The 288358-nt window shown below is 42.8% G+C and overlaps 4 protein-coding genes and 3 pseudogenes across 13 annotated transcripts in view; 1 reads left to right on the top strand and 6 right to left on the bottom strand.

Annotated features, from left to right (window-relative positions):
• LOC129815102 (chemokine-like protein TAFA-1) overlaps nucleotides 1-37237 on the top strand; it is a 305286-nt gene extending 268049 nt beyond the window's left edge. Inside the window, exons 3-6 of one of the 4 annotated variants that reach the window (XR_008753392.1) lie at nucleotides 3973-4110; nucleotides 20087-20211; nucleotides 21781-21871; nucleotides 35858-37237. Coding sequence is in view for 1 of the 4 variants with exons in the window: in XM_055868472.1 (XP_055724447.1) it covers nucleotides 3970-4110; nucleotides 20087-20211; nucleotides 35858-35875 (284 nt within the window). In the remaining 3 variants the exon portion in view is untranslated. Of the gene's footprint in view, nucleotides 1-3969; nucleotides 4111-20086; nucleotides 20212-21780; nucleotides 21872-29264; nucleotides 33795-35857 lie in introns of those variants that run through there. The other 3 variants (XR_008753390.1, XR_008753391.1, XM_055868472.1) reach the window with 3 other exon arrangements.
• Nucleotides 37238-80337: 43100 nt separating this feature from the next.
• On the bottom strand, nucleotides 80338-132477 carry LOC129815101 (chemokine-like protein TAFA-4). The gene is made up of 6 exons (XM_055868470.1): nucleotides 131893-132477; nucleotides 117433-117587; nucleotides 117214-117329; nucleotides 96007-96162; nucleotides 84134-84258; nucleotides 80338-81551 (listed from the first exon to the last, which is right to left on the bottom strand). Exons 3-6 carry the CDS (start codon nucleotides 117326-117328, stop codon nucleotides 81540-81542), a joined length of 408 nt encoding a protein of 135 aa, XP_055724445.1. The 5' UTR covers nucleotide 117329; nucleotides 117433-117587; nucleotides 131893-132477; the 3' UTR covers nucleotides 80338-81539.
• A 6030-nt stretch (nucleotides 132478-138507) lies between these two features.
• Nucleotides 138508-149795, bottom strand: LOC129815871 (EGF domain-specific O-linked N-acetylglucosamine transferase-like; annotated as a pseudogene).
• Nucleotides 149796-152436: 2641 nt separating this feature from the next.
• Nucleotides 152437-162395, bottom strand: LOC129815870 (TATA element modulatory factor-like; annotated as a pseudogene).
• Nucleotides 161676-164384, bottom strand: LOC129815100 (TATA element modulatory factor-like; annotated as a pseudogene).
• A 7425-nt stretch (nucleotides 164385-171809) lies between these two features.
• LOC129815098 (sodium/hydrogen exchanger 3-like) lies at nucleotides 171810-224025 on the bottom strand. Of its 2 annotated transcripts, none has more exons than XM_055868461.1 (18): nucleotides 223936-224025; nucleotides 222665-222719; nucleotides 211500-211598; nucleotides 185093-185395; nucleotides 184683-184843; nucleotides 183708-183786; nucleotides 183188-183365; nucleotides 180788-181008; nucleotides 180359-180561; nucleotides 180122-180211; nucleotides 179777-179847; nucleotides 179495-179624; nucleotides 179186-179337; nucleotides 176362-176482; nucleotides 175800-175976; nucleotides 175634-175688; nucleotides 173848-173931; nucleotides 171810-173690 (listed from the first exon to the last, which is right to left on the bottom strand). In XM_055868461.1, exons 4-18 carry the CDS (start codon nucleotides 185292-185294, stop codon nucleotides 173596-173598), a joined length of 2019 nt encoding a protein of 672 aa, XP_055724436.1. In that variant the 5' UTR covers nucleotides 185295-185395; nucleotides 211500-211598; nucleotides 222665-222719; nucleotides 223936-224025; the 3' UTR covers nucleotides 171810-173595. The 2 variants fall into 2 exon arrangements, with proteins under 2 accessions (XP_055724436.1, XP_055724438.1); XM_055868463.1 differs by lacking the exon at nucleotides 223936-224025 and adding an exon at nucleotides 223121-223929.
• A 69-nt stretch (nucleotides 224026-224094) lies between these two features.
• LOC129815099 (NEDD8-activating enzyme E1 catalytic subunit) lies at nucleotides 224095-250119 on the bottom strand. Of its 6 annotated transcripts, XM_055868465.1 has the most exons (18): nucleotides 249225-249288; nucleotides 249056-249094; nucleotides 248280-248400; nucleotides 248018-248098; nucleotides 247663-247745; nucleotides 245976-246056; nucleotides 245588-245631; nucleotides 245404-245468; nucleotides 245057-245212; nucleotides 244853-244955; nucleotides 242715-242828; nucleotides 226014-226067; nucleotides 225818-225854; nucleotides 225635-225716; nucleotides 225417-225517; nucleotides 225237-225300; nucleotides 225059-225113; nucleotides 224095-224902 (listed from the first exon to the last, which is right to left on the bottom strand). In XM_055868465.1, the coding sequence occupies exons 1-18, from the start codon at nucleotides 249242-249244 to the stop codon at nucleotides 224814-224816; spliced, it is 1389 nt and encodes a 462-aa protein (XP_055724440.1). In that variant the 5' UTR covers nucleotides 249245-249288; the 3' UTR covers nucleotides 224095-224813. The 6 variants fall into 6 exon arrangements, with proteins under 6 accessions (XP_055724440.1, XP_055724443.1, XP_055724441.1 ...); XM_055868468.1 differs by lacking the exons at nucleotides 249056-249094; nucleotides 249225-249288 and adding an exon at nucleotides 250053-250119; XM_055868466.1 differs by lacking the exon at nucleotides 249056-249094 and having other exon boundaries at nucleotides 249225-249328.
• Between the last annotated feature and the right edge of the window lie 38239 nt (nucleotides 250120-288358).

Raw genomic sequence — 288358 nt, 5'->3', positions numbered from 1 at the left:
CTCTTTTTAACTCACTCCACATATTTACAATCAAACGGCAGATTTTTCTCCATCTCATTTGCTGTCATACTCTGCTTCCACCGGGCATTCCACTGATTTTGACGTTCTTTGACCTTTGAAATCTTTCAAAAAATACACGTTAGAAAGTATTACCTACACATACTGAGCAGGTCATGTTATAGACTGAAGCATGCTACATGGCAGACCAATCCAAAGTCATCTCTCGGCATGTCCAGCCCATCCATTATTTCATCCAATCATGGCTACCGGGAAGGTTCCAGTCTTGTTCCATGGCTAAACCAACTAAGCTCATAATTTAACAATTTTATTTGTATTTACAGATGGCATTCAAGTTTGTAATTAAGGAACATGAAAGTTCACATGTTCCAGAAGGCATTTCTGCCCCCCAAAAAATGTACATAAAAAAAGAATTCTCCTATGAAGAATTGACGCGCGACATACGCCTACTTTCCTAAAACAAGTCACAATTTTGGTTTCCTGGGGAGGCATTCTGTTATCTCTGCGCTGACATAGACAAAAACAGTGCTATTGTCTCCATGTCTGAACTGGACAGATTTAGTGAGAGGGGAGTTGGTAGCTCGCACACCCCTGTCCCCCAAAGTGTCAAAACACAAAGCTCCTTCTCTTTCCAGTGACTTTTCTCTTCATCTGATGTTGCCATAGGAGATTCATACTGGAATGTGCATATGCGTGGGTGTATACAATACACACCATGCAGCACACATCCAATCCTACCTTACTACTGCTTTCAAACTTGGGTTTCTTTGCTTTTTAATCATGAGCGGTTCATTCATTACTGTGAATAATGACTCTGATCTGTAAGCTTCCATTTCTCATCTCTTCTCTCTCTTCATATTCCAGCGCTCCTTCGTTAGTGGGGTTTTAATTGGCCGTTGGGCTACGCTGAAAACAATGAAGAATTGATTTCCTTAAACATAATCACCTCAACCACTCGCCTAATGACTGCTGTCACTGTGGGCTCCGAGGAGAAAAATGACCAGTCGATGCTCTCATTGATGCCCTTCACCTCATCCCACCAAAGGGTAGAAAGCAGAACCACCCACCCCATCTTACCTGTTTGAATTAACCCTTCTAGCTGGGTGACAGCCTGTGAACGGTCCATCCATCAAAACACACATGCACGCGCGCATACACACATACATGTACAGTGCACCTCGTTTACATTCACATACACAAAGACAAATACACAGACACACACACAAATGTGTACACACAGGCCAGGAACAGACGCACACACACAGGCATGCAGCACACAGGCATGCAACACACACACAAAGAGAATAGACAAGTATTAGCCCCGTGCTGACATGGTCCAAGTGAGCTTAGGTGTACTGTATGTGGACAGCATAATGTACTGTCCAAGTGGCCATTTGTCCTCTGCATATCACTCCCCTCTGGTCCCATGGTGTCCGATCAGGTCTATTGTTTTGCTCACATTCTCTGTCTGCACAGATGGTACTGAGTTAACTGCTCTAATGTCCACCTGGCTGATGGCTGGACATAGAGCTGCTTATCTCACCCCAGGGTCTGGAGCTAAATAACACACACAGGCGTGCGCATACACGTACACATACACACACGCGTGCACACACACACAGGCACGCACACACACTCACACACACGCATGCATGCAGATACACACACACACAGGCACGCCCAAATGCAAGAACACACACACACATACACAAACACACACGCAAGTTCTATGTTTTGATCAAATATCCCATATGGAGGGGAGATAGAAGAGATGAGTTTGGAAGAAGAGATGATACCATATTCTTTGAATGTCCTTTGAAATGCAGTTCATACAGATGTCCAATCTTAATTTGACCAGTTTCTCACATCAGAAAAATAATCCTACAGCATCAGGATGTGAATTATGTGGATTATAAATAATGGAAATATTTGCAGGAGTTGATACATTTTTCATTAGGGCAAATCAAGTATGACATATTTAAGTGGAAATTACAAACTTTAGAAGCCTAGTGATCAAATGAAGAGAGGACACTCGAACATGTTCATCACACCGGTTTGCATTTCTTATTGACATAATAATTGATTCCTCATAGCAATGTAATTTCAGCATTTAGGAGTCTGATGGAATCATTGTGATTTTTGACCAACATCGACAAAAGGCCAGGGGGTATGATAAAAATTCCCAACGTAGTCAGGACTTGAAGGTGGGCATTTTGTGAGGGCTGCCTCTACAACAGGCTTAAAAGCATGTCTCCAGGCAGGAAACTACCAGTAGAATATTGAATAAATCCAACATATTGTGAGTTTTGGGGTTTAAATATAGTGCACTCAAGGGATTCTTTCCTCACTTTTATGGTTTGTGTTATGCCTCATGGCCCGATATACTGTATCAAAAACTAAGCTTGTGGAGAGTGACATTAATTCTGCAGGACAGCAGTGGCCAACATAACTGCAAATGTACTCCTTTTAATCCCAGTCTCCACTGCCTGTGGTCTGGGCATGGCAGACCTTGATGAAAATGTGAACAGAAAAGTGTTACCAAGCTCAGCTCAGATATTTTTTTTAAGATCCAGCCACTTCAAACATTTACACAGCCATCCTCCAATAAGACAATATAACGATTTTACCACCATGTTTAAAATGCAATACCACCATGAAGAAAATCACACTGCTACAAAAGAGGAAAAGTTCTTGGGCTCCCTTTTACCTATTCTCCCTCTGATCATCCCTCTCTTCTCTCCTCTGTGAGCTCCAGTTTAATTGTTGGACCATGGTGTCTGTGGTGATGGCTGTCAGAGGAAGATGAAGAGTTTTTCCCGGGGCGTGAGGAGAGGGCAACACGGTGATGGAGGGCCCCTCTCCTGCAGCTCCGCTGGCTGCATTAGCACGCCACTTTATAACTATGTGAAAGGGGCACTTCCAGTGGCTCCCTCATTACTCACCGCCCAGTCGGGGCTCTGGCAGGCCCCTGCCCTCTCTCTCTCTATCCATCCTCTCTCTCCATTCTCCTCTCTCCATTTTTGGGAGAGGAGGGACGTCCCTAGGCTCCATCAGCCCCTCCCTCCCCAGAGTGATCCCTATTGTTACTTTGACCCATCAGTGGCACATTTCTCCTCCACATTATTTTGACACCCTCTTTTGTCACAACGAGGTCCATTGTGCTGCAGTTGTTGTAAATGATGTCACCTCTGTAGGAGAGCCATTGTTAGTGGAGGCTGGTTTAACCGAGTCAGCCTGGTTAAGGCCTGGTGTGTGTTGTAATAATGAGATTTAATTTCTCAGTTTCTCCAGGCCTTCACTCCTGAACCTACTGGAACAGATGATTATCATATGCAGGCTCTCAGAGATGCAAGGAGAGCCACATTAATGCAAGAGCAGAGCATGATTTCCTCATCAGGGAGTGATTTGTAATGGACTGAGGAACACCCTGAGAGTCAAATTAGAATCATCTAAATGCCTCTAGGGGCAATTTGCAGCGCATGCTGTGGTGAAGAGGATAACATAGTAATTGCATGTTATGTGCCTTACATTTATTTTCAGCAGTATTTTTTAAATGTGTACTATGTGATTATATGAACTCATGATTTAATTAAGTTCAGGTTGTTAAAAACAACAGAAAGGTATTTACCCTCAGATAAATGTAGTCATTTAAAAAGATGAAGTGAGTAACCAGAAAAAACCAGAGTAACCAGAAACTCATTTTAAAAGCATTATGGGCCTATTTAGTACAATGTATTTTTATAGCACACTGTCAATAATTTGTTCTATATAGAATTCACATCAGGGATCTATTTAATTTCTAACACCATTTTGTACATATACCAAACATCATCGAACATTAACCCTACTCTTGACGTTGTAGTATATGTTCCACAATAATTAACCAACCAAACTCCTCAGCTCCATGTGTCGGCTAACCACGTGTCTCTGTCCCTCTGTCTGTGTCCTCAGAAGGAGGTACGTGTGAGGTGATCGCAGCCCACCGGTGCTGTAATAAGAACCGTATCGAGGAGCGCTCCCAGACTGTCAAGTGCTCCTGTCTACCGGGAAAGGTGGCCGGGACAACACGCAACAAACCCTCCTGTGTGGATGGTAAGGACATGTTCATAGCATGTTTTTCACTTTTTAATATCACATATGGCTTAACATTCTAAAAAGAAGTACTTCTCTAAATGTAGTGTAGAGGTACCTTTTTAAAATAATTTATAGCTGATTGGCATTACAATATTGCTGGCTTTTACACACTTTTGAATGAGACTGCCACATGCTGAGGTGTTTCAACAGCTTTCTACCTAATGCGGTTCATTCTTGCACGAGTAGGGTTGCAAAGCTACCGGTATTTTACCCACGTTACTGGAATCTTCAGTAATTTTTGTAATTAACTGAAAATCTATGGCAATCTGTAGAAATGTAGGTAATTTATACTTGAATACCTTTCAAAAAATGTAGTCATATATACTATTCATTTTTATATCTCGTCCATATTGTCCATGTAGATACACCATATTGTTCAAGATAAAATAGTCTAATTAATGAAAGGACAAAGGCACTATTTTCAATTACCTTTGCAACTTGTCCAACTATTTACTTTTTTCACAACTGTCACCAGTTTGACGCCACAACATTTACAACAAGTACATATTGACATAGTAAAATAAATCAGTGTAAAAAAAAATATGAAGGATATTTCATGCTGAAATCCTCATATTAAACGACCAAGGGTGTTGATGTTTTATATTTACGATAATGTTTTACAGCTTTGTCGTTCCATTTTTTTATAAAAAAAGAATGTTATTGAATTATTTCATGTAGTTTACATGTGATAAGGCCACACAGAGGGGCAGAGATAATTACACCTGTGATAATCTGAAGTATCCCTAAAGGGCCACTCGATACTAGTCTACGATCCTTGAAAGATGCCAACATTCTGGTAGTTTACTGGTAAACTTCAAAAGTTTCAAATAATATACTCTATGCATGACTCTCCTAATGTCCTAATGAAGTCAATTAAGATAATTTCAAAGCACTCTAAATTGGAGACTAAATTGAATCTGGGTGAGTGCTGCAAAGGATTGTGGGAGACAAGCAATACCTCAGATGCACAGCTGAGCACATGAGAATTAACCATGTTGAATATTGCATGGCCCAAGGCAGCTTAGGTTCATAAATAAAAAAATTAAAAACACAAGTCTGGGAACCCCTGGGCTGACACCTGAAATGCCTGAGGAAAATAATCAACGGAGTGACGCAGTTACAGGGAAACAGAGTAAAGGACCACAGGCAGTCACAAGCCCAGTGAGATAGAACAGAACACAACAGAGAAGTTAAGTTCTTCAGAACTCATTTATCCTGATGCAGTTTATTGTTTCACCTCAAACTCCTCAAAGATTAAAGTAATCTAGGCTGTCCTCACAAAGGAACGACACAGTCGTCATCATGAATGAGGATACTATGAGGAGGCGTATGTCTGCCCTCTTCAATCCATTTCATAGGCTTGTTTAGCTACATCTGACACACGAGACAGACAAAGCTAAGCAAATGAATCCTTGGAACCAACTGCGTAAACTTTTTGAAAGTTCTGAACTGAGCTCCTAAGGCTAAGGACTCCGAACTTGGTTGAGTTACTAAATTTAAGAAAGCCGGCGTGTTCCACAGCTAAGGCGATGTGACGCAACAAACAATGGTTGCGTGCCATGTCATCAACTGTGTCATTGACTGACAAATTACTATGACCTACAGTTGAAGTCGGGAGTCTACATACACCTTAGCCAATTACATTTAAACTCAGGTTTTTCACAATTCCTGTCTTAGGTCAGTTAGGGTCAGCACTTTATTTTAAGAATGTGAAATGTCAGAATAATAGTAGAGAGAAGGATTTATTTCAGTTTTTATTTCTTTCATCACATTCCCAGTGGGTCAGAAGTTTACATACACTCAATTAGTATTTGATAGCATTGCCTTTAAATTGTTTGACCTTAGAGAGCCTTTTTATTCTCTATTTGCTTAGGTCAGGGTGTGACTAGGGTGGGCAATCTATGTTGTATTTTCTATGTTGGCCTGGTATGGTTCCCAATCAGAGGCAGCTGTCTATCATTGTCTCTGATTGGGGATCATACTTAGGCAGCCTTTTTTCCACCTTAGTTTGTGGGATCTTGATTTTGTATCGTTGCTGTGTAGCCTGCAGAACTTTATGTTCGTTTTGTATTTAGTTGTTTTTCGGTGTTCATTTTAATAAAAGTAAGATGTTAGCCTACCACACTGCACCTTGGTCCGATCCTTCCATCAACGAGCGTGACAGGGTAAAACGTTTTGGGTAGCCTTCCACAAGCTTCCCACAATAAGTTGGGTGAATTTTGGCCCATTCCTCCTGACAGAGCTGGTGTAACTGAGTCAGGTTTGTTGGCCTCCTTGCTCGCACATGCTTTTTCAGTTCTACCCACAACATTTCAGTAGGATTGAGGTCAGGGCTTTGTGTAGGCCACTCCAATACCTTGACTTTGTTGTCCTTAAGCCATTTTGCCACAACTTTGGAAGTATGCTTGGGGTCATTGTTCATTTGGAAGACCCATTTGCAACCAGTCTTTAACTTCCTGACTGATGTCTTGAGATGCTGCTTCAATATATCCACATAATTTTCTTTCAAACCAGTCCCTCCTGCAGCAAAGCACCCCCACAAGCACCCCCACAACATGATGCTGCCACCCCCGTGCTTCATGGTTGGGATGGTGTTCGTCGGCTTGCAAGCCTCCCCCTTTATCCTCCAAACAAAACGATGGTCATTATGGACAAACGGTTCTATTTTTGTTTCATCAGACCAGAGGACACTTCTCCAAAAAGTATGATCTTTGTCCCCATGTGCAGTTGCAAACCGTAGTCTGGCTTTATTATGGCGGTTTTGGAGCAGTGACTTCTTCCTTGCTGGGCGTCCTTTCAGGTTATGTTGATATAGGACTCGTTTTACTGTGGATACACATACTTTTGTACCGGTTTCCTCCAGCATCTTCATACGGTCCTTTGCTGTTGTTCTGGGATTAATTTGCACTTTTTGCACCAAAGTGCGTTCATCTCTAGGAGACAGAACGAGTCTTCTTCCTGAGCGGTATGACGGCTGCGTGGTCCCATTGTCACGCTCGCTATCCTCAAACTTCCTGTCATAAATCGACCAAGGCGAAGCGTGCTTGTAGTTCCACATCTTTTAATGAAAGTGAAATCATAGAACATAGAACATAGACTGCCACCCAATTAATCACACCCTGACCAAACCAAAATAGAGACATAAAACACTCTCTACGGTCAGGGCGTGACACCCATGGTGTTTATACTTGGGTACTATTGTTTGTACAGATGAACGTGGTACCTTCAGGCATTTGGAAATTGCTCCCAAGGATGAACCAGACTTGTGGAGGTCTACAATATTTTTTCTGAGGTCTTGGCTGATTTCTTTTGATTTTCCCATGATGTCAAGCAAAGAGGCACTGAGTTTGAAGGTAAGACTTGAAATATATCCACAGGTACACCTCCAATTGACTCAAATTATGTCAGTTAGCCTACCAGAAGTTTCTAAAGCCATGACATCATTTTCTGGAATTTTCCAAGCTGCTTAAAGGCACAGTCGACTTGGTGTCATGCACAAAGTAGATGTCCTAACCGACTTGCCAAAACTATAGCTTGTAAACAAGACATTTGTGGTGGTTGAAAAACAAGTTTTAATGACTCCAACCTAAGTGTATGTGAACTTCTGACTTCAACTGTATATTGCTTTAGCTGATACTTCAAACACCTATCCAGACGTTGTAAGCTCTGTTAAGCATCCATAATGTCTGAGCATAGGAACGCGCCCAGCATGTTATTAAGCTCTGTTAAGCATCCACAATGTCTGAGCATAGGAACGCGCCCAGCATGTTATTAAGCTCTGTTAAGCATCCACAATGTCTGAGCATAGGAACGCGCCCAGCATGTTATTAAGCTCTGTTAAGCATCCACAATGTCTGAGCATAGGAACGCGCCCAGCATGTTATTAAGCTCTGTTAAGCATCCACAATGTCTGAGCATAGGAACGCGCCCAGCATGTTATTAAGCTCTGTTAAGCATCCACAATGTCTGAGCATAGGAACGCGCCCAGCATGTTATTAAGCTCTGTTAAGCATCCACAATGTCTGAGCATAGGAACGTGCCCAGCATGTTATTAAGCTCTGTTAAGCATCCACAATGTCTGAGCATAGGAACGCGCCCAGCATGTTATTAAGCTCTGTTAAGCATCCACAATGTCTGAGCATAGGAACCCGCTCAGCATGTTATTAAGCTCTGTTAAGCATCCACAATGTCTGAGCATAGGAACGCGCCCAGCATGTTATTAAGCTCTGTTAAGCATCCACAATGTCTGAGCATAGGAACGCGCCCAGCATGTTATTAAGCTCTGTTAAGCATCCACAATGTCTGAGCATAGGAACGCACCCAGCATGTTATTAAGTGCATTTCACAAAGGAAAAACGCACCTGAATGAAAGGATATAGTGCAGTATGTTAGACTGATTGATATTCTTACATTGCCTTGGTGTGATAGAGTTTGATATGATAAAGATATGAGGAGAGTTGAGAGGATTGGGAGTGAGGTGGTGGGGAGGGGAGAATGAATGGAGACGGTAGGAGAATGGGATAGGGGGATGCAGAGGAGGGAAGGGAGGGCTGGGAGATGCTCACACTTCATGCCTCGGTGCTCCTGGCTCCTGCAGTGAGGAAAGAATCCCTGTACCTGTTACTGTATTAATTAACAGCCTGTTATATAGAGAGAGGGGATGGAAATGGAACTGACAAGTCACTGAGCAGCGATGTTCCAGCAGTGAGCACCACAGCACCCCAGAAGGAGGGAGGGAGCATGCCAATGGTGCCTATCCCTCTTTCATAGAAGCAGGTGAAATTACAGAGAAAAATTGATGCCATTTTGTACTCAGATGATCATAACTTTGCATTTACTTTTTTGTAATTTAGCTGACGCTCTTATGCAGAGAGATTTACAGGAGCAATTAGGGTTAAGTGCCTTGCTCAAGGGCACATAGACATATTTTTTTTACCTAGTCGGCTCAGGGAATAGAACCAGTTGCTGCAATTCACAGGTAACAAAAGAGTCCGCAATCAAGGAAAATCAATGAAAGTGTTAAAACTAGTGTGTGAACTCTCTCTGAAAGTTGTTTGTGTGGAGCCTGCGGGCCCCTGTTCAACTCTGTGAGATATTATAGACCTGTGTGGTCAATGTCCCGTGACTGTCCCCTCAGTGGTGGGGTGGGGCATGGTGGGGTACGCTGGCCCAGATGGAACTCATCCCCAGGTCTCCAATTATTAATGCTGCATCTACGATGAGTAACGATGCTGCTACCCAGCAGGGCTCATCTTACCCTCCAGTGGATACCTGCTGTGTTTGTCCCATAGTGTCACGCTCTGACTTTAGTTATATGTGCTTTCTTTATTATTTGGTTCGGTCAGGGTGTGACAAGGGGTGGTTTGTTAAGTTTTTGTATTGTCTAGGGGGTTTTGTCTTGTCTAGGTATTTTGGTTATCTATGGGGATCTTGTATTGTCTCGGGGTATGTAGGTTTATGGTGGCCTGAGTGGGTTCCCAATCAGAGACAGCTGTTTATCGTTGTCTCTGATTGGGGAGCCTATTTAGGTTGCCATTTTCCAAGTTGGTTTTGTGGGTGATGTCCTTGTTTAGTTGCCTGTGAGCATTATGTTGGCTTCACGTTTTGTGAGTTTGTTAGTGTTCTTTGTTTAATAAATAGAAGGATGGATTCAAATCCCGCTGCGCCTTGGTTCACTCCTTTAAACGGCCGTGCCACTTAGACACAGACACACACACTCAGCACCCTATCTTCCCTACACGTGCACCAAGTCCTGTACTGAGTGGCAAGACGTAGAGATCGATTACTCTCCTTTGAGACAGCATCCTAGGTGTATTAACTGTCATTAGCAGTTCCAGTTACATTCTTTTATATGTAATATTTACTCCTTTGTGGATATGCGAGATGTGTATTTGTGTGATTCTTCCTCTGGGATTGGTAAATGATTGGGGTATTTATTAATGCATGGGAATGTGGTGCTTGTGTTGGAGGCTGGTGCCTCACATACTTGGTGGGGGAGTGCTGTAAGCTTATCCCTGCATGGGAATTGATTATTAGCTTTGACAAGTAGAACTACGTCCCAGTTATGTCAGGGCCAACAAGGATTTTAGTGAGGAACATCCCTTTTAACAAGTCAAACACTCAGGCTTATTTCTCACAGCCCATGCTAGGCCAATGCAATATGCTCAAATTAGGCGCCTGTCACTGCACCACTGCCTTTATCCTGCTATGATAAATGCAAGCGCACAAACACTGTACACATACTTTTTACACACACACACACACACACACACACACACACACACACACACACACACACACACACACACACACACACACACACACACACACACACACACACACATCCAGAATGCTGTTTGCACCCTGCCACAGACAGCACACATACTATTTATACTGTAACAGTGATGATCTCTTGTCACAAGCAATACACACACACTTTCTCTCATACATAGACATACTGTACAGTACACACACAGACACACATTTATTTTCCCTTTTGGGCATATTAAGTGTGGTGCTAGCCACTGATGGAGAATAAACCCTTCTGTTTGGCTGTGGGCGAGTAATACTGAGCATGACAGGTTGTCATGGTACATTTGAGCAACGTCCAGGGAGAAACGACACATGGACGCTAGCTACTTCAAGGGTGGAAAGAGATGCCTGATTCCTCCACACACTCTGCTGATCAAAAGAACCATCTAAATAGCTACAGAATATCAAAAGCACTCGGACTAAACTACATAGTTAAAAAAGGCCCTTCAAAAGACTACGCAAGGCCATTGCCATCATTAGTGATACCAATGTTTCAAAGAGAATACTTACTTCATTATATCTGAAGATGTGACATGCTACATACACTGAGTATACAAAACATAAAGAACACCTGCTCTGTCCATGACATAGGCTGACCAGGTGAATCCATGTGAAAGCTATGATCCCTTATTGATGTCACTTGTTAAATCCGCTCCAATCCGTGTAGATGAAGGAGAGGAGACATGTTAAAGAAGGATATAGAAGCCTTGAGACGATTGAGACATGGATTGTGTATGGATGCCATTCAGAGGTTGAATGGGCAAGACTAAATATTTAAGTGCCTTTGAACGGTTTGTGTCAAGAACTGCAACGCTGCTGGGGTTTTCACACTCAACAGTTTCCCGTGTGTATCAAGAATATTCCACCACCCAAAGGACATCCAGCCATCTTGACACAACTGTGGGAAGCATTCGAGTCAACATGGGCCAGCATCCCTGTGGAACGCTTTCGACACCTTGTATGCTCAACGTCCATGCTCAACGAATTGAGCCTGTTCTGAGGGCAAAAGGTGGTACAACTCAATACTACAAAGCTGTTCTTAATGTTTGGTATACTCAATGCATTTCATAATATGATGCAGCAGGATCATCAAAAAAGGCAAGAATAAAATAATGTTCTTCTACTGTACACACTGCTCAGACTATACAGAGGAGATGCATTCTTTATACACACACACTTATGCTGGCTGTGTATGTGTGTGTGGATGCGTTAAAACAATGCTTCAGACCTGGCTTTCCACGATTACCTTGCCTCACGGTTGACAGTGCAAAGTCTAAATCCAATGACATCTAAACAAAGTCACACAAAATGAACATCAAATTCACTTATTGGAAGACCTCTGTCTTTCCCAGCATGCTTTACTCAGTTATAGACCCACTTGTGATGAGTAAGCCTGCAAGGCCTCAACCTGGTGCCAATACAAGGTCAGCAGAACAGAGCTGTAGCTCCTGTAGAAAAACAATGCCTCCTCTCTTGCTGCACGCCCGCCGCCGACAGGAGCAAAGTAAAAACTGTACAAATACTAACGGCTGCATGAGTCAGAGTTTTTTAAATGTATTTTTATTTATTATTGAACGGAACCAGGTAGCTAACGTCCTCCAATTTTGTTGCATTCCGCAAAACTCTTCCGCAAAAGCGGACATCATTGGACACTTGACAATTCAACTGACAAGACAGGAAGTGCTCAGCCAGTCATTCAGCCAGCCAGGGCTATTCTTTGTGTTCCACGCTCTGCATAGTTCCACATTTACTACTTCACGTCTGGACACTTTAAAGTTCCATCCATTGTCAACATTCTTTTTGCAATAGCAATTGTACAGGTTACAATTGACAAGTCATGGGAAATTAAAAAACTCTCACCAGAGGTGATACAGTTCTACAACGACCACTCGGGCACACTTCAAGAAAAAAAACACTATCAGAAGCACATACACATACATTACTTACACACGCCAATATACACTTTTCAGATTCCATAAATACAGGCTGTAGTCCCTGGGTAGTCATTATGAGTGTATAATATTGGACATATAATAATTGAGAGGCCAAACAATAGTGTCTGTATAGCTAATCAAGAGCCAGTCTGGTACTGTGCAGAGCAGCGATTAATAAAAAATAATGGCTTGTGAAACTGACCTCAGATCTGGGGTCTCTGTCTCGGCCCCTCAATCATCACACACTGGCTTCATTATTCCAGCTCTGTTGACCTTCCCCAGCCTTATTACTGCCATTACAAAATGGCTAGTATCCCTGGGACTTCAGCCAGGCTCATCTCTCTGTGTAAGGACTGATCAGGCCTCTTCATTAAAACAATCAGCTCATTATACCCAGTTTGGGGGTTTGTTACTGGTCTGGTGAGATAGGACTCCCATGACTGATTGATTTGGAAATAAATGAGTGATGGATTAGAGACACAGACACCGATTGTTGGGGTACTGTAGATTGATTGGAGAGTAGAAGAGTGCTGCTGACTATTAGAGGCTGGAGGGACATGGTGCCAGACAGAGGGGCACTGGAGGGCCAGAGGGGTGGCAGAGAGAGGCAGAGGGAGGCAGGGAGAGTTCCCCGTTATCCAGTGAAAACTATTGATCCATACCCCCAACACCTGCAGGAAAGCCAAGACATAGGAAAAAAACATTCGAAAATGTACATTTTTGGCTTGATTCATTTCAAGTAAGTCCATTCCATGTATAGTGTAGAGAATCATTGTGCCATCTAAACTGCTGTGAAAGATATTTTCAATAACCAAAAATAATGTATTTTCAGTTGTTTGAAACTGGTGTACAAAACCTAAAGTAAAATACTCCAAAACAAAACTTAAGAACGCGAAGCATAGAAATATCGCAGATAGAACATATCTACCGCTTCTTAGACGTGCTTTCATTGAGAATGACAGATCTATAACTTTCTATGTGAATTTGGTCGGGTCACCCAAAAATGTACACATTGCAGCTTTAACTATCCATTGAAACTTCAGGCATGCCCTCAAAACTCAACTGGGACAACATTCAATTATGTTCGCTCATCTGTCAAGGTGTTCAAACATTGTGTTACATTGTGTTACCTGTCAGACATGTGTTAGGTTCAATCTAAGACACACTGTAACTACCCCTGTGTGGATGCTTGACTATGGGGGTGTCATCTACAGGTCAGCATGCAAGGGAGCCCTTGAGAATCTAGACATGCTTTATCATTCTGCCCTGTTTTCCCTTTACACGTCTCATCATATGCGTTCTACACTGTGTACAAAACATTAAGAACACCTTCCTAATATTGACTTGCACCCCCTTTTGCCCTCAGAACAGCCTCAATTCGATGAAATGACTAACACAATTGGTCTCTACAAGGTCATGAAAGCGTTACACAGGGATGCTGGCCCATGTTGTTCTGTACTGACTTTGTGTTTGTCATAATGTCCCTGTGCTTCTGTGTTGTGATGTCTGTCTTGTCCTAGGATTTCAATGTTTTTTTGTTCATGTATTTATTGCACCGCGCTTCCCAGTCGTCACTGGTCATCATTGTAAATAAGAACTTGTTCTTAACCTCAATGTAAAGGTGGATTATGCTTTAAGAGATCTGTCATGTAGAACAGAGGTCTTCACGGATCCACTTGTACCAAGCGGGTCCGAATCCAGAATTCTAAGTATTGTCACGCTCTGAGTCGGATCTTATATGATTGTCACAGGTCTCAGGTATGTGTAGTTTTAACTGACTTGTCCAGCAGGATCCATACAGATCCAAATGCGACTGCAGCAGTAGAAAGAGAGAAATTGTATAATTGATTCTGCTGCTCTTGCTTTTCACGAGAGTGACGTGTGGCACGTGTAGCTTGTTGTTGTTGTTGGCCAATCATACGTCATCAAAGCAGCAATAGGGTACTGTCATGGAGCCTCCATGTGTGGCAAAAGTTAGGAGATATATAATCAATGGAACATGGAATTAAAATTATGGAATTAAAAGTTAAAGGAGATGGATAGGCAGTGGTGTAAAGTACTTAAGTAAAAATACTTTAAAGTACTACTTAATTCGTTTTTGGGGGTATCTGTACTTTACTATTTATATTTTTGACTACTTTTACTTTTACTTCACTACATTCCTAAAGAAAATAATGTACTTTTTACTCCATACATTTTCCCTGACAGCCAAAAGTACTTGTTACATTTTGAATGCTTAGCAGGACAGAAAATGGTCCAATTCACACACTTATCAAGAGAACATCCCTGGTTTTACCTAATGCCTCTGATCTGGCAGAATCACTAAGCACAAATACTTTGTTTGTAAATTATTTCTGAGTGTTGGAGTGTGCCTCTGGCTATCTGTAAATAAAATAAAAAATACAATTGTGCTGTCTGATTTGCTTAATATAAGGAATTTTTTATTATTCATACTTTTACTGTAACTTTGGATACTTAAGTATATTTTAGCAATTACATTAACTTTTTATACTTAAGTTTACTTAAAACCAAATACTTTTAGACTTTAACTCAAGTAGTATTTTACTGGGTTACTTTATTATTTTACTGGGTGGCTTTCACTTTTACTTGAGTCATTTTCTAGTAAGGTATCTTTACATTTACTCAAGTATGACAATTGGGTACTTTTTCCACCACTGAGGATAGGCTACAACAACCAAGAGCCAAATGGTAGGCTGCTACTTAATATTCTGAATTGAGATGTTGTTATTTGTGACTGTGTAGGACGAGAAAGTGCATGCAGCCTGAATTAGCCTAGCTAGCTAGCTTCTCCTGGTTTGATGGCGTCAAGACAGGTACGATGTAATCATATTGAATGATAAATAACCTAGCTTTGGCAGCTATCTACTATTGCGTCTTCTCCCTGTGTCACGCCCTGACCATAGTTTGCTTTGTATGTTTATATGTTTTGTTTGGTCAGGGTGTGATCTGAGTGGGCATTCTATGTTGTATGTCTAGTTTGTCTGTTTCTGTGTTTGGCCTGATATGGTTCTCAATCAGAGGCAGGTGTTAGATGCTGTCTCTGATTGGGAACCATATTTAGGTAGCCTGTTTTGTCTTTTGGTTTGTGGGTGTTTGTCTTCCATGTCAGTGTTTGTCGCCACACGGTACTGTTTCGTTTGTTCACATCGTTTATTGTTTTGTTTAGTGTTCTGAGTTTAATTAAAATCATCATCATGAACACTTACCACGCTGCTCTTTGGTCCTCCTCTCTTTCTCCCGAAGATGATCGTTACACCCTGCTCTCTGTGTCACTCACTCACTCACTCACTTACTCAGAGTAGTGTCAGTCAATTAAGTCAGTTAATTGACTGACACTACAAGTCAGTTAAAATTAGACATACCCGAGACCCATGACAATCATATCAGACTCTCAGACCCGTGACATAGAAAACGTTTTTGTCCCGTGAAGACCTCTAATGTAGAATTTGATCCATCATGATTGTGCCAATAATATTTTATTTTATTTCACCTTTATTTAACCAGGTAGGCCAGTTGAGAACAAGTTCTCATTTACAACTGTGACCTGGCCAAGATTAAGCAAAGCAGCGCGACAAAAACAACAACACAGAGTTACACATGGGATAAACAAATGTACAGTCATTAACACAATAGAAAAAGTGTATGTACAGTGTGTGCTAATGTAGTAAGATTAGGGAGGTAAGACAATAAATAGGCCATAGAGGCAAAATAAGTATGACAGACAGACAGACATTTTTGTGATGACCAGGCCTTGCACTGTAGGTCATTTACCCAGGGACCACCGTCCTGCTATAATAATCCGCATCCCCTCCATAGTTCTCGTCAGGAGAGGAGGGGAAACAGGAGGGGTCATGAAGTGGCTGTGGTTGTGATTTTAGTGTTGGAAGTAGGAAAGGGGGAGGTAGGGTTGGAGTGGACCGCTGGGTAGTGAGGAATGGATCCCAGCCCTTAGAATGGAACTTTTCCAGCTGCCATGGTCACTAAGAGAGAGATGTCCTGGCCTGGATTCAATGGATCTGGAGCTCCATATTAACCCTGAGCCTCTCCTTTAGCCCATGTGGCTCTCTTACTCCCTACACATACTGGATCACACTGAAGGGCTGCCAAGTTAAGGCCTGCTATTTAAGTTGGGTTCAAATTGTATCAGTTTAGCTTTTACGATGATGACCTTATGAATTAGATGGAGAAGTCTGCCACTGTCTGCCACTGTCTGCCACTGTCTTATCAATAGACATCTTGTCTCTAAGGTACTGTAACGGTGGTAGAAATGACTTGGAGCTATTTATATATCTTGCACAGAAAGCCATTATGCTGTTTATAATGAGGGCAGAGTTAGTGTCTCTGAGACATGTTTGACAGGCACCTACAATTGACTGGCCCTATAGAAATGACTAACACAGATGTAGACGCTCAGCACACAATGTGAGGAGAAATCAATGTTTCGTGGAGTATAGTAAATACCATTCATCTTTCATGCAAATTATAGGTCATCTTTCAACCCCTCTGGTGAGGCAGCATTTTAATCTCAGCTCTCCCTCTCTCTCCTTCTCTTTTCTCCCTCTCTGTCTCTCTCTTTTCCATTCCAAATAAATAAATAAATATTCTTCGCAGGTATTACTTTACCATTTTCAATTCAGTGGATTCTGCATTCAAAGTGTTGAATATAAATCCTTCTCAATGTTTCCAGGTTCTGCTGTTCATAACAAAAATCAGGAGGTAAATAGAAAACAGGCTCATTGCACCACAAAACGATCAGAGCCTGGAGCACCAGACTTTATACAGTTGATGGTGTTTGTCCAGCTCAGCCCTGGCTTAACTAGAATAGCATGGAAACAAACATTGCAGCATCTCAGAAAGACCTCATGGCGAGATAATGTTTCCTGCCATCACACATGGGATTGCTGTGTGATTAAGATGGGATGCATATTTACTGAAGCTACACTGTGTGTTAGAAAGATGGGGAGAGAGAGAGAGAGAAAGAGATATGACAGATGAGTGTGTGGTAATTGCTGTATGTGGTGAACAGCCACGGGGGAGCCTATGGTTAATGTGTGTTTGGTTGGTGTGCGGAGGAAGATAACGCTTTGCTCTGGGCTCTGCTAGCTCTGGTAGTTTCAGCACACGGTTAGGCCATCTTTAGGGGGAGGGGAAGCGTCAGCCTGGGATTGCTGATACTTCACTGAGGAGTCTCTGTGGTTTCTATAAAGCCAATGCAGCGACTGTATGAGTCAGTTCTTCTCGGAATGTTTATGTGTCCAGTGTTTGAAAAGTAGGCTACAGTTCAGCCTGTTCTTGCTCCGTATGTTGCTACAGTTTGTACCACAATGCACAGGAGCTTTACTGTGCCCTGCATTTTTGAAGAGGTGCTTACAAAGACTTGCTACCCTGTAACCTTGGTTACACAGACTACAGAAAAACTTTAGCAGAAAGGTGAAACAGGATGTGATTTGGAAGATATGATGGATATGTCTATCTTGACTCAGACATTCAAACTTCAAATCCTATCCAGTTAACTTCATATGGCTGAGATCCCGTTAACAGGAAAGTGAAAGTCCGCCAAATTCAAACAACAGAAATCTCATAATTAAAATTCCTCAAACATACAAGTATTTCACACCATTTTAAAGATAAACTTGCTGTTAATCCCACCACAGTGTCCAAATTCAAAAAGGTTTTACGATTATGTTAGGTCAGTACCTAGTCACAGAAAAACACAGCCATTTTTCCAGCCAAAGAGAGGAGTCACAAAAAGCAGAAATAGAGATAAAATTAATCACTACCCTTTGATGATCTTCATCAGATGACACTCATAGGACTTCAGGTTACACAATACATGTATGTTTTGTTCGATAAAGTTCATATTTATATCCAAAAATCGTAGTTTACATTGGCGCATTATGTTCAGTAATGTTTTGCCTCCAAAACATCCGGTGATTTTGCAGAGAGCCTCATCAATTTACAGAAATACTCATAATAAACATTGATAAAAGATACAAGTGTTATTCATGGAACTTTAGATAAACTTCTCCTTAATGCAACCACGGTGTCAGATTTCAAAAAAACTTTACAGAAAAAGCACACCATGCTATAATCTGAGTACAGCGCTCAGAGCCCAAACAAGCCATACAGATATCCACCATGTTGTGGAGTCAACTGAAGTCAGAAATAGTATTATAAATATTCACTTACCTTTGATCTTCATCCAGAATGCACTCCCAGGAATCGCAGTTCCACAATAAATGTTTGTTTTGTTCGATAACATCCATAATTCATGTCCAAATACCTCCTTATTGTTCGCGCGTTTAGTTCCAAAATCCAAATTGATGACGCGCAGTTCAGATGAAAAGTCAAACAGTTCCGTTACAGTTCGTAGAAACATGTCAAACGATGTATAGAATCAATCTTTAGGATGTTTTTAACATAAATCTTTAATAACGTTTCAACCGGAGAATTCCTTTGTCTGTGGAACGCAGCTAACTCTCACGGGGGCGCGCCTGAGTGAGCCGAGGGCACTCTGCCAGACCCATGACTCAATCAGCTCTCATTCCCTCATCCTTCACAGTAGAAGCATCAAACAAGGTTCTAAAGACTGTTGACATCTAGTGGAAGCCTTAGGAAGTGCAATATGACCCCATAGACACTGTATATAGGATAGGCAAACCTACAAACCTTAGATTTCCCACTTCCTGGTTGGACTTCTTCTCAGGTTTTTGCCTGCCATATGAGTTCTGTTTTACTCACAGACATCATTCAAACAGAAACTTCAGAGTGTTTTCTATCCAAATCTACTAATAATAAGCATATCTTAGCTTCTGGGACTGAGTAGCAGGCAGTTTACTCTGGGCACCTTATTCATCCAAGCTACTCAATACTGCCCCCAGCCATGAGAGGGGAATGGAAAAACTTTAGGAAGGTAAAATAAGTAAAGAGATGCATTCAATCTAATGCTAAACATGTGCATTTAAAATAAAAAAATAATAAGTACAGTAGTACATTTCTGGGTGAAAAGAAGATCATGCAGGACAAACACCAGACTGGCTCATTGCCTTCAATGGGAATGAAGGTTCTATACAAGACATTTATATCACTGAAAACAGATGTATAACGGCAGATGGGTGACACAAAGCACATACTTTCTAAGTCTGAATGTCACAGAAACCACTTTGTGAATTCCTGTGGTAGACATGCAATAGGTGCACGCGCACAGGCAGACGTTCACTCACACAAACACGCCAACATCTCGACGAGAAGACGGGAAAGAACCTTATTTGTTTTGTCTAATAGCTAGAGGACGTGTTTTGTAGATGTTAATGAGAGGCAATTAGTTTTGATTAAAAATAAGATTACTGCTTCTCCATGCAATGCTACTATATCAAAACAAAATAATGATTAATCACTGTTTGGGCAAGACATTATTGTCAACAGCGAGATTCATTTCACAAACTGTACAAATTGCTCTGAGCGAGAAAGGATGAGAAAACATTAATTTAGAAACGTGTGGGTCTTATCACCATAGTCTGTTCACTTGAGGACTTTTTCATCATACTGAAAAGCTGGAATTATCCTCAATGTGTTTGTGTCTGTTGCCCACGCCTGTGTACCAATATTGTGTGTAATGACAGGTTGGACTCAGCCCTCTCTCTCTGTCTCTCTCTCCCCCCCGGCAGCGTCCATTGTGATTGGGAAGTGGTGGTGTGAGATGGAGCCGTGTCTGGAGGGAGAGGAGTGTAAGACTCTGCCTGATAACTCTGGATGGATGTGCTCCTCTGGGAACAAGATCAAGACCACAAGGGTGAGACTCTGCTATGGCCCTAGACAAACACACACATCACACTGAACACAGCACACACACATCACATATACACATCAACACAGCACACACATGCTACTCTCTCACAATGGCTATGGATGTGTCAGATAAGCTATGTGAATCTGTTGGTTAAGTGAGTCGTGGTGAGAAGCCCTCACTAGAAAACAACAACAACCACAACAACCTATCAGGCGGTAAATAGGACCTGAGTGACCATAGCTAGACAAGGCAGTTCTGATATAGATGCTTTGGTACATCCACTGGTATACTGTGGTAGGTGCTCATCTCCTTTCACATGCCTATCATTTGGGTAATCGTCTCCTGAATCGTCTCCTGTTATTTCATATGAGGAACATTTGCAAAACTCAAGCAGAGTTCATTGGGAATAAAGTGTGCACTTGACACGTATTGTGCATGTGTTTGTTCTAGTGAGGTGGGCTTTTTAAACTGTAAGCAGAATATCCAATGACTTGCGGCAGAAAAGCGTAAGCAAGGCAGTGAAAAACAGCGTGTTTTTGCCTAAGGGGTAAACTCTTTTAGAAGATAAACTTAAGAGCATGTGCCTTTCCACTGCCAGGCAGTGTGTAAAAAAACAAGATGAAGAATCGGCCGTAAGAAATGAAAATAATAAAAGGAATAAAGTGAGCTCATCTAACACTCTGTGACAGGTTGATCGGCAGATTTGTATTCATTCTATGGGTGCAGCCTCCCGCTTCTCTTAGTGAGTCGTGACCATGACTGAATAGAAATAGAGACTAATGTGATAATGGTGACAGGAACAGCCAGGGAAGGTTAGACCACACAGGGTTTCTCAAGGTTGTTCTGCTTGCTTATGCAATACACAGTCTATACTTGCATGCTATTCCAAGCCCTAAAAGCGAAAAGAAGTTGACCGGATGTTACGATTTTGCCAGCCTGTCAAGGTAAGCAAACTTTAAGAATGCCTCTCAGATGCATTCTTTGGACAACAACGTGAAGTGCGTTTCATAAGTTGGATGTAACCTTGGACGAACCCTCTCGTTGCCAAGCATATTTCCTAAAACAGTGGTTCACAAACCTCTCCTTGGGGACCCCCTACCGTCCTATGTGTTTGATCTATTCCAGAGCTAGCACACCTGATTCAAATTGTCAACTAATCATCAAATCCTTGGTCGCGTTCCTCTGCTCAGACATTGCATGCATCAACCAATGGTTGCGTGACACGTCATCGACTGTGCCGTCGGGCACCAAATTGCTAAAACATATGATGTGGTTAGCTGATACTTAGACTACCTATCCAGGCACCCGTTGAATACATGAATCAGGTAAGCTAATTCAAGGCCACAACAAAATGTTGAAATGTCTGGCCATCCCCGAGGAGAGGTTTGAGAACCACTGTCCTAAAAACTCCTCATATGAATCAATTACTATGTGCAGTACTAGAAGTGATCTGACGTCACTGAACAGGAAGGGATCCTATGTGTGTTCATTAGGGTCAGAGGCAAAGGCTCTACGAAAGGATATACTCCTAAATATCCACATCAACATTTTCTCTTGACCCTCTCTTTGCAGAACACTGCGCCATACTCACCTTTTTAGCTCTGGAAGCAAAATGCAGAGGATGCTTCAACAGAAACTGAGCTGCATTCTTGCTTCTGTAAAGGTTAGTCTCTCTCCAGCTTTTCTTCATGTGCACCACTAAACAACTATAGGAGTGTGACTGACTGACTTATGTTCAATGGCTTCTGATTAATTCAAATACTCAGTGAAAAATATTCAACTGTGTGTGTTTACAGAATGTGCATAATTAGGCAAAATGACACAAATACTATGCGCTCTCCCTTCCACTGAAGATTACAGTTTAACACACTCAGCACATGCAACACGCGCAATATAAATTACGTTCGTCAACAATTTAAAAACGATCTCAGGTACAGTACCAGTCAAAAGGTTGGACACACCTTCTCATTCCAGGATTTTTCTTTATTTTTACTATTTTCTACATTGTAGAATAATGAAGAATAATGAATAGTGAAGACATCAAAACTATGAAATAACAAACATGGAATCATAGAATCATGTCACGATCGTGTGGCGGATTGACAGACCAAAATGCAGCAGTTGGAAAATAAGCCATCTTCTTTTATTTAACACCACGAAGATGAACACGACACAAAACAAAAACAACAAAACGACCGTGAAGCTACAAACGTTGTGCACATACATACAGGCTACAAACGTTCTACATAGACAATTACCCACAACCAATGAGAGCCTATGGCTACCCTAAATAAGGCTCCCAATCAGAGACAACCGAAATCAGCTGTCTCTAATTGGGAACTCATTCAGGTAACCATAGACTCTCCTAGACAACTAAACATACATAGACAACACTAGAAACATGTACTCCACACAAACCCATATACTATACACAACCCCTTTACCATAAACAACACCCAAAACCAACAAAACATAAACATTCCCCATGTCACACCCTGACCTAACTAAAATAATAAAGAAAACAAAGAATACTAAGGCCAGGGCGTGACATAACCCCCCCCTTGAGGCGCGAACTCCGGGCGCACCATACACAGTCTAGGGGAGGGTCTGGGTGGGCTTCCCTCCACGGTGGCGGCTCCGGCTCTGGTCGTGGTCCCCACTTCACCACAGTCCCTAACCACCTCCTTAGCTTCTTCAAAATGACCCCTCTCCACATTAACCCCATTGCATTAAGGGGCAGTTCTGGACTAAGGGGCAGCTCCGGACTAAGGGGCAGTACCAGGGTAAGGGGCAGTACCAGGGTAAGGGGCAGTACCAGGGTCAGGGGCAGTACCAGGGTAAGGGGCAGCACCAGGATAAGGGGCAGCACCAGGATAAGGGGCAGCTCCGGACTGAAGAATGGCAGCTCCGGACTGAGGGACTGCAGCTCCGGACTGAGGGACTGCAGCTCCGGACTGAGGGATGGCCCATGGCTGGCTGACGGATCTGGCTGCTCATGGCTAGCTGACGGATCTGGTTGCTCATGGCTAGCTGACGGATCTGGCTGCTCATGGCTAGCTGACGGATCTGGCTGCTCATGGCTAGCTGACGGATCTGGCTGCTCATGGCTAGCTGACGGATCTGGCTGCTCATGGCTAGCTGACGGATCTGGCTGCTCATGGCTGGCTGACGGATCTGGCTGCTCATGGCTAGCTGACGGATCTGGCTGCTCATGGCTAGCTGACGGATCTGGCTGCTCATGGCTAGCTGACGGATCTGGCTGCTCCTGTCTGGTTGGCGGCTCTGACAGATCCTGTCTGGTTGGCGGCTCTGACAGATCCTGTCTGGTTGGCGGCTCTGGCAGATCCTGTCTGGTTGGCGGCTCTGGCAGATCCTGTCTGGTTGGCGGCTCTGGCAGATCCTGTCTGACGGACGGCTCTAGCGGCTCCTGTCTGGCTGGCGGCTCTAGCGGCTCCTGTCTGGCGGGCGGCTTTGCAGGCTCATGGCAGACGGGCGGCTTTGCAGGCTCATGGCAGACGGATGGCTCAGATGGCGCTGGGGAGACGGATGGCTCAGATGGCGCTGGGGAGACGGATGGCTCAGATGGCGCTGGGGAGACGGATGGCTCAGATGGCGCTGGGGAGACGGGCAGTTCAGTCATCGCTGTGCAGACGGCAGACTCCTGCCGGCTGAGGCGCACTGTAGGCCTGGTGCGTGGGGCCGGAACTGGTGGTACCGGACTGGGGACACGCATCTCAGGGCTAATGCGGGGAGCAGCAACAGGATGCACAGGACTCTGGAGACGCACAAGAGGCTTAGTGCGTGGTGCCGGAATTGGTGATACCGGGCTGGAGACACGCACCATAGGACGAGTGCGTGGAGGAGGAACAGGGCTCTGGAGACACACTGGAAGCCTGTTACGTGGTGTAGGCACTGGTAGCACTGAACTGGGGCGGGGAGGTGGCGCCGGAAATACCGGACCGTGCAGGCGTATTGGCTCCCTTGAGCATTGAGCCTGACCAACCTTACCTGGTTGAATGCTCCCCGTTGCCCGACCAGTGCGGGGAGGTGGAATAACCCGCACCGGGCTATGTAGGCGAACCGGGGACACCATGCGTAAGGCTGGTGCCATGTAAACCGGCCCGAGGAGACGCACTGGTGGCCAGATATGTAGGGCCGGCTTCATGACATCCGGCTCAATACTCAATCTAGCCCTGCCAGTGCGGGGAGGTGGAATAACCCGCACCGGGCTATGCACACGTACAGGAGACACCGTGCGCTCTACTGCGTAACACGGTGTCTGCCCGTACTCTCGCTCTCCACGGTAATTACAGGGAGTAGGCGCAGGTTTCCTACCTGACTTCGCCACTCTCCCTTTAAGCCCCCCCCAAAGAATTTTTTGGGGTTTTCCCACAGGCTTCCTACCGCTTCGTCGTGCTGCCTCCATTCGCCGGTATCCCTCCTCGCACTGCGCCAGAGAATCCCAGGCGGGCTCCGGCACTCTCCCTGGGTTGATCGCCCACCTGTCGATCTCCTCCCACGTAGTGTAACCCAGATCCTTTGTAGGTTCCTTTTCCTGCCTCCGAGCTAGCTCCTCATATCGCCGCCTCTCTGCTTTCGCTGCCTCCAGCTCAGCTTTGGGGCGGTTATATTCTCCTGGTACCTCCCGGTCTAAAATTTCCTCCCATGTCCATAAATCCTTGTATTGCTCCTGTTGCCGCTGGTCATGCCGCTTGGTCCTAAGGTGGGTAATTCTGTCACGATCGTGTGGCGGATTGACAGACCAAAATGCAGCAGTTGGAAAATAAGCCATCTTCTTTTATTTAACACCACGAAGATGAACACGACACAAAACAAAAACAACAAAACGACCGTGAAGCTACAAACGTTGTGCACATACATACAGGCTACAAACGTTCTACATAGACAATTACCCACAACCAATGAGAGCCTATGGCTACCCTAAATAAGGCTCCCAATCAGAGACAACCGAAATCAGCTGTCTCTAATTGGGAACTCATTCAGGTAACCATAGACTCTCCTAGACAACTAAACATACATAGACAACACTAGAAACATGTACTCCACACAAACCCATATACTATACACAACCCCTTTACCATAAACAACACCCAAAACCAACAAAACATAAACATTCCCCATGTCACACCCTGACCTAACTAAAATAATAAAGAAAACAAAGAATACTAAGGCCAGGGCGTGACAGAATCATTGGCGACTCTGGGATGCTGATCTTCTAGGCAGAGTTGCAAAGAAAAGCCATATCTCAGACTGGCCAATGAAAATAAAATATTAAGATGGGCAAAAGAACACAGACACTGGACAAAGGAACTCTGCCTAGAAGGCCAGCATCCCGGAGTCGCCTCTTTGCTGTTGACGTTGAGACTGGTGTTTCGCGGGTACTATTTAATTAATCTGCCAGTTGAGGAATTGTGAGGCGTGTGTTTCTCAAACTAGACACTCTAATGTACTTGTCCTCTTGCTCAGTTGTGCACCGGGGCCTCCCACTCCTCTTTCTATTCTGGTTAGAGCCAGCTTTCACTGTTCTGTGAAGGGAGTAGTACACAGTGTTGTACGAGATCTTCAGTTTATTGGCAATTTCTTGCATGGAATAGCCTTCATTTCTCAGAACAGGAATAGACTGATGAGTTTCAGAAGAAAGGTATTTGTTTCTGGCCATTTGGAACCTGTAATCAAACCCACAAATGATGATGCTCCAGAGCTCAACTAGTCTAAAGAAGGCCAGTTTTATTGCTTCTTTAATCAGAACAACAGTTTTCAGCAGTGCTAACATAATTACAAAAGGGTTTTCTAATGATCAATTAGCCTTTTAAAATGATAAACTTGGATTAGCTAACACAACGTGGCTTATGAACACAGGAGTGATGGTTGATGATAATAGGCCTCTGTACCTGTTGGTAGATATTCCATTAAAAATCAGCTACAATAATCATTTACAAAATTAACAAAGTCGACACTGTATTTCTGATCGATTTGATGTTATTTTAATGGACAAAAAATTGTTTTTTCTTTCAAAAACAAGGACATTTCTAAGTAACCCCAAACTTTTGAACGGTAGTATATACTGTATATGCAGGCCTCAACCCCTCCCCTGAGAGCACTTGATTCAGTATATCATGCGGCCCTCAGGTTCATTACCAATCAAAAACGTTGATCACTTCATTGTGATCTCTACAGCGTCATTGGCTGGTCGTCATTGACCTTGTGTAGGCTTAAACACTTGTATACACTGATTTATAAAGCCATACTGGGTAAAATGCCACTTTATTTCTGTTCTTTTTTAATCAGGTCGGTATATAAATATAAATGACGGTCCCATTCTCAATTGCTTTTAACAGTAGCAAGAATTATAACAGGTCATGGTAGAAATAGTTTAAGGTACTCAGCTCCGTGGTTTTGGAATTCTCTCCTGAACATTTGAACATTTGATGATCTAGTCACGTTGGTGGAGTTTTAACACTTGATCGATGTAAATATCACAAGTGTAATTGTCTTTAGGACAGCTGTTTTCTAGTGACTTTCGTGTTTTTTTTTACGTAATTGTAACGGCTGTTCTCCTCCTCTTCGTCCGAAGAGGAGTAGAGATCAGACCAACATGCAGCGGGTTTAGAAAACATAATGAATTTATTAAACGACGAAGACGAACACGAAACAACACTTGGAATAATTACAAAATAACAAAACGAACGAAGACAGACCTGAACTAGAGAACTTACAAATAACACGAAGAACGTACGAACAGGTAATAGACTACAAACCAAAACGCTACAGTCCCGTGTGGTACAAACATACATACAGACACCGAAGACAACCACCCACAAACAAACAGTGTGAACACCCTACCTTTATATGGTTCCTAATCAGAGGAAACGACAAACACCTGTCTCTGATTGAGAACCATATAAGGCTAATTACCAATGGCCTAAACATAGAAACACAAAACATAGAATGCCCACCCCAACTCACGCCCTGACCAACTAAACACATACAAAAATAACAGACAACAGGTCAGGAACGTGAAATTAATATGTAATTGTTTTACTGTATGTGTGTCTATAGTTTTTTTAATGTTGTGTTAGTGTATGTCAGTTGTTTTGTCTGAAACTTTGTTCCCCTGCTGCTATTGGAAAAAGCATTGCTATCTCAATGAGAAAAACCTGTATAAATAAAGGTTAAATTTAAAAAAAACTACGTATAAATAAAAAAACAGACATCTCAACATCAACTGTTCAGAGGAGACTGTGTGAATCTGACTTCGTGGTTGAATTTCTGCAGCCACTAATAAAGGACACCAATAATAAGAAGAGACTTGCTTGGGTCAAGAAACACGAGCAATGGACATTAGACTGGTGTCCTTTGGTCTGAGATCTTTGGTTCCAACTGCCGTGTCTTTGTGAGAAGGAGAGTAGGTGAACGGATGATCTCCGCATGTGTGGTTCCCACCGTGAAGCATGGAGGAGGAGGTGTGATGGTGTGGGGGTGCTTTGCTGGTGACTCTGTCTGTGATTTACTTAGAATTCAAGGCACACTTAACCAGCATGGCTACCACAGCATTCTGCAGCAATTCGTCATCCCATCTGGTTTGCGCTTAGCGGGACTATCATTTGTTTTTCAACAGGACAATGACCCAACACACCTCCAGGCTATGTAAAGGCTATTTGACCAAGAAGGAGAGTGATGGAGTGCTGTATCAGATGACCTGGCCTCCACAATCAGTCAACCTCAACGCAGTTGAGAAGGTTTGGGATGAGTTGGACTGCAGAGTGAAGGAAAAGCTGTCAACAAGTGCTCAGCATATGTGGGAACTCCTTCAAGATGTCTGGAACAGCATTCCTAGTGAAGCTGATTGGGAGAAGCCCAAGAGTGTGCAAAGCTGTTGTCAAAGAAAGGGTGGCTACTTTGAAGAATCTGAAATATAAAATTGATTTTGATTTAACACTTTTTTGTTACTACAGGATTCCATATTTGTTATTTCATAGTTTTGATGTTTTCACTATTATTCTACAATATAGAAAATAGTAAAAAAAAATGTAAGAAAAACCCTTGACTGAGTAGGTGTGTCCAAACTTTTGACTGGTACTGTACATCTGGAAATACAAAGATATGCATGCCGCCTGTCAACACACACACACACACACACACACACACACACACACACACACACACACACACACACACACACACACACACACACACACACACACACACACACATACAAACAGACACAGCCCTGGCCGTTTGCTGTTCTGGTCAGATCAGTGTGTAATAGTAGGATCAGTCACTCTCTCTCATCCATTCTCTCCTTTGTTTCATGTCCTATTTTGGTACTGGGTACTGTGTGAATTAGATTACAGTGTATAGTCCCAGTCTGCCAATCCCATTATGAATTGCTAATCTCGGATATGTGTGTGTGTGTGTGTGTGTGTGTGTGTGTGTGTGTGTGTGTGTGTGTGTGTGTGTGTGTGTGTGGGGGGTGGGGGGGGGGGGGGGTGGGGGGGGTGTTTGTCTGACACCCTTGGGCATGTCTGTCTTCTGCCCCTCTTGTTGTGTGGGTTGTTATCAGAGGCTACTTTATGTCCTGATCTGCCTCTAACGTGGGGCATTTAGACAACTATCAGTGGACAGCATAGACAACAGACTATTTAAAAGGGTTTTATTTCCCTCTCTGTATTCCTGTTTTAATCAACATTCTTCATTCTTTCTGCATTGAGGGCAAATAACCTCATCTGTATTTGTTTCGTTATCCTCCAGTAAATCCTACAGGAATTTTTTTCCCCCTTTTCATTTCACCTGCAGGTTTTTATTTGGCTCTGAACAGCCTCAGTGAAATGCAATCACACACACACACACACACACACACACACACACACACACACACACACACACACACACACACACACACACACACACACACACATACACATATAAATACATCAGCTTTAGTACTCGTTTTTTAAATTGGCATGAACGTAAGAAGCTGACAAAGCGAGTGCCTGACAGACTTTTTTTTCTGTATTTTTCTTGCTGTCTTTCAGAGGGGGAGCCCTGCTTGCCTGTACTCTATCAGCAGCAGACAAGGCAGGCCTTTTGTTTGAGGAAGTCACAGTGAAGGGAACTGGGGAGGGACCCCTCCAAACACACGCCCAGCATAGATCCACGTTACCCGCTCCATTGGCTAAATAGATCAATCCATTTCTTCTCACGCCATACAATTACATGGAAAAGGGAGAGAACAAAGAAAAGCTGAAATGTAACATCTTGTCTTCATTCTGCTTACCTGCCCCTTTTGTTATAAGGATCTAATTATGTGAAGGCTTCAATAAAATCAAGAATCCCTACCAGACAGACAGTACATGTCACCAGACAGATTGACTGTTAGCCCAGGATCATTCATGGCTGAGAGAAGAAGAAGAAACTGATAACAGCCATTTCACTAATACTTTGGTAGTTTCCTAGCTGTTGCCTCAGTATGTAAATTCAGTATATGCTTTGCTGTTTCAAGAGGCACATGTTGTCTATTAGAAGTACCAGAAGGCACATGTTCAAGCCAGTCACAAATAACAACAGGATATATCCCATCTGGGAGGCTTGTTCAGAGCAAAGTGCAACAAACGCATCACCATCAAATGTGTTGAATAAGAGAAATCATAAATCAATTGATCAATTGAAATACTGGCACCACTCCACACAGTAAAATCATGTTTTCAACTTACACTACCGTTCAAAAGTTTGGGGTCACTTAGAAATGTCCTTGTTTTTGAAAGAAAAGCCCATCAGAAATACAGTGTAGACATTGGTAATGTTGTAAATTACTATTGTAGCTGGAAATGGCAGATTTTTAATGGAATATCTACATAGGAGTACAGAGGCCCATTATCAGCAACCATCAGTCCTGTGTTCCAATGGTACGTTGTGTTAGCTAATCCGTTTATCATTTTAAAAGCCTAATTGATCATTAGAAAACCCTCTTGCAATTATGTTAGCACAGCTGTAAACTGCTGTTCTGATTAAAGAAGCAATAAAACTGGCCTTCTTTAGACTAGTTGAGTATCTGGAGTTTAAACATTTGTGGGTTCGATTACAGGCTTGTTCTGAGAAATGAAGGCTATTCCATGCAAGAAATTGCCAAGAAACTGGAGATCTTGTACAACGAAGTGTACTACTCCCTTCACAGAACAGTGAAAACTGCCTCTAACCAGAATAGAAAGAGGAGTGGGAAGCCCTGGTGCACAACTGAGCAAGAAGGCAAGTACATTAGAGTGTCTAGTTTGAGAAACAGACGCCTCACAAGTCCTCAACTGCCAGCTTCATTAAATAGTACCCGCAAAACACCAGTCTCAACGTCAACAGTGAAGAGGTGACTCCGGGATGCTGGCCTTCTAGGCAGAGTTGCAAAGAAAAAGCCATATCTCAGACTGGCCAATAAAAATAAAAGATTAAGATGGGCATAAGAACACAGACACTGGACAGAGGAACTCTGTCTAGAAGGCCAGCATTCCGGAGTCGCCTCTTCACTGTTGATGTTGAGACTGGTGTTTTGCGGGTACTATTTAATGAAGCCTTCATTTCTCAGAACAAGAATAGACTGACGAGTTTCAGAAGAAAGTTTGTTTGTTTCTGGCCATTTGGAGCCTGTAATCGAACCCACAAACAGTAGTGTATATGTTTTTGGTAACAGTTTACATTAACCATCCGTCCACATTTTGCTTTCATACTAATGACATGACAGCTGATGTAAGCTTAAAGGTGTAGTCATGTAACGGCTGTCTTCGTCCTCCTCGTCTGAGGAGGAGTAGGAGATATCGGACCAATATGCAGCGTGGTGAGTATTCATATTTATTTAGAATACTTGAAACAAACAAACAAAAATAACAAATAAACGAATGAACACGAAACAGTCCCGTATGGTGAACAAACACAGAAACAGGAACAATCACCCACCAACCACAATACAAAACAGGCTACCTAAATATGGCTCCCAATCAGAGACAACGACAAACACCTGCCTCTGACTGAGAACCATATCAGGCCAAACACATAGAAATAGACAAACTAGACAAATAACATAGAATGCCCACTCAGATCACACCCTGACCAAACAAAACATAGAAACATACACAGCAAATTATGGTCAGGGCGTGACATGTCTACAGTTACTACATACATTTTTGGACTTATAAATTAATTATATGTACCCATTGATTGTTGAAGAATATACTGCAACTTCTAAATGCCTTATGAGCGTAGTTCAATTGTCTTACCCCATCCGAACCCAAAATTTGATCTTGTTTAACTCCAATGTTTTTAAACAAAGTAAATGTAAACTTATACTGTAGCCTCAAAACACGGTTAAAACTAGCCCCATCCCTCCACTTTCTAATTGTTTCAACTGCTGATTACCGCATTAACGGTCTTAACAGTAGACAAAGTAGAAGACAAACTTTGGTTTTGTAGTGGGGTAATATTTGATATGTGTATATTATACTGTGTATACTTCACACACGACCCGTAATAAGACCATGTCATTTGTACATAAACAAAGTGTTTTAGAAAGTATATCTGACTCCATTTAACATTATAGTAAAATCTTGTGCAATCAAGTAGTATGTGTTTAGCTGACCAAGATCAAGGAATGGTCATGAGAAGTGAATGTCAAAGGAAGTATTCACATTCAAGGCATAACGCTTAAGTTACAAGGCAATACTGACATTAACTTCTTCGGGGTAGGGGGCAGCATTTTCACTTTTGTATAAATAGCATGCCCGAATTCAACTGCCTGCACCTCATCCCCAGAATATAAGATATGCATATTATTAGTAGATTTTGACATAGCATCATTCTAAGGTTAACTAGGACAAAGCATGAACAAAGAGATGCGTATTAGGCCAGAGGCCTAGAAGCCTAGGAAATTAGAATATATCACACAACCTTTCGCCAATGGACGGGATACAGTATAAGAGAGAGAGAAAAACAGACCTTAATTTTATTTATAACATCTGAAGGTGTAAAACCTACCACCATTGACCAATCAAACAATACCAATGCACATGGTTAGCAGATGTTATTGCGAGCGTAGCGAAATGCTCTTGCTTCTAGATCCGACAGTGCAGCATTATCTAAGATGTAATATCTAACAATTCCACAACAAAACCTAATATCTAACAAATTCCACAACAAAACTTAATACATCAAACATTTTCATAAAAAACAAAACAATAAAGCTTTGTGTTCCTGTTTTTTTTTCTTTTTTTCTCTCGCTGTTGGTGTTAGGTGCACTTGATTCAGCAGCCCTAGCACCGGGAAGGCAAAGTGTTCCCATTTTTAACCATTGCATGTGTCTGAAGGTAAAACTCCACCTACCCAGCAGTCCCAGATAGCAAATCAAGTGCACCTATAGGCCTACCACTGACCAATCAGATAGCTCGTAACACCGTGTCTGCACAGTGTCTGCACACTGTAATAGGAAGCATCGAACGCACAGCAAAGTTGAAAATGTGAGATTTAAAAAGTTTTAAAACCATGAGTAGAGACAACAGCAAAGAGCTGCTGTGTTTATGAGTAAGTTTAAGTTGTTATTCAGCACTGTCAACACTTTGTTCAACTGTTTAATAGTTCATAAAATGCACGTTCTCCTAAATTCCACTCACACTACAACCAGCACTGCAGCTGCAATGAATGAGTATAGCAAAGTGTTTCGATAAGCTTGCGTTGTTGTTATTTGAGGCATGTCTTTTTTAATATCGAGGAATTTTTCATCAACATAAATTGGTGCACGAGGCAGAAATACTGCAGCTGGAAGACTGTGTCCCCTTTTCTCAGCGGAAAGAGAGACGAGGGATGGTGAATCGGGTAAGAGGCAGCCTCACAGCTGCTCCCTCCCTCCCCTCAAACTGACTATCAGATGCAGGCCATCAGTCCAGTAAAAAAAAGTGAATTATTATGCTCACTCAGCTGTTCGTCACAAGGAATACAACAAATTATCCATTACCAGTGTGGTCATATACCTTAAATGTTGAATTTCAAAATTGTCTTAGAAGAACAACATTGGCAGGACAATTCAAGCATATCCAATATGCAGTGATAATGTATTGGGCCTATCGCCTACTGCACAAACCTCATTGCTACAGAACTGTTTTTAATTGGTTAATGTTGCATAGGCATACTCTTTTTAAGTCCTGTTATTTTTTTTCTGAGCGTTAGATCTCGGCTTGCATTTTGAAAATGTTAGTGACCGCTGCTGTAGAGAGAGAGATACATTTTGGCCCTCAGAGGGGGGAAGGGCGTACTGGTCCTTAAAGCATTGTCATTTGTGTTTTGCTGCACCATTTGCCATGCAGCCCCAGGTGACAGAGAGACATAGTTTAGGGCCGAGCCTACAGTGTCATAAAAGGATTTGTCATAAGCTGACATCAACTGCCTTCACTGTTAATGTCATCTGTCATGTCATTCTCATAACAGTGTTATGTAGGCCTTATGATGGAAGGTTCATGTAAAGTGGTTCTGCTTGCATCTACTCTTTTGCTCTATACACATTGTCAGTGTCACATTAAATGGATCTTGATGTATGTTGTTGTTGTCTGGAGTTTTCTGTTCCTTGAGGGGGTTTCGTTGCTTTTCAAAGAAGTTCCTCAACAAATGGAATGGATGTGTTCAGCACTTAACGAGAAACAGAAGGAAAGAGAATGTATACATGATTTCGCTAAGGCAATTGTCCTTGGCTCTTTTTACTTATTGATGTCTATGCAAATTGCATTTTAATGTGGCCTGTAAATTAGAATGCAGAGGGCTTTGTTTCCAACAGAAAAAAAAGTTTGTGAATCCTTTTCCAATCCATCCCTACCTGCTGCTGCTCTGTTCCTTTCCAGAGAAGGGGACAGAACAGAGGACAGCTGAAATGACAGCATGTGCATATAATGTAACAAACCTCTATGGGATTCAGTCTGTCTCTCTGTGGGAGAAGCAGGCGTAATGACAACTGTGCTTGTTATATTAGAGGTCACTTGCTGCTGGAACACACTGTGACATTTGGCCATTCATTGGTTGATAGAGATGAAACAGATGCAAATGCTGGACAGCTGAGCCCTAAGGATTAGCTCTCTGACCAAAGGGGCTAGTTCTGTATAGAGAGAAGAGAAGGGGGAGAGTACACGTGGTACCTGCTACTGTAAGGCTGTGGCCTGGTAAAGAGAAAAAGTGAGTCAAGCTACATTTGAATGGGAATGATCGAGTCGTCATGCTACACTAAGTCAGACTTTCTTATATGGTGTTTATGGTTGTGAATGTTGTCTGAAACTATATCACTCCAGCTTTGAAAAAAGGTGGCACTTATCTTAAAAATGTTGAATGTCATCACAATGTTATACCATGATAGTGAACCATAAAAAAGTATGCTAACATAGGACTTTGGACAGGAGAGTTGGGTTGACAGAGGTGTTTCACACAGGGCCACTAACAAACTGCATGAAGATTCTGACCTGTCAGAGAGAAAAGCTATAAGCCTCCACATCATTCCACCATCCACCCCCACAATTTCCAAATTACGACACAGACCTATTAGTATGAGCTGTGCCCAGGGCCCCGAGGGGTCCCCCAGGGTCCTGTCCCTGTCTCAATCACACACACACACCTGGCTGCCACCACCAGCAGAGACCTGTGGATGGAAATGTCATTGTGAGCAGTGTGAGGGCGAGACCAGAGCCACCGGGTTTGACATTTTTTGATTAGCTCCACGTTGTGCAGGGTGTGTCCCCTATTCTATGTCCTCATTTCGGATTATTAAACAGGATTTATCAGAGAGTCAAAGTTTTAGATTGATTGCTGTGAATGTTGTTGATTTCGGTAAATGAGCATTTGAGTAAATATAAAACATAATATCACATTTTTGAGGAGATGTTAACTTTTAAATGATATATTGAGACACACTGTCAACATCGGAAAACATACCGTGTGTGTAACCAAGACGAGACAAAGGGGATGCAGTAGGTAAAGATTGAGCAGTCTGGTTCATCATGAACATACTGAGCACATTATTCAACCCTCTGAAAAGCCTTCTATAGCTGCCTGAGGGCTGCACAATGTGCCATTGAAATCCAGCCAGATTCACGACTGACACTAAATAAGAGTTGTTGAATTCAAACCACAGGGAGACAGTCAGGCTTACGTCCCTTTTAGCAGAACCAAAGTCACTTCACTGCGCTCAGATAGACAGGCTGAAATACTGAGAGATGATTGGCTGGTTTTGTTTGAGGAAGCACAGGCTTTTCCATGACGTTGGTCATGGGTAAAGAAGTGTGAAGTAATAAAGCAGAAACTATGCCACAGTGATATTACCCAGAGTAGACAAACACAGCATGGAAACACACCATGGTTTTTGCACCGACACTCTCTGATATCTCATAGATGAGAATGTACTTCAGTTTCGATGTTGCTCACTCTCACAAAAGCTGTCTGTTTTTAGCAATAACAGCAGAGGGTAGGTGAGAGAGATGAGCCTCTCAGTTCAAAAGACCTCTTGTTTTGACATGTGGAATGGAGAAATTCCTTGGGGTGTAATCCTCACGCACTTGTATGCCTTTGTTCTCTCTAAGTGTGTGTGTGTTTCTCTTCTCCTCTTCCCTGTGTGTTTCAGATTCACCCCAGGACCTAACAAAGAGCTCCCTTGCAGGCTCCCAGCCAGGATCCCCTCCCTCCGAACGGACTAAAACTATTACATCAACTGGATTACCTGTGACTGCAAAAAAAGGATATCCTCCTAGATAAAACAGCTTCGCTCGGGTGGTGTCAAGGATTTTAGACCAGACTAATCCCTTTTTGATCAATGAGCCTCACGTCAGGACTCTCCTCCACAACAACCGCGGCCAACTTCCTACATGCTCTTTTTTTCTCCCTTTCGAAACTAAAACAGCTTAGCAGGGGTTATTTAGAGGTTGTAAAAACGTTATTTGAAGACACTAACGCCTCCCCAAAGGTAAACTGTATTATCCTCACTGAGCCTCAGTGCCACTGAGCAAGGGATCCTACAGGATCAGTGGCACGTTGGAGGGACATTATGTGGGTATCGATTGAACCTTTTTCAATAATCCTTGTCATCGGCGTCCATCTTAGAAGCGACATCTCAGCATGCCAGCTTTGTTGTGACTGTGCGGAGCCTGGGCAGTGACCCTGACTGCTGTCGACTCTGCCTACGCAACGCAATACCCCCAGGAACAACACTAACACAGCGCTGATTAAACAGACACTCAGAGGTCACAGGGGTCAACCCAGGGGCCCATAGTCACTGTCCATGATTGACATGTCATTCAGAACTGTTCTTTGTTGGCACGCTCTATGTAATTTATTGGAGCTTTTTCTTTGTACATAGTATACTTGTGTGTATATATACTGTAAATACAGGATAAAGAAGGCAGTTTGAGGGCTCTCTTATCTTATACAGTAAACATATCCTGCAAGGAGATCCTTCCATGGAATTCTTCAGTTCTATCCCTGATTATGAAGTACAGTGAATTCCTAGTCAAAGGTAGTGGTTGAATATCCTCTCTGTGTATAGGACTGTTTGCAGTGTTTGATTTCATTGAGAATCTCTGGAATACACTTTGCGGGATCATAATGAGAAAGTATTGGTCTCATTCACCCTTCAGTGATGTGCTTGGAAAACAGGAATCCCTGTAACTTCTGTAAAGATTATTAAACCACTGTACAGAACTGCCTCACAAAAGAAACAAGCATCAACAGTGACCCAAATCCTCTTTTTTTGTTATAAATTATAGATAACAACAGTGCAACTGGGTCCAGTATCTGAGACTTATTTTATGTCCTGTGTCTGCTATTGAGAATGGTTGTGGACTTGACTTTGCTTGTTGTGCGTAGATTCCACACTGACACACTGAAAGACTTTCCAGAGGATATTTTGGAAAATACATTGAGAAAGTATTGGACACATTGAACAGACATGCAGTACCTTCACTAGATATACCTACAGTCTTATCAGAATTAAAGGGATTTTCTATAATGAGTTTCCTGTCTCCCTTTACTAAAAGTTTACTGTTTTAATGTGGGTGCTTTTCCTTGTGGTGCGTACATTCATAATTTCCTCTAAGTGCCATCTATATTGTGAACAGATACGTATTACACCAGAGTCAAAACTCAGTCAACAACGCTTTTAACAAGTATTAAAATAACTGGCGGAAATATGCATACACACAGACATGCTCAAAAACACGCACACGCACACACACACACACACAAATGAGTGTGTGATTGTTCATTTACACAACTCCCTTGGTGCCAAAGAGAATTTATCAAAATAACATATTCAATGAATTTATGCAATTAGAATAAAGATTTCCAATATCGTGCCCAGCTATATCTGTTGATGCAGAGTTGTCTCATCTCCCTACAGACACACTTCTGTATATTAGTCATTTAGAAATTCTGCTTTTTTGTGCCGTTTGGTTCCTCACTGCACAGTCACAGAAGGTATCAAACTGACAGACACATCAATCTCCCAGCGGTCTTGCCAAAATCACACAGGAAGATATGCAGAGAGAGAGAGATGGAATGTGTGTTTTCTCTTCCTCAATGAGCCGTTCCAATTCCCCCTCTTTGTTTGTTTCATATCTAATAGGATTCAGAGCTTCCTGTGGTGTCATTGTGTCTGTACAGAACAACATGACTGAGTGTGTATATTGCAGTGAGGTAGAGGAGCGGGAGAATCTAAAGTTTCTAAAGGGAAGATATGGTGCTGTGACATACTGTGAAGATTATCCTTAAATGCATGAGGATGTACACATCATAGGGTTTTTCTCTCCTTGTTTATGCAGGTTCTAAAGTGGATTGTGTTTAAAGGGTGCTCTTGGATAAGTGCTGGAAGAGAAGTAGAGATGTGTTTGTTCTTTGTTCTCTTTTATGCACTCCACTTCTGTGCAGAGATGATGGAGTCATGCTGTGGAGGGAGGTCCTGCTCCATTTTAGGCGGAGTAGAGCTGAACGCAACCTGCATAGATAACAGACCTCGGTTCTCTCCCTCTCCACATTATTATTACAATGTCACAGGCAACACGTCAATCACGCCCCCCAGCCTCCCTCTGAGAAGCAACCATGTCCGCATCAACCTGTACCGCTATTCTACAGCCGACAGCATGACAGCTGATAGAACACTACACTTATGGAACACTACACTTATGGAACACTAATACTGATGGAGCACTACACTTATGGAACACTACACTTATGGAACACTAATACTAATGGAACACTAATACTGATGGAACACTACACTTATGGAACACTACACTTATGGAACACTAATACTAATGGAACACTAATACTGATGGAACACTACACTTATGGAACACTACACTTATGGAACACTAATACTAATGGAACACTAATACTGATGGAACACTACACTTATGGAAGGAACACTACACTTATGGAACACTAATATTAATGGAACACTAATACTGATGGAACACTAATACTGATGGAGCACTACACTGATGGAACACTACACTGATGGAGCACTAATACTGATGGATCACTACACTGATGGAACACTAATACTGATGGAACACTTAAGTGATAATGCCCAAGAAGCCGGTGTTTGGAGGATATATTGGCACGGGTGTTGTTAGGCCCGAGACGAAGTCGGTTGCCAGAGACGCAACCCAGTCGTTCAGTCTTTTTGTTCTGTATCTATGGACGCGACCCAGTCGTTCCATTGTAAATGTTCTATTGCCATACTGGCTGGCAACGTTCTTATCCCTTGCCTGCTAGCTAGCCAACTACGGCTAACTTACAGTCCCGTCAAACAGTGCAGACAGAATAACAACAGTAGCAGCATTTGTTTAAGCTGTTTTCAAGTGACATTTATTTGGATAAATCCATAACAATGAGCTAATGAGACATTATTTCGCCTGGCATGGAAAATGTGCTCTCTCGTTAGAACACTGTTGTTCAGAGGAGCTAGCCAACAACACCACAACAGTAACACAATCACTTCAAACTGAAGCTGGAAAGACTGCAAACTACCTGCACTTCATTTTGTTTTACCTGTTTTCTATTGATAGTTCTTTGTATATATCCATAAAAATGATGCCAGCTGATTAATGATTTCGACTGGCTGAGAAACGTTGTCTGCCTCTCTCGTCCCGACTCCCGACACCTACACGTTCATTACTATGGGACAGTTGAAGATGTCATTTGAAAATTGAAACGATGTTGTAAATGTCGGAGGGAGTCGGTTTATACAAATCTCCGCTGTTGAAAACGACATGTTTGTCTAAAAGAAATGTGAGATAATGATGCTTCTTATAGTGGAGATCAAGTTTATAACTTCCCCTGTCTGGGATGATGAGACAGTGGATTGTAGTAGTTGTACCTATAGAAAGTTAATGGAAGTTGTGTTGGAAGTTCCAATCAATCCCATTGAACACTTGACCAGTGTAGTGTTCCATCAGTGCATTATATATGGAAGAGAGTAAATAGGCACTTTAACATCATAGGTTTAGCCAGTGGTAACTTGTGGAATAGACACTGGAATGCGCTTTTAACCAATCAGCCGTTGTATAATGCACTGATGGAACACTACACTGGTCAAGTGTTCAATGGGATTGATTGGAACTTCCAACACAACTTCCATTAACTTTCTATAGGTACAACTACTACAGTTGACTATATCTGGTGAAAACACTTTCTATCAGACTATAATTTGTGAATTCAATGATCAATGAGTTCAATCTGTCTTCAAAACCTGTAAAGTAGACTCAGTCGGGGCTCCCGAGTGGCACAGCGGTCTAAGGCACTGCATCTCAGTACTAGAGGCGTCATTACAGACACCCTGGTTAAAATTCAGGCTGTATCACAACCGGCAGTGATTGGGAGTCCAATATGGCAGGGCAAAATTGACACAGCATCGTCCGGGTTTGGCTGGTGTAAGGCCGTCATTGTAAATAAGAATTTGTTCTTAACTAACTTACCAAGTTAAATGAAGGTAACAAATAAAATAAAAAATAGGGACCATGACTCATCCCTAATGTCGCCTTTCCACTGATCTCTGCCAGATGTCTAAAGTCTCCCAAACATCATTAATGACCTCAAACGTCTTCTTAATGACAGCTGTTCAGTGGTTGCAGCGTCTGACTTTGATGCCTAGTTATTAGCCCAGATCCATTTGGTGAAGAAAAGACTTCAGAGAAAAAAAGTGGCCACAGTATACTAGATTTTGAGTTCTTTATAACAGCGCAAGCAAAGTGGAATGGGATTATTATTATAGTAGGCGTGTCAGCAAAGCTGTCGTGATTAAACTGCTGTAGTGTAGAATAAAGATCTGAAGTCTTTATTCACTCCAATAGCCAATTGCAGTCAACTTGACTTTTGAATAATTGTGAAGGTATAAATGTAAAAGGCCTAACAATAGTTTATGATTGGTAGGATGTGTGTTGATGTTTTGCTGTAAAACTTAATTATCCCTTATATACTATAGGTGAAACATACACTGAGCGTACAAAACATTAGGAAGACCTTCCTAATATTAAAGTGCACCCCCTTTTGCCCTCAGAACAGCCTCAATTTGTCAGGCATGGACTCTACCAGGTGTCAAAAGTGTTCCACAGGGATACTGGCGCATGTTGACTCCAATGCCTTCCACAGTTATGTCAAGATGGGTGGGGGACCATTGCTGATACACACGGGAAACTGTTGAGCGTGAAAAACCCAGCAGCTGTGCAGTTCTTGACACACTCAAACCGGTGCACCTGGCACCTACTACCATACCCCATTCAAAGGAAACTTAAATATTTTGTCTTGCCCATTCACCGTCTGAATGGCAAATACGCACAATCCATGTCACAAATATCTCAAGGCTTAAAAATCCTTTTGTCTCCTCCCCTTCATATACACTGATTGAAGTGGATTTTACAAGTGACATCAATAAGGGATCATTGCTTTCACCTGGATTCAGCTGGTCAGTCTACGTCATTGTACACTCACTGTATATGGTAGGAGATAACATAAACAGATTGTTTTGCAGTGACCTTTTTAAGTAGCCCAAACTAATTTTTCCACATGTAACACAGCTATATTGTCGTTTCTGAAGTTTTTGGCAAAATCACAACTCGACACAATACAATCGGAAACAGATTGCCACACTGTTCCAACACAATTCCTTGTGACAAATGAATGCACACTCTAATAGACACCCAATACATCACTGTCTGCCTCCCTTGACACTGCACAATGCCCATGAACCGCCAACACACTTTACAGTCAAATGACTTGCCAGTCTATGACTGTCAGCTGCGATGATAATGATAAGCCGGGATGACAATTCTCCACCATATTTTCTCCCCAGAAAGCAAAGTCAACCCAAAAGCCACTACCCTGAGACGGGCCCAACAATGAGATCCATCATGTTCCTCATGAATGGTTATGTGCAGTACATGACAGGGCTTGTTCCACAAGGGGCGCTGGGGCCACAGCACTCTCGGCTTCCTGGGAGATTTCAAACTTCACACTTTCCATTAAACAGAGACCATTTTTCATCACAATGTCTCCACAGAATCAGCCACACGTCAGCATAGTGACTCTCAATCGTTTTCCACTCGAGAGTGAATGACCCAGAGCTGTGTTCCCAACTGGGGCGGGGGGGAGTGAGTGAGAGAGAGAGAGAGAGAGAGAGAGAGAGAGAGAGAGAGAGAGAGAGAGAGAGAGAGAGAGAGAGAGAGAGAGAGAGAGAGAGAGAGAGAGAGAGAGAGAGAGAGAGAACTAATATTGTGCATTGAGCCTGAGAGACTTACATGTACACAGTGTATATTTTTCACAAGTCGCAGTGTATTTCAACATACATGTTCTTTGCAGCTGGTTCCGCGTAGTTATTTACTTCTGAATAGGACATAGGCCTCCACACAGTGACCTTAATAATCACAGTGTACCACAATTTGTGACTGACTCACTGTGACTCAACCTGCAATCAAACCTAGAGAAAAGCACTGGATGTAATGGACAGCTCAACCGTCTAGTATGTGAAGATCACATAATCTTCCACATGTTTTTCACCGTTTTCAAAGAAGTAGTTCTACAATGTTCTCCAGTGTTGTACATTTCACTGTTGTGTTTCTCTCAACCACAGCTCAATGTGTTTCTGAATCAATCCTATAGCTGTTGTTCCTAGACCCATTGAGATTTCCCACATTGCTTTAATTTATATTCCTCAGAGAGTTCATCCATTCCATTTGCTCCTCGGTTACAAGCCAATGTCATGTATTTCCAATAAAGCATAGGCACTTAATTAACTTCTCAGATTTCTTCCATCACAACAATGACTGTGTGCACTTACATTTTTATTGATCTGAGTGACTTACACGGCAAACAAGCTCTCAATAAATTATCTATATACATGATCAGAAACAATATTCAGGATTTTGTTTAATATTTAACAAATGGTTTCTATTGAAAGCACTTTTGATCAAATGACTCCCAATTCCATTTGAGGCGGATTTTAAGCTTTTTTGTTTCATAAAACTTCTTAGGATTAAACTTTCTGTTCATTCATTATTCAAGGTGTTTCATCTGAAAGACTGTGTGTGCTCAGATAGTTGTCAGGAACTCAATGTCATGTCTTTTGTAAGGCAAATGTGACACAAAGTACACAAAATGCTATTTCATCCCAAAAGAAAGACTCACTTGGCTTTGAAACAGTGAGTGCAATTTCCATAGTAAAGACCATGCATAAATGTAATGGCCTTCAGGGAGTACATTGTAGGTATTTACTCTTCTATGTTTACACTTGTCATCAAATGTAAGTCACAAAAGAGTGAATTGATTCCTATAATATTAGGTTACAGAATACACTAACCCCCTTGCAGCATCCCCAAGCTACCCGGCAAATCAAAGTTTATTGGTCGCGTACAGAGTGTTGCAGATGTTATTGCAGGTGCAGCGAAATACTTATGTTTCTAGCTCCAACAATGCAATAATATCTAGCAATACACACATACCCCCCCCCCAATTATATATATTTTTACAAATAATAAGAAATTAAGACATCAGAACGAGCATTGTCAGAGTCCGGAATATAAATACATATACATACATACGTATATATACATATATATATATATATATATATATATATATATATATATATATATATATATATATATATATATATAAGTATATGTGAATTGTGTGTATAGACAGTATGGACAGTATATGAATAGAAAAGGTGTGTACAGCAGTAGTTGTATAGGATGAGCCATGACTAGAATACAGTTTATTCATATAAAGTAGTAAAACACTATGTAAACATTATTAATGTGACCAGTGTTCAATGACTATGTACATGAGGCAGCAGTCTTTAAGGTGCAGGGAGAGTTGCGGGATGTAGCCAACTGGTGACAGTGTCTAACGTTCAGGACAGGGGACTGGGCAGAGGCCGGCTAGTTATGACTGTTTAACAGTCTGATGGCCAGGAGATAGAAGCTGTTTATCAGTCTCCCAGTCCCAGCTTTGATGCACCTGTACTGTCTCTGCCTTCTAGAAGGTAGCGGGGTGAACAGGCCATGGCTAGCGTGGATGAGGTCCTTGATTATCTTCTTGGTCTTCCTGTGACACCGGGTGCTGTAGATTTCATGGAGGACAGGCAATATTCCTCCAATGATGTGTTGGGATGACCGCACCACCCTCTGGAGAGCTCTGCAGCTGCGAGCGGTGCAGGTGGTGATACAGCCCGACAGATGCTCTCAATGGTGTAACTGTAGAAGTTTGTCAGGGTCTTGGCAAGACACATTTCTTCAGCCTCATTTTGACCCTTTCCACTGCGACCCGTCGATGTGAATGGGGGCGTGCACTCTCTGCTGTCTCCTGTAGTCCACAATTAGTGCCTTCCTTTTGTTGACATTGAGGAAGAGAATATTTTTCCTAACACCACTCCTCCAGGTTTCTCATCTCCTCCCTGTAGGCTGTCTCGTCGTTGGAAATCAGGCCTACCATAATAAAAAATATTTGTTCTATTTCACAATTTGTGTGAATTGGACATTTGTTTTTTGCAAATTCCAACTCCCCCTGAGACACCCTCGGAAAGTGGGGTTACGGCCAGGATCAGCCATTATCAACAGTGACCCTGGAGCAATAAGGGTTAAGTGCCTTGCTCAAGATTGCATTGGAGACATGCGTGGCCACGCAGTCATGGTGAACAGGGAGTACAGGAGGGGGCTGAGCATGCACCCCTGTGGGTCCCCCGTGTTGCGTATCAGCGTGGTGAAGGTGTTGTTGCCTACCTTCACCACCTGGGGTCGGCCCGTCAAGAAGTCTAGGACCCAGTTGCACAGGTAGGGGTTCAGACCCAGGGCCCTGAGCTTAGTGATGAGCCTAGAGGGCACTATGATGTTGAAGGCTGAGCGGTAGTCGATGAACAGCATTCTCACATAGGTATTCCTCCTATCCAGGTGGGATAGGGCAGAGTTTAATGCAGTGGCGATTGCGTCGCCCGTGGATCTGTGAGGGTGGTATGCAAATTGGAATGGGTCTAGTGTGTCGGGTAAGGTGGAGGTGATATGATCCTTAACTAGACTCTCAAAGCCCTTCATGATGACCTAAGTGAGTGCTACGAGGTGATAGTCATTTAGTTCAGTTAAAGCAAATGGGGACAACAGACTGGGAAGGGAGAGATTGAATATGTTCGTAAGCACTCCAGCCAGCTGGCCCGTAAACACTCCAGCCAGCTGTTCTGCACATGCTCTGAGGACGCGTGTCAATAAAAGAGTTGTTGCAGTACAGTAAATGTTCTTGCAGCGTAGCTCATTCCAGATTGCTATGTTGCAGTAATGGTCAGAGTAGCGCTCAGCAGTGTGATTTGTTTGGATTAATGGTAATGGTGAGGCTAATTTTGCGGGAGGATAAAACAATTATGCCCAATTCCAATTCTATCCTCAGCCACTAGGCTGTTTGGATCTGGGCAGTGTGCAAATGAGCACCACAAGGGCATGCTGGGAGAGGTAAAGGACAGAGTTTTGAGGCAGGGTGGGAGTGGAGCCCCCTTTGATTGACAGCCATCATTTTGGATTCAGAATCAATTTGTCCAAGTAGGTGAAATCTTAGTACTATTAACACTTTTCAGAATGTACATCCATTCAGGCATGTTTCGTTAAAGGAACTATGGAGTTCTTATCATTTTGCTATGAATCCCCATAATGTGCTGTCTAATACAAGGCAGCTAACTGCCTTGCAAATCACCCTAACCTAACGATAGAAATTCCAAAGGAAAAAACAGCAGGCTCTGTATAGCAGGTAGAAAATAGCCTCTGTGGCAGATCCAATGGAATGTTAACATGGGTATGGTGCAAAAATCCATTTAGATGTATCCCCATGACAGTTCCCTGGTATGACTGTGCAGAGTATTTCTTTTTTGTATTACCTTCCTCACCTTGTTTTTCCCAAGCTATCATCCCAAATAGAATGGTGTCTGTGTCTCAAGGCGATGGCCATTGATTTACATTGGATGTGAGATGCTGTTGCCTGAGCCATCAAAGCAATGGATTCTATTTGTCAGGCCACATTGAGGAACACTGCACTGTACTGACAGACAATAAAACAGACAAGGTGGCTGTATAAACACTGGTTTTATTATGCTTACTGAGGCACAATGTGGTTTGCCCATAAAGGTTATTTTTGTTACATTCATAAAGACATTCTCTGCTATATTATCCAATCAGACATTTTGAGGAAAGGTCCCGAATCCAAAGTTACACTGCAGGCACAATGCAACTGACAAGCAGGTAAGTAGAGCTGGGGGATATATACTATATGATTGACTTGTTTCTCTGTGTGTTACCTTAGGTTTAGAAAGAGTCTTATAGTTGTAACATATTACACATGGAAGCTCCCTGCCAACAACTCCAGAAAGAGTATCCTATTGGCTGGCCTGTTTTAATACTCACTCTCATCAAATAAAATCGAATCAAATTGTATTTGTCACATGCGGCGAATGTAGACTTTACCGTGAATACCTTACTTACGAGCCCTTTCCCAACAATGCAGAGATAGAAAGTAACAACAATTTGCTACAAAATAAAAATGGAAATATTAACACAATAAAATAACAATAACGAGACTATATACAAGGAGTACCAGTACTGAGTCAAAGTGCAGGGGTACGAGGTAGTTGAGGTAATTGAGGAAGTGCATTCAGAAAGTATTCAGACCCCTCCACATTTTGTTACGTTACAGCCTTACTCTAAAATGGATGCAATTGTTTTTCTCCCCCTGAATCAATTTACACACAATAGCCCATAATAACAAAGCAAAAAAAGCTTTTTGAAATTATAACAAAGTTTTAAACATTTAGAATAAGGCTAAGGTAACAACATGTGGAAAAGGTCAAGGGGTCTGAATACCACCTCTAGAGTTAGTCATGTACGCATTGTGTCTGGATATCTTACAAGTGTAGAAGGATACAGCAGGTATAAACAAAGCTTTAGTTTGACTTCTAGTTGACAATCCACTGGACTTCTCATGTTCTACTAGCTCTAATATGCAGTGACTGGACCTAGCTTTCTTTGCCAAGGTTACCCATAGGAGGAAGACCAGACATACCCATAGGAGGAAGACCAGACATATCCATAGGAGGAAGACCAGACATACCCATAGGAGGAAGACCAGACATATCCATAGGAGGAAGACCAGACATACCCATAGGAGGAAGACCAGACATACCCATAGGAGGAAGACCAGACATGTCCATAGGAGGAAGACCAGACATATCCATAGGAGGAAGACCAGACATATTCATAGGAGGAAGACCAAACATATTCATAGGAGGAAGACCAGACATATCCATAGGAGGAAGACCAGACATATCCATAGGAGGAAGACCAGACATATCCATAGGAGGAAGACCAGACATATTCATAGGAGGAAGACCAGACATATCCATAGGAGGAAGACCAGACATATCCGTAGGAGGAAGACCAGACATATCCATAGGAGGAAGACCAGACATATCCATAGGAGGAAGACCAGACATATCCATAGGAGGAAGACCAGACATATCCATAGGAGGAAGACCAGACATATTCATAGGAGGAAGACCAGACATATTCATAGGAGGAAGACCATACATATCCATAGGAGGAAGACCAGACATATCCATAGGAGGAAGACCAGACATATCCATAGGAGGAAGATCAGACATATCCATAGAAGGAAGACCAGACATATCCGTAGGAGGAAGACCAGACATATCCGTAGGAGGAAGACCAGACATATTCATAGGAGGAAGACCAGACATATCCATAGGAGGAAGACCAGACATATCCATAGGAGGAAGACCAGACATATTCATAGGAGGAAGACCAGACATATTCATAGGAGGAAGACCAGACATATCCATAGGAGGAAGACCAGACATATCCATAGAAGGAAGACCAGACATATTCATAGGAGGAAGACCAGACATATTCATAGGAGGAAGACCAGACATATCCATAGGAGGAAGACCAGACATATCCATAGAAGGAAGACCAGACATATTCGTAGGAGGAAGACCAGACATATTCATTGGAGGAAGACCAGACATATCCATAGAAGGAAGACCAGACATATTCATAGGAGGAAGACCAGACATATCCATAGAAGGAAAACCAGACATATCTGTAGGAGGTAAGGGCCCTTACAACCAGACATATCCATAGAAGGAAAACCAGACATATCTGTAGGAGGTAAGGGCCCTTACAACCAGACATATCATTTACCACTGGCATCACATTTGTCTCAAATTGATCAGAATGAAACCATGAAACTCTTTATGAACAATTCATTTTTTTCATCAGCCTATAATGCATATGTCTGTGGTGTGTGAGCATTCTGCCATACACTCTGTCTTTTTCATTTCATCACCTTCACATTTGCCATCCAAACACAAACAATGGCAGCAACATTATAGTCTACTGGACATGCCCAACACTTTATCCGGAGTGTGTTCTACTGAATAATAACACAATGCCAAAACCATGGTACTTTGTGTTGATTATTTTTACAGTAATTGCCTTTTGGATGAGAATTGAGACAGAATAAGATGGGACTCCTATGTGAAATAAAACACATCCATAGCATTAAAACACAGCCATAATTACTATCTGCTAACATCACTCTGCCTTTAAGTCCATTCTAGACTTACTGCAGGCCTAAGGGATCCATCTTGGTTTGCATGCAGTAGGGGGGGGTCCTCCCCTTTTACTTTCATACATTAATCACACTCACTTACATTAAATAAATCCATTTAAATACTTCAATTTGCACAAATAATTTGCGTAGCCAGGTGAAAGTGTAAGAGTCAAAGAACGCGTAATTAGAGGTGACGATTCAGACACCTAATAAGAGATCTAATTAAGAAAATTAATAAGGTGTCCGTTCCCTAGCAGAGGCTGCACCAGCCCAAGATTAATGGCCGACTGAGCTAATTTGATTTGTGAAAAGGAACGGGATGACCTGTCAGTTTAAGACAGACCGACTAAAGAGCATATGACATTAATAAAACATGAATACTGAGGATTTAGAGAGAGAGGTGAGTCTCCCTCTACTCTGAGCTGGGGTTGATAAGATGGTAAGACAATGATTAAGTGTGTGATTGCCTCCGTGACTTAAGGTCAGTAAAGTAAAGTCTGTATAGGACAGTGTATTTAACACATGAGACCTACCTGAGACCCAACTGTGTGATCTGAGTCAGGTTCCTACTACTAGTCTGCACTGCATTCCAACACCATGCTCCCAACAATACATTATTAGCCCCAAATTTATTTTGTGTAATTACATACAGCTGGGAAGAACTATTGGATATCAGAGCGGCGAAAACTCACCAGCACTACCAGCTTTACGACCAGGAATACGACTTTCCCGAAACGGATACTTTGTTTGCGCCCCCCAGGGCAATTGAACTGATTCCAGAGGCCGACCCAAAACACCGCCGGCAGAGGAGAGGTACTCGTGTGGAGTCAAGACCGACTCAGGAGGCGCGCACCACTTCCGAGTATATTACTCGCTAATGTTCAGTCTCTGTATAATATGGTTAACGAGCTCAGGCGAGGATTTCTTTCCAGAGAGACGTTAGGGATTGTAACATACTCTGTTTCATGGAAACATGGATATACTGTCTGAGTTCATCCAGCCAGTTGGGTTCTCAGTTCATCGCGCAGACTGGAATAAATATCTCTTTGGGAAGAAGAAGTGCGTGGGTATATGTTTTATGATGAACAACTCATAGTGTGATTGTGAAAACATACAGGAAATCAAGTCCTTTTGTTCACCCAACCTAGAATATCACACAAGAGAATACTCTTCGGTTATAGTCACAGCCGTGTATATACCCCTCAAGCCAATACCACAACGGCCCTAAAAGAACTTCACTGAACTTTATGCAAACTGGAAACCGCAAATCCGGAGAACGCATTTACTGGGGCTGGGGATTTTAACAAAGACATTTTGAGAATAAGGCTGCGAAGTTCTATCAAATCAAATCAAATTTATTTATATAGCCCTTCTTAGATCAGCTGATATCTCAAAGTGCTGTACAGAAACCCAGCCTAAAACCCCAAACAGCAAGCAATGCATGTGTAGAAGCACGGTGGCTAGGAAAAACTCCATAGAAAGGCCAAAACCTAGGAAGAAACCTAGAGAGGAACTAGGCTATGAGGGGTGGCCAGTCCTCTTCTGGCTGTGCCAGGTGGAGATTATAACAGAACGTGGCCAAGATGTTCAAATGTTCATAAACGACCAGCATGGTGAAAAAATAAGAATCACAGTAGTTGTCTCGGGTGCAACCGGTCAGCACCTCAGGAGTAAATGTCAGTAGGCTTTTCATAGCCGATCATTGAGAGTATGTGAGACACTGTGGCCCTATAAGACGATACCCCTGGACAGGGCCAAACAGGCAGGATATAACCCCACCCACTTTGCCAAAGCACAGCCCCAACACGACTAGAGGGATATCTTCAACCACCAACTTCCATCCTGAGACAAGGCCGAGTATTGCCCACAAAGATCTCCGCCACGGCACAACACAAGGGGGGGCGCCAACCCAGACAGGAAGACCACGTCAGTGACTCAACCCACCATCCTAGGGACGGCATGGAAGAGCACCAGTAAGCCAGTGACTCAGCCCCTGTCATAGGGTTAGATGCAGAGAATCCTAGTGGAGAGAAGGGAACCGGCCAGACAGAGAGAGCAATGGCGGTTCGTTGCTCCAGTGCCTTTCCATTCACCTTCACACTCCTGGACCAGTCTACACTCAATCATAGGACCTACTGAAGAGATGAGTCTTCAATAAAGCCTTAAAGGTTGAGACCGAGTCTGCGTCTCTCACATGGGTAGGCAGACCATTCCATAAAAATGGAGCTGCCTGGCCTGCACCCTGTTTCATTGTGGAGCTAAGGGAGTTAGAGCCCTGTCTATGTTCGTAGATAAGATGAGAGCACCCCTCCAGCTAGGATGGAGTCCGTCACTCCTCAACAGGCCAGGCTTGGTCCTGTTTGTGGGTGAGTCCCAGAAAGAGGGCCAATTATCTACAAATTCTATCTTTTGAGAGGGGTAGAAAACAGTTTTCACCCAGCGATTGAGTTGTGAGACTGCTGTAGAGCTCATCACTCCCCCTAACTGGGAGCGGGCCAGAGACAATTACTCGATGCCGACACATCTTTCTAGCTGATTTACACGCTGAAGCTATGTTGCGCTTGGTGACCTCTGACTGTTTCATCCTAACATCGTTGGTGCCGATGTGGATAACAATATCCCTATACTCTCTACACTCGCCAGTTTTAGCTTTAGCCAGCACCATCTTCAGAGTAGCCTTAACGTTGGTAGCCCTGCTCCCTGGTAAACAGTGTATGATCGCTGGAAGATTCGTTTTAAGTCTAATACTGCAGGTAATGCAGTCGCCAATGACTAGGGTTTTCAATTTGTCAGAGCTAATGGTGGGAGGCTTCAGCGTCTCAGACCCAGTAACAGGAGGAGTAGAGGCCAGAGAAGTCGCAGACTCTGACTCCAACTCGCTGCTTAATGGGGAGAACCAGTTGAAAGTTTCTGTCGGCTGAATAAACGACACCGGTTGAGCATTCCTACAGCATTTCCCCCCAGAAGCCATGAGAAAGTTTTTCGGCTGCTTGGACCGTGCGAGGGGATTTGTACTACTATTTGTACTTACTGGTGGCACAGATGCTGTTTCATCCATTCCTTCACATAAATTACCCTTGCCTAACGATTGCGTCTGAAGCTGGTCTTGCAGCACAGCTATCCTCGCCGTAAGGCGATCGTTCTCCTGTATATTATAAGTACCGCGACTGCAATTAGAAGGCATCATGTTAACCTATTTGGGCTGCAGGGGCAGTATTGAGTAGCCGGATAAAAGGTGTTGGATATAAAACACTCTCTAGTTTCTAAAACCGTTTGAATTATATCTGTGAGTAAAACAGAACTCATTTTGCAGCAAACTTTCTGATAGGAAGTGGAAAATCTGAAATCGATGCTCTGTTCTAGGGCCTGCCTATAAATGTCCTTGATATATATCAGTATACATGCACTTCATACGTCTTCCACTAGATGTCGACAGGCAGTGAGAGAAGAAATGGAGTGTATAACTTGATCTGGGGTCGAATAAATGCTCTTTGTATGACGTGTCACCAGTTTCCTGTTTTCTGGAGAGCGTGTGAAGGGACCTGGTTTTGCCTTCTGTACAGCTGTCGTTATAGACGACTAATATCTCCGGCTTTGATTTTATTTGATACATGTGACAATATCATCGTAAAGTATGTTTTTTCAATATAGTTTTATTAGATTATTGACATTTTTTCGAAACGTTAGGCGTGTTGCTTTGTCTGCGTATGTTCAGGAAGGAGAGCTTCGCGCCACTTTGCTAGCTTTCCGTGCTAATTGACTGGAGAAGAGGACATTCTAAATCCAAACAACGATTGTTCCCGACAAAGGACCCCTTGTACAACATTCTGATGAAAAGTAGGACCCATTTTATGATGTTATTTCATATATCTCTCGAACATGTTGTACTAGTAGTTTGCGACCAGGTTTTGGGCACTCTCTCGCCATAACGTAAACTGCATATCGTAATGAAGTTATTTTTAGAATTCTAACACGGCGATTGCATTAAGTACTAATGTATCTATCATTTCCTATACAACATGTATTTTTTAGGTATGTTTATGAATAGTTATTTGGTCAGAATATGTGAGTGTCAGAAAAATATCCGGACGTTGTGGGAAAAAGATGCTACGTTAGCACAATGTATAACCACTGATTTCAGCTCTAAATATGCACATTTTCGAACAAAACATAAGTGTATGTATAACCTGATGTTATAGGACTGTCATCTGATGAAAATTATCAAGGTTAGTCAAAAATTATATATCTTTTGCTGGTTTGTTACGATCGCTAACTTTTGCTGCTGGGGAATGGCTTGTGTTTCTGGCTATTGTGGTAAGCTAATATAATGATATATTGTGTTTTCGCTGTAAAACACTTAAGAAATCGGAAATATTGACTGGAATCACAAGATGAATGTTTTTCATTTGCTGTACACCATGTATTTTTCAGAAATGTTTTATGATGAGTATTTAGGTATTTGACGTTGGTGTCTGTAATTACTCTGGCTGCTTCGGTGCCATTTCTGACGGTAGCTGTGATGGTAGCTGCAATGTAAAACTGATTTATAGCTCAAATATGCACATTTTTCGAACAAAACATAGATTTATTGAAAAACATGTTATAGGACTGTCAACTGATTAAGTTGTTTCTTGGTTAGTTTGGTTGGTTCTTGGTTCGTTAGGTTGGTTTTGTGCATGCTATCTGTGCTGTGAAAAATGTCTGTCCTTTTTTGTATTTGGTGGTGAGCTAACATAAATATATGTGGTGTTTTCGCTGTAAAACATTTTAAAAATCTGACATGTTGGCTGGATTCACAAGATGTTTATCTTTCAAATGCTGTATTGGACTTGTTAATGTGTGAAAGTTAAATATTTCAAAAAAATATATTTTGAATTTCGCGCCCTGCACTTGAAGTGGCTGTTGTCATATTGTGCCCGGCTTCGGGCTTGCAGCCAGAAGAAGTTAACCTTTCACGAGCCTCTACCCCGGGTCCGGGAGCACCCCCCCCCCCCCCCCCCCACACTGATTAGCATCGCTAGCATAGCGTCACAATTAAATAGTAGCATTGTAATATCATTAAATCACAAGTCCAAGACACCTAATGAAAGATACAGATCCTGTGAATAAAGCCACCATTTCAGATTTTTAAAATGTTTTACAGGGAAGACACAATATGTAAATCTATTAGCTAAACACGTTAGCAAAAATCACCATTTTTCTTTGTCCACCATTTTCTCTCAACATCAGTAGCTATCACCATTTCGGCTAAACTAAGATATTGATAGCCACTAACCAAGAAAAAACCTCATCAGATGACAGTCTGATAACATATTTATGGTATAGGATAGGTTTTGTTAGAAAAAATGTGCATATTTCAGGTATAAATCATAGTTTGCCATTGCAGCCAGCATCACAAATCTCACCAAAGCTCCTAGAATTACTACAGACAGCAACGTGTATTACCAATTTACTCATCATAAAACATTTCTTAAAAATACACAGCACATAGCAATGGACAGACACAGATCTTGTGAATTCAGACAACATTTCAGATTTTCTAAGTGTTTTACGGCGAAAACACAATAAATCGTTATATTAGCATACCACATACGCAAACGTTACCCGAGCACTGATTCTAGCCAAAGAGAGCGATATCGTATCATCGCCAAAATATATAAATTTTTTCACTAACCTTCTCAGAATTCTTCAGATGACACTCCTGTAACATCATATTACAACATACATATACAGTTTGTTCGAAAATGTGCATATTTAGCCACCAAAATCATGGTTAGACAATGACAAAAGTAGCTCAGCTGGTCAGAAAATGTCGTGCACCATATTAGACAGTGATCTAGTCTTATACATAAATACTCATAAACTTGACTAAAAAATACAGGGTGGACAGCGATTGATAGACAATTTAATTCTTAATACAATCGCGGAATTACATTTTTTAAATTATTCTTACTTTTCAATACAGGTTGCGCCAAGTGAAGCTATAGCAAACAAGATGGCGGCATAAACGTTTAACATTTATCGACAGAAACACGATTTATCATCATAAATTGTTCTTACTATGAGCTGTTCTCCCATCAGAATCTTGGACAATGAATCCTTTCTTGGGTCTAATCTTCTTTTGGTCAAAAAATGTCCACTTGTCCGTTGAAATGCCCACTAACGTACGACCGGGACCCCGAAACGTGCCCGGAGCTTCAAAGTCTATTACAAAGCAATGCCTCAAAATCGCACTAAACGGATATAAATTGCTATAAAACGGTTTAAATTAACTACATTATGATGTTTCTAACACCTATAACAAGTAAAAAGATGACCGACGCTATATTACTGGCTAAACCAATGCTTGGAAAAAGGCCAGTCAGATATCCTTCTCGCGTTGAGCGCAGTGTCCAAAGGAAGGCTTACTTCCGGTATTTTGTCATTTATAGAGCCAATGATTGCGCAATCGACTCCATTCAAATTGTCACCACTTACTGACATCTAGAGGAAGGCGTGGGCAGTGTTTGTATCTCATAGGATTAACAGAGACTTTAAAAACTGATCTGGAACCAGAGGCCAAGATGTCTAAATCTCACACACTGGGAGGAAAAGTGCTGTAGAATGAGTTCTGTTTAACTCAGAGACATAATTCAAACGACTATAGAAACTAGAGAGTGTTTTCTATCCAATAATAACAATAATAATATGCATATTGTACGAGCAAGAATTGAGTACTAGGCAGTTTAATCTGTAGAGACAATTATGCTAATTTGAAACAGCACCCCCTATAGTTGCAAGAAGTTAATGTTACTACTTAGCTTCGGCTGGTGGAGATCCTGACGAACCATGTCCAGATAAAGCGTCCGGAGTGAAAAAGTTCAATGAAAAAAAAGTTGAGTGAGGGAAAAACTAAAAATATAAACGATAATTAAAAAGTAAAACACGTAAAGTTGTCAGGTAGCAAAGTAAGGTTAGGAACAAAACGCACAGTAGCACGTAAAAAAGTCTGCAAGTTGTGACCAGAAATGACATAAAATAAAGTTCTAGGTCAAGCAATCCCCCCTTCAACACATTAACTGTAGCGCTCGTGGTGCTAAAACACTCAACCACTGCTACTCCAACTTCCGGGATGCCTACAAGGCCCTCCCCCGCCCTCCTTTTGGCAAATCTGACCACCACTCTATTTTGCTCCTACCTTTCTATAGGCAGAAACTCAAACAGGAAGTACCCGTGCTAAGAACTATTCAACGCTGGCCTGACCAATCGGAATCCACGCTTCAAGATTATTTTGATGACGTAGACTGGGATATGTTCCAGGTAGCCTCATAATAACATTGGCGAAAATGCTGACACGGTGACTGAGTATATCAGGAAGTGTATAGGAGATGTTGTACCCACTGTGACTATTAAAACCTACCTTTACCAGAAACCGTGGAAAGATGCCAGCATTCGCACAAAACTGAAAGTGCGAACCACCGCATTTAACCATGGCAAGGTGACAGTATAGTTATTCCCTCCGAAAGGCAATCAAATCGGAAAAACGTCAGTATAGAGACAAAGTGGAGTTGTAATTCAACGGCTCAAATATGAGACGTATGTGACAGGGTCTATAGACAATCACAGACTACAAAAGGAAAACCAGACACGTTGCGGACACTGACGTCTTGCTTCTGGACAAGCTAAAACCCTTCTTCACCCGTTTTGAGGATAACACAGTGCCACCGACATGGCCCGCTACCAAGGACTGTGGGCTTTCCTTCTCCGTGGCCAACGTGAGTAAGACGTTTAAGCGTGTTAACCCACGCAAGGCTGCCGACCCAGACTGCATCCCTAGCCGCGTCCTCAGAGCATGCGCAAACCAGCTGGCTGGTGTGTTTATGGACATATTCAATCTCTCCCTAACCCAGTCTGCTGTCCCCACATGTTTCAAGATGGCACCATTGTTCCTGTACCAAAGAAAGCAAAGGTAAATGAAATAAATGACTATCGCCCCGTAGCACTCATTTCTGTCATCATGAAGTGCTTTAAGAGACTCGTCTAGTATCATATAACCTCTACCTTACCTGTCACCCTAGATCCACTTCAATTTGCTTACCGCCCCAATAGATCCACAGATGATGTAATTGCCATCGCACTGCGCACTGCCATATCTCATCTGGACAAGAGGAATACCTATGTAAGAATGCTGTTCATTGACTATAGCTCAGCATTCAGCACCATAGTACCCTCCAAGCTCATCATTAAGCTCGAGGCCCTGGGTCTGAACCCCGCCCTGTGCAACTGGGTCCTGGACTTCCTGACGGGCCCAGGTGGTGAAGGTAGGAAAGGTGAAGGTAGGAAACAACACCTCCACTTCCCTGATCCTCAACAATGTGTGCATGCTCAGCACCCTACTGTACTCCCTGTTCACCCATGACTACGTGACCACGCACACCTCCAACTGAATCATCAAGTTTGCAGACGACACAACAGTAGTAGGCTTGATTACCAACAATGACAAGATAGCCTACAGGGAGGAGGTGAGGGCTTTGGGAGTATGGTGCCAGGAAAATAACCTCTCACTCAATGTCAACAAAACAAAAGACATGATTGTGGACTTCAGGAAACAGGGGGCACCCCCCTATCTACATCGACGGGATGGCAGTGGAGAAGGTGGAAAGCTTCAATTTCCTCGGCATACACATCACTAACAAACTAAAATGGTCCACCATAACTTGTTAGATATTACTGCACTGTCAGAGCTAGAAACACAAGCATTTCGCTACACCCGCATCTGCTAAACACGTGTATGTGACCAATAAAATGTGATTTGATTTGATTTGAAGGGTTGCAACAACACAACCCATTGTGAAATCCCTCTCAATACAAATATCACAAAGATCAGTTGTTAGATTTAAAATTCCACAGGTCTGATGGAAAAGGTGAATAGAAATCTCTGCACTCAGTGTTTGGTTAGTTCAACCCAGCAGTCCAGGAGTGTAGAGTGTGTGGCAGGCCTGCCAGCATGGAGTCACAGTGGAGGGCATTAACCATTGGTTACTCAGCCCAGAGACCAGGGAGAAAGGCCTCTCTCTGGTTGTAACGACCGTCGTCGGGAGAAGGAGAAGAGGACCAAGGTGCAGCGTGGTAAGTGTTTATATTAATAAAATACGAAACACTTGACGAAACAACAAAAACGACAAACGAACAGTCCTGTAAGGTGAACACACAAAACAGAAAACCACCACCCACAAACACAGGTGGGAACAGGCTACCTAAGTAGGGTTCTCAATCAGAGACAACGATAGACAGCTGCCTCTGATTGGGAACCATACCAGGCCAAACACATAGAAATACAAAACAAGGACAACATAGAACACTAGACATAGAATGCCCACCCAAACTCACGCCCTGGGCGTGACAGTACTCCCCCCCAAAGGTGCGGGCTCCGGCCGCAAAACCTGAACCTATAGGGGAGGGACTGGGTGGGCATTTCACCACGGTAGCGGCTCTGGTGCGGGATGTGGACCCCGCTCCACCTTAGTCTTGGCCCACTTAGGTGGCGCCTCTAGAGCGGGGACCCTCGCAGCGGGCCCCGGACAGGAGGACGACTCTGGCTGCTCCGGACAGGAGGGGGACTCTGGCTGCTCCGGACAGGAGGGGGACTCTGGCTGCTCTGACTGAAGCCCGTCGCTGGAGGCTCCGGACTAGAGGGCGTCGCTGGAGGCTCCGGACTAGAGGGCGTCGCTGGAGGCTCCGGACTAGAGGGCGACGCTGGAGGCTCCGGACAGGAGGGCGACGCTGGAGGCTCCGGACTAGAGGCATCGCTGGAGGCTCTGGACTAGAGGGCGACGCTGGAGGCTCCGGACTAGAGGGCGTTGCTGGAGGCTCCGGACTAGAGGACGTCGCTGGAGGCTCCGGACTGACGTCCTTCGTTGGAGGCCTCGTGCCATAACTCCTCACTGGAGGCTTCGTGCCATGGATCATCACAGGAGGCTTCATGCCATGGATCATCACTGGAGGCTTCGTGCCATGGATCCTCACTGGAGGCTTCGTGCCATGGATCATCACTGGAGGCTTCGTGCCATGGATCATCACTGGAGGCTTCGTGCCATGGATCATTACAGGAGGCTTCGTGCCATGGATCCTCACTGGAGCCTTCGTGCCATGGTTCATCACTGGAGGCTTCGTGCCATGGGTCATCACAGGAGGCTTCATGCCATGGATCATCACTGGAGGCTTTTTGCCATGGAACATCACTGGAGGCTTCGTGCCATGGATCACCACTGGAAGCTTCTTGCTATGGATCATCACTGGAGGCTTCGTGCCATGGATCATTACTGGAGGCTTCTTGCCATGGATCACCACTGGAGGCTTCGTGCCATGGATCACCAGTGGAATGGAGAGACACACAGGAGGCCTGGCTCTGGGAGAAGGCACAGGACTCACCAGGCTGGGGAAACATGCAGGAGAGTTAGGGCTTAGCACAGGCACAGAACTCACCAGGCTGGGGAGACATGCAGGAGGCCTTGGCCGAGGCACCGGATGCACTGGACCGTGGAGGCGCACTGGCGGTCTCGAGCGCAGAGCTAGCACAACTCGTCCTGGCTGGATCCCCCCTGTAGCCCGGCAAGTGCGGGGAGTTGGAACAGGCCGCACTGGGCTGTGCTGGCGAACCGGGGACACCGTGCGTAGGGCTGGTGCAGTATACCCCGGGCCGAGGAGAAGCACTGGAGACCAGATGCGCTGAGCCGGCATCATCCCTCCTGGCTCAATGCCCACTCTAACCCTGCCGATTCGAGGAGCTGCGATGTAACGCACCGGGTTATGTGTTGCTAATAATATATTATTATTAGCAAACATTTATAGAAACCTGTTTTTGCTTTGTCATTATTGGGTACTATATGTAGATTGAGGAAGATTATATACAGTGATCCCTCGCCACTTCGCGGTTCACTTATCGCGGATTCGCTATTTCGCGGATTTTCATAATGCATTTTTTTTTTTTTTTTTGGTGCATTGTGCTCTGCATTCTGATTCGCTAAAAACTCACTCCCGCTTCTTGTATCAAAACATGCTACGAATTGTGCTATCATTTTGTCGTCTCGTGCAGTTATGTGTACGTACATAAAACAGCTTGGCAAATTTACATTAAGTTGGCCAAATTATCTTGTAATTTCGAACATCTCCTAAACCCATAATGTCGACGAAACGCTCTGAAGAGCAGTGAAACGGCCTACACGTGAGTCACTGTATTTGTATACATGTAATAGTTGCTAATTGTAAAAAAAAAAAAAGTTTTCTATTTCGCGGATTTCACTTATCGCGGGTCATTTTCGGAACGTAACCCCCGCGATAAACGAGGGATACCTGTATATTTTTTAATCCATTTTAAAATAAGACTAACGTAACAAAATGTGGAAAACGTCAAGGGGACTGAATACCTTCCGAAGGCACTGTATGCTTTATAATGCTTTCAAATCAAATCAAATGTTATTGGTCACATGTTCATGGTTAGCAGATGTTATTGTGAGTGTAGCGAAATGCTCTTGCTTCTAGATCTGACAGTGCAGCAGTATCTAACAGGTAATATCTAACAGTTCCACAACAAAACCTAATTCACACAATCTAGTAAAGGAATGGGATGAGAATATATAAGTATAAAATATATGGATGTGCCGTAACAGAGCGGCAAAGATGCAATAGATAGTAAAGAATAGATAGTGAAGGATACAGTATACAGTATATACATATGAGATGAATAATACAAGATAAGTAAACATTCTTAGAGTGGCATTATTAAAGTGACTAGTGTTCCATTTATTAAAGTGGCCAATGATATCAAGTCTGTAGGTAGGCAGCCTCCTCTCTGTGCTAGTGATGGCTGTTTAACAGTCTGATGGCCTTGAGATAGACGTTGTTTTTCAATCTCTCTGTCTCAGCTTTGATGCACCTGTACTGACCTCGCCTTCTGGATGGAAGCGGGGTGAACAGGTAGCGACTCGGGTGGTTATTGTCCTTGCGCAGACCGCACCACCCTCTGGACAGCGCTGCGCTTGTGGGCGGTGCGGCTGCCATTTTGAATGACACTTCCGGTTTTGGATGGAAAAACTGGGTTTCCCGGGAGAAAAGTGATTCATTCTCGGAATGGATCATTTGTAAAATAGCGGGAAAATATTAAACCCTAACGTATAAGTAGGTGTGAAACTAACAAAGCTTGAAATAAAGTCAGACATACGTGTGCCATTTGTGTAAAAATGTAGGAGGTGTCACGTTCCTGACCTATTTATGTTAGTTGTTATGTGTGTTAGTTGGTCAGGACGTGAGGTTGGGTGGGCATTCTATGTTTTCTGTTTCTGTGTTGGTTTTGGGTTGCCTGGTATGGCTCTTAATTAGAGGCAGGTGTTTGGCGTTCCTCTAATTAAGAGTCATATTTAGGTAGGCGTTGTCACAGTGTTCGTTGTGGGTGATTGTCTCCTGTGTTTGTGTATGTCGTTGCGCCACACGGGACTGGTTTCGGTTTGTTTGTTAAGTGTCATTTATGTGTAGGCTTTTTTCCCTGTTCGTGCGTTCTCGTGTGTTATGTGAGTCCGTCGTTCAGATCTGTTCTACACCGTTTATTTGTTTTGTTAGTGTATAGTCAAGTTCGTGTTTTTTCGTCTTGTCAATAAATTCAGTATGTATTCAAACTCCACTGCGCCTTGGTTCAATCCCTGCTCCTCTTCGGATGAAGAAGAGGAGGACAGCCGTTACAGGAGGGGAGAGGTGCATGCATCAAATAACATCACATGCTTCATATTGTCTCCGAGTTGATTTATAGATTACATTTTTACACCAAGATCAAGTGACAGGTTAATGTTATAGTGAAGTCATATTAATTGTATACCTGTACATAAGGGCCGTACTGTAGTTACACACAGATGTTAAAAATAACTATTTCATCTCACTGTTCATTTGTTTAATGCTCAGTAGAATGCATGATTGTACGACGAGGCTGGCAGTGTACGTGTAACGGAAGTGTTGCGCTGTGTGAGGATTGTGTTGTGCTGGGCCAGGCTGGGTCTTGGTGTAATAGAGCTGTGACTGTCCTGTCGACAGCCCAGGTAAGCTCACCATGGGAATATTTACTTTAGTCGAAGGAACATTGGCTGCATCAGTCAAGCATGGCCATAGCTCTAACATTTACCCTGGACAAACACAGAGATATGTCCTGTGAATGGGAGTAAATATCCGTGGCAGACCTGGCCTCAATCTACTGCATGGCTCACAGAATTATCACCCAGAATGAGGTGATAGACAAGGAAAAATGTATGCACATTCTGATTTGTACTGTCCAGGGTGAGATTTTCAGAAGGAAATGGTTTGGCTCTTGTTTTTGAGCATCTGTTCTTTTCGTTCTTTTCGTGTGTGTGTGTGTGTGTGTGTGTGTGTGTGTGTGTGTGTGTGTGTGTGTGTGTGTGTGTGTGTGTGTGTGTGTGTGTGTGTGTGTGTGTGTGTGTGTGTGTGTGTGTGTGTGTGTGTGGAGGTGTAGCAAGGATCGGACCAATACGCAGCGTGGTAGGTGTCCATGTTTTAATAGGGAAAACTGAACATGAACACAAATACAAAAACAATAAACGTGAACAAACCGAAACAGTCCCATGTGGCACAAACACTGACACAGGAAACAATCACCCACAAAATACCCATAGAACATGGCTGCCTAAATATGGTTCCCAATCAGAGACAACGATAAACACCTGCCTCTAATTGAGAACCAATCTAGGCAACCATAGACTTACATAAACACCTAGAATGAACAGAACCCCATAAATCTACAAAAAAAACCTAGACAGTACAAACACCCTAGACGAGACAAAAACCACCCTCGTCACACCCTGACCTAACCAAAATAATAAAGAGAACAAAGATAACTAAGGCCAGGGCGTGACAGTATCCCCCCCCCCCAAAGGTGCGGACTCCGGCCGCAAAAACCTAATCTAAAAGGGAGGGTCCGGGTGGGCCTCATTCATGGCGGGTGCGGGACGTAGACTCCACTCTACCATAGTCATTGCCCGCTTTGGTGGCGCCTGCTAAATGACTTAAATGTAAATGTAAATGTAATGTAAATGCCTCTGGAGCGAGGACCCTTACAGCGAGTCCCGGACTGAAGACCATCCTAGAGGGCGCCACTGGACGGAGGGGCAGCTCCGGACTGAGGGGCATCTCCGGACTGAGGGGCAGCTCCGGACTGAGGGGCAGCTCCGGACTGAGGGGCAGCTCCGGACTGAGGGGCAGCTCCGGACTGAGGGGCAGCTCCGGACTGAGGAGCGGCTCCGGACTGGCGGGCGGCTCCGGACTGGCGGGCGGCTCTGGCGGCTCCTGACTGGCGGGCGGCCCTGGCGGCTCCTGACTGGCGGGCGGCTCTGGCGGCTCCTGACTGGCGGGCGGCTCTGGCGGCTCCTGACTGGCTGGCGGCTCCTGACTGGCGGGCGGCTTTGGCGGCTCCTGACTGACGGACGGCTCTAGCGGCTCAGGACAGACGGGCGGCTTTGACGGCTCAGGACAGACGGGCGGCTCTGACGGCTCAGGACAGACGGGCGGCTCTGACGGCCTAGGACAGACGGGCGGCTCTGACGGCTCAGGACAGAGTTTTTTTGCATTAGCTGCGTCAATCCAGTGCATCCACTAGTGTTGCACTTCTGCATCTGCGGTGAAAGGTGGCAGAGCTAGAGCGGTGTTTGTCAGACCATGGGACATCCCAAAAATCGGTCTTCTCACGAAAACTTCTGTAGCGTCCGAACAGTTTGACCTAAAATCTATTATGACCCCTCTATGGAAAGGGGAGTCTCAGGAACACAAAGTTATTTTCTCTATGACCCCCACAATTGTCACGGAACTCGTGTGAAGGTAACCAGTACCGGATTTAAAAAACTAATGGAAGTATAAAAGTAGTTTTATGCCTACCCCAAAAAAGGTGTTAAATATGTGTAAAAAAAAGGAAATATGTATATATACATATTTACTGCGTTTTAGGACAGACACTCCAACACCTTATTTTTGTACTGTACTGTTTTTGCCTTTTAAGAATGTGTTATTCAATGTGTTTCTATAGACTTTAGTAGAAAAGGCAAAAATCAGTATTTTATCGAATATATATATATATATATATATATATTTTTTTTTTGGATAGCTAAAGAGGTCCTAAAATCCAAAATCAAATAGCTAAATGGTCCATAGTATGGCCATCTTAAATCAATTCCATATGTCGCTTAGCACCCCTCAACCAACATCTTAGACTTTACGGAATTATTTGCCAAACCAATGAAACCGTCAAATAACTGTTTTCATGTGCCATTCAAAAACCATGGAAATGATACCGTCGTTATTCACGCTGAGCTACGTTTTCTGCCGCTGTGCTACATTACAAAATTGCTGATTATATCAACTCAGTAATAACCTATTAGTCGATGACTGTGTTCTCAAAGCTCCCTTTGTTACAATAAGTGTATTCATTATTGGCAATGTAATTATTGGCACATTGTTCCTCTGTAATTAAGCTGTCACTAATGAATCTTAAGACCTTCCCCAAAAGCTAATTGATTCCTCTGACTCACTCTAACCTCTTTATCTGCAAGCTTTTATAGCATTTGGTTTCCCCAGTCCTTCTGTCCTTCCCTCTGTCTGCAAACAGTAGTGGCTAGCCATCATCCCAGTCATAGTTCCACTGTGGCACACACACAAGCACACACACAGTCCAATTGTGTTAGTCACAGTGGAAGTCCCGATAGTGACCTACAGCACCTAGTAATCCTGCTAGCCTGCTCCCATCACACAAGCCTCCTGACAGGATGTGGCCACTGTTGTAATCCTGCCATGCATACTCAGTACCATGTCATAGTCTGCTCATACAGTACCACCCATTTAACCCTTGTGTAGTCTTAACATTACTCCCCTTGTCCTAAGGGTAAAACATGAGCCGCATTCACTAAACCCCTAAAAAAAGCAGCTTAATTGAATTTTAAACCCCAAATCTATTTTGCATGAACAAACAACCTGTCATTCATCACAAATTTTGTGAATATCTGGTTTTCCCTCTTCACAATGCAGAAAGACTGCATTTAATCAGTGGACACCACTCGTTTTTATTACAACACACCTGACATAATTGTTTTCTTTACTAAAGTAGAGGTGTATTATTATTATTATTATTATTATTATTGCTGAAGGTACTGCATAGGTGTAAACATACATTTTTTAGAAAGAGCACTTGTATAGCCTAAGAAAGCAGCAGAAATGTGCAGAAAGTAGCTTTGAATGCATTTTATTGAAGGTAAACAATAAGAGTCTTGAACTTTTTTGGAAACGTAGTGATATATTCTTATATACTGTACAATGAGGAATTCAACTACAAATTACTAGTCTTCTCCCATTTTTAAAACCATTGCCCCCACCCACAAGGTGTATAAACAACAGCAATAAATAAGAAGAAAATAAGATAAAAGATACAAAACAAAAACGTGAAGAACATAAATCAATCAACTCTAATTTTCACATGTAGGACAGTATGCAAGTGTGTGTGCATGACATTGCAGATGTATTTCTCACATGTGCAGCACATAGAATTTGTTTTACAGTCCTTCTTTTGGGGCAGAATTGGCATCTCCTCCTCTTGCCTGCCCAGGCTGCAGCCTCAGGTGGATCAGGACAAGATTCAGACCCCTGAACAGCTTTCACAAGCGCTGCAGAGGCTGCTGTGTGGGGGAGGTGCTCCCTTCTTTGAATGTGTGGGGTTACAAGTGCTTTTCCCAGCTGCTCCAGGAATACCCTCTTGTTACGCTTATCAGGCATGCAGGTAGGGTTGATCTTGTTACATATCACGAAGGGATTGTATGAGGGGCTTAGCCGGCTGTCATCCTCCTGCAGCTGTAAATTCCAATCATCTTGTCCAGGTTGTCCATGCCTCATTTGTTGTGGTTGTAGTCCAGGATGATGGCTGGCTTCCTGTCCTCACTATCACTGATCTCAGCAGTTTTGTGCAGTGTGCTCAGGAGGATCATATTCTTGTTCCTCTTTGGGAGGTAAGACACTAGAGTGGTGGTGGGGGTGAAGGCAAACTTTGATGAGAAGGCCTCTCTCCCCCTTGTCGCAAGGTGTGCAGGGGGGAGCTCAGGCTTGTTCTTTCTAACTGTGCCAACCATGGTGATCTTCCTCTTCAGGAGCTGCTGGCTGAGTTCAATCAGTAGCAAACGTAATCTCAATTTCTCAGTGTGTGTGTGTGTGTGTGTGTGTGTGTGTGTGTGTGTGTGTGTGTGTGTGTGTGTGTGTGTGTGTGTGTGTGTGTGTGTGTGTGTGTGTGTGTGTGTGTGTGTGTGTGTGTGTCTTTAACTATTCTTGTGGGGACCAGAAGTCCCTACAAGACTAGTAAACAAACAAAAAGTTGACCAGCTGGGGACATTTTGTTAGTCCCCACAAGGTCAAATGCTATTTCTAGGGGGTTTAGGGTTAAGGTTAGAATTAGTGTTAGAGTTAGAATTAAGTTAAGTATTAAGGTTAGGAGCTAGGGTTAGTTGTAGGGTTAGGTTTAGGATAAAGTTGAGGTTTTTTGGTTAGGGTTAGGGTTAGGGTTAGGGTTAAGGTTAGGGTTAGGGTTAGGGTAAGAGTACGGGTTAGGATTAGGGTTAGGTTTAGGGTTAGGGAAAATAGGTTTTTGAATGGGACTGAATTGTATGTCCCCACAAGGTTAGCTGTACAAGACTGTGTGTGTGTGTGTGTGTGTGTGTGTGTGTGTGTGTGTGTGTGTGTGTGTGTGTGTGTGTGTGTGTGTGTGTGTGTGTGTGTGTGTGTGTGTGTGTGTGTGTGTGTGTGTGTGTGTGTGTGTGTGTGTGTGTGTAAATTATTTTATAACTGCCGGGTCAAAAATGTCCCTAAGACAATCTTTGTACCCTGGTGGTGTACAGCTTTCATGGAAATATGAGCACATGCGATGTTTCACTTGTTCTAATGTTGGGGTCACTCTAGGAAAAGTCATCAAATTTCAAGTTGAAAAAATTTAATTTAGGGGGTTTTCTCTGCTGATTAACATAGTGGCGGGTCATTTTTGACCCTTATTAAGACAACACGAGGGTTAAAGTGGCAATCAGCAGTTGAAGTAGTAACAAAAGTATTCCCCGCCACTGTTAGAAAAAAAGCTGAGGGATAGCGCTGGAGAAATGTAATTACTCTCAAATTCATAGACAGAGCTATGGATGCAAGGACTGACCATCAATGATATAAAAATGATAGTTTTAGCCATGTTTTGAGGTTTTACAGTATTTGTTTACATTTTAATTGTTTCTAAACATGCTTATATTTTACGTTCTGATAGTGTGTGACAGTCGAACAATGCTCATGAAGCATTTATAAAGTAATATTCCTCAAGAATCAATGGGTACACATGATAGATTTATAAGTGTAAAAATGAATGTAACTACTGCAGATTGCCCCTTTAACAACTGGCTGTTTCTCCGTGCTGATTAGCTGTAGCACAGTTGTTTTTAATGATTCTGGCAAAAAGCTAGTTTGGGAAATGAGACAGATGCTTAATTTTCTTTCTTTCTCCTCTGTGAATTGCCTGACTTTGGGTTATTGTGCCCAAACCATGGCATTAAAGTGACAGCTTTTTGTTGAATTACTATATTGGAGACAGTGGATAAGAACATTTATTGGGAGGCAACGATAAGTGAGCTGCCACTCTGTTGTGCTGGAATGTTGGGGTCAGATTTGAGAACTTCTTTAAATGTATCACTGAGTTACTGTGTAACCATTTTTATTTAATCGACCTGGAAGACCTGGGCCCGGTGTCCCGATAGCAATGGAACCTAGGCTTGCGAGTGTTTTAATACATCGTTCCTAGAACGACTGAGATCTAACATGCGTTTCCCAAAACACCACACGGAGAGATACTGATAGGATCGAAAGAAAGGCAGCTCTGCTCTATGTATCGGATCAGCGATAACATTAGAATTATTCCACAATACTGACAACGAGATATTATCACCTATGGATACAAATATTGAGGTGGCTTATTCTAATACTTACCGTATAATAATGCACTAAATCAACATGGCACATCACTTTCCACATTACACATCAATAAATTGAGGCAAAAATTCCAGACAGTAGGGTACAAATAGCTAAATAAAACTCAATTAAATTAACATGAAATTGATTTCAAAATCATTGAAATATAAAGGTCTATGTAGCCTATACTGTATTTACATTTTAATACAGTCATCTCAGATTTATGTCATTGGCTTGTTAGTAACAACTGCAAAGAAAATGGCAAATTTGTATGTGTAGCTGGTCACATTCATTCTGAAGTTATGTGCAGTCCCAGAAAGACAGATGAACATCTTGGACTGAGGTAGTCGTTAAATAACAAGCGTTTTTAAGAGCTACTTTAGTAACAATGGTTTTGGGAAACAGCTTGTAGATTAAACGATGCTCCTACCAAGGTACTAACAATGAACTTAGCCTTAAGATGCTTTCGGGGAAACCGGGCCCAGGTGTGTTGAATTTAGGTAGTCATTGAACTGATCAATTAGCTCAGACAGTTGGTCAGGTGTGGTGCCTAGTTGGAAATAAATCATGCAGTACCTGCAGCACTCCAGGAACAGGGTTGCTAACCCGTGGTGTAGCCCATCAGCAGAGGGTAAACAACAATTCTCTGTGGATCATAAAATATCTAACGCTCTTCATACATTTTCACATTTGGCCTTGGGGTTTGTCTTTGTCCAGGGACGTGCATGTATGTCTCACACATGGCCAAGGTAACCCCAGGTCCGACGGGACCGAAATGTGACGTAGCACAGACGCCCTTGCCATGTAAGTCCTAAAGACAGTCAAAGGTCATACAGCAGAGGAACAGAAGGCGAGGTACTGATGGAGCTGGAGCAGCAGGCCCAGTGCTGCCCCTCTACTGTCACATCATCAGGCAGCTTGCCCTTAATGCCCTGCACTCTGTCCACTCTGGCCGGTAATGAGGGGACAGAGTGTGGTGCAGGACAGGAAGGAGGGAGGGGAAACATGCGACTCAGCATACAGTGTGTTGGTATAGGTCCACTGACTGTCCAGAATGCCCCCTCCAGGCAGCTTGGCATTCTGAAGAGCAGAGCAGGTGTCCAGAAGTCTGGCTGAGGCCGGACTGAGGATGCCTTCTCTCTCTCTTACTCTCTCTTCATCTCTCCCTCTCTATCTTCCTCTCTTACTTCATATTTTTCTCTCGTTCTCTCTCTATCTTCCTCTCTCTTCCTCTCTCGTCCTCGTTCTCTCTCTCTTTCACAAACATTATGTCTGTTTGTCTCTCTTTCCCCACTCGCTCTCTTCCCTCTTTCTCTTTATCCATCTGTCTCTTCCTCTCCTTATTTCTTGCTCTACCATTTTTACGAATGTCACTTCCCAGGCACAGTGCCAAGGGAAATACACATTCTTTATGGGCATTGTCACGAGGACACTTCTATGTAACCATGAGGAAAATATAGTGCTTATTACAGTTCAGACAAATACATTAAACCAAAGTTAATACAACATTATGGTCTGGTAAAGTTAAGTCTATAAAATGAAAAAGTGAATCGCACTAGCAACCTAGGCTCAGGGATAGACGTTACACAGTAAACGTACATCGCTCCATTTATTATGCTATGTCACATTTTGTATGATATGTTTTAAGTTGTGGATGTCCGTCATCCATTTTGTACGATATGTTACGAATTGCACTTCAAAGCCTCCCAGAGCCACCCAGGTCACCCTGCTCTCACACCCACTTTGGGTTCCGGCACCTCCCAATTTACAAATAAAGCACTGGGGTTAGGGGTGTTGGGTTCTTATTTTTCAGAGTAAGTAACTCACGGATACTAGAGAAGCTTTAACCAAGTTTAATCATTCCCCAAAGGTTCTGTACAGCTGTAAACAGACAGCAAAATATTTCAGACATCACAGTTTATATGCATCCTACTTAAGACACTCCCCTTTCTCTTCAATCCTTACATTTTATGGCTCCACAGGAAAGAAGGTAACCAGATACCAACCCTGATTACTCCCTTAAGGGGAACTGACCTCACCCCTCACCTCCTGACCTCAACCCCTCCTTCACCTAATCCACAGATATCCATCTGTCTTCCCTATATCAACACATCACTCTCCTCTCCTCCATCAAACACTTTCCAAAGCCTTCTGGCTTTTTACAAACTCTTTCTATTCAAGGCTTTGTCTCTATCATTTATTTAATATCTCAATGTTCAAAGTTGAGCCGATTCCAACAAGGGTTGGGTTAAGAGTTATGGTGGGGGTTAAGGATATGGTTAGATGCAAAGTAGCTAAAAAAGTAGTAAGTAGCTGCAAAGATGCTAATTTGTTTGTGATGAGATTCATACACACAACCTTTGGGTTGGAGGGTCACAAATGTACATTTACTATATTATGTCTAGTCTTTGAGGCCAGGCTGAAGAAAGGGCAGTCTACAGAGGCTGCATTCAATTTACACTATTTTCCACAAGGTCTTCAGTTCAGTGATTCCAAACATTATTGCGGAGTAATATGTCTAAAAATGAAAATGCCTCTAGGTGAAAATGTTTGTGTGCAGGGAGTCCAGGATGTAAGTGAATGATATATTACTGTTTGTTGGCTAATTGATATGGACCTTAGCCACACAGACTGAAGTGCAGTCCGAACTTCATAAGTCATGTTTGAAGTGCAGTCCGGAATCCATAAGTCAGCTGCATTTATCATTAGCAGAGGCTTACGCTGTAAACAGGCCACAGTCATTACCAAGTCTAATTACATCTGGGTCCAAGGTCTCGCTGCACACCCCACTGCCAGACGTCAGGAACAGGGCAGAGCCAAGGTAACACACACAGATGCGGCCCTTAATTAAAGCCAACGTCACTCAACTCACACAGAGAGGGAACTTTTTAGTTTTCGCTTCCTTTTTTCGGTTACATGAATTACCAACTGTGATTGGAATTTATTAATGGGACAATTTAGTAAGAGTGGGCAGAAACATACAGTCGATCTTATACTATCGTGGTACAGGCATTGGCCCACAAAACCTTAGAGTGATTATGTGACATTACGGTGACAGCGTGGTGACTCACAGGTCTAGGATCTAAGTGTAGCAAGTATTGTTGGTCATGGATGCTGGTGGTATTGACAGGATGCTGTGTGATGATGTCTAGCTCTAATTAGAGTAGAAGGTAGGCCTCTTTAGCAGAACACATATCCACAGGCCAGACCAATGATCTCCACTAGTCACCATCACCAGCCCTGTCACATTCAGAGAGATAGTGTGATGACATGCTGCGTCAGCTGAAGATGAGGTGAAGATGAAAATGTAACGAGGTAGGACAGCATTAGAGAGACGGCACGAGACCATGCCTTGGAGAGACATGTAGTATAATAAAGACAGACTTAGAATGCCTTAATCAATTAGAGAAAGTGAGAGAAAAAGGAGTGAGGCGTTTATGGGGTAAATGTAAACATCCATTACAATAAAAACACCATCAATAAAGCATTTTAAAGACTGTCCCTGGCAACATAAAGACATTTACTGCCTCGTGTTGCCACTACAGAATTTCCTCCCCCTCTCCTCTCTCCTCTCTCTCTCTTTCACACGCCTTCTCCTCTATGTCACACAGGGGATAGAATTGCAATAATGCAATTTGGTTTGGAAGTGGATGCTGAGAATAATTGGGTCCAACCCAGAGAAAACATCTAATGATTTAGCTGTGCCAGTGGCTATAGTGGAATGCTAGTCATTTCAATGTTATTGAGCTCATTTCCTCTGAGTCTTTGTACATCGTTTTTGTGTCAACACAGAGGAGGGATGGCCATGAGGCTAGGTGGATGATGTAACCCACGCACATACAACCATATTACGCACACACCTCTGTGACTACTGTGGTCATTCTTGAAGTACCGTGCCAATCCTCGTCTTTCCAACTGAATTTGATGATTTTCGAACAAAATCCCCAAAAGTGGTTATTGTCAGCTAAAAAGTTAAACATCACGCATAAATAAAAATGATACCGTATTGGTTCACTTCTTGGAATAGAGTAATTCATATGATTAGTCATGGACCAGAGCAGACAGATGGACACTTCAAAGGGTTTGCCATGTTTAGCCCAGAGTGACAGTCTGTTTGTATCAATGCGTTTTTGGGCATAGGGCATCAGTACACAGGGGAAAGCTTTCACGTGACTCCCAGGGACATCATGCCAAGTGTATCTGTATAATCAGGAAACCTACGCTAATGGGGATACGGTGGTCCAAAGAAAGGACCATAGTTATGCTCAAGGTGGTTGCTGCTTTGTTGTGACATCTGGAGAGAAGAGACTGCATCGATCCCTGAGTAGAGGAGTTTGGTCACACCACGCCATTTCAGCATGGAGAATTGGGTAATATTTGGTCAATACGTTGATCAATGAGATTCCAAGTGTTATCACTGTGCTTTCAATCATCTAAAAGCACAATCACATTTCTATGGAAAATCTATGTCAGATCTTTGGTTTAGTTGTAACCTAAATGTGTTATCACTGCAATTTCAGCCATCTAAAAGCACACCAAAGATCAAATGGGAATACAATGTCTTACATTTTGTTTATTTCTACATCAACTTAATGTGTTCACACTGTGCTTCATCTAATAGCAGAACCAAATGACTTGGATTGCAATTGAGATTGTTCAAGTAAATGGAAATAGTGATCAATGTCGTTTGAGATTCTGTGCAGATTATTATAGCAATTATGAAGATGTCCACAGACCTGCGACCCTAAACATGCACGTGTTCTATGATTACACAAGAAGACATTTATAGTTACAGTAACCTCAAAATATGGCCATGAATGTGTTACTCATTTTAAGGTTGAATAAATAATGTTACATTTGTTTGTAAGCCTTAACTATTAGGCTATTTACTGTCTTACAAAAGTATTTTTTTAAATTGTTGCCTGGTTGACAACACAACCAAATATCAACATTTAAAGGAGATGTATCTACTGCTTGGATAGTTCCATATGAGCCACTGACTCTTCCTATTATTTGACTTATATTTTGGGTTCAGTTGGAGAAGGGTATCCAACATACAGTATTATTTGTTAACTTGCCGATAAGTTAATAGACTATATGCACTATTACAAAAGTGATATTGAGTTGTGTTTGGTTGTCAACACAACCAAATATCAACTGAGTCTGACTTTAATTCCAGTTTGTCTACAAATGAATAATTGATATGTTGGAATCAGGACTAAATCAAATCAAATCCAACTTTAATGCCCTTTAAATACAGTTTTGATTTGATGTTATTCTGTAACTTGTATTTTTGGTTGAGCTGGAGATGTGAATCCAACATATGTATCATTAACTTGTAGATTCCATTTGAAATCAACCAAAGCTTCAAACCCTAGGCCTATATGTATTGTTTATTTTTAGTTGAATCCTGGGCTGAATTGAAACAATAGCTGTTGATGACTTCCCAAATGCTACATGACATATGATTGACAAAGTATGGTTCCATTTCATTTGCTCTGTTGAGCCTACACTTTGGAATGACTTTGGAATGACTTTGATAGCAACAGTGACTCTATAAACGGAGATTTCTAAATAAGCATTCTCAAGATAGCACATTGGTAGTGTCAGTGACAAACATCAAAGCTAAGCAGGTTAAAATCCTGAATGTGAGAGCGAAGAGCTAGCTGTAGATAGATCAACTTTCCAGTAGGACATGCTGCCCAGCTTACGGTGGATATTACGTTGAATATCTGACATTGTTTCAAAGGTACAAATTGTATATATTTTCTACAAGGTTTGTCTATGTTGAACATTGGTTACCATGAAGACATAATTCTATTGTTTAAATGTGACCCTCAAATTTAAACAGCTTATGTTGATGACTTTTTTTCAAATCCAATGTATTTTCCACATAGACTCCACGTCACAATACATTGACAAATTATGTTCAAACAACGTTGTTTTAACCAGTTTGTGCCTGGTGGGGAGAAACTGTCATGCAGAACATTCCATCAACTTCAACAAACTTGTGGCTGTCTTTTTGAGTGGGTGACAATAGGTTGGAATCTCAATGTACAGTATCTACCAAATATGACCCAATTCTCCACGTTGAAATGATGTGGTGTGCACAGTGGGTTTGCTTTAACTGTCTGTCTCCCTCCCTTTGTATCTGTTCTGTCTCCCCCAGCATTCCCTCCTCACTTTCTCTGTCTCTCTCTCTCTACCTCTCCCTCCCTCCTCATCTCTCCATCCCTCTCTCTCTCTCTCTTTACCGCCATCTGTTCCTTTGTTTTTCTCTCCTGTGTGCTGTTGCTGTTTACCATTCTGGCAAGTTGGAGCATAGTGGCAACCACACAGTTTCAGACAGAAAATCAGACCAAATGAGACCAGGAAGAGCAGAGGAAGACAGAGAGGTAGAGAAAAGGACCCAAAGATATGGAGTGAGTGAAGCAAAAAGTAGGACTGGAGAGAGTCATAAAGTCGGAAATGAAAGATAAAGAGGGTGGGAAGCATTTGATAACACTAGCAGAGAGAAAGCCTTGCTCCTACCCCCTCTCCCAGCCAGAATCAATGCTCCAAAATCCCCCAAAGCCAGATCCTCTTACAGCGAGTCAATTGTTCAGCCTGTCTCTTTTGTAGAACCACTCCTGATTACAAGGATTGTGTGGCCATTTGTAAATGTTTATTTGCTTGCTATTCCCCCTCCCCACCATGCCCCTGTTTATTACACAGTTATTTGTCATGTTCTGTCCTGCCCTGTTTTGCCCTACAAACACCTCTTCACCTGACAAGGCATCTGTCAGGCAGTGAGGTGGGCAGGCACTCTGTGATGGAAGTTCAGGGTGCCAGTCACTGCCCATAGAGCCAGAGAGAGGGCCAGACAGGGGGGTCAGGGCCTGTGCAAGGGGGCTGCATCTGCCTGCCATGCTCACTGGCCCTGCCACAACACCCTGTCTAAATGACTACCGCCCCGTAGCACTCACATCTGTAGCCATGAAATGCTTTGAAAGACTGGTCATGGCTCACTTCAACTCCATCATCCCAAACACCCTGGATCCACTCCAATTCGCGTACTGCCGCAACAGATCCACAGATGACAAGATCTCTATTGCACTCCACACTGCCCTCTCCCACTTGGACAAGAGGAACACCTACACTCTTAGAAAAAAAGGTTCCAAAAGGGTTCTCTTCGGCTGTCCCCATAGGAGAACCTTTTTTAGTTCCAGGTAGAATCATTTTTTGTTCCAGGTAGAAGTCTTTCAGGTTCCATGGAGAACCCTCTGTAGAAATGGTTCTACATGGAACCCAAAAGGGTTCTACCTGCAACCAACAAGGTTTATTCAAAGGATTATCATATGGGGACAGCCGAAGAACCCTTTAAGGTTCTAGATATCATCATTTTTTCTAAGTTGTGTGTGAGAATAGTGTTCATTGACTACAGCTCAGCATTCAACACCATGGTGCTCATCACTAAGCTCAGGACTCTGGGACTGAACACCTCCCTCTGCAACTGGATCCTGTACTTCCTGACGGGCTGCCCCCAGGTGGTAAGGTTAGGCAACAACACATGCTTACCCTCAACACGGGGGCCTCTCAAGGGTGCGTGCTTAATCCCCTCCTGTACTCCATATTAACCGACGACTGTGTGACTCCCACACCATCATTAAGTTTGCTGACAAAACGGCGGTGGTTGGCTTGATCACCGATGATGAGGAGACATCCTACATAGATTAGGTCAGAGACCTGCCAGTGTTGTGCCAGGACAACAACCTCTCCCTCACCGTGAGCAAGACAAAGGAAATGGAGGGCCGAGCACACCCTCATCCACATCGACGGGGCTGTAGTAGAGCGGGTCAGCAACTTCTAGTTCCTTGGTGTCCACGTCCCTAATGATCTATCATGTTCCACACACACCAGCACAGTCGTACAGTAGGAACGACAACACCTCTTCTACCTCAGGAGGGTGAAAAGATTTGGCATGGGCCCTCAGATCCTCATAAAGTTCTACAGCTGCACCATCTAGAGCATCGAGGTTAGAGCGTACGGCCCAGTACATCACTGGCTCCCTGCCATCCAGGACTTCTATACCAGACGGTGTCAGAGGAAGCCCTAAAAGATTCCAGCCACCCAAGTCATAGACTGTTCTCTCTGCTAGCGCACGTCAAGTGGTACCGATGCACCAAGTCCGGAACCAACAGGACCCTGAACAGCTTCTACCCCCAAGACCTATGACTGCTAAATAGTTAGTTCAGGTAGCTATTGGTTAACTATTTAACTATCTGCATTGACATTCTTTTGACTCATCACATACGCTGCTATTACTGTTTATTATCTATCCTGTTGTCTAGTCACTTTTTCCCTACCTATATGTACATATCTACCTCAATTACCTCATATTCCTGCACATCAACTGGGTACTGCTACCTCGTGTCTGTAGCTAAGTTATCATTACTCATTGTGTATTTATTCCTGGTGTTATAATTTTTCTATTATTTCAATTTTATGTTGGGAAGGGCCCGTAAGTAAGCATTTCACTGTTTATGTCACGTGTGCTCCCTATAGATCACCAGACTGCTCGTTATGGCTCACACCTTTAACCATCGTTACACGCACCTGTGCGTCATCAGACTCACCTGGACTCCCTCACCTCCCTGATTACCTTCCCTACATATGTCACTCCCTTTGGTTCCTTCCCCAGGCGTTATTGTTTCTGTTCCAGTGTCGAGTCTGTGTGTTGTTCCTGTTTCTTGTTTTGTTTTATGTTGCATTTATTTATTAAAACACTCACTCCCTGAACTTGCTTCCCGACTCTCAGCGTACATCGTTACAGTTTACACCTGTTGTTTACGAAGCACGTGACAAATATCATTCGATTTGTTTTAAGTGACTGACACTGACCAGAATACCAATCCACACTATATTACATTAGACTAGAAGACAACAGGGGTTACAATAACGTGTGTTCACTACATTCTACAATAGTAATATGCTCTCAGAATGAGCCATACGTACTGTAGTTTTGCTGACTAGAAATGTTCCATCAGTTTCCCAAGAAATAACAAATAATGTTTTCTACTTGTTGGTACATGTACATTATGTGCCTAGTCACTCTCTGCCTATTTCACCTACTGCCTGAATAGAAGTATTTTCTCCACCCCATGCAATAGAGTAGAGACGTCGACAAAAAATCATTCATTTGGTAAATAAGGAAGAGGAATCAGCCATACTGGGTATTAATTATGAATAATGCACGCTACTTGTGCGTTGTTGTCACCGGTAAAAACATTAAAACGCTTGCTTGCAAACCTCTATTTTGCATAAACTGCAGTCATTTTCCTGGCTGTTTCTTTTGCTATTTATCTGTATTATTGCCCTGGGTTGTCCTGTTTTTGTGTTTTCTCATGTCATGTGACACGCTGTTTGACTATGATGTAGTATGACAGTAAATCCTCTTTCCACAAATTAGAGGCCTGCTAGATTCACAGGTGGTGAACTGCAAGTCATGTACAGTACATTTGTATTCACTGACTATACAAAGTGGAAACAGACATACTGGCACGCAAACATAAGTTGTGTTCATTATTGTGTACCGTAGATCTGTGCTTTGCAGCTCATTTAAATGAACGTAGTACATTTTGCAGAGTGATCTTATCATACTCTTTGACTCTAAATTCACTGTGTCTGTCATAAACCATACTGCTAAGGCTTGAAGAGGCATTGTCTGTTTTCATTACGATGTTCTGAAGCTGTCACTCTGGTGAAACTCAGCATATTGAATACAGCGCTTGTCACGAACCTGAAAGAACAGTGAGTGAAAATAGTGGTGACCTCTGTTGTGCTGTGATTGATGTGATTTTACAGATGTACCATTTTCACAGTCACTATCATAAGCGTACACATGCAACACTGGAACACGAATGCAGACACATATGCAAACACACACACACACACCATGCACACACACACACACAACATGCACACAAACACACACACACACACACACACCATGCACACACACATACACACACACCATGCACACTTCACACACCCTGATCATACCCCATCTGAATTACAAATTAGTTTTATTCTCTGTATCCCTCCCTGGCACACACAAACAACACTGTAACAACAAATTCCTCTCTGACTGCTTTAATCCTATTGGACACGCTGGCAGTACCCAGTTAATATTCATGTAGCTCCTGCACACATGCCCACTGCAGGGCTCCGCTTTATCGGTGCTGGTCACATTGGCACCTCTTCTGGCAGCGCCAAGGCTCCCAGGCTCTGGCCATGCTAATGTAGCAGCCTGCTCCAACAATGGCCCAGGTCAATGGAGCCTCCAGTTGCTAATTGCCTTGGTCTGGAGAGATAACAGAGTTTGATGACAGCGAGAGGTTCTGGGAGCAGACAGCGAGAGGTTCTGGGAGCAGACAGCGAGAGGTTCTGGGAGCAGACAGCGAGGGGAGATGAACTTAATGAATCCTCAGTTACTCCAGTGTTAATAGCATTCCCTCGCCGGCCACCACCGCCATGCAAATTCATCATAAAACCTCCTGATTGTTTGGAATTTTGGAACGTTTGATTGAATTTAAATATCCTGTGTTGTTGTGCTTTTCACATAGATTCTGTGGTGGTTAAGAGAGTGTGACTTATGCAATTAATGATCATACCATCACCTGAAGGCTAACAGGGTGGTTAGCCAATAGGATCATGTCCTACTATCATATATCCCTCAAGGAAATGTAATTACATGATGTAAATGCACCATTCTCGATGAAGAATGTACTGGGAATGTGGGTGTAAATAAAATGGACATCACTCTGCAAAGTCTGTTTGTCCATACAATGAATGTAATCATGCTCACAGTTAAATTCCTTGTGATACTGGTGCCTACATTATACCATGTAAAATGCTAGATATGTTTGTAGTTTCAAAGATATCAAGCTGTTTCCATCCATGATATTCCAATAACAGAGAGCAGAGCTGAATAGTCACATACATTTCAGTGCTTATGACAGAATCACTTGCTCATCAGAAGATTATCATTCTCACTGAACAGGAAAAGCCCAACATTTCCAGAATTTGGCTGGAGGGTAGCTAATACAAACTGGACTTGACAATAGATGAATGAAAAGCCAAAGTAACTGTGCTTCCTGGGTTGATTTCCCCCCTCAGGTTGTGATTGCCGGGGAGCGTGATGATGGACCAGTGGGGGTGCACGGTTTGCCAATGCAAGTGGCCTCATGGGATCCACTGAGCATGGAACATAAACAACAGCATACTTAAAATACGCTTCACAGTCTTGCTCTCTTTCTCACCCACTTCATGATTCTCGTCCGGTCCCTCTCACTAACTTCAATATCTTTCCCCTCTCTACCACTCTCTCCTTCCATCACTACATCCTAATTTTCCTCTCTCTCTCTCTCTCTCTCTCTCTCTCTCTCTCTCTCTCTCTCTCTCTCTCTCTCTCTCTCTCTCTCTCTCTCTCTCTCTCTCTCTCTCTCTCTCTCTCTCTCTCTCTCTCTCTCTCTCTCTCTCTCTCGTGTTGTGTTTGCTACTGTGAATCCCGTCCTCATGGTCACCTGCATCATAGGCTACCAAGAGAGATTAAAGGGACCAATCGCCACGGGACATTTATCCTGCAATCAGACACCTGCCCACGGAGAGACACTCTTTCTTTCAACTATGTAATGTCTTATCATGGTTTCCCACTGTATTAAAACCATTCAGTAAAAGAGAGTTGACTCTCAATAACCCACCTGGATGTGTAAAGGTTATTGAATGGGGCCAATGCATCCTGCAAATGGTTGTGTTCAGGTGTTGGCTGTTGCCTAGGGCAGAGTTCCTCTATTTGCTGCAGAGGTGTCTCTGCTCCACAGCAGTGGTAATTGTATACATGGTGTGCTGTGCAGTTTCCCAGTGAAGTAATAGTGACCTGAGATGGGCTGCCTATGACAGTCGTCAGACAGGTCTCATCTCTCCCTCTCCAAGTCTGACTGGAGCTGCAGTGTCAGGCCCCGGCCACCAGGAAGCAGAGAGCAGTGTAGGATGGACCCAGGCACCTGGCTCTTCTACAGCCCACAGCCCAGTAAACATCCCTCCAGAGAGCAGGAAGATGAGGAAAGGAAGAGAGAGAATGAGGGGGAGGAGGGAGAGAAAGAGAGGCATTCTCTGGCTTAATTTTGCACAGCAAACACAAGACCTTAAGAGTACAAACAATCTACACTCTCTTCAAATTGTGTTTAGTACTATATATTACAATACAATATATGTTTTTCTGTATGTATGAATATTTGTGTGTGTGTGTGTGTGTGTGCGTGTGCGTGTGTGTGTGTGTGTGTGTGTGTGTGTGTGTGTGTGTGTGTGTGTGTGTGTGTGTGTGTGTGTGTGTGTGTGTGTGTGTGTGTGTGTGTGTGTGTGTGTGTGTGTGTCTGCAGGCACATGTGTGGAATTTAAATGGACCATTGGAGTTGAGAGCAGGGGGACAGAGTGTGGCATTGAGACAATAAGGCCCCTTATACAGTAGAACCTAAAAATACAAGTCAGTGTTCCCAGGAGAGGGCTAGTACGATCCAGGCCTGGGTAATGAGAGAGTGGAGCTGCCACTAGCCCTGCTGTCCCCAGCTCCCTCTGGCCCATGGCTCAGCACTGGAAACGCAACAGCTCAAATAGATTTATCATTGCTCTCAAAGCAGCCAGTCTGAAGGGCCACTCCTCTCACTTTGAGAAGGGCAGCCATCACAGGCCTGGCCCCGTGTCTGACCAAAAAGAGAGAGGGAGAGAGATGGAGAGAAAGAGATGGGGGGATTTGAGAATATCGATGGAGAGGGTAAACATTTTGGATGAAAATGCAAGCGAACAGTGGCCTGTAAAAATAGAGCATTGCCAAAAATCTTGTTTAAAAAAATGGATGGAGAAAAGGATTAGTTAGAGATTAAAAACATGTATTTCCTTGTCAGACTGAAACACGACACAAGCAGAACCATGTTTTAATGGTTTATGGGTGCTCTATTTTACAGTTTACATTAGAGATGTCACAGGTATCGACTTTCAGCTTTCTGGACAGTCCATAGTTAGTGACAAGCAGTATTTAAGACTCTTTAAAGGATTAGTTCCCACAAATGACACATTTACCTTATTTTATGGAAAACTAGAAAGTAACCTGTAGATCTAGAGAGTCAGTGTCCAACCAAATGATGTCCAGATTACTTGCTTGTTATCAATGAATCGGAGTATATAGTTAAATATGTTCAAAGGGAACTATCCCTTTAGTCTGAGCCATGGATTAACTTGTAATAACCTGCAACTATACCAGAGAGAAAGGCTGTGTCATCTTTACAGCATCAGAGGCAAAACTCTTAAAAAATATCTTCCTCTCTTTCATTTAATGTGACATCACCAGCAAAAGACAAGAAATAATTAGAAAAACAAAACATTCCTAAAACGGTCTTCTACTAGTGCAAAGATCTTACATTTAATTGTTATATGTTGTTATGATCCTTCTTAGCAACCCTAATTAGAACTGTTAAAATAATCAAAACATCTCCATGGTAATGAGTTGACCCACAAGAGTAATTTGACAATAATTTGCGATTCACGAGTGATGTATTCTTCCCCCTCCGTGCTCATGAATAGAAAGTCATCCTGATAGAGCAGCGACACTCTATAAGCAGAGTAGTTCAGGATCCAGTCCAAGAGCCATAGAAACATACACTGACACACTGTCTGCGGCTCTGGTGCCAACACATCCACAAATGCTTCGTCAAATCAGCCATCGATTACACGTCCTCCTCAACCACTGGTCAAAACCACCTCTTTGGATCTCCCTATTTGTCTATTAACAGGCGAATGTCTTCAGATGCTCCTCAAAAGTATTCAGACGTTGTCTTTATCGACCATAAAAGTATACACCCTTTGTTTCTATGAAGTCTATAGTCCATAGCAGTTTTGGCCATTACATTTGACACTGGACCTCGGTGTCTCGGTCCATCAGAGAGTGTTTTTTTTATATGTTCTTTAGTTTTTGTCACAGCTTGGTATTATGGGATGACTGACAGTCTTCCGCCAGTCGGCAGTCTAAGTGTCTCAGATATGAGTGCCGTCCTTTCTTTACATATGGAGTTAACGTTAGAGAGACTTGGTGATGTCGCTGCTCAGTGATTCTCTTGCTATCGTGTGACCTACGAGAAAGAAAGCAAAGAACAGAAGATCAGAGAGTTGAACCAGTGATACAATTATCTTTGAGGGACTTAGCAAATGACACAGCGTGCACATCTACGAAATAAAACCTCCCGCAGCCCCCCTCCAATAATGGTAGAGGGAACTGACGTCTATGAACCTGTGTTTTTCCACTGTGTTAGTGATAACCTTCATTCTACAGGGCCATCAGGCATCTACACCCCTGCAGCGTGGGAGTGAGACAGACAGACGGACAGACAAAGAAAGAGAGTTCGCGTCACACATTCACATCAAACACGGAGATAGATAGAGAGGGACAGATAGAAGGTCACAGATAGACAGAGGGAGATGGGGAGAGGGAACGAGTCGCTGGAAGGAACAGTTGCCGTGGAGTCGGTTTCGTTGCAGCCATCTCCTGAGACATCTGCCACCACGTCTCCTAATAGCTGGGCTCCTGTTCCACACTGAGCAAATGCAGAATTCATGTCCGTTGATGAAGCACGGTTCCCCCTCGCTCCCTCACCCTCCCTCAACAGCTGATTAGCTAGACAGTCAAAGAGGGAGAGAAAAAGCGATAGAGGATGGTGATGACTTCACATATCAGTCTTTCAGTTGTTCAGAGACCCAGGGTTATTAATTCTAACGGCAGTCTCTTTGCGACCATTCATCCTTCCGTATATCCCCCTCACCAATATAATTAGGACTTAATTTGAAAGCCTCCATGGATCCCCTAGCCATAATGCTTTCTAATGAATGCGACAGATGTTCTGCTGTTATTCCGTCTCTCTGAGTAATTACTCTTACGGTGCCTGTGTGCTCCCTACAACTATTTTCTTTTTATATTTCACCTGTGAGTAAACCACACCTGCTCCATCCGACAATACACACACCCACACCCCTGTCCATCAGTCGGTCCCGCAAATTAACTTCCACACATCAAAATATTACTGTAGAAAGGAGGTGAAGGGCTTTCATTAAAATATATGTATCTCATATAAACAACAGTGATTATCATACTGCTTGTCTGGTTTACTGTTACAGTCTGTACCTACATTATGTGCAGCTTTGTGTTTTCTATGGCATCCATTTTCCATCCCTCTTTCCAGATCTTTTCAAACCTTGCCCCCTTTGGGCTCCACATATGATTGTGTCACGTTCCTGACCTGTTTTCTGGTGTTTTTTATGTGTGTGGTGGTCAGGGCGTGAGTTTTGGGTGGGCAGTCTATGTTTTCCGTTTCTATGTTGGTTTTGGGTTGCCTGGTATGGCTCTTGATTAGAGGCAGGTGTTTTGCGTTTTCCTCTAATTGAGAGTCATATTAAGGTAGGGTGTTCTCACTGTTTGTTTGTGGGTGATTGTCACTGTGTCTGTGTTTGTTGCACCACACAGTACTGTCTCGTCTCGGTCGTTCCTGTTTATGTGTTCCTCGTTTCATGTAAATTCATAGTTTAGGTCTGTCTAGTTTGTTTTGTTGTTTTGTAAAATTATTCAAGTGTTCTTCGTGTGTTTAGTTTCGTCTTGTTAAATAAAGTTCATTATGTATTCACAACCCGCTGCGCCTTGGTCAACTCACTCACCGAAAGAGAGCCATTACAGATTGGCTCTTTTCTTCCATGAACTTCCCATTTATGTCACATATGTGACGACCCTCCCACTCTGTCTGCCGTATTCTCTCTTTGTTCTTGTTTCCTTATTAGGATGCCGGTGGGCGGAGTTGGGAGGGTCGTCAGCTACATGGGAAACACCTGGGCCCGCTGTGTCATAGGATAAATACACCACTTCTCCATTCATGGAAGAGACTCTCCATGCAGACACCTTTACAGATGTTGTTGTGTATCTTGGTGGTTTTTTGGTTGTTTGCTTTGGCACCTTTCAACACCCTGCATTATCACATTCATGCATGCAAAACACTCACTTACACTACTGATTACACACACCATTGTATATTGTACTTAGTTAATAAATATATTTTGTTATTCCTTATCTCCACGTTGTCTCCCTTTTGTTATGGGCTTTGAGCCGGTTCGTGACACATACATTGGGACTTTATTGGCTATTTCTGATCAAACCATCCTGTACTTAGAGGATTATCCTAATACACTACTGTACACAAACTTCTGTCCAATCTTTTCTGTCTTCTAAAATATGAAAACAAGTAAGTGTAAGCTTCAAGCTGGAGAATGTGATAGAACTAGCAGGCTTTTCCTAAGTACTGTGTGGACTTCATGGGTTCCTCATGGGACACGTTCTGCTGTAAATACTGATAGGATATTTTCTTTTGTTGATGTATTCAGATTGCATATTGATTCATGAAAGAATATTATTTTGTCATTATTTTATTTTGTCATTATCAAAGACTGTATTGATTAATTGCTAATTAATAATCATAGAAGCTCAAGTATTCTTCAGTATCACCAAGGGAAAAAATTGTGACAAGCCAAGGAACATCTCTCTCTCTCTCTCTCTCTCTCTCTCTCTCTCTCTCGCACACTACTCTCTCTCTCTCTCACACACACACACACACACACACACACACACACACACACAGAGAGAGAGAGAGAGTGGAAAAGGACCCTGTCCTCTCACCTTGGTGGTTTTGACTTTGTTTCCAGTGTTGCAGGACCAGCCAGTGAGGTCAGGGAGCACCTTACATTCCTCTCCCTCCATGCAGGGGTTCATCTGACACCACCACTTCTGAATCACGATGGAGGCTGGAGAAGAGGGGGCAGGAGAGAGAGAGCACCTGAGACCTGATACTGAGAGGGTGGACAGTACAGGGCAGAACAATGTGCAGAAGCAAACTGCCATGGTCAGTATGGAGAGAATAGATTCAATAGAGAGGAGAGTAATCTGGAAGTAGGAGTAGATTGGCTCAGCCACAATCAGCATGTTTTTACCCATTGATATAGCATCATTCTATCATAAAACCTTATTTAGTGAACATTGTGAAATGGAAACATTTCAATGCCAATTCTGCATTTATTGGCGGGCCCACTGTATTTGGCAGGAATCTATGCATAAAAGATGGTATTTGAATCAAGAATCATATATATTTTTTACCAAGGCTTTTGCGTGTCACATAATCAGTATCACCTGGTGTGTACCAATTACAACCATGAAATACTTCAATATAACATGAAAGGTGTCTGTTCAAGACACAGCTAAACATGATCTGTTTCTTTTTTATGATGTCAGATCAAACCAAAGTAACATGACTCCACAACACATTCAATCACTTTTCTCAAATACGATGAAACGCACGCACGCACGCACGCGCGCGCGCACACACACACACACACACACACACACACACACACACACACACACACACACACACACACACACACACACACACACACACACACACACACACACACACACACACACACACACACACACACACACACACACACACACACACACAGTTCCAACAACGTTCATAGACAAACAGATGTGTCTTTCCACCAAAATAACAGTATGTGTATGACGTGTTGGATGTTAAGGAGAAGTTCCAGGGTGTGGATAAAACATGAGCAAAAGCTAAAAAAACTAATTTGTCCTTTTAGAAATGGCAACGCTCTCAGTATAGTGCTGCAGGTTGTTAGATGTTGTACACATGAAATTGTGTCATTCCGACCTTTATCCACAACGTTATATTCCATTTTGTGCAACTCAAGTCATACTTTTCCCTGTACGCAGTCACAAGCTACACTGAGATGTATCACAGATGGATAGGGGAAACTGCTCGAATCGAACAAGATAGAATATACCGTTGTGGATAAAGTTCTGAATGACACAATTTCATGTGTACAACATCTAAAGACCTGCATTACTTTACTGAGAGCGTTGCCATTTCTAAAAGGACATATTTGGGTGTTTTTGTTGCTCTTGATGATGTTTTATCCACACCCTGGTACTGCAGAACGAGCATGAGGAAGTCCATCGCTGGTTGGGGTACGTTTCTCAAAACCAAGTGAAATCAACCAACATATTGATTTGGGGAAAAAAATATGAACGTCTCCTTTAACAATAAATATCAGCCCAATAGGCACTGACACAGAACTTTTTCCTCTCACTCTGATTGTCCACTCATACTGCTCTGCCTTGTACTGTCCACCCTCCCAGGCCAGTCAGTGATCCATCACAGTCAGTGATCCACAGCTAGACGGCTAAAACCAGGAAGGAAGATCTGTCTCCATTTATCCATCTATTCTTCCTTCTTCACTACTGGGATGGGGGACGCATGGTGTGGACTCTCAAGTACATATCCAACTTTGATAGGCCAATCAATTAAAAGAGGCAAATGATTGTGTTTTAGAGGGAGTCTCCCATTGAGTCCTGTTTTACAGTCGATTGTTCCTCACAAATGGAAGAGAAGGGGTGAAATCTGCAGCAAAATGGTTTTAAATGGAATTATGCAAAAGAACACAAGCAAATCCTCTCAAGCGTCGTGTAAGAACCCCCGACTGAGAGATAGAGATGACTGGAGGAGTTCACCAAGACTGCTTCTTTCCAATGAGTGAGGGAGTGAATGAATGCACAGAAAGAAAGAGAGAAAGAAAGAAAGAGAGAGAGTGAGTAAGTGAAAGAGAGAGAGAGAGAGAGAGAGACATTGAGGGTGAAAGAGAGGAAGAGATAGATGCAGAGAGAGAGAGAAACAGAGAGCATAAACAAGGGAGAGAGGATGACACCATTTACGAAGACTAAGAGTCCCCTTAATAAATTATGCTTAGCCTGGCAGGGCACTCCAGAGAACATGCTGTTATGATGCACGAGCTCAGTGGCAGTAAAGGGTTCTAAAAACCAATGACTGTGTAATGGTCGTTAATGTTGCCATTATGGTGTCTGCCGTGGTGCTTTACGCTACCACCATGTTATTTAGAGCTAATGAGCATGGCCTGAAGAAGAGCCATTAGAGTTGGAGTTCTCAGAGACTTCATCTCACATTCTACGGAGTGGGCAGGGAGGCTGTGACATCGCAGACCTGCTTGTCATTCTGCAGAATGGACGGGAGTGGCTAATAGCTTATGATGTCATGGCATGGCCAGGGGCTGTTGGATGGATAGCAACAACAGAATACCTAGAGGAGTGCTGATTAACTATGGTAATAAAGGGAATTCCTGAGAGGTGCTGACATGGACTAGTCTAGTATTTATATAGCCTGTTTTACATCAGTAGTTGTCACAAAGTGCTTATACAGAAACCCAGCCTAAAACCCCGAAGAGCAAGCCATGCAGATGAATTTGAAGCACAGTGGCTAGAAAAAACTCCCTAGAAATACAGGAACCTAGGAAGAAACGTAGAGAGGAACCAGGCTTTGAGGGGTGGCCAGTCTTCTTCTGATTGAGCCCAGTAGACATGATAAGAGTACATGGCCATTAAGGCTAGATTGTTTTTCAAGATGTTCAAATGTTCATACTGTAGATGACAAGCAGGGTCAAATAGCCTATCTGTTCATCATAGGCTACCATGTAAGGTGCACTGCACTTACTCATCCATGTATCATGTCAGTGATGTACGCAAATAAAGCAACTTAGTTTGGGATCTATGTCTGGAAATAAGAACCACATTCCTCAGAATCTCTTCTCCCAGAGACAGATGGGTATAACTGAGATCCATCTCTCTTCATCAGCAGTCAGTGATGAATCTGATAGTCTATCGACAGAATTACCACCATTAATTCACAGAGAGCATAGCAGTGTGTCACTACTGTAGCAAGCTACCATCCAGAAATCATACTCCACGTGTCATTAAACATCTGACTACTGTAGCTAGCTACCATCCAGAAATCATACTCCACGTGTCATTAAACATCTGACTACTGTAGCTAGTTACCATCCAGAAGCCATACTCCACGTGTCATTAAACATCTGACTACTGTAGCTAGCTACCATCCAGAAGCCATACTCCACGTGTCATTAAACATCTGACTACTGTAGCTAGCTACCATCCAGAAGCCATACTCCACGTGTCATTAAACATCTGACTACTGTAGCTAGCTACCATCCAGAAGCCATACTCCACGTGTCATTAAACATCTGACTACTGTAGCTAGCTACCATCCAGAAGCCATACTCCACGTGTCATTAAACATCTGACTACTGTAGCTAGCTACCATCCAGAAGCCATACTCCACGTGTCATTAAACATCTGACTACTGTAGCTAGCTACCATCCAGAAGCCATACTCCACGTGTCATTAAACATCTGACTACTGTAGCTAGCTACCATCCAGAAGCCATACTCCACGTGTCATTAAACATCTGACTACTGTAGCTAGCTACCATCCAGAAGCCATACTCCACGTGTCATTAAACATCTGACTACTGTAGCTAGCTACCATCCAGAAATCATACTCCACGTGTCATTAAACATCTGACTACTGTAGCTAGCTACCATCCAGAAATCATACTCCACGTGTCATTAAACATCTGACTACTGTAGCTAGCTACCATCCAGAAGCCATACTCCACGTGTCATTAAACATCTGACTACTGTAGCTAGCTACCATCCAGAAATCATACTCCACGTGTCATTAAACATCTGACTACTGTAGCTAGCTACCATCCAGAAGCCATACTCCACGTGTCATTAAACATCTGACTACTGTAGCTAGTTACCATCCAGAAGCCATACTCCACGTGTCATTAAACATCTGACTGCTGACGCTCCACTCAGAAATGAGTCTAACCTTTTTCAGGAAATCTCAGTATGTCTGTTGAGAGCAGTTGTTATTAAGTAAATCAAATGATATTGTTAATGGAGACTTCTGTGAATTCCATGATAGGGAGCAAGTTAGCGTTGTCTTCCCCAATCCCTGGCTTTGTTGCTGGTCTCAGGGGGTGATTCTAAACAAGGTATGTGGGGGAGCCATGCCTAAAGGCTGCCTAGAGGATTAGACAGAGATGATGTCCATCCACCACAGCACTGACACGTCACAGGTCACAGCAGATTCAATCCGTCTTTGACTACACTGCCTGTCAAAACATCAGGTTAAGTGTCCCTGTGTGTGTGTGTGTGTGTGTGTGTGTGTGTGTGTGTGTGTGTGTGTGTGTGTGTGTGTGTGTGTGTGTGTGTGTGTGTGTGTGTGTGTGTGTGTGTGTGTGTGTGTGTGTGTGTGTGTGTGTGTGCGTGTGTACGTGTGCGTGTGCACGTGTGTGTGTGTGCACGTGTGTGTGTGTATGCATGTGTGCACGTGTGTGTGTGTGTGCGTTAGCACCCAGAACGGGATGATACCACAATTTCCTTTGTTCCTTTTTGTTTCCATGAATCCTGCCACCGTTGGTGTTGAAATGTTTCTGACATCATGTGGACAAAGATGAAACTGCAGCTGCTCTTTTCTGTTCTTCTACGGAAGCTCCTGCACTTTGGGAAGTATCACCCATAGCAACATAGATTAAACTATCCTAACTTATGTGTTTGTGTTATACTGTGCTAACAACATGTTAACAGCCACAAAATGAGTCCCACAAGACATTTATCTCTGCAGGTACACACACACACACACACACACACACACACACACACACACACACACACACACACACACACACACACACACACACACACACACACACACACACGCACACTGTCATGTCATATAGGCTGTCTCATTAGTGTCTGCTAGCTGCTAAAAGGTCTTTACTGGTGAAAGAATGGATGAAAAACAGTGGCCCATCTGCTGCTAGCGGTCTGTTTCCGTCTGTGTTCCAGGTAAAATGCATGATCATTCGTTTTAACCACAAACAAAACATGACATAATATATTATGATTCTGTTACATTCTAAGCTAATGTAGGCCACGTGACCTGAGTAAAGTTTAAATACAAATAGCAGTAGATAATTTACAATTCAACTTCAATTAGAGTTATGCAACCTCTCCCTACATATCTTGTAAACATAACAGCAGACAAGTCAGATTACTGTATGTATTTTTTTGTGGGCTACAATGACTAATTTTGTTCCCATTGGACTACAAAGGCATAATACAAAACGCAACCAAGCATGAGGCTTTTAGAGTGTTCATCAAATAGTACAAATAGTACAACAAAGGCTGAGGTTGAACTCACTGTGAATACAACGATGTGATATTATGCATGTGTATATATCATCATAGGTCTGGGGAGTATGTGGCGGCAGGGGGTAGATGTACTGTGTGTGTGTGTGTGTGTGTGTGTGTGTGTGTGTGTGTGTGTGTGTGTGTGTGTGTGTGTGTGTGTGTGTGTGTGTGTGTGTGTGTGTGTGTGTGTGTGTGTGTGTGTGTGTGTGTGTGTGTGTTTGTGGGAGGACAAGGAGTTCACATGTTTTATTTGTCTATTACGTTTATTTGGTACGAACAATGTACAACAAATCATAAGTCTCAGAATATGAGAAGTGATGTGTTGCACCAGATTATACCGTCAGTCCCCATGTGTACTATATATGAGCAGTCCCCAGGTGTACTATATATGAGCAGTCCCCATGTGTACTATATATGAGCAGTCCCCAGGTGTACTATATATGAGCAGTCCCATGTGTACTGTATATGAGCAGTCCCCAGGTGTACTATATATGAGCAGTCCCCATGTGTACTGTATATGAGCAGTCCCCATGTGTACTATATATGAGCAGTCCCCAGGTGTACTATATATGAGCAGTCCCCATGTGTACTATATATGAGCAGTCCCCATGTGTACTGTATATGAGCAGTCCCCAGGTGTACTATATATGAGCAGTCCCCATGTGTACTGTATATGAGCAGTCCCCATGTGTACTATATATGAGCAGTCCCCAGGTGTACTGTATATGAGCAGTCCCCAGGTGTACTGTATATGAGCAGCCCCCATGTGTACTGTATATGATCAGTTGCCATGTGTACTGTATATGAGCAGTCCTCATGTGTACTGTATATGAGCAGTCCCAATGTGTACTATATATGAGCAGTCCCCATGTGAACTGTATATGAGCAGCCCCCATGTGTACTGTATATGAGCAGTCCCCATGTGTACTGTATATGAGCAGTCCCCAGGTGTACTATATATGAGCAGTCCCCATGAGTACTATATATGAGCAATCCCCATGTGTACTATATATGAGCAGTCCCCAGGTGTACTATATATGAGCAGTCCCCATGTGAACTGTATATGAGCAGCCCCCATGTGTACTGTATATGAGCAGTCCCCATGTGTACTGTATATGAGCAGTCCCCAGGTGTACTATATATGAGCAGTCCCCATGAGTACTATATATGAGCAATCCCCATGTGTACTATATATGAGCAGTCCCCAGGTGTACTATATATGAGCAGTCCCCATGTGTACTGTATATGAGCAGTCCCCATGTGTACTGTATATGAGCAGTCCCCATGTGTACTGTATATGATCAGTTGCCATGTGTACTGTATATGAGCAGTCCCCAGGTGTACTATATATGAGCAGTCCCCATGTGTACTGTATATGAGCAGTCCCCATGTGTACTGTATATGAGCAGTCCTCATGTGTACTGTATATGAGCAATCCCCATGTGTACTGTATATGAGCAGTCCTCATGTGTACTGTATATGAGCAGTCCCCATGTGTACTGTATATGAGCAGTCCCCATGTGTACTGTATATGAGCAGTCCCCATGTGTACTGTATATGAGCAGTCCCCATGTGTACTGTATATGAGCAATCCCCATGTGTACTGTATATGAGCAGTCCTCATGTGTACTGTATATGAGCAGTCCCCATGTGTACTGTATATGAGCAGTCCTCATGTGTACTGTATATGAGCAGTCCTCATGTGTACTGTATATGAGCAGTCCTCATGTGTACTGTATATGAGCAATCCCCATGTGTACTGTATATGAGCAGTCCTCATGTGTACTGTATATGAGCAGTCCCCATGTGTACTGTATATGAGCAGTCCTCATGTGTACTGTATATGAGCAATCCCCATGTGTACTGTATATGAGCAGTCCCCATGTGTACTGTATATGAGCAGTGCATGCATGTGGGAGGCACTATACATGTTGGACGTAAAAGCTTAACACTAATGGTTCTATGTCCTTACAAATCATTAACATTTAAAGGCTATCTGGAGAACCTGCATGCTCAAACACACACGGACGCACACATGCACACACACACGGAGGGCATGGATTTAATTTGCTCCACTCAACAGGGGGGGACAGAAAGGGTGAGACAACTGGCTGACTTCCAAAATAGGATTCAGCAGCAGAAGCCCCCGTGGCGTACGAGTCGTTCCATTCACTGGACTCTCTGTATAGTCATAGCAGAAAAGAGGCATCCATCTCTTTCAGAAATGATTAAGTAAAAACCTATCTGTGTTCAAGTGCCACACACGCACCAAGCATGCAGACAAATACACACACACACACACACACAGACAAATACACACACACAGACACATACACACACAGACACCGGAACAATAGACTTGCCAGATACCAAGATGAACTTAACATACTGTTTAAGGAACGAAAACAGTAAACACAACAGAAAAAGATAGCACCTCACATGGGTTTAGAAAGTATAGTACCAGTCAAAAGTTTGAACACACATATTAATCAAGAGTTTTTCTTTATTTTTACTATTTTCTACATTGTAGAATAATAGTGAATACATCTCCAAACTTTTGACTGGTACTGTAGATACTTGCTCAGATCTACACTCACATTGTCACGCATACACACAGAGACACACACACATGTGCACACACACACACACACACACAAACACATACACACAACTCTAACCCTGTCACACAGCCAATACAAGTGAATTAACCCCCCTCTGGTGGAGAGCTCAATAACACAGCACCTTAAGACGAGTTCTCCGCCATCGGAGGCCAAACTCAGCGATAACAATCTGCATCCATTCAGGCCTTTCTGTTAGAATGAAATGGCTTGATTTAGACCCATATTGACTCAGGTTGGTAAAGCTGACTTTGACACAGGTTCATGTTGTATAATAATGCAGTATAATCCAGTGCTGGCACTGAGCGCCCACCTCTCCACGTCGACATCCCCACGGTGTGTTCTGATAAATAGAAGTCATCTTCTTGACCTCTGCTTATTGGTCATTATGAATTCCACCCCATAGACTGAATCTAAGAGCTGCGCAGCAAGAAGGAAGTGATAAGGGGGCGTTCCACTCTCTGCTTCCAACTACAACACAGCCTTTATTAACCAACACACAGCTAAAGACATTCTCCAGTAATTCCCATATAAAGCCTGAAGGGAATGTGCTTCAAGATGAACCGAAGAAGAGAAGAAAAGAGGAGATGAAGAAAGCTGTGGGATTCTGATACAGTGAGACAGGAAAATGTCAGCCGTTGGTCTTTAACAAGCTGGCTTAATGATAACAGGTCAGACTTCACCACACCCGGTAATGGAGCACAACATTCTGCCCTACAAAGGCAAACCGCAGTAACTACACTTTTGATCAAAATATACCACAATTCTGTATGGCCACACATTTTCAAAATGCATATTATCGAGAGAGGTGTGATGAATGGTGTGCTCCATTACTGGGTGCTGTGACTCATCACACCTCTCTCAATAATATGGTTTTTCAGAATGTCTTTGCAATGAAGAGCTGTTGGAAATTGATGTACAGTATTTTACAGTTAATGGAATGTCCCTCATCTAAACTTTACCACACTCATCACTGGTATTAAATTAAAAGGTGAGGGGATGGCCATCTGGCTGGTGACAGTAGGGACATCATTCTGCCTGGGATACTTTATAACTCTGAGCTGTTAGGCCCAGTGGAGACAGTGTGACTGTGGTAAACAAGACATATTTTTACTGCTCTTCACCGCTCTTCACCTTTACAGTCATTATCTATCTAACCACATAGGCCTACATACATTTAGGGAGGGAATGAGATTGAGAGATAAAAAAAGAACTGTACTGTTACAGTATATAGCTATTTTGCAGTTTATAAATTGTCACAATAGTGCATTATTCAGTGGGCAGATGGCCCCCAGAAGGCTCTCTCCAAAGGGCTATCTCTGAGACCCTTGACCTCACCCGAGGGTCAGCGTTAAACACAACAGCACAGTGGAGTCCTCAGGGCTCCTCTTCAGTCCAGGCAGCTCCCTCATATAGAGAGGTACCCCAAGAGGGACTAAACCAGAACAAAATGGAGGATACTGGAAAGAGCCTCTCTCTGTCCATTGCCTGAGAGGACACAGTGCCTCGCACAGCTCTAATGATGTTTAATAGCTATGTCCGCAGTGGAATAGCTCTCTAGGGCATTTTCTTATATTAGGAGGGTTAGACATGTGGGATGTAGTGAGGGGTAAGGGCATTTCTGTGTACTGTATTTGTATTTTTTCAGGGCTTTGCAGCTTTCTCCAGAATTCTCCGTTATGACATTTTTGGCTCTAAACCAATATCTAAGATACATAAAAAATATATTTATATTTATTATGTTTCCTATCAGGTAAACAAAATGAAAGATACATGAGAAAACTAGCCTTGGGTACCAGCAGGCGCCTTAAAGACAAATGGCTATTGAACAGTGCCCTCTATTGGTTAGTCATAGGAACTGTATCTCATATGTTTAAGGTGAGTGAAAAGGGTTACATTTACATTTTAATCACTCTTTAGCAGAAACTCTGAGAAAATGCATTCATATGACCATGCAGCGTGGTCCCTATGCAATAGTTTCTGCAAGTATTGTTGAACATTGACAATGTTACGGTAGTTTGTCATAAAAAAAATCTTGAATTTCCAAATAACAACTGCACTATACTGTAAGATGCTTTACTGTAAAAATCTCCCATCATTACAATACTTTTGTTATTCATATGTAGTACAATGGAAAAGCCTCCATCCAAGGTCTCCACATCTGTATCTGAGACATGAAGCAGCTATGTGACTGGAAGTTCAGTCTGCACTGGAACTGAGCTGACCAGCGCAGGACAACCTCTTTCTTAGAAAGGAAAGAACAAGAGAGAAAAAACATGGAAGAAGCTAAACAGAGACATTAAAGCTAGAGCCTGAGGTTACTTCACCAGTCCCTGCAGGTCTGTCTCGGTTCTGTTTGATTCATCCTCTCCGCTCACGTACGGGACAACTATCTGGTTCCCACTGGAGGGGGGGTAATTCATCTGGATTGGCTGTGCGACAGAGTTGTGTATATGTGCCAGGGGATAGGGAGAAGGGGAGGCCTCTCTGATAAGGGTCAGTTGACACTCAGAGGCTCTGTCTCTCCCTGAAGAGCGGAAACCCTCAACACCATAGACAGGCAATGCAAGGTCGATCAAAATGACTCCTGGGTTTTCTCTCTCTATCGTCGCTAAGACAACACCATCCCCTTCATAACTCCTCGCCTTGCACTCTCTTGCTCCATTTCTCCATCTTTCTTTCTTTCTCTCTCTCTTTCTCTCTGTCTCTCTCACACACAATCACACACTTTTGTCCCGCAATCTTTTTTATAATGAAATGTAATCTATTTTCCTAAGGGTTTTATTTGTGGAAACCTGATTCAACAATATTGAGTCTAGAGATATGACAGGGTGCGAGGGAGCAGAAAATTATTTTTCTATTACCATCTGACATACTGTATGGTCGAAAGGCCTGAATTGATGTGAAATGGAATGCTTTCCCAAATTAAATCATCCCTTTTAAATTGTGTTTTTTTTATTTCAGGCCTTGGGCCAAACCTTCAGAGGCTGCCAGATGTACTATATTTCCCTCTCCTTTCATATTCCTCTAGAGGATAAGAGAAGGAAGGCGACACTGCAGAGTGATCTTCCATTACCTGCATTAGTCTGCTGTGTCCCTAGCCTTTAATGTTACATGATCTACTATAAACAGGATGGGGGACAGACTGCACCACAGAGAAATACACACCCACTTTATCATGAAGTAGAGAACTAAAGCACTTTGTGAGACTATTAGAGTGTGTGCCAGCTTCCTGTCCATGCAGGAAGTGGCTAAGTCTGGCTGTGTGGTAAATATTTCAACAAGTCCTTCAAACACAGCTCTGATGGGATCTTCACAATCAGAACAGCTTCTAAGACTATGTTGGTATACAACATCCATGTGTAAGCAAATTAAAATAAATGACACCCACATGCCAGTGGAGGCTGCTGAGGGGAGGACGGCTCATAATAATGGCTGGAACAGAGCAAATGGAATGGTATCAAACAAATGGAAACCATGTGTTATATGTATTCGATACCATTACACTATATTCGTTCCAGCCGTTACCACGAGCCCGTCTTCCCCAATTAAGGTGTCACCAACCTCCTGTGCCATATGCACACATACACAAACACACACACATACACACAGTAGTCAAGTGTGATCACACGCATATCCTTTAGGGGGTTATAGGGCCGGTATGAAATAAATATAGCCCGCACACTCATAGGCTCCACCACGTACCTGTATTAATAAACAAACAACATTTCAATCCTGCAAGGATCTTCTTCAGGTCCCACACACACACACAATGTACGTTTACCTTCCACACAGGAGGGCCTGGCTCTGGTTGTGCCAGCGACCTGGCCTGGGAAACAGGAGCACTTGACGGTCTGAGAACGCTCCTCAATCTTGTTCTTATTACAACAGCGGTGGATGGCCACCACCTCACACGTCCCCTGCTTCACCTGGTAGGAGGCTGAGAGACAACGAGAGGGAGAGAGACAGAGAGAGTATTCAATGTGGTTGCAGTAGTACAGCAGTATTTCAACATATACATTTAAGAAAGCATCTTATTCAAATACAAGAAAGGAAAAAGCCACACTTGAGTATTCAGAGTTTATACAATAGAAAAAACTGTTGAATTATTTACAGTTGTATAAACACTAGGAATTATTCTAAAGATGCAGACAGTTTCACTTTCAATATAAGACTATGCATTTATGCCAATATTTTGGTCCTTTCGTAGCTCAACAGCATCATTAAGATTAAAAGCCTGCCCTTTCATTGTGTGCAGGGTTATCTTGTAAAGAACATTCCACTAACATTATTTAATTAAGTAAATAAACAAACAAAAGGTTGGTTTTCAGTGGAATTCTCTAAGTCATAATTAACCACCTGATAGCAGTAGAGAAACAGCGTCCATATTGTATGAGGCAGCATTTAACAAGCATCTGGAGCTCTGTCCTGCTCTCTGCTGGAGTTCCACCCAAAACACAATACCCCAAACTCTCCACATCATTAAGCTTAACAGTTTTACTCTTCTGTTTAACTCCCTAGATTTAACTTCCTGGGGGCTATTTATTTTTGATGAATGTAACTTTCAGCAGTTTTCATTTCTACACAGATGCCTTGTGTGGGTTTACAGTAGTCCGCACTCAATATGTTTAAACATGCGTCTGTGGGACAACACAAGAGGCATACGGTATGTTTGACTGTGGATGCAAACTGTCTGTAAATGTTCAAAAGAAACCCACTTGCGGTATGTTACATTTACTGTTAGTCAGATTTGTTTAAAAGTTCAACCCTGAGTTGAATGACCTTAGTAGGCTAACCTTCCTAACAAACACACACACACACACACACACACACACACACACACACACACACACACACACACACACACACACACACACACTCACACACACACACACACACACACACACACACACACACACACACACACACACACACACACACACACACACACACACACGCGCGCGCGCGCACGCTTCGACAGGCCGAGGCCCCTCTCATCCTGATTTAAAGTTTGCTTGTTCTCTTCTCCAGAGAACCCTCTCAATGATCCCTTGGCCTCATCCCTCTGTTTTCATTTCCCCATGGGCACAGGGAACTGGTGGATTATCCCTACACATGCACACACACACACATATATCCGAGGCAGGGAAAAAAACGAAACCATACTTGGAGCATGGAGAAATTGAAGAAATAAGGAATGCTGCTGAGACAGAGAGATCTATTCAACAGTGAGGGCATCTTTGTCTGTATGCACTATCTACTTAATAATGCGGTCACACACCATCCAATTTCTTCCATCTATCTCAAAAGCAAAATTCCCTTCAAAAACCATCCTCTTGTTAGTGTGGCATCATGTACCACAGTCTGCATACCAATGCCTGGGTAAAGACAGGGATAGCTAGTGCCCCCATCCAGAAAACAAGCGTCTTGTTAGTGTGAGACTACCACAAGCAAATTGAAACAGAGAGAGGGAGAAGATGTGTGCGTGTGCATGCACATGTGCATGTGTGTGTGTGTGTGTGTGTGTGTGTGTGTGTGTGTGTGTGTGTGTGTGTGTGTGTGTGTGTGTGTGTGTGTGTGTGTGTGTGTGTGTGTGTGTGTGTGTGTGTGTGTGTGTGTGTGTGTGTGTGTGTGTGTCTGCGCATGCATGTGTGTGTGATGCAGGGAGCTGGGGAGGCGGGGGCGGGGGGATCTGTCATAGGCAGTAAGGAGAACAAAGAGCCTGCTGCCTCCTGGTGGCATAATGAGGTCACAGGGTCAGAGCAGCATCTCTCTCTGTCTCTCTTCTTTAATCCATTCATTTTTCTCTCTAAAGTATTTTCCTCATCCACCAATCTATACTGCATAAGTCTACATCCGACAAGTCAACCTGAACTTCTAAGTGTTACCCAGTGTATAGAGACAAAGTAGAGCATTCCATAATGCATGCATAACTTTTGATGAGCTACTGCTGTAACTATAAAGTAACCTCTTGTCTTGACTGTCCCTGATCTGTAAGGATGATTCTGGGATAGTGGTTTGAGTCAGAGAAGTCACAGCAGTATTCAAGCACTCTGCTTCAACCATCTTGTTCAAATCAAATCAAATCAAATTGTATTAGTCACATGCGCCGAATACAACAGGTGTAGACATTACAGTGAAATGCTTACTTACGAGCCCCTAACCAACAATGCCGTTTAAAAACATTATGGATAAGAGTAAGAGATAAAAGTACGAAGTTATGAAAGAGCAGCAGTAAAATAACAATAGTGAGACTTTATATACAGGGGGGTACCGATACAGAGTCAATGTGTGGGGGCACCGATTAGTTGAAGTAATATGTACATGTAGGTAGAGTTATTAAAGTGACTATGCATAGATGATAACAGAGAATAGCAATGGTGTAAAGGGGGAAGGGGGGCACTGCAAATAGTCTGGGTAGCCATTTGACTAGATGTTCAGGAGTCTTATGGCTTGGGGGTAGAAGCTCTTGGACCTAGTCTTGGCGCTCCGGTACCGCTTGCCGTGCAGTAGAAGAGAGAACAGTCTATGACTAGGGTGGCTGGAGACTTTGACCATTTTTAGGGCCCTCTGACACCGCCTGGAATAGAGGTCCTGGTTGGCAGGAAGCTTGGCCCCAGTGATGTACTGGGCCATTCACACTACCCTCTGTAGTGCCCTGCGGTCGTAGGCTGAGCAGTTGCCACACCAGGCAGTGATGCAACAAGTCAGGATGCTCTTGATGGTGCAGCTGTAGAACCTTTTGAGGATCTGCGGACCCATGGCAAATATTTTCAGTCTCCTGAGGGAGAACAGGTTTTGTCGTGCCCTCTTCACGACTATCTTGGTGTGCTTGGACCGTGTTAGTTTGTTGGTGACCTCAAGGAACTTGAAGCTCTCCACCTGCTACACAGCAACCCCGTCGATGAGAATGGGGGTGTGCTCGGTCCTCTTTTTCCTGCAGTCCACAATCATCTCATGTGTCTTGATTACGTTGAGAGAGGTTTCTGTCCTGGCACCACACGGCCAGGTCTCTGACCTCATGTCTATAGGCTGTCTCGTCGTTGTCGGTGATTAGGGCTACCACTGTTGTGTCATTGGCAAACGTAATGATGATGTTAGAGTCGTGCCTGGCCGTGCAATCATGAATGAACAGGGAGTACAGGAGGGGACCGAGCACCTACGCCTGAGGGGCCCCTGTGTTGAGGATCAGCGTGGCGGATGTGTTGTTACCTACCCTTACCACCACGAGCTTTGAGGGCACTATGGTGTTGAACGCTGAGCTGTAGTCAATGAATAGCATTCTCACATAGATGTTCCTTTTGTCCAGGTGGGAAAGGGCAGTGTGGAGTGAAATGGAGATTGCATCATCTGTGGATCTGTAGGGGTGGTATGCAAATTGGAGTGGAGCTAGGGTTTCTGGGATGTGAGCCATGACCAGCCTTTCAAAGCACTTCATGGCTACAGACGTGAGTGCTACGGGTCGGTAGTCATTTAGGCAGGTTACCTTAGTGTTCTTGGGCACAGGGATTATGGTGGACTGCTTAAAACCTGTTGGTATTACAGATTCGGGCAAGGAGAGGTTGAAAGTATCAATGAAGACACTTGCCAGTTGGTCAGCGCATGCTTGCAGTACACGTCCTGGTAATCCGTCTGGCCCTGAGGCCTTGTGAATGTTGACCTGTTTATAGGTCTTGCTCACATCGGCTGCGGAGAGCGTGATCACACAGTCTTCCAGAACAGCTGATGCTCTCATGCATGTTTCAGTGTTATTTTCCTCGAAGTGAGTACAGAAGTAGTTTGGTTTGTCAGGTAGGCTCGTGTCACTGGGCAGCTCTTGGCTGTACTTCCTTTTGTAGTCTGTAATGGTTTGCAAGCCCTGCCACATCCGACTAGCGACAGAGCCGGTGTAGTACGATTCGATCTTAGTCCTGTATTGACTCTTTGCCTGTTTGATGGTTCGTCGGAGGGCGAGACTTCCTTAGGTATCATCCAACTGCTGTTGTTTACAAAAACACATAGACCACCACCCCTTGCCTTACCAGACCGCTGTTCTATACTGCCGGTACATCGTATAACCAGCCAACTGTATGTTGATATTGTCGTCGTTCAGCCATGACTCCGTGAAGCATAAGATGTTACAGTTTTTAATGTCCTGTTGGTAGTTTAATCTTCTGCGTAACTCGTTGATTGTATTCTCCAAAGATTGCACATTTGCTAGCAGAACGGAGGGAAGTGGGGATTTATTAGATCACCTACGAATTCTTAGAAGGCAGGCCAACCTTCGGACCCTCTTTTTCCGCCTCCTCTTCACCGAGATCATGGGGATCGGGGCCTGTTCCCGAGGAAGCACTTTATCCTTCTCGTCGGACCCGTTCTGCTAATCCGTGGTGAGTAATCGCAGTCCTGATGTCTGGAAGTTATTTTCAGTCAGAAGAGATGGTAGCAGCAACATTACGTACAAAATAAGTACTTTTTTTTTTTTTTTTTACAAACAACGCAAATAAACAAACAAAAAAACACAATCGGCTGGGGGCACGTTGAACGTCTGCCTTCTTCTCCGGCGCCATTTTACACAAAGTGATGTTATGGCAGTCTTAACGTAATAAACCTCAGCTCAGGCTGAAAGAAAAATACATTTCAAGTATTGCTATTTGGTTCTATTCCTGTGGCAGCCAAGCAAGAGTTTTCTGGGTGGCAAACTAGGCAGCTCTAACTTGAACTGATTGAGCAGCCAGCCAACTGATATATTCTGACAGACAGAAGTGGCCCAGACCATGTGCAATTTATCAAAAAGTCTGTCCTTACCCTGTCAATAACTGACTAGCATGTCTGCCATGGAAGGCCAGACATTTGCTATAACTGTCTGAGGGAGTTCAGTCCATTCCAGGGACAGACACAGACTGCAGCTCCAACCAAGACAATTACAGAATTGAAACGAGGACTTTATTTCATAAAATCAGAATGACTACGAAAACAAATCTTGTTTTCAAGAAACAGAACAAGTCTGGATATATTTTCTCCTGTAAAATGGAGGAACATCACAAAATGGCTCCACTGCCTCACATGTTTACCTTGTCTTCCATATGAACTAACCCTGTTAGAGGAAATGCTATTATCTTCCCCATTCCCCCGTCACAGCCACATCCTCCTTTTCCACACCTCTAACCATCTCTAGAATCTCTCCTGTTTTCCATCTACCCATTGATCCCCATTCTCAACCCTACTCTCGCTTCCTCTCCCCCACTCCCACCACACCCTACCTTCCCCCCCCCCACTCCCACCACACCCTACCTTCCTCTCCCCCACTCCCACCACACCCTACCTTCCTCTCCCCCACTCCCACCACACCCTACCTTCCTCTCCCCCACTCCCACCACACCCTACCTTCCTCTCCCCCACTCCCACCACACCCTACCTTCCACTCCCCCACTCCCACCACACCCTACCTTCCTCTCCCCCACTCCCACCACACCCTACCTTCCTCTCCCCACTCCCACCACACCCTACCTTCCTCTCCCCCACGCCCACCACACCCTACCTTCCACTCCCCCACTCCCACCACACCCGACCTTCCACTCCCCCACTCCCACCACACCCGACCTTCCTCTCCCCCACTCCCACCACACCCGACCTTCCTCTCCCCCACTCCCACCACACCCGACCTTCCACTCCCCCACTCCCACCACACCCTACCTTCCTCTCCCCCACTCCCACCACACACTACCTTCCACTCCCCCACTCCCACCACACCCTACCTTCCTCTCCCCCACTCCCAACACACCCTACCTTCCTCTCCCCCACTCCCACCACACCCTACCTTCCTCTCCCCCACTCCCACCACACCCTACCTTCCTCTCCCCCACTCCCACCACACCCGACCTTCCTCTCCCCCACTCCCACCACACCCTACCTTCCTCTCCCCCACTCCCACCACACCCTACCTTCCACTCCCCCACTCCCACCACACCCTACCTTCCTCTCCCCCACTCCCACCACACCCTAAATTCCACTCCCCCACTCCCACCACACCCTACCTTCCTCTCCCCCACTCCCACCACACCCGACCTTCCTCTCCCCCACTCCGACCACACCCTACCTTCCACTCCCCCACTCCCACCACACCCTACCTTCCTCTCCCCCACTCCCATCACACCCAACCTTCCTCTCCCCCACTCCCACCACACCCTACCTTCCTCTCCCCCACTCCCACCACACCCGACCTTCCTCTCCCCCACTCCGACCACACCCTACCTTCCACTCCCCCACTCCCACCACACCCTACCTTCCTCTCCCCCACTCCCACCACACCCGACCTTCCTCTCCCCCACTCCCACCACACCCTACCTTCCTGTCCCCCACTCCTACCACACCCAGCCTTCCTCTCCCCCACTCCCACCACACCCGACCTTCCTCCCCCCCACTCCCACCACACCCGACTTTCCTCCCCCCCACTCCCACCACACCCGACCTTCCTCTCCCCCACTCCCACCACACCCTACCTTCCACTCCCCCACTCCCACCACACCCTACCTTCCACTCCCCCACTCCCACCACACCCTACCTTCCTCTCCCCCACTCCCACCACACCCTACCTTCCTCTCCCCCACTCCCACCACAACAGACCTTCCTCTCCCCCACTCCCACCACACCCTACCTTCCTCTCCCCCACTCCCACCACACCCTACCTTCCTCTCCCCCACTCCCACCACACCCGACCTTCCACTCCCCCACTCCCACCACACCCTACCTTCCTCTCCCCCACTCCCACCACACCCGACCTTCCTCTCCGCCACTCCCACCACACCCTACCTTCCTCCCCCCCACTCCCACCACACCCTACCTTCCTCTCCCCCACTCCCACCACACCCGACCTTCCACTCCCCCACTCCCACCACACCCTACCTTCCTCTCCCCCACTCCCACCACACCCTACCTTCCACTCCCCCACTCCCACCACACCCGACCTTCCTCTCCCCCACTCCCACCACACCCAACCTTCCTCTCCCCCACTCCCACCACACCCGACCTTCCTCTCCCCCACTCCCACCACACCCAACCTTCCTCTCCCCCACTCCCACCACACCCGACCTTCCTCTCCCCCACTCCCATCACACCCAACCTTCCTGTCCCCCACTCCCACCACACCCTACCTTCCTCTCCCCCACTCCCACCACACCCTACCTTCCTGTTCCCCACTCCCACCACACCCTACCTTCCTCTCCCCCACTCCCACCACACCCTACCTTCCACTCCCCCACTCCCACCACACCCTACCTTCCACTCCCCCACTCCCACCACACCCGACCTTCCTCTTCCCCACTCCCACCACAACAGACCTTCCTCTCCCCCACTCCCACCACACCCGACCCCCCCCCCCCACTCCCACCACACCCGACCTTCCACCCCCCCACTCCCACCACACCCGACCTCCCCCCCCCACTCCCACCACACCCGACCCCCCCCCCCCCCCCACTCCCACCACACCCTACCTTCCACTCCCCCACTCCCACCACACCCGACCTTCCACTCCCCCACTCCCACCACACCCGACCTTCCTCTCCCCCACTCCCACCACACCCGACCTTCCTCTCCCCCACTCCCTACCTTCTTATCCTGCACTCCCAATCTTCCTCTACAAACTCTCTCCAGCTCGGCTGTGAACGGTCCTATCCTGCACAGCCCATCAATCAGGCTGACATTATCTGTGTTTCACAGGCCCAAATCAGGCCCCGTCCACAGATTTATTCTAATTTCACAGGTTGGTTGTACGGCTGAGTGGTCCTATGCAGAGACCTCATTTATACACAAATCTATCCCCAATAAAACCCACTCACTGTGACCGCAAATCAGTGTTTGTCAAGGAGGAAAAAACACACCCTCTCACACACGTACACACACACGGTCACACACGGTTACGTTCACACACGTGATATTTTAGTCCCGCTTATAAGAGGGAGATAACCACTGTTATTACCAATATGTATGTTCCAACAGCATCACCGTTTAGAGTGATTGTGATGCATCTTTACTTGGAGGATCAGCCAGTATTGGTGTGAGGGTCTGGTCTGCTGAAAGTGACCTTGCAGTAAGGTGTACAGTATATCTCCAGTTATGGGCTAATGGACTTTAATAAGGTGGGGCCTTAACCTAAGGTCCTGGAGAGGAGAGGAGAGATGCTCTTACCCAGTGGGAGGACCATAATGATGTCAGGGAACAGTATAGCTGCCGTACATGTCCTGTTTAAAGTGATTAGCGAAGATGACAAAGTCCACTGTGTTCTCAGTTCTCTGTTTTAATAAGGTGAACCCCCAGGGAAAAAAACATTTAGGAGCACCGACAGGTGGGTGGATGATTTGGCTTCTCTATGTCCTTAAACTTAATGTCTAGCTTGATCAAGGCCCCAAAACAGTACACACAACACAAATTGGTTTTCAGCCTGAGAGACCTGCACTGACCTATATGTGCAGTGCAAGAGTTTGTTTGATGGGCCAAAGAGGACTAAAAGTGTGTGTGTGTGTGTCTGTGTTTGTGTGTGTGTTTGCGTGCACCTGTGTATTTTCAGTGCATTGAACACCCAGAAGGCCAAAGTACCACACAAGCAGATACTGTTGTTGGTGGATAGAGACCATTACTGTGAGCGAACAAAGACGGTGACTCGGCCCTGACTGTATGAGGGCAGAATAGTCTCAATATTTTGTCAGTATAATGTCCCACGATCCATGTGTACGTTTACCATAACTCCCAAATAAAACCGTGATCTGTGAATATATCAAAAGATTTCACTAATATAATCATTATCTGTGAATATGTTCAAATGTTCCACTAATAAAACCATGATCCGTGAATATGTCTAAATATTTAACAAATAAAACATGATCTGTATATATATTCAGCTGTATATATATTCAGCATAAGTCACAAATAATTCCATGAGCCGTAAACTTATTCAACATAGCTCACAAATAAATCAGCAATTTAAACAAATGTAGAATGATTTGTGAGCAAATATTTTGAAATGCCTAACATCTACAACTGTGGAATGTACATTTCAGCATCAAAATCTGGGTGTGGATCTCTAATCTTTGTTTACAGAATTTTGAGATTCTTTTTCCGCTGGAAAATTCTGCAATGGTGAATCCCAAACCACAGTTGTAACGTGTTGCTGACGAAACTCTAAGGTTGACTTTCAGAGAGTGGCCAGGGATCAATAAACCCATCAACTTCAGGACACACTCATGACTTGAATTATGCAATTCATGTTCCACTTTTAAGAAGTTGGTGCTCTTCTCTGTCTGCATTAATAAGGACAACACACAGGTCTTTCCATCATTGCATTATTTTTTGTGTGCAAATGAACTCAAGCTTACGGACAATGTCAAATGTGATCTAGCGAAGCACCTGAGTGAGCTGGGTGCGTAATTACGCAGGTACTTTTCCGACACGGACGACACAAACAACTGGATTTGTTACCCATTTCATGCCCTGCCTCCAGTCCACTTACAGATATCTGAGCAAGAGATTGTCATCGAAATTGCAACAAGCGTCTATGTGAAAGTTGAATTTATTCAGAAGCCACTGACAGATTTCTGGATTGGGCTGCACTCAGAGTTTCTTGCCAAGGCAAATCGCGCTGTTAAGACACTGATGCCCTTTGCAACCATGTACCTATGTGAGAGTGGATTCTCGGCCCTCACTAGCATGACAACTGAATACAGGTACAGACTGTGTGTGGAGAATTATTTAAGACTGAGACTCTCTCCAATACAACCCAACATTGCAGAGTTATGTGCATCCTTTCAAGCTCACCCGTCTCATTAACCTGTGGTGAGTTATTCACCATTTTTGATGAACAAATAAGGTTTAATATGTAAGATGGCTAAATAAAGAGCAAAATGATTGATTATTATTGTATTATTATTTGTGCCCTGGTCCTATAAGAGCTCTTTGTCACTTCCCACGAGCCGGGTTGTGACAAAAACTCACACTCATTCTTATGTTTAATGAATGTATTGTATAGTGTGTGTGGCAGGCTTACAATGATGGCAAAAAACAACATTTAAGAGTGCGCTGACCCTGGTGCTAGAGGGGGTACGCAGCTGGAGGTTGAATGTTTGAAAGGGTACAGGACTATAAAAGTTTGGGAACAACTGCCCTAGAGGCACCAATTCCTCCTATTTTCAGGTGTATTGTGGATCATTCCACACGTAAGGTGCAAGGAAATTAAATGCTGATTTACCTAACTAGACACCAAAGGAGTCTCCAGGAATATCCAACCCTGTGAACGGGTTTAATAACTTGTCATTTTAAATCTTAACAGTGATGTTAGGTAAGTTGGAATTTTGTGGAGCAGTGCTTTGTAAACAAAAAGAGCGTAATGATGTGATCTAGTGGACTTCAAAGAGGCCCAGCCAACCTTTTGGCAAAGAAGACAGTGATGAGTAATAAAATTGTCTCCATTGATAAAACGAAGAGAGCTATGATAAACAGCATCCAAGTGTTTAAGAGTAGAGGCAGCTGCACTTTGATAAATGTGACTCACTTCAAGAAACACAGGAGAGCAGTCACACAGGAGAGCAGTTTGAGAGCAGTCATGGGTCACACAGGAGAGCAGTTTAATCAAAATGCGTTTTTTGGCAGAAATGCCTTCTGAAACATCTGAAACTTTCATGTGCCTTAATAACAAATTTGTATGCCATCTGTAAATATGAAATAAATTGTTTAATTACCAGCCTAGTTGGTTTAGCCACAGAAAAAGTCAGCAACCTTCCTGCTAGCTATGATTGGCTGAGCTAATGAGTGGGCCACGAGATGAGTTTGGATTGGTCTGCCATATAGCACATTTCTGTCTATTTGAGCTGGACAGTATGTATAAGTAATCCTGTCTAACGCTGCTTTTTTTATGTATCACATTGTAAAACTGCATAAGTGTTTCTTGATGACCGGGTTTTGAAATCAGTGGAACTTGAGTATGATAGCTAAGGAGATGGAGAAAACACCTGTCTCCGGATTACATCTTCAATCTAAGGGCAACCATGGCATCCGTGACAGGGAGACGTGTCCATCGACGATGTAAGATAGTCTAGCTAGCTACATTTTCAGATATTACACATTTCAAATTGTGACAGAAAGTGATTTAATTTCAAGTTAAAGTGTACTGTTAGCTAGCTAATGTTAGCTGGCTGGCTTCCTAGCTAACATTATCTCAGAGCCATTTGCATTGCTAGTTATAGCCTAATGTTAGCTAGCTAACATTGAACCTGCCTGGTTAGCTATCTGCAGATTCATGCAGGGTAGTAACGTCATGAGTTGGGATTATGGTTCATTGTTTACTTAGTTTACGATGAAATTAGAAAATGAAATTTAAATGTCTACATGTCTTAACAAAAGACTCCACTATGCAAGTAACCATTTCAATAGAATGTCACTGCATCAACTGTTGATAGACATAGCTGGTAAATTCGCTCCGGCTATTTACTCTAATTTCAGAGCACGGGAAAGATAGTCTAGCTTGACACATTTTCAGATATTGCACGTTTCTAATTTTGACAGAAAGTCATTTTCATTTCAAGTTGAAGTGTACTGTTAGCTAGCTAGCTAACGTTAGTTGGCTGGCTGGCTCGCTAGTTAACGTTACTGGCTCGCTAGTTAACGTGTATGATCTTATTATTTGTATTTCAGAGCCATTTGCTTTGCTAGTTACAGCCTAATGTTAGCCAGCTAAAATTAAACCTGGCTGGTTAGCTACCTGCAGATTCATGCAGGATAGTAACATCATGAGTTGGGATTATGGTTCATTGTTTACCTAGCTAGTTAGCAACATGTCTTTACAAAAGACTCCACTATGCAAGTAACCATTTCGGGTGCATTCGTAAATTCAGTCTGGCAATCTACTCTGATTTCCGCCTGAGTGTGCCAGAGCGCAGATTAACTGACGAATTTATGAATGCTCAACACCCGTTGAATATGACCAGTGTTAAAATGTAGCCAGCAGCACAGTTACAGTCACTAACGCTCTGGATAACATGAAAACAGCCAAACCAGCTCTGCTAGGGAGAGTAAAATGATCAGAGTAGGGTGTTCTCACATTTGTGTCTGGAAGTAGTTAAAAAGCAAGCCAATGTTAGCCAGTTAGTTTGGATGCTTGACTGCCATTGCAAAACTGAAAGCACGAACCACAGTATTTAACTTGATGAGGACAGAGGGCGCTGTTTTCACTTTGGGGGAAAAACGTGCCCAATTTAAAAACATATATTTTGAATTTCGCGCCCTGCACTTGAAGTGGCTGTTGTCATATTGATCCCGAATTAGGGCTTGCAGCCAGAAGAAGTTTTAACTTTCACACATAACGAAAGCTATTCAGAAGGCAAATCCAGGTCCATCCTCGCACCTTCCTGAAAACAGGAAATGGGTGACACGTCATTCCAAGAGGACGTATTCCATCTCAGACCAAGATAAACACTAAATTTCTTCTCTCACCGCCTCTTGACATCCAGGGGAAGGTCTATGAAGTGCATGTATACTAATACGTATCATGCCCATTTATAGGCAGGAAGTAGAACAAAGCATCGATTTCAGACTTTCCACTTCCTGGTCAGGAAGTTTGTGCCAAATGAGTTCTGTTTGACTCACAGATATAATTCAAACGGTTTTAGAAACTAGAGAGTGTTTTCTATCCAATAGTAATAATAATATGCATATTGTACGAGCAAGAATTGAGTACGAGGCCGTTTGAAATGGGCACCTTTTATCTGGCTACTCAATACTGCCCCTGCAGCCCAAACAGGTTAAAAATATATTTTGAATTTCGCGCTCTGCCTTTTCAGTGGAATGTGGGAGGAGTTCTGCTGGCGGAACGCCTGAGCAGTAAAGGTTAACCATGGAAAGGTGACTGGGAATATGGCCAAATACAAACATTGTAGTTAATGCCTCTGCAAGGCAATCATACAAGAAAAAACGCAAATCAACGTCTCAGACACGAGACGTATGTCGCAGGGTCTATAGACAATCACGGACTACAAAAGGAAAACCAGCCACGTCACGGACACCGACGTCTTGCTTCCAGACAAATTAAACACCTTCTTTGCCCGCTTTGAGGATAATACAGTGCCATCGACACAGCCCACTAACAAGGACTGTGGGCTCTCCTTCTCCGTGGCCGACGTGAGTAAGACATTTAAATGTGTTAACCCTCGCGAGGCTGCCGGCCCAGACGGCATCCCTAGCTGGGTCCTCAGAGCATGCGCAGACCAGCTGGCTGGTGTGTTTACGGACATATTCAATCTCTCCCTATCCCAGTCTGCTGTCCCCACATGCTTCAAGATGGCCACCATTGTTCCTGTACCAAAGAAAGCAAAGGTAACTAAACTAAATGACTATCGCCCCGTAGCACTCATTTCTTTCATCATGAAGTGCCTTGAGAGACAAGTCAAGGATCATATCACTTCCACCTGACCTGTCACCCTAGACCATCTTCAATTTGCTTACCGCCCCAACAGGTCCACAGATGATGCAATCGCCATCACACTGCCCACTGCCCTATTCCATCTGGACAAGAGGAATACCTATATAAGAATGCTGTTCATTGACCATAGTTCACCATTCAACACCATAGTACCTTCCAAGCTCATCATTAAGTTTGAGACCCTGTGTCTCGACCCCACCCTGTGTCTCGACCCCGCCCTGTGCATTTGGGTCCTAGACTTCCTGACGGGCCGCCTCCAGGTGGTGAAGGTAGGAAACAACATCTCCACTTCGCTGATCCTCAACACTAGGGCCCCACAAGAGTGTGTGCTCAGCCCCCGCTTGTACTCCCTGTTCACCCATGAGTGCGTGGCCATGCATGCTTCCAACTCAATCATCAAGTTTGCAGACGACACAACAGTAGTAGGCTTGATTACCAATAACGACGAGACAGCCTACAGGGAGGAGGTGAAGGCTCTCAGAGTGTGGTGTCAGGAAAATAACCTCTCACTCAATGTCAACAAAACAAAGGAGAGGATCGTGGACTTTAGGAAACGGCACAGGGAGCACCCCCCCTACACACATCGACGGGACAGCAGTGGACAAGGTGGAAAGTTTTAAGTTCCTCGGCGTACACATCACTGACAAACTGAAATGGTCCACCCACACAGACAGCATAGTGAAGAAGGCGCAACATCACTTCTTCAACCTCAAGAGGCTGAAGAAATTTGACTTGTCACCTAAAACCCTCACAAACTTTTACAGATGCACAATTGAGAGCACCCTGTCGGGCTGTATCACCGCGTGGTACGGCAACTGCACCGCCCACAACTGCAGGGCTCTCCAGAGGGTGGTGCGGTCTGTGCAACGTCTCACCGGGGGCAAAGTACCTGCCCTCCAGGACACCTACAGCACCCGATGTCACAGGAAGGTCAAAAAGATCATCAATGACAACAACCACCCGAGCCACTGCCTGTTCACCTCGTTACCATCCAGAAGGCGAGGTCAGTACAGGTTTATCAAAGCTTGGACCGAGAGGCTGAAAAACAGATTCTATCTCAAGGCCAGCAGACTGTTAAACAGCCACCACTAGCACAGAGAGACTGCTGCCTACATTCAGATTTGAAATCATGGGCCACTTTAATAAATTGAACATTAGTCACTTTATTAATGCCACTTTAATAATGTTTACATATCTTGCATTACTCATCTCATATGTGTATACTGCATTCTATACTATCTATTGCATCTTAGCCTATGCCCCTCAACATTGCTCATCCATATATTTATATTTATATATTCTTATTCCATTCCTTTACTTAGATATGTGTGTGTTGGATATTTGTTGGGGAATTGTTAGATATTACTTGTTAGATATTGCTGCACTGTCGGAACTAGAAGCACAAGCAACCCTACTCCTCGGCCAGAGCGTCCAGTGTGCGCTCTGAACTCTCCAAGAGCGAAACGCTCTGAATTTACGAACGGACAATCTGACAAAGCTCTGAATTTATGAATGCCTAGAGCGCACTCTGGCACTCCAGATTTAATGGATGAGCTCACCCTTCAGTAGAATATCTCTGCGACAACTGTTGATAGACGTAGCTGGTAAATTCGCTCTGGCTATCTACTCCAATATCAGAGCACTATCATCTGAGTGTGCCAGAGTGCAGAATAACTGACGAATTTACAAGTGTGCATAAAATGTAACCAGCTGCAGTCACCAACGCTCTGGATAACAACCAGCTCTGCTAGGGCAAGTAACGGTCAGTGAGCTGTTCTCTCATTTGTGTCTGGAAGTTGCTAGCAAATTAGCCAGTAAGCTTGGGTGCTTGACTGGTGTTGTTAGTACAGAATGCTTGGATTATCCCTTAAAGAGAAGGGTGGGGCTAAAGCTTAAGAGGGTGTGAACGATGCTGGGTGTAGACAAAGACGAGCTCTCCAGTACATACCAAAACATTCAAAGGCCATTTTCTCAAAAGTGAGGTTACAAGTTTATCAACTTTCAAAGCAGAACTACTTTCCCATTGTTCCTCAAATGCAGTGTATGATATACCATTTTGAAGGTCTGTGTTTCTACTTTTATCCAATGCTTTTATTCAAATTTTGCTACATAAGACCGAATCAAGGTGGTCTGTCAGAAATAGTATCACCATAATCAAGAACAGGTAGAAAAGTTGAACGCACAATCTGCTTCCTGCTGAATAGAAAGAGACAAGATCTGTTTCTGTAAAAATAAAATAAAAGCCCACATTAAATCTTAGTTTCTTAAAACCTGTTATGGCTGCAGGGCGAATATTGAAAAAACTGGAAAATGTGTGCACATTTTCAAACGGCCTCCTAAGAAACTTTTTATTTTCCAATATGCATATATTTACTACTGTTGGATAGATAACAGTCTGTAGTTTCTAAAAAGGTTTGAATTGTTTCTCTAAGTCTAACAGAAATATTTTTACAGCCATTTTCCCAGCCGAATTGAGTTTTCCAAAATGCGATGTGTCTCTTTAAGACCTTCTCTATAAAAGGCCCGTTGACTTAGGACCATAGGGACACGTCACAGGCGTTCGTCAGACTGTAATGCGGAAGTGAGAATTGAAAGGAGTCGAATATCTCGTCCATGGACTGAATAACACACCTTCTTGTGAGACCTGCGCAGTTAAAAAAAAAATCCGGGCGCGAAGGATAATTTGTTCTCGGCTTCTGGAACAAGGTAGATAACGTTGAATATGATGCCTGACTACGATATTATTTGATACATGTCACAAAATCATCCTAAAGTATGTTTTTTCAATATACTTTAATTATATTATTGCAATTTATTCTGGACTTTAGATGTGAAACGACGGAAGAATTTTTTGAAGAAACGCTTTCTAGCTCCGCAATGCTATCGTGCCTGCTAACCCAAGAGGGAAATAATTCGTTCTGGAACCCAACTAAAGACTCTACTGGACATTGGACCCCGTTACAACATTCTGATGGAATATCAAGAAAGATAAGACCCAATTTGGGATGCTTTTTCATATATATGTCGAACTGTTGAATGCTAACTCTGCTAACTGTGCTAGGCTAGCGCTTGACTAGAATCAATGCTGCCTTATGCTAGCTTATGTTGTTAGCTAATATAACGATATATTGTGTTTTCGCTGTAAAACACTTCAAAAATCGGAAATGTTGGCTTTATTCACACGATATCTGTCTTTCATTAGTTATCCACCATATGTTTTTCTGAAATGTTTTATGAGGTGTAATTAGTAGCCGACGTTGGTGTATGTATTTTCTCTGGCTACTCCCGGCTGGATTCAGACTAGCTATGTATTAGCATTTTTGGGTAGCATCAATGTAAAACTGATTTATAGCTAAAATATGCACTTTTTATGAACAAAACATAGATTTATTGTGTAACATGTTATATGACTGTCATCTGAGGTAGTTTTTTCTGGGCTCTTTAGGTTGGTTTTAGTTTATTTCGGTTGGTTGTGCATGCTACTTCAATCATAATTCATACTTCATAATCATAATTCATACGTGTCTGTCCACTTTTGTATTTGGTGGTGAGCTAACATAAATATATGTGGTGTTTTCTCTGTAAAACATTTAAAAAATCGGACATGTTGGCTGGATTGACAAGATGTTTATCTTTCAAATGCTGTATTGGACTTGTTAATGTGTAAAAGTTAAATATTTTTAAAAAATAGATTTTGAATTTCGCGCCCTGCAGGGGTGTCATTTTCGGCCGATTTCGGGCTTGCATCCCAAACAGGTTAACAATCTTAGTCACATGTTTTTTAAACAAAAAATCACTGTCAATCCAAATACCAAGTACGCAGGGACTTTTTTGATTATAGAACCATCTGATGAGTAAAGATGTAATCCATCTGAGACAATCTTCAGAGAACTTGAAAACAACATGTATTTAGTTTTGCCTATATTAAGTAGGAGTTTTAAATCAGTAAGGGCTTCCTGCTCAACTGCAAAATGGGACAGTAGTCTTGTCACAGCCAGGTCAGCAGTCGGGGCAATTGCATACATAATAGTATCATCTGCATATAGATTACATTTTATTTTTTAATGGATTGACCAATAGCATTTATATGAATAGTGAAAAGAACAGGTCCTCGTATCGACCCCTGCGGAACACCTTAAAATACTTCAAGAAATGTGGAAGTATTTCAGTCATGATGACCTTTGTTCTGTTACTAAGATAATCATGAAACCATGAAGAGGCGTCAGAACTCAGGCCTATCGAGGACAACTTATTCAATAAAACAACATGATGCAACAGAATCAAGAGCTTTTGACAGGTCCACAAACAAAGCAGCACATTTGATTTTAGTGTGTAAAGCATTGACAAGATCATTAACAACTAAAGTGGTTGCTGTAATAGTGCTGTGCTCAGGCCTAAACGCTAGTTGGATTACATTCAGAATACATTTCTCATACAAAAAACAGCAAAGTTGTGCATTCGGAAAGTATTCAGACCACCTGAATATTCCCCATTTTGTTACGTTACAGCATTCATCTAAAATCTTTTTTTCCCTCATCAATCTACACACAATACCCCATAATGACAAAGCAAAAACAGGTTTTTAGAAATGTTGGCAAATGTATTACAAATAAAAAAACGAAATATTACATTTACATATGTATTCAGAACCTGTCCTATGAGACTCGAAATTTAGCTTAGGTGCATCCTGTTTCCATTGATCATCCTTGATAGGAATCCTTCCGGTGGTAAACTCAATAGATTGGACATGATCTGGAAAGCACACACCTGTCTATATCAGGTCCCACAGCTGACACTGCATGTCAAAGCAAAAACCAATCCATGAGGTTGAAGGAGTTGTCCGTAGAGCTCCGAGACAGGATTGTGTCGAGGCACAGATCTGGGGAAGTGTACCAAAACATTTCTGCAGCATTGAAGGTCCCCAAGAACACAACGGGAGACGTTTGGAACCACCAAGAATCTTCCTAAGGCTGGTCGCCCGGCCAAACTGAGCAATCGGGGGAGAAGGGCATTGGTCAGGGAGGTGACAAAGAACCCGATTGTCACTCTGACAGAACTCCAGAGTTCCTCTGTGGAGATGGGAAAACCTTTCAGAAGGACAACCATCTCTGCAGCACCGCCAATCAGGCCTTTATGGTAGAGTGATCAGACACAAGCCACTCCTCAGTAAAAGGCCAATGAAAGCCTGCTTGGAGTTTGCCCAAAGACACCTAAAGGACTCTCAGACCATGAGAAACAAAATTCTCTGGTCTGATGAAACCAAGATTGAACTCTTTGGCCTGAATAACAAGCATCACGTCTGGAAGAAACCTGGCACCATCCCTACGGTGAAGTGTGGTGGTGGCAGCATCATGCTGCAGGGATGTTTTTCAGCGGCAGGGACTGGGGGACTAGTCAGGATTGAGGAAAAGATTAACGGAGCAAAGTACAGAGAGATCCTCGATGAAATCCTGCTCCAGAGCACTCAGGACCTCAGACTGGGGGTGAAGGTTCACCTTCCAACAGGACAACGACCCTAAACACATAGCCAAAACAACGCAGGAGTGGCTTCAGGACAAGTCTCTGAATGTCCTTGAGTGGCCCAGCCAGAGCCCAGAATTGTACCCGATCGAACATCTCCGGAGAGACCTGAAAATAGCTGTGCAGCGTCGCTCCCCATCCAACCTGACAGAGCTTGAGAGGATCTGCGGAGAAAAATGGGAGAATCTCCCCAAATACAGGTGTGCCAAGCTTGTAGCGTCATACCCAAGAAGACTCAAGGCTGTAATCGCTGCCAAAGGTGGTTCAACAAAGTACTGAATAAAGGGTCTGAATACTGTAAATGTGATATTTCATTTTTTTATTTTAAATAAATATTTTGACATATTCACAGATCATGGTTTTATTTGTGAGTTATGGTGAATGTACACACGGATCCTGGGACATACAGACAAAATATTAAGACTATTCTCCCCCAAACAACTGTCTTTCATGGCCCTGCGAACATTAACAGGAAACAAGAGTAAAAGCTGCTGTCATGTTTCCTATCTATTCTTCCTGACAAGTGTCAGTCAAAGCTTCCCTCTATGGTTGGATGAGATTTATTCTCTCCGTTCCTGTGTATTGCTGTTTCCTGGTGAGCACCTTCAAAGTGACAGAGTGCCACTGTGGATGTCATTGTGTAAATGAGCCTAAGGGAAAAAACAGCATCACTTCAGTGAGGTATTTTTTCACCTCCGGAGCCACCATGTGGCCACATGTGATAGGACAGGACATGGAACCAGAACAAACGGCACAGCGTATAATACTATAAGTAACGGAACAGTGAAACTAAGTGAAAAACAGAGGAAAACAAATGCATTGCAGATGACAATGAAAATACTATTTGCTGTAGGCCAGAGCAATTATTTTTCTCCCTTAAAATTCCTTGCTGTGTAACATGCAGCATTACAGCAAACAAGTCCTAAACTTCCCCCAATTAGTAGAAAAGCTCTAACGAATTGCTGCAGTGTAGGAACTGAGCCTTCTGGCTGTTGTTGTTGGGGAAAGAAAAGCAACGTGCGAATTCAGAGGGGAGAGAAGACCCCAGCTGACCTTCACAACAGACTGGGACTGCAATTAGCAATGTGCTCGCCCTGCCGCCAAAAACACTGCCTCGCCAGCGCCTGCATCAGTCACCGGCACTGGATGCTGGTGGCATTTCTATGCCAGCTAAAGGTTACCTTGGATCCCAGGCAAAAACTTGAGGAAGAGAGAAAAAATGGCAAGGGATAATTAAGGAAATAGTCCTAATTAAGTGAGAAACAGTGACCCTGGGGGAGGTGTAGGGTGCTAGGAGGGAGCTGGGCCCGGGCATGCCGCGGGAGGCTATGACTCAGCATTACTGTCCCCATGGCGACCTCCTGGCATTCTGAAATATTGATGGGGTTGTGTTGGTCACTTTTGTGGCCACGAGGGGAACCATGGTAATGAATTATGCAAATCACAGCGCCTTAGCTTGTGGGTGTCAATTAGTGTTGGGTGGCAGACATGTTTTAGCCCTGACCAGGGTCTCTCTCTGAGGGGAGTGATAATGGAAATAGGGTGGGTGGGGTCAGTACTGGGAGGAGAACAAATTACTGGGCCAGTTTAAGTTATGCATATTAATATACTTATTACTGGGCCAGTTTTCACACTCTCCTACTAAGGCTGGCATCACTACACGTCTATACATGCATGTCCTACAGTAGCGCTAAACCATCTATGAGTCAAGCAAAGGGAAATGGTATAGGAATTATAGCCTCACCGTCTATCTACCCTGAATGGATCTCAGATCACAAACTCACTCATTTCTGATAGTTGGCAGACGACAGTTAAAATGCTATTTGCTGTGGGCTGTGTTATCCAATGAAGTGGTGTTAGTACGCAAGCCTCAAAAACAGGTCCAAGGTCCCAGTGTGCTGTCATGGGGACAAATGAAGTGTCACTGAGGAGGCATGCTTAATGACAGACTCATAGCACACATGTGGCATCAGTGAAAACCTAATTAACCTCATGTGGGGTTTAGGGCGAGAGCAGGGCCTACTGTACCTGTCTGTCCCCGATGGTTACGGCTGCCAGCAGACACCTGGCGACCACAGAACATCACCACGGCAACAAGGAGGGCCACCTGCAAAGGCCAAGCTGACCTCCCCCACAGCTTCATCCTGAGAGATAGACAGGGAGAAAGAATGGCAGGGAGAGAGAGGGGGGGTAAAAAAAAGTATTTGAAAGGAAAAGGAGGAGACAATGAAATAGAACCAGTCTTACCTTCTTGTCCTGTCTGTCCTTCTCCTTTCTGGTCAGTCTTGATCTGAGCAGGATGCTCTATGGGACGAGGGTCAATGTCATGACTGCACACACGTCCTCCTTCTCTTCCTCTTCCCCCTGCACCTCCTCTTCCTCCTCTCACACAGCGCCGGCCCCTGGGGAAACAGAGGGGGGGGCGGTCAGAGGGAGAGTCCCTAAGGTGGCCTCTAGTGGCCCTTGTGTGTGTGTGTCCCCTAGCCCTGTCTAAAGACCCTGCTGGAGAGGAGATGTGAGGGCCAGGGTTCTGTCACAGGCTAACCTACCCCCAGGCTCTACGTGATCCCCTCTACATCACACATAGCTTCAGAGAGAAGAATCCAGCAGAGAGGCAGGCAGCGAGCTCAAACACACCACACAAACACACAGAGAGATTAATACACCACACACACACAGAGAGAGAGAGCATCACGCCACATACAAAATCGGAATATCACAGACACATTAACTAATGTACACATAAGAAGCAGACAAAAGCACAGAGAATCCCATACACATTCACCAAAGAAGAATATACACACTTGCATTGATACAGTACACACCAAAAACACATCATCGTTAATAGATGCAGGAACAGATTCAAACAGTCAGATCAAACAAGCCAAAACAAACACAGGCACACAAAAACCCAGACTGTTGGTTGGGTACATTCAGATGGTACTGGAGGACAGTAGGAGACTACCTCCAAATACAGCTGAGTGACAGCCTCCTACATGCCAGTATCTGTACACACCATTTGTTTTACTATCCTTGTGGGGAAATAACAGTTTATTTTATTTTCCATAACCCCTAACCCTATACCTAACCCTAAATTAACATAACCCTTAACTTAACCCTAAACTTAAGTTTTACCCCTAACCCTAAACCTAACCATAACCCTAAACTTAACCATATCTCTTAACCCTAAACCTAATTCTAACCCTAACCCTAAACCTAACCCATAAGCCTAAAATAGCCTTCATCCTTGTCCGAATTTCCCTTGTTTTACTATCCTTTGGGGGACTTCTGGAATATTGTGTACGCTATGTTAAGTAGACGAGTATTCACTCCCTGAAACGATCACCTCTCCTGTGAGCCATTGAGTGTGATGCTTCTGCCCCCTGGTGGTAAAATGTGAGACCTTCTCTGAGGTAGAATAAAACCAGACAATAAAACATTATTCTGTTAGTGCAAGTCATTAGTGATAAGGCCAGAGACAAACCACTGATAACACAAGTCACCGAAGAGAGACAAGAAGTGACAAATTGTGAGAGAGAGGGGCAAGGACAGAAAACTGGGAGAAAAACTGAGATAAGGGGAAAAAAAATATGGATTGAGGTTGAGGGGAGAGAGGGGGAGAGAGAGGGGGAGAGAGAGAGAGAGAGAGAGAGAGAGAGAGAGAGAGAGAGAGAGAGAGAGAGAGAGAGAGAGAGAGAGAGAGAGAGAGAGAGAGAGAGAACAAGAGAGAGAACAAGAGAGAGGACAGAATGTCGAATCAAATCACATTTTATTTGTCACATGCTTCGTAAACAACATGTGTAGACTAACAATGAAATGCTTCAATTAGGTAGGCAGTGATGGAAAAAGAAAGGCAGATGAGAGGGAGGTGTCGACCGAAACAATAGAAGTACAAAAAAAGCCAGGGGAAGGGAAAGGAAAGAGGGGAAGAGGGAGGGAAGAGAAGGGAATAAGAGTACACAGATGAATGAAAGAGTGAGGTTAGAGCGCGAGAGAAAGAGGATGAGCGATGAAGAGATCAGTCACCCAGGAATGACAGGGTTGTATAACTGTGGCTCTGACTGTGTATATGTAAATGTAACATCATATATTTAGGGAATACGTGTTGTGGAAAGTATATTTTCTACGTAAACTTGGAAACGTGTGTGTCCTTTTATGTGTGTACACAGAGGCTGTAGCTGCATGAGCATTATGTGTGTATCTCCATGTACAGGACAGTGTTTGTGCGTGTAGGTATGTGTATGTGTGTGTGAGAGATGCGTGGGAGTGTGTGTGTGTGTGTGTGTGTGTGTGTGTGTGTGTGTGTGTGTGTGTGTGTGTGTGTGTGTGTGTGTGTGTGTGTGTGTGTGTGTGTGTGTGTGTGTGTGTGTGTGTGTGTGTGTGTGTGTGTGCACGCTTAGTGTACATGTAGTGTGCGAGAGGTGATTATGCATGCTGCACCACAGCACAGTAGCACATTTCCGGACATTTCTTATTCTCTTTCTGGCAGGTCCATGGTCTGCATTTTTATCAGCTTTGTTCTCTGACACGTTCATTAAAAGAGCACAATGTTGTCTGTGTGTGTGTGTGTGTGTGTGTGTGTGTGTGTGTGTGTGTGTGTGTGTGTGTGTGTGTGTGTGTGTGTGTGTGTGTGTGTGTGTGTGTGTGTGTGTGTGTGTGTGTGTGTGTGTGTGTGTGTGTGTGTGTGTGTGTGTGTGTGTGTGTGTGTGTGTGCGTTTGGCATTGTCCCTTTCTCCAGATGTACCTCATTCTCCTCAGGACTACGAGGACAATGAGTACTGTCAGTCACACTGACATCACCCTGCTGTCTCTTACAGCACTCAACGTTCATCTCGCAACAAACACATAGACACACACAGTTTATACTGTACACACACACACACACACACACACACATACACACACACACACATACACGCACACACACACATACACGCACACACACACACACACACACACACACACACACACACACACACACACACACACACACACACACACACACACACACAAGATGTCCTGGGGCAGATGAGGCAGATGTAGCAGGTCTCAGTTACATGCATCAGCTGTTGAGGAATGTTATGTTTGGCAGTGCATGGTGAATAGTCTTAAGGCAACAGAGGAACACATTCATATAGAACAAACACATTCATATGTAAACACAGAGTAGAGTTCATGATTATCTGAAGAGGGATCAGCCCTTTCTCTCGCTTTCTTTATCTCTCTCTCTCTCCCTCTGTCTCTGTCTCTTTATCTCTCTTTTTCTCTCTCAAACCTCTCAGTCTCTCTCCGGGCTGAAGGAGAGATTTTGTTGATTTGCATTGGCTTATGCAGTAATAACACAGGAGTGACACGAGGGCCTCATTGACATGTGGTGAGACAAATCCCACCTCTGTCAGAAATGTTTCTATGTGCCCTGCAACCAAAGGCCATCGTCTGTCAGCACTCCCTGAACACAAAAACACACACACACACACACACACACACACACACACACACACACACACACACACACACACACACACACACACACACACACACACACACACACACACACACACACACACACACACACACACACACACACACACACACACACACACACAGTGGTGTAGGATGAGCTTTAGGGTGCCCCCAACCAAAAGCTTTAGCCCCCCCCCCCCCCCCCCCAGAGAGCATATGAACAAGTCATAAGACATGGCAAAATGTTTTGCAAAATGTTCGCTCTGCTGCATGGCAAAAAAAATTAGAATTGTGCTACGCAAATGTACACATACACATCACACACTTGAATGACAGATACCGCACCCAGAACAAGATATTGCACTTAGAACAAGATATTGCACTTAGAACAAGATATTGCACCTAGAACAAGATATTGCACCTAGAAGAAATCTGTGTGCCACAATCTCCCTGTCATGATAGTGGATGTGAACGTGGAGAAAGTGAGTGGTGAGGAGTGTGTGTCGACCTACTAAGGGTGACATACACCCTCCAAGTACTGGACACATAGATCCTATCCTGGGGATGTTTGGCTTTGCATTGGTACAGAGCCCTGTTCTCCCAATGGATGGAGAGAGGAGAGTGTGTTGAACATGAACACTGTACATGGGCAATATCCCTCTCCTCCCATATTCATTCTGAACAGGATTGTAAAGCAGCAGCTGGGGGGAATTGGAAAGGTTGTTGTTTCTCTACAAATAAAGCTTCAAATGTCACCTGTTCATTGTTGTTAAAAAAGAATATCAATCAACAACGTTCATGATAATATAATATTCAACGTATTCTTCTACATCAGCTCTAAGACTACATTGTCCAGAGACACATCAGTGCTGGTTTTACGAGTCTGGACACGAACAAACACACAAAACCATATCTGTGTAAAACAACTGGGTGTTCCTACGGCCATAAAGATATGGAAAATAAGCTGAACAGAGACAGAGCCCGATACAAGCTTCTTAAAAGCGTTTCAGATTTCCGCAGATGTGCACAATATAAAATATCTGGCAGGGCACAGCAGCCAGCATCCTAGTCCTGTACATTTATCTGGCTCTGAGACAAGCCCATTACAACACGCTGTTCTTTTCCATTTCCTCCGGATAGCACATAGAGCCCAACACAGCCACCGTTCCGGACAACAGGCATTTATGACCCATGACCTCCTCCTCTCTCCTCTCGCCTTTCCTCATTCTTTCTCTCTCTCTCACTCACAATCTATATTTCCTCACTCTGTCCCTTTCTCCTTGCTCTTTTGTTTTCCTATTTTTCTCTCGCTCTCTCACTCTCTCTGCTCTTCTCCTCTCCTCTCTCTCCCTCTCTCGCTCTCTCCGCTCCTCTCTCTCTCCCTCTCTCACTCTCTCTGCTCCTCTCCTCTCCTCTCCTCTCCTCTCCTCTCCTCTCTCTCGCTCGCTCTCTCTGCTCCTCTCTCCCTCTCTCGCTTTCTCTGCTACTCTCCTCTCTCTCCCTCTTTCGCTCTCTCTGCTCCCCTCCTCTCTCTTTCCCTGCTCTTCTCCTCTCCTCTCTCTGTCCCTGTCTATCTACTCTTCTACTCATCTTCTCTATCTTTCCCTCCATCTCTCCTCTCCTCCTCCTTTCTCTGTCTCTCTATCTCTCTCATTCCTCTCTCTTCCTTTCTCTCTCTCTGTGTGCTGAGAATTTCTGCCTCTCACTGTTTTACCGTCTGCTTCAAACTCAATATATCTCCACTGCTATTCCTAATCATGGTGGAACAATTTTTCTGCCTCCTTCCTAGGTTCCTGTGTGTGTGTATGTGTGTGAGAGAGTGTGAGTGAGTGAGTGAGTGAGTGAGTGAGTGAGTGAGTGAGTGAGTGAGTGAGTGAGTGAGTGAGTGAGTGAGTGAGTGAGTGTGTGAGTGACTGAGTGAGTGAGTGAGTGAGTGAGTGAGTGAGTGAGTGAGTGAGTGAGTGAGTGAGTGAGTGAGTGAGTGAGTGAGTGAGTGAGTGAGTGAGTGAGTGAGTGAGTGAGTGACATGGGTTTGTATTCCCAATATAAACACATGAGGTGAAGTTATCCTCATATCTGACAATGTTTCATCTTTTTCAGACATGGCTGTCTGATTCAAATACTCTGTTTTAGTGACATTCTCCATACACAAACACAGAAAACCACAAACACCGCCACACCCGAAATTAGATAAATATAGATTGGTATACTGCATTTGTGTTCATAATTGTTAGACTTTGCCTGTGCAGTGCAACTGCGCAGATCTGGCCAACGTTCTTTTCACATATGAAACATACAGCCAACGTTCTTTTCACATATGAAACATACAGCCTATGTAGCAGAGGTGGTTCAGTGAACTAACATAACGACAACCGCTGCCTGAGACCTGAAGACTTAACTTAGCTCCCAATACTAATAGTAATGCCAATGCCTTAGCTCAATGGCCTACTGGGATCCTAAATCAGTCTTTCTATGCTACTGGGGTCCTCTACTCTGCTCATTTAAATGGACTATAAAACTTCCCTCAGTCAGATGGCTTGGTCTGTGCTGTGTGTGGGCTACCAGAGAGGTCAAAGGGCACCGCTGGCAGGCATTCCCTCACACTCACAAGCTATTATTTTTAGGATCACCCCCTGGCTGTGTAGAAATGTCTCAGAACAAGGAGAGAATAGTCATTACCAGAGACAGTACCTGCTGTGCCCCTCTCCAGGTTTTGACTGCAGGGCTCAGAGATGGCGGTGGCGGTAAGGTACCATTACAGCACAATTGATCGGCCTGCACTTAAGTCCAATCCAGACCCTGTTGCACAGACCAGAGACACCACCCCCCAGATCCGGTGACTCGACCAGATGTGTGTCTTTGTATTTTTATTCTTATGGTTTTCTCTTTTTTTTCACCCTCCTCCTTTTCCTGCACTAAGGATGAAAAGCAGACGTGACCAGAGTCCCTTAGCGTGTTTCATGTGTCCAAGCAGGTTACCGGCAGCTCCAGGGAGCCTGGACACCCTGCCAACAGACACGCACACACAAACACACACACACACACACACACAACACATGCATAGAGAGAGTGTGTGTACAACATCCTTCATGTATCTTTCCCTGGTTGGGCATGACAGTCCATTTCAGAGGCCAACAATCCTCATCAGAAAGCAGCTAGCTGGGCGTAAGGGAGGGTCTTCTCCAGTTGAGGATGGGAGAGATGGATTCCTCCTACTCAATGCTTTATGGAACAACAGACACTAACAGGCTAATAAACATCCGTATACGGAGCCAACCTGCCTGCAGCCCCAGCCCCAGCGCCAGCTTAGCCCCAGCCCGAGCTCAGCCCCAGCCCCAGCCCCAGCGCCAGCTTAGCCCCAGCCCGAGCTCAGCCCCAGCCCCAGCCCCAGCGCCAGCTTAGCCCCAGCCCGAGCTCAGCCCCAGCCCCGGCTCAGCCCCAGCCCCAGCCCCAGCCCCAGCCCCAGCCCCAGCCCCAGCCCCAGCCCCAGCCCCAGCGCCAGCTATGCCCCAGCCCCAGCCCCAGCCCCTGCCCCAGCCCCAGCCCCAGCCCCAGCTCCAGCCCCAGCCCCAGCTCAGCCCCAGCCCCAGCCTCAGCCCCAGCCCCAGCCCCAGCTCAGCCCCAGCCCCAGCCCCAGCCCCAGCCCCAGCCCCAGCCCCAGCCCCAGCCCCAGCTCAGCCCCAGCCCCAGCCCCAGCTCCAGCCCCAGCCCCAGCTCAGCCCCAGCCCTAGCCCCAGCTCAACCCCAGCTCAGCCCCAGCTCAGCCCCAGCCCCAGCCCCAGCTCAGCCCAGACATACCCAGCACCACTACTGTGTGCTTTACGAGGGCGTCATTTTAAACCCAGACAGCTAGTGTGGCCTGACATAGATCAGAGCAGCTCCTACAGCGCTCCAACAGACAGAGTCACGGCCCACGCCATAAATCCAGCACTCTCTAATAAAGCAATAAAAGACCATTAAAAGTCAGCGTCCCTTAGGACACAGATATGGATGGGAGACAAACAGTGGGTCCAGACACCTAACTCGCATCCTTACAGTATGTTGCCACCTTAGATGCATCCACTATACTGTAGACAGCTGGGAGACTGTATAAACGTCTGAAACCTGTGTCTGTCTTTGCTACTGTAGTAAGCATTTTGCTGTTAGTCAACGCCTGTTGTTCACGAAGCATGTGACAAATAACATTCGATTTGCAATTCTTTCATTTCATGCCAAAGGCAGTGATTGTACTTTCTTGTAAGCACTGTGATTTAACACTGTAGTGAAAGAACAGTATTTATGTCCTCACTGTGCTGCTTTCTGACTACTCTGTCTGTCTTCACCGAGACACTTCCTTGGTTCTTTCCCTCCTCCATTCTTTCTTTCCTTCTTACTTCCTTCCTCCTCTCCCTACCACCCTTTCCCCCTTACTTGTATTCCTCCCTTCTTTGTCTCTCTCTCTATTTGTTCTCCCTCTCCTCTCTCTATCTTGGACTTTCCCTCTCTCTCTCTCTCCTTTTCTATATATTTATCTATCTCTTTACTCTCTCGTTTTGTCCATCTTTCATCTCAACTCTTCTATTTGTTTTCACCCCAAGGAAGTGAAGGATCAAAAGGAGTAGAGGTTCTGAGAGAGGCGGTGAACTACACTATACAGCGAGCAGGGGTAGTTACAGAAGGTGTGATGAAAGATATAGAGAGAATGTTCAACAATTAGTCACTGAATCCCTGATCGCTGTTCCAACACCTCGGCGAGAGAGAGAGAGAGTCAGTCTTCCGCGGCATATCGAGCAACTTCAGAGCAAACAAAGCCAAAAGAAGCCCTGACAGGCAAATAGCCCAAAACCACAGCAATTCATTGTGCTTTGTGTCCAAATTATGATTAATGGAATATAAACAACCTTGATGTGGAGCTAGGTTTGATTTTCTATGCGCGTCGCCACAGCCCCTCTGAAGTTGAGCTAATCCTGGGTCTTTAGCGGTGAGGAATGCACTGGGCTCATTGACTCCTCCACCCAGCTGGCTATGTGCTGTATGCCTATGGACCAGACCAATCAATGGAGAGAGGAGGGGCTGAGTCCTTGGCCCTAAGCCCTCACACACACGGCAAACATCCTGATTATTTCAGGCCCCTCTGCTGCTAATGACCAGGCTGGTACAGGCTAGCACGTATTTATATTAATGACCAGGCTGGTACCGGCTAGCACGTATTTATATTAATGACCAGGCTGGTACCGGCTAGCGCGTAATTATATTAATGACCAGGCTGGTCCTGGCTAGCACGTATTTATATTAATGACCAGGCTGGTACCGGCTAGCGCGTAATTATATTAATGACCAGGCTGGTACCGGCTAGCACGTAATTATATTAATGACCAGGCTGGTACCGGCTAGCACGTAATTCTGTTAATGACCAGGCTGGTACCGGCTAGCACGTAATTATATTAATGACCAGGCTGGTACCGGCTTGCACGTAATTCTATTAATGACCAGGCTGGTCCTGGCTAGCACGTAATTATATTAATGACCAGGCTGGTACCGGCTAGCACGTAATTCTATTAATGACCAGGCTGGTACCGGCTAGCACGTAATTATATTAATGACCAGGCTGGTACAGGCTAGCACGTAATTCTATTAATGACCAGGCTGGTACCGGCTTGCACGTAATTCTATTAATGACCAGGCTGGTCCTGGCTAGCACGTAATTATATTAATGACCAGGCTGGTACCGGCTAGCACGTAATTCTATTAATGACCAGGCTGGTACCGGCTAGCACGTAATTATATTAATGACCAGGCTGGTACAGGCTAGCACGTAATTCTATTAATGACCAGGCTGGTACCGGCTAGCACGTAATTATATTAATGACCAGGCTGGTACAGGCTAGCACGTAATTATATTAATGACCAGGCTGGTACCGGCTAGCACGTAATTATATTAATGACCAGGCTGGTACCAGCTAGCACGTAATTATATTAATGACCAGGCTGGTACCGGCTAGCACGTAATTATATTAATGACCAGGCTGGTACAGGCTAGCACGTAATTCTATTAATGACCAGGCTGGTACCGGCTAGCACGTAATTATATTAATGACCAGGCTGGTACAGGCTAGCACGTAATTATATTAATGACCAGGCTGGTACCAGCTAGCACGTAATTATATTAATGACCAGGCTGGTACCGGCTAGCACGTAATTATATTAATGACCAGGCTGGTACAGGCTAGCACGTAATTATATTAATGACCAGGCTGGTACCGGCTAGCACGTAATTATATTAATGACCAGGCTGGTACAGGCTAGCACGTAATTATATTAATGACCAGGCTGGTACCGGCTAGCACGTAATTATATTAATGACCAGGCTGGTACCAGCTAGCACGTAATTATATTAATGACCAGGCTGGTACCGGCTAGCACGTAATTATATTAATGACCAGGCTGGTACAGGCTAGCACGTAATTATATTAATGACCAGGCTGGTACCGGCTAGCACGTAATTATATTAATGACCAGGCTGGTACCGGCTAGCACGTAATTATATTAATGACCAGGCTGGTACCGGCTAGAACGTAATTATATTAATGACCAAATGTGCCACGCATGCAAATGAGCGGGCCAGGGAGAGACAGAGGCCGGAGAGAGGGGTGGAGAGTTGGGGGGAGAAAGGTATGGGGGGGATAGGGGAGGGGGGAGAGAAAGAGAGGGGGGGTTGGAGAGAGAAAGAGAGAGAGACTGATCAATGTTCATTTTACAAAATCACTGAGACGTGTCAGTGGTGTCAATAAGTGAATTAATTTGTCTGTGGGTCTGACACCATATTGCTCTGTTCCCCTCGAGACGAGAGGCCTCTAACCCACACACTCATACACATGCACAATGTGAATGCTAACACACACACACACACACACACACACACACACACACACACATCCAGAGACAAAAACACAAACACATAAACACACACACACACAGAAACAAAAACACCACACACAAACACAAACACATGAAATGACGTCTCATCCTCTAACATCCCCCGAGCAGGACGTTGTCCACTGATCCTGTGAGTGACATCAGTCCTCCTCAGAGACAATCTCCTGACCGGTGGCAGCCTGGAGCTCTCATTACAAAGCCATCACTTCAAACACACTGCCGCAATACTCTGAGAGATCTCTCTAGAGAGAGAGACACACGCACACAAACACGAATCTCCTTCTCAAGCACTCACACACACGCACGCACGCACGCACACGCACACGCACGCACACACACACACACACACACACACACAGACACAGACACACACACACAGACACACACACACACAGTACCAACCTTCCTCACTAATGCACACACAATAGACAACACTCATCACATTCTCTCACAGGCACACATACTCACCAACAGAGGAAGAACAAACCACCCTCCATCTTTCCCTTTCAGTCTTTAGTCCCACAGGTCTAAATCCCCCAACAGCCTGTAGTGCTGCTCTGGGTGCTGCTCTGGGTGCTGCTCTGGGTGCTGTTGTGGCTCTAGCAGTGGAGTTAGCCCTCATCAGTGGCCCCGTGGTAAGTCTACACTAGGAGCCTTTAATAATCACCCACACACACAATGTCGCTCACACGTACCCGCACATCTGCCAGCTACCACAGCGACAGATTGCATCCTGGGTGATATATACTGCACCATGGGTAGAAGCTGTGACTGTTCAATTATAATCATTACCGTTGCTTACAGGGGATCTGTCACCATCACAATTCATGTTATCAGTGCACGAGGAACATTTGATTTTTTTTAACTTTGAGTCCAAAAAAGTATCATACGATTAAAATGGTGCTCTTTTCTGAGGGATATGTGAAATTACAGAGAAAGACTTTCATAGACTTTGCTGATAAGAAACGAAAGTCTGTACAAATGTGAGATTCGTGGAAAAAAATGTTGAGGGAAGTGGGTTGATTCTGTGATTAGCCAACATCTGGACTGAATAGATAAGAAGTTGTTATTTTCTTTCAACCTCAAAACTCACACTTGCAGAAATACATTACCTGCACAAACAAACACCTACCTTCGTGCTTTCTCTTTCTAAATCTAAGCCAGCCATGTTAGATTGGCCTGCCGGAGACAACAGCACCTGCGACTCCATTATGTAGTGTGAGGGTGGACATCACAGAACCCTGGGAAGCAGTGGAACACATGCAGAAGAAACGAAGGAGAACCAGCTCAATGGACCACAGTGCAATAACTCTCTCCTCCCTCTGCTCTGCCTCTGTCCTCCAGGGCTCGCCTTCCTCATTCACACACTTCTTTTCTAGGCTGTTGCACACCACACATTTTCATCTCCCTAACTGTATTACTGCAGCCTCCTGGGGCACAGAGACTTCACACACTCAGCGAGAGAGGGGGGGGGGGGGGGGTAAGAGGAGAGAGAATAGCAGAGAGCAAGAGGGTGAGGAAAAGTGAGGGAGAGAGAAATACAGAAAGAGAGATGGGGAAGGAGATAAGGAAAGAGAGAGTACCAGAGAGAGAGAAATACAGAAAGAGAGAGGGGGAGGCAGATAAGGGAAGAGAGAGAGAGAGCGCGAGAGAGAGAGGGGGGGGGGTAAGGGGAGAGATTAGCAGAGAGAGAGGGGGGAAAGATAAGGGGAGAGAGTAGCAGAGAGAGAGAGGAGAGAACACAGGGGATTCAATCTTTCTTCAACGGGATTCCTTAACTAATCACTCTCTTTAAAGAGGCTCTCTTTGATTCACCAAAGCAAAAGGGCTAAAGGGATTTCTAATTCACACATCACACTGTTGGACACGACACGGTCGCCCTGTTGCACAGCTAACAAGGCTTCTTCTGAATGCTGTGCCCTTTGACCTCTACCCTTACCATGGCTCCTCTTCATGGCAGGGGTTGTGTCCTCCGCCTCCTGCTGCTCATGGCACAGGCACAAAGACTTCCTCTAATGTTAATCTGCCCTGCCCTACCTTCCTCCAGAGGTGACACTGCTCTCTGGCTGCACCCTCCATCTCAGCCTGGCTCTGATGGAAGGTTTTGTGCAGCTCCTGATCTGCATTAGGCTGTGCTTGACTCTGATCCCTCTCTGGAGTCTATCCGGTACAGTATGGTACGGTTCGGGCAGAAGAGGAAAGGATGAATGGCCATCAGGACCAATCTCACTTACAAATGAGAGGCCTCTCTCTCTCACTCTCTCTTTCTGTCTTCCTGCTTGGAGGATCTCTCCTCTCCTCCTCTCCTCCTCTCTGGATTGCACTGTATCAATCACAGAGGCTCACAGTGAATCTGCTAATGCCAGTGTAGAGCTGATCTCAGATCTGTCACACTGCTACCCATGATTCCTGTGTTATTTATCTAACGGATCACCCAGGAGTGGATGGCCTGTCTCCCTCCCTGCCCGCTCAGCCTTGTACTCATCACAAATGCACACAATACACTCCTCCTTATTCACAATCACTCAGCCAGGTAAATCCCCTGCTGGGAAAGGATGGGGGTGTCATGCCATGTAGGGGCCTCACAGAATAGGCCTTATCCCTCTCTGGTGGGGGTCCTGAGAGGGCGGTGATGAGTCTGGATGTGGGAGGTGGTTTGGGGAGGGGGTTTGAAAGATGGAATTAGACCACAGAGGCTGAAAGAGATAGAGGGGAAGCCACACACTGTAAGCAGAATGGAGATATTCTGGTAAGAATCCTCATCGTATCACTTTCCCTCGAGATAAATTATGCCCATACACAAGGTGTTTGTGTGTGTGTGTCTGTGTGTGTGTGTGTGTATAGGTGTATAGGTGTGTGTGTGTGTGTGTGTGTGTGTGTGTGTGTGTGTGTGTGTGTGTGTGTGTGTGTGTGTGTGTGTGTGTGTGTGTGTGTGTGTGTGTGTGTGTGTGTGTGTGTGTGTGTGTGCGTGTGTGCGTGTGTGGGTGCGTGTGTGGGTGCGTGCGTGGGTGCGTGGGCGCGTGCGTGTGTGCGTGCGTGCGTGGGTGCGTGCGTGCGTGCGTTGATGACGGTTCAGTGAAAGAAGAGGCCAGGTTTGCTAGAGTAATCTCCTTGAGATCACTAAGAGATTAAGAGAGTACTGCACATTAAGAGAGTGCTGCAGGCAAGGAGGGAGACAGGCCATCCACTGTCAATGAGAATTAAGTCCCCAAACCTTTCCCCTCTCTGGGGCCCTCGCCATCTCCCCCTCTGCTCTGCACTAATGACACGGTCTCTGCAGAGTGCCACTACCACACAGAGAAACAATGGGGAAATAATTACACTCTCTATACTGTACAAATTGCAGAGCAGAAGAGAGAGAAGAGTGGTGAGGAGGTGGTGGGGAGTAGGACGGTGGGATGACTAACAATTACAACATAATAGGGGTTGGCTCTCATTACTGCTCCTATTAACATGCACCAAGTCATTTACCTCTTTGTGTGCGTGTGCGTGTACGTGTGTGTGTGTGTGTGTGTGTGTGTGTGTGTGTGTGTGTGTGTGTGTGTGTGTGTGTGTGTGTGTGTGTGTGTGTGTGTGTGTGTGTGTGTGTGTGTGTGTGTGTCTGTGCGTGTGCGTGTGCGTGTGCGTGTGTGTGTGTGTGCGTGCATGCTCCCTGCCCGCTCGCGTCTCTGCTCCCTCTCTATTCCCACCTGATCAGGATCCAAGCGTAGTCCGGTGAAAAAGAGCCAGATCAGCGGATCAGCCTTGCGTACCACTCAATAGATGCTAAGCAGCACAGATCCCCGACCGATCGCTTATTTAACCTTGCAGTGAACACTGCATCAATCTCACCTCAATCTCTGCCCTTACTGCGAACACATTCACATTCATTTGGATTTTTCTGAAGTTCCCTCGGTTTAATTTAAGACCGTCTATTGCAATTCGGTGCAACGTTTTAGATTCCACAATCTAAAGAAAACAGGAATCCAAAGTGACTTTTATGGTCAGAGTGTGAGGATAATTTGTTTAATTCCGGTATTTTTCACTAAAAGGTCCTCTCACAGAGTGGTCATTTGACAAATTGGCCACACTGTAGAAAACCAGAACATCAAAGTTATTTTCCCCTTACCGATCACCACCCCTCCTCTGTGCTGCATGACAAATGGTAGCCTGCCTAGTGCCTGCCTACCTCTTCTAAAAGCAAAGTCTTCTCCTGACCCTGGTCCTATTTCATTAGCCTGTCATTGACCGTGTGCGTCCGAGTCCATGGAACAGTCACGGAACAAACAAGAAAGCAGGTAATCTATTCAAATCAATGCAAAGAATTAAGAATGAAAAATAACATCTTACCTAAATCTATAAAACCGATGGCATAATGAAATTGTTTAGGAATCAGGGATAGCACGCTTGCTGTGTGTTGCTTTTTCTTCACTCCACTGAATCCGGTTTCCGACTACAAGGCAATCCTTCGAGCTCCCTGTCCATCCAGCGGAGCCGGCCACACTCTGGCAGCGGGGTGGGCTAAAGCCGGGGTGCCACCGCACCGGAACCGGGTGAGCTGTCTGAGTTTGGTTATCGACTGGATCCACCCTCTAGTTATTATACTGCGTCCCATAATAGATGGAACCAAAAGAGGACAGTGACATAGACATGGGAAGGTTACTCATTCATGGCATAAAAAAAGTCACCAAAAGTGAATAAATCCAAACACGAGAACACAGACTCATGTTTTGTAAACGTTCCACACAAGTTAATTGTGTTATTGGCAATGGTCCCCCGCCAGTGCCAGCAAGACGGGTCCGCTAGCGGCTGGAGATGCGAGAGTGATGGTGATGGTAGAATGATAGTTGCGCTCCCCGTGCGCGCTCCTCCCGAGCTGATATCGATTTGACATGAGAATTGTGAGGCTGTCTTCCCCGTTCTGAACACTTTCGCTGCGCCCGCCCCATTTGCCATGTCTCAAGTATACGTTCACTGATGTCATAGTTTACAAGTAGCCAAGTGAGGGATGTGCTGAAATGACGACATCGGCAAGTCCAAGGAGAAAATCAAGAGGCAAGAGATGATGACGAGATGAATGCGATCCAAAAGTCTTGGCAGCTGCTCAACTGACCGATTGAATCGATTACACTTAGCATCACATAATCATCACATAATAGGCCGGCTCGCTTCCACACTTCGATCATCATATAACAACCCGTGGACAAATATCAACAGCCTAGGCCTACTTGATTCTGTGCCCACGCGCGTAGGTGTGTAAATGTCAACCCCCAAGGTGATTAAACAACAAAATTGAATCACCTCCGTCTCACAGATATGCTCCAAGATATATGCCTATGCTATCAATTATTTGAGCCCTAGAATACTCGATGAAGGCTTTGCGATTGATTGCGTAGCGCTGTATTTATAGTCATTAGGCTTTGGCCAGGTCGATGTCCGCTAACGACCCAAATAGAGGAGGATCGGCTGCAGGATTTGATATGCTGCAGATGTTTTCCACGTCAGGGATTCGAGGGCATATCATATATGGAGGGCCTTGTCTTTCTGTTCACTGTGTCTACACATTGATCGAATAGGCGAAACATAGGCCTACAGTTAGCCTATGTTGCAATACTGAAACTTTGATGGAGAGAGCATGAAATAAAATATATTTTGAGTGTGCTCAGATAAACACGTGTCTAGGCCCGGCCGGTGCAATTCAGCTAGTACAATCAATCTCTCGTGGCGATTACTTTCCATCATCGAGTAGTCTACAATTCCCCTGTCCAGACATTTATCTAATAAAATATTTACCAAAAACAACGTTTTACTTTTTTAGGAGGGGGGGGGGGGGGGGTAGAATGTGGCTAGAATGTGAGCTGTTAGGTTGCGGTTGAAGCCAAGTGTAGTCTTCACATATCACCTATAAAAGTAGCGAGGCTACATACAGAGGCTATAAAAGTAGCGAGGCTACATACAGACACCGGTTAGTCAGGCTGATTGAGGTAGTATGCACATGTAGATATGGTTAAAGTGACTATGCATATATGATGAACAGAGAGTAGCAGTAGCGTAAAAGAGGGGTTGGTGGGTGGTGGGTGGTGGGACACAATGCAGATAGCCCGGTTAGCCGATGTGCGGGAGCACTGGTTGGTCGGCCCAATTGAGGTAGTATGTACATGACCATGGGAAGCGCTGAAATACCAAACACTACAGGCTTCAAATTGTTGATTGATGTCCGCTAATGTTGCAGTTTCCCCCACTGACTCAACAGAGGGATGGCTCTACTTCTTCCAATAGAGGTAGCCTACATAAATGAACACAATGTAGGACCGCGGAAAAAGGACAGAGGCGCTCGATAGGACTTCAGCACCATGGACAGCTCCCTCGTGAAGACTCCAAACCCGCTGTTGTCTGCGTTGGCTCAGTTGTCAAATCAGATCAGCCACCAAAATGTTATTTGATTCAACGTGATCTCCAGTTGGATGATGTCAAGATATTTTGACATAAATATGTGAAAATCCAGCTGATGTGATTTGAGGAATATGAACCCAGCGTTCAGCGATGTGGATGTGGGGCCTTTTAGCAGAAGAGTGAAAACGGCTAATGGGTTCATTTCAAACTCCTGACCATTCCGTTAATATTATTTCATCAAAAGCACTTATCTCATCTTCCACAAACGGCCAGGTTGTATTGGAACAAACCAAATTGAGAGAAAAAAACACTTTGCTGGGCATCAAGTTTTGAGGTTAAATGTGAAATGAAATTTAAGCCATCATGGTACGGTAGACAAACAGGTATTTTCAGCCAGAGCAGTGATTTCAAAAGAGACCAAGCCAAGGTTATCATAAAGACATATGTTTTATATTTATAATATCTTTCAACTTCATATATCCCATTTGGCATGAAAAGAGTTGATGGAAGAAATACTGCTGAATGGGTAGGAGTAAAGGGCATCTCGGGTTCCAGAGACCCGGGTTAATAGGATCCCCTCTGGGACTATTTCCCCCCAGAATCGTTGCCTCAGAGAGAAAAACATGGAAATATCTGGTCATAACTTGAAGAATATTTTTTCCCACTCAATCAATATTTCCACATTTATCCCCTGAAAGAGAATGTTTTCCTGCTTTGTTGGACGCCTGTAGAAGTGGTGAGGTAAGATGAGCTCACTGTAATTGATTTATCTCTGCTTAGTGGTGAGACATATTTTTTTATAAGATACATTTGATGGATATTGTGCAAAAAGACCAGGGGAAATGGACGAGAGAGGAGATAGATGATGAAAACTAAATCAAATCTATGGCCTGGGTAGAAAAGACATGAGCATAGTATGATAAAGAAGTGAGCTAACAAACTAGACTAGATAGGCCTAGACAAGTTAGTTATATGGCAAAACAAGGGATGCAATGCTTATTGATTTAATGATCTCTGTGAGTAATGTTTGAAATGCAGTGAGAACCAACGGTGGCATTAGGCCTATATACAATACATGACCAAAAGTATGTGGACACCTGCTCGACGAACATCTCATTCCAAAATAATGGGCATTAATATACAGTTGGTCCCTCCTTTGCTGCTATAACAGCCACTACTCTTCTGGGAAGGCTTTCCACTAGATGTTGGAACATTGCTGTGGGACTTGCTTCCATTCAGCCACAAGAGCATTAATGAGGTCGGGCACTGATGTTGATGAATAGGCCTGGCTCACAGTCAGCGTTACAATTCATCTCAAATGTGTTCGATGGGGTTGAGGTCAGGGCTCTGTGCAGGCCAGTCAAGTTCTTTCACTCCGATCTCCACGAACCACTTCTGTATGGACCTCGATTTGTACACAGGGGCATTGTCATAAGGGCCTTCCCCAAAATGATGCCATATAGTTGGAAGCACAGAATCTTCTATAATGTCATTGTATGCTATAGTGTTAAGATTTCCCTTCACTGGAACTAAAGGGACTAGCCTGAACCATGAAAAACAGCTCCAGACCATTATTCCTCCTCCATCAAACTTTACACTATGCATTCGAGCAGGTAGCATTCTCCTGGCATCCGCCAAACCCAGATTCGTCCGTCGGACAGCCAAATGGTGAAGTATGATTCATCCACAGGAGGCTAGTGGCACTTTAATTGAAGAGGACGGGCTCATAGTAATAGCTGGCATCAAATACATCAAACACATGGTTTGATACCATTCCATTGGCTCCGTTCCAGCCATTATTATGAGCCGTTCTCCCCTCAGCAGCCTCCTCTGGATTCATCACTCCATGGAAAGTGTTTCCACTGCTCCAGAGTCCAATGGCGATGAGTTTTACACCACTCCACCCGACGCTTGGCATTACGCATGGTGATCTTAGGCTTGTGAGCTGCAGCTCAGTCATGGAAACCCATTTCATGAAGCTCCAGACGAACAGTTATTGTGCTGACATTGCTTCCAGAGGCAGTTTGGAACTCTGTAGTGAGTGTTGCAACAGAGAACAGACTATTTTTTCGCATTACGCAGTTCAGCACTCGGTGGTCCCGCTCTGTGAGCTTGTGTGGCCTACCACTTCGCGGCTGAGCCGTTGTTGCTCCTAGAGGTTTCCAATTCACAATAACAGCACTTCCAGTTGACTGGGGCAGCCGCGACTGACTCTAACTGACCTGTTGGAAAGGTGGCATCCTACGACGGTGCCACGTTGAAAGTCACTGAGCTCTTCAGTAAGGCCATTCTACTGCCAGTGTTTGTCTATGGAGATTGCACATATTTGTGTACATATAGTGTATTTCCCTTGCATTGGCAGTGAAACCTCAAGCCCAACTGGTAAAACTGCAGTGCAATAATTCTCCCTAATCTAGTCTGAATCACTGGATGAGATGTTCCGTAATGACTTTACGCACATCACACTTCCCCATGATTAAGCCATAGGCTCTCTTTGAATGAGCACTCCCTCTCCTTGCATATTTCAAGCTCATTTCTCCCCCCATATGGCACATATTAAGAGCAACAGAGGAGGCGGTAATTCAACACCTCCAGGGTAGACACACATCATTACTTCTAACACGAAATAAGGCCACCCAAGCAGCCCTGTTTAGAAAGCACCATGTGGGACACCTGAAGAAAAGATCCAAAAGTCGCTGTCATAAGCGCTAATGGCTAAAGCTCATAGATAACGATTGGGGACATAACTGCACCGAAAGACCATAACTCACCCAGCACATGCTTCCATCCTAATTACACACAGGAGGCGCGCACACACACTACTCACTGAATGGACCACCGCGGGTTTCCAAGGGTCTCTCTCTCTCTCACACACACACACACACACACACAACTGACATTTAGATTTTCTGAGTTAATTGACAATGTTCATATACTAATAAAATAAAGACAACACTTCTATAATTCTATTTCACCTCATAGCCTGTCTAATTTAGATTTTGGCACAAATGAAAATGAGGCACTAACTCACCCATGGATTGATGTTCCATCATTCTCTCAGCATGCGCGTGCAGTTAGAAGCCTGCTAGCGGCAGGCGGACGAGCAATACCCACCGTCATCGTAGGCAGATGAAGCACGAGCTTGAGTGAGAAGCTAACTGAAGCTGGTTAGCTTGAGAAAACCCGGAGTAGATCTAACTTGCTTCCTAGGATACCCCTCTGCTCTCTGCTGCCATGAAGGTTATTGAGGGCATACATCTTGGTTTCCCCACTTTTGATCCGCTGCATAGAGATTCTTATTTTATTTGAGGTCACTGGCCGTAACCTGAGCCGACCCATAAATAGTGTTTATCCCAGACAGTCTGTCAATAATGGGAAAGTTCAGCCACAACATCTGTCAAGAGCAGCTAAGATAGGCCTGCCTACATGATATTTTCTGTGTTAGTGTTTTGAACGGTGAAACTGATGACAACCCTTTAGAACATCAGCTACGTAGCCTGATTCATATTTAAGAGCTAGCCTATCATTCATCATCTGATCAATCACCTGAATAAAACCTGACCCAGATTACACAGGAGTTCAACAGACTATATAAAGAAAGCAGTCTCAGACCAATCAATGCAGTTCCACACATCGTGCAATCCTCTGCTGTGTAATCCTGGAATAAACTCATCTGTTGACTAATGTGTGGTGTTCTGCTGCCATCTAGCGGTGAATCGGTGTCACCGATAGCACAGGCATGGTGGTTTGAGGTCAGACAGATTTATGGTTTTTACAAAAAGATCTGAAACAGTGCCCTTTTGTGGGGAGACATTCCTCCCCAGTCCCCAGCTAACTAAAATAATGAAACCCACAGAAAATAACTGTTTGAGATCAGCAAATATTTTGGAAAACTTCAGAGCGTTTCTGTTCATGGTCACCATCAAAGATTGACTAAAATTATGATTAATAAAATCACTGATGCTTAGCACCAACGGGTACATTTGGACCCCAAGTGTCAAAAACATAATTTATAAACTTTTTTTGATCCTTTCCGAAACTGTAAGACTTTGTCAAGCAACTAGTTACTGACAACAACAAAAAACACAATTTACTATGATTTCTGTCTTAATATGGAATAAATAAAAAATAATCTTTCTGGAAAATGTTATTCAAGTGTGTACTTTGTCATAAAATCATCACATTTAACACAGAAGTCGATGCATGTACCCTGAAAAGATATACATATCCCTGAACCAAAAAAATGTAATACATATTAAGCTTCCAGTCAATGCTTCCAGTCAATGCCAAGGTGAGAATCTCATCTTTCAGATTAAATTGGAACTGAGTTGACAGCCCATAGCTTTCCAAAAATCTGATCATACCGCCCATATCTGCTGCCATTTTAGGTCGTACCGGTATGTCATACTGGCTCAATCTGTAGTTTCTCAGCCCTTGAGTATCACAGAAACACAACACATTTTTTAGTTGCTATGGGTGAAATTTATCCAAATAACGGTTAAAAACATGAGACACACAAAAACGTATATTTTTTAACATAAACTTGACTGTAAATGTGTTAAAAATGTCAAATATATGTTTGTTTTGCAGAATTAAAACTGTTTACTTGTGTTACAAAAGGTTTATATTTTATTATTTTATTGCTCGACAGGTGTTCCTTTGCAATCATTACCAATTTGGCCATCAAAAAAATATGTTGCCACTTTTAGGGTTAAATTGCACACAAAAAGAGATGTGTCAGTTCTTTTGAAAATATTTATTTCAAAATGTTTCCATGGCCTTGAAATATAAAATGACTTTACAAGTCTTTGCAAAACATCGACCAAAAGGTCTGACTCCCTTTCTCATAAATAAAACATTGAGCTTTAGATTCATTCGATAGTTTGTGTGCGATAGGGACTACAAAATACCTGCAAAGACCATTCTGAAGTGTTGTTCAAACTGGTGCATACACAACATGCTGAAAGTTACATCCCTGCCTGTTACACACAACTTTATCAGAAAATGCAGAAAATAGCACATTGTTGAGAAATGAAACAAATGTTCTTGGCAGCATGTAATACAAATTTGGCAATTGTTGTAAGGAGTATATACTTTTCTCGAGCAAGGAAAATGGTAGCAGGCACTCATAAGGTTTGCCAAGGCCATTTGATTGGTCTTTAGTATCTCTATTGAGATGTACCCTGGGCTGTGTTGGCAGGTAATAAATAGCTGAAAAGCGATGTTGTAAACTTAAATTTAACCTTGATAATATACAACGTCTTAAGTGTTCAAATGTACTTTTAGATTTCTAAGATGGCTGTGTTCACCCGACTGTCCTGTTCCTTCTGCTGCTGGGGGCCTACAGTTCATCACGGCTGGGCCGGGGCTTCCACTCGGGGTGGTCCAGGACGTAGCCTGCTGCTTTCAGCACCAGACGCATGAACTCCTCCACATCAAAGGAGTAGTTGGTGAATTTAGGATGCTCCCCCAGGGTGGGATGGTGACCCTGTGTATGGTGTGTGTGTGTGTGGGGGGGGGGGGGGGGGGGGAGTCATTATGAACACCGCACTGCAGGTCTGTGATTTGTGAGTGTCTGTGTGAGGCAACGCAAGTGTATAAAGACAAAATGACAGATGAGTCTGGTGGTGCATGCTGCAGCTACAGGTGAGGATTGGTAAGGTGTCTCTGGGGACCTGGGGCAGTGAGTTAGGTGGAGGTGGCAGGAGCGGTACTGGAGTGTCCCACCTTATCCTCTGGGAGCACTTTGTCCCTTTTTTGCCAAGTCGCATATCGGATCCCCCGCAGCCGAGCCAGATCTCGATAGCAGCTCTCATCCTGACAGTTATATCTGTGGAGAACAGATGCAGACACTTTATCTCCTGCTCTCATTCTCTTCTCTCAGTATGCCTCCCAGCCCTGCATGGCCCGGCCTGATGAATGCCTGTTTAATTAGGCCGTTTTTCACTGCTGCACCTCATGGCTAAGGGCTAACAGAGCACAGCATGCTGCCAGACCCATCACACAGATAGTACTATATCCAGCACAGACGGCACAGGGAGCACTCTGCCCTGTTGGCCCGTACTGCACCATTCACAGAGCATGGAGGGACGGACGGACAGACAGACAAGGATCCAATGGAACAGACAGATACACAGACTCAGAAAAACCCAAAGACATAAACCTGTTTTAGACACACACAGACAGACTGAACAGTGTCACTCACAGTTCAAAGATGACGGCCCAATCAGGGAGGAAGAGCAGGTGAGTAAGTCCCGCCCCATGAATCCCGATGAAGATGTCAGAGTTGTGGGTAATAGTGAGTTGTTCCAGGAACGGGACGTCCCTACAGACAAGACAGACAGTTATGAAATGTAACTTACTACTTAACTCATAATACCCCTACTGACTTCACTCCAACATAGTATACCACTCAATATTTACCCCACTCTAATAGCGGTGTGTCAGACAATAAAATACACCTGTTACTCAATTCCCTTTGTGCTGCTGCCTTATGTCCTCCAGCAGTACCGTATCATTTATCCACCAATAATGCATCTAAAGAATACAAACTGTTCACACTCACTTGTATTTGTAATCCACCACTTTGACCTGGAGTAAAGGCACGGTCTTCAGGGCATTTGTGAGCTGTATGAACACAGTGAGATGCATTCTCTGATCAATGAGAGGAGCAAACGCAGACACCGGCCGCATAAATCACAGGCATTTTACTCCGCCAGTTTAAATAAGATTTTAAATGGCCAGTTAAGAGCTGGAGGAGGCAGTAAATCAATTGAGGGAGGAAGAAGTGGGCAGTGCTGCCTCAGACTGGACTCACCTCCTGCTGGTTTAATATCTTACGATAGTCTGTGCTGCGTGCTAACAACGTGACACGAATCCTCCCCTCCTGAAACCAGGAGCATAAGGATCAGGAGTAGTGAGATGATATAAATAGGACATCTATATTGGATATGGTGCATTAACAGAAATCGCAAAAGATGAACTCCAGCCTTTCACGTAATACATTTTTTCTCAAACGTGTAAAAGCATTCTTGGAACAACTTTGTCGATTCTCAAAACAGTCTAAAAGAACCAGAATTCTGTGGCCTTTTGCAAAACAGTAAATGCACTTTCAAAATGTGGTTGCCTTCTCAAAACATTAATACAGTATATTCATCAAAATTATATCATACCATCAAAATGGCAAACACATTCATAAAAAGAAAAAAGATTGAGTCCAAGCACACAAAACAGAAAGTTTGTCTGTCTTTTTAAAGTCCCAGTAGATCAATACATTTTGTTAGCAGTCACTAAATCATGATGATCAAAATTGGAATTACAACTATCCAAAGGTGTACAATTATGGGCAATTACACTCCTTTTATGCATGTTTCACTAAACAATTTAATATACATCAAATCAAATATTATTCCTGATAAAAAGTAAAATAAAAAAGAAGCAATAAGGATTCATTCTTCAGTATCATCACAATCAAATTCCATGTATTCAATACAAAGGTTGATTGGCTCATTGTTTTGTAGACTTTTCATTGGCGCACAGAAACACAATATAAATGAGGAAAGGTGAATACAACGGAAGAACACAACTGATATGAATGTAAATGCCTCAAACCACATCAAAGCTCTATAATGGAAGGTCACATCTTTACATGTCGTAAAATAAAAAAAGATCTAAACTTATTCCCCATTGCCTAGATCTTGCCCTATATTGTGCATGGTATGACACTGATGGGGTGGTTTAGACGTTAGTGCACAAGTATATACTGATTACTGGAAACAGTGAACACAATTTCACACATTTCTCTTCCAATTAAAACAATGTGGTAAAATTCGCTTAACAGTGAATGTTGTATTCAATGATGACATCTGTATTTAAAGTTTAGCAAACGTGTGTCTAAGATATGCAACTCAGGTACAAAGGCAAGAAAATGATCTGAAGTTCTGTAAATGTATTTGAACATAGCTGCTATAGGTACTTTTCAACTCAGATCCCCAAAATGCTTGAATGTGATTAAGAAAAACTGTAAACCCATCCATAGCTTTTCAAGGAACTTAATCTCAATTCGATGGACTTGTAGAAAACTCCCACTACCAATAAGGGGCAGGCTCCCATCCAGAGGTGAAGTGGGAGTTTTCTACAGTATTTTTTATTACACATTACATAGAGCTACAGCACAGAGGGTTGATATAACAAGTGAGAGAGCAAATGTCCTATACAGCATCACCATCTAGTGGCTAAAAGTCCTACAAAACTCAATTTCAGTCTCACTGGCATTGTACCATCTGAGTTGAAAATAGCCTGAGGAAGACACAACTCCTAATGTTAAAAAAAGAGAAACTGTGAAAGTGATCAGTCACAAACCACACAGACTGTCAGGAGAAACCCAGAGGGAACACACCACCACATAATGCCAAATACATGCAGTTACCCAACTATAAAAGCATATTAGATGGATGACATGAAACAGCAGTGTGTGCATAAGGAGAGCTGATATTGTGATGAGTAGAACACAATGGTAGAGAAGAGCAGTCTGCTGTCTCCCTGAACCATTAATCAGAGGGATGAAAGGAGGAGCTGAGAGGAGCTGAGAGGGGGTCAGGGCCGGGCACACCTCTTATTCAGCTGGGAGACGGTATCGCAAGCACTGCCATCTCACAGGAAGGCTGTTAGCATATTCTTAGCATCAGCCGTGAATACACAATGAGCTGCATCCTCGCAACCGTCTTCAGTGGTCGTAAAGATACAGTCAAATGCACTCAGTCTGGGGTCGTAAAGACCAGTAAAGCCTGTATCGGTGAGCTACAGACCAGTGAAGAAAAGGTGTGTGTGCATGTGTGTGTGTATGCGTGTGTGTGTGCATGTGTGATCAGTATTCCTTACCATGGGCCCATCCTGTGGAATGTTGAGTCGATATAGAACATACTAGGAGAAGGCCCTGAACATCCCTTCACTGTGGCAGTCAGATATCTGCCATTAACACACCAAGACAAATCCATTAGCTCCATCTGTCTGTCCCACGCGCGCGCGCACACACACACACACACACACACACACACACACACACACACACACACACACACACACACACACACACACACACACACACACACACACACACACACACACACACACACACACACACACACACACACACAATGTCCCTCACACACATGCATGTACACACACACACACACTCAATGTCCCTCACACACACACACACACGCACATACACATGTCCCTCGCACACACGCACCGATACACAGTGAGAATTGTATTTTGATAGAAATCTGACAAATGCAAACACATTCCATACCCACACAGAAAGACACTACATTTAAAGCCATGCCTAGCACAGGTCTATGATTCCCTCCGACAGGCCAGAGCACAGCAGTCATAAAAATAAACACATGAATATAAACATGACATAAGCAGCAGGAGCAATCCAAGGCATCAGATATGAGGCTAACCTATCAATAATTCACACCTCAAGGCTGACCCCCCTAGACCTACGTATTTAAATGATACCATCTTTACACAAATCTCCTTGAAATTATCATTTAAATAACTTAAGAGCTGGAGATGATGAGTACATAGCATAAATATTTGACCCAAATGGCATGTTATGAGTTATGACCAAACTGGATAACAGATGATAAAGGAAAATGGCATGATGAGGCGAGAAGCATGAAAGATAAAAACACGGACATAAAGCCTGTGTGATCAAAATAAGAGAAGGCACGGAGGAAGGCATGGAGTCAGAAAGGCAGGGACAACCCAAGCAGCTCAAATGGATTCAGATTTCCTCATAGGTGGCGCAATCCTATCTCTATATTTTCATTACACATAAAGAGATACAGACAGAATACGAACCAGAGGTGTGTTATAGAACAGCCCATATCTCATCCTGGGGAGCAGGGAGAACACGGAATCTTTGAAGCACACCTGTTTCAAGGTAATGGATACGTTATACAACCATGAACGACCACACCCACACTCTCTCTTACCCTTTTAGTGTCAAAAGTTTTCAGATGGATGATGTCATAGTCAGAGAAAGCCTTCCAGGTCTCACTGAACAGATCCCCATATCCATTAAAACTCTGACAAGGAAGAAAAATACATCAGAAAGATTACTTTGAAATTCAGTTGCTTCATCGGACTGGCTAAACTTAATGTCAGATTTCATGGAGAGTAATATGAAACACTGTTTTGAATTATGGTGTATGTTTCATTAGAACTGTACTTGCCCAGCAGTCAGCCACCTGATTAAAGGTCCAATGCAGACGATTTTATCTGAATATCAAATAATTTCTGGGTAACAAGTACCTTACTGTGGTTTTAAATTAAAATTGTCAAAAAGAAACAAAAATAGCTTCTTAACAAAGAGAAAATTATCATGCAGAATTATCATGGAATTTTGCTAAGACTTTCTGTGAGTGGTCTGAGTGGGGAGGAGAAAACGGAAATGTAGCTGTCATTGGAATGCGCGACCAAGAGGGATAGAGAACAGTTGCTTCACAAGGTACGCTACATGACCAAAAGTATGTGGACACCTGATAATCAAACATCTCATTCCAAAATCATGGGCATTAATATGCAGTTGGTCCCCACTTTGCGGCTATAACAGCCTCCACTCTTCTGGGAAGGCTTTCCACTAGATGTTGGAACATTGCTGTGGGACTTGGTTCCATTCAGCCACAAGAGCATTAGTGAGGTCGGCACTGATGTTGGGTGATTAGGCCTGGCTCACAGTCAGCGTTTCAATTCATCCTAAAATTGTTTGATGGGGTTGAGGTCAGGGCTCTGCGCAGGCCAGTCAAGTTCTTCCACACTGATCTTGACAAACCACTTCTGTATGGACCTTGCTTTGTGCACGGGGGCATTGTCATGCTGAAACAGGAAAGGGCCTTCCTCAAACTGATGCCACAAAGTTGGAGGCACAGTATCGTCTAGAATGTCACTGTGTGCTGTAGCGTTAAGATTTCCCTTCACTGGAACTAATGGGCCTTGCCCAAACCATGAAAAACAGCCCCAGACCATTATTCCTCCTCCACCAAACTTTACAGTTGACACTATTCACTCGGCAGGTAGCGTTTTCCTGGCATCCGCTAAACCCAGATTCATTCATCAGACTGCCAGGTGGTGAAGAGTGATTCATCACTTCAGAGAACACGTTTCCACTGCTCCAGAGTCCAATGGCACCGAGCTTTACACCACTCCAGCCGACGCTTGGCATTGCGCATTGTGATCTTAGGCTTGTGTGCGGCTGATTGGCCATGGAAACCTATTTTAAAAAGCTCCCATCGTAACAGTTATGGGGCTGACGTTGCTTATAGAGGCAGTTTGGAACTTGGTAGTTAGTGTTGCAACTGAAGACATGCGATTTTTATACGCTACGCACTTCAGCACTCTGCAGTTCTGTTCTGTGAGCTTGTGTGGCCTACCACTTCGCGGCTGAGCTGTTGTTGCTCCTAGACGTTTCCACTTCACAATTATAGCACTTACAGTTGACCGGGGCAGCTCTAGCAGGGCAGACATTTCACGAAATGACCTGTTGGAAAAGTGGCATCCTATGATGGTGCCACGTTGAAAGTCATTGAGCTCTTCAGTAAGGCCATTCTAGTACCAATGTTTGTCTATGGACAGTGCATGGCTGTGTGCACTATTTTACACACCGGTCAGCAACGGGTGTGGCTGAAATAGCCAAATCCACAAATTTGAAGCATGTCCACATACATTTGTATATAAGTAAGCATTTCACTGTTGTATTCGGCGCATGTGACAGATACAATTTGATTTGAAAGACATGATCTAAGTGACTGATATTTGGTATTCAGCAGTCATAAAAGTATGCCTTACTTACTTTGAAGAACTACTAAAATAGTTATTTTGTCAGACAGCATAGGCAGCAGCTCTCTAGGCGAGATGATAACTTGGAATTAAATAAAGTAATCAAATAAAACAAATGAAATATACACAACTGAACTATTTTATTGAAGTAAAGTGATGTAAATAAATGATGGTTAATAAGTGATGAGCAGTAATGGGCAGTGACACCATCACGGGACTAATATTATTGTTTTATTCTGTGTTGTAACAGCATTCAACCCACATAATGCATAGTGCATTTAATGTTTAAAAACAAAAAAAATCGAAACCGAAATCGACCTTGGTTTATTATCAAACTGAAACCGAACCGACCTTGCTTTATTATCAAACTGAAACCGAACCGACCTTGCTTTATTATCAAACTGAAACTGAACCGACCTTGCTTTATTATCGAACTGAAATCGAACCGACCTTGCTTTATTATAACTCTGAAACCGAACCGACCTTGCTTTATTATCAAACTGAAACCGAACCGACCTTGCTTTATTATCGAACTGAAACCGAACCGACCCTGCTTTATTATCAAACTGAAACCGAACCAACCCTGCTTTATTATCAAACTGAAACCGAACCGACCCTGCTTTATTACCAAACTGAAACCGAACCGACCCTGCTTTATTATCAAACTGAAACCGAACCAACCCTGCTTTATTATCAAACTGAAACTGAAACGACTTCGCTTTATTATCAAACTGAAACCGAACTGACCTTGCTTTATTATCAAAATGAAACCGAACCTGCTTTATTATCAAACTGAAACCGAACCGACCTTGCTCACTATTGTCAGATGAAAGGCCATTCCTTTCCATCTCTGTCATTTTCTCTCCCTCCCTCTCTCCTTATCCTTCGCCTCCACAGACAGAGGGGGGGAACAATAGACAGGATAAGGTTTCCCATAAATCATTCTGTTTTACACCCACTGCTTCACCTTAATCTCCTCCACAAGCAAGTGGTCAAATGTGAAACACAGCACATTGATACACAACACTCTGGTAAACAACCATTCTCTTGCTTCTTTTTGTACAAACACCTTTGGACAAAACATTCAGCTTGCGAGGTGACAGCAACATGGTGGAATCTCTAATTAGCTTATTGGAGGGCCCAGCTAAGCCATCACCATATTTCTTGCACTTATTCAGTCGTCTCAGATCAGTGAAATGGAGATGGGCTGCAGAATATTGTACTTACTGTGTCCCACATGAGGATTTTGATGTCTCTGCTGAAGGAGTTGTTGATGTGCTGGGAGATGTACAGGTTGACAAAGTCACAGAAATGATGGTACATGTTAACCCCTGCCAAAAACACACATTCAGGTTGATCCATCACATCTCAGTCAGTACCTCTGTTAAGGCTGTGTCACGCGAAGCAATTTCTGTTGCAGATGCAAGTTACAAGTGACATCATCTCCAGCAGGTTGCTGATACAATTCAAACGCAATTGAAATTGCATGCAACATCCAATCCTGTCATACATCACATCTTGGTTTCATAAATTATCGGGGCGAGGGGACGGGTAAATTTATTCTGTTACATTGATGCTGTTGACCCGGATCACTGGTTGCTGCGGAAAAGGAGGAGGTCGAAAGGGGGGTGAATGTAACCGATGTGAAATGGCTAGCTAGGTAGCGGTGGTGCGCGCTAGCAGCCTTTCAGTCGCTGACGTCACTTGCTCTGAAACCTTGAAGTAGTGGTTCCCCTTGCTCTGCAAGGGCCGCGGCCTTTGTGGAGCGATGGGTAATGATGCTTCGTGGGCGACCGTTGTTGATGTGTGCATAGGGTCCCTGGTTCGCGAGGGTACGGACGTAAAGTTATACTGTTACACATATACATGACTAGCCATGATATCTAGAATTTTTTATGCATTTCCCATTTGGCATGTCTCTTTTGTCGCAGTTTGCAGCAGCACTGACAGCTGTGTTGACATCACAACTCGGTCGAAGTTCCGAACGGCACAATATGACAAGTCATGTCAACTTTTTTCTGCTCAATGATTGGACATTGTTTAGAGTCAGCTGCATGAAATAGGATGATTATATCTCTTGTGATGCAATGCAACTAAGTTGCAGGCTATTGTTTGGGGGTGACACACGGAGCAACCCAGATGCAACATTGTTGCAACAACATCAATTGTGTCCAGATTGCTTTGTGTGACCTCGGCTTTCCTGTGTCACTACCATAGAAATAGAATGCATAGATAGGCCATCTCCATTCTTGTCATTAATGACATAACAGCTGGACTGGCAGCCATTTTGAGTGTACCCATTCCTAAGTCGAAAAAATACAGGTTATGACAACGTAATAATTTTATGCATTAACGTTAGAAAATAAGCACATTCATTGGACCAGTGCCATTGCTAATACTACAGGATTAGTATTGAAAACATGACATGCGGTAATAAAGTGGCTATAGATAATCTGAAAGACATTTAAATAGAATGACATTAAAACAGTTAGGCTATGTGTTTGCAGACTAGTTAGCTGAAATTCACTACGATTGTGTGTATTTTCCACTTTCATGGCAAACTTTCTGTACTGCTAACATTCACTTCAAGTCATTTTCGCTCTGGTGCTGGTCCAATTAATTTCATTATTTCCGAACGCTTCTGCATGGAATTATTATATTGCCTTAACCTTCTCAATCTTCAACCTAGACCATGAAAGAAAGTAAAAGCCGGAAGTTTACCCTTCAATCTGTGCTGTGATTTGTTGAGTCAACTCAACTGACATGGCAAAAAATACATTCCATTTAATGAGCCACACCAGTTAGCATCATTTTAATGAACATTCTACATTACCATGGCAACCCAGCATCAGATGATAGAACATTTCAAAATTTCATGGAAATTATTGCATCACAATACCAGGCAGCCATTGCGAGTGTACCCATGAGCTTGCAGTCAAATTGCAAGGGTTCCAAGCATGTTGGGCGGCAGGTAGCCTAGTGGTTAGAGCGTTGGCCTTGTAACCGAAAGGTAGCAAGATCGAATCCCCGAGCTGACAAGGTACAAATCTGTCGTTCTGTCCCTGAACAAGGCAGTTAACCCACTGTTCCTAGGCCGTCACTGAAAATAAGAATTTGTTCTTAACTGACTTGCCTAGCTAAATAAAGGTTAAAAAATAATAATGTTCTATTCATTTTATTTATATGGTCACTACACTGTACGCAAACAGAATGTGTGTGATGAAGAGACAAGCAAATGTAAGAAAGACTCAATAAAAACTAAACTACTAGGATTCTTTGCACACAGGAAAACAAGGAATCCAGATGGGACTCTAGAAAAGACGTGTCCCCCAAGGGTACACTGACCTCTCATGACCCCTGCGAGGGTTCCGCAGGTCCAAGTACAGATTGGTTGCCCTGTAGAAGCGAGTGTGGCTGGTGCATTTCAGAGACGAGTCTCCCTAGAAATAAAATGTGAGCGTTTAGCAAACTTATTTTCTGTTTATCAGTGTGGATTCCTGAGTCCTGTGTGCAGCTGCACTAGAGAAGGAAGGGTTTACAGGATTGGTGGCCTTGCAGAGTCTTCATCTCACTGAGGCGCTCCGTGACGTAACCAAAGTCTGCCTGTTTCCAGAACAGCTCCTGGGATGCCTCCAATAAGCTGGCCCTAGGGAGGCCGAAGAGCTCTGTTAGGTCAAACCAGTGGCAGAAATAAATTATGCACATCCACATGTATGACAAGAGCTTGACACAATATGCTAATGAATAAAATAAAACAATATTCTTGTTAGTGAATGCAGAGAGGGGGATGGTATTGTATCATCCGGCGTCAACCCTGGTGCAGACAGGATAGCCAAAGCAGTTCTCTGGGCCACAGTTCTTCTCATACCCCCAGCAGGCCGACACATCCAGCAGAGCATCCTGTTATAAAACATTAAAGAGTTGGGAAAAGGGAGGAAAAAACTAAAAGACGTGCTAAACACTTGGATGGAACTTAAAAGACCCCACTAAAAACAGCCTACTTGTACCACCATGATACACAAAACATCAGTACGTGGTCACTGTCAAACACTGTAAGCTTTCAATTGTTTTAGGCTTAAGCTCTAAACGTACTTTCTGTCCACAAGACTATGGCTGCTTAGACAAGAGACTTAAAATTAGCTAATCCCCCTCCACACTGTGTATGATGATAACAAACATGGTAGTCATAGGGCCCTATTACTGACAATATAAAAGCGCGGTGATCCTTCTATGTAATCATTCCATCCTGACACACTGACTCCAGACCTGCTCTATTATTTGTTGATAGAGGTTATGGGGAGGGCCAGTGGGGTAAGTAACTGATCTTGACACAGGTATTGGTGGTCAGCTAGTGAGCCCTCAGAAAAAAATAGTTTTTGAACATGCCTGAACCAAGGCGCATTTGGTGGCAGCAAGCCTTGTAGACAACGCTAAAGAAGACCCCCAGGTTAACACAATATATATATTGTATATATATATACATATATATAACACAATATATTGCAATAAAATGCAAATGAATTACTTAAAAATCATACAATGTGATTTTCTGGATTTTTGTTTTAGATTCCGTCTCTCACAGTTGAAGTGTACCTATGATAAGAATTACAGACCTCTACATGCTTTGTAAGTAGGAAAACCTGCAAAATCGGCAGTGTTTCAAATACTTGTTCTCCCCGATGTATATATATATATATGTGACACTACAGCCAGAGTCTTCAGGACAGCCTTAGGAGGCTAAACATCACAGCCACATGCCCGTTCATGGCTTTGAGCAAGAAGTTGACTCTCAGGAGTTAAATAGACTTGAGATGGGGAGAGTCATTGTGGGATTTTTTTTTTTTATAATAAAAATGAAGTCATCTGAGTACTATGTGCTTCATATTATCCCATAGGTAGGAGACCTATATATTCTCATGCGTGTTCTGCTGTAGCCTACATTGATTTATTTTATTTGAAGTTATATTCCGATATTGTGATATTTGTTCTACTGCTACATTGATGTCTTGAAAATTATATGGAATTCGGGTCTTGTAAGCCCCACAGCTGAGTACAGTATGTGTGCATATGGTGGGTGTTCTGCAGTGTCATCTAAAAATGTTGCTGTACATTGATGTCTAGAAAATTAGGCTATAAGAAATGTAGACCTGTGTAAACACCGCAGTTATACTCAAGTATGTGGGCATACTGAAGTGACGTGTAAAATGCTTTGAATGAATTAGCACCTTGGAGAGTGCTGTCCGTTTCACCACCATTGTAGGCTACTTGGCTGCTACGTTGTTTGACACATTTTTCCCCTCAATCTGATGCTTTTGAGCCCGTGGGGAAACACCACGAGGCTTCAAAAATATGCTGAAGTTGTTAGAATATGTACATTCAGAGTCTTTAATAATAACACCAATAGGCTAAATGTCGGCTCACATAATTACGGCATGTTTTTGGTGTAAAGTGTTGCTCCCTTAAATTAAAGCCGTCTAGACTTTTCTCAGGGAGTGTCGCAGGCCGGCTACTGTATCAAATTAATAAATTGTTGCTTCCACAACACAATCGCTATATTGACTCTCTGAGGTCATTAAAGATCCCATGGCATTTGTCGTAAGAGTAGGGGTGTTAACCCCGGTGTCCTGGCTAAATTCCCAATCCGGCCCTCAAACCATCACGGTCACCTAATAATCCCCAGTTTACAATTGGCTCATTCATCCCCCTCCTGTCCCCTGTAACTATTCCCCAGGTCGCTGCTGCAAATGAGAACGTGTTCTCAGTCAACTTACCTGGTAAAATAATGTATAAATAAAATAAAATAATAAAATTGATTGCTACAATGGAACACACGCTATGAACCATACACAAACAGTGACTGACATATTATCCGATTTTCACAAGTTGTTCACCAATATATAATTATCTGTAGTTTACGGGGTTCTATCACTGCTCCAGAGCTCCTTACCAAGTTGCAGCAATATTATTACATGACCATTACAAAACGCCCCTAATAAAACGTGTGGATTAGTAGTTTCGCATTGCTCAATAAATCATCCCCGCTACCCTGATATCATCAATGTGGAACTTTTTGGTGGCACCGCTATGGCTGGTACACAGCTAAATGCATTCCGAGTGAAAAGTGATAGAACCTGCAAACTTACATAATCAACTTCTCGTGAATAAAATAAAGTTTATGTGGTCGATCAGAAGACTAAACATTTATTAAACCTGGCGCTTACCTTCTGCAAGCTAAAGTGTTGAAACTCCAGGTCGCCATACCACCGGAAATCTTACACCCGCACGCAGTGTACTATCAGTCACAAGGTGGAGATGTAGGATGTAGTTCCGACTTGCAGAAGTGCTGTATCTAGAGTTGGATTTGCATACAATTCTGGGGGGAAAAAACGTATATCAAGAATAAATCATCACCTATCCAAATACATTTTATTTATTTATTAATGTTAAACGCCAAATAGGTATTTAAGCATCTTGTAAATAAACAGTTATTACGTTCATGTCTATGCCACATGTGATCTGTGAGAAATCATGTAGAGTGACTACATACATACCACAGTAATAACATGTTAAGATACTGATTTGTTACCCACATTCTCACAATTTCCCTCTTAAATAGTTCGATTTGGATCGTTAAAACAATAAAATAATCACAGATCCTCAAATCCCTTTTTTATTTAAAGACAGCGATGGAATGTACAAAAACATGGACTATTCTGTAATCAGAAATAAAAGCATGAACTCTTCTTTTCCCATCCTTTACAGTGAACGTACTTCTACAAAAATCTGTTTTTTGTATTTGTGTCTATTGCATGGAAGTTAAATAGATAGACCAGCCCATTTCTGTTTTTTGAGCAGTTCATCATTCTGGGTTTTGTACATGTTCTTGACGTCCTCCAGGTCGAGTCTCAGCTCCTCTGCCTCCTCAGCCTTCTCTCCATACATCTGGAGGATGGTGTTGTGTCTCTGCTCCAGCTCCTACAACACAGTCAGCCACACAACACAGGCTCAGAGGACAACACTAGATCTATAGTCTCAATAGAGCTAACTCTAGTGGACTTTTCCTTATCTGTGACTAGATGGTTATAAAGCTCTGTCCAGCAACTCATCTTGTGAGATGTTAGTTTTCACATAACCTCTTGTATTTAAGCTAAATAATCACAACAGGGATTTACCCTAATATGATTAAACTGTCTTAATGGTACTTCTATGAATGAATCCTCTCCTCACCTGAAGTTGCACTTCTCCTTCACACTGTCCTCCATCTCCTCATTCTGATTGGTCAATCTGACCATCTCCTCCGCCATGGAAGAGCGAGTCCTCTCCAGACTAGAGATCTCCAGCTGAGGGGGCAGGCAAGAGAGCGAAAGAGAGAATGAATGAAAGAAGAAAGAAAGAGGTAAGAAAGATCCTGGCAAGCAGTTTTTCAACAACCTTCAGAAAGTATATTTGTAAATCAGACACTTCATCGAAAACTAGAAGGCATTTGAAGAAATGCATGTAGGACACTCTTCCAGTGGTAGGCCTCAAAGCAATGTTGAAGCAGTGTCAGGCAGGCAGTTGGTACCTGTAGCTGCGCTCTCTCCCTCTCTGAGTTTAAGCTGGGACTGCAGGTTTTCTATGATGCTGGAGCCTCCACTGAGCCGAGCCGCCTCATACAAGTTGACCCCACTCAAAGACATGGACATGGTCATGGTTCCCAACGACTGATCCAGAGAGTCCTCCTGATGAAATACAAAACAGGTCTCTCTTGTTAACCATCCAACCTCAAGCAAGACAAATATGCAAACTAGCTCAAATTTGTCCCTTTGCCATAAGTTCCCTATTCATTTAACTGAGGTAACCATCCCTTATACTGGGCAAAAAATGGGAGGTTGGCTGGGTGTGAAAGGGTAAATGGTGTGCCTGTGGCGAGTACCTGGGAGGAGGAGGAGTGCAGGCCTGTGTGGTCTGCTGCACTGATGGAGCTGGAACGGGACAGGGGGGGGGGATAGATGAGGCTGGGGGCTCACCCACAGACTGAACCAATGACGTCCACTCCTAATGACAGAAACAGCATGTCATTTCCCCTCCACACAGACTGATTTAAGAACAGACACACAAGGTTGGTCATTGATATAAAACAGAAATCACTAAATATATCTACCTTTTCCTTGAGGGTCTCTTGTGCTAGGTAGCGTTTTTTCCTCTCTTGCTCCACCTTCATTTTTTCCATCTCCAGCTGATTGGTCAGGAGTAGCTGGTGGGAGGAACAGAGGAGGTTAAATCAAATCAACTGTATTTATGAAGCCCTTTTTACATCAGCAGATGTCACAAATTGGTATACAGAAACCCAGTTTAAAACCCCAAACAGCAAGCAAGGCAGATGTAGAAGCACGGTGGATAGGAAAAACTCCATAGAAAGGAAGGAAACCTTGTCATGTTTTGTCTTTGATCATCTTGTCTTGTCCCTGTGCTTCCCTCTGCTGGTCTTATTAGGTTCTTTCCCTCTTTCTATTCCTCTCTCTCCTCCTCCCTCTTTCCCTCTCCCGCTCTCTCTCTCTATCGTTCCGTTCTTGCTCCCAGCTGTTTCTCATTCTCCTAACGACCTCATTTAGTCTTTCACACCTGTCCCCTATTTTGCCCTCTGATTAGAGTCCCTATTTCTCCCTCTGTTTTCCGCTTCTGTCTTTGTCGGATTCTTGTTTGAGGTTTGCTGTTCTGTGTCCTTGTTGCGCCCTGTCGTGTTTTTTGCCTTTGTCAGATGCTGCGTGTGAGCAGGTGTCTATGTCAGCTACGGTCTGTGTCCTCCTGAAGCGACCTGCAGTCTGTGGTCGCGTCTCCAGTCGTTCCTCTCTACTGACAAGAGGTTTTCAGTTTCCTGTGTTGGAATTACCTTTGAGAAGATCCAGGAGAATCATTGTTTGTTTAAGAATGGAATAAAGACTCTGTTTCTATTACGTCGCTTTTGGGTCCTCCTTCATCAGCATAACAAACCTAGGAAGAAACCAGGCTCTGAGGATGTGTGAGGGGTGTTGTTACATTACTGCAGGGTAAGTTGGGCAGGGGAAGAAACATACCTTGTCCTTCTTGGCCTGTGTTCGAGTGTGCTCTCCCCTTAGATTCTCCAGCTCCACATGCTCCCTACACCATAAGGATTACAGAAAATGGCCCGTTAATGGAAAGGCTCCAAAGCTTTGTAATGAATAGCCATTAGGTCCACCTCAATGTACAGTGCCTTCAGAAAGTATTCATACCCCTTGACTTATTCCACATTTTGTTGTGTAACATCATAAATTTAACATTTATTAAATACATCTCACCCATCTACACAGAATACCCCATTATAACAAACTGAAAACATGTTTTTAGAAATGTTAGAAAATGTATTGAAGATTAAATACAGAAACATCTAATTTACATAAGCATTCACATCCCTGAGTCAATACATGTTAGAATACGATTACAGCTGTGAGTCCTTCTGGGTAAGTCTCTAAGAGCTTTCCACACTTGTATTGTACAATATTTGCCCATTATTCTTTTCAAAATTCTTCAAGCTCTGTCAAGTTGATCACTGCTAGACAACCATTTTCAAATCTTATCGCAGATTTTCAAGCAGATTTAAGTCAAAACTGTAACTCAGCCAATCAGCATTTACAGTCTTATTTGTAAGCAACTCCAGTGTAGATTTGGATTTGTGTTTTCGGTTATTGTTGAAAGGTGAATTCATCCCCCAGTGTCTGGTAGAAAGCAGACTTGCCTGTGCTTAGCTCCGTTCCGTTTCTTTTTTATCGTGAAAAACTCCGCAGTCCTTAACGATTACAAACATACCCATAACATCATGCAGACACCATTATGCTTGAAAATATGGAGAGTGGTACTCAGTAATGGGTTGTATTGGATTTGCTCCAAACATATCACTTGGTATTCAGGAGAAAAAAAAGTTAATTGCTTTGCCACATTTTTTTGCCCTGTGCCAAACAGGATGCATGTTTTGGAATATTTTTATTCTGTACAGGCTTCCTTCTTTTCACTCTGTCAATTAGATTAGTTTTGTGGAGTAACTACAATGTTATTGATCCATCCTCAGTTATCTCCTGTCACAGCCATTCAACGGTGGAAAAAGTACCCAATTGTCATACTTGAGTAAAAGTAAAAGATACCTTAAATAGAAAATGACTCAAGTAAAAGTGAGTCACCCAATAAAATACAAGTTGAGTAAAAGTCTAAAAGTATTTGGTTTTAAATATACTTAAGTATCAAAGTAAATGTAATTGCTAAAATATACTTAAGTATCAAAAGCACAAGTATAAATCAAATCAGATGGCACAATTTAATTTTTTACATTTTATTTACAGATAGCTATGGGCACACTCCAACACTCAGACATAATTTACAAATGAAGCATTTGTGTTAAGTGAGTCCGCCAGATAAGAGGCAGTAGGGATGAACAGGGATGTTCGAATGTGTGAATTTGACCATTTTCCTGCATTCAGAATGTAACAAGTACTTCTGGTTGTCAGGGAAAATGTATGTAGTAAAAAGTATATAATTTTCTTCAGGAATGTAGTGAAGTAAAAGTAGAAGTTGTAAAAAATATAAATAGTAAAGTACAGACACCCCAAAAAACTACTAAAGTATACTTTCAAGTATTTTTACTTAAGTACTTTAGACCACTGCAACTGTTTTAAAGTCACCATTGGCCTCATAGTGAAATCCCTGAGCGGTTTCCTTCCTCTCCGGTAACTGAGTTAGGAAGGACGCCTGTATCTTTGTAGTGACTGGGTGTATTGATACACCCAACCACAGCTGAATTAATAACTTCACCGTACTCGAAGGGATTTTCAATGTCTGCTTTGGTATTTTGACCCATCTACCAAGAGGTGCCCTTCTTTGCAAAGCATTGGAAAACCTCCCTGGTCTTTGTGGTTGAATCGGTGTTTGAAATTCACTACTCAACTGAGTAGATAATTGTATGTGTGGGGTACAGAGATGTGGTAGTCATTCAAAAATCATGTTAAACACTATTATTGAACACAGTGAGTCAATGCGCCTTATTTTGTGACTTGTTAAGCACATTTTTACTCCTGAACATATTTAGGCTTTGCATAACAAAGGGGTAGAATACTTCCTGACTCAAGACATTTCAGCTTTTCAATTAAGTGTAAAACAATTCCCATAACATAATTCCTATTTGACATTATAGGGTATTGTCTGTAGGCAAGTCATTTTTTGGTATTTTTTTATCCATTTTAAATTCAGGCTATAACACAACAAAATGTGGAAATAGTCATGGGGTGGGAATACTTTCTGAAAGCACTAAGTGAAGGCAACTTACTACTGTGTTTCACCGAGCCTGTGTTAAAAGCCTTCCAGTACCTGCTGCTGTCATCATCCAGTTTCTCCAGCCTGGTCTTTTCTATGTCCAGCTGACCGTGGAGACGCCCTTTCTCCTGGCAAAGCAGGGAATTCTGGGACTCCAGTGAGACCAGCTGGGCCTTAATGGCCAGAAGCTCCTCAGTTGCTGTGCACTCCTTTTCCACAGCAACAGCCAGCTGGGCCTGTGCCTCCGCTGTTGAGTTAAAGGGTGGGAGGTTAAAGGAATTAAACCTTTATCTAAAAATAGGAGCAATCTGTGGTCCTAACAAGATGTAGAAAGCTCTTGTTACAAACTAAAGTAAATTGTGACTTCAGAGGTTCTGTTCTCACATAGTCGATCTGAAATGTTCGTCTCTAGTTTCTCCCATGATGCCGTCTGGCCAACCATCGAGGCCTGCAGGTTCTCCATCTGTCTGAGCAAGGGCTGTGTTGCTGAGGTAACACTCTGACTCAGCTCCTGGGTCCTGGTCTCCGCCCCCTGCAGTCTCTAAAGAGCACCGGTAAACACATCAGTGTGTAACCTGTGACCCCTAACACACAAGCATGGCTGCGCCTTACAGTCAACTCCAAAGAAGTAATGAGGAAAACAGGCCTGTGTGAGTGTCTACTACCTGCTGCAGGTCACTGATCTCCTCCCTCAGGTAGTCTTATTTCCTGGCCTGCTGCTGTTCAGCCCTCTGCAGAGCCAGCTGCAGATCAGCCACCTGGTTGACCAAAGCATCCTGCTGCATGTGGGCCTCCACCAGGGTCAGAGCCAGCTCCTCCTTGACCTGGGTTTCCCTGCTCAAAACAGCTTCCTGGGCCTCGCTGGCATGGCTGGCCTTGTCTTTGTGCAGCCCTGCCAGTTCCCTGAGATCACATACACCCCACCATGTCACTACATGGCTTGGAAATATGAGTTGGTGCTTCTGTGACCATCTTTACCCATCATAATGTTGTGTCTTTGTGGGATTTCTAAATGACAAGCACATCTGAAGCAGGAAGCAGGAGTCTGAAGCAGGAGTTGGAAAAGTTATAAAGAGTTATTATTATTTGTTTGAAGTATGTATTCTTACTTGTAGGAGTTGTCGAGGGCAGCCTGCAGGCTCTTATTGTTTTCCTGGAGCTCCTCTGAGTCATTCTGGAGTTTGGTCATGTCCTTCTCCTGGCGCTCCACCACTATGTTCAGCTTGTTAATGTTGTCCCTGTGCTGCTTCTTCACCTCCTCATTCCCATCAAAAAGCTGGAGACACACACACACAGCCAGGCATGGTTAGATACTCATGGGCTTTCAGGATCAGGACACACTTCTGATGCCCGCAAAGTATTGCGACTTCTCTTCTCTATTCTCTCACGACGCCAGGTCAGCGGAGTCAATCACCACCTTCCGGAGACACCTGAAACCCCACCTCTTTAAGGAATACCTAGGATAGGATAAAGTAATCCTTCTAACCCCCCCCCCCCCTTAAAAGAGTTAGATGCACTATTGTAAAGTGGTTGTTCCACTGGATATCATAAGGTGAATGCACCAATTTGTAAGTCGCTCTGGATAAGAGCGTCTGCTAAATGACTTAAATGTAAAATGTAAATGTATAAAATTCTAAAATGTAAAATATATTTCCCCTGACCTGTTGTAGGTGTTCGAGCTCTTTAAGCATCTTGTTCTGTTTGGTGATTTTAGTCTCACTCTCCTTCTCCTTCACACGCAGCTTCTTGATGATGTTGGAGTGCTGCAACTGCTGCTTGGACAGCTTCTCACCATCCTCAAGCAGTCCGCGGATCTGCTTCTCCTTCTTTCTGAGGATCTCCATAGTCTCGTTGGAGTTCAGTCTGGTGGACAGCTCTTCCCTCATCCCCTTAATCTCCTATGGAGGAAACATAACAGTAAAAAGACTTGAGACGATGCTTGAAGAAGGCTTTTTTTGCATTGTGACTATCATTGTCACTAATGTTCAGTTATATGACAATGATCTTAAATTAGTTCTTAGGCAGTGTGTTAGTTCTTAGCTTGTTTAACCTTCTTGGCAATGTCTTTCTCCTTGCATGCTAGCTGGGCTTATCTCTCTGTGTCTGCGATGCGCTGTGTGAACTCCTCCTTCAGAGACTGAACACTGGAACTCTCCTCCTTAAGACCAATCACCTCACTGCGACACACACAGAGACCCCGCAGTCTCACAAAGGACCATCCTTATCCAAACACACATTCCCATAGACAAAACCAAGAGGATCAAAATTCGCCAAAATGTTTTGTTTCTTTAGGCTATTCTAATAGACCATGCAACTGAACAAAAATATAAAACACAAAATGCTAATATTTCAAAGATTTTACAGAGTTACAGTTCATATAAGGAAATCAGTCAATGTAAATAAAATAACTAGGCCCTAATCTATAGGATTCACATGACTGGGAATACAGATATGCATCTGTTGGTCACAGATATCTTTTTTTAAAAAGGTAGGGGCATGGATCAGAAAAACAGTATCCGGTCTGTCAACTACTTACCTCATGCAGGACCATGGAACACATCTCCTTCGCATAGAGTTGATCAGACTGTTACTGTTGTTCCACTCTTCTTCAATGGCTGTGCAAAGTTGTTGGATATTGGTGGGACCTGGAACACGCTGTCGTACACGTCGATCCAGAGCATCCCAAAACATGCTCAATGGGTGACATGTCTGGTGAGTATGCAGGCCATGCAAGAACTGGGACATTTTCATGTTTCATTTCACTACATGTGGTCTGCGGTTGTGAGGCCGGTTGGACGTACTGATAAATTCTCCAAAACAACATTGGAGGCGGCTTATGGTAGAGAAATTAACATTAAATTATCTGGCAACAGCTCTGGCGGACATTGCTGCAGTCAGCATGCCAATTGCACACTCCCTCAAAATTTGAGACATCTGTGGCATTGTTTTGTGTGACAAAATTGCTAAATTTAGAGTGGCATTTTATTGTCCACTACACAGGGTGCACCTGTGTTATGATCATGCTGTTTTAATCAGCTTCTTGATATGCCACACCTGGCAGATGGATGGATTATCATGACAAAGAAGAAATGCTCACTAACAGGGATATAAACAGATTTGTGCCCAAAATTTGTGCTTATGGAGAATTTCTGTGATCTTTTATTTTAGATGATGAAACATGGGACCAACACTTTCTTTACATGTTGTGTTTATATTTTTGTTCAGTATATTTCCATTGGTGAGTTTAGAGAATGCTCCTTTCTGCTCTTACATGGCATTTTCAAACCTGGATTTCACCCAATGTCAAGATCTTTATACGCACTCTTTAAGGTTGTCACACTCTTCCTCTAGCCTTGCCTTGTCTTTGCTGATTGACAGCAGCTGTAACTCCCTCTTCTTAAGGCAGCTTGACAGCTCATCAATTACCTACAAAAAAGTCCACATAGGAATTTCACAGGGAATGCACTCAGTGAATACATAAAACTGATAGTGTACCTTGTTTCTAAACTTGCTTTCAAAGGACAACTTAACTTTCAGTTTCCACCAAGAATGTTTTTCAAATCGAGGAGCACACTGCTTAACACATGATGGTTTGGGGAATGCTTCTTGTCGACATGGTCAATCCATGTCATTTCAGCAAGCCATGACACCCATCTCAGAATGTTCCGAAATCATGTCTGTAGTTAGAAACAGCTAAGATTAGCATTCCTGGAACATTATTTTGTTGAAATATAATTTTATCGCTGAGAAATTAAGCTAATTGTCCACTTTAATTGAAAGGATAAGGATTCATATAATAATATTCAATAAATATAGTCCCTAACATTTCATTTGGACCAAACGTTTTCCTAACAATGAGTAAGACATGGGGAATCCAAAGAAAAGGTCCAAAGCCACCCACTGATCCCTAACACCAATCCCACCTCAACAATGAGTATAGAGTATCAGTTTTCTATGTCTGACAAGTAGTATGGAGCCACGGCTGAGTATTGTTTCTTCATCCTATGTAATGTATTCTCAGTGAATATGGTGATGTTTTTCCCCCCTGTTCAGATAAATTAGTCTTTGAAGTTGTTAGGTTTATGTCCCATCCTACATCCTGATATAATTATTATGTTCCAGATGATGTTAAAGTAATAGGCCTTGTTCACCCAAATTACAAAATCACATATTGGTTTCCTTACCCTGTAAGCAGTTAAATGGACAAGGTACGACAGCAATCCATTCATTCAGACGCCTGGGATCTCATCGTCAGAGTTGACTTCACTGACACTGCGGCTGTCCAAAGACTGCATGCTGAACGAATCGATGCGCTCAAAGGCATCGGAGGAGGACCTGCAGCTCTTGGTCAGCTTGGCGTAGTCCTCCAGGCGGGAGAAGTCCCGACAGGCAGATGCTGAGAGCAGCCCTGCATCAGGTGGAGGCCTGCCTTGGCCTCTGCAGTCTCTTGCCTGTAACTGGCCGAGCTCTCACACTGCACACTTTCATGGTCCAAAACCTCTATGCCACTAGTGGTGGAGGTGCCTGAGGAGAATGTGCTGACAGGAGGGGAGGGGGTGTTGCTCTGTCTGTCCTCTGATTTCGGGGAGGGTGCTTCGCTCTGCCTGTCCTCCACTTTTGGGTCTTTGGCCTCCAATAGGATTTCCTTAGGGGGTGTGGTAGGGAAAGAGTCAAAGAGGACTCCAGTTTAGTGTTGCTGGTGTAACAGTTTAACGTTAGACCGTCCCCTCGCCCCGGGCGCGAACCAGGGATCCTCTGCACACATCAACAGCAGTCACCCACGAAGCATCGTTACCCATCGCTCCACAAAGGCCGTGGCCCTTGCAGAGCAAGGGGAACCACTACTTCAAGGTCTCAAAGCGAGTGACGTCACCGATTGTAATGCTATTAGCGCGCACCACCGCTAACTAGCTAGACATTTCACATCGGTTACACTCACCCCTCTTTCGACCTCCTCCTTTTCCGCAGCAACCAGTGATCCGGGTCAACAGCATCAATGTAACAGTTTTAACTTTAATTCGTCCCCTCGCCCTGGGCGAGAACCAGGGACCCTATGCACACATCAACAACAGTCACCCACGAAGCATCGTTACCCATCGCTCCACAAAAGCCGTGGCCCTTGCAGAGCAAGGGGAACCACTACTTCAAGGTCTCAGAGCGAGTGACGTCACCGATTGAAACGCTATTAGCACGCACCACCTCTAACTAGCTAGCCATTTCACATCGGTTACACTGGGGGGGTTCAGAAATGTCAACAACATCATCATCAGGTTGGGAGTCTGAGGGAGTAAATGGTCGTTCTGTTTGTGCATCCTCAGGAACAGCAGTTGTATCCTCTACAGTTGATTATACCCAGCTCTCACTGATTAGTGGACTGTCAGTGTCATTATGAGCATCACCCTGAGCCAAGACTGGAGGGTCTGGTGTCTGAACGAGGACGATTTCTGAGGAAGACCATTGACTTTTGGACTCAGTCAGGACAGCCTGGTTCTCATCAGCTTCCTGGTCTTCCAGTCTGTTGGTCTCCTTCATCCCTGGCTTGTGAGGGTCCACATCGTCCTTAAACATAGTCTCCCTGTTCTCCTCCTCCTCCTTCTCCTGTAACTGCCTGTGGAACTTGGTGGGTGGCACAGATACAATCTGGGTATTCATGACACCCTGCAGTTCTCCTGGGGGCAGAAAAGCATTTCTGTTTCATCCACAACCGTGGGGTCGTGATGGCCTCAGATGACAGAGCGAGAGTTGTTGCACACTCCTCTGGAGGAGATTCCCCATTGTGTCAACCCCCATCCACCACTCAATGGCGTCTTCCCTGGTAGATCTAACGGGAAAACAGGTTGTAGCCCTTGTTGGTAAATGGCCAGAAGATAAGGGCATATAACAGTCAGACACCAAAGCATATTTAATATTTATTTTATTGTGTAAATTAGACACCGGCTCATCATGGTTTCCTTATCACGATGACTAGCTAGTGTTTCACTTTCCTTGGTATTCACATCAATTCAGAAATAATGCTCAAACGCAAATGGTTGTGTAATATTAAATCACAAAACAACCAATGACAGGAGTACACAGATATGCTATAACATTAGCTAACGTTACTTCACCTACCGCCATAAGGCATTACCACTGTGTCGCCCCGTTCGTCTTCTTTAATGTCAAGAACTCGGTCGATGTATTTCTGAACTATTGGCAAAGCTTGACAGTTGGGTAGAGCTGAACCAACTCATGATAGTTGTCTCTTGCTAGCAAGCGCTAACGTTAGTGAACAGACTCTCTAGCTAGCCAGACAACTTAGCTAGGAGTATGAACATCCACATGAGGTTTACTAACAAGACAGATAGTTAACTTGTCAGCTTGAAATAATATGCCCATTCCACGCAATGAGCCATATGTTTTAACAACAATATCTGTCGAAGCAAATAAGCGAGTTGGTTAGCTAGCTAGATAACCATTAATCAGGCAAACCCTTCCTCGACCTCAATACAAGTCAAATAATACTACAGAAATATAAAGTTAGCTAGCTAGTACATCCATACAGTGGAATGAAAATCCCTGCCTCAACCGGGACATGACTCTTTAAACGTTATTATTATTCTGTTTCGTTAATCGCTTTTCCCTTTCATTGTTGATATGTTTTGGTATTTTTGAAATATGGCGTAACTCTGGGAGTTTCTTCATATGGGCGTTCCTTGATATCAGGAAACGCACATTAGTGCCTGCCATTGGTCAGTCCATTGATCAGATCCTGCCATAGAGACGATATTAGATTGTGTCAGAGGGTGCACCCGATTGCACCGGAAGAGGGAAGCCCAACTCAGCGGAAACTGTCTCCATCCAGCAGGTGTCGTTTTTTTCGTTGTTTCGCCTACCAAGCAATTACTTTTTGTATGGAGGTCAATGAGATTGTCGAACCTGGTAAACAACTAAATGAATAGCTTATTTGCAAGGTGAGGTTTATTTAATCAAATAGAAGCTTCCTAATGCTTAAGTTGTTACGAGTGTAACAAGTAGGTCATGTGACATCCGGCAACTTTGAGAAAAACACTTCATATCAGCGTTGTCTGGATATGGCTATGTGCATGCATAGAATGAGGCTAAAGTGCATAGAAACTCTCCAAATAATACACTCAGTTTACGTCAACAACCCGCATCGAATATTCAAATAAGGATTACAATAATGAGATGTAGCCACATCCAAAGAAAGCAAATGCAAGAGCTAAACAGCCTGCCATGTCACGTTGTTTACAATGGTTACTTTCCAAACACTTAAAGACGCACCCTCTCGCCTCAGGACTCAAAATAAGTGAACACCTCTGATGACGTTCATGACGTCTGTCGAGTTGAGGCTTGCAGGGCGAGGGAATAAATAATTAATTTTGAACGGACCGCTCTTGTCCGGAAATGTGTCACTCGTTCATCCCACGGTTGTGTTTTCAGTCATCATGGAATTAATTATTAATTATTGAACAAGTTAGGTTGCAGGTAGCCTCGTGGTTAGAGCGTTGGGCCAGTAACATAAAGGTTGCTGGTTCGAAGCTGATGAGGTGAATAATATTTAAATGTGCACTGGAGCAAGGCACTTAACCATAATTGCACCTGAAAGTTGCTTTGGATAAGAGTCTGCTAAATGACTCACATGTAAAATATTACCACTGACTAAAATTAGACTGTTTGAATTTCTGGCTATAAGTCTCACAATCTCAAAACATGCTCTCTACTGTATAAATATGTTGTATATAAACATTTATGACTAGTTAAAACAGAGATTTGTGGTGACGCGGGGAGCAGTGAAATGCATCTGGCATGGTACATTATTAGCTCTAATGCACATAGCTCTCCAGTGTCATCAGAAACAAACACGTAATAATACATTTTATTTTAAGCGCTTTTCAAGACGCCCAAAGTCTACCGAAGTCACTTAACACCCAAAGTAGCCAAATGTATTGCTTCAGTCAAATCACGTCCAACTGTATTACAGTCTTTCAGTTCCCACAGACATGTCAGTTTCATAGTGCTTGGATCAGTATCCCATCCTCACAGAGAGAGGGAGAGAGTCAGAGGAAGAGCAGGAAGAGAGACAAAATAGACTACCATTGCTGTTCCCTTTTACTGTGATGACGATATGACTTGCAGTCTGGTGTCTCTTAACTTAATCGAGTCAAAGTGCAACAACTGCTACAATAGCATCTGGGTCAGAGGAATGTAATACATGCAAGCAGTCATAAACCTTAAAAACAGAGAGCCATACTTGGTTTAACCCAGACCCCCATTCACTCCCCAAGCCAGGGGTGGTCAATCCTGGTCCTGGAGAGCCGTAGGGTGTGCATGCTTAGTAAGTTACATATCAGCATTAGTGCACCTGATACAGCTTATTAAAGTCTTGATGAGAGGTTGATATGTTGAATCAGGTGTGTTTAGTGCTAGGCTGGAACAAAAGCCTGCCCAATGCAATTCACCTCCCATTCACAGACAGATCCCACAGTATAAGGATAATAAATATCAACTCTGACAAAAACTGCTATACGGTACATATTGTGAATAAATACCAGTGACATCACAGGGTCAGAGGTGATATACTGGTTTGGAATGACGCAACAGACTGAACTCTGACCTAAAGGGTCACGATCTCATCTCACATTTTGACATTTTTGCAGACACTCTTATCCAGAGCGACTTACTGGTACAATTAGGGTTAAGTGTCTTGCTCAAGGGCACATTGGTAGATTTTTCACCTAGTCAGCTCGGGCATTCGAATCAGCGGCCTTTCGGTTACTGGCCCAATGCTCTTAACCGCTAGCATACCTGCCACCCACATGTTATATTGCAAACATACTCTGTAATACATACATGTTCATAGGGTATTTAATCTTATACATACAAGTTAAATAATAATTATATATTAATAACAACATATCCATTCAGAATAAAAAATAATACATCATCAAATCTAAAATGAAAGACATGTAAGATGAATTCTCTTTACAGGCTATCAAGTAAAACACCTTCACACGTTAAGATACTATGTACCATAGCTTCAGAGGAGAGTAGCTGTCATGTAATACTACCCTTCTGTTTGTGTAATCATCATCACCACCAACACCACCATCATCGTAATACAAAAAGCAATTCCAGGAGATTCAAGTACAGGGTTGAAGGGGAATAAAATCTTTCTTTGTGCAAAAGGAGGAATGTCTCCAAACAGAATGTATTACACACACACACTTAGTACATGATTGACTCAAGACAAATATATTCACTAGGGCCACCATTAGAAATGTCACCCGAGAGATCTACTACTTGTGTAGTGTTAGCTAGCTACATAGTTTTCTTTGCTATCTTCGTATCTAAGATCTAAGATAAGATTCGTATCTAAGATAATTGTGTAGCTTTGAGTAATTATCGGTTAGCTAGCCAGCTATTTTTCGCCTGCCGCGCTGCCGTCCTCCTACCTAGCCAACACTGCTAGCTAGCCAACTTCTACCGAATAGCAGCACTGTAGAAACTTACATTACAACGGAACGACTTGATTAGCGTAGTGTTAGCTAGTTGTCTTTGCTGTCCTTGTATCCATGATAATTGTGTAGTTTAGAGAAATTTAGTGAAATTGTCGAGGTTACCTAGCCAGCTTCACTTTCAACAACGTAGCCACTGCTAGCCAGGCTACTTCACCAGCCACCAGTACTATATCATTTTAGTCAATAAGATCTTGTATTTTATTTTTATTTTTTTGCAACGTAAGCTTAACTTTCTGAACATTCGAGACGTGTAGCCCACTTGTCATTCTAATCTCCTTTGCATTAGCGTAGCCTCTTCTGTAGCCTGTCAACCATGTGTCTGTCTATCCCTGTTCTCTCCTCTCTGCACAGACCATACAAACGCTTCACACCGCGTGGCCGCGCCCACCCTAACCTGGTGGTCCCAGCCCGCACGACCCACGTGGAGTTCCAGGTCTCCGGTAGCCTCTGGCTCTGCCGATCTGCGGCCAACAAGGCAGAGCTCATCTCAGCCTATGCGTCCCTCCAGTCCCTCGACTTCCTGGCACTGACGGAAACATGGCTCACCACAGATAACACTGCTACTCCTACTGCTCTCTCTTCGTCTGCCCACGTGTTCTCGCACACCCCGAGACCTTCTGGTCAGCGGGGTGGTGGCACCGGGATCCTCATCTCTCCCAAGTGGTCATTCTCTCTTTCTCCCCTTACCCATCTGTCTATCGCCTCCTTTGAATTCCATGCTGTCACAGTTACCAGCCCTTTCAAGCTTAACATCCTTATCATTTATCGCCCTCCAGGTTCCCTTGGAGAGTTCATCAATGAGCTTGATGCCTTGATAAGCTCCTTTCCTGAGGACGGCTCACCTCTCACAGTTCTGGGTGACTTTAACCTCCCCATGTCTACCTTTGACTCATTCCTCTCTGCCTCCTTCTTTCCACTCCTCTCCTCTTTTGACCTCACCCTCTCACCTTCCCCCCCTACTCACAAGGCAGGCAATACGCTTGACCTCATCTTTACTAGATGCTGTTCTTCCACTAACCTCATTGCAACTCCCCTCCAAGTCTCCGACCACTACCTTGTATCCTTTTCCCTCTCGCTCTCATCCAACACTTCCCACACTGCCCCTACTCGGATGGTATCGCGCCGTCCCAACCTCCGCTCTCTCTCCCCCGCTACTCTCTCCTCTTCCATCCTATCATCTCTTCCCTCTGCCCAAACCTTCTCCAACCTATCTCCTGATTCTGCCTCCTCAACCCTCCTCTCCTCCCTTTCTGCATCCTTTGACTCTCTATGTCCCCTATCCTCCAGGCCGGCTCGGTCCTCCCCTCCCGCTCCGTGGCTCGACGACTCATTGCGAGCTCACAGAACAGGGCTCCGGGCAGCCGAGCGGAAATGGAGGAAAACTCGCCTCCCTGCGGACCTGGCATCCTTTCACTCCCTCCTCTCTACATTTTCCTCTTCTGTCTCTGCTGCTAAAGCCACTTTCTACCACTCTAAATTCCAAGCATCTGCCTCTAACCCTAGGAAGCTCTTTGCCACCTTCTCCTCCCTCCTGAATCCTCCTCCCCCTCCCCCCCCCCTCCTCCCTCTCTGCAGACGACTTCGTCAACCATTTTGAAAAGAAGGTCGACGACATCCGATCCTCGTTTGCGAAGTCAAACGACACCGCTGGTTCTGCTCACACTGCCCAACCCTGTGCTTTGACCTCTTTCTCCCCTCTCTCTCCAGATGAAATCTCGCGTCTTGTGACGGCCGGCCGCCCAACAACCTGCCCGCTTGACCCTATCCCCTCCTCTCTTCTCCAGACCATTTCCGGAGACCTTCTACCTTACCTCACCTCGCTCATCAACTCATCCTTGACCGCTGGCTACGTCCCCTCCGTCTTCAAGAGAGCGAGAGTTGCACCCCTTCTGAAAAAACCTACACTCGATCCCTCCGATGTCAACAACTACAGACCAGTATCCCTTCTTTCTTTTCTCTCCAAAACTCTTGAACGTGCCGTCCTTGGCCAGCTCTCCTGCTATCTCTCTCAGAATGACCTTCTTGATCCAAATCAGTCAGGTTTCAAGACTAGTCACTCAACTGAGACTGCTCTTCTCTGTATCACGGAGGCGCTCCGCACTGCTAAAGCTAACTCTCTCTCCTCTGCTCTCATCCTTCTAGACCTATCGGCTGCCTTCGATACTGTGAACCATCAGATCCTCCTCTCCACCCTCTCCGAGTTGGGCATCTCCGGCGCGGCCCACGCTTGGATTGCGTCCTACCTGACAGGTCGCTCCTACCAGGTGGCGTGGCGAGAATCTGTCTCCTCACCACGCGCTCTCACCACTGGTGTCCCCCAGGGCTCTGTTCTAGGCCCTCTCCTATTCTCGCTATACACCAAGTCACTTGGCTCTGTCATAACCTCACATGGTCTCTCCTATCATTGCTATGCAGACGACACACAATTAATCTTCTCCTTTCCCCCTTCTGATGACCAGGTGGCGAATCGCATCTCTGCATGTCTGGCAGACATATCAGTGTGGATGACGGATCACCACCTCAAGCTGAACCTCGGCAAGACGGAGCTGCTCTTCCTCCCGGGGAAGGACTGTCCGTTCCATGATCTCGCCATCACGGTTGACAACTCCATTGTGTCCTCCTCCCAGAGCGCTAAGAACCTTGGCGTGATCCTGGACAACACCCTGTCGTTCTCCACCAACATCAAGGCGGTGGCCCGTTCCTGTAGGTTCATGCTCTACAACATCCGCAGAGTACGACCCTGCCTCACACAGGAAGCGGCGCAGGTCCTAATCCAGGCACTTGTCATCTCCCGTCTGGATTACTGCAACTCGCTGTTGGCTGGGCTCCCTGCCTGTGCCATTAAACCCCTACAACTCATCCAGAACGCCGCAGCCCGTCTGGTGTTCAACCTTCCCAAGTTCTCTCACGTCACCCCGCTCCTCCGCTCTCTCCACTGGCTTCCAGTTGAAGCTCGCATCCGCTACAAGACCATGGTGCTTGCCTACGGAGCTGTGAGGGGAACGGCACCTCAGTACCTTCAGGCTCTGATCAGGCCCTACACCCAAACAAGGGCACTGCGTTCATCCACCTCTGGCCTGCTCGCCTCCCTACCACTGAGGAAGTACAGTTCCCGCTCAGCCCAGTCAAAACTGTTCGCTGCTCTGGCACCCCAATGGTGGAACAAACTCCCTCACGACGCCAGGACAGCGGAGTCAATCACCACCTTCCGGAGACACCTGAAACCCACCTCTTCAAGGAATACCTAGGATAGGATAAAGCAATCCTTCTGCCCCCCCCCCCCCCTTAAAAGATCTAGATGCACTATTGTAAAGTGGCTGTTCCACTGGATGTCATAAGGTGAATGCACCAATTTGTAAGTCGCTCTGGATAAGAGCGTCTGCTAAATGACTTAAATGTAATGTAAATGTACTCATCACTTTTGACTACTGAAGATGCATACACATACATAACCGTTCAAAAGTTTGGGGTCACTTACAAATGTCCTTGTTGTGGTAAGAAAAGCATATTTTTTTGTCCATTTTAAAATAACATCAAATTTATCAGAAATAGAGTGTAGACATTGGTAATGTTGTAAATGACTATTGTAGCTGGAAATTGCTTATTTTTTTCTTTTTTTTTTATGGAATATCTACATAGCAAAACACCAGTCCCAAAGTCAACAGTGAAGAGGCAACTCCGGGATGCTGGCCTTCTAGGCGGAGTTCCTCTATCCAATGTCTGTGTTCTTTTGCCCATCTTAATCTTTTCTTTTTATTGGCCAGTCTGAGATATGGCTTTTCCTTTGCACCTCTGCCTAGAAGGCCAGCATCCCGGAGTCGCCTCTTCATTGTTTACGTTGAGACTGGTGTTTTGCGGGTACTATTTAATGAAGCTGGCAGTTGAGGACTTGTGAGGCGTCTGTTTCTCAAACTAGACACTTTAATGTACTTGTCCTCTTGCTCAGTTGTGCACCGGGCCTCCCACTCCTCTTTCTATTCTGGTTAGAGACAGTTTGTGCTGTTCTGTGAAGGGAGTAGTACACAGCGTTGTACGAGATCTTCAGTTTCTTGGCAATTTCTCCCATGGAATAGCCTTAATTTCTCAGAACAAGAATAGACTGATGGGTTTCAGAAGAAAGGTCTTTGTTTCTGGCCATTTTGAGCCTGTAATCGAATCCACAAATGCTGATGCTCCAAATCCTCAACTAGTCTAAAGAAGGCCAGTTTTATTGCTTCTTTAATCAGGACAACAGTTTACAGCTGTGCTAACATAATTGCAAAAGGGTTTTCTAATGATCAATTAGCCTTTTAAAATTATAAACTTGGATTAGCTAACGCAACGTGCCATTGGAACACAGGAGTGATGGTTGCTGATAATGGGCCTCTGTACGCCTATGTAGATATTCCATTAAAAATCAGCAGTTTCTAGCCACAATAGTCATTTACAACATTAGCAATGTCTACACTGTATTTCTGATAAATTCAATGTTATTTTAATGGTTGAAAAATGTGCTTTTCTTTCAAAAACAAGGACATTTCTAAGTGACCCCAAACTTTTGAACGGTAGTGTATATTATTATTATTGTTGTTGTTGTTTTTTTTACCAATCACAAGTGGGGCGCCGTCCCTAACGCCTTAATGGGTGGACCGCTGCGGATTCCTGCCTATGGATCCTCAAAATATCTTTCCCTTTTCTATCCCTATGAGCACTAATGCAAATGATGGAAATTGGGTTTGTTGAAAATGAATGAATGTGAATCTAGTCAGTGTGTTTAGGCTTTTAACAGTGATGTAAGTTGTACATTACGGCTTGAAATGTTATCCAGACGGATTGACTGACTGGTCCTCTAAGTAGACCAATGTCTGCATCCCAAATTGCACCCTATTCCCTTTATAGTGTACTACTTTTTACCAGGGCCCATGTTACCATTACTGTATTATACCAATGACATTCTGCTGAGCCTGATTTCCCTTAGGAAGTTGGTCAACATCTGTGCCAGTTTTAGTACCATCTGTTCATCTCTGTCACTTTTTTGTTCTGATCCTCAAGTTCAAAATGAAAGTAATTAATTGCTGCTGTATTTTGTAGAGCATTCCGTCATTGTGGTACAACACCTGGCTATGATGAGTGACACCATTGTAAGTTAATTATTGAATGATACGTCTCCCATGAAACAATAGTCTGCTTAGATTAGTCTAATGCAAAGCTGAACAGACTGATACGATACAGGTAGCCAATAAACTTTATTGGTGAATAAATAGGTTATTTCTTTACTATACAAGTGACATTTACATCTGTAAAATTCAATCTCTCAACACCAACCACATCTTGACCCCAAAAATGGCTACAAATCTCTCAAACAAATGGAAAAAAAGTGACAGCATTTCAATTGTTAAAATTGCATTAGATTGTCATCCTCTCAATAAATTAATGTCATATGAAATGCTTTATATTCTTTACAATCAACTAAATCTACATCATTTGATCACATTAAAGGGTGAGGACATGAGGGGGGTCACAAAAATGACATTCTGAATCCATGCATAAACTTGCTTGTTTGGTCTCATTCTATGGACCTAAATATGGTGTGTCGTTACACTTTCGGTAACACTTTATTTGGATAGTCCCAAGTATATGTTCAATAACTATCAACAACATTTCAACTATCCATTAACCCTAGCTCTAACCTTATCCTAACCCAAATCTTTACCTTAACCCGTACCCTAACGATTATTCCAAACCTAACCCTAACCTAGTTATTTTCCGATGATCTCATTTTACTCTTTGTGGCTTTGGCAACTGTGTTTTATATACCTGTTCGCTCCTCTCCCTGTAGGCTTTAAAGACGCTCCCCACCCCTTGGTTGCAACCATTCTAATTTAGTGTACCTTGTGCGCGCAATCCATGTGGAATTCCTGGTCTCTGGCAGCTTTTGGAACTGCCGATCTACAGTCAAGAACGCCAAGTTCATTTCAGCTTATGGTACACTTCAGTCCATTGACTTTTCAGCCCTGACGGAGACATGAATCACCCCAGAGAACACTGCTACTCCAGCTGCTCTCTCTTCATCTGACTATGTTTTCTCTCATAGTCTCAGAGCATCTGGTCATTGCGATGGTGGCACAGGGCTACTCATTTCTCCTAAGTGGAAATCTTCTATTTTCTCCCTCAATCACCTGTTCTCATTTGAATTCCATGCTGTCACTGTCACTTGTCCACTCAAGCTTAACATTGTTGGCATCTATCCCCTGCAGGTGCCTTTGGAGAGTTCCTCAATGGGCTTGACACCTTAATATGGTGTTTTCCTGGTGATGACTCACCGTTCTTCGTACTTGGCGACTTCAACCTCCCCGACATCTGCCTTCGATTTCTTTCTTTCCAACTGCTATGCCTGGGTTATGTGCTTGTCCCTCCTAGCGTTTTGAAGATGAATGCACTGTAACTCTGTAACTTGCTCTGGATAAGAGCATCTGCTAAATGACTAAAATGTAAATAATATGATCAGCCATAGATCATCTATATGGGACTATCCAAATAAAGTGTGACTGACATTTGTCAGCCTACATGGGATGTGAGCAAGCCAGTCAAAGCCTGGATTGTTTGAGGGATTGGTTTTGTCAGGTAAACTGGGTCAGAATTTACCATGCATTTGGATGGCAAGGTCAAATGTCCAACATTCTTATTTGGTTTTGGTCTCATGATGATCTGCGTGTGTTACGATGGAGTTATATAAAGCACAGTTCCCTTTACTTTAAAAAACCTAACCTACAACCAAACATACACTAAGAAGAGGGAAGAGCTCAGTCAAGACTGAAAGCCTTATTTGGAGAGCACAAGGGTTACTGGACCTGGAATGTTTTGTCTGGGGATACAGAACTATGATTAAACAACTGCACAGCAAAGAAAACATGTCCTAGTAAATGTTTTGTCAAAGAGCAGGTGCAATGTTTGATTCTTTGGCAACTGGGGTCACGACCTGGACCCAGGGTTAGGGGTCAAAGGAGTTCAAGGTTTATGGAAGAAGTGCTACATGTGGGATCTGCTGCATCTGTTGCATGTTGTCCATGGGGTCCATCTCTGCCATGAAGGCTGGGTTCACTATTCCAGCTACACCAGGAGGGATAGAATTAATGGAATTGATATAAACTGACTGAAAGGTCTCTGAGGTGCAATTAGTGTTAGTAACTAAAGGGTTTTAGTGTGGGTTTGGCATGTTTAAATTGGTTGGTTTCATTAGTCTTGAATAGATGTGAAGAAGACTTACCTTCTACTCTATAGGCCCTCATGGGGAATAAATCGCCAGCAGCCTCGCCACCAGAGCCACAGTCTCCTTCAGAAAACTCAAAATCTGGAGGCAGAGCGAAACAGCCAATCAGAAAACAATGAAATGATGTTGTTCATTTATGCAGGGGTAGCCTCTGCAGGGTTGTCAACAACCGTATGTTCTGGTTTTCAGGGGAAATGGAAGCGAGAGCCTGTGATGAGACTAGGGCTGTTGCAGTGACAGTATTACCAACAGACCGGCGGTCATGAGTCATGACTGCAGTAAAATTACACTTGACCGTTGAATAGGGGTAATCTCCTCTTATGCACTCTGGACATGCTTGGTAGTACCCAACTCGTTAGCGACCTGACACGCAGGGCTCTAATGTCCATATAACCCATGGGTGTCAAACTCATTCCATGGAGAGCCTAGTGTCTGTTGGTTTTTGTTTTTTGTTTTTTCCTTTCAATTAAGACCTAGACAACCAGGTGAAGGGAGTTCCTTACTAATCAGTGACCTTAATTCATCAAGTCCAAGGGAGGTGTGAAAACCTGCAGACACTCGGCGCTCCATGGAATGAGTTTAACACGTGCTCTAACCACCCTGACTTCAATGCAAATGCAATTGAAAATCACATCAAACACTTATCAAAATAGTATTGTGCTTTTAAAACACTCACCTCACTGATTGATCAATTTGAAGAAATAAGTTCAACAACAGGTTGAAACTGAGTGGAAAACATGGTCGCTGTGGATGATGTTTCAAATCCTAACAATGAAATCGACAGCGCTTTCTAAGGTGATGATTAATTCAAAACACGCATCCGAATATTAGAGCTTATCCATACGCATAGGCCAATATGAGCCCAGAACGAATTTTATTTTTAAAATAATGATTGTGCCGTTATACAGTACATAGCCTACCGCATATTACACAGGGCAGAAAAACATATTTTTTTAACTTATTAACGATGTCTTTGGTAAATAATTGATCAAGCCTATTCTCCAAAATTAAACAAATTCTACTAATCGCCTTTGAGTGGGACTGTATTATTATGCATACCACAGGAGGTTGGTGGCCCCTTAATTGGGGAGGACGGGCTTGTGGTAATGGCTGGACCGGTATCAGTGGAATGGTATCAAATACATGGTTTCCATGTGTTTGATACCATTCCATTGGCTCTTGTTTCAGCCATTATTATGAGCCGTCCTCCCCTCAGCAGCCTCCACTAAATGAAAAAGCCTATGGCAAGGCACGTAGTCAGATAACATACAGCAGGCCAACTCCATATTCTGTTCTTCTGAAATACATTTTCATCATAATGTTTCTTTAGACCTACCTAAAATAAATAATGTATTCATTGTTTGGTGTACATTACATAGATTTATTTGCCTTTTTTAAATGTAGATGTTCCAAAAGGCGGGCATCAGCAGCAGTCTTTTGTATGAAAATAACCATCTGAAAAACTTTCATGACTGCCACAGGCCTAGACTCGACTTCTGTTTTTGGACGTTAACAAGGTGACACTCCATCTTAACACCTCCACATTTACTGGATTGGATGAACAGTGCAGAAGAGAACCTCCCCCGAAAAGGTTTTATTCTCATCAAGACCAAAATGTGGGGGATCTAGTTTGAGCCATTTCTTTTACGCCTGTTACGTTAGGTTAATGCAGAGGTATCTAAACCCAAATGGCAGAAAGCAAATGTAATCAGCCTAATCTTCCCCCCCCCCCTTAACCTTTTCTTGTAATGCAAAAGAGAAGTGAAAAGCAAAGAGCAAGTACCTTTATCCCCATAAGGATGGTTTTTACTTTTATCCGTGGAGTTTCCATTTGGCATCTAAAAATGACATAACATGAAATTACACAACATACACATTACATTGCCTATAAGAGGATGGCTATGAGGTCGGACACGGAGGAAGGGGGAAAAAGTGCCTTCACCCCTGACCTTTTGTGGTTTATCTTTCTTTTGATGCTTGGTTTGGATCTTCTTGGCAGGGGCGACACCCATTTTGGCTGACTTGAATGACTCTAGACGGCTTCTCATTGTTCTCTGGAAGATCTCTTGCACCTCATTCTCATCCTTGTTGGTTTCGAGGTGGCTCCGACTGTACCTGTGTCTGTGCTGTTGAGGGAATGAAAGGAAGAGAACAGGGTAACTGACCATCTTAATCTGTGTATGGCTGATTGTGGATTGACAAAATGCAGGAGATACTTGAGACAGAATCCCCATATATTTACTCCCAAAGATTGGAATTTCCCTTTGAGTACAGTATCAACAAAAAGAAAAGGTAAAAGGATTACAACTGGCCTGTTGGCACACAAACTAATACGATGAAACAAGCAACCAGTGACAGTGGCAAACTAATGATAAGTGATTTGGTGCTAAAATAATTAGACACAGATTAAGCCTAATCCTGAGATTCTCCTTTGAGTTTGCTTTTAAGTCCAGGACAAGGCTTAATCGATGTCCGGGAAACCGCCCCTGAGATTTTTGAGTGATCTAATACCTGTTTCCTGCCTCTGTACAAGTGCTGCTGCAGTAGATGGTGTGCATTAAAGTCCTCTGACTCCCTCATTTCCAGGTCCTGCTCATGCATGTCCAGGCAGACAGAGGGCACAATGTCCTGTCTAGAAGGGAAGAAATATAAATGTACACTGTTGTTGTTTAGCTGGCCACTGGAGGGCAGACACTGAAAACGTACCAGACCTACAGTATTTCAAGTGTTACAGTACATTGAGGAGCAAGGAGAAGGATCTCACTCTACAAAAAGTTAGTGTCTACTAACCATGCTTTTGCTACTGTATGCTTTTGTTTCTATTTTGAATCATCATATTTGGTGATATAATAATAGTAGTTACTATACCAATAGTAGTTACTTAAAACTATTAGAAAGATTAGATGTCATCATGGCATCATGGCTAATTGGGATCCAGATAAGATGACATATCACAAATCCCTCTCTCCTGAATTCTGCAAATTATAAAAAGTATAAGAACAAATCTACTCACCTGCTTCGGATACCCCCCAAAATATATTTTACTAACAAATTCCAAGAATTCTTCAATAATATTAAGTACACTTGGAAAATCATAGATCAACTGTTAGATAAGAAAAATACATCTACAACTATTCCATCTTTTGTTGGAAATAAGACCTATAGTGATCCTGATGTTATTTAATAACATTTTTTGTGAATGTGGGTTCCTCTCTGTCAAAGAACATTTAGAAAACTGATGGTGATCCCTTGGATTACGTTGAAGGGACATTTCCCTTCTCTGCTTCCTGATGTAATGGAGGCGGTGGAGGTAATTGGTAACTTAAAGATATCAGCATCCGGTCATGATGAGATTGGTGCCTCTTTGGTGAAATTAGTGTCTTCCTCAATTACTGAGCCTCTAATGTATATCTTCACCAAATCTATGCAAACTGGTATTGTTCCTAAAGATTTGAAAATTGCCAAAGTTATCTCATATAAATCTGTGATCCAAGATCTTTTACAAATTTTCGCCCAATATCTGTACTACCATGTTTTTCAAAAATCCTAGAACATTTGGTGTCTAAGAGAATGTTAAAACATTTAAATTAACACTGTATGGTGTTTGTAAAAACTACACAGATATGGCTCTTTTGCAACTTGTAGAAAATAATATTTACAGCCCTTATTAACAATGAATACGCTCTTGGCATATTATTTGATTTATCAAAAGTGTTTGACACGGTTAATCATGAAATATTACTTTGTAAATTGCATTATTATAGTTTTCATGATTATACATATATTTGATTATATAGTTATGTTCATGATAGAGAACAATTTGTTCATGCAAACGACTGGGCATCTACCTGGGCCACGATATCCTGTGGTGTCTCACAGGGTTCGATAATTGGACCTTTTGTTGTTCCTAATCTATGTCAATGACCTTCCTGCTGTGTCTTCTACCGTGCTTCCCATTCTCTTTGCTGATGATACCAATCTGATTTTATCACACAATAATTTTGATTCACTAATTAATGAAGCTAACTCAGGTATGGCCACATTTTATGAATGGTTCCAGATAAACAAATTATCTTTGAATGTAAAAAAAATTCTACTTTATTGTATTCACTAGTAAGAATAAGAAATAGTAATTTTTTTTTAAAAAGCGCCATAATCTCAACTGGTTGGAATGAAATAGAACAAGTCACATCCACTAGATTCCTCAGAGTTCTAATTGATGAACAGTTATCCTGGAAAGATCATATTCAATTTGTCTGTAGCAAAGTGATGAAATATGTTGGTATCATCAGAAAGATTAGTGGTTTGGTTGATCAGGCTTGCTTCCTAACTCTATACTAAAGCTTATTTACCCATATCTCATTTACTGTAATATTGTCAGGGCCAGTACATATGCCTCCTACCTACACCAGTTACTCTACACTCAAAATACATTTGCAAGACTAGCCACCTCCTCTAATTACCTGGCTCCAACTGCACCTTTGTTTAAGAAACTCAATATCTTGTCTATTTACGACATGAATGTACGCCAATTATGCACTTTCATCTACAAATACTCATATCTCCCAGACAGTTTACCTAAACCCTTCAATGGATTCTTCCAGGTCCATTCTGAAATCAATCTATATAACACAAGACACTGTGATAACCTTCCTCCTACCCAAATGCCGCCGCTCACATAGTCAATTCTCTATCAGATGCAGAGGTACCATACTCTGGAATTCTTATCGTCATATTGCCAAAACCTCATCATCCCTCAATAACTTCAAGTGAAGACTGGGGGTCAGCCTAATGAACCAAACTACCCAATAATACCCTCCTTGTAGCCTAACTCACACATGCACACACTCATAGTCCAACATAGTTTTTACCGTGTACTGAGTATATCATGTACAATTATAATTAATATGCTTTGTTTAACTGATTGAACAAACTTTTTTTTTGTACTTATATTTGAGGTGTGGTTTCATTATAAGCCCTTTTGGGCTTCCAACCTCACTACCAGTTTTTTTTTTTAATCTGTACTGTTTTGTCTTTCGCATATTTTCTTTGCTGTGAATAAATAAAACCTAAAAACCTAAAGGAAGTACTAGCAGGTGTGTTTCTCGTAGATAAGTAATGTTCATGCTAGTCATCCTGCATCTTCCAATGAAACAGTTCCCTGTGATGGTATGCATTTATAGTTGCCATAGAATGAAAAAAGCATTTCAGTTTATATGTCTGCCAACCAAAGTTAATGATGCATGTGTTTTAGACAGCATCCCAAATGACACTCTAGTACCTATTTAGTGCACTACTTTTGACCAGAACCCTAAAGTCAGGAAAGGTTGCTTACAAGATAGAGGAGAGTGGAACATGATCCGGTCCCATATTATCTGCCATGATGTCAGGCATAATCTCAGAGAAACTGGCACGAAACTTCTTATTGAAATCCACATCGGCCTTGGTCTCATTCCGAACGAACGCCAATGAGCCTCTGCGTTCTCCCTATGGTGGGAGCATAAGAAGACTTCATGGTCTGCCATCCAATTTCTTTATTTGTTAATGTTACTGTAGATCAGTGATCTTGGTGGTCAATGTATTGTGTTTGTAAATACAGTATTAAGTTGCCATGGCTTTCCCTGACCTTGTGAGTTGCTCTTACCTCCTTTACATAGCTCATGGCATCCTTGAGGTTGAGCTGGTGGAAGATGTTGAATATGTAGTCACGAGATTTCCTGGCAGAGGGCTTCATCAAGAGCCAGCACAACCACCTTTCCTCAAAGTTATGCCACCTTAGAAGGATACGAGAAGATAGGAAAAGGATCACATTCTGTGCTAACGTTCTGTCTTTCAAGGTATGGTATGTGATACATTAATTCAAACTGTACTTATAATATGATAATAACTTATTGAAGTTGATAATGTGATGTTAGTGTCCAAATACTTGTCTCTCATGTAGTTATGTCCTATTTGTCCAGAAATGTCCTCTATGGCGACAAGCATGTGGTCAAAGGTCTGAACAAATAAAAAAGAATGGTGAGTCATGGATTTATTTTGTCAAGAATATATTTAGGTCAACCAATTTCAACACTGTTAGATTAAATGGTTGATGCCTTGTAAAATAAGGGTTCAGCTATATTGGAGGTGGGTTTTGACTTTTGTGATCTGACCCTGAAGATCTGACACAACAAAAGGTGAAACTTTACTTTGTGGATTTATAAGATAGATGTATGGTTAGTTATCTGATTCTCGGGTTGATGAACAACAAAGACTTCTAACCAAATATTACCCTATTCTGTATTTTTTCAGCTAGTGTGAGTTCTGTCACGGCTGCTCTCTTCACTTTCAGCCAGGTGACCAGTGGTTTCATGGTTATTCCCTGCAACGAAGAAGAAGAATATATAGTAAACTGGTAATTAACATATACCAGTCTATTCAAGTAAAGACATATTACACTATGGAAGAAAACTGTTTACACAACTAATGAAATCGCAATGGAGTTTTACATTTAAATGAGCCATTTTACCTGCAGCATGACAGTGAAGTACACCACTATGAGGGTGGTGCTGACCATCAAATTCTTCTCTTTGAACTTATTCTCATCCAGCATGGCCACAAGGGCATAGGCAACTGCCCCTCGTAGGCCACCGTAGCTCATCACCACCTGATCAATGAACTCCAAGGGAACCAGTCGGTACTTGTTTAGAATCCAGGTAAGGAGAAAGACCCCTGTGATATAAACACACAAACATACATACACACACAGAGTGTTAGTGCTGGTAATGTGAAGCCTTGAACGAGAATCTTTGAGTAAAATATTGAGCTACACACACAGGGATTGCAAGTTTATAATCAGCCATAAGCTTCAAAACTACAATATTGTTCATCCTATGAAGATTGAGTGAAATAGAATCACCAGTGATCTCACAAAATCATACTAAAGATCACAACTGACCTATGAACCTGAACACAAAGATGAAGAGGAGTGTGAGGAGGATGAAGCCTGTGTTCCACACCCATATAGCTGGATCTATGGCCGAGATGCCGAGGAAGACAAAGATGATGGTCTCTGAGCCATTGGCGAACACCTTCATGACGTATCGTACTGTGGTGACCGAACATTCATCCATGTTGGCATTGATATACTTCTGACAGCAGATGCCACAAAACACGATCCTATGGCACAGCAGGCAAAGGGATCGTATTTCATGGTGAGGAGAGGGCCCAGAGATTATGGACCATAATCATCTATAAGGCTCATACTGTACACACAGTGCATTCAGACCACTTGACTTTTTCCACTTTTTGTTATATTACAGCCTTATTCTAAAATGGATTAAATCGTTTTTTTCCCATCATAAATCTACACACAATACCCCATGATGACAAAGCCAAAATAGGTTTTTAGAAATGTTTGCAGATGTATTTAAACATTTTAAAAACGGCAGATGCATCAGATGTCCTGGACTTCACAATTCCGCGACCTCAACCAAATTGAGATGGTTTGGGATGAGTCGGACCGCAGAGTGAAGGAAAAGCAGCCAACAAGTGCTCAGCATATGTGGGAACTCCTTCAAGACTGTTGGAAAAGCATTCTAGGGGAAGCAGGTTGAGAGAATGCCAAGAGTGTGCAAAGCTGTCATCAAGGCAAATGGTGGCTATTTGAAGAATCTCAAATATATTTTGATTTGTTTAACACTTTGGTTACTACATGATTCCATATGTATTATTTCATAGTTTTAATGTCTTATTCATCAATGTAGAAAATAGTGAAAATTAAGAAACACCATTGAATAAGTAGGTGTTCTAAAACTTTTGAACGGTAGTGTAAGTATTCAGATCATTTCTCAGTACTTTGTTGAAGCACCTTTGACAGCGATTTCAACCTCGAGTCTTCCTGGGTATGACGCTACAAGCTTGGTACACCTGTATTTAGGGAGTTTCTCCCATTCTTCTCTGCAGATCCTCTAAAGCTCTGTCAGGTTGGATGGGGAGCGTTGATGCACAGCTATTTTCAGGTCTCTCCAGAAATGTTCGATCAAGTTCAAGTCCAGGCTCTCGCTGGGCCACTCAAGGACATTCAGAGTCCTGATGCCACTCCTGTGTTGTCTTGGCTTGGTGCTTAGGGTCGTTGTCCTGTTAGATCATGAACCCGCTCTGGAGCAGGTTTTCATCAAGGATCTCTCTGTACTTTGCTCCATTCATCTTTCCCTCAATTCTGACTAGTCACCCAGTCCCTGCCTCTGAAAAACATCCCCACAGCATGATGCTGCCACACCCATGCTTCATCTTTTAGATGGTGCCAGGTTTCCTCCAGGCATGACTCTTGTTATTCAGGCCAAAGAGTTCAATCTTGGTTTCTTCAGAATCTTGTTTCTCATGGTCTGAGAGTCCTGCAGTTGCCTTTTGGCAAACTCCAAGCGGGCTGTCATGTGCCTTTTACTGAGGAGTGGCATCCTTCTGGCCACTCTACCAGAAAGGAATGATTGGTGGAGTGCTGCAGAGATGGTTGTCTTTATGGAAGTTTCTCCCATCTCCACAGAGGAACCCTGGAGCTCTGTCAGAGTGACCATCGGGTTCTTTGTCACCTCCCTGACCAAGGCCCTTCTCCCCCGATTGCTCAGTTTGGCTGGGCGGCCAGCTCTAGGAAGAGTCTTGATGCTTTGAAACTTCTTCAATTTAAGAATGATGGAGGCCACTTGGGGACCTTCATTGTTCTTGGGGACCTTCAATGCTGCAGTAATGTTTTGGTACCCTTCCCCACATCTGTGCCTCGACACAATCCTGTCTCGGAGCTCTACGGATAATTCCTTCGACACCATGGCTTGGTTTTTGGTCTGTCATGCACTGTCAACTGGGGGACCATATATAGACAGGTGTGTGCCTTTCCAAAGCATGTCCAATCAATAGAATTTACCACAGGTAGACTCCAATCAAGTTCCAGAAACATCTCAAGGATGATCAATGGAAACAGGATGAAACTGAGCTCAATTTCGAGTTTCATGGCAAAGGGTCTGAATACTTATGTAAATAAGGTATTTCTGTTCTTTATTTTTAATGGATGTGCAAAAAATTTCTACAAACCTGTTTTCCTTTTGTCATTATGGGGTATTGTGTGTCGATTGATAAAAATGTTTAATCCATTTTAGAATACGGCTGTAACATAAAAAAGGTGGAAAAAGTAAAGGGGTCTGAATACTTTCTGGATGCACTGTACTAAGTAACTGAAATACGTATCCAAATCGATTACAGCCAAGTGGAAAAATCATGTTAGGTTGTGTTTTGAATAGAACATCCCTTTACAGAAAGGGTATTGTTGGCCTAATAAATCAACATAACACTCAGAAGCACTTACGACAGGATAGCGGATAGCGAGAGCATCTCAGCTGTCAGGTAGGAGAGGTAGCCCAGGATGAAGATGAAGCCTGGCTCGATGATCTGGATGTTCTTTGTGCATCTGGTCAGGAGCGAGATCAGCAGAGCAAAGATAATACCAACCAGAGAGCCTCCGAATGCCACCACGAAGAACGAGACTACACATGGTAGAGGGAGAGAATGAGAGTGCGAAAGAGGAAGACGGACATATGGAGAGGCAAACAGTGAACAAAGATATTGATTATTTCATGAATACATAACATTTTAGTTAAACAGATTACAGAATCTACTGCTTGTTGCATTACCCTTTCAGTTAGCTTCAAGATGGCACAAGAAGTTGTCACTATTGATTACACAACAGGGTTGTTAATGACTTGGCATTTGGCCATTTGAATCCAACGCTGAAAATGTGCATCCCAAATGGCAACCTATTACCTATATAGTGCACTTAATAGGGAAACAGTAATTTGGGATGCAAAAAGTGTGCGGATCTTACATACTTATGCCTTTAATGATCTCTACAGCATCGATTTCTGCCCCTCCCAGCGACACGAATGCATCAAACACATTGAACAGCACCTGAGGGAACATGGACATAAAGATGACCGGTCACTGAGGAGGTGGGGAGGTTAGGGAACCAAATGCAACCGAATCAATAGAACAGTATGTTATTTAATGCAGTGGTGTTCAAAGTCTGTGTCGTGGAATTGCAGTGGGGTGGGAATTAAAAAAATAATAATTGCAATTGGAGGGGGGAACTATATATATATATATAATATATGGAACAATATACAAACGCTATTGAGAAAGATCATTTGAAAAATGTAATTGTATTGAGTAAATGTATGTATTGGTTCTCCCAGAAAGCTGAAAATGCAGTGAATTGAAGGTTATTTGTTAATGTTATTTGAAAATTTAAATTTACTGAATTTAAGTTGTGTAATTAGATTTTGTGTGGGGTTGTGTCGCCAGAAAAAAAAAATTGCATCCCCAGAAATGATGGCAAAAAAGGGGGTACCTGCTGAAAAAGTTTGAATCCCCTGCTTTATTGTGTTACAATCAATGGAATAAATGGTGTAATCTATCCATTGGACAAACATAATTATTCCTGGTCTATTTGTATGTGATTTATGTTGTTATGTACAAACGGACAGCATTCTCTGAGTGAAGCACATGACTGACGCATGCAGTTCAGCCAAGGAGCCCTGCCTTGGAATGCAGTTTGTGTATTGCCTTTGTACTTTACTTATAGGGTATATGTTTGCAATGAAAAAGGTCACTAAAGCAACAGATTTCAAAAGTTGAGTACATTTTGTGGGCAAAAAAACTTTAGTGTAAACATTAATCCAGCGGCCTAAATGGCACCCTATTCTTAGTCTACATATTGAACTTCTTTTGACCAGAGACACACCAATTGGGTGTCATTTGGGACTTGGCCTAATAATGTTGAATGAGGATGAAAATGTGAGACGAACCACTGTGACACCATCGTTGAGGAGGGACTCCCCAAACACCATGATGAACAGGACCTCGTTGACATGGACCTCCTCAAACACGGCAATTACAGCCACGGGGTCCACAGCAGCAATTAGACTCCCAAACAACAGGAACTGAAGGAGACCAATGTCGATATCACCTGCAGAGGCCCAGAGTGAAAGGTGTAATGATCTCAGACCTTAAAACTACCTTACCCATTAACTTGCTGATTGAGGACCTCACAAATACCAGTTTCAATCATCAGTTCAAGCTTTGGTCGGGCCAGTTCCAAATGACAGCCTATTCCCTGTAGAGTCACTACTTTTTACCAGGGCCCCCTGGTCAAAAGAAGTGTACTACTGTATAGTGAATGGGGTGCCATTTGGGACAAACATGTTGACTGCCTTACCCATGGCCCCGCCCAACCAGCACCCCCAGAGGCCGAGACCCACAGTGGCAGCGTTCCAGCAGGTGCCAATCACAGCGTAAACCAGGATGGCGCCCATGTTGCTGAAGAACAGCTTGTTGGGCATGAAGTAGCCCGCGTCCAGGATGACTTGGGGCAGCAGGTAGAAGAAGAAGACGGTGGGTGTCAGGGTGAAGGTCTGCATCTTGCCTGCCCCGTAGATGATGCCGCCCAGGATCCAACCGATGAGGATGAGGAGGGCGCTCTCCGGGATCACACTGGTCAGGCTGTGGTTCAGCTCAACCACTGTTGGGGAACAGAGAGAGACAAGAGACAAAGTCAGAGATACGTAGAGGAAATGAGAGCCAAAGAGTGTCAGCGAGTAGAAAAGATTACAGGGATAATTTTGGTAGATTCAGGTGCAGCCGAGCCAAGTCAAACAAACCTGAACCATAAAATGTCTCAGGTACCAACCCAGTCAATAATTCCTGCTTCATTACTCCAATGATGCCTCAGAGAGTTCATGGCGCTTGTGATCTGCTCACTGTCTGGCAAACCTCTGAAGTCAACATCAACTTTTCAGGGCCGAGTCGCTGGCACTATTTGAGCGTAATTGGGTAATAAGTTCAGTCAACCTTACACGTTCTTGATCCCTGGGGTTGTGTTCATAAAGCGTCTCAGAGTAGGAGTGCTGATTTAGGCTCAATTTAGTTTTGCCTTTAAGATCCCACTGAATATGCATACATGGACTGGGAGGACCTGATCCTAGATCAGAACTCATTCTCTGAGACACTTTATGAATACAGGGTCTGGCCTCCCTATACTTTGTTGATCCTTGGGTAATAACGGGATCAAGATGCCCACAGGATACTAGGGAGTCAGACATTGACATCTGTTCCTTCTTGACAACTTTCTTGGGCTTCACACACAGGAAGGTGCTGAAACTCAAATCCCTAACTAAACGGTAAAGCAAAGAGATTAAAATGTGTGAGGATATGACGTTTGTAAATGATCAACCATTTCGGATGACTGAGAAAATGTTTTGAACCCTGGAGTATGATTAATTGGCAGCGTACCATTATAAATGTGCTCATCACTCACTCACATTCTGGATAAGTGGCATGAGGCAGGGATTTCTCAGAAGTCATAAATGTTTTATCAGATTCTACTAATTCAGATTACTTCTTCTGTATCTGAATGTGGAGATATTCACTGACAATGCACAGCAACATCTGGATTTGTCATCCACCCACAGTGCTGAGGGTTGTATCTTTCCGGTACCTCAGGGTTGTATATTCTGCTGAGGTGTTTCAGGCTACATGTTGCTCTTGACTGCTGAAAGCTCAATTAAAGATTAAGTTTAGATTCCCTTTTACTATTCTGTTTATTTTTCCTCGAGCACCTTGGCTGTGAAAAGAAAATATTTTGGAAGTTACAAAAGCTGTTGGAAGAGTTAGAATCTATTTTATGTGTTACTTATACTCAAGTGATGTATACCCAACACCCCGGATCTGGGATAAATTAGTTAAATGTTAAGTAAACAAATAGATAAGCTGTTTTTCAAAGGATTTTTCCTTTGTGACATGTATGGTTATTGGTTAGTTACATGGATTGAACCCATTCCAAATGAACTCTTAGAAAAGTATCTTTGAGTAAATGATTCTTCACTTGTTTGGAGAAACGTTTAACTGAATAAAACATGCATTTTTGTTCACCATTTGCTCTTCTTTGTCAGATTTTTCTTCCCTTCTAAATGTTCAACTTGTTTGGCACTGTTTTGGACATAAGCACTGCTCCTGTCTGAAGCACAGTGATTGGCCTTGAGAATAAAAAGTACTGTATGTAAGAAGATGCCATATTCACACCTACTCAAAAACCATTGTCAACATTTCTGAACAGTTATCTATGGAATGTCTTAATATATCCCATGAACTTGGGTAAAACGCTAAAAGCACTTAGTCGGGAGAACAGTGTGTTGCCTTGATAACACTGACAAAGGCTACAGTTACCAGACAGTAGTAGCGTTATGTTGGGCCTATTTGTGGCACAAATGCTACACAAAAGACAGATTTTGTTCTCACTGGAGGGATGGTATTGCCTAGTACCTTTGATCAGTCTGGTGTTTAAAATTGACCTCAAATCCTATTCTTCCCCTCTTAGTCCTACAGTCTTACATACACAGTATACAGAGGCAAGAAAAAGTATGTGAACCCTTTGGAATTACCTGGATTTCTGCATAAATTGGTCATAAAATTTGATCTGATCTTCATCTATGTCACAAAAATATACAAATACAGTCTGCTTAAACTAATAACACACAAACAATTATACATTTTCATGTCTTTATTGAACACACCGTGTAAACATTCACAGTGTACGGTGGGAAAATATGTGAACCCTTGGATTTAATAACTGGTTGACCCTCCTTTGGCAGCAATAAACTCAACCAAACATTTTCTGTAGTTGCAGATCAGACCTGCACAACGGTCAGGAGGAATTTTGGAACATTCCTCTTTACAAAACTGTTTCAGTTCAGCAATATTCTTAGGATGTCTGGTGAACCACTCGAGGTCATGCTGCAGCATTTTAAATCGGGTTGAGGTCAGGACTCTTACTGGGTCACTCCAGAAGGTGTATTTTCTTCTGTTGAAGCCATTCTGTTGTTGATTTACTTCTGTGTTTTGGGTCGTTGTCCTGTTGCGTCACCCCACTTCTGTTGAGCTTCAATTGGCGGACAGATAGCCTGATATTCTCCTGCAAAAGAATAAACATGGGAATTCATTTTTCCGTCGAAGATAGCAAGCAGCAAAGCAGCCCCAACCATGATGCTCCCTCCACCATATTTTACAGTTGAGATGAGGTTTTGTTGTTCGTGTGCTGTCTTTTTCTCTCCACATAGAGTGTTGTGTGTTCCTTCCAAACAACTCAACTTTAGTTTAATCTGTCCACAGAATATTTTGCCAGTAGCGCTGTGGAACATCCAGGTGCTTTCTGCAAACTTCAGACGTTCAGCAATGTTTTTTTTGGACAGCAGTGGCTTCTTCCGTGGTGTCCTCCCATGAACACCATTCTTATTTTGTGTTTTATGTATCGTAAACTCGTCAACCGAGATGTTAGCATGTTCCAAAGATTTCTTTAGCTGACACTCTAGGATTCTTCTTAACCTCATTGAGAGTTCTGTGTTGTGCTCTTGCAGTCATCTTTGCAGGGGGGCCACTCCTAGGGAGAGTAGCAACAGTGCTGAACTTTTTCTATTTATAGACTATTTGTCTTACCGTGATCATCAAGGCTTTTATAGATACTTTTGTAACCCTTTCCAGCTTTATGAAAGTCAACCATTTTTAATCTTAGGTCTTCTGAGATCTCTTTTGTTCAGGGCACGGTTCACATCAGGCAATGCTTCTTGTGAATAGTGAACACAAATTGTGTGAGTTTTTTAATAGGGCAAGGCAGCTTTAACCAACATCTCCAATCTCGTCTCATTGATTGGACTCCAGGTTAGCTGACTCCTGACTCCAATGAGCTTTTGGAGAAGTCATTAGCCTCGGGGTTCACATACTTTTTCCAACCTACACTGTGAATCTTTAAATTATTCAATATAGACAAGAAAAATACTATAATGTGTGTGTTATTAGCTTAAGCACACTATGTTTGTCTATTGTTGTGACTAAGATGAAGATCAGATCAAATTGTATGACTAATTTATGCAGAAATCCAGGTAATTCCAAAAGGTTCACATACTTTTTCTTGCCACTGTATGCCAACATTGGTTATTTCTATGAATATTGTACTTTTTAAAGTCAACTGGGACTCTGATTATTACATAATTTAATACTTGGAAGGTCAGAATCTAAGAACAAATTCTTTAATTCACTTGAATCCAGGCCACAAAGAAAGACGCTAAAACTTTTATCATCTATATGTGTCTTGATCTCTCAAGTGAGGCACAAGACGAATGTTCCTAATTCACAGGAGAGACGTTTGAATTTGTATTTTATTTTGGGGGGCAGAAATGCCTTCTTGAACATGTGAACTTTCATGTGCTGTACTTGTACGTGATCTGTAAATATGAATAAAAATGTTAAATTACGAGCTTAGTTTTTCTCTCACTGAGAAAAATATTTATTTCTGTCTAGCCTTGATTGGCTGTGATAATGTTGGGGCTGGTCATGCCGAGCGATGAGTCCTGATTAATTGGTCTGCCATACCACAGACTACTGTCTATACAGTGCCTTTGGAAAGTATTCAGACCCCTTTACTTTTTCCACATATTGTTATGTTACAGCCTTATTCTAAAATGTATTTAATTATTTCCCCCCCCCTCATCAATCTACCCACAATACCCCAAAATGACAGAGAAAAAACAGAGGATTTTGACATTTTTGCTCAAAATAATAATAAAATAAAAAAATGAAATACATAAGTATTCAGATCCTTTACTCAGTACCTTGTTGAAGCACATTTGGCACCAATTACAGCCTTGAGTCTTCTTGGGTATGAAGCTACAAGCTTGGCACATCTATATTTGGGGAGTTTCTCCCATTCTTCTCTGCAGATCCTTTCAAGCTCTGTCAGGTTGGATGCAGAGCGTTGCTGCACAGCTATTTTCAAGTCTCTCCAGAGATGTTCGATCGGGTTCAAGTCTGGGCTCTGGCTACCCCACTCAAGGACATTCAGAGACATGTCCCGAAGCCACTCCTGCATTGTCTTGGCTGTGTGCTTTGGATCTTTGTCCTGTTGGAAGGTGAACCTTCGCCCCAGTCTTCTGTCCTGAGCGCTCTGGAGCAGGTTTTCATCAAGGATCTCTCTGTACTTAACACCGTTAATTTTGTACCTCAGTCCTGACTAGTCTCCCAGTCCCTGCCGCTGAAAAACATCCCCACAGCATGATGCTGCCACCACCATGCTTCACCGTAGGGATGGTGCCAGGTTTCCTCCAGACGTGACGCTTGGCATTCAGGCCAAAGAGTAAAATCTTGGTTTCATCAGACCAGAGAATCTTGTTTCTCATAGTCTGTGAGTCTTCAGGTGCCTTTTGGCAAACTCCAAGCGGGCTGTCATGTGCCTTTTACTGAGGAGTGGCTTCCGTCTTGCCACAAACCTAAAGGCCTGATTGGTGGAGTGCTGCAGAGATGGTTGTCCTTCTGGAAGGTTCTCCCATCTCCACAGAGGAACTTTAGATCTCTGTCAGAGTGACCATCGGGTTCATGATCACTTCCCTGACTAAGGTCCTTCTCCCCCGATTGCTCAGTTTGGCCGGGCAGCCACCTCTAGGAAGAGTCTTGGTGTTTCCAAACTTCTTCCATTTAAGAATGATCGAGGCCACATACTTTTTGGGGACCTTCTATGCTGCAGAAATGTTTTGGTACGCTTCCTCAGATCTGTGCCTCAACACAATCTTGTCTCGGAGCTCTACCGACAGGTCCCTCAACCTCTTGGCTTGGTTTTTGCTCTGACATGCACTGTCAACTGTCAGACCTTATATAGAGAGTTCTGTGCCTTTGCAAATCATGTCCAATCAATTGAATTTACCACAGGTGGACTCCAATCAAGTTGTAGAACCATCTCAAGGATGATCAATGGAAACAGGATGCACCTGAGCTCAATTCTGAGTCTCATAGCAAAGGATCTGAATACTTACATGTATGTAAATAAGGTATTTCTGTTTTTTATGTTTAATACATTTGCAAAAATTTCTAAAAACCTGTTTTTACTTTGTCTTTATTGGGTATTGTGTGTAGATTGCTGAGTATTTTTATTTTTTTAATCTATTTTAGAATAAGGCTGTAACGTAACAAAATGTGGAGAAAGTCTGAAGGCAATGTAGGCTTCCGTGATCAAATCAAATTTTATTTGTCACTTGTGCAGTTGTAGACCTTAACGTGAAATGCTTACTTACAAGCCCTAATCCAACAATGCAGTTCAAGAAATAGAGTTAAGAAAATATTTACTCAATAAATGAAAGTAAATTGTTTTATAAAAAGTAACACAAGAAAATAACAATAACGAGGCCACAGGGGGTACCGGTACGGAGTCAATGTGCGGGGGTACAGGTTTGTCAAGGTAATTTGTACATGTAGGCAGGGGTAAAGTGTGTTTGTGGGGGAGGCAATATAAATAGTCCGGGTGGCCATTTGATTAATTGTTCAGCAGTCTTATGGCTTGGAGGTTGTTAATTAAGCTGTTAACTTCTTTCGGATCACCTCGACAACATCCAGTGAAATTGCAGAGCGCCAAATTCAAATTAAATTACTATAAATATTTAACTTCATAAAATCACAAGTGCAATACATCAAAATAAAGCTTAACTTGTTGTTAATCGAGCCACCATGTCAGATTATAAAAAGGCTTTACGGTGAAAGAAAACCATGAGATTATCTGAGGACAGCGCCCCGCATACCAACACATGAAAAACATATTTCAACCAGGCAGGTGCAACACGAAAGTCAGAAATAGTGATATAAAAAATGCCTTACCTTTGAAGATCTTCTTCTGTTGGCACACCAAAAGGTCCCAGAAACATCACAAATGGTTCTTTTGTTCGATAGATTACTTCTTTATATCCCAAAAATGTCCATTTATTTGGCGCGTTTGATTCAGAAATACACCGGTTCCAACTCACCCAACATGACTACAAAGTATCTAATAAATTACCTGTTAACTTGGTCCAAACATTTCAAACAATGTTTCTAATCCAACCTTAGATATCCTAAAACGTAAATAATCAATAAAATTTAAGACGGAATATACTGTGTTCAATAGCGGATAAAAACAACGTGGAGCGAGCTCCTGGTCATGAGCACCAAACAGAAGAGTCCACTTGGCTTGACACTCACAATGAACAGCCCTACTTCTTCATTTCTCAAAAGATAAACATCAACCAATTTCTAAAGACTGTTGACATCTAGTCGAAGCCATAGGAACTGGAACCAGGTTCCTCATAAATATAGTTTCTCATAGAAATCATATTGAATTTTTTTCCTGGATGGTTTGTCCTCGGTGTTTCGCCTGCCAAATAAGTTCTGTTATACTCACAGACAAAATTCTAACAGTTTTAGAAATTTTAGAGTGTGTTCTATCTAAAGCTACCAAATTATATGCATAACCTAGCTTCTGGGCCTGAGAATCAGGCAGTTTCTTTGGGCACGCTTTTCATCCGGACGTGAAAATACTGCTTCCTATCCCAATGAAGTTAAGGAGCCTTTTGGACCTAGACTTGTATTGCTTGGCATGCGGTAGCAGAGAGAACAGTCTATGACATGGGTGACTGAAGTCTTTCACAATTCTTTGGGCCTTCTTCTGACACCTCCTAGTATATAGGTCCTGGATGGCAGGGAGCTTGGCCCCAGTGATGTACTGGTCAGGACGCTCTCGATGGTGCAGCTGTGTAACTTTGAGGATCTGGGGACCCATGCCAAATCTTTTCAGTCTCCTGAGGGGGGAAATAAGTAGTCGTGCTCTCTTCACGACTGTCAGTAGTCTACACTGATTTTTTTTTAAAGATAATAGCAATGGACAACTGCAAATGTGTTGCTACAGCTCTCAACAACATTGCTGCCCTGAATTTAGCAGGCACTATCAACAAAGCTCAGTGGGAGAATGTTCTGATGGACTACTTTCTGGAGGACGACGGGCTGACTTTCCCAGACTCTGAAAAGGAATCAGATGATTAAGAAATCTTTGACTTGGGTGACAACAAATAACAACTTTGTCATTGCACCAGACATCGCAGAGTTTTGTGATGACACATCAACAGTGTTGTTGTCACAGAAGAAGTGGACCAAGTTTTGAAGTAGAGTATGAGAAGGAGATGGACAAAATGTGGAAGTTTGATTGCAAATGTGGAGAGAGATGAAAAGATTACTCAGAAGGCTCTTGTAAAAAACAACTCTCACTGGATTACATCTACAAATAAAGGGCAAACACAGCATCCATGACAGAGACAAAAAAAGATGTAATGATTCTTGGAACATTAGCTGGCTGGCTAGCTAGCTAGTCAACATTAAACCTAGCTAGCTAGTTGCTTGGTAGCTAACGCCAGCTAACATTATAAATCATCTCATTTTGTCAGAAATCTGTTTGCATTGCTAGTTATACAGTAGCCTACTGTTAGCTAGATGATTGGTTAGCTTTACCTGCATATTAATTCTGCATTATTTCATGCATGGTGGCTGGCTAAGTGTATGACAAACCGTTTGTATTACTAAACTGTATGGGTTGGGATTATGGTACATAAATATGTTTAGCTAGTTAGCTTGCTACATGTCTAAACAAAAGAGTCCACTTAGCCAGATGATAGCATGACCCATAAACTTAGCCAGGTGTGTTTGGGTGTGATATGGCCATCTACTGTGTTTCATGAACATGTGAACAAGTCTAGACAATAGAGACCCATCCACTTAGCTACGGTAGATGAGTCTGGGGGGTGGTTTGATTGGATATACATTGTGTTTACTAGAGACAATATGAAGAGCAACGTGTTTGGATATAGGCCAAGGACTAGATAAGGTGTATTTTTACCTAGAGAATTTCCTTTTTATAGGCTACTACTTTCACCACTTGTTTTCTACACTACCTTAATCACTCGGTTTAGCACATGGCCTCACGTGAAGACTCAAATGGGGGAGATGGTTGGGGCTAAGGCTGAAAAGGGTATGAACGATGCTGAATGGGCATACTCAAAAAAGAGCTCTCCAGCAAGAGGGACATTTTCAGGTGGATTTTCTGGAATAACAAGTTAATCACATTTCAAATAGGCATAACTTTCCCATATTTCGCCAACTGCAGTGTATGATATACAATTTTGATGCTCTGAACCTGTACTTTTATGAAATGTACAAAAAGTCAATATTGTAAATGGTACATAACACTCAATTGGGAAATGTAGTCACATATCTGTCTGCCAGCATCATTTTGTCTGATACTAACTCCACAGTATATTCTCTGACATAGCAGTTTGTGTCTAACAATATTCTAAATTATGAAATAACTTTCCAAAGTGGAGCCTGAGTACAGTCTGGGTCTCCTGTTGAAAAACTCTTCCTAAAGATTTAAAACACTGAATTAAAACAATAATTCTGCATAATTTTCATTAGTACTGATTTGAAATTAGACACCAATGTCTGATAGATAGGCCATTGGAGCTGATCGCATCCCTTTATGTATACATACCCATCTTGGATACCCCAGCCACAAGTATCCATAAGGCGATGAGGTAGGGGGCTTCCACATGGTGCCACTTAAAGGTCACGATTTGTATCCCTGAGATGCTGGACCCATGGCCCCCTCCAGCCTGGCTGTGATTTGATCCCACCACCCCTGGCTCCGGGTGCGACCCCTGGGGTGCTCCCACCTCCGTACCCTCAACAACCAGGCGCACTGTGCAAGTAAAAAATGCTGTCCCTAGCAGCCAGAGGCAAGTTCTGCATGCCATTTCACCAAATAAGTAGATCAATAAATAAATCAAATGCAGCAAAACTTGTTCTCAAAGTTCTTTGAGTAGTCCTGAGAGAGTTTCTTTCTCACTCTCTGAAGACTTGATCAGGTCACAGTGGTGTGGGCCAGGCGGGTGCCTGAGGGCGATGGTGCAGTGAGGGCAGAGGTGTACGCACTCACAGGCTCAGCTGTTTATATGTCCTCTCGGGCGGGGGGGGGGGGGGGGGGGGGGGTGGGAGGGTAAAGTACCTCCTCTGTAGGGCCACTGCTCCTGGTTACTCAGTCACGTTGAGCAGTGTCCGCATTGTTTTGGTTTCTCAGTCTACTGTACTCAATCAAGGGCAGAGATTACTATGCCACTCTCAAGGAGGAAACGTCATCTAAAGTGTGCTTTCAAGCCGGATACAAAGTTGTTACATTTGATCTGTGGGTATTTTTAGGACCGGTTTTCAGTGTGGAATTTCAGTTCATTATTTGCATGCCTGGTTGTGCATTGTGCTGAGCCAAGGTTAACTTTGATTATGTATTTTGGATTAAGTTGAAATAATTCAACTGTTCTGCAAATTGAGCAGCTTACACCTGCTAAGTAATGTCTGATAGCTTGTCTTAATGATTGACGTGTATATTTCACAATATTTGTTCATGTCTGTGTGGGAGGTGTGAGGATCATCTACTCTTGTGGCAATTAGAATGCACTTTCCTTCAGGCATATTATAAACAGTGGAGATTTGGCAATACATGAATTCAATTCTCCAGATACAATGCATTGACTATCATCGAAGTTTAACTGCATCTAGGTGGTGAGGGTAGGCAACAACACATCTGCCACGCTGAACCTCAACACGGGGGCCCCTCAAGGATGAATGCTCAGTCCCCTCCTGTTTTTGGCAACTGATCAGCATCTGACCGCAACGCGCTACAGAGGGAATAGCCGCGGGAAGTAGAGGAGCAGAAGGTGCTGCAGCACCCCTTGAAAAATCGGAATAAAATGTTTTCTATATTTTGATTGTTTTTTCTGCAAATCTAGTACACTGGGGCTTTACTAGTCCTGTATTAGCAGCTCAATATAGTGTCTATAGTGCGGGCAAAATCTTTTGTTTCACTATAGTGCACTGGGCCTTTACCAGTCCTGTATTATAGCCTTCTTTCTTCAAAACAGCCCCCAAAGTCTCAGAGTGAAAGGAGTTGTCCATGGTGCTGTCATTCAAGGTCCTTTATTTATCCTGTTCGTAATGAGCACGGGATGGTTGCATTTTGGCTTTTGCTTAGATGGATGAAGCCAGCGGGGAACACATGCGGCATACAGACACCACCGACTACAGACCTACCATAGATCTTACTTGCAGTGGTGTAGTGCTCTTTTTGGGGGTGAGGAATGGAAAAAATGTAAATTATGTCATAATTTACTCAATCAAAGTTTGTACTGACAGATGTAGCCTATTGAATAGCCTATCATTACTGGACTCTCAAACCCTGCCCCTGGAGTGCTACCATCCTGTAAGGTTTCACTCCAACCCCAGTTGTAACTAACCCGATTCATCTTATTAACCAGCTAATTATTAGAATCAAGTGTGCTAGATTAGGGTTGGAATGAAAACCTACAGGATGGTAGTTCTCCAGGAACAGGGTTGGAGAACCGTGTTATAACATATGTATAAAATGCATCCTCCAATTGCAACGTCTGCCTATTGCCACACATATTGTCTCAAGAAAATGTTATATTTTTAATAACCTCAAACACCAAGTTAGGAATACCTCATTTCAAAACAGGACATTATCGCGTCAATCGTGAAGGATAATTATTCATGTTCTACCGGTGAAACATGTGGCATGTGCATGCCTGTGCAGGTGCATGCCAGTCATTTGATTGATCTCAATCAATTTCATGGAAATAGACTATGCATTTCGATCTTCTTGAATGACTGTTTGTGAAAGAATCTGAGCAGATGATGTTAACAAACAATTAGCCTTTCTTGCATTTTGTTTCAATCAAAGCAAACAGTTGAACTCGGAAGTTTAGATACACTTAGGTTGGAGTCATTAAAACTTGTTTTTTAACCACTCCACAAATTTCTTGTTAACAAACTATAGTTTTGGCAAGTCGGTTAGGACATCTAATTTTTCCAAATATTGTTTACAGACAGATTGTTCCACTTTATCACAATTCGAGTGGGTCAGAAGTTTACATACACTAAGTTGACTGTGCCTTGAAACAGCTTGGAGAATTCCAGAAAATTATGTCATGGCTTTAGAAGTTTCTGATAGGCTAATTGATATTATTTGAGTCAATTGGAGGTGTACTTGTGGATATATTTCAAGGCCTACCTTCAAACTCAGTGCCTCTTTGCTTGACATCATGGGAAAATCAAAAGAAATCAACCAAGACTTCAGAAAAAAAATTGTAAACCTCCACAAGTCCGGTTCATCCTTGGGAGCAATTTCCAAACGCCTGAAGGTTCCACGTTCATCTGTACAAACAATAGTACGCAAGTATAAACACCATGGGACCACGCAGCCATCATACCGCTCAGGAAGGAGATGCGTTCTGTCTCTTAGAGATGAACGTAGTTTGGTGCGAAAAGTGCAAATCAATCCCAGAACAACAGCAAAGGACCTTGTGAAGATGCTGGAGGAAACAGGTACAAAAGTATCTATATCCATAGTAAAACGAGTCATATATCGACATAACCTTAAAGGCCACTCTGCAAGGAAGAAGCAACTGCTCCAAAACGGTTTGCAACTGCACATGGGGACAAATATTGTACTTTTTGGAGAAATGTCCTCTGGTCTGATAAAACAAAGATAGAACTGTTTTGTCATAATGACCATCGTTATGTTTGGAGGAAAAAGGGGGAGGCTTGCAAGCCGAAGAACACATCCCAAAGGTGAAGCACGGGGGTGGCAGCATCATGTTGTGGGGGTACTTTGCAGCAGGGGGGACTGGTGCACTTCACAAAATAGCTGGCATTATGAGGAAGGAATATTATGTGGATATATTGAAGCAACATCTCACGACATCAGTCAGGAAGTTAAAGCTTGGTCGCAAATGGGTCTTCCAAATGGACAATGACCCCAAGCGTACTTCCAAAGTTGTGGCAAATGGCTTAAGAACAACAAAGTCAAGGTATTGGAGTGGCCATTAAAAAGCCCTGACCTCAATCCTATAGAACATTTGTGAGCAGAACTGAAAAAGCGTGTGTGAGCAAGGAGTCCTACAAACCTAACTCAGTTACACCAGCTCTGTCAGGAGTAATGTGCCAAAATTCACCCAACTTATTGTGGGAAGCTTGTGGAAGGCTACCCGAAACGTTTGACCCAAGTTAAACAATTTGAAGGCAATGCTACCAAATACTAATTGAGTGTATGTAAACTTCTGACCCACTGGGAATGTGATGAAAGAAATAAAAGCTGAAAGAAATAATTCTTTACTATTATTCTGACATTTCACATTCTTAAAATAAAGTGGTGATCCTAACTGACCTAAGACAGGGATTTTTTACTCGGATTAAATGTCAAGAATTGTGAAAAACTGAGTCTAAATGTATTTGGCTAAAACTTCCGATTTCAACTGTATGTCCTGCCTAGTGACTCTGTTGAGTTTTGGTGCATGAGAATTTTTGTTTTACTATTCAGCTTCAGGTAATCATCCTAAAATGTCATTAGAAACAAGGTGTTGTTTTTGGTGTATAAAATTATAGGCCTAGAATGCTATTGTATTCTGTTATGTAAAATAATCATTAATCATTATGTGATCTTGCGAGGCATTGATTCAGCTTTGATCTAACTTTACTAAACGAGCACCATTGTGAGAAGTGAACTTCTTCTATTCCTAATAATGATAATAATAATAATAATAATAATAATAATAATAATAATAAGTGATGAGTAGTACTACAGATATTGATGAGTGTTGTTTAAAACTGTTGGAGCGCCCTTCACGGTTCTAAAAGGACAGCTCTAAATGAACTTTGATTTGTTTAGCTTGAACTTATGGTTACAATATACCCTATTACAGAATAAAATAATACAGAGAGTTGAACTGTCACTTCATAATAGGTCTTTGCATATATTTAATAATCAAAATCGATTGACCAAGTAGTTAATCATTACTATGCAGGAAATTGCAGATAAGCCATAAAATAATTTCATAAATATTTGTCCACTGACTGGATGTTTTCTGTGGAATTATGCCCTGCCCAATTAGTGAAACACACTGCACCCATTGATGTTAGAAAACTAAGCAAACAGTAAACTACCTGGCCTCAGAGGGCTGTTTCATGCCCACTATATTATTATATTATATATACTTTGATATACAACAAAAACATGTTAAGTATGAAACAATGGCATCATGTACAGTGCCTTCAGAAGGTATTCAGACCCCTTGACGTTTTCCACATTTTGTTACATTACAGCCTTGTTTAAAAATGTTCGCCTAAAGTGACATACCCAAATCTAACTGCCTGTAGCTCAGGCCCTGAAGCAAGGATATGCATATTCTTGGTACCATTTGAAAGGTAACACTTTGAAGTTTGTGGAAATGTGAAAGGAATGTAGGAAAATATAACACAATAGATCTGGTAAAAGAAAATACAAAAAAATACAAAAAAAACGTTCTTTTGTATTTTTTTGTACCATAATTTTTGAAATGCAAGAGAAAGGCCATAATGTATTATCCCTGCCCAGGTGCAGTTTAGAATTTAGCCACTAGAGGGCAGCAGTTTATGTGCAAAGTTTTAGACTGATCCAATGAACCATTGCATTTCTGTTAAAAATGTTGTTTATTAAGAACTTTTCATGTTCAAAATTGTGCACTCTCCTCAAACAGTAGCATGCTATTCTTTCACTGTAATAGATACTGTAAATTGGACAGTGCAGTTAGATTAACAAGAATGTAAGCTTTCTGCCAATATCAGATATGTCTATGTCCTGGGAAATGTTCTTGTTACTTACAACCTCATGCTAATCTCATTAGCTTACGTTAGCTCAACCGTCCCGTGGAAGGGACACCGATCCCGAAGAAGTCAATTAAATAAAAATGTCTTAATATGCACACAACACCCCTTTATGAACAAGCGAAAAGGGAAGCCACTCCTCAGTAAAAGGCACATGACAGCCAGCTTGGAGAATGCCAAAAGGCACCTAAAGACTCACAGACCATGAGAAACAAGATTCTCTGGTCTGATGAAACCAAGATTGAACTCTTTGGCCTGAATGCCAAGCACCACGTCTGGAGGAAACCTGGCACCATCCCTATAGTGAAGCATGGTGGTAGCAGCATCATGCTGTGGGGATGTTTTTCAGCGGCAGGGACTGGGAGACTAGTCAGGATTGAGGCAAAGATTAACGGAGCATAGTAAAGAGAGACCCTCGATGAAAACTTGCTCCAGAGCGCTCAGCCCCTCAGAATGGGTTAGGGTTAGGGTTAGGGTTCACCTTACAACAGGACAATGACCCTATGCACACAGCCAAGACAATGCAGGAGTGGCTTTGGGACAAGTCTCTGAATGTCCTTGAGTGGCCCAACCAGGGGCCGGACTTGAACCCGATCAAATATCTCTGGAGAGACCTGAAAATAGCTGTGCAGCTACGCTACCCATCCAACCTGACAGAGCTTGAGAGGATCTGCAGAGAAGAATGAGGGAAACTCCCCAAATACAGGTGTGCCAAGCTTGTAGCGTCATACCCAAAAAGACTCAAGGCTGTAATCGCTGCCAAAGGTGCTTCAACAAAGGTACTGAGTAAATGGTCTGAATACTTATGTAAATGTTATATTTACGTTTTTTTATTTTGAATAAATCAGCAAAAATGTCTAAAAACCTGCTTTTGCTTTGTCATTTTGGGGAATTTAATACATTTTAGAATAAGCTGTAACGTAACAAAATGTGGAAAATGTCAAGGGGTCTGAATACTTTCCGAAAGCACTGTATTTGTGATGTAAACACTTTTGCCATTCTCCATAGTTACAATGTTGTTTTGTTCAGGGGCTGGGTCCAGAGGCATCATGAAATCACATAAGATATGTGTTTTATTTCCTTAAACAGCACTTACTATACTATCTGTCACTTATTGGTTGTTTACTGTACTCAATCAATGTAATAAATATGAGGCCTTAATCCAACTGAACTTTTCTTTTTTGATGTGGAATTATTTGTGTTTGCTAATATAATAGTATGTAAACACATATACTAAGACCTGACTTATTCAGCAGTCGTCAGCATCACAAGTGCTTACGTAGGCCTATTGTACTTAGGCCTAAAAGGCGGACATTTTCACATTGGCATTCTGCTGGAAGTGTTTCGACACTGCAGCCATTAACTTGAGGTTGCATTTGCGTAACATACCCTATGAGTAGGCTAATCTATTTTCACACATAATAAATTATGAGTAAAATGTTATTTTAAACATACAGAGGAGGTGGGTTTATCATGATACATTATGGCAAAAGTTTAACTCCAAGGCTAAGTAGGGTGGAAAAAGATGTCATGCATCAATTCACATTATTAGCCATATTAACTAACTAATGTCCCAATGTATCATTTTAACCAGTGCCCAGACTAAGGCCTCTAGGCCCATGTTCCTCCAAGCATGTATAAGTATGTACTTTTTAACACCTGAATAGAAAGGTCAAGTCTTGGCAAGAGGGGAAGGTTAGACAAAGGGTATGTTCTAGCTGGGAGTTGCAGACAGTATACTATGCAATTTGGTCAGGTTGTGTTTTGGTTAGACTGGTGACAGAGGTTGAAAGCACAACACAGGGCACATTCAACAGTTAATTAGTACTAAATGTGGGTACTTGATCATGCATGTAGATGTTCACAGGAGGTGATGTGAAGTCTGCAACAGGTCAATATAATTTAGTAAAAAGTTCTGAAGTTCCTTCAGCTCATTTTACAGTGGATACTTTATACTGATTGGAGCAGGTATGACTGCCAATTCCCAACACCCAAAGAGCACAGCACACCAACAAGACATGTTCATTGTCCATTGTCCACAATAACATCAATAAATGTACTGAGAATGCTTGCGGGGAAAATGCTCGAACAAAGCAAACATTGTAAATCTCTGAGGAAGAAAAATGCCACACCTTTTTCCATTCTGGAGAAAACACACCATTGTTTACATCAGACCACAACTCTTGTGCAATATTATTTAAAAGGCTCCAGTGTCATGTAAAAGGCTTGTACCAGGGCTAAAGCCATTGATTGAATTTGAATTATTATTGAATTTAAGCATGTTTGAGTTCTCTATAGACTCTTTGGGGGGCGGCAGGTGGTTAGAGCTTTGTGCCATTAACCGAAAGTTGCTACATCTAATTCCCGAGCTGACAAGGTAAACATCTGTCGTACTGCTCCTGAACAAGGCAGTTAACCCACTGTTCCCCGGTAGGCCGTCATTGTAAATAAGAATTTGTTGGCTTGCCTGGTAAAATAAAATACATTTAATTAATAGGGACAAGGCCTGACACAACACAATCTTAGGGTCTATCTGAGACTTACATCACATTATTTCTGTTTGATAAGCACTCCTCAGAGTCACCAGTGCAAATACTATGGTTACGTTTTGAGGGGCTGTTTCACAGATGTCACCGATGGGTAAATTGAAGAGAATAATGACAACACAACATTTCAGGTAATCTGCAAGCAGTGGCATATGTACAGTGCATTCGGAAAGTATTCAGACCCCATACATTTTTCCACATTTTGTTACAATACAGCCTTATTCTAAAATGTATCAAATATTTTTTTACCCCATAATGACAAAGCCAAAACATTTTTGGGGGAAATTACGCAAACATATTAAAAATAACAACTGAAATATCACATTTACATAAGTATTCAGACCCTTTACTCAGTACTTTGTTGAAGCAACTTTGGCAACGATTACAGCCTCCAATCTTCTTGGGTATGATACTACAAGCTGGGCACACCTGTATCTGGGGAGTTTCTCCCATTTAAGGTGAACCTTGGCCCCAGTCTGAGGTCCTGCGTGCTCTGGAGCAGGTTTTTATCAATGATCTCTCTGTACTTTGCTCCATTCATCTTTCCCTCGATCCTGACTAGTCTACGAGTCCCTGCCGCTGAAAAACATCCCCACAGCATGATGCTGGCACCTCCATGCTTCACCGTAGAGATGTTGCCTGGTTTCCTCTAGATGTGACATTTGGCATTCAGGCCAAAGAGTTCAATCTTGGATTCATCAGACCAGAGAATCTTGTTTCTCATGGTCAGAGTCCTTTAGGTGCCTTTTGGCAAACTCCAATCAGGCTGTCATGTGCCTTTTACTGAGGAGTGGCATCCGTCTGGCCACTCTACCATGAAGGCCTGATTGTTGGAGCGCTGCAGAGATGGTTGTCCTTCTGGAACCTTCTCCCATCTCCACAGAGGAACTCTTGAGCTCTGTCAGAGTGACCATCGGGTTCTTGGTCACCTCCCTGACCAAGGCCCTTCTCCCCCGATTGTTCAGTTTGGCTCTGTGGCCAGCTCTAAGAAGAGTCTTGGTGGTTCAAGAACTTCTTCCATTTAAGAATGATGGAGGCCACTTTGTTCTTGGGGACATTCAATGCTGCAGAAATGTTTTGTTACCCTTCCCCAGATCTGTGTCTCGACACAATCCTGTCTCAGAGCTCCACGGACAATTCCTTTGACCTCATGGCTTGGTTTTCGCTCTGATATGTACTGTCAACTGTGGGACCTTATATAGACAGCTGTGTGCCTTTCCAAATCATGTCCAATTAATTTACCACAGGAGACTCCAATCAAGTTGTAGAAACATCTCAATGATGATGAATGGAAACAGGATGCACCTGAGCTCAATTTCGAGTCTCATAGCAAAGGGAATAGTTATGTAAATAATGTATTTCTGTTTTTTTATTTTTTTATAAATTAGCAAAAATATCTACAAACCTGTTTTTCGCTTTGTCATTATGGGGCGTTGTGTGTAGATTGATGAGGGAAAACACTTATTTAATCCCTTTAGAATAAGACTAACGTAACAAAATGTGGAAAAAGTGAAGGAACCTGAATACTTTCCAAATGCACTGTAAATCTACACAGAGCAAGAATATAAGCACAATATGCAACAATTTCAAAGTTTTTACTCAGTTAAAGTTCATATAAGGAAATCGGTCGATTGAAATGAATTCAATAGGCCCTAATCTATGGATTTCCCATGACTGGGAATCAGTGGAAGCAGTTGAGGGTAGAACGGCTCATAATAATGGCTGGAACAGAGCAAATGGAATGGCATCAAACACATGGAAACCATGTATTTGATACCATTCCACCTATTCCACTCCAGCTATTACCATGTTGTCCTCCCCAATTAATGTGCCACCAATCTCCTGTGCTTGGAATACGGATATGTATCTGTTGGTCACAGATATTTAGAAAGAAAAGTAGGGGCGTGGATCAGAAAACCAGTCCGTATCTGGTGTGACTACCATTTGCCTCTTGCAGCGCGGCATATCTCCTTCGCATAGAGTTGATCAGGCTGTAGATTGTGGCCTGTGGAATGTTGTCCTGCTCCTCTTCAATGGCTGTGCGAAGTTGCTGGATATTGGTAGGTACTGGAACACGACAATCCAGATCATCCCAAACATTTTCAATGGGTGACATGTCTGGTGAGTATGCAGGTCATGGAAGAACTGGGACATTTTCAGCATCCAAGAATTGTGCACAGATCCTTGCGACACGCAGCCATGCATTATCATGCTGAAACATGAGGTGATGGCGGCAGATGAATGGCATGACAATGGGCCTCAGTATCTCGTCACGGTATCTCTACATTGAAATTGCCATCGATAAAATGCAATTCTGTTTGTTGTCCGTAGCTTATGCCTGCCCATACCACAACCCCACCACGGGGCACTCTGTTCACAACATTGTCATCAGCAAATCGCTCGCCCACACAATGCCATACATTCGGTCTGCCATCTGCCAGGTACAGTTGAAACCAGGATTCATCCGTGAAGAGCACACTTCTCCAGCGTGCCAGTGGCCATCGAAGGTGAGAATTTGCCCACTAAAGTCAGTTACATCGCAGAACTGCAGTCAGCTCAAGACTCTGGTGAGGACGACGAGCATGCAAATGAGCTTCCCTGAGACGGTTTCTGACAGTTTGTGCAGAATTTCTTCGGTTGTGCAAACCCACAGTTTTCTCAGCTGTCCGGTTGGCTGGTCTCAGACGATCCCGCAGGTGACAAAGACGGATGTGGAGATCCTGGGCTTGTGTGGTTACACATGGTCTGCAATTGTGAGGCCGGTTGGACGTAATACCGAATTCTCTAAAATGATATTGGAAGCGGCTTATGGTAGAGAAATTAACATTAAATTCCTTGGCAACAGCTCTGGTGAACATTCCTGCAGTCAGCATGCCAATTACACGCTCCCTCAAAACTTGAGACGTTTGTGGTATTGTGTTATGTAGAAAACTGTGGCCTTTTATTGTCCCCAACACAAGGTGTAAAAGAAAAAAAAAGAAATGCTCACTAACAAGGATGTGAACAAATTTGTGCACAAAATCAGCGAGAAATAAGCTTTTTGTACATTTATTTCAGCGCATGAAACATTTGACCAACACGTCACATGTTGCATTTATATTTATTTTCAGTACATATGGAAGTCTACTTCTGCCTGCAACACTCCAATGCTATGCATTTTCTCTAACATATGCATTGAAAACACACTCCCACATGTACAGTATGTACATATATACTTCTCTCGTGTATATGTACTTATACACAGTATATGTACATTTACACGAACACACAGTGTCAATGTCACCTCTGAATTGTGTGTGTCGTACACTCACAATGCAAATGCCCACCATGTCAACACAACAAACAAGACCTAAACACAATACTTCCAAAGTATAAAGCAAATAAGGGCGTTATTGTCACCATAAAAGATGAATGATGGACGTTTTTCAGGTTACAATGCTCATTTACGCAAGCACAGTTTTATGACAAGTCTGATCTCAATATTTTTGTGCATACGTAGTCTTTTCAGAAATGGTGCACACGGATATTTAATGTAAAATGTACTTGTTTATAAATGAGGCCCCAGAAGAGGACAGCAGGACAGAGGATACCTCAGGCAGCAGCCTGGTATCAGAGCATTTCATATTATTGTTTATGTAAATCCGAGACACTCCATTTAGTGTATGTTAGGTTTCGTATGGTTACATAAGACAGATGGTTACTTAAGGCAAAACGAAAGGAGGCTGGTTGGTTGGGGTGGATGAGTTGGTGTAAAATTGCCAATGCGCAACCAAATTTCTAAATTGCACCTGGTGTATTCTACTATTCTTACTCTCAAGAGTAAGTTGAGACTATAAGAGGGTAAGAAGGGTAAAAAAAAGGCAAATGAAAACTTGTAGTCAGTATTAAACATGAATCAGAAATATCTTAAATGTTGCAATAAACGGTAGGGGAATGGAAGAGTGAAACGCTAGCAACTATTGCAGTATAATATGGAATATAGATTTACAATGTATGCATTTAAACATGTGAAAGCAACAGCAAACATTTCAACAAGAGAACAAAGAGTTCTCCAATGGTGGGAGTTTGAAGAGCACACAGGAGAGACGCGCCTATGGTGTATATCCACCACAAAGGTTTCAGAAGCATTTTACTTGCTATGTCTGTGATATGTGGTTGTTTTAAATCACCAACATGTACTGTAAATGTAAAAATGTACACTTGCAAAGAACATTGGGTATTATTCTAATGGGTTCAGCCCCAAATTATTTGTATTTTAATAAAATGTGTTCTTGTTTGGGAGCAGAGCTAGAATAATACCCAGTGTGCATTTTCACATTTACATTTTGGTCATTAATCACACCATGGTGCCATTATACTTTTGACACGAATGCAGCAGAGGATGGTAGGAGGTGTTTCAAGAGGATGGGCTCGTTGTAATGGCTGGATTGGAATAAATGGAACTGAGTCAAACATGGTTTCCATGTGTTTGATACTGTTTGATACTGTTCCATGTATTCCATTCCAGTTTATACAATGATCCCATCCTCCTATAGTCCCTCCCACCAGCCTCATCTACAATGCAGTACATTTGTGTTGATAAGAGGCCACAAAATTGTGAACCGCTAGAAAAAAATATATATATAGAAAGGTATTTTGCATTTTGAAAGAGTGTAACTTGTTACAAAATCCATTGTATTGTAGTTCAGGCCAGTGAAATGTACAAATATAGTACCAGTCAAAAGTTACGACACACCTACTCATTAAAGTTTTTTTTTAAAGTTTTTTTTTACTATTTTCTACATTGTAGAATAGTGAAGACATCAAAACTATGAAATAACACATATGAATCATGTAATAACCAATAAGGTGTTAAACAAATCCAAATATGTTCTCAGCCAATTAACTCTGTCAGAGTTGTCATTGGGTTTTTGGTCACCTTCCTAACCAAAGTCCTTCTTGCCCAGTTTGGTCGGGCGGCCAGCTCTAGGCAGTCTCAGTAGATGCATATTTTTTCAATTTCCCAATGATGAGACCACTGTGCTCTTGGAAACTTACCAACAGCTTAGAAATTGTTTTATAGCCTTCCCAGAGATATGTCTCATCACAATTATATCTTAGAGATCTATGGACAGTTCCTTGGACTTCATGGTATAGATTCTGCTCTGATGCACTGTCAACTGTGGGACTTTATATAGACAAGTGTGTTTCTTTCCAAATCATGTCCAAACAATTGACTTGGCCACAGGTGGACTCAAGGATGATCATCTCAGTGTCATCTCAAGGAGTATCAAAGGAAATTGAATAGACCTGAGCTCAATTTGGAGTGTCATAGTAAAAGGGTGTGAATACTTACAGTACCAGTCAAAGTTTGGACACACCTACTCATTCAAGGATTGCTCTTTATTCACTTCAACCTTAGCCCATGGTCCTTTTCCTTCCATGATTTCCTCCCAAGACCAGAAATCCTGCTTCGTGCGCTGTCCGTTAACCCGCTGCTTGATCCGGGTTTGGTGGGTGATTCTGTAACGTTCGTCTGGTGGTGTATTAACGAACCAGGGCGCAGCGGGTGATGAATACATAACTATTTATTACCAACAGACGAAACACTGACAAAACACTAGAACAAACTACAAAACAATAAACGAAGGCAACAGACCTGAAACAAACGAACTTACATATAGACGAAGGACGCAAGAACAGGAACAGACTACCTAAAACGAACGAACGAACAAACGAAACAGTCCCATGTGGATTACACAGACACAGGAACAATCACCCACAAACAAACAGTGAGAACAACCTACCTTAATATGACTCTCAATTAGAGGAAACGCCAAACACCTGCCTCTAATTGAGAGCCATACCAGGCAACCCATTAACCCAACATAGAAAACACATAACATAGACTACCCACCCAAACTCACGCCCTGACCAATTAAACACATACCAAACAACAGAAAACAGGTCAGGAACGTGACAATTGCAATTAAATATTTGTGTATTTAATTGCAATTGTCTGCGCCTTGGTTCGTTAATACACCACCAGACGAACGTTACAGAATCACCCACCAAACCGTGGAGAGCAGGAGTACAGGCAGACACCGTGTTACGCAGTAGAGCGCACGGTGTCTCCTGTACGTGTGCATAGCCCGGTGCGGGTTATTCCACCTCCCCGCACTGGTAGGGCTAGATTGAGCATTGAGCCAAGTGCCATGAAGCCGGCTCTACATATCTGGCCACCAGTACGTCTCCTTGGGCCGGCTTACATGGCACCAGCCTTACGCATGGTGTCCCCGGTTCGCCTACATAGCCCGGTGCGGGTTATTCCACCTCCCCGCACTGGTCAGGCGACGGGGAGCATACAACCAGGTAAGGTTGGGCAGGTTCAGTTCTCAAGGGAGCCAGTACGCCTACACGGTCCGGTATATCCGGCGCAACCTTCCCGCCCCAGCTCAGTACCACCAGTGCCTACACCACGCACCAGGCTTCCAGTGCGTCTCCAGAGCCCTGTTCCTCCTCCACGCACTCTCCCTGTGGTGCGTGTCTCAAGCTCAGTGCCTCCAGTTTCGGCACCACGCATCAAGCCTCCTGTGCGTCTCCAGAGCCCTGTACGCACTGTTCCTTCTCCCCGCACTCGCCCTGAGGTGCGTGCCCTCAGCCCGGTACCTCCAGTTCCGGTACCACGCACCAGGCCTATAGTGCGCATCGAGAGTCCAGTGTGCCCTGTTCCTGCTCCCCGCACTAGCCTTGAGGTGCGTGTCTCCAGTCCGGCACCACCAGTTCCGGCACCACGCACCAGGCCTACTGTGCGCCTCAGCAGGTCAGAGTCGGCTGTCTGCCCAACGCCGCCTGCACTGCTCGTCTGCCCAGCACCGTCTGAGCCATCTGTCTGCCCAGCGCCGTCTGAGCCATCCGTCTGTCCAGCGCCGTCTGAGCCATCCGTCTGTCCAGCGCCGTCTGTGCCATCCGTCTGCCCAGCGCCGTCTGAGCCATCCGTCTGCCCAGCGCCGTCTGAGCCATCCGTCTGCCCAGCGCCTTCTGAGCCATCCGTCTGCCCAGCGCCTTCTGAGCCATCCGTCTGCCCAGCGCCTTCTGAGCCGTCCGTCTGCCACGAGCCATTAGAGCCGCCCGTCTGTCCCGAGCCGTTAGAGCCGTCCGTCAGTCAGGAGCCGCTAGAGCCGTCCGTCAGTCAGGAGCCGCCAGAGCCGCCAGCCAGTCAGGAGCCGCCAGAGCCGCCAGCCAGTCAGGAGCCGCCAGAGCCGCCAGCCAGTCAGGAGCCGCCAGAGCCGCCAGCCAGTCAGGAGCCGCCAGAGCCGCCAGCCAGTCAGGAGCCGCCAGAGCCGCCAGCCAGTCAGGAGCCGCCAGAGCCGCCAGCCAGTCAGGAGCTGCCAGAGCCGCCAGCCAGTCAGGAGCTGCCAGAGCCGCCAGACAGTCAGGAGCTGCCAGAGCCGCCAGACAGTCAGGAGCTGCCAGAGCCGCCAGACAGTCATGAGCTGCCCTCCAGTCATGAGCTGCCCTCCAGTCATGAGCTGCCCTACAGTCATGAGCTGCCCTACAGTCATGAGCTGCCCTACAGTCCGGAGCTGCCCTACAGTCCGGAGCTGCCCTACAGTCCGGAGCTGCCCTACAGTCCGGAGCTGCCACTCAGTCCGGAGCTGCCACTCAGTCCGGAGCTGCCACTAGTCCAGAGTTGTCCCTTTGTCCTGAGCTACCTCTCTGTCCTTAGCTACCTCTTTGTCCTTAGCTACCTCTTTGTCCTGAGCTACCTCTCTGTCCTGAGTTGTCTCCTCTATTGTGGAGGGGCCTTAGTGAAGGTTCCTGGACCATGGTCGGGGGCGAGGGTCGCCACTCAAAGGACGCTAAGGAGGGGGACAAAGACAGTGGTGGAGTGGTGTCCTCGTCCACCGCCGGAGCCGCCACCGCGGACAGATGCCCACCCAGACCCTCCCCTTGAGTTTTAGGGGTGCGCCCGGAGTTCGCACCTTGAGGGGGGGGGGGTTCTGTCACGTTCCTGACCTGTTTTCTGTTGTTTGGTATGTGTTTAATTGGTCAGGGAGTGAGTTTGGGTGGGTAGTCTATGTTATGTGTTTTCTATGTTGGGTTAATGGGTTGCCTGGTATGGCTCTCAATTAGAGGCAGGTGTTTGGCGTTTCCTCTGATTGAGAGTCATATTAAGGTAGGTTGTTCTCACTGTTTGTTTGTGGGTGATTGTTCCTGTGTCTGTGTAATCCACATGGGACTGTTTCGTTTGTTCGTTCGTTCGTTTTAGGTAGTCTGTTCCTGTTCTTGCGTCCTTCGTCTATATGTAAGTTCGTTTGTTTCAGGTCTGTTGCCTTCGTTTATTGTTTTGTAGTTTGTTCTAGTGTTTTATCAGTGTTTCGTCTGTTGGTAATAAATAGTTATGTATTCATCACCCGCTGCGCCTTGGTTCGTTAATACACCACCAGACGAACGTTACAGCAATTCAATTTCAATTATAATTCAGACAGCCTAATTCCAATTCATTTCCATTTTAATTAAATTTAACAAATTCTCCACTTCATGAGTGAATATAAGAATTTCATTGGAATTTCAAAATTAAATTGTAATTGACCCCAACCCTGCAAATTACACTACCCAAAAGATACCCTATTGGTGAAACGGCATGCCTATTGTTATACTGGCTTGATTTAGAGATTGTGGTCCTTCTGTAAGAGGTAACTGGGGATCTAGCGGTTGCGGTGGGCGGTGGTCAGTTAGAGGAAGGGCTTTTCTGTAAAAGCTTTTGGACAGGCCGCCTAAGTGTTTTTTCAGGCTGCCTGAGTCCAAACAGTGTAAAAAAATGTATAGATTTTTTCTTCCATAGCTTGCTTATAGAGATCAGCATGTATTGATTCTCAGTCCTGCATCGCATTCGGAAGGTACTGTATGCACTGACATGACCACAATGGAGAGGTTGGGAACAGGTTGGAGAGGGCTGAAAACATTCCTGTTTCGATTGCATCCAATGGATTCTCTACTGTTAACAAACAGTTGAAGTGTCTGACAAATTACTTTTCTTTTTGGGAAACTGTTGAGTCATTATAAACAAACAGGAAAAAAACATGATTAACATATGACTATCCTCTGAGACCTGACACAAAGGGAGTAAAGACAAGATTTCTGTTCTCAAAGACTGAAAACCCCCTTAGAGAAGAGAGATCCTGTCACGCCCTGACCTTAGAGCTTTTTATGTCTCTATTTTGGTCTGGTCAGGGTGTGATTTGGGTGGGCATTCTATGTTCATTTTTCTATGTTTTGATATGTCTTTGTTTTGGCCGGGTATGGTTCTCAATCAGGGACAGCTGTCTATCGTTGTCTCTGATTGTATACATACTTAGGTAGCATTTTCCCACCTGTGTTTTGTGGGTGGTTATTTTCTGTTTAGTGTTTTCTGCATCTGACAGGACTGTTTCGGTTTCCACTTCGTTATTTTGTTCTTGTGTTCAGTTGAAATAAGTCATGAACACTTACCACGCTGCGCTTTGGTCCGATTCTTCCTCTTCAGACGACGACACCCGTTACAGATCCATTGGTATCTTCCTCATTCCTTTGTCCACGGTCAAGTTCTGTCTATGGAGGAAAATTGACTTTTTAGAGGTGTGTCAATAACAGCAGACTGACTGAAACAACTCTAAACTAAACTTTCATAAGCAATGTTTGATTTCTGTACACTCTCCTTGCACCTTATATATTAGTGTAAATGCCAAGAGTGCTTGTTTTGGGTGTCGTGTATCATTTCCTGGCTGGCACATTTTATATCACTAAAGCCTTTACTGTCATGACCAAACAGAGAAGAAAGGGGGAGGGAGAGAGTCAGGTAGACTGTCCATGCCCAGACTTGGCACAGCTAACACAAACAGTATTCCTCACTCCTGCTGATAGCAACTGTTCATGCTGACAGAAAATGCCTTCTTTATCCTCTATCGAATTGTTTGTGGTATCACATTGAAGGGGGGAAGTAAATTGCATGTATAAAAGCAGACAGTCATCTCATTGTCTGCCTGCATTACCAAGTCTTATAAACATAAGCTCCTCTTGATTTTGTTGTTCGTTTAAATGTGTAGTAGGTGGCAGGAGGTTGTTTGTTTTACATTTTACAATTTTGTCATTTAGCAGACGCTCTTATCCAGCTTCTGGTAAATTGTGTCTAATATTTATTTATTTATTTATTCTGGTATTGTCCGTATGTAGCTCGTTTTTGGTCACAGGTCCAGGAATGGCTGAAGAATTGCAACATTTGCGTAGAACTAACGCTACAGATAGCAATACTGGGTGATTTGAAAAGCCATAGTCAATCAATCAATAATATAATAATTATTTTAGCAAAAATGTTTATTTTTAATTTACAATCCGTGGAAGCTATGAGAATAGGAAGATTCAAATCTTTTGTGAAGCATCACAGCACAGTTGAAAAATATATGGCAAATAAAAATCTGAAATGGATGATGTTGGAAGATAGATGGGAAGGGTTGAGTGGAGCTGAAGGGTGAGACTAATAACAAGATAAACAATGTAGGGCATACGGGATCTGTGAAATGTGTATAGGTGCGGAGCTTTTGTGAAATAGCACAGTTACAAGTGGAAATCAAACTGGATGGACAACAGAAATAGAGGAAGGACTAAGAACAAACAAGAGAGAACTATTATAAAGTAGACTTTGTCTGTAAAATGTGTATAAGATGTATAAATTGAAGGTAAAAACAGAAATGTTTATCAGTTTACTCCAATTGGGGGATCGGTGGTAGGGTTTGCGGGGAATAATAATAAAGGTATATTTGTTAAAAAAGTATGTATGTCTATATAGGTATGTGTATGTATATATGTGTATATGTATGCATACATGTATGGATATATATATATTTACCCCAAAAAATATGGGGGATTGGAAATGATGCAGACAATTACATTGGAAGCAACATTCTTTCCGCAATATTAAGGTGATCCACAACCTAAAAAAAATAAAATAAAAAAGTGTCTAATAAATCAACTACTGGTGATGCAATGCACATTGTGACTGAACCATAAAGGATGAAGGACCTGTCAAGCAGAGTGGTCCATTGGCACACCACAGATTATAAGGCTGTAATTAAATTCATATGAGTCATATGAGGAAATGGGAGGATAGTTAGGATTGTTCAGAGAACATTAAAAATAAAAATAAATTAACATGAGAACGCACAGTATTTTCCTTTAATTTTTTAATATAATTATTTTAGATTATAAGAGTCAACAATAGTAGTGTTTGACCTATTAATGAACTGATGTTACTTTAAAATAGTTAGCTCCTTAGATAACCATTTGTAAACCTCCTGTCTCAGCCTCCAGTATTTATGCAACAGTAGTTTGTGTCGGGGGTCTGTTAAATCTGGAGTACTTCTCCTGTCTTATCCGGTGTCCTGTGTGGATTTAAGTATGCTCTCTCTAATTCTCTCTCTCTGAGGACCTGAGCCCTAGGACCATGCCTCAGGACTACCTGGCATGATGACTCCTTGCTGTCCCCAGTCCACCTGGCCGTGGTGCTGCTCCAGTTTCAACTGTTCTGCCTGCGGCTATGGAACCCTGACCTGTTCACCGGACGTGCTACCTGTCCCAGACCTGCTGTTTTCAATTCTCTATAGACAGCAGGAGCGGTAGAGATACTCTTAATGATCGGCTATGAAAAGCCAACTGACATTTACTCCTGAGGTGCTGACTTGTTGCACCCTCGACAACTACTGTGATTATTATTGTTATTTGACCATGCTGGTCATTTATGAACATTTGAACATCTTGGCCATGTTCTGCTATAATCTCCACCCGGCACAGCCAGAAGAGGACTGGCCACCCCTCATAGCCTGGTTCCTCTCTAGGTTTCTTCCTAGGTTTTGGCCTTTCTAGGGAGTTTTTCCTAGCCACCGTGCTTCTACACCTGCATTGCTTGCCGTTTGGCGTTTTAGGCTGGATTTCTGTACAGCACTTTGAGATATCAGCTGATGTAAGAAGAGCTATATAAATACATTTGATTCGATTGGATTGTAGACAAGAATCCTTCACAGGTCCAAAACATTGGACCTGACTGAAATGGACCTGGGTCTTTCCCATCCGGACCCAATATGCATCAATTATTTTTCTAAAAATGCAGAGACCCAAGGACAACGAGACTCATTCTGTATAGACCTGGTCAGATCTAGACCTGGTCCGATCCAAGTGAGCGAAGCAGCAGTAAAGTCAATTTTTAATCCTTCCTAAGCATATTTGGGTAGAGGACTGAAGGTTCCTCCCCTCAGACCTCCTCCGATGTCCTTTTGAAAGAGAGGCAAGGAATGGAGGAAACAAGGACAAAGTTTTAACCATTGCTTTAAAAAAGATGATCTATTTATTTCACGTGATTAGTGATTAAGGTCAATCCTGTTGCATGAACTTAAATCTCATTTTAATATGGTGACTACTCCATTTACATTATTTAAAAAATATATATTTTTTTACATCTAATATTGAAGTCAGTGTAAAAGCATGGTTTTACTCCTTTTTGGCAATTTTCTGGTGGAAAACTGAGCGGGTCGAGCATAACACATCAACCTTGTTACCTATAGATGGGCAAGAAATGTTTTCACAATTTACATTTTGCATTCAATTGCCCATCCCTGTTTCACAACAAGCTTCCATTCCCCATGTCACAAGGGTGCTATGACTGATTGAGATGAAAACGGCAACCCTGTTAATTGCCACCTTGTGGTATTTTTTCTTCATTTAACCTCAGAGATTGGAAAACAAGTGTTTTATTAACTTGAACATGTGCACTTAATGGCAGAATTTAAAACTTAAGTGAACTAGTGTATATATCAATATGTTTTACATTACCAGGGTTGGGGTTAATTCCACAAATTCTGTTAGAATTAAATTCCCTTACCCTGTAAATTCCATGTAATTCAATTTCCACAGCAGTCTTTGAATTCAGAGACGATTAAATTCCCCCCGATTCCAATGTTAGGTCAATTCTACGAATTCAATATTATCCTCAACAATTCCACAAATTCAAATTCAATTCCCACAAGCTTTGAAGCTGATAATGTCACTATTTAGACAGCCTAGAAATACAAGTTGAAATTATTTAAGCAAGGTTGCAGCAGGTTTAAGTGGCTGAAGCCTGTACTCGTCCTTGTGTGTGTCCACCTCGTGTGTAAATGATGGTATTGTGATACTACTGAAGTTTCCATATACCATGCAACACTACTGTACACGTGCCCCCGATAAGTGTGTAGTGGAGGCGCACACACTTATCAGGAGCACATGGACAGTAGCGATGCACAGTATGCAACATTTTTGTGTTGATTGAAAAAATGACCTTGGTACTGCAATGTCTCTCTCTCTCACTCACTCGCTTCTCGGGTAATGGCCTGACTTGCACTGGCAGACTATAGCCATTAGGCCAAAAATATAGATAGATCTTTGTTATTTAAAAGATTGATATGAACACTATCCCTCTGGTGTGTTTCTTTATTTTTTTATATATTTTTTTATTAGAATCCCCATTAGCTATTGTGAAAGCAGCAGCTACTCTTCCTGGGGTCCACACAAAACATGACATAATACAGAACAACCTCTTAAGGATCTGACCCTTTTTTTTCAATTTTCACCTAAAATGACATACCCACGTCTAACTGCCTGTAGCTCATGTTCTTGTTATGTTCTTGTTACTTACAACCTCATGCTAATCACATTAGCGCACGTCAGCTCAAACATCCCACGGGGGGGACACAAATCCTGTAGAGGTTTTAAAACAAATCCTGCAGTCAATTTTTATACCAAGTGCATTAATTCCATTACCTGGGAAATTGTAATTCAGTCGAAAGATGTTTGTGTTTAAAATTCAGACAGCCTAATTCCAATTCATTTCCAATTCCATTAATTAAATTTAACAAATTCTCCACTTCATGAGTGAATATAAGAATTTCATTGGAATTTCAAAATTAAATTGTAATTGACCCCAACCCTGCAAATTACACTACCCAAAAGATACCCTATTGGTGAAACGGCATGCCTATTGTTATACTGGCTTGATTTAGAGATTGTGGTCCTTCTGTAAGAGGTAACTGGGGATCTAGCGGTTGCGGTGGGCGATGGTCAGTTAGAGGAAGGGTTTTTTCTGTAAAAGCTTTTGGACAGGCCGCCTAAGTGTTTTTTTGGGGGGAACAGGTTGGAGAGAGCCGGGAACATTCCTGTTTCGATTGCATCCCATGGATTCTCTACTGTTAACAAACAGTTGAAGTGTCTGACAAAAGTCTGTTCTTTGTGGGAAACTGTTGAGTCATTATAAACAAACAGGAAAAAACCATGATTAACATGTGACTCTCCCCTAGGACCTGACACAAAGGGAGTAAAGACAAGATTTCTGTTCTCAAAGACTGAAAACCCCCTTAGAGAAGAGAGATCCATTGGTATCTTCCTCATTCCTTTGTCCATGATCATTAACACGCTCTGTCTATAGAAGAAATGGGCTTTTTAGAGGTGTGTCAAAAAAAGCAGACTGACTGAAACTTCTCTAAACTAAACTTTCATAAGCAATGTTTGATTTGTAAACACCATCCTTTTACCTTGTAAACTCAGCAAAAAAAAGAAGAAACGTCCTCTCACTGTCAACTGCATTTATTTTCAGCAAACTTAACATTTGTAAATATTTGTATGAACATAACAAGATTCAACAACTGAGACATAAACTTAACAAGTTCCAAAGACATGTGACTAACAGAAATGGAATAATGTGTTCCTGAACAAAGGGGGTGTCAAAATCAAAAGTAAAGTCAGTATCTGGTGTGGCCACCAGCTGCATTAAGTACTGCAGTGCATCTCCTCCTCATGGACTGCACCATATTTGCCAGTTCTTGCTGTGAGATGTTACCCCACTCTTCCACCAAGGCACCTGCAAGTTCCCGGACATTTCTGGGAGGAATTGCCCTCGCCCTCAAACTCCGATCCAACAGGTCCCAGACATGCTCAATGGGATTGAGATCCGGGCTCTTCGCTGGCCATGTCAGAGAACTGACATTCCTGTTTTGCAGGAAATCACACACAGAACAAGCAGTGTGACTGGTGGCATTGTCATGCTGGAGCGTCATGTCAGATGAGCCTGCCGGAAGGGTACCACATGAGAGAGGAGGATGTCTTCCCTGTATCGCACGGTGTTGAGATTGCCTGCAATGACAACAAGCTCAGCCCGATGATGCTGTGACACACCGCCCCAGACCATGACGGACCCTCCACCTCCAAATCGATCCCGCTCCAGAGTACAGGCCTCGGTGTAACGCTTATTCCTTCGGCGATAAACGCGAATCCGACCATCAACCCTGGTGAGAAAAAACTGCAACTCGTCAGTGAAGAGCACTTTTTGCCAGTCCTGTCTGGTCCAGGGACGGTGGGTTTGTGCCCATAGGCGACACTGTTGCCGGTGAGGTCTGGTGAGGACCTGCCTTACAAGAGGCCTACAAGCCCTCAGTCCAGCCTCTCAGCCTATTGCGGACAGTCTGAGCACTGATGAAGGGATTGTGTGTTCCTGGTGTAACTCGGGCAGTTGTTGTTGCCATCCTGTACCTGTCCCGCAGGTGTGATGTTCGGATGTAACGATCCTGTGCAGGTGTTGTTACATGTGGTCTGCCACTGCGATGACGATCAGCTCTCCGTCCTGTCTCCCTGTAGCGCTGTCTTAGGCGTCTCACAGTACGGACATTGCAATTTATTGCCCTGGCTACATCTGCAGTCCTCATGCCTCCTTGCAGCATGCCTAAGGCATGTTCACGCAGATGAGCAGGGACCCTGGGCATCTTTCTTTTGGTGTTTTACAGAGTCAGTAGAAAGGCCTCTTTAGTGTCCTAAGTTTTCATAATTGTGACCTTAATTGCCTACCGTCTGTAAGCTGTTAGTGTCTTAACGATCGTTCCACAGGTGCATGTTCATTAATTGTTCATGGTTCATTGAACAAGCATGGGAAACAGTGTTTAAACCCTTTACAAAGAAGATCTGTGAAGTTATTTGGATTTTTACGAATTATCTTTGAAAGACAGGGTCCTGTAAAAGGGACGTTTCTTTTTTTACTGAGTATATGGGGGATACAACCATCCCGCTCTGTATATTTGGCTGTAAAGAGACGGAATCATTAGATAATTTGTTTTGGTACTGTCCATATGTAGCTTGTTTTTGGTCGCAGTTCCAGGAATGGCTGAAGAATTTACCTGGCGCTAACCCTGCAGATAGCACTGCTAAGTGATTTGAAAAGTCATAGTCAATCGATCAATAATATAATAATACTTTTAGCAAAAATGTTTATCTTTAATTTACAATTTGTATGAACTATGAGAAAAGGTTCAGAACTTTTGTGAAACATCACAACACAGTTGCAAAATATATAGCAAATAGAAATAAAAAAGGTATGTTGTTTAAGAGATAGATGGCAGGGGTTTAGTGGAACTGAAGGGTGGAACTAAAAACAACAAGATAACTAATGCAAAATACACTGTGTCCGTAAAATGTATATAGGTTCAGAACTTTTGTGAAACATCACAGCATAGTTAAAAATATATGGCAAATAGAAATCAAACTGGATGGTCTTCAGAGATAGATGGGAGGGGTTGAGGGTAGCTGAAGAATGGTTAAACAAACAAAAGATAACTATTGTAAAATATACCGTGTCCATAAAATGTATATTGTATGTATAAGCTGGAAGTAGAAGCCTAAATGTTGATGTCCATTACTTTACTCCAGGGTGGTAGAGTTAGGGGAAAATAATAAAGGAAAATATATAAACTACTATTCAAAAGTTTGGGGTCACTTAGAAATGTCCTTTTTTTTTAAAGAAAAGCACATTTTTGGTCCATTAATAACGTCAAATTGATCAGAATACAGTGTAGACATTGTTAATGTTATAAATGACTATTGTAGCTGGAAATGGCAGATTTTTATGGAATATCTACAGAGGCGTACAGAGGCCCATTATCAGCAACTATCACTCCTGTGTTTCAAAGGCACGTTGTGTTAGCCTTTTACAATGATAAACTTGGACTAGCTAATTGATCATTAGAAAACCCTTTTGCAATTATGTTAGCACAGCTGAAAACTGTTGTTCTGATTAAAGAAGTAATAAAACTGGCCTTCTTTAGACTAGTTGCGTATCTGGAGCATCAGCATTTGTGGGTTCGATTACAGGCTCCAAATGGCCAGGAACAAAGCAGTTTCTTCTGAAACTCGTCAGTCTATTCTTGTTCTGAAAAAATGAAGGCTATTCCATGTGAGAAATTGCCAAGAATCTGAAGATCTTGTACAACGCTGTGTACTAATCCCTTCACAGAACAGCACAAACTGGCTGTAACCAGAATGGAAAGAGGAGTGGGAGGCCCCGGTGCACAACTGAGCAAGAGGATAAGTACATTAGAGTGTCTAGTTTGAGAAACAGACGCCTCACAAGTCCTCAACTGGCAGCTTCATTAAATAGTACCCGCAAAACACCAGTCTCAATGTCAACAGTGAAGAGGTGACTCCGGGATGCTGGCCTTCTAGGCAGAGTGGCAAAGAAAAAGCCATATCTCAGATTGGCCAATAAAAAGACAAAATTAAGATGGGCAAAAGAACACAGACACTGGATAGAGGAACGCCGCCTAGAATGGCAGCATCCTAGAGTCGCCTCTTCACTGTTGACATTGAGACTGGTGTTTTGGGGGTACTATTTAATGAAGTCTGAGTGGTTTTGTCTGTCACTGTGACAGTGACATTTTGATAAAAATTCTTTGGCTGATTTTCTGTGTCATACAGAGCATTTTCTTTGTTAATTTTATCATTATTGTTGCATATTATTTTTATATGCTTAATTTCCATTAATTTAACTACAGCCTTATGATCTGTGGCGTGCCAATGGACCACTCTGCTTGACAGGTCCTTCATCCTTTATGGTTAAGTCACAATGTGCATTGCATCACCAGTAGTTGATTTATTAGACACAATTTACCAGAAGCTGGATAAAAGCGTCTGCTAAATGACATTTAAACGAACAACAAAATCAAGAGGAGCTTATGTTGATAAGACTTGGTAATGCAGGCAGACAATGAGATGACTGTCTGCTTTTATACATGCAATTTACTTTCTCCCTTCAATGTGATACCACAAACAATTCGATAGAGGATAAAGAAGGCATTTTCTGTCAGCATGAACAGTTGCTATCAGCAGGAGTGAGGAATACTGTTTGTGTTAGCTGTTTCAAGTCTGGGCATGGACAGTCTACCTGACTCCCTCCCTCCCCCTTTCTTCTCTGTTTGGTCATGACAGTAAAGGCTTTACAGTGATATAAAATGTGCCAGTCAGAGAAGATATACAACGCAGAAAACAAGCACTCTTGGCATTTAGACAAATGTAAACTCAGCAAAAAAAGAAATGTCCCTTTTTCAGGACCCTGTCTTTCAAAGATAACTCAACTTCACAGATCTTCATTGTAAAGGGTTTAAACACTATTTCCCATGCTTGTTCAATGAACCATAAACAATTCATGAACATGCACCTGTGGAACGGTTGTTAAGACATTAACAGTTTACAGACGGTAGGCAATTAAGGTCACAGTTATGAAAACCTAGGACACTAAAGAGGCCTTTCTCCTTACTCTAAAAAACACCAAAAGAAAGATGCCCAGGGTCCTTGCTCATCTGCGTGAACGTGCCTTAGGCATGCTGCAAGGAGGCATGAGGACTGCAGGTGTGGCCAGGGCAATAAATTGCAATGTCCGTACTGTGGATGACTAAGACAGCGCTACAGGGAGACAGGACGGACAGCTGATCGTCCTCCCAGTGGCAGACCATGTGTAACAACACCTGCACAGGATCGGTACATCCGAACATCACACCTGCGGGACAGGTACAGGATGGCAACAACTGCCAGAGTTACACCAGGAACGCACAATCCCTCCATCAGTGCTCAGACTGTCCGCAAAAGGCTGGACTGAGGGCTTGTAGTCCTGTTGTAAGGCAGGTCCTCACCAGACATCACCGGCAACAGCGTCGCCTATGGGCACAAACCCACCTTCGCTGGACCAGACAGGACTGGCAAAAAGTGCTCTTCACTGACAATTCGCGGTTTTGGCATGACGATACCACCAGCCATACTGCTCGTTCTGTGCGTGATTTCCTGCAAGACAGGAATGTCAGTGTTTTGCCATGGCCAGTGAAGAGCCTGGATCTCAATCCCATTGACCACGTCTGGAACCTGTTGGATCGGAGGGTGAGGGCTAGGGCCATTCCCCCCAGAAATGTCTGGGAACTTGCAGGTGCCTTGGTGAAAGAGTGGGGTAACATCTCACAGCAAGAACTGGCAAATCTGGTGCAGTCCATGAAGAGGAGATGCACTGCAGTACTTAATGCAGCTGGTGGCCACACCAGATACTGACTGTTACTTTGATTTTGACCCCCGTTTGTTCAGGGACACATTATTCCATTTCTGTTAGTCACATGTCTGTGGAACTTGTTCAGTTTATGTCTCAGTTGTTGAATCTTGTTATGTTCATACAAATATTTACAAATGTTAAGTTTGCTGAAAATAAACGCAGTTGACAGTGAGAGGACATTTATTTTTTGCTGAGTTTATATAACATTCCATTAGTTGCAAGAATTGTTTATAATAATTTAAATTGAGAAATTGTGCTATGGAATCGGTACATCAAAAATCTCTTCCCAACTATTTTGCGACCTATATTTTGCAGCTGTCAATTTTTGGGGTCCTTAAATTAGACTGATGTACCTTTTTATTTATTACAATTTTGGTCTATAATCCAGGATTGACAGATAAATTCTTAATTTTTCCTACTTCCACTTGCCTCATCCATTTAATAAAAAATGCATTTTTCTAAAATGTTAATAAGAACCCCCAGAATCATTGTTTATATCCAAGAAAGCACATATCAGATTGTCAATACTGATGACTTTAAGTCTGCATAGGTGAGAGCATTAAATTTTTTTTACAATTCTAGAATATGTTGTGCACTGTAGCACAAGAAACAGGTGTTAGTCTGAATCAGGATGACAAGGTCTGTGTCCCTTGATAGGATAGAGGAGACAGACCTGTGCACTTGATCATGTACACAATAATATACAGTGCATTCAGAAAGTATTCCACATCAATCCACCTACAATACCCCAGAATGACACAGCAAAAACAGGTTTTTAGAAATCTTTGCAAATTTGTTAAAAATAAAAAAACATTTACATAGGTGTTTCCCTAAGAGCTCTCTGGGTTTAAACATATGGCACAGAAAGTGAATAGCTTAATCAGTTGATAGTGATAGAATTAGATTACTTCATAAGAAAAGTACACTTGGGGGATATAGCCAGCTGTCACGCCCTGGCATTAGAGAGGCTTTCTATTCTATATTTTGGTTAGGCCAGGGTGTGACTAGGGTGGGCAGTCTATGTTCTTTTTTCTATGTTGTTGTGTTTCTATGTGTTTGGCCTGGTGTGGTTCCCAATCAGAGGCAGCTGTCTATCGTTGTCTGATTGGGAGCTATACTTAGGTAGCCTGTTTTCCTATTTTGAGTTGTGGGTGATAATTTTCTGTTTAGTGTTTTTAGTCACTTACAGGACTGTTTTTTTGTTGTTTTGTTCAGTTGTTTTATTAAAATAATGAAAACTTACCACGCTGCACCTTGGTCCTCCTCTCCTTCTCCCGACACCAGCCTGGTCCCATAGACTAGACGTAACATAGTACAAGTAAATCCGGTATACACAAATTAGTATATGTAACGTTTGGTATGAATTCATAAGATAGATGGTTACCTAGGGCAAAAAAAAAGTAGGTTGGTTGATTGGGGTGGACGGGTAGGCATATCATGTGAATCCAATGGTTGCGAGTTCAAATCATCACAGAAATGTTTTGTTAATTAGCAACTTTAACTACTTACTACTTTTTAGCTGCTTTGCAACTACTTAGCATGTTAGCTAACACTTCCTCTAACCCTAACCCTTCCCCTAACTTAACCCTTTAACCTAACTCCTAAACTTAACCCCTAACACTAATCCCTAGCCTAGCGAACTAGCCACCTAGCTAGAAATCATAACATACACTATATTTACAAAAGTATGTTGACACACCTTGAAATTAGTGGATTTGGCTATTTCACACCCGTTGCTGACATGTGTGGCTGTCCATAGACAAACATTGGCAGTAGAATGGACTTACTGAAGAGCTCAGTCACTTTCACTGTGGTACCGTCATAGAATGCCACCTTTCCAACAAGTCAGTTCGTCAAATTTCTGCCCTGCTAGAGCTACCCTGGTCAACTGCATGTGCTGTTATTGTGAAGTGGACACGGCTAGGAGCAATAACGGCTCAGCCGCATAGTGGTAGGCCACACAAGCTCACAGAAAAGGGACCACTAAGTGCTGAAGCGCACAGCGCGTAAAAATCGTCTGTCCTCAGTTGCAACACTCACTACTAAGTTCCAAACTGCCTCTGGAAGCAACGTCAGCACAAGAACAGTTTGTCGGGAGCTTCATGAAATGGGTTTCCATGGCTGAGTAGCCGCACACAAACGTAAGATCACCATACGCAATGCCAAGCGTCCACTGGAGTTGTTTAAAGCATGTTTCTACAACTTGATTGGAGTCCACCTGTGGTAAATTCAATTGACTGGACATGATTTGGAAAGGCACACACCTGTCTATATAAGTTCACACAGTTGACAGTAGGTCAGAGAAAAAACGAAGGAATTAAGGACGAAGGAATTGTCCATAGAGCCCCGAGACAGGATTGTGTCGAGGCACACACACACAACCACTCACTCAGCAACAACCTGCCTCACAGTCAGCAGCAGGTCACAGTGAAATATATATATATATTTTTAAGAGAAACGGCAGCTGCGTTGCAACTCGTGTACACGGGGCATTAGAAATAGACCGCAACTCACCGCCAAAAACATTATCACCATCGACATCGGTTTCTAAGTAGCATTTTTTCAGAAAAACCACAAACATTTCAACACTGCCCACATGTGATGTCATCATGCTGTCTGTGTCCTGACCTACTTTCTAGTGCCAATACCTGCAGTGGGGGGGTCTGGCAAATATTCAGAAAATACACATATCTTTATTGGAGTAGTACCTTCTTCACATTAAAGCTTAAAACTGTGCATGCACCAATTAAACAACTTGGAAGTATAATTATTACTGGGTACAGACATTATTTGGATGTTAACAAAACATGTTCTGTGTAAATTGCAGAGTCAGCACATTCATTAACACTACAATATTTGCACAAGAACATAATGGATATACAACAAGGAAAACAATTTGCCCACTCAGCCTGAAGTCTCAGTCATAAGTAACACAGAAGACATGTATTGTACAGGAAAACATATATTCCGGTTGTGTCTGTGTATGAAAAACCCCATGAAGGAGTTACTGCAACGAAATGAAAATAAATTAAACTCACAAGAAGCTGTAAGAGAAATCAATTTAAATATGGTACTGTTCTTTTCTCCAGTGTAAGAGAGCTTGAGAGGTTGCAGTGCATATAACGCAAATATATAACGCAAATACATCACAACAGTTGCAGATATGATCAAATATGACAGTGGAGTAGTTTGGCTTTCCACAACCAAATGCATTCATACACTTGAGTCTACAAGTATGTCAGAGAACTGGATATGAAATACATTTATTTACATATTCACTTAAATACACTGTAAAACTTGTAGTTTATTTGCCGTTTCAAATACCCGGTACTCTGTTAGAAAAGTAATAACAACGACGTCTGGTGTTTGATGTTGGGGAGAACATGCTGGTCCTAAGAGGTAAAGCTGAGTTTGAAGAGAACAGTCTGGGGAGTGGTGACATCAGCTACAGCCAGCTCCTGCCCATCTAACAGACCCAGCTCTGTAAAAAAAAGTTAATTACAAGAATGAGTCCAACCACAAAGACGACTAGAAGCCCACACTATAGACAGTAATGAAGACTGGGTAAGCATAATGTCATCAATATGAAACACTATTAAACATGTATCAAACCTACACGGCATATTATATTACTCACCTTTCAGTGACTTGCTCAGATTGGGGCGTGTCCTCTGTTCAATTGACGCGACAGTCTGTCAAAACAAAATATGAGTCAATAGCCAGCCAACCACTTGTATGCCTGCTCAAGACTATTCTTTTCACCATGATCAGAACAAAAAACGTTGCATATTGCATATCAAAATGTGAAAATTCACCTGTAAATACAATGTTTTATTTTTTCCTTCCAATGTCGCAGTGATGGCTGGAGATTTCATTTGTCTGAAAAATGTACAGTTGTGAGTGTCATTATGACCAAGACGCAGTCCAAATTATAATATCACATTGGGGGTCGCAGAATTCAGGAAACATAAAACCTACGTGGTAGGTGAACTTACAGAGAAGCGTTTTCAGTCAGATAATCGAGCACCTCCTGGAGCTTAGCTGAGGGAGAGAAGTGCAGGTCCTGGGGGACTTGGCTGCAGGATGAACAGTTCTCCTGACGTTTCAAACAAATATAGAGGTATTAGACAAAAATGTATTACCAGTTACCTTTCATCATACCATTGTTAACCTGAGAGCTGTACACAGAAATCCCAGTACACAGAAAACCCACCTTTCGCTCTGCCTCAAACGTATAGGTGTACAGACCATCAACGTCATTGAAAACCATGTAGTTGTTCAGAGGAATGTAGGCACTGCAGACAAAGAGGAAAGTCATGAAGCTGTTGTGAAATGCATATGCACTTCCATGTACTTATGGACTGGTTTAGTAGTAAATCAGCAATTGAAAACTCACCTTGATGCTATTTTGAAGACCTCCGTGGCACAAGCAGCTAAAATGGGGTCAAAAAGTACTTAGCTAAAGACATTTCTATTTACGAATAGTAAATACACAAAGTCCTATGACAATGCTGCTGAATGTTTAATCTAGCTCGTAAAACCCTTTATGCACAAATAAACGTTCACATTTCCTTTAGTGTGTACTCATTTACCAGCAATGACTGCATTTGTGGACGCCACAGCCGGGATGATCCTCTTTACAACACCTGTAGCACGTGAACAACAAAAAAACGTTCACTGTGACAATACTACCTGTCAACATTTTTAGAACACCTACTCATTCAAGGGTTTTTCTTAATGTATTTACTATTTTCTACATTGCAGAATAACAGTGAAAACATCAAAACCATGAAATAACACATATGGAATCATGTAGTAACCAAAAAAGTGGTAAACAAATCAAAATATATTTTATATTTGAGATTCTTCTTTGCCTTGATGACAGCTTTGCACACTCTTGGCAATCTCTCAACCAGCTTCACATGGAATGCTTTTCCAACCGCCTTGAAGGAGTAAAAAAATATGCTGAGCACTTGTTGGCTGCTTTTCCTTCACCCTGTGGTCCGACTCATCCCAAACCATCTCAATTTGGTTGAGGTCGGGGGATTGTAGAGGCCAGGTCATCTGTTGCAGCACTCAATCACTCTTCTTCTTGGTAAAATAGCCCTCACTCAGCCTGGAGGTGTGTTGAGTCATTGTCCTGTTGAAAAACAAATGATAGTCCCACTAAGCGCAAACCAGATGGGATGGCGTATCGCTGCAGAATGCTGTGGTAGCCATGCTGGTTAAGTTTTCCTTGAATTCTAAATAAATCAGAGACGGTGTCACCAGCAAAGCCCCCTCACACCATAACCTCTTCCATGCTTTACGGTGACATGCAGAGATCATCCGTTCACCCACACCGTGGCTCTCAAAGACATGGTGGTTGGAACCAAAAATCTCAAATTTTGACTCCAGACCAAAGGACAGATTTTCACCGGTCTAATGTTCATTGCTTGAGTTTCTTGGCCCAAGCAAGTCTCCTTCTTATTATTGGTATCCTTTAGTAGTGTTTTCTTTGCAAAAAATCGACCATGAAGGCCTGATTCACACAGTCTCCTCTGAACAGTTGATATGTGTCTGTTACTTGAACTCTGTGAAGCATTTATTTGGGCTGCAATTTCTGAGACTGGTAACTCTAATGAACTTATCCTCTGCAGCAGAGGTAACTCTGGGTCGTCCATTCCTGTGGCGGTCCTCATGAGAGCCAGTTTCATCATAGCGCTTGATGGTTTTTGCAACTGCACTCCAGTAAATTTTCCGTATTGACTGACCTTCATGTCTTGAAGTAATGATGGACTGTCATTTCTCTTTGCTTATTTGAGGTGTTCTTGCCATAATATGTACTTGGTCTTTTACCAAATAGGGCTATCTTCTGTATACCCCCCTACCTTGTCACAACACAACTGATTGGCTCTAACGTATTAAGGAAAGAAATCCCACAAATTAACTTTTAAGAAGGCACACCTATTAATTGAAATGCATTCCAGGTGACTACCTCATTAAGCTGTTTGAAATAATGCCAAGAGTGTGCAAAGCTGTCATCAAGGCAAAGGGTGGCTATTTGAAGAATCTCAAATATAAAATAGATGTTTTATTTGTTTAACACTTTTTTTTGGTTACTACATGATTCCATATGTGTTATTTCATAGTTTTGATGTCTTCACTACTATTCTACAAAGTAGAAAATAGTAAAAAATAAAGATAAACCCTTGAATGAGTAAGTGTTCCAAAACTTTCAACCGGTAGTGTACATTCTGGCTAAAATTGCAAAGGAAGTAATTAAAAAAAAAATTATATATTGTATATGGGGTATTGTAGATACGCCCAAATATTATTAACAGTTTAAAAGCTTGGTTCTTTTTCAGGATTTAATATTTTCCCGGTCTTTTACAAATGTTCCCAGCAAGGCACTACAGAGGGTAGTGCGAACGGCCCAGTACATCACTGGGGCCAAGCTTCCTGCCATCCAGGACATCTATACCAAGTGGTGTCAGAGGAAGGCCCTAAAAATTGTCAAAGACTCCAGCCACCCTAGACATAGACTGTTCTCTCTGCTACCGCTCGGCAAGCGGTACCGGAGCGCCATGTCTATGTCCAAGAGGCTTCTAAACAGCTTCTACCCCCAAGCCATAAGACTCCTGAACATCTAGTCAAATGGCTACCCAGACTGCGGAAGTGTCATTCCAAAGCATATAAGGCATATAAACATGTCTGTATTTGATTAGAAGTTTTAAAATTCAAGCCTGATGTTGCCTGAGCCTGATAAGCCATACGTTAAAGACATTTTATGAGCCCAAGCCCCAAAAATTCCAAATGATTGTGCCGTTATCCAATACAGCAGGTATTCCCAAACTGGGGTACACACAATGCCGTCGGGGGGACGCCAAATACAAATATGACTCACATTTAAAAAAATATACACATATATATTTTTTTTTAATGTTCTTCATATTTTCAAACAGGCCTTTAGTAAGGCCTGCGTCCATAGAGACACATACCAGCTGTACTGGTAGTACTGCTTCTACTAGCAGTACTACACCTGCTCCTGTCGATGACACAAGTTGTTCTGCTTCCAAGAGCACATCCAATGCTAGCATCAGTAATTCTACATTTGCTGTTGGCCCAGCTAGCATGGACACTGACAGTTGTGAATCTGATGCAGCCGAAGAGCTACTGCCCCCTTACCCGGTGACAGCACCGAACAACTGACAGGGACGTTGGACCATCGAAGAGGCGTAAATATGATGAGAACTACATTGATTTGAGGTTCACTTATATTGGGAGTAGTGTCTTTCCTCAGCCACAGTGTGTTATATGTGCAAAAGTACTATCTAACAACTCGATGAAACCTTCCCTCTTGTACAGACATTTAGAAACAAAACATGCCAATTTGAAAAATAAGCCTTGGGAGTTTTTGATTAAGAATTAAGATGCCTTTCGAGTAGTAAGACATGTATAAAAGCAACAGATACCATTAATAAGAAGGGGCTATAAGCGTCTTATATGGTGAGCTACCAAGTGGCTAGGACAGGCAAGCCCCATACTATTGTGGAGGACTTAATTTTTCCTGCTGTCGCGGATATGGCTGGGACAATACTGGGGGAAAAAGCCAAAAAAACTAGACAGACAATAACTTCCTCAAATAACACAGTTTCACGACGCATCAGTGACATGGCAGGAGATGTTTTGAAACAAATACTGCTTCACATACAAGCCAGTGAATTCTATGCGTTACAGCTGGATGAGTCAAGACGTGTCGGGCCTGGCGCAGCTCCTGGTATATGTCTGTTACATTTATGGGGAGTCAATTAAGGAAGACATCCTCTTCTGCAAACCACTGGAAACCAGGACAACAGGAGAGTCACGTTCGTCGTATTGAGGAGACCAAGGCGCAGCGTGATATGAATACATTCTTCTTTTAATAACGGAAGAACACAGAACAAACTAACAAAAACGAACGTGAAGCCAAATAGAACGAGTGCTGACATGCAACTCCACATAGACAACTACCCACAAAACCTAAATGGAAAATGGCAACCTAAATAGGATCCCCAATCAGAGACAACGATAAACAGCTGCCTCTGATTGGGAACCAATTCAGGCCACCATAACCCTACATTACCTAGACATACAAATCCCCATAGATAAACAAAAACCCTAGACAAAAACACACATACCCACTCTCGTCACACCCTGACCTGACCAAAATAATACAGAAAATATAGAAAACTAAGGTCAGGGCGTGACAAGGAGAGGATATTTTTAAAGTACTGGACAGCTTTGTGACATTAAATGGACTTGTGGTCAAGATGTGTTGGTATCTGTACTGATGGCGCAAAAGCCATGACAGGGAGACATAGTGGAGTGGAAATGCGCGTGCAAGCAGTTGCTCCCGACGCCACTTGGGTACACTGCAGCATCCACGAGAGACTCTTGCTGCCAAGGGAATGCCTGACAGCTTGAAATATGTTTTGGACACTACAGTGAAAATAGTTAATTTTGTTAAAGCAAGGCCCCTGAACACTCATGTATTTTCTGCATTATGCAATGATATGGGCAGCGACCATGTAACGCTTTTACAACATACTGGTTATCAAGGTGCAATGCATTGACACGTTTTTTTAAATTGAGAGACAAGCTTAAAGTTTTTTTTACTGACCATAATTTTCACTTGTCTGACTGCTTGCATGATGACGAGTTTCTCACACGACTGGCCTATCTGGGTGATGTTTTTTCTCGCCTGAATGATCTGAATCTAGGATTACAGTGACTCTCTGCAACTATATTCAATGTGCGGGACAAAATTGAGGCTATGATTAAGAAGTTAGAGCTCTTCTCTGTCTGCATTCACAAGGACAACACACAGGTCTTTCCATCATTGTATGATTTTTTGTGTGCAAATGAACTCAAGCTTACGGACAATGTCAAATGTGATATAGCGAAGCACATGAGTGAGTTGCGTGCGCAATTACGCAGGTACTTTCCCGAAACGGATTAAACAAACAACTGGATTCGTTATCGCTTTCATGCCCTGCCTCCAGTCCACTTACAGATATCTGAACAAGGCAGCTTCATCGAAATTGCAACAACTGGTTCTGTAAAAATGTAATTTAATGAGAAGCCACTGCCAGATTTCTGGATTGGGCTGCGCTCAGATTATCCTGCCTTGGCAAATCGCGCTGTTAAGACACTTATGCCCTTTGCAACCACGTACCTATGTGAGAGTGGATTCTCGGCCCTCACTGGCATGAAAACTAAATTAAAGCACAGACTGTGTGTGGAAAATGATTTAAGCCTGAGACTCTCTCCAATACAAACCAACATTGCAGAGTTATGAGCAGCCTTTCAAGCACACCCTTTTCATTAACCCGTGTTGAGTTATTCACAATTTTCGATGAACAAATAAGGTTTTATATGTAAGATGGTTAAATAAAGAGCAAAATAAATTATTATTTGCGTCCTGGTGCTATAAGAGCTCTTTGTCACTGTTCTGACAAAAACTCACTCATTCTTATGTTTAACAAATGTATCATATAGTGTGTGTGTGTGGCAGGTTTACAATGATGGCAAAAAACAACATTTGAGAGTGCGCTGACCCTGGTGCTAGAAGGGGTACGCAGCTGGATGTTGAATGTTTGAAGGGGTACGGGACTATACAAAGTTTGGGAACCACTGTAACAGCTCTCTAGGTTCTCTACTCTTTTCTATTTTTACCAATGACCTGCCATTAGCATTAAACAAAGCATGTGTGTGCATGTATGCTGATGATTCAACCATATACGCATCAGCAACCACAGCTAATGAAGTCACTGAAACCCTTAACAAAGAGTTGCAGTCTGTTTTGGAATGGGTGGCCAGTAATAAACTGGTCCCAAACATATCTAAAACTAAGAGCATTGTATTTGGTACAAAGCATTCCTTAAGTGCTAGATCTCAGCAGAATCTGGTAATGAATAGTGTGGCTGTTGAACAAGGACGGCAGGTAGCCTAGTGGTTAGAGCGTTGGACTAGTAACCGAAAGGTTGCAAGTTAAACAATTTAAAGGCAATGCTACCAAATACTAATTGAGTGTTTGTAAACTTCTAACCCACTGGGAATGTGATGAAAGAAATAAAAGCTGAAATAAATCCTTCTCTCTATTATTATTCTGACATTTCACATACTTAAAATAAAGTGGTGATTTTTACTAGGATTAAATGTCAGGAATTGTGAAAAACCGAGTTTAAATGTATTTGGCTAAGGGGTATGAAAACTTCAGACTTCAACTATAGTTCTGTCCTTGAGCTGTTCTTGTCGAATTATGTTCTGTATTATGTCATTCTGTATTATGTTTCATGTTTTGTGTGGACCGCAGGAAGAGTAGCTGCTGCTATTGCAACAGCTAATGGGGATCCTAATAAAATACCAAATACCCTTTGCTATGAGACGCTACATTCTGTTTCCATTGATCATCCTTGAGATGTTTCTAGAACTTTATTGGAGTCCACCTGTGGTAAATACAATTGATTGGACATGATTTGGAAAGGCACACCCCTGTCTATATAAGGTCTCACAGTTGACAGTACATGACTGAGCAAAAACCATGCCACAAGGTTGATGGAATTGCCCGTAGAACTCTGAGACTGAATTGTGTTGAGGTACAAATCTGGGGAAGGGTACAACAACATTTCTGCAGCATTGAAGGTCCCCAAGAACACAGTGGCCTCCATCGTTCTTACATGGAAGAAGTTCTTGAACCACCAAGATTCTCCCTAGAGCTGGCCGCCCGGCCAAACTGAGCAATCGGGGAAGAAGGGCCTTGGTCAGGGAGGTGACCAAGAACCTCCAGAGTTCCTCTGTGGAGATGGGAGAACCTTCCAGAAGGACAACCATCTATGCAGCATTCCACCAATCAGGCCTTTTGGTAGAGTGCCCAGACAGAAGCCACTCCTCAGTAAAAGACACATGACAGCCCACTTGGAGTCTGCCAAAAGGCTCCTAAAGGACTCTCAGACCATGAGAAACAAGATTCTCTGGTCTGAAGAAACAAGATTCTTTGGTCTGAATGCCAAACGTCACGTCTGGAGGAAACCTGGCACCATCCCTACGGTGAAGCATGGTGGTGTCAGCATTATGCTGTGGGGATGTTTTTCAGCAGCAGGGACTGGGAGACTAGTCAGGATTGAGGGAACAGAGCAAAGTACAGAGAGATCCTTGATAAAAACCTGCTCCAGAGTGCTCAGGACCTCAGACTGGGGCGACGGTTCACCTTCCAACAGTACAACGACCCAAAGCACACAGCCAAGGCCATGTGGCTTCGGGACAAGTCTCTGAATGTTCTTGAGTGGCCCAGCCAGAGCCCGGACATTAACCCGATCTAACATCTGTGGAGAGACCTGAAAATAGCTGTGCAGCGATGCTTCCCATCCAACCTGACAGCCTTTAAGAGGATCTGCAGAGAAGAATGGGAGAAACTCCCCAAATACAGGTGTGCCGAGCTTTTAGCGTCATACCCAAGAAGACTCGAGGCTGTAATCGCTGCCAAAGGTGCTTCAACAAAGTACTGAGTAAAGGGTCTGAATACTTATGTAAATAAGGTATTTATTTTTATACATTTGCAAAAATGTCTAAACCTGTTTTTAATTTTGTCATTATGGGGTATTGTGTGTAGATTGAGGGGGGAATTATTCAATCTATTTTAGAAGAAGGCTGTAGCATAACAAAATGTGGAAAAGGTCAAGGGGTTTGAATACTTTCCGAATGCACTGTATATACAGGCTTATGATCTAGAAAATCTATTTCTCTTGTTATCAGGTCATTTATTCTTCTCTTTTGGCTTACCAGAATATACTGTTAGACATTAGCCTTCAGCTCAAGTAGACTATTTGTAGGACTAGGTTTTGATTCTCAGGTCAGTCTCACTGTGCATGCTGCAGATGCATCAACTACTGCTGAACAATTTCAGTAGGACATTAGGCTATTTAGATAAGGTGGGTACGTCGCCAATGTTAGTTGTGGTTTTGGGGGTTCGTTAGTAATACTGTATGTTATGCTATGTAATGGTACTGTATGTCATGGCTGAGCTGTGCCGCTCTGCAGCAGTCTACTGTATGGTCTTCGATCTGTACAATGTCTTCTGTTATTTAACCACGTATGCCTTTTCTATTCCAATTTCAGGAGGGCAAATGCGCCTTATGTTCCAATAGCAGGGATTTAGTTCATATTGAGCGTTAGGACCTTTCAGCATGTAGTCTGCTCAAGAATCCATCTCTCTGCCTACTCTTCATGGACTACGGAGAGGCAACGAACATGCATATCAGTATATCTCCTCTCTCTCAGTAGAACAAGTTTGAGTTCACGTTAAGGCAACGGTGTTGGGTTTACATGATGCTTTTCCAGAGGCGGTCCGTATGATGGCTTTAGGGGTTCTTCAGTCTGATTACACTAAATGTTCCTTCCCTTTAATCTTGCATGATCTCTTAAGTTCTGTTTGCATTACTGTAACGTTCCTGACCTATTTTTATGTTATTTTGATTATGTTTAGTTGGTCAGGGCGTGAGTTGGGGTGGGCATTGTATGTTGTGTGTGTTTGGTTAGTCCATGGGTGTTGTATGTGTATGGGATAGTGTTTGTTAGGTTGTCTAGTTATGTCTATGGCTGCCTAGATTGGGTCTCAATCAGAGACAGCTGTCATTCATTTGTCTCTGATTGGGAGCCAGATTTAAGGTAGCCATAGGCAGTAGGCTTTTGTGGGTGTTTGTTCCTGTGTAAGTGTTTGGGCCACACAGGACGGTTGAAGGTTTGTTAGTTTGTTGTTTTGTAGTTTTGTAGTGTCGTGTTTGCTGTTTTCATTAAAAGTATGATTAATCACCAATCCGCATCTTGGTCCGATCCATGCTCCTCCTCGTTTGAGGAGGAGAACAACAATGACTGCCTTTACAGAAACACCCACCACAACAGGACCAAGCGGAGTGGAGAAGGGCAGCGACAGCAGCAGAGACAGACAGAGGAATGGACATGGGAAGACGTCTTGAACGGCAAGGGTTGCTACACATGGGAGGAGATCCTGGCTGGAAAGGATCGCCTCCCATGGGAACAGCTGGAGGCAGCGAGGAGAGCAGAGGCAACCGGAGAGAGGAACCGAAGGTATGAGGGTACGCGGCTAGCACGGAAGCCCGAGAGGCTCACCCAAAAATTTCTTGGGGGGGGGCTAAAGGGCAGTGTGGCGAAGCCGGGTTGGATACCTGAGCCAACTCCCCGGGCTTGCCGTGGAGTAAGAGGGCGTCGTACTGGTCAGACACCGTGTTATGCGGTAAAGCGCACGGTGTCCCCAGTACGCGTGCTTAGCCCAGTGCGGGCTATTCCACCTTGCCGCACTGGGAGGGCTAGGTTGGGCATCGAGCCGAGTGCCATGAAGCCGGCCCAACGTATCTGGTCTCCAGTACGTCTCCTCGGGCCGGCGTACATGGCACCAGCCTTACAGGTGGTGTCCCCGGTTCGCCTGCATAGCCCAGTGCGGGCTATTCCACCTCGCCGCACTGGCAGGGCTACGGGGTCCATTCAACCTGGTAAGGTTGGGGAGGCTCGGTGCTCAAGAGCACGTGTCCTCCTTCACGGTCCGGTATATCCGGCGCCACCTTCCCACCCCAGCTCAGTACCACCAGTGCCAACACCACGCACCAGGCTTCCAGTGCATCTCCAGAGCCCTGTTCCTCTTCCACGTACTCTCCCTATGGTGCGTGTCTCCAGCCCGGTGCCTCCAGTTCCGGCACCACGCACCAAGCCTCCTGTGCGTCTCCAGAGCCCTGGACGCACTGTTCCTTCTCCCCGCACTCGCCCTGAGGTGCGTGCCCTCAGCCCGGTACCTCCAGTTCCGGTACCACGCACCAGGCCTAGAGTGCGCCACGAGAGTCCAGTGTGCCCTGTTCCTGTTCCCCGCACTCGCCCTGAGGTGCGTGCCCTCAGCCCGGTACCTCCAGTTCCGGTACCACGCACCAGGCCTATAGTGCGTCTCAGCCGGCCAGAGTCTGCCGTCTGCCCAGCGGTGCCTGAACGGCCCGTCTGCCCAGCGCCGTCTGAACGGCCCGTCTGCCCAGCGCCGTCTGAGCCATCTGTCTGCCCAGCGCCGTCTGAGCCATCTGTCTGCCCAGCGCCGTCTGAGCCATCTGTCTGCCCAGCGCCATTTGAGTCAGCCGTCTGCCACGAGCCAGTAGAGCCGCCCGTCTGTCCCGAGCCAGTAGAGCCGTCCGTCAGTCAGGAGCCGCTAGAGCCGTCCGTCAGTCAGGAGCCGCTAGAGCCGTCCGTCAGTCAGGAGCTGCCAGAGACGCCCGCCAGTCAGGAGCTGCCAGAGACGCCCGCCAGTCAGGAGCTGCCAGAGACGCCCGCCAGTCAGGAGCTGCCAGAGACGCCCGCCAGTCAGGAGCTGCCAGAGACGCCCGCCAGTCAGGAGCTGCCAGAGACGCCCGCCAGTCAGGAGCTGCCCTACAGTCCGGAGCTGCCCTACAGTCCGGAGCTGCCCTACAGTCCGGAGCTGCCCTACAGTCCGGAGCTGCCACTCAGCCCGGACCTGCCGGAGTCCCTCAGCCCGGACCTGCCGGAGTCCCTCAGCCAGGACCTGCCGGAGTCCCTCAGCCAGGACCTGCCGGAGTCCCTCAGCCAGGACCTGCCGGAGTCCCTCAGCCAGGACCTGCCGGAGTCCCTCAGCCAGGACCTGCCGGAGTCCCTCAGCCAGGACCTGCCGGAGTCCCTCAGCCAGGACCTGCCGGAGTCCCTCAGCCAGGACCTGCCGGAGTCCCTCAGCCAGGACCTGCCGGAGTCCCTCAGCCAGGACCTGCCGCCCCTTATCCCGGTGCTGGTCCTTATCCCGGTGCTGCCCCTTGTCCCGGTGCTGCCCCTTGTCCCGGTGCTGCCCCTTGTCCCGGTGCTGCCCCTTGTCCCGGTGCTGCCCCTTGTCCCGGTGCTGGTCGCTCATTTAGGTGGTGTTAGTGGGAGGGTGGTCATTGGGAGGGGGATAAAGAAGCGGGGATTGATTATGGTGGGGTGGGGACCTCGCCCTCAGCCTGAGCCACCACCGTGGTCAACTGTCCACCCAGACCCTCCCCTGGACTTTGTGCTGGTGCGCCCGGCGTTCGCACCTTGAGGGGGGGGTTCTGTAACGTTCCTGACCTATTTTTATGTTATTTTGATTATGTTTAGTTGGTCAGGGCGTGAGTTGGGGTGGGCATTGTATGTTGTGTGTGTTTGGTTAGTCCATGGGTGTTGTATGTGTATGGGATAGTGTTTGTTAGGTTGTCTAGTTATGTCTATGGCTGCCTAGATTGGGTCTCAATCAGAGACAGCTGTCATTCATTTGTCTCTGATTGGGAGCCAGATTTAAGGTAGCCATAGGCAGTAGGCTTTTGTGGGTGTTTGTTCCTGTGTAAGTGTTTGGGCCACACAGGACGGTTGAAGGTTTGTTAGTTTGTTGTTTTGTAGTTTTGTAGTGTCGTGTTTGCTGTTTTCATTAAAAGTATGATTAATCACCAATCCGCATCTTGGTCCGATCCATGCTCCTCCTCGTTTGAGGAGGAGAACAACAATGACTGCCTTTACAATTACGGAGTCTCACATGTGGAACATTGTCGTCATCATCAGAACTAACACTGCTTTGTCCTCTCATGTTGTGCTGCCTGCATGCTGAGCACGGGCAGCACCTGGCGAACCTCTGTTCAACATTGATGCTGGCAACCAATGACAAGATACTGGAACTCATCACGGTTCTGGTTCCTTCGTCAGCACTGAGGGATAGCTCTGAGTTATAGGCCGTCCAATTCTGCATCTGTGCCGCTACTGGTTCTCAATTGATCCCAGCTTCACTCTGATCCTCTGCTGCTACAATGTATTGATTCTGAGCTTGTGAAACATACATGAGTTTGAGCAGTATTCTTGCTCCCACCCCAGCCTCCACCTGTTAGGTTCCCTGTTCCTGTTAGGGGGATTGGTATAGCTTACCGCACTTACTGCTCGTAGGCTATATTTTATATGGCCGCTTTACTCAGGCAGTGAGTTACCCTGAAGGAGCAGAGCCTATATCGCCAAGACATGCATTATTCATTGCTGAATAAATGGATGAGCATATTTCTAAGCAGTGTTTTCTTTCTGAAATGAAACGTTTTGTTTTCCTTATCTTAATCATTGTAATGGCATGCTTGAATAATATAGGACTAAAATAAGATGTAGACGGCTTTCACTTCTCTTCATGAAGATTGAATGGATACGGATGTACAGATCTGAGTTTTAAAAAGATGTCATAGCCTACCGCCATCGCGCGTTCTCTCTTGATTCAAACTCCCTGTGCGTTCAATTGGCTGCTTTATTTAACATTACATGTTAAAGTCTTTGAAAAAGCTATTAGTATAAGAAATGCCCCCCCACCCCGATTAAGCTTTTCGTGGGACTCCAAGAGCTAAGGGGTGTTTTTTAAAGGAGAGAGGCCAGGGGAGCGCAGGTGAGTATTGCACAAGAGACAGAGGCTATAAGTTTGAAACTTATGCATAACCCATCATTCCTTAGCTAAATATACGGCTAATACTCTATTGAATGTATTACCTGAAAGAGGTAGGCTAGGACATTGAGAGAGATATAACAATCTTGAACAGGATGATCTATTTTGAATGCAATTTGAATGGAATTAATTAAGAGAAAGATAAGGAGTGGGTTTAAGCAGGAAATCTCAGTAACCTGTTTCCCGGTATTCAACCCTAGTCAGATCCTTATGGAGGTCCAAGATTAGGAGCACAATTCAGTATTGCAGAATGTGTGTGATAACTCGAAATGACAAGGTTCCAGTTTAACAAAGTTTACTATACTATATGAACACACTACAAGGTAGCCATTCCACTCCAGGCTAGGTCCATCAACTACAAGACTCCCTGCGCAGGCGCACTCTTGACTGAGTGATAGCCCCGTAATAACAGAAATATAGGGATACTTAAAACATGAACTAAACAATCTCCCCCTTTTCTTTAAAGTCAAATAAAACATTAACAACATAATTAAATGTCCAAGTATTATTCAAGATCCCCATTACAAATGGGTTGTAAGACAGTTTTTATTTGTATTACTCAAGCTGCCACTTTCCATTACTGAGAGCCCGTAGGAGCACAAGACCAGATGCTCCTTTTTTAGTCAGACAGTCAGCAAGCTGTTCCTTTGTGGTCGACCACAGCGTCCGCTGGATTCTCTGTGCTTGAATAAGTTCCTTGATGCTGCTAATCTCAAGACGAAGTCTTTTCTCTGTGACAGACTTGGTTGACTTCACAGCATCAACTAATGAGTAGTTGTCAGTGACACAAACTACAAGTAGAAAGAGACGTTTTGTCTCACCAGTGGTAAGCTCTGAGAACAGAATTGCAAGAAAGATAGCATTGTCAATTCCATCTGCAAGAGCAAGGGTTTCTCCAGCAAGTGTGCTTCGGACAACCCTTCTGATCCTTTTTGACTGCCAACAGATAGGTGAGAATCTTCCTCCTTCACCCATTAACACGATTAGATGTCCACCTTGTGTGCCTCCATCTGTAAGGTTCCCTAGCGAAGCATCACTGAAGACAACTAGCTTCAAAGAGTAATCTTTTCCAACATGCTGAAACTTTAAAGTCACTTGTTGTGATTTCAGTTTACGAACAACTTTGTTCGCCTCATGAATGGTTTGTACAGTGGCGTGTTTTGTGTTAGATGCCAAGTTGCAACCATCAAACATTACATCAGGTCTACTCTGTCTAGCAACCCATAAAATTTGTTCTATCTTTGACCTCAATTGATCAGCTTTAATTCCACAGAGGGAAATTCCTTTGTACGGCTCTTGAATAATCCAGGTGAATGGGTTGAAGATTCTTGATATAGCTCTCCTGTTGCATCCGTATTTTTCCATCAACTGTAATAAACTCTATGCCAACATAACAAAAATGATCATGCTCCTCACGGCCGACCTTGAAAACAGCTTTGAGGTGTGGAATCACAGTTGGAGCAAAGGTCTGTGAGCCACCCCAGATAAAGTCATCAACATGACAGGCAAGTACTCCAGTCACATTGCAGTCTTGATCAAGCCAATAGAAGACTGCAGGATCCATTTGTGACATTTTTCCACCTGTATTCAGCATTGTTGCCTTGACTTTGTTGTACCAGTAGAGTGATGCATCTGCCAGTACAAACAACCAATTTTTTAGTTTCCACAGTGTTCCTTCGCTTTTAGCTTCAGGCGAAGGTCGGATGTGAATGTCCCTTGACAGCTCTGTTCCCTGCAAAAATGCAGATTTGATGTTTATGGAATTACGTTTCCATTTTTTCTGGCAGATCACTGACATCAGCAATCTGAGTGACTCTGAGGCACATGTCGGTGAGTCTTTTGGGGGTTCTTTAGCAGCCAGCTCTTCAAAACCTCTAGCCACTAGACGAGCTTTAGGCACTATTCCAGTTAAGGATTCTTTAAGGGTACACACCCACCTTGTTGAGACGCATTTTTAGCCAATGTCTTTGACTTCCTCAAACACTCAATCTTTTCCTCCAATTACTGAGCTCATCTAGCTTAGCTGAGTCAAATGACACGTCCTTTGTTTCAAGTACCTAATTATTTTGAATGTCATTCTGTTTTTCTCGATTTTCCATTGGTTCAATTCTGATATTATCTACAAGTGACAGGTCAGCTGACCCTGTTGTACCAGAAAGTGTAGCTGGTTTAGAGTACTGCAAGTTGTACCAGTTCTGGTGTTTTCCTTTGGCTTTTCCTGCTCGTCCAATGACTGTTGCTGTATGTGGAATACCACTTTCTCTGTCCATGTATTTAACAGTTTGTCCAGTTTTCAGATTGGAACAACCATGTTCTCTTAACACATGTGGCTGTTGTTGAATGTTTTCCTCATTTGAACGCTCAACAGTATTACCTGTGGCATGGTTGAAGGTCTCTGCTCCATTTCCTGTGTCAGTTTCAGTGTCCATATCATTGGATCCGACATCTGGTAGGTTTGTGTCTGTTACACGGAACCCAAACCGGCTGCGCGCGTACACCATCGTGCATAAATGTATTTTGTCCCCCTACACCAAACGCGATCACGACACGCAGGTTAAAGTATCAAAACAAACTCTGAACCAATGACATTCATTTGGGGACAGGTCGAAAAGCATTAAACATGTATGGCAATTTAGCTAGCTAGCTTGCACTTGCTAGTTAACGTTAATTTGTCCTATTTAGCTAGCTTGCTGTTGCTAGCTAATTTCTCCTGGGATATAAACATTGAGTTGTTATTTTACCTAAAATGCACAAGGACCTCTACTCAGACAATTAATCCACACATAAAACGGCCAACCGAATTGTTTCTAGTCATCTCTCCTCCTTCCAGGATTTTTCATCTTTGAACTTATATGGTGATCACATCTAAACTATCATAGTGTTACCACGACAACCGGCAAAACAGTTCGTCTTTCAATCACCCACGTGGGTATAACCAATTAAGAGATGGCACGTTGTCATTTAAGAGGGTACCTCTCTTAGTTGTCATTTTCATTAGGAGACTGATTCTCAGCAACAGCCCCTCTATCTTGTTGATCATTTACTTTCCGCAATCTTGAGTGATGCACCCTGACAATGATGCCTCCGTGCCTCACAAATATCACCACACCATCTTAACCAATGACTACTCCCGGTCCTTTCCACTTGACAGTCAACTCGTTTGTAGTACACTTTGTTTCCAGTTTCGTATTTCTCACCATCATTATTCCCTGAACTACTGAGTAACTTCTGAAGTCTGTCAACTGTAGCAAGTCCAAACTGTTTGTGAAGCTTTAACAATACTTTGTGTTTTTCTTTTGTGTTCATGTTCTCTGTGACTGTCAGAATCTCCATGTTCTCTGTGTCAGTCAGAATCTCATTTTTGCATGCTCTGTGTGATGTCTTTGTCTAAAATGTTTACACAATAGTGGCCTGAGGTAGTAAGTTCAAGAGTCACTGGTTGTTTAAACATCACTGCCTTGTCATTTTTTATGTCTAATACAGCCCCTGCCTTCTTGAGGGAAGCTTTGCTTAATAGTAAGGGGATATCTGTAGGGGCCACCTCTGTTTCAATGTGACACTTTGTCTGACCAATTTTTGCTGGTATCTTAACTCTCTTGGTAGAATGGACAATTCTCCCATCTCCAAATTTGAAAGCTCTGTTGCTTGGTGTGTCAATCATATTTTGTACTTCCTTCATATTTAGTTCACTGACATAGCTATCAAGCCATTTTGCGCCACACACTGTCCATGTACATCAACTATAAAAATCTCAGCATCAGAAGCAGATTCATTTTAAAACAGTGTAATGTTACACTGCTCTATCTGTGTTTACATATTCCTCTGTTAGTTTAACTTGTTCATTTTTATGAGGACAGTCTGTAACCCAAGTTCTTTGACAAATAGCATATTTTGATCTCCTTCCATATTTGTCCAGTGGATTTGTACCAGGAAATGGCGCCCTTTTCTGGTTGTCTTGAGAACGTGACTTGTTGGCGCCTTTTCTCTGCTGCTCAGTGTAATATGCTGCGTCACTCACTTGCATTCCATCTGTTATTGGCGCGACAGACGTCTTATCACCAAAAAATTATTTTTAGTGCCGACTTCATTGATGCAAAAGTCAGCACAGTACAAGCAGTCAAAGCCAACTGTTTCTCCCTACAATCTAGACAAGCAGTATCTAGCAACTTGAAAGCTAACACTGCATCCGGGAGAACCATGTCGTATTTGCGCATCCTATTGTACCTCTGTTCGAAATCAATGATGTAGTCCGTCATTGCAACCGAAATATCTCTCGTAACACTGTCAAAGTTTGAATATGCCTCGTAGGCACGGTCTTTCTCTTCTTTGAGAAATACAGAATCCAGTGCTCTGATCAAATTCACCATACCGTCATTCTTGTTCAAATCCTCAACGGATATTTACAGTGCTGTATCTCTCGCTCTTCCCTCGAGCGATAATACCAACGCAAGTGCTTGCTTTTTCACGTCCAGATTAGTAACCCGTGTCCAGATTCCCAGTTCATTTTTCCAACTTTCGTACGACCTCTTCTCGTCGAAGCGAGGTGGCACATTGTAGTTATTAACCATCATCTTCTACCAATGTTAACTCGAAATGACACAACGACAAGGTTCCAGTTTAACAAAATGTACTATACTATATGAACACACTACAAGGTAGCCATTCCACTCCAGGCTAGGTCCATCAACAACAAGACTCCCTGCGCAGGCGCACTCTTGACTGAGTGATAGCCCCATAATAACAGAAATATAGGGATACTTAAAACATGAACTTAACAGTGTGTTCTCACCCTGGGTGAGTCTGTAGGTGACTCCTGTGATGCTGAACTCTGCTGCCCGCTCCTGAGACTTCTGGTACACCCACTGGATGTGCTCCGGGTCATCTGCGTCCAGCCCCACACCATCTGACAATACAACACACAATCAGGATAGAAATGTTAAGGGATCTTCATGTACAGTTGCAAAAAAAGTATGTGAACCCTTTGGAATTACCTGGATTTCTACATAAATTGGTCATCAAAATGTGATCTGATCTTCCTCTAAGTCACAACAATAGACAAACACAGTGTGCTGAAACTAATAACACACAAAGTATTGTATTTTTCTTGTGTATATTGAATACATAATTTAAACATTCACCGTGTAGGTTGGAAAATGTATGTGAACCCCTAGGCTAATGACTTCTTCAAAAGCTAATTGGAGCCAGGACTCCGATAAACTAGTCCAATCAATGAGACGAGATTGGAGATGTTGGTTAGAGCTGCCCTGCGATATAAAAAACACTCACAAAATGTGAGTTTGTTATTCACATGAAGCATTGCCTGATGTGAACCATGCCTCGAACAAAAGAGATCTCAGAAGACCTAAGATTAAGAATTGTTGACTTCCATAAAGCTGGAAAGGGTTACAAATGTATCTATAAAGGCCTTGATGTTCATCAGTCCATGGTAGGACAAATTGTCTATAAATGGAGAAAGTTCAGCACTGTTGCTACTCTCCCTAGGAGTGGCCGTCCTGCAAAGATGACTGCAAGAGCACAACACAGAACTCTCAATGAGGTTAAGAAGAATCCTAGAGTGTCAGCTAAAGACTTACAGAAATCTCTGGAACATGCTAACATCTCTGTTGACGAGTTTACGATAAGTAAAACACAAAACAAGAATGGTGTTCATGGGAGGACACCACGGAAGAAGCCACTGCTGTCCAAAAAAAACATTGCTGAACGTCTGAAGTTTGCAAAAGAGCACCTGAATGTTCCACAGCACTACTGGCAAAATATTGTGTGGACAGATGAAACTACAGTTGAGTTGTTTGGAAGGAAGGAACACACAACACTATGTGTGGAGAAAAAAAGGCACAGCACACAAACATCAAAACCTCATCTCTACTGTAAAATATGGTGGAGGGAGCATCATGGTTTGGGGATGCTTTGCTGCCTCAGGGCTTGGACAGCTTGCTACAGTATCATCTACGGAAAAATGAATTCCCATGTTTATCAAGACATTTTGCAGGAGAATGTAAGGCTATCTGGGGAGGCAGGTAGCCTAGTGGTTAGAGCGTTGGACTAGTAACCGAAAGGTTGCAAGATCAAATCCCTGAGCTGACAAGGTAAAATTCTGTCGTTCTGCCCCTGAACAAGGCAGTTAATCCAGGCCGTCATTGAAAATAAGAATTTGTTCTTAACTGACTTGCCTAGTTAAATAAAGGTTAATTTTTTTATTATATCTGTCCGCCAATTGAAGCTCAACAGAAGTTGGGTGATGCAAAAGGACAACAACCCAAAACACAGAAGTAAATCAACAACAGAATGGCTTCAACAGAAGAAAATACACCTTCTGGAATGGCCCAGTCAGAGTCCTGACCACAACCTGAATAAGATGCTGTGGCATGAACTCGAGAGCGGTTCACACCAGACATCCCAAGAATATTGCTGAACTGAAACAGTTTTGTAAAGAGGAATGTTCCAAAATTCCTCCTGACCATTGTGCAGGTCTGATCTGCAACTACAGAAAACGTTTGGTTGAGGTTATTGCTGCCAAAGGAGTGTCAACCAGTTATTAAATCCAAGGGTTCACATACTTTTCCCAACCTGCACTGTGAATGTTTACACGGTGTGTTCAATAAAGACATGAAAACGTATAATTGTTTGCGTGTTATTAGTTTAAGCAGACTGTGTTTGTCTATTGTTGTGACTTAGATGAAGATCAGATCAAATTGTATGACCAATTTATACAGAAATCCAGGTAATTCCAAAGGGTTCACATATTTTTTCTTGCCACTGTACCTATGGCTGGTACTACCATTGAAATAAGTCTGTCACTCCTTATGGAGCATTAAAATATTTGAATCAAAAAACTATCTGTGAGAAAACGAAGGCACAGTAATACCTGGTCAAATAAGCATGTTAACAAGCTGGTTGGTTACATACCTCCGAAGGGTTTCTCTTTAGGCCACAGCAGCATGCGGACATACTCAACACAATGTTCTGGTAACCGGGGCATGGAGGCTATCGTACACATGGGGAAGTTAATCTGAGAAAATAAATATATTTAGAGGAAGCAACACATTAGATCCCGGAATAAAAAGGATAGCCATCCTGATACATCTGTACGTAAAACAAAAGCTAGCACACCTGTGGTGGGTAGAGCTCCAGGGTGCAGTCGATGCAGGCAGTCATGCCAGGGAAGATGACCCGAGCGTTTCCCTTGAAGCCCTCTGTCCCCCCGTCAATCAGCGGGATGATGGAGCTGGGGTCCAGCACCCCGTCTTCATAAACCAGCAGAGACAGCTAGAGAGGAATGGAAAATCACACACTGACCACACTGATCTCTGTTTAACAATCAGTTTTTTTATGGACTGGCTTTTTATAGATTGATCATGGAAATCTGTGCAGGACATAAGGGTACTCGAACAAGTGAGCACTAGATTGCATTCGACTTGATCTATATTTAACTTAGAATACATTTTGTAATAACATACCAACATGCCATTCATCCATCTCCGGGCGATTATGGAGTCGAGTCCACAAACTATTATGTGGAATTCTGTGTGAGGGAGACAAAGCAGTAATTATTTCAAATGAAACAAAACATACAGCTAATTTGATATTTCCCATAATGAGTAATCTGGAAGAGGACGAGGATAGAAGAATCCCAGGACTTACGTCTGTAAAACGACTCATCAAAGTCTTGTATTTTCTTGAAATGGCTGTGCAATTTTATAAGGATATCAGTAGATTAGGCCAGCAGGTAGCCTAGCGGTTACAGTGTTGGGCCAGTAACTGAAAAGGCCCTGATTTGAATACCCGAGCCGAAAAGGTGAAACATTTGTCAATGTGCCCTTGAGCAAGGCACTTAAACCTAATTTGCTCCAGGGGCAGAGTACTACTATGGCTGATCCTGTAAAAAAACACCTATCCAGGTGTATGTGACAATTACACTTTTTTTTTTATTAACCTGGGCTATAATAATAATAATGTATTATATATTATTATTATTATTATTATAAATCAACTCCCAAATCATCCATTTTCCTTCATCTCCAAAGGATACGGGACCACGTTGCATCCTGGAATGCGGCCATTGATAAAATCCGCTGCAATGTCTGCCTTTGGCCGACCCACATCCTTCAGCCTTCAGAGATACACATACCATCCATTAGAAAAAGTACAGTGCATTCGGAGAGTATGCAGACCCCTTGACTTTTTCCACATTTTGTTACGTTACAGCCTTATTCTAAAATTGATTACATAGTTTTTTCCCTCATCAATCTACACATAATACCCCACAATGACAAAGCAAAAAGTATTCAGACCCTTTACTTAGTACTTTGTTGACGCACCTTAGGCAGCGATTGCAGCCTCTCGAGTCATCTTGTTTATGATGCTACAAGCTTGTCATACCTGTATTTCAGGAGTTTCTCCCATTCTTCTCTGCAGATCCTCTCAAGCTGTCAGGTTGGATGGGGAGTGTCGCTGCACAGCTATTTTCAGGTCTCTCAAGAGATGTTTGATCAGGTTCAAGTCCGGGCTCTGGCTGGGCCACTCAAGGACATTCAGAGACTTGTACCGAAGCCACTCCTGCGTTGTCTTGGCTGTGTGTTTAGGGTCATTGTCCTGTTGGAAGGTGAACCTTCACCCCAGTCTGAGGTCCTGAACACTCTGGAGCAGCGCTCTTCATCAAGCATCTCTCTGTACTTTGCTCCGTTCATCTTTCCCTCGATCCTGACTAGTCTCCTAGTCCCTGTCGCTGAAAAACAACCCCACAGCATGATGCTGCTACCGCCACCATGCTTCCAAACCTGCTGGTGCCAGGTTTCCTCCAGACATGACGCTCGGCATTCAGGCCAAAGAGTTCAATCTTGGTTTCCTCAGACCAGTTTGCGTACCAATGTTGTTTCTCATGGTCTGAGAGTCCTTTAGGTGCCTTTTGGAAAACTCCAAGCGGGTTGTCATGTGCCTTTTTACTGAGGAGTGGCTTCCATCTGGACTGATTGAGTGCTGCAGATATGGTTGCCCTCCTGAAAGGTTCTCCCATCTCCACAGAGGAACTCTGGAGCTCTTTCAGAGTTACCATCAGGTTCTTGGTCACCTCCCTAACCAAGGCCCTTCTCCGCCGATGGCTCAGTTTAGCCGGGCAGCCAGCTTTAGGAAGAGTCTTGGTGGTTCCAAACTTCTTCCATTTAAGAATGATGGAGGCCACTGTGTTCTTGGGGACCTTCAATGCTGCGGAAATGTTTTGGTACCCTTCCTCAGATCTGTGCCTTGACACAATCCTGCCTCTGAGCACTACGGACAATTCTTTTGACCTCATGGCTTGGTTTTTGCTTATATAGACAGGTGTTTGCCTTACCAAATCATGTCCAATCAATTGAACTTACCACATGTGGACTCCAATCAAGTTGTAGAAACATCTTAAGGATAAGCAATGGAAACAGGATGCACCTGAGCTCAATTTCGAGTCTCATTGCAAAGGGTCTGAATACTCATGTAAATAAGGTATTTTCCGTTTTTAAAACGTTTCTAAAAACCTGTTTTCGCTTTGTCATTAAAGGGTATTGTGTGTAGATTGATGAGAGATTTAAAAAAAAAAATCCATTTTAGAATAAGGCTGTAACGTAACAAAATGTGGAAAAAGTCCAGTGGTCTGAATACTTTCCGAATGCACTGTATTTACAAAATCAACAACACCAATAATGACAAGGGATGAGTAGAAAAAAGTAAAAGGCAAATGATCTGACCTAAAGAGGAACTGTCTGTTGAGGTTGGAAACGTCAATGGTATCCATGTCAACAACGTGTATGTGACGAAAACCTGACAAGGCCTGGTCCACAGCATCCCCAAAAGATGGGAAAACGACAGAGTGAATATCTATCAGAACCAATGTTGTTGTAAGTGTCCTAATTAAACTACTTAAGACTACACTGGGTATCTTTCTCCTCAAGAAATAGGCTATTCTACATTTCCATGAAAGATATGATACGCAAACTGACGGTTACTAGCAGAACAGTGTGTGCAGGTCTATCTCTCACATTGCCACTCATTGCAAAGGGAATGTTGTAGAGTAGCATGTGCATTCAAGAGATGAAATCATACCAGATCTTTGAGAAGTTCACATCCAAGGCCACCTGCTCCAATAACAAGTATTTTGCAGGTGTCTAACAAAAACTGGAGCGACTGTAAGGAAATAAACAACAGTAATAAAGGAGAATATCACAGCACAATCAAAAGTATTCAGATGTGCAACTGAGCTCTGATATGACATGAACCATGGCTTTAAGTATGAAATTATTTGCAACCCATTCAGTGCTGTTCCTTGTTTTATTTACAAACTTTGAGTATGCACTGTGATGATTACCTCTGTGCTCGGCTCAAAGTCAGGGTGAGTGAAAGGTCCTGGTCTTTCCAGAAATCTATTGATGTGGTTCCATCGTCCGTCCCATTCGCCCCCGTCTCTGCTGCCCCCATCCACCACCATCCTGGAGAGAACACAGGACAGGAGTCCAGCTAAATATGTCAGTGGGGAAACATTTGAGGAATATAAAACTTCATTAATCTAATAAATGTTTAATAAATTAGAAACAGCTGCCATACATGTTTATAGCAGACATGCAAATAGCAGAGAAGCACATTGTTATTTTATAAACAATAATATGTAGAAAGTACAGTCATGATTACCTAGCAGCAACCTTATGACATATATTATTGTTTCATATGTTTTTTGTTTATAACTCTGTGATGGTTTAAACGTGTATCGCTGCACCTAGGGTGCCATGCTATGGAAGAAGCACAGTACCTTATTGACAGACAGTAAGCGGATAGCTAGCTAGCCAACAAGCCTACACTAAAGTAACTGTCTCAGCGCCTCTAGCACTGAGATGCAGTGCCTTAGACAGCTGGGCCACTCGGAATCATTCCATGATTGAATCGGTTTCAAAGCAGCCATTTGTAGGGATACTATGTTATAGACCAACAACAACAGGAACTATTTACTGTAGGCTAGTTAGAACTAGCTAGCGTAGCTATATATTTATTTGGATTTAGCTGCCGTCTGAGTTATTCGAGACAGCGTGTTAATCCCTGCTCTATTCACCCTCTCAAACCTGCTGCCAGTTCTAGCAATTCATTACTAACTTCTCAGTCAGCTCCACTACTCTCCTTCTTTTCTTCTCCCTAAAAAGAGAGAATAAAAGAAGGTTCATTCATGCTTTGCTTTCAGCGGGTAACCAGTTAATGGGATGTGAAAGCATCGTTCGGGCAGTTAACGGCTATGTCTTGCTTGTTTACTTCTACAGCTACTTACGGCTCGTCTGTATCCGCCATTTTCGTGCCCAGGAAGACAAATAGCTACCCACAATGCATTGCACAGACACCGGTGTGGTATTCACAATGCAATCCGAGATCCTTGGGACGTCCCTACCATAAACCCTAACCTTAAACTCTTAACCTCTAACATTAACCCCTCCCCTCACTCCCCTCACCACACAGTCCGTGCTATTCAAAATCCTTGGGACGTCCTTACCCCATAGAAATGTAAAATGGGTAAGGGTTACGGTTAGAAAGTACTCGTTACATTTTGAATGCTTAGCAGGACACGAAAATGGTCTAATTCGCACACTTATTAAGGGATAATCCCTTGTCATCCATATTACCTCTTATCTGGCACTCACTAAACACGAATGCTTTGTTTGTAAATTATGTCTGAGTGTTGAACTGTGCCCCTGGCTATTCGTCAATTAAAATAAAAAATCGTGTCGTCTGGTTTGCTTAATATAATAAATTCTAAATGATTTATACTTTTACTTTTGGTTTAAGTAACGTTACATTTAAAACCAACTACGTTTAGACTATTACTCAAGTAGTATTTTACTGGGTGACTTTCACTTTTACTTTGAGTAATTTTCTTTTAAGGTATCTTTACTTTTACTCAAGTATGAAATTTGGGTACTTTGGTCCGGGTAATATATCCGTATAGAGTACGGACCAAAACGTGCACGTTCGAATTGCGTCAGGGACAACTGTAGCATTTTAGCTGTGCCTAACGCTTAAACTAACATTAACCTACGTTCAACGTTAATTCTCCTAGCCTGCTACTTTAATTATTCAAACCTACTACGTTAGTTATCCTAACCTGTTATGTAAAGTCTGGTCATCAGTATCGAGAAACCAATAGTAGGCCTTTCATCTGTGTAAAACTAAAGCGTTCACCAAGGGTGGAGGGGGCACCCAATACCGAGATTTGGAAACCGAGATCTAGACTAGAACCCCTTGGGAAAGCCTTTATTCACAATGATACCAGTAGGTGGTAGTATATACTATGAAATGACAGAGATAAACTCGTGGAGGGTCAAACATATTGAATAAGGGTAGGCCGAGTACACAAAAAGCAAACATGCAGTGTATTTCAGGTACCCTGCTTGCCGTTCTCTTTCACATGGTCTATGTAACGTTTTACTTCTAATTGTGGTTCTTTTGTAACTACGTTTTATTTGGTCCCACGTGTTGGATGGATGGTGGTTTAATAATGGCAAAGAAGGTGAATGTGACTCATTGGTAATTACTTGATAATTACACTGCTGAGGGAACAGCTCTTTAAGATTAGCAATTACCCATAAAACCAGTTAACAGTCTCAGAGGGGATGGGAAAATAGCCTGTCTGAAGTACATTTCTGTTCAAGAAGAAATAGTCCTTGAGAGTGGCAATTAATGTCAGTTGTCCTTATTGGCCTGGATGCAATCTGCAGCACAATCAATTATTCAGGACTGCCTTGGCATATATTTACATCACTCTTCTCTTGGGTGTTATTTTTTTAGATGTAGGGCTATCTATTTACACCAGTGGTTCCCAAACTAGGGTTCACGGCCCCATGTGGTTTCGCCTGATAAGAAAATGGGGTCTTGGGAGAATTTCCAAAATCCACAAAATAAAATGATATACAGTACCAGTCAAAAGTTTGGACACACCTAATTCAATAGTTTTTCTTTATTTTTAATATGTTCTACATTGTAGAATAATAGTGAAAACATCAAAACTACACATATGGAATCATGTAGTTACCAAAAAAGTGTTAAACAAATCAAAATGTAATTTATATTTAAGATTCTTCAAAGTAGCCACCTTTTGCCTTGACAGCTTCGCACATGCTTGGCATTCTCTCAACCAGCTTCATGAGGTAGTCACCTGGAATGCATTTCAATTAACAGGTGTGCCTTCTGAAAAGTAAATTTGTGGAAGTTCTTTCCTTCTTAATGCGTTTGAACCAATCGGTTGTGATGTGATAAGGTAGGGATGGTATACAGAAGATAGCCCCATTTGGAAAAAGACCAAGTCCATATTATGGCAAGAACAGCTCAAATAAGCAAAGAGAAACAACAGTCCATCATTACTTTAAGACATGAAGGTCAGTCAATACGGAAAATTTACTGGAGTGCAGTCGCAAAAACCATCAGGCGCTATGATGAAACTGGCTCTCATGAGGACCGCCACAGGAAAGGAAGACCCAGAGTTACCTCTGCTGCAGAGGATACATTTATTAGAGTTACCAACCTCAGAAATTGCAGCCCAAATAAATGCTTCACAGAGTTCAAGTAACAGACACATCTCAACATCAACTGTTTAGAGGAGACTGTGTGAATCAGGCCTTCATGGTCAAATTGCTGCAAAGAAAAGACTCACTTGGGCCAAGAAACACGAGCAATGGACATTAGACTGGTGGAAATCTGTCCTTTTGTCTGATGAGTCCAAATTTGCGATTTTTGGTTCCAAACGCCAGATCTTTGTGAGATGCAGACATGGTGAACGGATGATCTCTGCATGTGTCGTTCCCACCGTGAAGCATGGAGGATGTGGTGTGATGGTGTGGGGGTGCAATGCTGGTGACACTGTCTGTGATTTATTTAGAATTCAAGGCACACTTAACCAGCTTGTCTACCACAGCATTCTGTAGCAATACCCCATCCCATCTGGTTTGCGCTTAGTGGGACAATCATTTGTTTTTCAACAGGACAATGACCCAGAACACACCTCCAGGCTGTGTAAGGGCTATATGACCAAGAAGCAGAGTGATGGAGTGCATCAGATGACCTGGCCTCCACAATCACCCGACCTCAACCCAATTGAGATGTTTTGGGATGAGTTGAACCGCAGAGTGAAGGAAAAGCAGCCAACAAGTGTTCAGCATGTGTCAAATCAAATCAAATTGTATTGGTCACATACACGTTTAGCAGATGTTATTGCGGGTGTAGCGAAATGCTTGTGCTTCTAGTTCCGACAGTGCAGCAATATCTATTAAGTAATAACTAACAATTTCACAACAAATACCTAATTACACAAATCTAAGTAAAGAAATGGAATTAAGAATATACAGTGGCAAGAAAAAGTATGTAAACCCTTTGGAAATACCTGGAGTTCTGCATAAATTGGTCATCAAATTTGATCTGATCTTCATCTTGATCACAACAATAGACAAACACAGTCTGCTTAAACTAATAACACACAAACAATTATACGTTTTCATGTCTTTATTGAACACAACGTGTAAACATTCACAGTGCAGGGTGGGAAAAGTATGTGAACCCTTGGATTTAATAACTGGTTGACCCTCCTTTGGCAGCAATAACCTCAACCAAACGTTTTCTGTAGTTGTGGATCAGATCTGCACAATCATTTTGGACCATTCCTCTTTACAAAACTGTTTCAGTTCAGCAATATTCTTAGGATGTCTGGTTAACCACTCGAGGTCATGCTGCAGCATCTCAATCGGGTTGTGGTCAGGACTCTGACTGGGCCACTACAGAAGGTGTTTCTTCTTCTGTTGAAGCCATTCTGTTGTTGATTTACTTCTGTGTTTTGGATCGTTGTCCTGTTGCATCACCCAACTTCTGTTGAGCTTCAATTGGCGGACAGATAGCCTGATATTCTCCTGCAAAATGTCTTGATATACATGGGAATTCATTTTTCCGTTGATGATAGCAAGCTGCCCAGGCCCTGAGGCATCAAAGCAGCCCCAAACCATGACGCTCCCTCCACCATACTTTACAGTTGGGATGAGGTTTTGATGTAGGTGTGCTGTGTCTTTTTTTCTCCACACATAGTGTTGTGTGTTCCTTCAAAACAACTCACCTGTAGTTTCATCTGTCCATAGAATATTTTGCCAGTGGAATATCCAGGTGCACTTTTGCAAACTTCAGACATTCAGCAATGTTTTTTTTGGACAGCAGTGGCTTCTTCCGGGGTGTCCTCCCATGAACACCATTCTTGTTTTGTGTTTTACGTATCGTAGACTCGTCAACAAAGATGTAAGCATGTTCCAGAGATTTCTTTAGCTGACACTTTAGCTGACACTTTCATCATGGAGCTCCCTCCCTTCTTAACCTCATTGAGAGTTCTGCGCTGTGCTCTTGCATTCATCTTTGCTGGACGGCCACTCCTAGGGAGAGTAGAAACAGTGCTGAACTTTCTCCATTTATAGATAATTTGTCTTACCGTGGACTGATGAACATCAAGGCTTTTAGAGATACTTTTGTAACCCTTTACAGCTTTATGCAAGTCAACAATTCTTAATCTTAGGTCTTCTGAGATTTCTTTTGTTCGAGGCATGGTTCACATCAGGCAATGCTTCTTGTGAATAGCAAACTACATTTATTTGTGGTTTTATAGGGCAAGGCAGCTCTAATCAACATCTCCAATCTCGTCTCATTGATTGGACTCCAAGTTGGCTGACTCCTGACTCCAATTAGCTTTTGGAGAAGTCATTAGCCTAGGGGTTCACATACTTCTTCCAACCTAAAATGTGAATGTTTAAGTGATGTATTCAATATAGACAAGAAAAATACATGAATTTGTGTGTTATTAGCACACTATGTTTTTCTATTGTTGTGACGTAGATTAAGATCAGATACATTTTGATGACCAAATTATGCAGAAATCCATGTAATTCCAAAGGGTTCACATACTTTTTCTTGACACTTTATAAACTTAACTTGGAGTAATGTTTGTGTTTTACATACTAGGCATAGCCTGTAGATTTAGTGTAGAGGGACACATGATATGACTCCATTGGATGTGACTTTCAGTCTCTACTCCTCTGCTTCTCACCAGTAAGCCTATCTAAGTGATAAAGTCTACCCAGATTACACTAATGACACTGGGAGGTTAATCTCATCACAGAATGATTAATAAACCTTAGATGTGCCTCAACGTATTTTAAGAGACATGCCTGGGAGCACATTAATGTCATTAATCCATCTGCCCACCCCCACCCACCCACATTAAAGCACATTTGCAACCATTACCTTCCGTGGAGGTCACCAAAATCTGCCTAATGTATGCAATTACATCATGGAGATCCCTGCAGTTTGATGCAGATATAATTCTGGGATTTGTTAAAAACATCAGCTTGGTGTGTGTGTCTCTCTCTGCTTGTGTATGCAAATCATATATATTGTGTATTCATGCAATATAAAGTGCTCTCTGGGTTCTATCTGAAGAGAACATTCAAGTTTTTTTTTCATAATGAGATTTTTGTTCCATGTGACAGCCTCTGACATCTGATGACTAATAATCATGTTAACCCAGAGATGTCCTTCATAGCTGACTAACTGACATTATTATATCCTCCCTCTCTTTGTCTCTCTCTCATCAATGATGTCAACAAGGCAGACAACAGAGCAATCCGATCAGAATTCTATCAAAAGAGCTTAATCACCGTGGAAGAATCTAATTTGAAAGAATGAAAAAGTTCCATGTGGAATATGCAATTTGATCTCTTATTGGGATATCATTGGTGGAAGGTTTTTGACATTGGAGTGATTCCCCAGTACTTTTGTATACTTTTTAGCCAGTAGTTCGGAAAGTAGCACTCACAAGCCAAAAGTGGTCGCTAAGAATTGCATACTACGTCACATGTGTGCAGATATGTGCACCACATCATTGCTCTCTCGTTCTGCTGTGTGTGTGTATCTTGCTAGCTGTCACTCAAATGGCGGGGGGCTGAAGCTCAATGGCTAGAACTCAAATTGCTAGAGGCCTGGCCCATGTGGGGGAAGATGCAGGGAAAATGGCGCAGCACACCTTCCAGAAAAACAGTCGCTTTCAAACTAGGTATTTTGTGGCCAATTGATGTCAAACAGTAATTTTGCTCATAGATTATGCATGTATTAACTACATATTGGACACTTCCAGCCCAATACTTAGTAGTCGTTAAAGTTCCGTAGAATACCTTTAAGACTCCATAATGTTTTATCTGGAGATGTTACAACGCAAAAATTGGTGTCATGAAGCTTTAGCACTTGCTCTGTAATATGAGGAGTATTTTGATCTCAATAAAATATTTATGAATATTGAAAAATATAAACATGAATATTGAAAACTTATCTTTTTTGATTTGGCAAATGTTTTAATATATTGTGGAATATAATATACTCTATGGGCATATCAAAGTTCCAGAGTGGGATCTCAGATTTATACAGATAAATTGGCAATAGGCCAATAGGCCAAGTATAGCTGAAGACGGATGTTTATGGAAACCTTAGCCAAATACATTTAAACTCAGTTGTTCACAATTCCTGACATTTAATCCTAGTAAAAATTCCCTGTCTTAGGTCAGTTAGGATCAACACCTTATTTTAATAATGTGAAATGTCAGAATAATTGTAGGGAGAATGATTTATTTCAGCTTTTATTTCTTTCATCACATTCCCAGTGGGTCAGACGTTTACATACACTCAATTAGTATTTGGTAGCATTGCCTTTAAATTGTTTCACTTGGGTCAAACGTTACAGGTAGCCTTCTTCAAGCTTCCCACAATAAGTTGGGTAAATTTTGGCCCATTCCTCCTGAGTGTAAATAGTGTAGTGTAAATGAGTCAGGTTTGTAGGCCTCCTTGCTCGCACACGCCTTTTCAATTCTGCCCACAAATTTTCTATAGGATTGAGGTCAGGGCTTTGTGATGGCCACGCCAATACCTTGACTTTGTTGTCATTAAGCCATTTTGCCACAACTTTAGAACTATGCTTGGGGTCATTGTCCATTTGGAAGACCCATTTGCAACCAAGCTTTAACTTCCTGACTGATGTCTTGAGATGTTGCTTCAATTTATCCACAACATTTTCCTGCCTCATAATGCCATCTATTTTGTGAAGTGCACCAGTCCCTTCTGCACCAAAGCACCCCCACAACATGATGCTGCCACCCCCGTGCTTCACAGTTGGGATGGCGTTCTTCGGCTTGCAATCCTCCCCCTTTTTCCTCCAAACATAACGATGGTCATTATGACCAAACAGTTCTATTTTTGTTTCATCAGACCAGAGGACATTTCTCAAAAAAATACGATCTTTGTCCCCATGTGCAGTTGCAAACCGTTTTGGAGCAGTGGCTTTTCCCTTGCAGAACGGCCTTTAAGGTTATGTCGATATATGACTCGTTTTACTATGGATATAGATACTTTTGTACCTATTTCCTCCATTATCTTCACAAGGTCCTTTGCTGTTGTTCTGGGATTGATTTGCACTTTCGCACCAAAGTACGTTCATTTCTAGGAGACAGAACGTGTCTCCTTCCTGAGCGGTATGACGGCTGCGTGGTCCCATGGTGTTTATACTTGCAATCAATTGTTTGTACAGATGTACGTGGTACCTTCAGGCGTTTGGAAATTGCTCCCAAGGATGAACCAGACTTGTGGAGGTTTACAATTTTTTTCTGAGGTCTTGGCTGATTTCTTTTGGTTTTCCCATGATGTCAAGCAAAGAGGCACTGAGTTTGAAGGTAGGCCTTGAATTGCATCCACAGGTACACCTCCAATTGACTAAAATGATGTCAATTAGCCTATCAGAAGCTTCTAAAGCCATGACATAATTTTCTGGAATTTTCCAAGCTGTTTAAAGGCACAGTCAACTTAGTGTATGTAAACTTCTGACCCACTGGAATTGTGATACAGTGAGTTATAAGTGAATTAATCTGTCTGTAAACAATTGTTGAAAAAATTACTTGTGTCATGCACAATGTAGATGTCCTAACCGACTTGCCAAAACTATAGTTTATTAACAAGAAATGTGTGGAGTGGTTGAAAAACGAGTTAATGACTCCAACCTAAGTGTATGTAAACTTCCGACTTCAACTGTAACAGATCACAGTCCTCCTTTTACTTCTATTATTGCACATCCTGCAAATCACCAGTAGAGGGCGACCATTTTGAATTAATTGACACATTCTCTCAGTTCGTAACGCTTCAAATTGGATCATAACTCCAATAGTAGCAGATATCCCACTCAGGAACTCTGATTTGCCGAGAGAGTATATAATGTTCAACAATTATATGAAACATTTCCCAGATAATTGTTTTGATATTTTCAATATTCATGATTATTTTGTTCAAAATTTTGTTCCTCCACCCCACACATATGTGGGACACATTTTTTTACAATGGCACAATAGGGAAGTGGGAGCTAAAGGTTCATGGTCCCCGAGACTACCACCAACAACCCCCCCCCCCCCCCCCCCCCCCCCCTATTCAGCCCACTACCCTGATGTGGTGGACACACAAAAAGCAAACAAACAAGCAATTACCCTAACAAGCTACAAAATGACATAAACAGGAATTACATACAACCAAATAAAACAATAAATGCACCTCAAGAAACAAAAACAAAACAACTAGAATTGTCATAAGACTGGAGCCCCTTCCCTTTGTATATGAAATCAGGCCCATCCCTCTTGACATGTTATTTGGTTGCACTTATCAGTCAAATCTTGGGACCTCCCACATTCAAACCTTCTAGTGTATAATAGTGTTTTACTTTTATATTGAAATAATCCAATACTAACATAATTGTTTTCTGATTTTTAAAAGTCAGAAGCTTCCCCAGCAGAGTCAAGAGATTGTATATCTTGTTGCATCTGTCCCTTAAGTCACCCAATGTAACTGTTTGTTGAGAGATAACAAAATCTTGTAAAACAGGAAGTAACCACTCTTGTACTTTTGCCCAAAAGTTAGCAACTACGTGGCAATGCCAAAAAATATGTAATAAATCCTCCACTTCCACACAACAAAAACAGCACAAAGCGAATTCTTCGATGCCCCATATTTGTAGCATCTTGTTATTAGCCTGAAATGTGTCTGTTGTTTTATAAATCAAACCAAAAACCTATTTCTGAGAGTTGGGAGTGTCCAACTGCTCTTCCCAGTAAGAAGATTTGTTTTCCAAATGAAAACGGTACATGTCTTTATTGATTTTATCCCTAATTAACATCTGTGAGATGTAATATGAGGTCTACAAACAAACAGTTTCTCTTTTCTTTCCCTTAAAACTTTTTCTTCCATTCTGTTGGAATTGCTGCCAGTAACTAATTATAATTATGATTTGTACATACAGTATGTTTACATACATTGGGGATAGTGTTTCAAATACAATAACATTTCCATGACTATCAATGATATCTTTAAAAAAATAAGATCCCATTTTCCAGAAAAACATATATATATTTTTTTTATCAGTATATTTGATTTCAACTATATGATTTGGCTCAGAATAGCTGTAATTTTTTCCAGTGAATAATATTGAAAATGCAACCAAGCTTCTTTTTATTATTTGAAGAATGTGGATATGTCCATTAAGAAATCCTGCAGGAACCAAGTAAAGTGCAAAGACTTAATTTGTATAAAAATTTATATTTTGGAATTGAAACGTGGATTTGTCTTCTCTCAGATTTCACATGAGATCCAACTCATATTTACAAATAGTTTTTGAATCCATGAGGCTTTCAGAAATTGATTTAAGGCTTCAATATTCTTTAAGTACAGCCCTCCATTGTCATACGTAATATAAATATATTTCCGTTTGACCTTTTCTGGTTTACTATTCCATATAAACGGAATGATCTTGGCTTCAAACTGATTAAAGAAAACCTAATCTGGAGATGGAAGTGACAGGAAAAGATAGATAAACTGAGAGACAATGAAGGTGTTTATCAATGTCACTCTGCCATATAAAGACAAAGCTTTACATTTCCACGGCAATAGTATTTTGCCAATTTTGGCTAGTTTCAAATCAAAGTTCTCCTTTACAAGATCCTTCATTCTTGTGTATGCCAAGCATGTCCACTGGCCCATTTCTCCACTTAATTAGTACGCAACATGGCAAAAGATAGTTGGACTTTTTTTAAGGAACCCACTCGAAAAATTGTCAATATCTCATCATTTGGTTTAAGACTTTATAAGCTGAATGGGAAATGTTGTATCCTCTGGATAAGGACATATTGGTTTCAAGACCATTGATACTCAGACCTAGTATATTGGAATTGTTCCTGATTCTGATGGCCAGCATCTCAATAGCCAATAAGAAAAAATTAGGCGAAACTGGATCCCCGTGTCAGACCTCTCTAAATAGCTCAAAGTTCTCAGATAAATACCCATTATTCCCTAATTTACTCTGATATAAAATTTAAACCACTGAATAAGCAACTTAACAACATTTTAACACTGAAGGCATCTATGAATTAAATCCCATCTTATCTTATCAAAATCCTTCTAAAAATCTGCAATGAACACCAAACCTATCTTTTCTTCTTTTACATAATGTTCCATAGTTTCCAGAAAATAAAGAATATTGTTACCAATGTAGTGACCCTCAAGAAAGCCACATTCCTCACTGAGTCATTTTGCTTATTACTTTCTTTATTCCAATGATAAACATTTTAATACAATACGGGTGTCACAGCACACTACGGGTCACTAGTTTTTGAGGTGTTCAGGGATTTTTTACTGGCCATTTGCCTCCTGCTTCAATAGTAATGTAATCAGTCTCTCTCTTCGGGTTGTTGATAATTCTCCCTGTTCAAAGGAATCATTTAAGCAGGTGAGCAAAGGTTCTTTGAATTCTGTAAAAAAAATACCCTGTACACCTCAATTAGTGTACGGTCATAGCCAGGAGATTTACCAGTTTTGAAAGAGTTAATTTACATTAGTAGTTCATCGTCAGCAATCAACCCCTCACAGGATGCTTTTTGTATTTCTATTAACTGGTTCCCATCGTCTTCAGGGAAGAGTTACGGTCAAGTTCTATTAATGGGGTTAGCTGCTCCTTGAAAGAAAAAATGTGACTGAAATATTGTACTTTCTCCTGTAATATCTGGTTGGGTGATAATAAATTAAGCCCTTCAGAGGAAAGCAGTTTTGTGACAGTTTTCTTATGTTGATTCCTTTGGTTCAACCTACAAAAAAAGCTTGTAACAATTTTCCACTTTTTCCATCCAAGCTGCTTTTGATCTGTAAATAATACCATTAACCCTTTCTGCATAAAGGCTCTCAAGCTCATGTTGTCTACTCTTGATCAGAATAAGTATTTCAATCGGAGGTTCTATTACTGCATTAAATTGTTTATTTAAGTCATTTATATCCTCAGTTAATTCATTTTCCCTCCTAACATATACCTCCCCATGATGACCACTTGACTGATTGGTGTCTGAACACACTTTTGAAAGTGTCCCAGATAACCTGAGCATCAGTTGATCCCACATTATGTTGAAGAAAAAAAAATCACACAAAATGAGTAGTTTTTTATAACAAATTCTTAATCTTTTAGGAGTGATTGATTGACACCACTGTTTGCTTTGTAGCACCTACGGATGAAACCCTGTCAAGTCTTAAAGGAGACCTGGGTAAGGCCAAAATGTAATAAATATTTAAAAATCATTACTCAATTATGCTTTTAGATATAAATGTGAAATTTATGTCAATAATCCTTCCTCCAAAGGACTATTCTATGAACTGCATTTCTTGAGAATCATGGTCTATTTTTTGTCTGGGTTTTATAAAGAATCCCTCATCGTCTTCGTATCTGTTGAAGAAGTTATCTGATTCCTATGGATATTGATCAAAGTGGCACCATCATTCAGGATTTTCCTAATCAAGTCCTGATGGTCAATACAACTGTGATAAGATACCTTGTGTAGCCTAATTGAAGAAATGAGAAGATGTCTTCATAATAGAAGATAAATGATCTCATATTAGTGTAATAACATGTCACATGATAGGTTACAGCTTACATAAGGCAGTGATAGCCTAGCTACACATTACAGTGAAAAACACTCCTCCGGTATCCATACCTGCCCTCTCGTGTGAGATTCCTCTCGAGATGAGGATACTTGAGGCGTTTTGAGGAAGTGAGAACACCACGTCATCTGTCAATTCTCTCTCTTCAAGAACATTCTGAATGTCACAGGTTCTCCTTTGACCTGTTCGAACTTTCTATTATCCATCATACTAGAGTTACTGTTGTAACCAGGGAGGGACTGTAGTGACCAGAGGAATCCTAGCCCAACACTCAATCATCATGGGATAGTCAGTCTGTGGTCAAATCAAATCAAATCACATTTCATTTGTCACATACATATGGTTAGCAGATGTTATTGCGAGTGTAGCAAAATGCTTGTGCTTATATACTCAGCAAAAAAAGAAACGTCCTCTCACTGTCAACTGCATTTATTTTCAGCAAACTTAACATGTGTAAATAATTGTATGAACATAACAAGATTCAACAACTGCGACATAAACTGAACAATTTCCACAGACATGTGACTAACAGAAATGAAATAATGTGTCCCTGAACAAAGGGGGGGTCAAAATCAAAAGTAAAGTCAGTATCTGGTGTGGCCACCAGCTGCATTAAGTACTGAAGTGCATCTCCTCCTCATAAACTGCACCAGATTTGCCAGTTCTTGCTGTGAGATGTTACCCCACTCTTCCACCAAGGCACCTGCAAGTTCCTGGAGATTTCTGGGGGGAATGGCCCTAGCCCTCACCCTCCGTTCCAACAGCTCCCAGACGTGCTCAATGGTATTGCGATCTGGGCTCTTCGCTGGCCATGGCAGAACACTGACATTCCTGTCTTGCAGGAAATCACGCACAGAACGAGCAGAATGGCTGGTGGCATTGTCATGCTGGAGGGTCATGTCAGGATGAGCCTGCAGGAAGGGTACCACATGAGGGAGGAGGATGTCTTCCCTGTAACGCACAGCATTGAGATTGCCTGCATTGACAACAAGCTCAGTATGATGATGCTGTGACACACCACCCCAGACCATGACGAACCCCCCACCTCCAAATCGATCCCGCTCCAGAGTACAGGTCTCGTTGTAACGTTCATTCCTTCGACAATAAACGTGAATCCAACCATCACCCCTGGTGAGACAAAACCGAGACTCGTCAGTGAAGAGCACTTTTTGCCAGTTCTGTCTAGTCCAGCGACGGTGGGTTTGTGCCCATAGGTGACGTTGTTGCAGGTGATGTCTGGTGAGGACCTGCCTTACAACAGGCCTACAAGCCCTCAGTCCAGCTTCTCTCAGCCTATTGCAGACAGTCTGAGCACAGATGGAGGGCGTTCCTGGTGTTACCCGGGCAGTTGTTGTTGCCATCCTGTACCTGTACCGGGTGTGATGTTCGGATGTACCGATCCTGTGCAGATGTTGTTACACGTGGTCTGCCACTGCGAGGACGATCAGCTTTCTGCCTAGTCTCACCGTATCGCTGTCTTAGGCATCCACAGTACGGACATTGCAATTTGTTGCGCTGGCCACATCTGCAGTTCTCATGCCTCCTTGCAGCATGCCTAAGGCACTTTCACGCAGATGAGCAGGGACCCTGGGCATCTTTCTTTTGGTGTTTTTCAGAGTCAGTGGAAAGGCCTCTTTAGTGTCCTAAGTTTTCATAACTGTGACCTTAATTGCCTACCGTATGTAAGCTGTTAGTGTCTTAATGACCATTCCACAGGTGCATGTTCTTTAATTGTTTATGGTTCATTGAACAAGCATGGGAAAGTGTTTAAACCCTTTACAATGAAGATCTGTGAAGTTATTTGGCTTTTTATGATTTATCTTTCAAAGACAGGGTCCTGAAAAAGGGCCGTTTCTTTTTTTGCTGAGTTTAGTTCCGACAGTGCAATAATGTCTAACAGTAATCTAACAATTCCACAACAACTACCTAATACACACAAATCTAAGTAATGGATGAGTGATGACCGAGCGACATAGGCAAGATGCAATAGATGGTATAAATTACAGTATATACATATGAGATGAGGAATGCAAGATATGTAAACATTATTAAAGTGGCATTATTAAAGTGACTAGTGATCCATTTATTAAAGTGACCAATGATTTCAAGTCTGTATGTAGGCAGCAGCCTCTCTTTGTTAGTGAGCGTAGGGACTCTCACTAGAACCTTACATCAGTTTATGGCATTATCTTCCTTGCACTGAAATTTAAAATTTTGAAGTCAATGAAACACAACATTAGCATTTGTGTCCATTCATTTTATATAGATTGTATTTTGTGGGGGAAAGGTTATTCTAACATGAGTCCCATTGCCATACTGTACATTTAGAGTATGCTAAGTCTACAGTGGTGATAGTAGTAATGATGATGTGTCACTATTGTCTTCCATGGAGGGCAGTGAGCGGTGCTGTCAGGGGATATAGGGACACTACCCAGATTGTTATTGCGCTGTGAGTGATTCATTACTCTCTCCGCCTTAGTGGTTTGATTTAGGCTCCTGTGATTTATCTATGTTATTCAGAACATGATTATACTATCCATATTCGCACTCAAGAAAAACACTGTGTCGACTGGCTTGTGCACGTGGGTGCATGTGCGTGTGTGTGAATCTCCTTGCTATAATATAAATCTTGTAGCTTGCCAAGTGCGTCTGAATAAATTAGGAAATGTACTCCCTCCATCAACAATTGCGAATTAAAGCAGTATTGTGGAAAACTCTAACCAAAGATTTAGGCAGAGACTATTTAATTGTATAACATAAACATCTTTAATCAAGCAGCTGTGAGGGAGATCTATCTCTGATTTCACAGGGAAGAAGTCCAAGAGTAAAATGGCCGTTATATAGTGGGAGGTAAAAATACAATGATTAGTGCCCTCCGACGAACCATCAAACAGACAAAGCATCAATACAGGACTAAGATTTAATCATACTACACTGACTCCGACGCTCGTCGGATGTGGCAGGGCTTGCAAACTATTACACACTACAAAGGGAAGCACAGCCGCGAGCTGCGCAGAGACAGGAACCTACCAGATGAGCGAAATTACTTCGATGCTCGTTACTTCTATGCTCGCTACGTAGTAACACTGAAGCATGCATGAGAGCATCAGCTGCTCCGGACGACTGTGTGATCACGCTGTACGTAGCCGATGTGAGTAAGAATTTTAAACACATGGCCGCAGGGCCAGATGGATTACCAGGACGTGTACTCCGAGCATGCGCTGACCAACTGGCAAGTGTCTTCACTGACACTTTCAACCTGTCCCTGACCCAGTCTGTAATACCTACATGTTTCAAGCAGACCACCATAGACCCTGTGCTCAAGAACACTAAGGTAACCTGCCTAAATGACTACCGACCCGTAGCACTCACATCTGTAGCCATGAAATGCTTTGAAAGGCTGGTCATGGCTCACAACATCACCATTATCCCAGAAACCCTAGACCCACTCCAATTTTAATACGGCACCAATAGATCCACAGATGATGCAATCTCTATTGTACTCCACACAGGCCTTTCACACCTGGACAAAAGGAACACCTATGTTAGAATGCTATTCATTGACTACAGCTCAGCGTTCAACACCATAGTGCCCACAAATCTCATGACTAAGCTAATGACCCTGGGACTAAACACCTCCCTCTGCAACTGGATCCTGGACTTCCTGATGGGCCGCCTCCAGGTGGTAAGGGTAGATAACAACACATCCGCCACGCTGATCCTCAACACAGGGGCCCCTCAGGGGTGCGTGCTCATTCCCCTCCTGTACTCCCTGTTCACTCATGACTGCATGGCCAGGCACGACTCCAACACCATCATCAAGTTTGCCGATGGCACAACAGTGGTAGGCCTGATCACTGACAACGATGAGACAGCCTATAGGGAGGAGGTCAGAGAGCTGGCAGGACAACAACCTCTCCCTCAACGTGATCAAGACAAAGGAGATGATTGTGGACTACAGGAAAAGGAGGACCGAGCACCCCCCATTTCTCATCGACAGGGCTGCAGTGGAGCAGGTTGAGAGCTTCAAGTTCCTTGGTGTCCACATCAACAAACTATCATGGTCCAAACACACTAAGACAGTCGTGAAGAGGGCACAACAAAGCCTATTCCCCCTCAGGAGACTGAAAAGATTTGGCATTGGTCCTCAGATCCTCAAAAGATTCTACAGCTGCACCATGGAGAGCATCCTGACTGGTTGCGTCACTGCCTGGTATGGTAACTGCTCAGCCTCCGGTCGCAAGGCACTACAGAGGGTAGTGCGAACGGCCCAGTACATCACTGGGGCCAAGTTTCCTGCCATCCAGGACCTCTATACCAGGCGGTGTCAGAGGAAGGCCATAAAAATTGTCAAAGACTCCAGCCACCCTAGTCATAGACTGTTCTCTCTGCTACCGCATGGCAAGCAGTACTGGAGCGCCAAGTCTTGGTCAAAAAGCTTCTTAACAGCTTCTACCACCAAGCCATAAGACTACAGAACAGATATTCAAATGGCTACCCAGACCCCTCTTTTACACTGCTGCTACTCTCTGTTTATAATCTATGCATAGCCACTTTAACTCTACCTACATATACATATTACCTCAATTACCTTGATTAACCGGTGCCGCCGCACATTGACTCTGTACCGGTACCCCCTGTATATAGCCTCACTATTGTTATTTTACTGCTGCTGTTTAATTATTTGATACTTTTATTTTTACATTTTTTACTTAACACTTTTTTCCCATTAAAACTTCTTGAAGCGTTGTTGGTTAAGGGCTTGTAAGTAAGCATTTCCCTGTACCGTCTACACTTGTTTTATTTGGCGCATGTGACAAATAAAATTTGATTTACATAAGTTATTTTATACAAGCAACAGTTCTAGAACACAATGGCCTTTGTTAGGGTGCAGACATACCAGGAGCTTATGAAAGGCATAACGTCACAGTCCAACACAGAACATATCCTTTGAGAAGTTACAACATCCCCTGATGCGCATTACACACTTATTAAATTATTTAAAATGTGATGGATGTGTTTACTTTAAGCTGAAATTGCCTGGGTGTAGTCATTGTGCCAGAAGCGTAGTAAATATGTCTTATCTGCTGTGAAAATGCATGTTGTGCGTTTAATGGTTCAGATCTGTGAGCTTCAGTTTGTCTTCATGTCATCAGGTTGACAGAGTGGAGGAAGCAAGATAGCAGCAAATGCATAGAGTCCCTAGACGTGAATGGAAAGGTGGAAGTAAATACAAACATAATCTACTAGGGGATGATTTCATGTCAAATGAGTGTAGATGCTGGATACACTTTCAAGAACTTTGGCTACATATCAATGCATTTTCAGATCTCCATCTTCCAACCTGTACAAAGTGTACCTTTTCACCTCCAAAATGTTTTGATGACCCCCACTTCCTCCCTTTAACAACTGACCCAGGGCCTGCATTGTAAAAGTCTTAATCATAAGAGTATCAGTGAAGCTCTAACACATAGACCAGTCTAAATCAGTCTTTAAAAAACAACAAGGGAGTTCAGTAGTCCATCTTCTGGATTCTGCTGTCTTCCTGGTGTGAGGGGTGGGTGGGGCGTTATTGCTGGTTTGCACTTTGTACTTCCTGTTTCTAATGGGCAGACCCCCACATACAGGCAGTTTGTGTTCGGCAGTTCCTGCCAGGAGGGGTGGAGGGCTAGCACTGACCTTGCTTGGCATGTTTTTTCCCGCTGTTGTCCCCAAGAGCTTTTCTAAGATGGAGGAAAGGCCCTGCCTCTGTGATGTTGGCTGAATCCGAAGTAGGCTAATCCAGAAACACATCTATAGTGGAATTTACATTGATCCCAGTGTTTCTAATGGCCCAAAAATAAAATGTTCACACACATTGAATATGCAATGGACAAAAGGACAACCTTAGATTTTTTGTTTTAGGAATGCAAGGCCATTTCTTCTGTTATATAACAATGTTTACACTTGGCATAGGCTTACTATAGTAGTCACCAAGCATATTAAACACATTGAGTTGATATCTGTTTTTGGGACCTGTAATCGTGCTAATATTACTGCAAGCATTATACAGTGCCTTCAGAATGTATTCATACCACTTGACTTATTTCACATGTTGTTGTGTTACAGCATAAATTCAAAATTGATTAAATATATGCTTTTTCTCACCCGTCTACACACAACACCCCATAATGACAAAGTGAAAACATGTTTTTTGACATTGACACACTACAAATTGATTGAAAAGGAAATACAGAAATAGCTCGTTTACATGTATTCACACCCCTGAGTCAATACATGTTAGAAACACCTTTGGCAGCGGTTACAGCTGAGAGTCTTTCTGGGTAAATTTCTAAGAGCTTTGCACACCTGGATTGTGCAATATTTGCCCATTATTATTTTGAAAATTCTTCAAGCTCTGTCAAGTTGGTTATTGATCATTGCTAGACAACCATTTTAAAGTCTTGCCATAGATTTTTTATGCAGATTTAAGCCAAAACTGTAACTCATTGTTTATCTCCCAGTGTCAGGTGGAAAGCAGACTGAACCAGGTTTTTGCCTGTGCTTAGTAGGATTTTGCATGTGCTTAGCTCGATTCGGTTTCTTTTTTATCCTGACAAACTCCCCAGTCCTTAAAGATTACAAACATAACCAAAACAAGCCACAACTATGATTGAAAATATGGAGTGGTACTCAGTAATGTGTTGTATTGAATTTGCCCCAAAAATAACTATTTGTATTCAGGACAAAAAGCTAATTGCTTTGCCACATTTTTTTTGCAGTATTACTTTAGTGCCTTGCTACAAACAGGTATTCTGTCCAGGCTTCCTTCTTTTCACTCAGTCAATTACGTTAGTATTGTTGTTGATCGAACCTCAGTGTTCTCCTATCACAGCCATTAAACTCTTTAACTGTTTTAAAGTCACCATTGACCTATCGGCAACTGAGTTAGGAAGGACGCTCATATCTTTATAATGACTGGGTGCATTGATACACCATCCAAAGGGTAATTAGTAACTTCACCATCCTCAAAGGGATATTCAATGGCTGCTTTTTATTTTATTTTGACCCTTCTACCAATAGGTGCCCTTTCTTGCAATGCATTGGAAAACCTCCCTGGTCTTTGTGGTTGAATCTGTGTTTGAAATTCACTGCTCGACCGAGGGACCTTACATATAATTGTATGTGTGGGGTACAGAGATGAGGTAGTCATTAACCTCTTACATGTAATGGCAAAATGTAGATTTCCATCTAAGTACACATACCCAAAAGCTATTCATGTGTAATTACATGATTCTGACATGCAAAAACTTGGTATATTTGGAAAGAAGACATCTGGGAGATTATGAGGAAATTATCAGACAACAGATAGGCATCACATAGCTCAGAATAAACAAGATCAAGCACACACAAAATAACTTTGTTTTATTTTGAAAGTCATCTTTCATTGATAAGCTACAAGTGAATTATTGATGACCAGAGCTGAAAACACATCAGATAGCATCCACAACATGAGAACAATATCAGAAAAAAATGGGATTGATAGACCTAACTAGAAACGGGCAGATGTTTTAGTAAGTGGTGTCAGGTGTGGTCACGGGACATTTCCAAGTGTCCCTAAACCTCTCCAAGTGGCATATGTCTGTAAATTAGATAATTCCAATGCTATTACATATTTGTCCTTTCAACCTCTCCAAAGTGTCCGAATGTGGTAATTGCACTGTTTTAGCACACTGGATGTGCCTAATAGGTATTGTTCACTATAAAAACGAAATGTATACAACACCCAACTCTTTCAAACATTGTGGTGGTTTTGGGGGTCAAACAGGGGATATCCATGTTTGTTTCAACCTCTCCAAAGTGCCTTAACATTTAACCTAGGCATATCCAATGTATTGGTCCTACATAAAAATGAACTGTTTACAAAAATAATATAAAAGCAACAGAGATATATTAAAAATATATATAAAATGTATTACCAAACACAAACTTGGTTGCACACGTGTCCTTCACTAAAAAAGGTGCACAAATAGAAATAAGCTGAACTATTTCCAAATGGCATTCATGTTTGTTTTACATCCGTTGTGTAGATGATTAGATTTAACTTTCGCCATAGCTTGTACATGTCCTGATTGTCTTTGAAGCAGTCCACCTCTGCCAGGAAACAAAAATCAACCTGGCATTTCGGACAGAAGATCTGGCATTTCACCTTTCCCCCCCTTGTGTTTTGTGCAATGCTTGCAGTTCTTCCTTTTGTCTTTTTGTATGTGTGTTGGATAGTGGAGCTCACTTTGAGTGGGGGGTCTTGTGGCGGTTGTGAAGTTACTTTGGGCCCCCAATTCAGCCATTTCCAACACCAGCTGCTCTCTGAAGGCCAACTGGGAGAGAGGGGTTTAACCTTTTGCTTTGGCCATCTGCTTGTGGAGAATGAAAGCAAGCATTTACTGTAGCAATGTCCACAAAGTGGTAAAAAAAAGTTGTCTTATACCACTTCCTGGTCTTGTGGAGGACCTGGTAGTAGCCTATCAGAGCATCAGATAGGTTGACACCGCCCATGCTGTCATTGTAGTTCTTCACAGAAACAGGAATGGGGACATTCTTCCTCACTCGTGCCCCATTGGCATTTTTCACCCTCCTTGAGACATGGTTGTTATTGAATGCCTCATGCGGTCTGGTGAGCATAGTTACTTCCCTAGTGTCCTTCCATTTCACAAAATGCAGCTTGTTAGTCTTGATCCAACGTATGGTCCCCCTCTCCGCTGTCTTTGTCATGCTGTTTACCTTGGTCTCGGAGAAACCGGTTCTGTTAGGACAAATGGTACCACAAGCCCCTATTTTCTTTTTCAAGAGGTCTATGAAAAATGGACGTAGAACCATCAGACTGATATAGCAGTGGGGGGTGAAGTCGTAAGACACACAGAATTACAGTTGACAAGATCTACAAAACAACATTACTGTAAAGTAAAAACACCAAACCTTAACTGTATCTGTACAGTGACAATGCAGTAACACTTCGGAGACAAAGGCAGAGAGGAGAACAACAAATAAACAATGGCCATGAGAGTTTATTGGCCTCTCCAAAGTTTTAAGGATGAAACAGAACAGCAAACAGTGAACTAATATGAAACAGACAATAACTACGTTAGAATAATATACAATTTTAATGATTTGTTAAATAGGCCTATGTAAACCAAATCCAAAGCACAAAAAGCAGACAACTTATAAAAAACAAAAAATACATATAGTAAATTAGAAATATAAAGTCATGAAAACTATTTACTTACAGATCTAAAAGTGGATCCAATCCTTCTAGACAGCAATCTTCGTCAGCCGAGTCGAAAACCTCGTTGTCCAAATCGCTCCCCTGATTCCCGAGATTTTTGGTCGGTATACTTATTCATAGCTGTCTTTTTTAGTAGCCAATCCCCTGTGTAATGGATGCCTACAGCACGTAAGCAGGCGACATCATATTTTTGATGCCCAAAGATATAGTCACTCGATGGACATTCGATGTTTCCATTAAGTCATACATCTTCAGATAACATTGGCAATAGGCTAGATGTAACGGCTTTCTTCCTGGGATGAAGGAGAGGACCAAAATGCAGTGCAGTTAGTGTTCAACATGTTTACTATAACGAACTGTGAACACTTACAACAATACAAAACAACAAACATGAAAAACCGAGACAGTCCTATCTGGTGCAGACCACAAACACAGAGACAGGAAACAACCACCCACAATCCCCAACACAAAACAAGCCACCTATATATGATTCTCAATCAGGGACAACGATTGACAGCTGTCTCTGATTGAGAACCATATTAGGCTGAACACAGAAACAGACGAACTAGACACACAACATAGAATTCCCACCCAGCTCACGTCCTGACCAACACTAAACAAGCAAAACACATGAGAACTCTGGTCAGGACGTTACACTAGATTTGTTCCTAACAACCTAAGGATTCATTTGATACCTATAGCTCAAACACAGACCAAATCGAAGCTTACCTTGTAAGATGTTTGCTGTTTGGTGAAAACATTGTGTAAAATAAAAAATTTGACTCTCGGGGCTGGTGATCAATAATGGTAGGTCCCAGGCAGACAAATAATATATCCTCATGATCTGTGGACTTCTGGCTTTCAGTGTGTATCTGTGTTTATTTTGTTTATGCTTCATAACGCTATCTGAAATGCAGGTAGCAGCCATCTTGAAATTAGGTTATCTGCTCGACTTTCCCTTATATATTCGTCCCCATATATGGTCACACCAAAGATTTAAGGAACCGAGCAACAGCCAAGATACTCAGCTTTCCGCAGACACCCTGCGTTTGCAGCAGAGGTGTAAAGTACTATGGCTGCGATCCCGTTAACGGGATCGATGTGACAACAGCCAGTGAAAGTGCAGGGCGCCAAATTCAAACAACAGAAATCTCATAATTAAAATTCCTCAAACATACAAGTATCTTATACCATTTTAAAGGTAATCTTGTTGTTAATCCCACCACAGTGTCCGATTTCAAAAAGGCTTTACATTGAAAGCACCACAAACGATTATGTTAGGTCACCGCCAAATCACAGAAAAACACAGCCATTTATCCAGCCAAAGACAGGAGTCACAAAAAGCAGAAATAGAGATAAAATGAATCACTAACCTTTGATGAGCTCCATCAGATGACACTCATAGGACTTCATGTTTCACAATACATGTATATTTTGTTCGGTAAAGTTCATATTTATATTTAAAAAATCTCAGTATACATTGGCGCGTTATGTTCAGTAGTTCCAAAAACATCCGGTGATTTTGCAGCGAGCCACATCAATTTACAGAAATACTCATAATAAACGTTGATCAAAGATACAAGTGTTATACATGAAATTTTAGATACACTTCTCCTTAATGCAACCGCTGCATCAGATTTCAAAAAAGCTTTACGGAAAAAGCAAACCATGCAATAATCTGAGGTCGGCGCTCAGAGCCCAATCAAGACAAAAAGATATCCGCCATATTGTGCAGTCAACAGAAGTCAGAAATAACATTATAAATATTCACTTACCTTTGATGATCTTCATCATAATGCACGCCCAGGAATCCCAGTTCCACAATAAATGTTTGATTTGTTCGATAATGTCCATCATTTATGTACAAATAGCTACTTTTGTTAGCGCGTTCGGTAAACAAATCAAAATTCACGAAGCTCGTTCACTAGTTGCAGACGAAATATCAAAAAGTTCCGTTACCGTCCGTAGAAACATGTCAAACGATATATAGAATCAATCTTTAGGATGTTTTTAACATAAATCTTCAATAATGTTCCAACCGGAGAATTCCTTTGTCTTCAGAAAAAGCCAATGGAATGGGAGCTACCTCTCATGTGAAAGCGCGTGACCTGCTCCTGGCACTCTACCAGACCTCTGACTCAATCCCCTCTCATTCAGCCCCCCTTTACAGTAGAAGCCTCAAACAAGTTTCTAAAGACGGTTAACATCTAGTGGAAGCCGTAGGAAGTGCAACATGACCAATATCCCACTGTATCTTCAATAGGGGCTGAGTTGAAAATCGACCAACCTCAGATTTCCCACTTCCTGGTTGGATTTTTTCTCAGGATTTTGCCTGCCATATGAGTTCTGTGATAGTCACAGACATCATTCAAACAGTTTTAGAAACCTCAGAGTGTTTTCTATCCAAATGTACTAATAATATGCATATATTAGCAACTGAGACGGAGGAGCAGGCAGTTTACTCTGGGCACCTTATTCATCCAAGCTACTCAATACTGCCCCCAGCCATAAGAGGTTAAGTAAAAAATACTTTTAAGTACTACTTAAATCGTTTTTGGGGGTATCTGTACTTTACTATTTCTTTTTTTTGACTACTTTTACTTTTACTCCACTACATTCTTAAATAAAATAATGTACTTTTTACTCCTTACATTTTCCCTGACACTCAAAAGTATTCGTTACATTTTGAATGCTTTGCAGGACAGGACAATTGCCTAATTCATGCACTTATCAAGAAAACATCCCTGGTCATTCCTAATGCCTCTGATCTGGCAGACTCACTAAACACAAATGCTTCATTTGTGAATTGTGGCTGAGTGTTGAACTGTGCCCCTGGCTATCTGTAAGTAAAAAAAAAAACAAGACAATTGTGTTGTCTGGTTTACTTAATAAGACAATTTAAATGATTTATACTTTTACTTTTGATACTTAAGTATATTTAAAACCAAGTATTTTTAGACTTTTACTCAAGTAGTATTTTACTGGTTGACTCACTTTTACTTGAGTCCTTTTCTTTTAAGGTATCCTTACTTTTACTCAAGTATGAACATTGGGTACTTTTTCCACCACTGGTTTGCAAATAGGGGCTAGAGTTATAACAGACTGAATTGAATTAAAAAATATATAATGGGGACTTTACATTTAAGAGATTAAAAAAATATTTTTAAACACTACTAATGCACACAGAGTGAGTCCATGCAACTTATTATGTGACTTGTTATGCACATTTTTACTCGTGAACTTATTTAAGCATACCATAACAAAGGGGTTGAAAACTTATTGACTCAAGACATTTCAGCTTTTCATTTTAAATTAATTTGTAAAAATTCAAGCTGTCACACAACAAAATGTGGAAAAAGTCAAGGGGTGTGAATACTTTCTGAAGGCACTGTATATTATTTTCACACTAAAAAGGTTTATCAGTCCTTATGTGCCTCTAGACAGGGAGAAGTGGTTTGGTGTCTCCTCGTTGCTGATCTGTATCATTGTATTGGATGTTTGAATGTGATCTTCCTATCAGTACCTGCATCTGACAGGGAAGCACCGGCTGTGTCTTTCAAACACAGAAGAGGAATATAACTACAAGAAAGCCTTCAAACAGAGGAACGGAAATTTCCTCTCTGGCTATTTCAACCCCGTTTATTCCTGCATGTGCTTCTTATTTCCTGTCCTCCTCAGTATACTTCCTGTCCTTCCATGTCTTGTGTTCCTCCAATAGCATTGGCTCCCCATGCTGAAAGAGATTACGTTGTAGAGATAAGAACCTATCCCTAGTTCTGCAGAATTTCATCTGCTGAGCAAAACAAAGAACCTGGAATTATTTATTTGACTATGGACTGTTTATTTATTATAATTATTTTACCTTTATTTGACCAGTTTAGTCTCACTGAGATTAACAATCTCTTTTACAAGAGAGACCTGGCCTAAATAGCAGCAGACAAAGGTGCAGACACATTTACAACATAAAACACAAAGCACAGTTTAATTGACACATATTTCCGATCATTGTTGAGTGGTCTCTGCAGCGTACCATCGCAAATATGTGGTTGGAACAGTAAAAACAGAACGTATGATGCAACAAATGCTTCTCAACAGCATTGTTGTCTGAAAAGCATTTAAACAATGTTTTGTACTGATGGGAAATAAAAGGTACTCACAACTTTATTCCTAAATGTGACCCTTTATTGTAAAAGATAAACGAGAACACATCCACTGTCACGCTCTGACCTTAGATATCTCTGTTTTCGTTATATTTTGGTTAGGTCAGGGTGTGACGAGGGTGGGTATGCTAGTTTTTGTATTGTCTAGAGTTTTTGTATGTCTAGGGGTTTTGTAGGTCTAGGTATTTGTTTGTCTATGGTAACCTGATACGGTTCCCAATCAGAGGCAGCTGTTTATCGTTGTCTCTGATTGGGGATCATATTTAGGTAGCCATTTTCCCTTTTGTGTTCGTGGTTTCTTATTCTATGTTTAGTTGCCTGTCTGCACTATTCATATTAGCGTCACGTTTCGTTCGTTTTGCTGTTTTGTTAGTTTGTTCAGTGTTCTTTCTTTAATAACAGAATGTACGCATACGACGCTGCACCTTGGTCCGATCTTTATGACGAACGTGACATCCACAGCCAAATTCATTCCATAAACCAGTCTAAATAACAGGTTGCGTTGACAAAAAAAACACGAGTTAGCGACCTAACAGCTAGACTTGTTTGCAATGTACCACATCTCTGGTGAGCATGAGGGAAACATTTAATATTGTTTAGAAAAGAGATGCGGGTCACAGCATTTAACAGCAGCTAAATTCTTTATGATTGGAGCCATGTTTGTTTATGTTTGACAAGCAAAAATGTCCTAATGCCTTTCACTATAAGACACAAATACACAAAGTCAAAATCAAAGATGGCTGCGCCCATTGCCTGAAAAATATTAGCTTAATTTGGCCACTTTTCATATTACAAATCTTCGATGTACACACGTCCAAAATTATTATTTGTAAGTAAAACAACAATGAAGGCAATGCAGGCACCAGCTGGATAATGTGCCAGGGGGGAAAAGTTTGTGCAAGTTATTTTCTGACTAGAGATGCACAATGTCTTCATACTTGATCTGGGAAACACTTGGGAAGTGCTTGGGCTCTTGTTAAAGAGAGAAGTTTGTCCAGCTCAGTAAATCCTCAAACATAAATTGTCCGCAACAATGAAATTGGCTACTTCTTATGTGAATTAATGAGGAAGCAGAACACACCTCAGTTCAAACTGTTGTTAGAAATGAAAACTTGTTAGAAAATAATTAGAAATGGACAAGTTGAAACATAGCCTATAGATAATTAGCAGGCAGTGTGCCTTGGTTTGAGGACAGCGCAGGTTGACTGTCCTGTTGTGTAACAATCACATTTGGGAACAGTTTGTGCATTCTGACATCACTCCCATAAAAAACGTATGCTGCGGGAACCGTTATAGATATTTGGAACTCAAGAGGGAAAATGCAAAAAAAAAAACTACAAAATGGTTTGGGAAAATGTGGTGCAACTAGGTGTCAAAACATTGACAGGCCCCCACTTCATTTTCCATTATATTATTTAACCTATCTTTAAACTAATTTAAAAAGACAAGCTCCTGTAATTTCAGGACCATTAGCAGCTTGTTCCAAGCAGAAGGGGCAGAGAACTGGAAATCTTTTTTCCCTAGCTCTGTATAGGCTTTAGGCACAATCAACAAGTCATGTGAGTGCAGTCGATAGTTTTAATTTGTCTGTTGGACAATGTAGTTACACAAGTATAAATAAAAACGTGCCAAGGATTTAATCTCCAAAGAGCTAAGGATTGCCAGCCCACTATTGTATAGAGGGTACAGTAATGAGTGAGAGCTTTAGAATTAGTGACAAACTTCAGTGCCCTATGGTACACAGTGTCCAGCATACGTAATGACGTCACAGGGGCATACTTGTACAAGGCATAACATATATAACATTGTCAGGTAGGTCTACCACTGCAATGTTGGACAAAGGATAACTATTTTGGAACAAGCTTATATGATGGACCTTAACAGACAGATGCTCCATTCCTCCAACATTTTCCAATGGGTGAACGTGTGTTTGCAGTGGAGAGGCTTTGGACTGGTGCTTCATGTTTGTCTGTTCCCACCCTCAGGTTCATCCCCTGGAGAGTCTTTCAGGCCCACATTTGTATACTCTCCTCTTTTCTCTCAGTACACTGGGCTTGGGCAGGGTGGAGCCCTAGGAAGTGGGGTATATCCTTCCTCTCCGCTGAGGACATTACTGAGGAGGGGGTGGCCGGGCGGAGGGAGTGCTGCAGGCCCTGTGCTGGCGACAGGGATACAGATACAGATACAGTGTGGGGCCCTCAGCCTGTCTCTCGTCTCTGACAATATGCCTTTATTAAACACTTCATAAACCACAGACTTGGCCAATTCACTTTTAAAGCAAAACTTGTGAATTGTGGGTTTTGTATCTTCAAATGTATGTTTCTGCAATCTAATAGCCCATTTCTCCCCACCAGCAGATTGGTACAGAGGTACTGTAGCTGTAGATCTCACATTCTGAGATAATTAGTAATTTTATATGCACATATAATGGAACGGAATTCCCAATATGCACAGTAATAAAAAGGGATTTAATGTCCTGCCATTATCACTCAATTTAACAGCAGCACCCCATAATTATATAATTGTTACGACTCTTGCCAGTAGTTGAGAGTACAATATGAGCTGTATCGTTCATAATGAGCATTCATTTGAGCATTTAACGAATCATTAGATTGTTCACCTGTGTCTACTCTGTGGTTCTTGTTTTCTAAAATGGGATATCCAGATGTACAAGCAGTATGTAACGACATCAACAGGCCTAATGTATACACCTGTTTCTTTCTAGTCGCACAATGACATTTACATTTTAATCATTTAGCAGACTGTCACGTTCGTTGAAATAATTGGACCAAGGCGCAGCATGCATAGAGTTCCACATCTTTTAAATAATACAAGCTCACCAAACAAAAACAATAAAGCACAAACGAAACGTGAAGCTCCTGGTGTGCACACAGGCAACTATCTGTAGACAAGATCCCACGAAACACAAAAGGGAAATGGCTGCCTAAATATGATCCCCAATCAGAGACAACAATAAACAGCTGTCTCTGATTGGAAATCATACCAGGCCAACATAAACCATTAAACACCTAGATGACCCACCCTAGTCACTATCATGCCCCAACCAACAGAGAATAAACAGCTCTCTATGGTCAGGGCGTGACACAGACACTTTCGTCCAGAGCGACTTACAGTTGATTCCTTCATAAGATAGCTAGGTGAGACAACCACATATCACCGTCATCAGAAGTACATGTTTTTGCAATAAAGTAGTTATCAGCAAAGTCACTGCATTTAAAAAAAAATTGTATGGTAAACACAACGGCAGTGGGGACAGAGTTCCATGACAGTGACTTAGAATGACTCTCCTCATCCTTCAGGCACCCAGAGAGAAGACACATTATCAAATGTCACTCACTTGCTGACACTTATTTAGAATGATCCTGTTGTACTTGACCAAATGGGGAGTCACAGGAACACACTAGCCCCAAGAACGCAAGAAGACATTTATTGTTAGGTTTGCTCAGTATTTTCCATAACCTATGATATTGTGTTGCGTTCATTAGTTCACAACTGAGATGGGCTCTTGATTAAAAACCAGTTCTGTAACAATGTGTTCATCATAACACACACACACACACAACACACACACACACACACACACACACACACACACACACACACACACACACACACACACACACACACACACACACACACACACACACACACACACACACACACACACACACACACACACACTAGTATCCTCTCTCCACCCCAGCCATTTCAGCCTGGTCCTGATCATGTGTAGCCAGTACGGGGAGGCGGGAGGGGCAGTCTGTCTTCTGCATGTGGTAATGATGCTGCTGTGTGTCACTGTCTCCCAGCGTCGCCCTGAGTGATTGCCAGTACTGACACACGCCTGCTTGTACCATTAACAGACGCAAATGGCCAGGAAATGAAACGCTCTGCTGAGGTAACAACAAGAGTAAATCCTGGGCCTGTGTCTACTGAGGAGGTGGGCCGTGCTGGGCCTGATATTACCATATTAGCTTGACTAGAGCAAGGGAGGTCCCATCTGTACAGCCACTCATTTTAAATCCTCTAAAGGCGGTACACTACTGATTTACTGCTACTTCAACATAACCCTTGTGGTAGTATACCTGTAGAGCTCTATTGCATTCCAATAATGTTGCAAAATATCCAACTAGGTACTAGATGCTAGATGCTCCTCTGTGTGTTGTATCGCAACCAATCAATCCAAGTAAGAGCATGAACCCTTTGGGATTCATCAAAAGACGGGCTATATTTACTCAATATTCTCATCTCCACATTTCCTCTCTCTGTGCTGCCAAGGGGGCAGACATCTACCAAAACCCTTAAGATATTGTTTGATATCAACAACAACTTTTCCACAGAATTATGATTCCCTTGGTGATACTTCAGCTGAACAGTTTTGTCATATGTCATGAACAAATGACAAATAGCAACAATTGATGTACATAAAAAGAACATGATCTTTTTTGAAATCTTCATCTCGTCAAAGGCCATTCTGTACTATAAGTATTGGTCCCCAAGGCACAGTAGAGATGTGGCAGTTCATACAATAGACTCTCCTGTGACCCACTCTAGATTTGGTGGATTTAACTCAGTGTTAAACCCAGCCTGTAGGTCCAGCCCCCTAGTAGATTAGAACCAGACAGGCGAAATCTACTCCTGCCCGCCTGTTTCAATACCTGCATCAGTCCATCACAACACCACAAATACAGCTCTTCCTCAGCGACAGTACAAATACAGCTCCACAGTGCTCCCCAGGAAGGTACAATGCAATACACTTCCAGTGAGCTGTACAACACTAATACAGAACCTGTGTGAGATGTGGTAGCTACTGTGCAGCTCTTCCACTGTTTTTGAAATGTTACTTCAGAGAAGGCATGGTAGGTGTGTAAAGAGGTAGATGGGCCTATACTGTAGATAGGGGGAAGAATAGGATGAAAGAGTAGCAAGAGTTGGGAGGAGAGAGCGATAGAGAGAGCGTTGCTAATCAGGGCAGAACGTAAATCAATTTTTTTGTCCGCGCTCTGCCACAGAGGGATACATTAAGTCTCTGAGGACACTGTATCACTGAACGCATACATTTGAACATACGCTCCGTTGATCACACACACGTTAGATCACTTAGCCTATATGTGCTGAGACTGGATGTTCACATTAAAACCTGATGACTCAAAGAAGAGGTTGGGATTTATTGCTCTGGTGTGGCTGGCAGCCTGGCGCTGTGTTCAGCATTAAAGGACACGATCACATTTAATGGCCTTCAATAGGATGCCAAACAGCCCTTCGTTATAATATAGCTTCTCTCATTCATCCTGCTTATCTCAACACGCTGCCTTTATTACCATCGTGTCTCACCGTAAAACTTCATTACTTTATATGAATAACACAGTACATACTAGGCCTTTGTAATAAACAAGTATTACTTCAGGAAGTGATATCATCAGGAAAAAACAAGTATTATTTCAGGAAGTGATATCATCAGGAAAAAACAAGTATTATTTCAGGAAGTGATATCATCAGGAAAAAACAAGTATTATTTCAGGAAGTGATATCATCAGGAAAACACAAGTATTATTTCAGGAAGTGATATCATCAGGGAAAGAAAGAGATCAAAGGGATAAGGTATAATGTAATAAGATAGTGTTTTAAGTAGAAAACAGATATTAGCCGTACTGAGGCAGTGAAACATTTTAATCACAGTATTACTCTATTTACTAAGTGGTGTCCAGGGAGATGCTGGTGTCACTTTGAATGGCGATACAATTCAATTAAACTGCCTAGAGAATGACGTGTAAAATATGTACTGCAGGTCGATGTTTAGCTAAATGTTCTGTTAATTACATTGGTTTACAAGATAAGCACTGAGGGAGAATAAGTAGGGTGTCTATAAGTGTACACATACACTATGAATCAGAGGATGGACCGTTTATACCAACACAGTCAACACATCTGTTCCTTCCAGTGAGTATAAGTGTTATGATTTCTATTCATTTTTATTGAATAGTTGTTTGGCGTGTTGAGAAAGTTGCGCCAATTGAACATGCTAGGGAACGTGTATTAGCTGTCATTATGAAATCAAATCGGATTTTATTGGTTGTGTACACATATTTTGCAGATGTTATCACAAGTGCAGTGAAATGCTTATACTTCCCGCTCCAACCAGTAATCAGGTTGAGCTGGAGATGTTTCTGTGGGTGCCTTTGTGGTGGATGATCTCTCCCATTATTCCTTGCAGTAAGTGATGCACATATCAGACGAGACGAGGCGACTGAGGCGGCTCTCTAAGAGAGAAAAAGCAGGTTTGATTGGTTAGAAGGTCTATAGGCCCACAGGTCAGAATCCGTCTGGACTGGAGGTTCTTTCATCAGACGTCTCAGAAACGTGGTCTTCATCATGTCTCATCAGACTGTCGCTATGTTTTGTAATATGATTGATGAATAATGTAGTCTTGATTGGAATTCCTATCAAAGCTCTGCAATACATTTAGTGGTTTAGATGGTACAATGATTCTCTACACTCTATACATTACTTGCTTTGTCACGTAAAATGAAATTAGGCAAACCATTAGAATGTTAGCAACATTAATATTGCACATTTAAAGGCTATTCTAGTCCCTGCTACTTGTACTGTGGAGTGTACTGTGCTGTTGCCCGTGGAGGCCTTAATTAGTCCCCTACTGTAGTATCTGAGTCAGACATCTCCTGTTCCTCCTCACCATCCACCACCGCTTCATTTCCCTGTCTGTCACATCTCACTGTCTGCTGACACTTTAATAAAAACGACTCCGCACGTTTCTTCTCATTTCTCCTCGGCTATAGAAGCAACGTGGAAGTGTGTTCCCTCACCTCTGTTACTCCTAACCTCCTCACCTTACCTTAGTAAGGTAATGAAAAGTGCAGTTGAGCATAAGCACAGCCCCCCCCCCCCCCCCATTGGCAGGAGGGGAGAAATGCTGAAACTGATATAATAAACAGAGCAAGTGTTTATTCTGCAGAATAAGCTCATATCATATTATGGCCAATCTGAAGATAATAGGATTTCAATAGTGAGTTTGCCCTGAGGATGATGTTTTCCATTTTATGACCCATTCATGTCTGTGTTAGCACAAACTCATGATAGGACTCATCAAATCTGCTGTAGTAGAAAGGACAGCGTTCCCTCCTGTGAGAAGCTGTATCAGCTGCAGTAGCACAATCGCTGAAGCTTGTCCATGCCTGCTCTTTGTTTTATTATCACTCATAGCATAGAGATCTCTACATCCTCACACTGCACCTTCAACATAAGCGGTCAGTGGTTGTTATAAGTGCCACATAAATCACAAGCAGACATTCTGGTGGAGAGGTTGAGAAATGATAGTGTTCAATCCAATGCAGCAAGCTACTGAAACATTTCAAATGTGTACCTGCTCTTTATACAATTTCCCAAGAACCCTAAGAAACAGAGTAAATGTTTGAAAATGGCGTACACTCGACTCCACCCTCACATGGAGCGTGTGCTAGTGCGCAGCTTGTGTGAGTGTGTGTCTGTTCAGTCTGCCTTGTGAATCTGTCTGCTCCGCTTCAGTGGAATCTGAGAATCTGTGTTTGTCTTGCCACAACGTTGAGATCTTATGCTGACAATGTCAAGGTCAATCCACCATGGCTTTATCAAGACCGTGAATGCCACTCCAAAAGAGAGAGGCGGCTGCCATAACAACTGCGCTGCTCATGAATCGGGATGCAATTTGAGAAATCTCGTCTATCTAATCAATTGTATTTGATTATGATTGAGTGAATTGTTCTCGAGTTATCACCACATCTATTACTCATTAACAGTCAGATACAGTTCAACAGTGCTCAGTGGTTGGAGGGAAATTGAGTTTCACTGGAGGAGTGACAAATGGGGTTTGAAGGAAATAGGGTGTAAAGGCCGTTTAAGGCTGTGTATGAGTTTAAGAGGTAAACGGATAAAGGCAGCTGTCTGCTGCTCCAGCTCCGACCCCAGCTGGGTCTCACCTTTATGTGCCACAACCTCATTTCAGGGAAATGAAACGCTACTCAAAACACACACACACACAGACTATACACGCTTTGCACTTTCCACAACACTTTATCAAGAGCTATTCCTTTTTATAGCCCACTTAGGGTAAAGTGTCCCGGTTAGTTGAGGTTTAATCTCTCATTTACTGCAATGGTGCCTCAACAGTGGATCCATATAATGACGACGAATGACACAACATATCCCTAATCCTTGTCAAGAGGCGAACCCCTGTCTGGGCAATAACGACTGGAATCCCAAAAAGACATGTGAGGGAGAGGAGTTTAACCCTGGAGAAAAGGAGAGATGGTGGTTTCATTTTAAAACTGATAATAAAGGGACAAACAATATCAGTCGTCAACTGTTTACACAAGACAGTGATTAGTGACGTTCAGAGGGGGGATCGTTGTATCAAAAACAGACCTCTTTGACCCCTGTGTTGCCATGGCAACAGCAAATCCATCACAATTCAGGTGCCCAGAGTGATAGACATCAGTTGATATGGAGGTTGGCAGGACAAAAACGTAAAGATACAGAAAAATAAAGTCACCAAACATATCCCATTGAAAAGTCCCCGTTTCATCGAATGTCCTTTTACTGATGCCCCATACAGCTACGTTTATTTATTTGCACTTAATAACATTGCTATTGTACTGCCATAAATGAAAATTGACTTTGCCATTTATGCTGATCTGGTGAGAAAGGCAATAGGCAGTGCACGGAGCATCCTCCCTCCATCTCCTGGGGATTCTTGTGCATGTGAGCTCCTGCTAAGACCACCGCAGCAAAACCCTGACCACAAACAATCCTCCACATCCACATCCCTAAGGAATCAATAAGGAAATAACATGGTCCACACACACCAACACAGTTTTGAAGAGGTCACAACAACGCCTCTTCTTCCTCACACCATACCCAAACTGGCTGCGTGCGTACACCATCGTGCGCAAATTGATTTTGTCCCCCCACACCAAACACAATCAAGACACGCAGGTTAAAATATCAAAACAAACTCTGAACCAATTATATTCATTTGGGGACAGGTCGAAAAGCATTAAACATTTATGGCAATTTAGCTAGTTAGCTTGCAGTTGCTAACTAATTTGTCCTATTTAGCTAGCTTGCTGTTGCTAGGTAATTTGTCCTGGGATATAAACATTGGGTTGTTATTTTACCTGAAATGTACAAAGTCCTCTACTCCGACAATTAATCTACACATAAAACGGTCAACCAAATTGTTTCTAGTCATCTCTCCTCCTTCCTGACTTTTTCTTCTTTGGACTTATATGGCGATTGGCAACTAACTTTCATAAAAGTTGTATTACCACCACCGACCTCTGTTCGTCTTTCGGTCACCCACGTGGGTATAACCAATGAGGAGATGGCACGTGGGTATCTGCTTCTATAAACCAATGAGGAGATGGGAGAGGCAGGACTTGCAGCGCAATCTGCGTCACAAATAGAACTGACTTATATTTTAGCCCTTGGCAATGCAGACACTCGTTGGTGCGCGCGAGCAGTGTGGGTGCAATACTTGAATAACATGTATGTCAATAATTGAATAACAACATGTACGCGACGCTAGCGGTGTAGTCAGCATGTCAGGATGCTGAAAAGACTTGGCATGGGCCCTCAGATCCTCAAAAAGTTCTACAGCTGCACCAATGAGAGCATCTTGACTGGTTGCATCACTGCTTTGTATGGCAGATGCTTGGCATCCGACCGCAAGGCGCTACAGAGGGCAATGAGTACGGCCCAGTACATCACTGGGGCTGAGCTCCCTGCCAACCAGGACCTCTTTACCAGGCAGGGTCAGAGGAAGGCCCTAAACATTGTACAGATGCACCAAGTCTGGAACCAACAGGACCCTGAACAGCTTCTATCCCTAAGCCATAAGACTACTAAATAGTTAACCAAATAGCTACCTGGACTATCTGCATTGACCCTTTTTGCACTAACTCTTTTGACTGCTCACATACGCTGCTGCTGCTGTTTATTTTGTATCCTGTTGCCTAGTCACTTTAACCTTACCTAGTGTATATGTACATAACTACCTCAATTACCTCGTACCCCTGCACATCGACTCAGTACTGGTACCCCGTGTATATAGCCAAGTTATCTTTACTCATTGTGTATTTATTCCTAGTGTTATTATTTTTCTATATTTGTCTCTCTGCATTGTTGGGAAGGGCCTGTAAGTAAGTATTTCATTTACAGTCGACATCTGTTGTTTATGAAACATGTGACAATTACACGTTCATTGTATTTTGATGTGTACCACTGACTACTGGTATAGAACAAGACTGATTCATGAAGCCCCATTTAGACTCCTAGTGAACAACAAACAGAGCAGTTTAACAGTCCAGTGGTCTTACTGGTCCCATATCTCCTCCTCTGAAGGGCAGGAGTACTCACATACACATACAGTACATTCAGTTTACACCCAATAGGTGAAGTTTTGACAGTATACTATTGTCAAAACTCATTTCAAATACTCTGCGTGGCATTAATTAAAAAATGAGTTTAGAATGCAACTGTTAAAATGGTGCACTATGTGTAGGATAGGTGGAGATACTCACTTTGAGTGTCAGCTGTGAATACTAAATATGCATCGCTCGTAGACTGGCGCTCCCATATTACTAAATAACTATAATGTTATTTTGACCTAGATTTCTAATTTCCTGTCCGTCAGTAATTAGAAAAATACGTAATTAATCAAAGGCGGAGGAAAAAAGGTGGAGCTACTGATATTGTCCCAACAGACAGCCCTGAGCAAGAAGGAAGTGCTCTTAGCTGCCAAGAAGCAGTGCTTTTGGGAGGGTGGTGGGGATAAGAGACCACCCTGTCATCTTTGTGTAGAAGTCACACAGGTCTGGCGGAAGAACCAAAAACAACAACCTTCTGTGTTTTCCCTACTTCTGTAGAGGGCTATCGCTGAGCAAACCAGCATCCAGATGTCACATTACTCACTCATATATACACACAGGCAGAATGACGAAAGATGCATTGTCAATGCAATGTGAAACCCCCCCACATATGTTTTCTTTTTTATGGTTGTGCCTGTGTAAATGCACTCCATTTTTTTTCCACTGTAAAGGTTAGACGACATAGCCTCGGCTTACAAAATGACCACTGAGTTATAGTTTGTGTTGAAGTTATTGTTCATTTTGCATAAACGTCTAAATGGACATTCCACTTCTTGAGTCCACTTCTTGTCATTTTTTTTGTTAAATCCTTGTGCAGTGTAATTACATAACTTATTCCCATATAGTTACACTGAAATAATGCCTATGCAATGCAAAGCATTGCCAAATATATTTTTTGGGCTACAGTAGTATCTGCATCTTCCCAGTCTCCTTTGGATAAAAAGATCACAGTCCACAGGAGGAGTAAATCCAGGCAAAGGAATTGTTTCATTATCCTAATATTTCCTTCAGACAAAGACCTGCCCCTTAGTACCACAGGCTACACTGAGCCTGATAACACAACTAGGGATTTCACATGATATCATGGGCAGAACCACGAGACATACCGTAACTGTTCAGTCCTATTACGATGAAAAACAGAAACATGTTGCAGAGAATGAGGAAATAGAAAGCCATATACAGTATGTGCACAAACACTCTCAATAGGATAGATCTTTACAGGTCTCATAAATCTATAGGGCTAAAGGCCATCGGCTAATGTGTTGATTGTGCCATAATGCTTTATTTTAAAGGTCATACACAACTCTTTTTACTATGCTTCTTCAGGGGTTGTATTTTGAGCCTATAAATTGTTGTTTTTAACAGTCAAGCTTGGAGGACTGTCTCTCTATGAATAGAGAAAGTCTAATAACAAAGTGGCCTGTTATCAGAAGCTGACTTCTTATTCTCCAGGCTCTCGGCTAATTCAAAGGGATTCGACAGCCATTGTACAGTGGCACTGCCCTTTAGACAGACAGGAATTATACCTTGTTATTAACTGGGGAAACACAGATAGAGGCATTTAATTATTATGTAGGTTTTACCTTTTTCATCGTACACAAAGATCATTACAGAGATTCCAGAGAAGTGCCATATAATGAGACATAATGCACAAAACGCTCAAGCACCGCACATCTGAGGAAAAACTCTACAATTATTATACCCAGTACTAACACAAATGTTACAGTGCAGTAAATAAAAGAACCAGACATAAGGCTGTTGCAATATGTATTATGGAATCTGGGTTGGTTTCGGTGGCTGTGGTGATACAGGTCTGCTGTATTGATTGGTTGGAGGTTCTTGGGCCTGTGGGGAATAAAGCCTGTATTTGCTGTTTTTTGATAAAGCGCTAACGTCCCAGGTCTACCTGTTTACTGCAATACTGTACTCCAGGCTGTGTCACTGGGGGAGGTGTGAGTAGTGGTCCTTAGTTTATGCTGTTGTGAGAGCATACTGTAGTACACGCACATTTCTGACACCAGGGTTTTTTATTTTACTTTTGGTATAGAGAAAAATACCTATGCTTCTTTGGCCAGATGTACTATTTCTGTGGATTTGGGTCACGATATTCATCCGACGCAGGTCAATTTACACACAATCAACTGAATTCATTGAAGTGGTTTGTCTTAATTTGATCGTGTTTTCATTTAATTTCCATGCTTCAATACTCAAGTGACTTAATTTGGGTGTAAACCTTAGGTCAAACAAGCAAGTCTCTAAAGGATTTATTGGTTGTCTAGGTTTGTGATCAATAAAATGTGCCAATACTCTTTCAGTGTTTCAGACGTGTGTCACACTTTACCATCCACTAATTACAAAGGTGTTGAGGTCATTTTAATTAAGGAGATAAGAATTTCTCCTTGACTGCCTTCTGAAATCACACTCATCAGTACACTACAACCCTTTCCAACTAAAGTATAATCAAGGCTAATAATTCCATTGAATTGAACTTTACAGGTAATACATCAAGGACACACAGTAAGGACACATTGTGCAATGTTTGGAAGTGAGAATTCATACCAACTAAAACAGTGGTTTCCAGTAATTGGCTGCACTACAGAAATAATGTCTGACAATTTAAACTAGGGACAAAAACATTGAGCACGTCCAGGTCTAGTGTGTAGCAGAGCAGGTGTTACGAAACATCTCCATATGTCTAGAGGGCTGAGAACAAGTTGATGACCTCTTTCCCTGATCTCTTTCCTGTTTGGGGCAGCAGAGGGAATGGAGGGGGGGGGGGGGTTATTCTCTTGTTCTTTGACATGTTTGTCCTGATGTCCTCCCTCTCTCTCTCTCTCTCTCTCTCTCTCTCTCTCTCACTCTCTCTCTGCCTGTGTTCCAGGTGGTGGGATAGAGCACTGCACACACATAGACCCTCGTAGTCCAGAAAATGTGCGTCCTGAGTTCAAAACATGTTGTTTTATGGTCTGTGCTACGTCTGTAGGGATATTTACCCCTGAACCCATTCTCTTTTCTGTCCACATCTATCATGACACATTACACAAGACCCGTCCTCCAGCTGCAAATCATATTTGTGAAATAATAGTGAAACCAAAAAAGGTCAGATTTGGCTACACTGAATACAGCACAATCCAAAGAGAAACACAACTGCCACTGCCAGGCCAGAGCTATCTTCAGAGTTACTTTTCCATCTGGATAACAAAAGGGCAGGCACTGCAACTGTGCTACTGATATATAACATTGACCTGGCTGGCTTGAATAGTAGGCTAATATGCCGTGAATATTCCATGACAACAACAAGCAAAACTCCACTCTGTGTAATGATTCACGTTATCATTTGAGGCTTTGCACAAGTTAATCAGCCTGTTTAACATAATACAAACTCCACATACAGTAGAAGGTGCAAAACATATTTCAGATACAGTCTCAAGGACCTGGATCACCTACTGCGACCTAATAGATCTGCAACACACAGTGCTTTCTGCACCAAGCCATCTGGACTGGGGAGCATGCTACGTGTAAC

This window comes from Salvelinus fontinalis, chromosome 18, assembly GCF_029448725.1.
Source record: "Salvelinus fontinalis isolate EN_2023a chromosome 18, ASM2944872v1, whole genome shotgun sequence".
NCBI classification, from domain to species: Eukaryota; Metazoa; Chordata; class Actinopteri; order Salmoniformes; family Salmonidae; genus Salvelinus; species Salvelinus fontinalis.
This window is presented reverse-complemented; position numbering and strand designations above follow the sequence as displayed.

What these genes read in the sequence shown, in the direction of transcription:
- LOC129815099 (XM_055868464.1), bottom strand. Translation starts at nt 249,123, where the DNA reads ATGAACCTTCTTTTATTCTCTCTTTTTAGGGAGAAGAAAAGAAGGAGA. An exon ending in TGGAGCTCTACCCACCACAG is followed by an intron (nt 244,956 to 245,056) that starts GTGTGCTAGCTT and finishes TTATTTTCTCAG; the next exon opens with ATTAACTTCCCCATGTGTAC. An exon ending in TCTGAGCAAGTCACTGAAAG is followed by an intron (nt 224,903 to 225,058) that starts GTGAGTAATATA and finishes TTTTTTTTACAG; the next exon opens with AGCTGGGTCTGTTAGATGGG.
- LOC129815098 (XM_055868461.1), bottom strand. Translation starts at nt 185,294, where the DNA reads ATGCAGACCTTCACCCTGACACCCACCGTCTTCTTCTTCTACCTGCTG. An exon ending in TCAACGATGGTGTCACAGTG is followed by an intron (nt 183,787 to 184,682) that starts GTTCGTCTCACA and finishes ATGTTCCCTCAG; the next exon opens with GTGCTGTTCAATGTGTTTGA. An exon ending in GAGGGCCTATAGAGTAGAAG is followed by an intron (nt 173,691 to 173,847) that starts GTAAGTCTTCTT and finishes CTCCTGGTGTAG; the next exon opens with CTGGAATAGTGAACCCAGCC.
- LOC129815101 (XM_055868470.1), bottom strand. Translation starts at nt 117,328, where the DNA reads ATGAAGCTGTGGGGGAGGTCAGCTTGGCCTTTGCAGGTGGCCCTCCTT. An exon ending in TAACCATCGGGGACAGACAG is followed by an intron (nt 96,163 to 117,213) that starts GTACAGTAGGCC and finishes GTTGTCTCTCAG; the next exon opens with CCTCCTACCAGGTGAAGCAG. An exon ending in CAGGCCCTCCTGTGTGGAAG is followed by an intron (nt 84,259 to 96,006) that starts GTAAACGTACAT and finishes CCTCTTCTCCAG; the next exon opens with CCTCCATCGTGATTCAGAAG.